This window comes from Phalacrocorax aristotelis, chromosome 10 (assembly GCF_949628215.1).
Source record: "Phalacrocorax aristotelis chromosome 10, bGulAri2.1, whole genome shotgun sequence".
In the NCBI taxonomy this organism is placed as follows: Eukaryota; Metazoa; Chordata; class Aves; order Suliformes; family Phalacrocoracidae; genus Phalacrocorax; species Phalacrocorax aristotelis.
Genome location: NC_134285.1, coordinates 2,032,234 through 2,283,153, shown reverse-complemented (window position 1 = coordinate 2,283,153; position 250,920 = coordinate 2,032,234). Strand labels below are relative to the sequence as shown.

General features: G+C 50.4%; 12 protein-coding genes and 1 long non-coding RNA gene across 35 annotated transcripts; 8 read left to right on the top strand and 5 right to left on the bottom strand.

Annotated features, from left to right (window-relative positions):
* Positions 1-2,115: 2,115 nt before the first annotated feature.
* LOC142062395 (uncharacterized) lies at positions 2,116-33,068 on the top strand. Of its 4 annotated transcripts, XR_012662442.1 has the most exons (6): positions 13,875-18,160; positions 18,270-18,588; positions 21,334-21,561; positions 23,061-27,303; positions 27,920-28,232; positions 28,757-33,066. It is a non-coding gene; the product is annotated as an uncharacterized LOC142062395 (long non-coding RNA). The 4 variants fall into 4 exon arrangements; XR_012662441.1 differs by having other exon boundaries at positions 23,936-28,232; positions 28,757-33,068; XR_012662439.1 differs by having other exon boundaries at positions 18,270-18,368; positions 23,061-28,232.
* Positions 33,069-48,111: 15,043 nt separating this feature from the next.
* Positions 48,112-62,630, top strand: LOC142062394 (uncharacterized). 4 transcript variants are annotated; one of them, XM_075104688.1, is made up of 21 exons: positions 48,112-48,199; positions 48,637-48,689; positions 48,782-48,966; positions 49,407-49,536; positions 49,700-49,793; positions 50,606-50,756; positions 51,098-51,260; positions 51,822-51,947; positions 53,147-53,209; positions 54,609-54,731; positions 55,082-55,237; positions 55,886-55,939; positions 56,215-56,432; positions 57,240-57,316; positions 57,483-57,593; positions 58,193-58,279; positions 59,173-59,280; positions 59,474-59,595; positions 59,812-59,934; positions 61,339-61,381; positions 61,559-62,630. In XM_075104688.1, exons 3-21 carry the CDS (start codon positions 48,861-48,863, stop codon positions 61,634-61,636), a joined length of 2,133 nt encoding a protein of 710 aa, XP_074960789.1. In that variant the 5' UTR covers positions 48,112-48,199; positions 48,637-48,689; positions 48,782-48,860; the 3' UTR covers positions 61,637-62,630. The 4 variants fall into 4 exon arrangements, with proteins under 4 accessions (XP_074960789.1, XP_074960791.1, XP_074960793.1 ...); XM_075104690.1 differs by having other exon boundaries at positions 48,113-48,199; positions 48,824-48,966; XM_075104692.1 differs by lacking the exon at positions 48,637-48,689 and having other exon boundaries at positions 48,130-48,199; positions 48,824-48,966.
* Positions 62,631-68,875: 6,245 nt separating this feature from the next.
* Positions 68,876-72,175, top strand: GNG13 (G protein subunit gamma 13). The gene is made up of 3 exons (XM_075104687.1): positions 68,876-68,964; positions 70,130-70,244; positions 71,633-72,175. The coding sequence occupies exons 2-3, from the start codon at positions 70,147-70,149 to the stop codon at positions 71,736-71,738; spliced, it is 204 nt and encodes a 67-aa protein (XP_074960788.1). The 5' UTR covers positions 68,876-68,964; positions 70,130-70,146; the 3' UTR covers positions 71,739-72,175.
* Positions 72,176-72,180: 5 nt separating this feature from the next.
* On the bottom strand, positions 72,181-83,758 carry CHTF18 (chromosome transmission fidelity factor 18). Of its 2 annotated transcripts, none has more exons than XM_075104685.1 (22): positions 83,617-83,758; positions 83,347-83,499; positions 83,041-83,176; positions 82,765-82,957; positions 82,542-82,631; positions 82,349-82,401; positions 81,999-82,140; positions 81,082-81,294; positions 80,229-80,326; positions 79,994-80,117; positions 79,701-79,834; positions 79,235-79,328; positions 79,059-79,157; positions 78,642-78,772; positions 78,174-78,336; positions 77,711-77,935; positions 77,455-77,604; positions 76,749-76,879; positions 74,814-74,958; positions 73,765-73,881; positions 72,864-72,915; positions 72,181-72,483 (listed from the first exon to the last, which is right to left on the bottom strand). In XM_075104685.1, the coding sequence occupies exons 1-22, from the start codon at positions 83,699-83,701 to the stop codon at positions 72,347-72,349; spliced, it is 2,865 nt and encodes a 954-aa protein (XP_074960786.1). In that variant the 5' UTR covers positions 83,702-83,758; the 3' UTR covers positions 72,181-72,346. The 2 variants fall into 2 exon arrangements, with proteins under 2 accessions (XP_074960786.1, XP_074960787.1); XM_075104686.1 differs by having other exon boundaries at positions 82,765-82,939.
* Positions 83,759-84,013: 255 nt separating this feature from the next.
* Positions 84,014-88,786, top strand: RPUSD1 (RNA pseudouridine synthase domain containing 1). Its single transcript, XM_075104684.1, has 6 exons — positions 84,014-84,460; positions 84,686-84,877; positions 84,980-85,103; positions 85,250-85,352; positions 85,441-85,542; positions 85,834-88,786. The coding sequence occupies exons 2-6, from the start codon at positions 84,696-84,698 to the stop codon at positions 86,232-86,234; spliced, it is 912 nt and encodes a 303-aa protein (XP_074960785.1). The 5' UTR covers positions 84,014-84,460; positions 84,686-84,695; the 3' UTR covers positions 86,235-88,786.
* Positions 88,787-90,675: 1,889 nt separating this feature from the next.
* On the top strand, positions 90,676-99,422 carry LOC142062955 (mesothelin-like protein). Its single transcript, XM_075106215.1, has 17 exons — positions 90,676-90,759; positions 91,170-91,428; positions 91,896-91,927; positions 92,460-92,509; positions 93,049-93,169; positions 93,298-93,383; positions 93,816-93,942; positions 94,029-94,219; positions 94,323-94,413; positions 94,510-94,654; positions 95,305-95,489; positions 95,668-95,823; positions 96,012-96,145; positions 96,425-96,558; positions 96,728-96,828; positions 97,059-98,061; positions 98,728-99,422. The coding sequence occupies exons 2-17, from the start codon at positions 91,383-91,385 to the stop codon at positions 98,808-98,810; spliced, it is 2,685 nt and encodes an 894-aa protein (XP_074962316.1). The 5' UTR covers positions 90,676-90,759; positions 91,170-91,382; the 3' UTR covers positions 98,811-99,422.
* Positions 99,423-100,138: 716 nt separating this feature from the next.
* Positions 100,139-179,433, bottom strand: MSLN (mesothelin). 3 transcript variants are annotated; one of them, XM_075104680.1, is made up of 37 exons: positions 179,288-179,433; positions 176,454-176,567; positions 162,674-162,830; positions 152,740-152,905; positions 134,888-135,015; positions 132,744-132,980; positions 130,362-130,442; positions 122,350-124,060; positions 121,844-121,950; positions 121,444-121,498; positions 117,557-117,597; positions 116,943-116,964; positions 116,804-116,831; positions 115,934-116,018; positions 114,777-114,938; positions 114,389-114,591; positions 113,882-113,973; positions 113,068-113,198; positions 112,324-112,445; positions 111,751-111,922; positions 111,230-111,445; positions 110,955-111,125; positions 109,498-109,644; positions 109,301-109,350; positions 108,300-108,420; positions 107,886-107,971; positions 107,157-107,286; positions 106,853-107,043; positions 105,999-106,089; positions 105,397-105,508; positions 104,971-105,155; positions 103,996-104,142; positions 103,637-103,770; positions 102,947-103,074; positions 102,230-102,324; positions 101,448-101,637; positions 100,139-100,724 (listed from the first exon to the last, which is right to left on the bottom strand). In XM_075104680.1, exons 8-37 carry the CDS (start codon positions 122,354-122,356, stop codon positions 100,630-100,632), a joined length of 3,516 nt encoding a protein of 1,171 aa, XP_074960781.1. In that variant the 5' UTR covers positions 122,357-124,060; positions 130,362-130,442; positions 132,744-132,980; positions 134,888-135,015; positions 152,740-152,905; positions 162,674-162,830; positions 176,454-176,567; positions 179,288-179,433; the 3' UTR covers positions 100,139-100,629. The 3 variants fall into 3 exon arrangements, with proteins under 3 accessions (XP_074960781.1, XP_074960783.1, XP_074960782.1); XM_075104682.1 differs by lacking the exon at positions 152,740-152,905 and having other exon boundaries at positions 121,444-121,529; positions 121,844-121,996; XM_075104681.1 differs by lacking the exon at positions 152,740-152,905 and having other exon boundaries at positions 121,444-121,529.
* Positions 164,500-172,592, top strand: LOC142062389 (uncharacterized). The gene is made up of 12 exons (XM_075104683.1): positions 164,500-164,646; positions 164,876-165,084; positions 165,508-165,611; positions 166,208-166,326; positions 166,449-166,607; positions 167,259-167,467; positions 167,894-167,997; positions 168,654-168,772; positions 169,304-169,477; positions 170,311-170,513; positions 170,897-171,000; positions 171,444-172,592. The coding sequence occupies exons 1-12, from the start codon at positions 164,557-164,559 to the stop codon at positions 171,596-171,598; spliced, it is 1,749 nt and encodes a 582-aa protein (XP_074960784.1). The 5' UTR covers positions 164,500-164,556; the 3' UTR covers positions 171,599-172,592.
* Positions 179,434-179,492: 59 nt separating the features above from the next.
* CIAO3 (cytosolic iron-sulfur assembly component 3) lies at positions 179,493-193,610 on the top strand. Of its 3 annotated transcripts, XR_012662438.1 has the most exons (12): positions 179,493-179,620; positions 181,057-181,152; positions 182,707-182,850; positions 183,180-183,312; positions 183,702-183,836; positions 184,176-184,294; positions 185,438-185,567; positions 185,813-185,885; positions 189,179-189,316; positions 190,375-190,532; positions 191,571-192,770; positions 193,538-193,610. XR_012662438.1 is itself a non-coding variant. In XM_075104674.1 (11 exons), exons 1-11 carry the CDS (start codon positions 179,555-179,557, stop codon positions 191,807-191,809), a joined length of 1,431 nt encoding a protein of 476 aa, XP_074960775.1. In that variant the 5' UTR covers positions 179,493-179,554; the 3' UTR covers positions 191,810-193,536. The 3 variants fall into 3 exon arrangements, 2 of the variants coding, with proteins under 2 accessions (XP_074960775.1, XP_074960776.1); XM_075104674.1 differs by lacking the exon at positions 193,538-193,610 and having other exon boundaries at positions 191,571-193,536; XM_075104675.1 differs by lacking the exons at positions 179,493-179,620; positions 193,538-193,610 and adding an exon at positions 180,677-180,859 and having other exon boundaries at positions 191,571-193,536.
* On the bottom strand, positions 193,493-199,253 carry LOC142062387 (hydroxyacylglutathione hydrolase-like protein). Of its 3 annotated transcripts, none has more exons than XM_075104676.1 (8): positions 198,921-199,253; positions 197,819-197,883; positions 197,622-197,739; positions 196,953-197,061; positions 196,680-196,783; positions 196,417-196,518; positions 196,251-196,330; positions 193,493-195,880 (listed from the first exon to the last, which is right to left on the bottom strand). In XM_075104676.1, the coding sequence occupies exons 1-8, from the start codon at positions 199,023-199,025 to the stop codon at positions 195,715-195,717; spliced, it is 849 nt and encodes a 282-aa protein (XP_074960777.1). In that variant the 5' UTR covers positions 199,026-199,253; the 3' UTR covers positions 193,493-195,714. The 3 variants fall into 3 exon arrangements, with proteins under 3 accessions (XP_074960777.1, XP_074960778.1, XP_074960780.1); XM_075104677.1 differs by having other exon boundaries at positions 196,251-196,327; positions 198,921-199,164; XM_075104679.1 differs by lacking the exon at positions 196,251-196,330 and having other exon boundaries at positions 198,921-199,164.
* Positions 199,254-202,107: 2,854 nt separating this feature from the next.
* HAGH (hydroxyacylglutathione hydrolase) lies at positions 202,108-212,452 on the bottom strand. 10 transcript variants are annotated; one of them, XM_075104665.1, is made up of 11 exons: positions 212,427-212,452; positions 211,889-211,930; positions 210,118-210,148; positions 208,411-208,592; positions 207,876-207,940; positions 206,237-206,354; positions 205,036-205,144; positions 203,984-204,087; positions 203,423-203,524; positions 202,882-202,961; positions 202,108-202,358 (listed from the first exon to the last, which is right to left on the bottom strand). In XM_075104665.1, exons 4-11 carry the CDS (start codon positions 208,513-208,515, stop codon positions 202,259-202,261), a joined length of 783 nt encoding a protein of 260 aa, XP_074960766.1. In that variant the 5' UTR covers positions 208,516-208,592; positions 210,118-210,148; positions 211,889-211,930; positions 212,427-212,452; the 3' UTR covers positions 202,108-202,258. The 10 variants fall into 10 exon arrangements, with proteins under 10 accessions (XP_074960766.1, XP_074960764.1, XP_074960767.1 ...); XM_075104663.1 differs by having other exon boundaries at positions 212,312-212,447; XM_075104666.1 differs by lacking the exon at positions 210,118-210,148 and having other exon boundaries at positions 212,312-212,452.
* A 100-nt stretch (positions 212,453-212,552) lies between these two features.
* Positions 212,553-214,118, top strand: FAHD1 (fumarylacetoacetate hydrolase domain containing 1). The gene has a single exon (XM_075104673.1). It carries the CDS (start codon positions 212,700-212,702, stop codon positions 213,369-213,371), a length of 672 nt encoding a protein of 223 aa, XP_074960774.1. The 5' UTR covers positions 212,553-212,699; the 3' UTR covers positions 213,372-214,118.
* A 2,029-nt stretch (positions 214,119-216,147) lies between these two features.
* On the bottom strand, positions 216,148-229,583 carry MEIOB (meiosis specific with OB-fold). The gene is made up of 13 exons (XM_075104661.1): positions 229,515-229,583; positions 226,080-226,137; positions 224,557-224,688; positions 223,727-223,799; positions 222,130-222,325; positions 221,527-221,627; positions 219,799-219,851; positions 219,616-219,711; positions 219,126-219,227; positions 218,466-218,619; positions 217,918-218,095; positions 217,341-217,427; positions 216,148-216,455 (listed from the first exon to the last, which is right to left on the bottom strand). The coding sequence occupies exons 1-13, from the start codon at positions 229,581-229,583 to the stop codon at positions 216,321-216,323; spliced, it is 1,434 nt and encodes a 477-aa protein (XP_074960762.1). The 3' UTR covers positions 216,148-216,320.
* Between the last annotated feature and the right edge of the window lie 21,337 nt (positions 229,584-250,920).

The following is a 250,920-nucleotide window of genomic DNA, read 5'->3' as shown; positions in this document are numbered from 1 at the left end:
GGAGTGACCTGGACTGGATACTTTTCCAGCCTTATAGAGGAGGAAATCCTCGTGTTCGGCTGACAAACGCAGAGGCACGCTGCGCTTTAGGGCCGAATGGGTGTTTTCTGGAGCCTTACGTTGAGGAGCATCATTTTTCATCCCTGCAGAAGAGGCCAGGGGAGCTTGGTCGGTTATTTGGTGCAGGCTCGGCTCAGCGCACGCTTAACCGCGCCGGCGCACATGTTTGGGGTAAGGAGAGATGCGAGAGGGATGGGACCGAATATCGGCCCCTGGGTATTTTGGAGCTCTGCTTATCACACGAACTTTGATTTAACCAAGTAAAATCTGATCAGCTGAAAAAGCATTTAGGGATGTATGTATTAGAGGGGTTATTTTCCCAATATTTACCATATGGCCTTCCATTTTCCAGGAACCCACATGTGCAGCGCCGGCCCCGGCCCGGGCTGGCAGCTCGCGGTCAGGAATCGGGCTGCACAATGTCACGTTCTGCTAATTCATGCAAATGTTTATTAAGTGTTAGCCTAGTGCAAAGCCTTACCGCATTTTGGGCCAAAAATAGGGCGTCCCTGCCGGGGCGTGGCTCCATGGGAAGGAGCGACCTGAGCATCCCAGCGCTCGCGGGCTGCTCCGGGGAGGCAGCAGCTCCAGAAACGCTGCGGGGAGCCCGGGGATGAGCAGCAGGACGGGTCTCTCTGGTTTCGCCTCTGTGTTTCTGCAGAACGGGACATTCTCCAGATTGTTTTCCAGGGAGAAAAGTTCAAATGAATTACCTTTTTTTTTTTCCCCGAACTTGTATTAAGCTGAAATGTGTGGTTTTACAAGGGGAAGAAAGCATTGATTGCATCGTTTCAAGTGATTTCTGTTTGGAGCTATTTCTGAAGGGGAAGCGTGATGCTTTCAGGTGGATCTTTAAGTCATTTCCACCCCCCAAGAAGCACTGGCTGCTCGCTGCTCCCATCCAGAGCGAACATCCATTTCGAGATGGAGCAGCTCCCCGGGCAGGGCTGCCCCGCCTGCACACCCTCTCCCTTTGCTGCTTAAAAGGGAGAGACTGACAAGCCAAAAAGAAAAAAGAGGCAAAAACCGAGCCACCCTGCAGGTGCTCTGGGCCTGGGGTCCCTGTGGAAGAGGCACGAGGACATCGTGCCACGGCGCCAGGAGCCACCAGTGTCCCCGTAGCTGGAGTGTGCCGTGCCAATTCGCCTGGCCGGGTCCCGCTGCCTGCGCTGCTTCCAGCCAAGCTCCCAGCTGCCTGGCCCTGCCTGGCCCTGCCTGGCCCTGCCTGGCCCGGGTGCTTATATATCCTTCATAAAGCATTATTTTTATGGCGTGTATATAAAACGCACGCACAATGCACATCACTGCCAGGCTGGCAGCGCCTCTCAGCCCGTGCCAGCCAGGCTGGGACCGAGCTGTTTATTGCTCTGTGCCCTCGCCTTGCAGCTCCCCGTGTACGCGCGTGGGTGGGTGAGACGGGGAATTTGTTTTTTCCTTTGGTTTTTTTTTTTCCCTTTTCACAGGTCATATACCACCAGGCCACGCCGTGGCTGCAGGCAGATTACCTTGTGTGGGTTTATTTTAGGAACGTCGGAAAGCTTATCCCAGCTTGGCCGGGGAGGCGTTTGCTCCCTGCTCGACGCAGGCAGGCTGGGGCAGAGATGTGCCGCGCTAAGGCATCGCCTGGCCTCTTGTTTTCCACAGGTACAAAAAAAAAAAGACCAAAAAATAGAAGCCCAAGGGCTAGCTGCCCAGCCGGCATAAAAACTCTTGCAAAAGCTAATTTTGCCCAGCTAGCAATGCACGGCTGCGGCGCTGGGAGGGGAAGAATCGCTCCCGGCTGGTGCGGGACCAGCCGCCGCCGCGGCGAGGAGTTGGGTTTCAAGTGCAGGGGAAAAAAGAGCCCGATCCTCGCTCGGGGGCTATGCGCCGCTAATCCCCTGTTTATGCTCCGTCTAGCCCAGCCGCCCACACTCTCCTAAGCTTTTGTTCCTTAACAAGGTCCAGGGTAAAAAGATACCTCTGCAGCAGCTGTCTGCAACGCCGGCGCGCGGTGCCGGCACGGCCGGGGGAGCCGTTGGTGTCGGCACAGCCGCGTCCTCCGCCGGCCCTCCATCCTCCCAGAGCAGCTCCGGGCTCGTGGGGTTCGGCCCTTTGGGGGTTGTTTCGGCTGAGGACCACGGCATAGCCCTGCTTGTCAGCTCGGATAAAAGTTTTATGCTTTTAAGGAGGCGGCAACAAATCGGAGGGATCGGAGTTGCATCTGCGGGGTGAGCGCTGGCAGCCGATGCAAGGCAAGACGGCTCTTGCGCTGGGTGCGTTAACCCTACCAGTGCGGCATGGGCAACCCCGGGTGCTGCCCCAGGGCTGGTGCATTTCATTGGCAAATTAATCTCAGTCTCCTGGGCCAAGTTGGGAGAGCCAACTGCTGTCCTGAAGTGATGGAAAGTGGGGTCTAAGGGGGAAAGTGGGATTTCCCCGCTCTGGGTTATGGAACCAGTTTTGCTCCCAGTAAAGTGTTAGAAAGAGGCAAATCTCTTGTATATAAAATAGCAATCATTATGAGTAGTAATTTATCATTAACCATTAATTATTAATAATTAACAGTAACACAAATGCTGAGATACTAAGGCAGATAAATGTACTTTGGAAACAAAAGGCCAGTCTGTAAGTCTAGGTAGAATTGTCCTTATCTCCTGGAAAAAAGTAACTTTTATACAGGCTAAGGAGGTTTTGCGAAACTTTAAACAAATTCAAAGGTGACTGAATTTACAGGACTTCAGTCTCTGAGATGATCCTGTCTGTCCCCAGACGGAGGGGAGACGCTGCCTGCACCTACAATGGTTGTAGCACCCACACCCGTGCGGAGGCGGTAGCAGCCACATCCAGCCCTGCCTGCGAGGGAGCACAACAGGAGCTGAGCTTTGCCCCTTAAGCGGGACCCGGAGGCCAAGGACCGACTCCAGCAAAGTTGGAAGTGGAGTCAGGAGACAAGGATGAGAAGTTGTGCTTCTCCCTGTCTCCAGCAAGGCCTTCAGCTCCTTTGGGAATGACCGCACTGCGTGTACAACCCTTGCCCCGACACCCCTCTGCCGATCCAAGCGCTCGCCCCGCTGGAGACTTGCCGGCGCCAGCCGCGGCGAGGCCGGACGCGCTGGTCGCAGGGCGAGCCGCGGGTGGCTTGGTCGCCTCCGTGAGACATCCCAGCATCCCTTCCCGCTTGCTCCTTTTCTCTAATTAATTACATTTTCTGTCCCTTTTGTGGCGCGGGTGCGCGCTGGCTGCCGAGGGGCGAGCGGGGAGCGTGCAGCTGTGGGCTCGGCGGCGGAGCAGCCATCTGCGGCGCCCGCCCGGGAAAAAAGCCTCGCAGCTGCCTGTGCCTGGTACCGGCGGTACCCGGACGAGGTCATTCATCACCAGGAGCCCGGGCAAGGAAGCTTGGCAGGGAAAAGGAGGACGGTAAACGCAGGAGGCAAATCTTAAAAATACTCTGGGACAGCGGGTATTGTATCCGCAGCCTCGGAGCTTGTTTCCTCTTGCTGTTATAGAAGGGCAGGACGCGTCTGTTGTGTCCCGTGTGGGGTGGAGCGGCCCCAACGCGCCTCCATCGAGCTGGTCCTACCCATCAGCAGGAGGAATGAGCACAGACATCCCTTCCCAAGAAGGATGGCGAGGGGTTATGTGCGTTTAAATCAGAAACGCGGCACGCTGGGTTGTGTTGGGTGTTGATGGAGGGTGCCTTTCCTGGTGCCCTCACCGAGGCCCGCCCTTACCATCTTTCCCTGGTCTGGGGACCCATCTATGCTGACAGCAAATGGCAGGAGAGAGCAAAATGTGTGAACTGAGCTCTGCAGGTACTTATGTGTGCCTGACTCCGCTGGCTCCGGTTACCCGAAATGCTGCTGAAGGCTCTGACCCACTTTCCCAGTTGACTTTCCTACAGCAGCTAAAGGTCCCCACCGTGGGCAGCACAGCTGGCCTGGGAGCAAGGACACAGTGGTGGCCCAAGGTCCCTGGGCTGGGGAGCTCATGTTTGCCACCCCTAACCTGGTCCACCTCCCAAATCACCCCTTACTCTAGCAGAAGGAGCCAGCAGACACCCAACGGTGATGTCCACGGCAGGCTCTGATGTTGCCTTTGGTCTCTCTTCTCGGCCCCCAGTTCACCGAAGAGGAGAGTGGGTATCAGGAGCTGCGTGAGGAACAGGGCGTGACCACCCCCACACCCCACCTGCAGGTCCCTGGACACGGATGCCACCACCAGACCCGTCCGTGGAGATGGCTTTGCTCCTCCAAGATGGGATGTGGTCACCTTCCCGGCAGAAAGAGGTGAGAGCCGGGGAGCGCGGCCGCTCGGCACGGCCCCACGGGGGACGGGGGACAGGGGTGCCCATGCGGAGCCACACGACTTGGTGCAACGATGCGTAGCCAAACTGGTTCTTCTCTCTGTGGGATGCCCCGTCTTTCCTGTTTACTTGTTATTCTGGAAATAGAACAATAAATAATTTATCGCCGATCGGTTGGCGCCCGTCCGACCTGTCAGTTAAGTTGATTTTAACTGGCCAAGTGTCAGGGCAAAAGGCCAGGAACGCTGTGCTAGGGAACAGTCAACACCACAATTATAAGATTAACACCTTGTTTAGTGGTCAGATACTGTCAAGTGGTAAAAGATTGCTCCGGTTCGTCTCTATAGAGCATCGCTCACAAATTACCTTATTAAGCAGGACCTTGCTCGCGGTCGGCTCCCTGCACCTGTGTCCTCAGATATTTCCATTCATGGTGGAGAGGAGGCCAACACTCGGCCGGGGCTGCTGGGGGCTGCGCAGCTGCGGGAGCATTATTCCCTCTTACCATATTTGCATATCAATGAGCCCCTGATTAATATTTAAAGAGCCAGCTGTCCGAGCCACCTATGAAAGAAAAAAAGCTCTGTGAGGTTTTTATTTTATTTTTTTTTTTTTTTAGGGATAACACTTACTGCCCTTTATCAAGTATGCTTCATTTTTACCCCCCTATTCTTTATTTTTTTTTTTTTTAAATGCCAGGGAAAAAAATATGAAACGCCATTAACGAGTTATCAGTGAATGAGTTGTGCTGCTCTCAATGCTTCTCAGTCCTTTTGTGCCATAGTTGCAGCTGCATCGAGCAGGTTTTTAGGGGCAGGAGCCCAGCGCCGGCGCCAACGGGCGCCCATGGGAACTGTATCTACGGGCAGCTCAGCGTGAGCACGAGGCCTGGGAAACGGGCAGCGTCCCCCGCGGGCGGGCAGGGCAGGGGCTGCCTCTCCTTCGCGGGGTGTATTTCCATGTTCCCGGCTTCCCCGGGCTCCTGTCGCGGAGCAGCGGCTGGTGCCGATGTCCCTGCGGTCCCCGGCGGGGAATGGATGCAGCGGCTTGGGAGGGATGCTGATGGTGACCTGCCAGTTAACGAGAAGCAAAGCACAAAGTAATGGCTCGAGTGGGCTAATCAATTGAAATGCCATCAAAAAACTAAGAATTTGTGTTTTCCGTGCCTCCCCAGCACTATTAATTGCCAGGAGGTTTTGTTTCCAGGCTTAAAAAGCTGTCATTTTAATAGACTAGTCTCTTGCCATTTTTTTTCCTTGAGCATTTGTCAATAATCCTCCAACAGCGGCAGCTTTGTTATCCCAACTAATTGGAGTCAAGTGGGGCTGCGAGAAAAGATCATTCACGACCGAGCCCTGGGAAAAACGCAAAAGGATTTTAATTTTCAATAAAATATGCAGATAAGTAGAAATTAACAGTGGGGAACGAGGTCTGGAGCCTGCGTGAATAATGGTGCTGCTCAGATGATGGCGGCTCGAGTGACTTAGTGAGAACTCGAGCGGGTCGTTGGAGATGCCGGTGGCTCTGCAGGACTGGGGGGGTGCAGGGACCTGCCCCCCACACCTGCATGGCCACCCATGGGAAACCGATGGCTCAGGGTACTTTTTAATATTTTAATCGATATTTCTTGGGTGCGGGAGGTGAGCGAGCCGTTTAGCCGACCGGTCGTGCCTGGCTGCAGCCGGTGGGGCAATATTTCAGGCCCCGCTTTGTTATTTTCATATACAAACGAGGGAAATTTGGGCACCCCTTCGCGGCGGGGATGGGATCGCGGCGGGATGCTGCAGTTCTCTGCCCTCTCTGCCCACGCCGCTGTCCTGGCCCGAGCCCGGCGGTGACCGCCGGCTGCTACGGATGTGGATTTTGGCCGGGCAAGTGTTTCTGCCACAGCTCCCTGCCCGTCGCTGCGTTTCGACCCAGCTGGTGACAGATGGCCTCTTCTGCTGGTGCAGCCACCAGAGAGGAACCAGACAGTTAGGAGTTGAAATAAAAAATCCCTCCAGCTTCACTGGATGCACAGAGGGTTGGCTGGATTTGCCCAGGCGGCCTCTCCTGGTCGTGCTGCTGGATGCACTGGGACCAGGGGCAGTTGCGCTGACGGATGCTGGTTGCAAACGGGTTTTTGAAAGTGATGGGGTAAAATATTTCCCAGCGAGGGGCCGTTCAACGCCTCCCGCAGCGTAGCCTTTACCACGGGAATTTGCCCAGGGCTGGGGCTGGGAAGGGCCGACCCCACCCATGTCCCCGGGCTGCTCTCCCTGCTCCTCCGTCCTGTCCCCAGCTCCATCGGCAGAGGACCGGGTGCTGGAGGGGGACCATGTGCTGGCAGGGGACCGGGTGCCGGCACAGAGCAAAAAACCCACGTGCTGCTTGCAGGCTCCGAGTGCCGGCTCCACGCCTCCAGCACCATGCAGAACAGGTCAGTCCTGCCTTCCCCAGCAAGTCAGAGCACTTTTTAGGAGGATTTTGCACAAGTAGTGCCTCCCAGCAGCCGTGCCCCATCCCACCGCGATGTGCCGTCCCGCTGGGCACAGAGGGGAGGGAGCCGGACGAAGCTGCACGCAGCCGCCAAGGAGGAGCCGGCCGAAGCGTTGGGGTCCCGCTGGCCCCCAGGCCAGCCCCCCTCCGCAGTTAGCAGTCCCTTGGGGAGGGGGACAGCTGAGCCGTCACCTGTTGGAGCTCAGACGCCGCAGCTGCGCCCGGCACCACCCGGCTGCTTTGAACCCACCGGATTAGGCAGAGGAGAGTGCCGCGCACGCACTTGTGCTCCGCATGCCAATGCCTTCCTCCTCCTCCTCCTCCTCCTCCCGGCACCCTGCCGGCCACGTGGCCGCAGCCTCCCCGACCCGACATCGCAGCCGTTCGGCACCTTCCGCGCCAGCTCCTCGCTGACGGTTTGGGGACAGCCCCGGGGGTGGCAGCGACCCTTTGGGCCCTGGGGGTTGGAGCCCCCGCAGAGCCCTGGGTGGGAGCAGCGGGGATCTGCTCGCGGCTGGACCGGGCGCAGCAGTGATGGAGGTCGAGGACCTCTGGGTGGGGGTCAAAGCACCTTCAGCACTTGGGCTGCTGGGTTCAGATCTGCTGAGCTTTAGCCTTCTTATCCAAAAGCAATAAAATCATAGGAAATCCCGGGGAGGAATATATATTTTTTAACTTTGTGAGAGACTGAATCTGCATGTTGCCACAGCCCAGTGCCCAACTCCACATTTTTTCCTCCATTCCATCTATTCCCATCGTGTCCCCTCCTTCCCACCGTAGCCCTCCCAGGGGAGGAGCCGGGGTGGTGGGACTTCACTAGCAGGTGGGTGACGGCCCCGGCTCTGCAGATGCCCTCTCTGCGGGGTGGCCGGGCTGGGCTCCTCTTCCGTAGCCGCCCGTCTTGTGCAGCTGCTCCATCTCCAGTTTGGGTGCGTCGGGCACCCCCGGTTTGGGTGGGGTGCCCCCAGTTTGGGTACGCGCTGCTCTGTGCCGCCCTCCCTTTCGCGGCGGCGGCAGAGCGTGACGCACGGCGGGCGGCTGCGGCACGCGTTGCGGTGATGCCCCCAGCTCGGCGGAGGACAGACGGGGGCGCCGGGTGGCTGGATTCTCCATCCCTTTCCATCCCTCCCTCACACACGTGCCTGATCCCCTCGTGCCTCTATTTTCTCTCGTTTTCCTCAGTCCCAAATTCAAACCCAGGGAGACAGACAGCCCGTTCCGCAGTTTGCCAGCGGCCGCCACGCTGTCCCCGTGCCCTCACCGAGCCCAGCGCCACGGCAGGACCAGGACCGAGGCTTGGCCTGGGTCCCCAGGGTTGTGTTTCTTGGAGTGCAGGATTTGCCTTCTGTTTTTAAAAGCGGAGAAGGAATGGTTTGGGTCTATTGGGTTGTTGGTTTTTTTTAAAGAAAAAAGCTTTCTTCCCCGTACTGTACTTTTTGAATTACCCAGTTTCGCTATCTGCTCCCCACGCTCATGCTTTTGGTCTGTTTAAGAGCAAGAGTGTAACATTAAGGTGATTTATAGCAATCTCTGGAGTGGAAGGGCAGAGACTTGGGTATTTTTTTCCTTTTCCTCAGGTGAAAGAAAACCTCGAATGTTAACTCACGAGACATTACAACGACTGCTCCATCAATCCTTGATTTACGAGCTCAAATTTATGAGTTAAAAATTATTATTCCACTCGCATATATTTTTTCCCTTGGCCGTTTTAGTGCCTGTGAAAGGTGAGGGGTTTGACAGCTCCTGGAAACAAAAGCCTTTAATATCTCCCCGAGCGAGGCTCTCCCAGGCAAGAAGAGGGATGCCAGGAGGGCTTTTCCTCCCTGCTGCAGATATTAGTCACTCCGGGCCAGTCTTAACCAAACAGAGCAGAAAGTTTGCTTGAGATAAGCCAGGACTAATTAGCAAAGTCTGTTCTTGGTGCCTGGGGACTCCCCCGGGATTATCCTCGGTGGCCAGATCGGCGCTGGGCTGGAGGGGGAGGCTGGGTGTGGAGGATGCCCATCACCCCCCGACATTTTAGGACCCCTCCCAAAATTTTTTTGGACACCTCCAGAGCGGCTGAGGGGGATGCGAGGGGACTCGGGTTGCGTGCCGCGTGGCGGTGGCGGTCGCCATCCTCCAAGGTTGCTCTGGGATTATTTTTAATCACTTTGGCGAAGTACCTCCCCCCTCCTCCATCCCCCGAGTGACACCAACGTTTTGGGCCTAAACTAAACTGGCAGCAGTCTTTAAAATATAACATGCGTGAAATACCAGGGAGCAAAAAATATCCTCTTTAAAGCATATGTCGCGCAGTGGCTTAGAGAGCCGGGGGATTAAAATCTTAGTGGGGCTTGGGAAATAATGCCAGAGCCCCTGCTGCACTTCATTAAAGTACATTTTTGACGCAGCTTGCCTTATTCAATAACAATTTAGCTGACCAAAAACTGAATCGAAAGGGACAGGCAACTGTGTAGCATTTTGTTGCATTTTCATTTTCAGCATTTTTTCATGTCAATTTGCCATCTGCTGCCCCAGCGGCTGGAAGGCGGCTGTGCTCTGCCAGCGGAAAGGCTGAGCCCACCTCAAAGTGCTGGAGGGTTCATGTCTCTGTGTTCCCCCCTGAAAAAATCAGACAGCGTTGGGGTCGGGCTGGTGCTCCCATGGGGCCGGCTGGGCTGGATGCCGAGGCTCACCACGATGCCCACCGCCCCGTCTGCTTCTCTGCTCAACCCCCAGCCACACTCGGACGGGGTGAGTGTCTACCGTTTCCCCTCCATCCCCACCCGGTGCGACTTAACCCCGATGCCCGCGGTCGTGGCAAAGCCCAAACAGCTTCAGAGCCGTCGGGGCGGCTCCGCGGCGGTGACCGTGGGAGTCCGTGGGGTGGACGAGGCTTGGCCACCGTGGCCAGCGTTGCAGCGCGGATGCTGGGTTGGCTTCTGGTTTTTCCGGCCACGAAAATGAAATGTGCAGTTTTAGGTGATTTGAAAGGCAAAGCAGAAAGGAAGAGTTTCGCTGACCGTGGCTGCTTCCTGGGGAAATTCCCATTTTGAGGAAAAAGGTAGTTTTCTGTTGGAAAACACGCTTGGAAGGAGAAGGAGCAAGGGCGCCGTGGTCCGCACCTTTCCCCCAGGAGGGACTGCAGATGGTCCTGCTGTAAATCTGTCACTAAGGGCATTTCGTGGTGCGGGGGGCAGGACTCCCACAGCCTGGGGACGGTGTTACCGACACCGGAAAACTCCAGCAGCTCTGAACACGTTTGTGTTTGGTATTTCCAAAACCCTTGAAGGCAGCACTCCACGTTATGGAAAGTTAATTGGGAGAAAGGAGCCAATTTCAGCCTGGAAGAGCATGAAACGGCCGCTGAGATGGTATCTAATTGTTTTCATCTCCTTCCTCCGCCCGCTCCTAAAGTCGAGTGGATTTTTCTTCCCACAAATTGGCTCAAAAAGAAAAAAAATTGATCCCAGGTTGAGATTTTTGTATTTCAAGTATCTGGGGCGTGTTTGTCTTTAGCACGGAGGGAGCGTCGCAGCCGGGCAGCCCCGAGGGCCCGGCTCTCTTCATTTAATATTCCTCTCTCCAACTCAAGTGGCTTAAAGAGAGCGCGACGGGGCAGGGTGGCAGGAGGCACCGTGCGGTGGGGGGCTGCGGTATGGGGGGAGATTCCCAGCATTTCTCCTTTGCCTGAGCCCGTACGGGTCTAACCTGCCTTAGGGTGCATGGTTTTGGGTGCAGAGCCCCTTTGCCCCTAGTCCGCCTGCCCACGGGTAGACCAGGTGCCCCGCCCTGTGCCACCCACCTCCTCCGAGGTGGGCACAAGGAGTTCGAGGGAGAGCAAGCACCAAGAGCTGTCGAACACACAGGGGTGTTAAGCTGGAGGTGTTCTCCAGCTTCAGGTGTCTCTGACCACGTCTGTTCCTTCCTGGTGTTCCAGTGGTAGCCGTCCCTCGAAGAGCACAGACTGGGCTAGAGGGATGCTTGGGATCCAGCCAAGTCCTTACATTCTCCTCCCTCTACACACAGAGACCTCTCTTGGCCATAGCCCTCCTCTGCCAGGTGAGCTGGGGAGCAGGACAGAGTTATGGGTCATGCAAAGACACCAGTGATGCTCCTGAGGTCAAGTGAGAGCAGGAGGAGTCCCGGGGGAGCCGAGCAGCCAGGTCCAAATATGGATCCATCATGTGCATCTTCTCCAGGAGCAGCCAGCCAATGTTCCCACCGCGTGTGTCACGGTTCCCTGAATAACCAAGGCGTTCATACAAACAAAACAAAGAAACCCTCCGTCTCTCTGGAGACAAGTCACAAACAGAGAGCCAGGCCAGCCCCATTGATGGAGCTGGACACAGTGAATCACTCAACCAGCTGTAGTTTAAGCAATTTGGGTCAAATATGCACCCTGGCGTCACGCCACTGACTTATCTTGCATTTCACTTGTTGTACCTCAGCTCAGGGTTTGCCTCGCAGTTGCTTGTAGTTAACGTGACAGTCTGGGGTTGAAGGTGGGTACCTGTTTATGCAGTTACCCAAGGAATCTGCTGTGCTGGTTTTATTCCTATTTATTATTATGTCAGATTTTATTCCTGGCTAATTTTTACTGCAGCTGAACACAAAGGACAGCAAGAATAGTATTAGCAAAGAGCTTTACTGAGCTATTAATGTTCCCTGTGGGTGCAGAGTGAATACAGACACTCAACAAATGTATAAACGGGTCCATAAAACATGCCCGGGGTACCCCTGCAGTGCAGCCCCGAGGGGCTGCGGGGAGACTGGCCCACATCCGCGCACGGGCGAGGGCCTGAAGCCGAGGGCTCGGTGCAGCTTCGGCTTAGCAAGGCTGGGCCCAGGGGACTTTTCTCCAGGATTACATCAGTAGCATGAGGATGCTGAGTGTACTGTCTGGGAATCTAGAAGACGAGGGGTTTTTTTTCTTTGCGATTATGTATATGATAAAATATGTTCTTCTGACTCTCGGGCTGCCTGCAAAAGGGGCTCTGCTGCAAAAGCGACGTTGCCTGGTTTTCCAGTGCCTGGGGGCCGGCAGCTCTGTGTGCCACGGCAGCCGTGGGGCTGGGCTGGGGTGCGCTGCCCTTCCCCGCCTCCCTGCCCGGTTGGTACGTGGCATTGCCCTGGGCAGGGAGGTGTGTGCCGCGCTGCCTTCTGCTAAACGGGGCCAAACCCACCCCGGTTCCCCGAGCCGCTATGCTCTGCTGCTCTGGGGATGTGCCGGGGGTCCTGCGCCCTGGGGGCTGTTCCACAGCTCCAGCAGGGCTGGGGTGCAAGGGAGATGCTTGGCCAGCTCTACGTGCACGGGTACCACTGTGAGGATGCTCTGAACAGTCAGAAGCTCAGCCAGGGCGACTTTATCCATGTTGTCTGTAGCTCCTTAGCGCTGCGCATGCTGTTTGGGTGATGCTTTAAGCAGCTGTGGGATGCGGCTTTGTATGGCGATAAAACCTGGCGTTTCCAAGCACTCCTGTCAGGGGATTTTACCCCAAAAGAGCGAGCGAGGTAGGAAGAAGAGCAGAGGAGGTGCAGCTGGGAGCCCTCCCGAGGCTGCAGGGGCACGTGGAGCTCAGCCTCCGAGCACTGAGGGAGCCCCGTGAGGATGGGTGAGCGCTGGGAGGAGGAAGGCAGAGCAGGGCTTTGCCGATCAGCTCCACACTGGCTCCTGTGTGCAACGCAGGAGCAAAAATGGGGGGAAGAGAGCAGGCCAGGGGTTTTCCCTGTGGGGACAAGCTGCTTTGCACAAGTGTTTGCTAGCAGGCTATGGGGGGAGGCAAAGAGGATCCAGTTCCTAAATTGGAGGCTAGCTGGAAAATGGTGGTCTGCTCCCGGGGCAGCTGGGGATTAGCCATGGGGATCTGTGGAAGGGGGTAAAACGTCGGACTTCCTTCGGTCAAGATCACAGGGACATAGTTGAGCACCGGCCAATGCATCTCGCAGGCCAGCGCTCCGCAGACAGACTCCACCTCCCGAAACAACCGCATTGCATCGGGCTTGGCAGCCCTGCTCCATCTGGCAGCCCCCTCCCGAACAGGCTCAAAACTGAGCTCATATGGAGCCAGAATAACCTCTCGTCCCAGGAGGGGACAAGAGGAGGGCAGCAGGACCCTCATCAGTTTTGGTGTCGGCGTTGGGTCTGTCCCGCAGGTGCAACACTCTCAGGAGCACCCAAATGGGTGGGAGAAAGGGGACTGGGGTGACCATCGCCCTCACCCTTGGGCACAGAGTTTGAGGAGACCCTAGTCATGAGCCTTAATCTCTTTCACAAGCCTTTCTGGATGGAGGAGGGAAATCGGGACAACTCCTTGCCCCCATTCCTGACCCAGCCTTGGCGCCCACCGAGCCCGCCCAGGGCTTTTGGCTGGTGGGGAGGGATGCTCGGAGGGACTGGTTTTTCCAACCCATGTTGCTGGCCAGCTGAGCCCAGGGTGTGCTGAGGGGCAAAGCTTCTTTAAAAACCCCCAAAATTTGCTCCAATTCAATATTTCAGCAAGAAACTGAAATTTTAGTGGGGGGGGGGGGGAAACAGAATTAAAATGTCAGTGGGGATCTTTAGTAAATCATTCAGGTCCTCCATCCTTCCCAAGTACCGAGGAGGCCGGAGTTGCTCCAAAACCGCAGTTTTAACCAAAAGAAGCTAAAACAAACAAACAAACAAACAAAACACAAAAAAAAGCCACTTGGCCATGTTTTTCATCGCCCCCTTCCCCCTCCTTTTTGATCGTCTCTGTCTTGTACAACCCTGGTATAGGCAGCAAGCTGAGGATTTCACCCATCTTTTCAAAGTAGCGCAGAGGAAGAAAGCAGCCTTTGTAAAGGGGTTTCTGAAGTTCTCTGTTCTGGGAAGGTTGGAAATAACACAAAAACATCCTTTCTCACTATATTGTGTCGCTTCCAGCTCTAAGCTCCACCACGACCCAGATGTTTAGATGATGATGCTGAAAAGGAAAATAAGAGCGGTGGCGAGAAAGCCGGGAGAGTGGGGATGCTGTGTGAAATTCGCTTCTAGAAACCTGCGCTGCTTTGGGTAAAGAGTCTTTCTTTTCGAATTATGGAAGAGAATTAGAGAAGGAGACTCGGACGTTGTGAATTAATATCTTAATTCGGTAGGTATAGTGATGACTGTTAGTCCAGCTGCACATCTCCTTATGGGCAACCGTGTAGTTTAGCTTTACGACAATAGGCAATGTTCAGCCTCCAACGTATTCAGGGTTTGGTGCTATCAAGCTTTTTTTTCCTGCCTTTTGATCTGATTCTCCCTTTTTCACCACATTGCTCCCAAGTTTTTCCAAACTTGGGACAATTATTGGTGTGAGTTCATCAGTCTGCTTTTAAAATTATCTTTATCCAGAAGGAGGAGGGGCCTCCTTCGGCGGATGTATGGAATAACTCTGTTGTTACCTAATTGATTGGACAAGGAAAGTTAAGTGTGAAACTCTTCTTTATTGTCCGTATCCTCTCTCTAATTATCCCGACTGTCTGGTCCGTAGTCCCCCGCTAATTGTTCTGCCTCAGCAAGAATTTCTCCAAATGTCCCAGCTGCTGATCCATCCCTTCCAGAGGGGTCTCGGCGTGGGCTTTCGCAGTCAGCTCGAGCCAAGCGAAGTCAACGCTGATGTGGGAAGGGGGTGACCCCCCCACCCCCCTTCCCAGGCCGCACGTCCCTGCCGTGCCGGCATCGGTGTCCGTCCACCTGCCGGGATGTGTGTCCAGCTGGATTTTGTGCCGGAGAGAGGGGCTGGGACTGGACTGAGTGCACCCAGATGTCGATGGCACGGGGAGGCTGCGGCATCGCGGTCCCCCTGCCCTGCCAGCTGTCCCGGGCAGAGGGGTGTTAGGAGGGGTCAAGGCACCGTCTCCCACCCATCCTAAACCCACTGCTGCCAAAGCACGGGTTGTCCTGGCCAAACCCCGGAGCAGGAGGTGGGAGCTGAACTCGTCTCTGCTCTGGCAGGCAGAGGAGCGAGACAAACTGCTCCGGCGCTGACTTTTCAGAGCCTGAGCCCTGGCTCTCGCCGCACGCCTGGCTACGGGCTCGTCCCGCCGGCGGGGCCCCGCAGCCGCCGCTGCGGAGGGGAGAGGGGACGTTTCCGTCCTGCGCTCTCCTGCCTTCTCTGAGGGATTAGGGCAGAGACCAGGATGCTTTAAAAACAAAGCCTCGAGTCTGCAAAGGTTGTGCCGCTGGAGCGACAAAGCTGATTCACCGTCTGCGGTGGCAGGCAGCCACGGAGCAGCAAACCATATGGTGGAGCTGGGTGGGAGGAGGAGCTGGGCTCCGTGCTTGCCCGCAGACCCCAGGAATACGTCGTATGAGGGTCCCTGGGTGCCCCGTGCGGGACAACCTGCCCGGGGAGCCTGCACGTCCCTGCCCCATGGTCAGCCTTCAGCTCAGAGCCTGTCTGCGGAGCACGAGCGGTGGTTGTTGCTTTGGAGGGATGGGCGGTGGGGCAGTGGTTGCAGGGAAAACCCCGCTGCCCAGCGCCTCCACGAGCTGCCTGCGGGCGGGTGGATGGGTGCAGCATCAGAGGCTCGGCTCTGCCGGAGAGGACACCGTCACCCTGGGCTTGTGCGGGGCCGGGCTTGTGCTCGCGTGTGCTGCAGGTCACGCTGTCCCCAGGCACCCTCCTCGCCGCCTCGACCTCCGCACTCCGCCGAGGAGGGTGGTCAAAGACCCTCGTGGTTTCTCCCCATCCCCACTCCCACCCTCCCTTTCCCCGCTTGTGCCTAATTCAATTTGCTTCTCCCGCAACAGCTCCCCATAGCTTGACCATTAGCAAACGGAGTTGGCCAGAGGCCTCGGTGACCATTTGCATGCTAACCCTGCTGCCGCCGCTGCCTGCCAGCCCGGCCCCGGGCACCCGCGAGGCGCGCCGGCGCTGCCAGCACCCCGCTTGCGGCGCGCTGCGGAGAGCTGCCAAATCGCAGCGGCGCTGGTGCCAATTCAGAGAGAAAGGGGCGAGGGAGCCGCACACAAAGAGCGGTTTATAGCCTGGCCGGGCACCTGACACGGGGAGGAGGGAGGGCTGAGACGTGCTTAGCCCTGATAATCGCCAGTTTGAGTTTAATATTATTTTTTTTTTTTTTAATCAAAAGCACAGCAACAGCTGGGGCTGAGGCTTTCCAGGAGATGAACTCATGAACAACTGTTCAAAATAACTTTATTCGTACTGCTATTAGATCAGTCCACTGGGGAGCAACCAATTATTTTTGATTACTGGAGGCAGATAAGGCTGGGGTAGAGCCGAAAACCATGTGCTGCAAGGATCAAGGGCACCTCATGGCTTGGGCACGTTGGCTGTGCTGGCAGGTCACGGGCCCCCAGCACCCATCTGAGCCCCCAGCACCCATCCGAGCTCCCCCCATGGTGCCAAGAGATCGTGCCGGGGGGAAGCACAGCAGGTTGGGGGGATTCTGCATGAGGTTTTGCGGGTGTGCGCCGTGTGGGCATGCAGGAGGCAGCAGGCTGTGGGGACATTTGCAGGCAGATGGGTGCCATTTCTACCTAAAAACCAATTAACAGTGATGCTGCAGAGCTAATTAGCCTGTCTGAGGTTGGTCTGTCTTGTTTGTAAGGCCATGGCGTGGCATCAGCACAGGGAAACACGAGGGGTTTGGAGCAGGACCGGTCCCTTCCCAGCGGCCGAGGCGAGCGATGCCCGGACTCGTGGTGCAGCAGCGCCTGCGGCGGCAGCGCAGGTCCCGTGTACCCCTGCCCAGGGGCGCGTCGCAGGGGTCCCAGCAGGGCCGTGCCCCATCACTCGTCCTGTCCCCATCCCGCAGACCAGACTTAAAGTGCTTTCAGTCAGCTGAGGCCAGTGCCGGATATTTTTGCTTTCCAGCATGACATCAAGCAAACCTGAGAGTGAGCTCTGTTAGCCAGCAGGATAATCTCCCAAGGGAACGAAAGGTGGAAGCTGAACCACTAAAAACTGGGCTGCAGGGAACAGCCTGCACTGGCCAGGAGACAGACTGCATGATCTAATAGGTCTTTTCCATTTCTCGCTCCTGTGATTCAAGAAGTATTGTCACTAGGGATTTTTTTAAAAATAGACCGGTTGAAACAGAAGACGGTGGATGTAGGGATCAGGCCTGCCTTGGCTGGGAGGCAGGTTGGTCTAACAGGACTTTTCCATCACGCCGTTCCATGATTAATCGAGACAAGAAAAGAAAAGGAAATTGATAAACACAATAGTAATTCCATCCAGGGTTTGCCTTAGTCAGGTTATTACAATCCTGACATCATGTCTTGAAAAGAGGACTGGAAATAAATCTCTAGTAGATAATATCTGCTCACTGGGGATGGAGAGGTGCACCGGGCTGCCAGGGGCATGAGGAGTTAATGCCTTTGGTGGTCCCCTCCCCAAAAAGCTGCTTCTCCTGATTTCGCTGGATCTCAAACCAGCAACAGAAGCGTGATGCTTCCAAGGAGACTTCACACCTTCTTCTGCCTGTGCCCCTTCGGCCTTCCTGCTAAAATCAGCCCCCCCTTTGAAAAAAGCATCTTCTGAAGGCATCTCGCCATGGTTGGGAAACTTATTTCCTGCCAGGTCATTTAATCAGGACAAACACTGAGGCATCTGGGTTTGGCTTCAGCTGACGGGGGGTGCAGTCTCCGGACACCAGTGGTCTCACCACTGGGTCCCCGTGGGAGCAGGTCCCCTCCCGCACTGCCAGCTCTCCAGGGACACCCCGGAGTCGGACCAGCCTGAGCTGTAGCTATTCCCGGCGGCCCCAGGCTCTGGAAGTGCAGCTCAGGTGAGGCAGGATGCCTACATGATGCAAATCGGGATTTTTTTCTGTCCCTTTGGCCTTTATGGCCACTACTGAGGATAGGTGTGAAAGCATGAGCGAGGCGGCTTAGAAACATGTCTTAGCCCACAGACCCCTGTCCAGCCCTCACCGGTGGCGCTGGGAACTCAGAAATCACCGTTTCAGGGAGGCAAATGAAATATTCTCCCTTTTTTTCCCTAAATGGTCCCCACTAATGGAAGGTCTCAGTCTGGAATTGATTTGACTCCCGTCACCAGAGCTGCTGCTACCAGGGATTTCGTAAGAGTCCGCAAGGCCTTTAATCTTTTCCTCTACAAATAGGTATGATGTAAAACCCAAATCCTGACCACCTCGTGGTTAGGAGTCTTGTGGCACTTGCAGCCGGAGCCAGGAGCGCGAGCCCTGGGGTCCTGGCCCAACTCCAGCCGGGCAATTTGTGTTCTGTCTCCGCATCCCCCACCGCTTCATCCATGGAAATCGGAGCTGCTCCCGTCCAGTCCCGGCTGCTCCTGCCGTACCACAGCGCTCGCTGAAACAGCCTCCGCACCCGGCCCTGGGGAAAGATGCATTGCAGGGGTAGGGCTTGCTTTTTTTGCTCATTCTGTTTCTTTAACAAGCGGATTTTTGCCTGTGAGCACACAAGCTCACAAGCTTTCTGCAAGCAGCCCCTGCGCTGCCTTCCTAGGGCTGCTGCTTGTCGCTCTGATGCAAAATCCCAACCCAAACCCCACTTGGAAAGGAGAAACGCGGAGGAAGACACACAGCTCTGCTGCACCCTCCAAAGGTCTGACCATCTCCAGCCCAGGAAATTCCCTGGCTACATTCGGACCCGGCGCAAGGCTGAGCGTTTCGGGGTTGAACCGTGAAAAGAAGTATTGCAATATGTGAACACTGCACCCAGCAGTTCTCACACAGCATCTCTCCGCAGCCTTAGCAGACGCAATATATATTTTCTTTTAAAACAGCGGCCCAGTTGCTCCTCCAGCACAGGGCGCGATGCAGAGGTGGGCTATCACAGCATCTTTATAAATACTCCATGTCCCCCCCCCGTTGCGATCTGCAGGCTGCAGTGCCCTCTAGCGCAGCCCGGCCCCCCCCCGGCCCCCCTTAGCACCATGAAATCGCGGCAGCTTAACGGGCAGGGCCATGTGCGTGGCAGACCCCTGCCCACACGCCCCGGCTGGCAGCGCCCTCGCCTGCTGTCAGGGCTTTTTTTTTTTTTTTTAAAAAAATGTATCCTCAGCATCACACTGAGTTTTTTATTTCTCCCTCCCGCTGCTGGGTGCAATCCTGACCCCGCTGCAGCCGGCACCAGGTTTCTGCCCGGTTAAAGACACCCACTGGGGACCCCTAGCCCTGGTGATGGGCTCTCACGTTTTGGGGCTGCTCTGGGTGCTCAGGGCTGTTTCTTGGAATGCTTTCACACGGGGCTGCCCTGGGGTGCAGGCAGGGTGTTGCAGAGCAGCCTGGCACCACAGGCAAGCCTGGTACCATGGGCGTTCCTGCCGCTGACATGGCTCCTCCAGTTGCTTCCGACAATTTGGTGCTACTGTCCCCTATCCTTCCCTCCTGCCCCATCCTCCCCTCCTGCCCCCCATCCTCCCCTCCTGTCCCCATCCTCCCCTCCTGCCCCATCCTCCCCTCCTGCCCCCATCCTCCCCTCCTGCCCCATCCTCCCCTCCTGCCCCCCATCCTCCCCTCCTGCCCCATCCTCCCCTCCTGCCCCCCATCCTCCCCTCCTGCCCCATCCTCCCCTCCTGCCCCCCATCCTCCCCTCCTGCCCCCCATCCTCCCCTCCTGCCCTCATCCTCCCCTCCTGCCCCCATCCTCCCCTCCTGTCCCATCCTCCCCTCCTGCCCCGTCCTCCCCTCCTGCCCCCATCCTCCCCTCCTGCCCATCCTCCCCTCCTGCCCCCCATCCTCCCCTCCTGCCCCCATCCTCCCCTCCTGTCCCATCCTCCCCTCCTGCCCTCATCCTCCCCTCCTGCCCCATCCTCCCTCCTGCCCCCATCCTCCCCTCCTGCCCCCCATCCTCCCTCCTGTCCCATCCTCCCCTCCTGCCCCATCCTCCCCTCCTGCCCCCATCCTCCCCTCCTGCCCCCCATCCTCCCCTCCTGTCCCATCCTCCCTCCTGCCCCATCCTCCCCTCCTGTCCCATCCTCCCCTCCTGCCCCTCATCCTCCCCTCCTGCCCCCCATCCTCCCCTCCTGCCCCATCCTCCCCTCCTGCCCCCCATCCTCCCCTCCTGTCCCCCATCCTCCCCTCCTGCCCCCCATCCTCCCCTCCTGCCCCATCCTCCCCTCCTGTCCCATCCTCCCCTCCTGCCCCCCATCCTCCCCTCCTGCCCCATCCTCCCCTCCTGTCCCATCCTCCCCTCCTGCCCCCATCCTCCCCTCCTGCCCCATCCTCCCCTCCTGCCCCCATCCTCCCCTCCTGCCCCCCATCCTCCCCTCCTGCCCCATCCTCCCCTCCTGTCCCATCCTCCCCTCCTGCCCTCATCCTCCCCTCCTGCCCCATCCTCCCCTCCTGCCCCCATCCTCCCCTCCTGCCCCCCATCCTCCCCTCCTGCCCCCATCCTCCCCTCCTGTCCCATCCTCCCCTCCTGCCCTCATCCTCCCCTCCTGCCCCATCCTCCCCTCCTGCCCCATCCTCCCCTCCTGCCCCATCCTCCCCTCCTGCCCCCATCCTCCCCTCCTGCCCCATCCTCCCCTCCTGCCCCATCCTCCCCTCCTGCCCTCATCCTCCCCTCCTGCCCCATCCTCCCCTCCTGCCCCATCCTCCCCTCCTGTCCCATCCTCCCCTCCTGCCCCCATCCTCCCCTCCTGCCCCATCCTCCCCTCCTGCCCCCATCCTCCCCTCCTGCCCCCCATCCTCCCCTCCTGCCCCATCCTCCCCTCCTGTCCCATCCTCCCCTCCTGCCCTCATCCTCCCCTCCTGCCCCATCCTCCCCTCCTGCCCCCATCCTCCCCTCCTGCCCCCCATCCTCCCCTCCTGCCCCCATCCTCCCCTCCTGTCCCATCCTCCCCTCCTGTCCCATCCTCCCCTCCTGCCCTCATCCTCCCCTCCTGCCCCATCCTCCCCTCCTGCCCCATCCTCCCCTCCTGCCCCCATCCTCCCCTCCTGCCCCATCCTCCCCTCCTGTCCCATCCTCCCCTCCTGCCCCCCATCCTCCCCTCCTGCCCCCCATCCTCCCCTCCTGCCCCCATCCTCCCCTCCTGTCCCATCCTCCCCTCCTGCCCCCCATCCTCCCCTCCTGCCCCATCCTCCCCTCCTGCCCCCGTCCTCCCCTCCTGTCCCATCCTCCCCTCCTGCCCCCCATCCTCCCCTCCTGCCCCCCATGCTCCCCTCCTGTCCCATCCTCCCCTCCTGCCCCCCGTCCTCCCCTCCTGTCCCCCATCCTCCCCTCCTGCCCCCCGTCATCCCCTCCTGCCCCCATCCTCCCCTCCTGCCCCGTCCTCCCCTCCTGCCCCATCCTCCCCTCCTGCCCCATCCTCCCCTCCTGCCCCCATCCTCCCCTCCTGCCCTCATCCTCCCCTCCTGCCCCCATCCTCCTCTCCTGCCCTCATCCTCCCCTCCTGCCCCATCCTCCCCTCCTGCCCCCATCCTCCCCTCCTGCCCTCATCCTCCCCTCCTGCCCCCGTCCTCCCCTCCTGCCCCATCCTCCCCTCCTGCCCCCCATCCTCCCCTCCTGCCCCCCGTCCTCCCCTCCTGCCCCCCATCCTCCCCTCCTGTCCTTCCTTTGCCTTTCAGGGAGAGGGAAGGTGGTCTCCATGGGCAGGGACATCACCGGCAAAGGACTAAAATGCCACAAGGTGATACTAGCAGAGACCAGGCTCAGCCCACACAGAGATCAGGCGGCTCTGGACGGGTGGGAGATGCCTTCTTCAGATGGCAGCATCCAGCCCCACCAGCAATGACACGGCGCCTGGCTCCTCGCCTCTCCCCGCGGGGTACTGGGTCCCACCAGCCCTCACACAGGTGAGGACCTTCAGTGATGCCCGAGACCACGGTGGACACCCAGAGCTGCCCCTGCCAGGCTGGTTTCAGGGCAGCCGGACAAGGAGAGGTGGCCAGGGATGGGTTTGGAGGCGGAGGAACATCCATTTGGCTGCTCTGAAGCTGATGTGAAGAGGTGGGAAGAGCCCACCCTGCCCATGGGGTGGATGGAGAGGAGGGCTGCCCGCCGGCACACAAGAGGGACGGGGGAGCACGGGCGGTGGGACCAGATGGGATTCCCCGGCTCCTCGCGTCAGACCTTTGCCATGAGCCTCTTCACAAATCAATCAAGGCACGTTTAAAATTCCATTAAGTTTTCTGCTCTTTCCAGCTCTCTCAGGAGGCCTCTCTGTGGATGATTCGAAACCCTCTTCTATTTTCCAGCCTAAGTATATTCGTGGGCAGTGTTTTCCCACTCTCTTCCCATGCCAACGCTGGAGTTTAACCAGCTTTTTCCTGTTCATCAGTCTTTGTAGATAGTGATCCTACCCTGCCTGGGACTTCATTTCCCTGGCACGACACCCCAAGGTCTCTGGCCTTCCCCAGCAGTCCCACCATGTCTCAGGAAGGATGGGGATCATACGTTTTTCTGGGTGATTCCTGGAGATGTCGGGGAGTGCCAGTCTCGGGTGTTATCCCTGCTAGCCGCCTCTGCAGGGCATTTCCATCTTCCCATTCCTGATGAGGTTCGTCCCCACTCTTGTGCCTCCAGCTTCCTCAGAGCACAAGGAGGACAAGGCAGATGAGGTCTGTGGTGTACCACAGCCTACACAGACACGGAGCAAGTCATGAACCCCGCCCTTCTTCAGGCTTGGGCACTATGGGGTCCCCCATTACCTGCCCTCACCCTCGGCCTCTCCAAACTCACAGTTACTAGGACACTGGCCCAGTGACTGTGAGAATCCCTGGATGATGCTACAGCTTCATCAACTAGGGCAATCATCAACTTTTTGATGAAGTTCATCAACCAGGTCAACGGAGCTGGGGCAGGGTCTGGAGCACAAGTGTGCTGGGGGGCGGCTGAGGGGGCTGGGGGGGTTTAGCCTGGAGAAGGGGAGGCTGAGGGGAGCCCTTCTCGCTCTCTGCAGCTGCCTGAGAGGGGCTGGAGTGAGGGGGGGTCAGTCTCTGCTCCCAAGTCACCAGTGACAGGGCGAGAGGGAACGGCCTCAGGCTGCGTCAGGGGAGGTTTAGGTTGGGTGTGAGGGAAAATGTCTTTAGTGCAAGAGCGGTCAGGCCTTGGCACAGGCTGCCCAGAGAGGTGGGGGAGTCACCGTCCCTGGGGGGCTGGTCAAAAAACCTGCAGACGTGGCACTTGGGGCCATGGTTTAGGAGGCCTGGGGGTGTTGGGCTGGGGGTTGGACTTGATGATCCTAGAGGTTTTTTCCAACCTTAGTGATTCTATGGTTTATGATTGTAACTTTATGAGCATTTAATTAGTTACACCTCCCAGCAGCACTACCTGCCTTGCTTCACTTCTCTAGCTCAAAGTCTTGCCTGGGGATGAGAAGGGACGTGGCCGTCTGTCCAGGATCACCAGGCACCCACAGCCACCCCAGTCTGCACCATCCTGCTGCTGTGGGGCTTTCACCATAACCTCAGCCAAACGACATTACATTGTGCTGAGGACGTCCGCATTCTGTGCCTGGCTCAAGTGGGGGCTGAACGCTCCCCGCGTGGCACGAGCATGGTGCAAAAAGTAACTCCCTTTGCCAGAGCATCCCTCTGCCGTCCTACCTGGGGATGTCGGAGGTGGGGAGGTCTCCAGGAGGGATGTAGATGCAGATGTTCAGTAACACCAGGACGCGGGCAGGGTTGTTAGCTTTCATGGTTATCGGCGCTGTTTAACCACGCACACGTTTATTTTCCTTGGCTCTGACAGAGAAATGTGCTCCTCAAGGACTTTTCATTAAGCAAAAAATTTATGAGAGAGGATGAAAATTGTGTTTTACTGTCTGAGGTCTCGGTCAGTGCTGTTTCTTCAGACGCTTTAGTAATTCATCTTGGCAAGGACTAAGAAAATTTCTCCAGCGAAACAAAAAATTTAACTTCCACATTTGGAGTCAGTTGCATCGGCTGGTTCCGTCCCCAGCATGGACCGATGCCCGGAGTAATGACCTGATGCCCTGGGGATTCAAAACAAAAGTGAAACACCTCACAATTTATGTCCAGTGAAAAATAACGTGTACATGATGTAAAGCGTTATTGGGATTTGATGCTAATTTTAGTGGTCACCTTGGCTGCGTTGGAGGAAGTTGCCGGTGCTGCCAAGAGCAAATTTACCTGATGATGAATGAGGAATCGGAACATAAAATAAATAAATATCAGCAACACCTTTTTTTTCCTTCTTTTTTGGCAGATCGGTGTCATCCAAGGTCACACATTTGTGCAGTAGGAGAACTACTGCCAGAGCTTAGCGCTTTAAAATCACGGCGAAGTAAAGAGCAGCATCTTTAAGTGCGGGATTTAAAAACAAAGACCAAAGTAGAGTCTCCCAAAAATTCTTGCCCATTGGTTACATTTTCACGTCAGCTTTAATCTTCTTCCCTCCTTGTGCTCAGGCTTGGAAGAAGCTTGCCATGAACTTCTGCAAAAAGTCCTTGTTTTCTTCCTCGAAACCAGGCCTAAAAACTCCCGAGCCGGGTAACGACCAATCTGTATTTGACTTTTTTCTCCTGTTCGTGGAAAAACTTTTGAAAGTTGTGCTCCGAGATGGAGAAAAAGAAGGATTTTTTTGACAAAACGCAGCAAATCGCAACAAGCAGGACAATCTTTTGTTTCCATCAGCAGTTTTCGGAGAGCGGGAACGGTTCCTGGCCAACTCTCAGCATAAACTTGAGCCAGGCTCTGTTCGAGGGGAGGCAGAAGCTCCCCATGGAGAAGCTCATCCCAGAACGGCCCCAGGCAGGGGGTCATCTCCGCTTCCCTCTGAAGCACGCTGGCCACTGTCAGAGGACGGATACCGGACCCAAAGCCTGGGGGAAATAAAGCCATTCCCACATTTTTATGATTTTTTTTTTTAATTACTCCAGGCGGGAGTTTAAGAAGGAATAAGTGCTTTCAGGCTCACGGCGCTGCAGCGACGGGAAGCAGAGCAGTGGATGCTGGTTTCTCCGTGTGCTTCCCAAAATCCAACGCAAACCCTCCGCAACTTAAATCTGCAAAACGGGCAGGAGCCCCCCTGCAGTGACCCCTGGTCCGGCGGGCTCCGAGGGCAGCAAGTGTCGCTGCCTGCCTTCCCAAGCTGCTGCTAATTACTGAAAGCATTTTATACAAAAGAAAAACAAAAAAAAACCCACCAATAAACCAGGAAGTTCCCCTTTTAAAAACCACAAGTTTTATTTGCCTGTAATACCAGCCATTCTGTGGGTTTGGAGATGGCCTTTGAAGATTTGGGGGTTATTTTATTTTTCATTCGTTTCCCTCCCCAAAAGAGGATGCGGAAAGGAGATGTGTAAAGTTACAGAAATAACACAACCTACAAAGGGAGGCGGACAGAAAGTTTGCGTTACGTTAAGCAGGAGAGACGGGGCACAGCTGGATTTATAGCAACCCTCAGAAAAAATGATAAATGGAAGCTGTAATTTTTTATTGGGGAGGGGGGGGCAGATCACGGGTGAGGGAACAAAATAATAAAAAAAGCATAAATTAGAAACGTGGCTGACGGTTGGGAGTAGAAAGCGTTTGGCTCATATATAATGTGAGTTTCTTCTGGAACATGATCCAGAGCAGTGCATGGAAATTACCTGCAAAAAAGATTTTTCTATTAAGTCATGTAAGGGTGAACTTTCCCTATCACGGCTCCATCGACCGATGCCCCGAGAGGGGTGGCTGCACTTTGCATCGCGCCGCTCCCGAACCCATCCTGCAGCACCCGCCCGTGCTTGGCTGTCCCGCACGGAGCTGCTCCGGCTTATCCTGTCCAGGTATTTAATACATACAGGATGAAATCCGTCGTGCAGGGCCAGTGCACAATTTAAGCCCAATACAAGCCCAGAGAGACGCTCTGTGTTTCTCCCAATGGCTTTAGGAGAGGTTTTGCTGGCTGTCAGGCAGCTGCCTGTCTGTGCACCCATCCAGCTGCACGGGGTGCTGCTCCCCGGGGTGTGGGGACATCAATTCGCTGCCTCTCGGGGCCACCAGCTTTCACCCAGCAAAGGGAGCACCCGTACGGGACCCTCCATCGCTGGGAGAGTGCGGGAACGTCTGCCCACGCAGCTGGGAGGAATCCCGGCGCTCCGAGGATGTTTCTTCCCTCCAGCCCCAGGCTGAGGCTGCTCAGGAGGATCCCGCAGGAGATAACGGGAGCCCGGCTTGCCCCTGGCGGAGATGCCCCGGGGAGGCGCTGGCGGCTGGTTTCCCACGGGGTAAGAGCTGCCTTTGCAAGGCGGTGGGCAGCGGGGCTCCTGCCCGCCCCGTCGCCACAAACCTCTGCTTCGACAGGGACTCTCTCACGTGTCTGCCAGCAAAAGCAGTCCCAGGGGAGACAGGAGTGGGGGGGCGAGGGCAAAGATTTTACCAGCAGAGAAATGTTGGCACTGTGTTTGTAAGGCTCACCCTTCCCCCTTCCCAAATAAAAAGAGAAAGCAGGATGAATCCGAGCCCTAACAGACTGTGAGTTTACTATGGGCAGTGCCCAGTCCCCCAGCTCTGCCCCAGTGCCGGGGCTTGTGCCCAGCCTGGAGGCCAACGTCCCGGCCAGGCCCCAGAGCGCCGTGGACATGTCCGCCCCACACGCGCTACCGGAGCCCCTCGGCTTACGCAGAACATCCCTCCTTTCCTCGCTCTGCATTTCGAAGGGGATGAGCATCCCCAGAGGATTTTACGGCTTGCCCTGTGAACGCAGCGACTCCAGGTCTGCGTGAGCAAATGAAAGGAGTGGGAACGAACCGAGCATCTTTCCGTGACACGTTTCCACCCACCACGTGTTTCTCAAAGAGCAGCAGACTCGCAGCGCCCCAGACTTTCCGAGTCTTGTCCTGACAGCCAAGTTTGTCTCTCAACCTGCCTGGTTTCTTTGGGTTTGAGTCCATCTACCGATCCCTTTTTTGATGCCAGAAATGCTTCCACAAGCCAAATTTCCCCGGTAATTGTCCTTTGGATTAGTTTGGAAAATTGCATAAGCCCTGGGTTAGAGCTGGCTGCGTCTCTCTTCCGAGTGCCTAAGGCTTCATGGGGCAAAGACTAAAGAGCTGCGAAATGCAGAGATATAACAGATGTTGACATGTAGTGAAAATACTAGACGCAGGAGCCTAAGATAATAAATCTGAAAAATTAACACGTAAGAGAACGAAAAAAGGAGCAATATGTTTTGGTAATCATTCTGAACTGCTGAACCCTTCTCCTGCAGTTCAAAAATCTCTGGTATTAAGCAGATGTCATTCAAGCAATGATTAACACATTACTGAATTTCTCCAGTCGTTTAATAAAAGTTTTACATAACATGCAGGTAATTGCTTCCAAATGTCAAGGTAACAATGTGGGCTTCTATGGATGGCATTGTTTCCAGCATCAGGTGAAAAACCCCTCTTGTTGCCTTGATATCAGACGAAGCCCTGCTGCGAAGACCCCGCGCCTGGCCAGCTGCTTTTCCCGTCACTCCTCTGGATGCCAGAGACAAAGAAACAGGCTGGGAAGAGTCAAAGCCTTGGATCTGGGAATGATTTCTTCCCTTCAACTGTCTGTACAGGCAGCAAACGGGCCTTGTGCTCCAAAACTGTGGCATGGGTATATGTCTTTTCTGCGATTTTTAAATATTTTTTTTTAGTTTTCTTGCTAGATAATCTCGTCACTGCTGGGTGCAAGGAAGCGATGGAAAGAACAGGGTGAATGGGAGAGTCTGGGCAGCAGCGATGGGGCGTTGCTCTTCATAGCAGCCCTTGCCCTGAACCCAACCCATGCTCAAAGTCTGAAATCATCCATCGTGAGATCAGGAAAAAAGTCATCCCAACCAGTTTATTTGCTGGGGAATCACCCTGACCCACAGCCGGGGGTACTGGCTCTGCACTGCTGCAGCATCTCGCTTGGTATTTCAGTGTCGGTGCAGGAGTGAAGTGTGAGAGTGATGGATGCCGGGGGACGGGGGAGCCTGACAGGCTGCAAACTCTGTGCAGACTCAGAGAATTGCTGGCTAATGGCTTTCAAGGCTGCAAATGAGCTTCCCAAATTATTAGAGCTGGAGAACAGGATACCTTTAAAACAACCAATCTGTCATGAGACACATCCTGTATCTGTCAGAGGCCAGCGTGACGCCATGGGGGGAATCCGTGACAAAAATCTAGGGAGGGCTGTAAAAAAAAAAGGCATGTTGATGTGGTTGTTTTGACGTGACATTTCTTTTTAGGCAGCCTTAAGGGATTTCTGCTGCCGCTGCAGGTAGCACGTGCCATCTCTGCTAACCAGCGTCTCCGCTACGGCTCTCGCTGCTGCTGAGACGAGCGGCGCTGAGAAAGCACGATTGTCCCATGGCCTTGCAAACGGAGAGAAGACATGTCCAAGGTGCAGGCGCCGTCGGTGCAGGGCTCTGTGGCAGACTGCAGGCAGCCCAGACCCCCAGGAACGTGGCTGGGTTACTTCATCTCTGTGCACTCCAGCTCCTCGGCGGCAGAAGAGGGATGATGACAGCGCTGACCCTTCCCGGACACGTGTGAGCACAGGTCTGTTGATGGCTGAGGATGCACAGGTAGATTCACTGCAGGGTGAACCTTTTGTGGTATTAATAGCTGATGCTATGGCCAAGACCCAGGTCCCATATCAAGACATCGGGCACCTTTTGGGTGCCTGAAGGTAGGTGCGTGGTGCCATTTAGGTGCTCTGCGGGGCCCCAGCTGGCCTCCAGATGCTCTTCCAGCAGGCTCAGGTGTCCTGTAGACTCTGACAGCCCCACAGTTTGCCATGAAACCCCAGAGCATCTCACATGGCACCAGGTACCATGGTTTAGGGCCCTGAATCGCACCCTTTCTTCCCTGGAGGGTGGGTTGAACCCAGTGGTGACTACTGCCCTTGGGTCTCCTTCATGCTATGGGCTGATGGGGGCCACCATTCGTGGCATCAGCACTGGGGGTCACTGCGTAGGCTTTCCTGCACCTGGGAAGTTTGGGTCTTTTCCCAGCACCACTGCTTGTGTCAGCTGCTACGGACAGAATGATTTATGGACACGTTATTAAAAGCGTATTTTCAGCCTCAGAGCACGAGGCAACCGGTGGGTGGTACTGGAGGCAACATGCCCAGGGAGGACGGAGGTGCTGCTCAGACCACCTGGCTTCTCAACAGAGATGAACAGCAACAAGGTTGAGTAACAGGCTGGCCCCAACCATCAGAGAGGAGACGCTGGAGCAGGTCTAGCCTCGCTCAGGAGGAACCGATTAGCTAGGAAACATCTCCCACCTCCTCCCATGATTAATGTCATTCATCAACTGCTTCTGCTCTCCGTCACTGTCAGGCACCGAATTTTTGCACATGGATGAGCTGCTCAGGGACAGGGGAGATGGTAACACGGTCCAGGGTGAGGGAAGCAGGTGCAAACGATGGTGAACTGATCCTGCATGCGCTTTCTGCGAGGGCGCAGCCTATCAGAATTACTGCCGTGCCCAACCTGCCGGCGAGCGGCTGGGTGCACTTGGCATCTGCAGGGCTCTTCTCAGATGAAGCTCATCACAGTTTCCACGCAAATATGTGGAAAACATTTGCAGGGCACCTGCTCCCCCACCCTCACACCTGGAGACCTTCTGCCTTCACCTCTTTGAACGACCTGCAGCACTCACTCATCGCCCGTGGGACCCGGCGCTGCTCCTCCAGACCTGCGCATCGCGCCGTGCCAGGTGGGTCCCTCCTGCCCTGTAAGCAGCCGAGAGGCACCGCAGGACTCCACGGCCGCGCCGGCGTGGCGTGCACCTGCCTGCAAACTGCCTGAGCACGTGCTGGTGCCCGGTGCGCGGCACACGCTTGTGTGCGTGCCGAGAACCGGGGCGACACCAGAGACGCGAAGGGAACCGTGGTCACGGACAGCCCCAGGACGGCAGTGGGTGAGGTCGTTTGGAGGGAGAAAACAGGACGGCAGCAGCATCGCTGGATGTCCAAGCGTGGAAATCACTTTGGAAAAAAAACTGGTTTGGTTTTGTTTTTTTTAAATAGGAGCATTTCATCTGTTTCATTATGTCCACATCAACTTTTATCATGAGTGAAAACCCAGCTCTTTCTTGTGTTTGTTCTGTGGCTTTATGAAGACATAAACCTGTGGATCTTGCTGCCTGCGTGTCCTTACGGGACTCTAGAGATATCAGCGTGCTCCAGTGATAACGGCTATTCGCTCTCCAGCTCTGGTGCTTTACAGCCCACCAGAACGAATCCCACTTGCCTGCCCTCCAGTCCCCTAGTTCAGAGAAGCGAGGACACACCAGATGGTCCAGCATGGCCCAGTGATGGGAGCCAGGCTGGCGGGAGCCGGGCAGAGGCTGCATAAAGCTCGTGGAGGTGGCTGATTTGCGACCTTGAATTTGTTGGGCTTTTCTTCTTGCTAACATCTGTGCCAGGGCAGGAGCCGTGCGAGCACCTACCTGTCCGTGGGCTGCAGAGTGGAGGTGACCTTTCCACGGGCCAGTGGCAAGCAGCTCTGAGAAAGCGGGGCTGTGCGACTGCTGAAATGGCCTGGCAGGAGGTCTTTAAATTGCTCGATGTCTCTGTGCTGAAAAGCAATACCTGCTGAGATTAAACCGTTTGGCCTCTTTCCCCCTGTCTCCAAGGCAAACATAGACAGTTCTATTCATACCCACAAGAAATACATATTTCAGCATTTGATTCTTTTTGTGTGTGCTTTTGTTTTATCTAGCGCCATGGAGCTTGGATGTCTTTTTCATCTCATATTGTGCTTTGGATGCAGCCTCTTTTATTCAGCCCTCTTGCTGCCTTCATAAAGAATAACAGCGGCAGTTGTTGTTTTTTCCCCTAGAGCATGGGCTGCTGTAAACCAAAGGGAAACTTCTTGCTGAAAGACAGAGAGGGCAGGCAGGACGCTGCTGTATCCATTTCCATACCAGAGCTGCAGCCCTGCAGGCCATGCAGTTTGGCTTTCTCAAGCCTTCATGGAGAGCAACAAATTGTCCTATAAAAATTCTTTTCTTGAATTTTATTTTTCTAAGGAGACAGGCCTAACTTGTAAACTTGGGAATAAAAATCTTCTTAAATGGACAGCAAAGTCCAAGACAAGCCGTGGCACTGAAGTCTAACAGGGTCTTCAGATTCTGCCTCGCTCCCTCCCTAAAAGTGCATCTGAAGCCTCCTTTTCCTGGCTGTGGAGACCCCATTTTTGTGGGCTCAGCTAAGCCCCCACCTCACGCAACCTCTCAGCAACCGTCATAAAGAAGAAAACCTTGCAAGGCCATTTCTGCTTATCTTCCAGTCGAGGTGGGACAAGAGCTGCTGGGCCCAGTGCCAGACTTGAAGGATGTGGTCCAGTCTCCCCTCCATCTTCCCGTGAAGGTAATTTGGGGTGAGGATGGGAACTGCTGCCCCCAGCCTCTTCCTCTCCACATCCAGATGGGAAGTCATGCTGTATGTGCACCGACGAGCCCTGTCCCGAGGTATCATCCGTCTTGCTGTCGGTGGCTGTGCTGCTCACACCTGTGCCTCACCCTGCTTACGCCGTTAGCTCCGCGGCGTGGCCCAGGAACAAGTGCAGCGGGTGATTCAGCTCCGCAGGTCACCAGCTGCTGATGAATCGCCTTCCTGGAGACAATTGCTTCCCATTCCCCAGGTGAAACGCCTGGGCTGCCTGCACGGAATGGCTCTGCCGGACACGGGGGAGAGGTCCCCATCTGTGATCATGCTTGAGACACTCTGAAAAACAGTAAGAAAATAAGGGCCCCACGTTCGAAGCAAGAGAGGGGGAAAGGCTGGCGGGAGCGACCTGGACATGCCCCTTCTCACTCCTCCTTCCCCTTCCTTCCCACTCTGGCCTTGCTCTGTGCTGGAGGCAGACAACATCCAGGGCAACGTGTGTTTTGGGCTGTCTAAGATGCAACGAAGAACCTCCCACAGGTCTGAATGATACAGATCCTCCCATTTTAGTTATTTCCACCCTAATTATAAAAAATGTGTTAAGCAGAAATTTCTTCATTCGGAAATGTTTAGGCACCGGTTCCCGATCATCCAGCTTGGATTATCCCCCAAACAGGGTGCTGCAAACCACATAATCCTTTCCCTGTCGGGCCTATCGCCGTGGTGGTTTCCAACGACCGCGAGTGATGCTGGAAGCAAGAACATCTTGTGGCAATATGTTGCCCTTGAACCTTGAGTTGGGAATCACGGGGTTTAAGGCATTTGAAATCTATGTCTGAAATTTGTGACTCATGACATGCTCTGACGTGAGAGGAGGGATGCTTTGAACCAGGGTGGCTGCGTGAGTTAAACCAGAGCAGCGTTCCTGGGACCCGTGGTGTCTGGGAGGCAGTGCCCAAAAATACCCTTCCCAGCTCTAAGATCTGGTCCTTCATGCCCAGGTAAATACCAAAACCTCTGATTTGTTTAATTAGATCAGCCTCTCTCTGCCTTGTGCCACGTGTCTCCCCAAAAGCAGGGCCAAGGCTCCGCTCATTCTTGCTTTCCTAGTCGCGAAGGGCCAGGTGAGGGACGGCCGGTACCGTCCCTGCTAACGGAGCCGCACGTCCAACCCTCCGGCACCCGGGGCGGAGGAGGCAGGATGGGCACGACTGGGAACAGCACCTCTTCGGCCACATGCCTCTCTTCAGCTGTGCAGACCACCGAAGACAAATGAACTGGAGGAAGCATTTCCTCTGCCGAAGGCTCACACCCGGGAGGTTTCTGTTCACAGTGTAGGTCAAGAGTTGAAAAATGAAGAAGAAAGGAAAACAGATAGAAAGATCCATCTTCCCTTATAAAATCCCCAGAGCAGGGGGCATTTGGAAGTCATTTTTCACTGAGCTGAGAGCTGTTTCTGGCCCTTTAGCAGACATTATTCTCTTCTCAAACCTCACAGTTTGGGACACGGGGAAGCGCTTTCCCTCCACCCTCACGGGTGCTGGAAGAGGAGCGTTATCCTGGCTGCACGACACTTGGCACCCTCCTCCGAGGCCGGGGTCCACGGTGGTTTGGGCTTTGGTGCAAGGTGGAGCCCAATGCACGCTGCAAATGACTCTGTTCCTCAGCGTGCAAACATTTTAAATGCATTCGGGCTGAGATGCAAAAAGAAATGCGTGGCTTGGATTTGCTGGCATTAATGCACAGGCTAAGGGGGACAGCTTTTAAGGGGGGAAACCCAGGCAAGAGGAGGAAGGAGAATTTCAGCATGGTTAAAGGAAATCTAAATAAAATTCCTTTCTGGAAGAAATTCAAGAAAATTATTTTCCTTCTGTGTTTCTGTCTCTCTTCTTCTGGCTTATAAAAACACCTTGGCTCGGATATTACATCAACTCTGCCTTTTATTAAAAACCCCTGCTCCGGTTGTGCAGATTTCATGCTGTTACATGAAAGTAAAATTTTATGACCAGAAGCTGAAATTAGGAAGGAAACTTTTTTGTTGCTGTTGTGGGTTGGATTTTGTTGATAGTCTTGAGGGTTTGTTTATTTTTGCTTTTTCTAAAGCGCAGCCAACACTTTAGGTCTCAGCACTCCGGGCTTTTTGGGTGATGCTTGTTCCAAACAGGTAGTAATGTGGGGGAGGCTGAGCCCGGGACAAGGCAAGGGGCTGGGCGATGTCCTCCCTCTGCTATTGTGGTTGCCTTTGAGCGAGAAGGGGTTTCATGGCTGTTTCAGAACAGGACGTATGCCTGGGACAGCAAACGCATTTCATTGCATGGGACAGAGGTCCTGGGTGTTTGGCCTGGAACAGGCTCGTGACGTGAGCAAAGCATCTATGCAAGAGCGTGAGCTACTCCCTCCCCTCAGCCTCCCCTGCAAACCCAGACCTGATGGATGATAGTTTGGTTTGAGCTCGTGTTCAGCACCAGCTGCTTGTTGGCTGGGCAGCGCCAGCAGATTTATTTAAATTTTTTTTTGCCATCTCTCACTGTAAATGTAGTACTTCTGGTTTCCCATTAATTCCTCCCTCCCCTGCTAAAACAAAATATTTATGGAAGAGTGAAAAAATGTTTTAAAAGGTCATTCAGGCCTTGTTGGATGAGCTATAGTGAACCTAAGGAGTTTCTACATCTGAAGGTTTTCAAAGAAGAGTTGCACGGGGTTAGATGAAAGTTGTAGCTATGAATTACAGTACTGGTTCCTTGTGGGAGCTTGGCAAGGCGCCTCTGCACCTCCAGGATCTATCCCCACAGCCCCTGTTGCCCCGCAGCCCTGGGGAGAGATTCAAAGACCCCTGGGCTGGTGGGAGCAGCGACGTGGGGCCATCCCACCCAGCCCAGCTGTGACCCGAGGCTGGAGACCTCTCCCAGCACAGCTTCTGCTGCAGCGCCTCGGGGATGGAGCACACAGAGGGCATCTTGGGGGACTTCAGGGCACGGACCCCCTCTCCCCGCAGGCACGCGCGCACCGCGGCGCGCTGGGAGCAGAGCTGGGCTCCTGCCACGTCCCCGCTTCAGAGGCACTTGCCGCGGTCGGGATGGGGGATGTAGGTCAAGCCCCACGGCCCCTCCGTTTCCTTCCAGCCCAACCGTCTGTGCAACCTACTCCTGCCCTTCGAAGATTTACGGAGCAGCAGTAAGTATTTCACCAGCTCTTTATTAATAATGCGGCAATAAAAAAGGTGCAGCCTTTCTTTCCAAGGACTCGCAGAGCCCTTAATAATCCAAGGAGGGATTTGGCTCCCCCCAATAGATAGTTTACTGGTGGGCATGCTTTACAGCCCCTTTGTTAGAGCGGGGCTGTTCCCCCATCATCAAAGTGCGAACTGAGGCTCTGTGATGGGCTAGTCCATAAATCTCTCCTCTCTAATCCTTTCCTTTCTACTATTTGCAAACTGGGGGAGGAGGGGGTGGACTGGACTAGGCAGGCCGAAGCTTTAACCCTTTGTGCTTTGGGGGGATCTTCTCCTTCTGCGCAGAAGAAGATGGTGCATGGAAGGAGGGCTGTTCCACGGCAGCCTTTTAGAAGCAGGTAGTTATACTCAGCAATTAAATCCCAAATGACAGCTTAAAGAGCTCCTGTGGAAGTTTAATAAGTCCACCACTGTATATAAGAAATAAATCTGGCTGCATTACAATCACTTCAAACTACTTAAGCAATAAATGCAGAACTCTGCTCTTATTCAACTGCTATGTGGGTAACGTTGCTTCACTCCTCACTTGGTTTCCAGGGCTGGGACACCAGAGGAGGAACCAGCCCAGCATTTGGAGCAGAATCAAGACTGCGGAGATGACAGGTCTGTGGGAGGGAGGTGGGGTGATCCAGTGCTTCGGTTTGGGGCCACCTTGACTCTGAGGCCCAAACTAAACACCTGTGGGCTCTGTGGGGGTGAAGAACCCATCTGAGTCAAATGCCCAAATCTGCTCTGTGCTCAGGCTCTTGAAAGAGGTGTTGCACCCTGGCTACCTGAAGGCTGATCTCAGATGCAGAGGTGATGGGGGAACTAGGTCAAGAACAAGAGGCAACACAGTAATTCTGGTCTTCAGGTATTTGTGTGAATGCCTTCATCAAGGCCAGCTTTTGATAGACCGGACTGACGTTGTTATGTTGTGACACCAAATTATTGGTCATGAGTGGATTTGTATCCTCCCAGTGCCTGCTGGAGGTCGGGAACAGGTACGAGGTCCACCGGTGGTCACCTGGGGTTCACAGAGAGAATCCGGGAGCAGCCCTTGTGTGGCATTCTGGCTGCTAAACCAGGGTTTCCAAGCCCTCCGGGCCTCGTTACCTTAAACCTGCCCGCTACGGGATACCTCCGTGCCAAAGAGAGACAGGAGCAAGCCCAGGGCAGGATCTGGCCAGCGAGGGGCTGCCTCCTTCCCCCTTTGGCTGCACACATCTCCATTTTTTAGGCATGGCAACGGTTGAAAAATGAACTTTGTGTCCATTTTATCATAAAAGATCCGGGGCTTTTTAAGCCCAGCTTTATAAACAGTGATGAAAGGTCCTGCAACGGGCAGAGGTCTGCTTTTGAAATTGAACAAATTGTCGTTTTATGGTTCCCGTGTGTGGGGGGTGCTGTAAATCTCCGAGCATTTAACGCATCTGTTCTTTTCCAACCACGCTACCAGCGTCTCAAGGAGGAGAGGGAGAAATATCTGACATTTCCTGACATCGGCTGCTCTCACGGCCCCCAGGAGTTCCTCAGGAAAGTTTTTAAAGTAATATTTATGGATGATCATGGTGAATCAGGCCCTAAAAGGTACAGAGAAAGGGCTGTTGTTCATTAACATTTGGAAACTGTGCACTGAAGATTTCCCTGTGGAGGGGCAAAAGAAATGGAGTGAAAGTGAAATAGCTTTCGAGCTAATCCACATCGTTTTTAACATTATTGTTGTTGGTAAAAATCAGAACCTTATTTTGAATGAATAAAAAAAAAAATTAGAAGTGCATTTTTGGGATGGTTTTCCTCAAAATGGTTTTCCTTCCAAAATTCCATAATGAGTTCCTTAGCAAAGATATTTGTTCTTACTGATATATGGGTACGTGGTTGAGTCTTGGTCTTTGTTCATACACAGCTCCACACTAAAACAACAATACATCTCCTCCAGCTAATAACCTAGGCATAACTTCAATTTGGTGGGTTTTCCTGAAGATAACTTCCTCATTGCCACAAGCCATTTAGTTTCAGTTTGATAAAACTGTTCTTAAAGCTTTGCACTCACAGTGAGTGAGGCTTTCATATGATATTCTCCAAGTTAAACTTCCCCATCTCAGTAAATAGCAGATTTTTCATCGAGACTTGTAAAATCCCTCAGCAGCTACTCAGTATTAATTACTCAAGTTTTATGAATAGGAAAACTGAGCACAGGAGGAGGGATGGTTTGGTCGAGTGCGAGTGGAATAGCATCCCGGGGTTTCAGCTTTCAGTGCCTTTTCCTAAGGGCAACGCCAGTGCCCTTGTGAGCCAGTTAAAAGCCTCCTATAGACTTTGTTGATAACACAAACTCCCTAGAGGTGAGCCAGGGTTTGTCCTTCAACGTGTTTATGTAAAGTACCTTTGGAACAGATTTATTCAAATGAATGCATAGAGAAGATAAGGCCACACGTGTGCTTTGACTGGCTGTTTCTTTCAGTGCAATGTCTTGAGGCTTATCTGAGCGTGCCCGAGATTAGAATTAGCCAGAGAAAGAAAAACTTAGGGTATATTGGCAAAACAACATACAGACCCCTCCATAATCCCCAGGGTTTGAATTTCTTGGGACTTTTGCTGTGACCCTGCACGTCCTGCTCCCAGAAGGGACCAGCGGACTCCTGCGGCTCCCACACCTCCCCGTGTAGGGACTGCATTTCCTTGGGGTCTTCCAGCCGTGACGTTGTGTGGCTGGGCCCAGGCTGATGACGGATGGGGTGCACAGGGTACACAGGGCCTTTGGGTCCAGCACTGCAACAATAGGGCCAACAGCAGCCACAGCTTATTGATGTCGGTGAAACTACACCATGCCGGGCTGCCATCCTGATGACCCAGGTGTTAGGATCAGCGGACAGAGCCTGCCTCCACAAGTCTTGGTCTCTTTCCATAAGTATGGGATGGTTTCACAGTAACTGAGCGTCTGCACAAGGCAGTTTTGAAGTGCAGAGCCCCGTGGATGCAGAGGTACGCATACCCACAGAGACTCCAGTAATGATTTCCAGAGAGCAGCAGCTGGTCCCCACTTCTTTTTAAGATGTGATGTGCCTATTAAATGCAAAGCACCAGGAACAACCAGGTAGTAAAAGGAAAAGTGCTTCCTTCTTATTGTAAGACATCCCACCTTCCCAGTGTGTGCCGGAGCTGTGGTACCTCTGGTTTTCCTATGCAGGGGCGATCAGCAGCCAGAAGGACCGGCTTGACACGTCCATCCAGCGAGGAACTACTCTGGACTCAGCTCCCCTGCTCGACTCTGTGTGTACTTGGCACACGGCAAGAGATGAAGAGCTCAGCCTGCGATATCAGGGCCCCAGAGAGGCTGCAGGCAAGAAGACAATGATTTTCTGCCTGACGCACTAAGCTACAGCTGCCTTACCCTGTCCTCTCGGGAGTGGGGCAAGGAGGGGGGCACAAAGCCACGATGACTTCACCAGCAGCGCAAGGGTAGGATGGGGTCCAGCTGAGACTTGCGAAACACCCTGCCGAGCGTGCTGGCCCTCAGGCATGCTTCCCGGCTCCAAGCGTGCCCGGCCATCGCGCAGTCCTCGCTTGAGTCACTTATAACCCAATACTGGATTGTTACCACAGGCATCAAAAAAGAGGTGTTTTTTTAATTGCTTTTCAGTGACTTCACGAATCCAAGACGCTGCCACTTATCTATCATTCATGGCACTTAAAAACATCAACGCCTCCCTCCCAAATAAAAATGGAGTTAAAGGTCCTGTGCTTCCCTGTGCCCCTTGCTCTGCCCCATCACGCGGCGGGGCCACGGAGCTTAGCCTTTTAGGAAGTGGCCAAAGCAATCCTGCCTCTTCCTCTGCTCAGCTAAATTGTATTTTCAATTTAGGGACGTGGCCCTGCGATCCTGCACCCAGCACGTGCAGCGGGATCCGGGGCGGGAGCAGCCCCAGGGCATGTCTGGTGGGGAGACCGGTTTAGCTGTTCCTCAGATTTGTTACCGCAGCTCAGGAGCTCTTGGGGGACAGCCGTGTTTGGTCTGCAGTGGTCTGTCCCTGGTCTGTCCAGCCCAGAGGTATTCAACCCCAGAGTAGGTGCTCTAACTCATTGCTCATGACTCCTATGTCTTCCCAACATCTCTGTTAAAAAGAAACCTCCATCTCTCCGCCTCGCTTCCTTTTTGCTGAGACTTTGCTTGGAACTTGCATAAATCTTGCCCAAAAATAACACTGGCTGCTCTCCCAGCTGTGGGCGTCGTGACTTCTGCGCAGGGAAGGGGAGGCTGCGATCTGATGCGTTTCATGGCAGATTTCGGTCAGCTTTGGCACCCCTCCAACCTCGCCGGTACCAAATTTACAAGGTTCCTTTTTCCAGCTTTTCACTCTTCTCCTGGGCTTACCTCCGCCTCTCTGAGGCCTCATCTCTGGAAAGCCACGGTGTTTTCTTGGCACAGCCGCCTGCAAAACGTGGCACAGACAAACCAATAAAAGTAGCCAATAAACTCAGCAAGTTTTCTTTCCTTTGCTGCAAGTGGCCAAGGCAGCACCGCTTCCTTTGGGATGACATTAAAATGCAGCAGAGAGGATGAGACTCGGATCCTTTTCTGTTTGTTTCCCGGACGATATATGATTTTTCCACAGGTGTGAGAAGAGTTCTGAGAATTTTTTTTACAAAGGAAAATAGTCACAGAGACAACCGCCACGGGTGCCGGTGGGCTCAGCCTGGGGTCCTTAATCTGTTAACCAGCCTCTAGGTCAGTGGTGGCTAATCAAAACTGGAGTGAAAACCAAGGGCCTGGTGCCCAGCTGGTGCAAATTAGTCAAACTCTCATGATTTTACCGAGCTTGACATCCACAGGTCACCTGTGCTGATAACGCCATTGCTGGAGGGAGGCATTATAAAGAGGAGAAGGGCAATTTGCTCTTCTTGGAAACCTTTCCACCCTCTCTGTGCAGAGAGGAAGGACATTGAGGGAGCTGAGCCCTGGCTGATCCATGTGGGTTGGAGGATGTTTGAGACAAGGAACTGGCTTGGCTCTCTGGTAGTATCTATTATCTCTTTATCCAAGTAGGGTAAATCAGGAGGAAAATGTACTGGAATGGTGGGAATGACCTGTGAGCCCATCATTAACAGCCTGTGCCATGGGGAAACCGCAGCAGAGGAGGTTGGCGAGGGAGCCTTGACCCTGCTCCGAGGCTCCGGCCGGCCTGGACGTGCGATATGTGGCTAGTTTGCAAGAGCCCCAGGAGTGACCCGCTTGTGTGGTGCTGGTGGGGCCAGCCATAGCCTTCGGGGATGAGGGCAACCCTGCTGCTGGCTGCAGCCCTGCCAAGGAACATCCTCCGAGCTCAGCCACGGTAAGTCACGTAACCCCCCAGGGCTGAGTCCCCGTGTGGGACCCCAACTCCACCTCAAGACACGGTGACCCCTGTTGTGTTACTTCAGCAGGAAAACTGCTTTCCTCTCTCCCCTGGGCATGGCTGCTGGTTCCCTGTGCTCGTGGTGGGAAGCAGGGACCCTTCCCTCCATCTGAGAGCCCCGAAAGCTCCTCTCTTGACCAACCCTTTGTCTTGGTACAGTCCTGGTCTTTCTGCGCTGTATTAATTTAAGATGCTGTGAAGTGAGAGGTGTGGGGGTGGGGGATGCTGTCTAAAACTTGTTCAGAGCCTGTGCTGGATAAATCCCCATGGAATTTCATTTAAACGAGCTGACACCAGTATGAATCATGCCAGCATTTCCAGCTCTTGAACACTTCCTACCAACTGCCTGCAGGGTCCTTGCTTTTTAGTTAAAGTGAAGACTAAAAGCATCTAAAACTGTTTTAAGACCTCTGTCCTAAAAGAATACTTTTTTTTTTCCCCTTTTCACTGTTGGAAGAAACAACATCTGCTATAAAAATCTGCTGGCCAGGGGCAGTGGGAGCGGATACCACTTATCACGGTTTGGCTATTGGAGGCAGCGGCTGGTTCCCAGCAGAAAGTGCCTCAGCCCAGGCCCCGTGATCGTGGCGTATACCGAACAGCGTCTCGTCTGTCTGCAAGCTGGACAGATTAGATGTGCGCAGAGAGGATGGAGAGCTAGGGAAAAAAGAAAGGACAGAGGGAATTGGATGGGAAGGAGGCAGGAAATGAAGGAAAGACTTCCAGGAAAGGGAGAGACAACACTGTATTTACAAATATGTACCTGGGCTTAAGCGAAGCCTCCTTCGTGCTGCTGGGACACAAAGTCAGGCTGCTTTATAGTAAAACAAGGTCTATGAGGTAGCGTGTCTGTTCCCGGGCTTTAACTGAAGAGTGACATCTCTGAAGAGGCAGCGAAGTGCTCAGGAGTAAGCAGGAAACATGTAAGATTGCAGAATTCAAAAGGATAAACATTATTTGATACCTTATTTATAGGGCACCACAGGGGAAAGGTAAAGGTTTCAGAAAAGAAAGAAGCACTTTAATTTTATCTGGAGATTTTCCAACAATAAAATCTAATCCATCATTCTCTCTGTGTGACTGCTCTTAATGAAAATTTAGAGGCTGTGACTGAAATTTAGAATTCACAGGGGATACTATTAGGAAGATGTCTAGCAGCTATGCAAAACCTGTTATATCATAGCCCCTGCCAAAGGCTGGGGAAGAGTGGAGTGTGAAACGGACAGCTCTTAATTTGGCATGCCGAGGCTCCGCAGCGCCCAGCCTTCCTCTCCAGGGTGGTGGCAGCAGGACTCCCCGGGCCTCGCGGCGGCCAGTTCATCCAGTGGGCTCCCACCGGGGATCGGCTCACCGGGTGGCAGCCGGGCGCCGGCAATGGCAGCTGTGCCGCTGATTTCTAAAGAGCTGGGATTTGGCCCATTTACTTGTTACCCAAAGCACCTCGTTCCCCCTATGTTAGTCCCTCAGTGCTGACGAGAGCCCTAGATCTCCTCTAATGCAACCTCTGTTTCTTGCCCAGATTTACTGATTGCAGTTAAGAGCTTTCCAAAAAGAAGAGAACAAATCTATTTTCTGCACAGTGTTTTCTTCCAAGACCTAGTGGAGGCCCTGCAGTGAGGCAAGGGCCATCGGACACCGCCACGGGAAGGACATCCTGGTCGCCTGACGGGCTGGCGAGGGGTGCAGCACCCGTGCGGCTCCGCCGCACGTCGTCCTCGGCCACGCGCCCGGCTCCCAGACCTGCCATCCCTGGCACTGCACCGCTCGGCCAGTGAAAAGGTACTGACAGTGCCTGGTGGGGTGACAGGAGCCTTTTCCTGTCCATCGCTTGGACGGAGACCGTCCAAATCCCTTGCGCGTGGGCCACGCGGCCTCGGTTGTTGCTGGGTAGGAACCGTGAGCTCTGTCTGGGAACCAGCAGGACCATCAGCCGTGCCTGGCGCTGCACAGAGCCGAGAGGTGCCTTTCAGCCACAAGTGACCCGGAGGGGAAGGCTGACCATCTCTAATCATTACCAATCCTCTGCACTTTATTTTTAATCAAAGCAGATCACTAGACTGTTTCCAATACTTTTTAATGGGCAAAAAGGGGCTCCGATTATAAAGACAATAATGTTAAATTATTTAAGGGCCTGGATGTACATCATGAATCAGTTTAATACCAAAGTCACTGCCAATTATTCAACTGATTCAAAATGAGACTCCATCACAAAATGTTAAATCACAGGATAAATCTGTCCTGGGAAGGGCTTTAGTAATCAAAATTCTCTCAAAGCAGAAAAAGCTTTTCTAAAAGCAGGGGGGGGAAAAAGGTTACAGCTTCAGCCAGACATTATATAGTAATGCCAGATGTTAAACAGTTGACTTAAATTATTGGCAACTATCAAATGCAAGATGCTAATACTACTGGTTGCAGAGCTATGCCACCAAGTTTGTACTCTGTGGAATGGGCTTAAATATTCCTTTAATTTTCTGCCTATGGATAACAGGCAATTTGGATTAGCTTCCGCAGAATAATAACCTCCTAATTCTCAGCAGATGAGTATAAGCCTTCTGCAACATCAAAAAATCAAGACCATGCTTAATATGTAACCTTTAATGGCATATGTTTTTAAATTATACGACTCCATTGGACCTGTGTAATTAAGCAAGAGAAACGTCTGAAAGTACTCTGCCTGCCTCACAGACACCAGAAGGCACCTCGATAGTCCCCCACTCCCAAATGCAGAACAAAACATGAAAAGTGTTCACAGATTTGCACGCCCATCTTCTCTCCCCCAAAATCTGCCTTTAAAAATGTTGCCATGAATCCCTGTGGCTGGAGAACGTCAGCGTCGCTTGCAGCGGGGGCTCAGCCCGTACCCATCTGCCCACGTGGGTTCTCGGTTTCTCGCAGAGGCTCTGCCTTTTCCCCCTCCTCCGTGCGTTCCTCCCAGCCACGTCGCCCATTGCGTCGCTCTTTGTCCAGCAGGATCTGGGGGCCGGGGCTGACACCTCCTTATTTGTGCAACACCCAGCCTGGCATGTGTAATCCTTTATAATTCCAGCCAGGTGTCCTGCAACAACCCTCCTGCGCGGTGTCAGTGACTCCTTGCCACCCGTGGCCAAAGAAAACAGGATCTGGGCACCTCCTGGCTCAGCCCGGGCCCGGTGGGAACTCTCAGCCCCCGAGCACACGTCTCTTCCTGCTGGCCTTGCAGTGTGACCACCAGACTGGGCACCTCGTGCCTTGCAGGATGCGATCTGTTCTCTCTCTGCTGGCCTTGGGATATGTTAGATATAAACGGGGCAGAGTCACAGATCGGCCTGTTCAGCAGCTGATGGCTCGTCAGTGTTGCTGTGCAAATGATAAAACAAACCTACACGGCCCGTGAGCTCCCCGGAGGCACGAGGACAGCCCCCAGCCTGACCTGCTTGCTACAAACTGTAATAAAATGTCCGGCAAGTCTGGGCTCAGGCTGAAGTAACAAAACTCAGCTGTTCAGACGAGCCAAAGCCCACATTTGCTTTTGTTTTGTTTTGGTTTTTTCCCCCTTTCCTTGATATAGAGCTGGAAGCATTTGAGAGTGTGGACAGCAGGGCTGAGTTTGTTCCTGCCTCTGCACTGGGGAGGGGGGGAACATCCTTGCTCAAAGGCTGGAAGATGGGTGAAATGGCGGTGAGGAAAGGGTCAAAACACATCCCCCCTGACTGCGAGCAAAAGAAAAATGTTGGCAGAGACAAACCTTGCCACAGGAATAAAAGGTTGTCCTGACTGTTCATATTACTCCACATGGGGTGAGTAAAACTGTCGGTCGGTCTGAAGCGTCTGATATACAAAGGGGAATAAAAACTCATTAAAGGTCTAAAAGGAAACCCTATTAAAATACCAAATATAAAATGGAGGAGACTTGATCACCCTAGTGCTAGAGGAGTGTCAGGGTTTGAATGAACCTGACTTTTTTCTTTTTTTTTCCCCCTAAAAGCAGAGGAAATGTGTTTTGTGGAAAGCCAGGTGGGATGAGGGGCAGGTAGAGTGTCAAAGAGCACTGATAATATTTCAGGGTCTCGCTAGGAGCCTGAAATATGAAGGGGATTTATTCGGCTTTCAGCAGGGAGGAGAGTGCTAGCAGATTTTTGAAGGCATTCCAACGAGGTTCATATTCATCTGTTTCTTAAATCGAGAGCTCTTGGCTGCCACTGTGCCGAGGTAGGGAGCATCTCCACTTCTCCTCTCTCCCGCCTGGGACACAGGCTGGCTCATAGCTGAAGGTGAATTAGCACCGGTGGGTCCTTGTGAGTCTCCTGCCCTGGCCATTGTTCCCCTGAACATCCAACAAACCAGACCGTTTTTACAGGGCCTGGAATACCCTGAGAAGGGTCTTTCTCACGGCATCTCATTTCTACTTTATTTGGTCTTGGGGAAGGAAAGAAATTATGAGGGGAAAGAACTAAACGAGCCATTTTCTTTCAAGCTTTAAAAAAACCACGTCGTCCTGTTAGTGCTGGAAGTAACGAAGCCTGGTTTCCAATGGATTTGTGCCTCGTGGTCGATGGTCTTTTAAACCGAATTGTACTGGGGCTGCAGCAGGCTTTCACCCCATCTTAGCCACCAGAGAAGCCACGTGGCAAAAAAGACATGATGAATACCTCACCCAGAGCAATTCCTGCCTGATCAGCCACCCCAGGGTCCCCTTCTTAAGCATCTTCTCCTGTGCGGACTCACCGGTGTCTCTTAGACATGAATGCTACCTAGGCTCTTCTATGGCTGGGGAATTTCTGTCCCGTCTCTTCCTGGATTTGTAGTTCCCTGATCATGGTTGAACTCAGAGAAGGCATAAATGGAGGGTTTCTCTCTCTCACGTACGCACATCTCTTATCACAGTACGTTTAAGAAAGTGTTACCTTTGGGATTTCTACTTGCTGTCCATTCGGTTGAAGGTGGCACCAGAATTCAATAATTACCGGGGCAGTGAGGGAAACATGCACTCATCCATGGGCCATCACCACAGAAATCTCCTTTCCTCACAAAATCTGCGTTCAACTAAATGCTTGTTTCTTATCTAGATGGAGGTAAAGAGCCACTAAGGCAGGCCCCCTGCTAACCTGTTTCCCTCTCTCTGCTACCATTTTTCTCCTCCTGCACAGTGAGGCATGCTTTTTTTCTCAACCCTTCCTCCTGGATCCTGGTTTCTGGAGAACAAGGATGGTTTCCTCCCACCTCAGCAACATCAGGATACAAACAGGGCCCGTCATTCACGCATGCACATGTTATAACCACATAAGTCCTGTTTCCTTACGAAACCTGAGCAGAGCTGATTCCCAACAGCAGATGATGCTTCATCAGCCCACTGCAATGCACTAGGAGGCACTCAGAGATTAAAGCGGGGGGAAACCCACCTCTCTGTCACCATAGAAAGTTTGCCTGTTAACAGAGGCAATGAATCTGCAGAGATGCCGAAAGTAGCTAGAGAAGACCACAACTCTTTTCCCAGAAGCTCAGTTATAAGAATCTCTTTTACAGTTCCAGCACTGAATATCCTTTTTTAGGCCAAACAAGCACAAGAGCCATGACATGAGTCAGCTCCGAGTGCCTGGAAAGACCCGCGGCACCTTGGTTGGGCTCTGCAGACAGATGGATTAGCACTCGTCCACGTGGAATTGTAGGTTTCAATCCTCAGAGCCTTTTCCAGTCAATTGATCTATCCCAAGCTTTTCATCAGGTACAAATGGGCCTTTGACTTTCAACAGAATGAAGCAGCAGTAAATACAAGTGGGATGTGAAAATTTTTTTGAACGGACATTTTAATGGTCTGTTCGCTCTACAGCTCTGGTGTTGTGGTCAGAGAGAAATTCCCCTTCTGCTTCAGGAGCTGGTGGATAGAAATCCATTCCTCCAGCCCCCAGCCATTCACTCCCAGGGAGCAGAAGTCGCCTGCATCTCCAGTTGGTGCCCTGACCCGGTCCAGGCTGCTCCTTGTCAGGCCTCCTGGAAGCACCAATGTGGGTCCAGCCTAGGACCCTTCCGCGCCTCTCCCCTGTAAAATAAACCAAGAGCACAGCAGGGCTCGGGGGGGGAATGATGGGCACAGCCCCAACAGCCGGCAGCAGCTTTACTGATGCATGGCATTGCGTATTCCATCCTTAATGTTTCACCTTCCAGACTGTGGCTAATTATTGTCTATATTCCACTTGAGGCTGCCAGATATCCCCAAATATACCCTCATCTTCTCCACTCCCATTCGAGGCGGCTGAAAAGCAGGACCCCATGCTGTGCCAAGCCCCAGCAAGCAACAGGACAGAGTTCCCACATCCTTCGCACGGAAAGGGGCCGAGGCAAGCGCATGGCAAAGCGGTCTGTGCTGTGACGTGATGCTAAAGCTGTTGCTCTCATGCTGAAACATGAGCAGAAGAATCTGCGTTTCCAGGTGTGTTTTGAGATATTTCTAGCGCTTTACGGACCAGCTCTTGCTGGGTGTTGAAATGGATTGAACGCCAGCCTAATCACTGGTCCGCTCACTCTGACTGCGGGGCTTCACTGGGAGCTCAATTCTTTATTTACTTCACACAGTTTGTGGCTCAGGATGGGGCATTCTGTGTGCTTTATGGCCTCAAGGAGCGGGAGAGCTGTCTCTTCACCCCAAATGCAAAAGACACTGACCTACAAGACAAAGACCGCGAAGCAGGAGCCTGTGATGTCAGTCCCAGGCCTTGAGCTTTGCTAGGTCTGGGCACAAAACCTGACATGGCAGAGCAGACTGAGCTCAGGCAATGTGAAATTTAACCAACATATTTTACACCCACAACACTAAAAATAGGAACGCCGACGCCAACTCTTCATCTGGAAGGAGAGGAAACACCAGCATTGCTGTGTTTTGGATGAGGCGCAGCGCTGAAGTCCTGACCATATTTAGCCACGAGATCATCTCATAGGATTTCTGCATGAGAGTGGAGTTTTAGAAAAATTATTCTGGCCACGTGCCAGTTCTGCCTTTATTATTTCTCCTTGCTATCTCAATACTTCATTTCACCACCTAAATTGCTGTGTTGAGTTACTCAGGGCTGCTAAAATGCTGTCATGCTACAGAGGCAACTCTATGAAGGAAATGACGTCTCTACTGAAAGTGCTCCATACAGCTGAAATCAGGCCACCTATTTAGGTGTCGGGTTTAGATTTTTCATTGTAAGCCCAGAAACTTGAAACATTTTGCCCAAATGTGTTGAAAGCTACGAAGACATTAGAGATTATTCATGGAATAAATATTCATTTGCAGGAAGACTTTTTTGGTTTTTTTTAAACGCCTGAGTGTTTCAGGCGGCGCGTTGCAGTGTGTGCAGCCGCTTACAGAAAGAGGTGATCGTATCCTGAGTGCTGTTTCAGTAGTTCCTAATATTAACGATACCAGGAATGGACCTCGGTTTTATGATTCAATGGCAGTTTCTGCTTAAGTTAAAATACTTCCTAGATTATCCTTAACTATTAACTATATCCTTAACTATTAACTAATTACTAGTAATGAAAACTTCCCTGCAAAATAGTCTTCACATGCTTCTCTACCAGGTGCTGTAATACCTTCACCTTGCTGATAATTTTTAACCACAAACGCTACATTACACTTGTTGCCCTGAACACCAGGGCACCTTATTTTATTCGTAACTCCCCCATCCACTTTTTCCCCGTAGAAAAAGCGATTACTTTGCCAACAGAGCATTAATATATTGCAGCTTTACATCTTCAGCTTTCCATGTTTCAGAATTTCCACTTTTGAGGTACTTTCTGTCCGGCCGGGTCCTGTCTGAGCCTGTGTGGAGCTCTGGTACCATCTAGTGTTACTGGGGAAATGCTGAGCGTCGGCTGGATGTGGCCTTTTCCTGGCTGATCTCCTGCTGGGTTTGCAGTAGGAAAAGCCTGTCGTGACAGAACTCGTGGTGATTAGGGATAACCACATGCAATAAAGCCGTTTTCTGCGCTAGCAGCTGCTGTTCTGGCCAGGGTGGCTTGGGACAAGCATGTGCCAGCCTAACTGAAGGGGAAGCAAATTTGCCAGCTGTGGGAGGCGTCTGGGGCCGGACAGCCAGGGGGGTGCAGGTTGTCGCCTGCGGGCCCTGGGCCTTGAGAGGCCCCCAAAAAGCCACAGGACATGCAATGGGGCTTCACCACCATGAGGCATGGAAGGCCACCTCCTTCTACCCTTCCCTCGTGCATCAAGTACGCTGCACTGGTGCCGATTTCCCTCTTATTCTAAGCCTGCGGAGGATGAAGGGTTTATCTGAACCCTGTGGGAGGCCTCCCAGGGAGGGGGGGTCGGGCCCGGACCGAGCCCCGCGCCCCTCAGGCCTGAGGCGCTCCGACCCTGCCCTCATCAAACATGGCGGCCCCACCGCAGCGCTGCCACCCCGCGGGCAGGACGGAAGTAGCGGTAGTAGCGTCACCGCGCGGGCCCCTTCCCGGGTCGCCGCCCCGGAAGTACATGTTCGTTCAAAAGTGGCGGGGTTGAGCGGCTGGAAGGGCGGTGAGGGCGGTTGGGGGCCGGCGGCGTGAGGTGAGGAGGGGCTCCCGGGGAGTGCGGGGGCCGTGGGGCGCAGGGAGTTGGGGAGTGGGTTACGGCCTACTGGGAGGGGGGAGAGGGAGGCAGTTGGGGGTGCGAGGGGGCTACGTGGGTCTTGGGGTGGGGAGAGGGAGAGCCCAGTCTGTTGGGCGGCACCTGGGACGGTGGGGGAAGGGGTGATGGGGAAGGAGGGGCTGCGCTTGTTTGGGGTTGGGGGGAGGGGAGGGAGAGCCGACGGGTCTGCGGTGGGCACCTCTGGTGCCTTGAGCTCGCAGTAACTTCTTGTGAGTAAATAGTTGTTGTCGTTAGATCCTTCTGCCAGGGGTGGCCCCGCCGAAGGAAGCCAGCTCTCATCCTTTTCTTTCTTCTTCTTTTCCTTTTTTTTTCTCCTTTTTTCCTTTTTCTCCTGTTCCTGCCTCCTGATTTTTTAGGGTTCTCTCAGCTCTGGATGGAAACTGCAATGTCTTCTGAGCTGCTGGCTGCAGTAAGGGTTGAACATTTTGGTCCCTAGTGTAACTTACTCAATGTAGATGAAGAGTTTGTGCCTTAGAGAAACCTTTTTCTTCCCTTCCTGAGGAAAGGACCTTCAAACTGGGAACTACCTTTGTGTCCTGTTAGCTGCTAAGTAGTTCCTTTCCTTTGGAGTTCAGTAACCATGGGGCCATCAAAAACAGAGGAGGAAGAGGAGAGTGTGATCCTGATCAGCGATGATGAAGCTGAGAGCACACTTGGGAATTCAGTTCTGTTAGTAGACCCCCTGAGTAAGTACTGTGCTCTTGTTGTCAACAAAGTTCTGTAAAGATCTTTTGAAATAAACTGAAGTAAAATGTTATGTGCTATGCTTGAAATGTGTCTCTCTGCTGCTAGGAAAGCAAAGTACTCCAAAAAGAAATAAAACCAGGAGGAACTGCCTTTATTTTGTAACTTTTGGGATTTCTTTGGTGGCACTAATTACCTTAAAGGATTCTGCTGTGTAGTTTCAGACTATTACAAACCCAGCTGAGGCTAAGCCTTTTCAATGTCAGTTGGATCCTTTTTGATTAATTACCTCTGTTTTGACAGTGTGTGTAAATATTTGTCCCGGACCATTGCGCCATTCTTATTGGCAGCATGTGAAAGCACAAGAAAATTTGTGCCAAGAGCGGGTTGAATTTGTAGTTACCTGTATCCTGATTTACACTGCATATTCTCTTTTCTACAGAGAACTCTGCCCTGGAAGAGGAGAAATGTGAAGAAGTTGTGGATGAGGAATGTGAACTAATGGTTACTTTCTGTAGACAAGCAAAACTGATGCCTCATGCCAGATATGACTGTACAATACACCCGTTTGAGTATGTTCAGTGATGTGGAGGTTAATGTGGGGGGGGTCACTTTCTGCATTTAGTCTGTCTTGTCAAGTGACTGTGTTAGCTTTTCAGCATCTGAAAGCAGAAGTAAGGTTGGAGAAGCATGGAACATGTTTCATGACTAATGTTCTGTGTTTCACCCCTGTAGGCGAATGGAATGCGAATCATGCTCACCCCTTGGGAAAAATGCTGAAATTTGCAATCAGTGCTACTGCTACATCTGTGATAAACTAGCTTCCGAGGTAAGGAGAGCTGTAATCAAGAAATGCACGGCTTTGAGTAAACTGAGTTACTCAACAGTCTTTTAATGTGCTTAAGAGTGATTTCTTTTAAAAAGAATAAATGATAAATGAAATCTGATTATTTTAACAGTTCTCTCCTAAATGTGGATTTCTGTCTGCTTCGCAGTGCTGCTAAATATGTGGTTGCTGTCTGGTTTATTTCTAGTACTCCAGCCAGTTGTTGGAGTCGACATTCACTTGGTATAAGCAAATGTACCTCCTGTTTGCTTGAGGCACATGGTGTATTTCATGGACTCAAATTACTGAACCAGGCTGCTTCTCACACACTGGAGAAATGTCAGGCTTTTAGACTGTCCTAACCTAGGGTGAGGGTGGGGGTGAGTTGGGGGAATTGGGTGCGTGGGGTTGGTTTGTTTGGGTTTTCCGTAGAATTCAGAAAACTTTGAACTGTGAGCAAAGTTGGGGTGAATGTGCAAAGGCAGTACTCTGTTACCAGTTTACAGTGGGCAGGGTGCCAGCCCTGTGTGTCTCTGCAGGGTGTTCAGGAATGATGGTAAATTACTATCGGCGTTCTTTATTTGTTTTTGTTAGGTGTGATATCAGGTTATTGCTGTATTGGTCTCTTGCTCTGTCTGTCAAAATACTTCACTGTGGCTTTGCCTAGGTGTGTAAAGGATGAAATGCATTGTAGTCCTTCACTTGGAGGAGCTAACTTTTGATCTGCTCACCTGGAGAGAGGGGGAAAAAAAGAGTGGGGGGAAACAACCAAACAAAAAAAGACCTTTTCCTGTTTTTCACATTTTATTAAATAGTGCCAGAATTGGACAGCCCTTTCCCTCTGTCACTGCAATGCACACAACAAAAGCAAATTCTGGAAGGACCAGCGTGACTTTGCCTTGGCCGGTGTTCTTGTAATGTTCAACTTGGAGCTCACAGATATAGACGCAGACCTTCGGCACGGTGGTAAGAGTTATGCTCTCATACCGTCCTGGGAGACGTGTGGCTTGATGGACATCTTGGCTGGTCCACAGCTCTCCTTGCAAAGGCTTGGTGTATTTTTAAGGTAGCAGCTTGCTGTTGCTGCTCTCTTTCTGAGCCATACTCAGACCAGACACAGGTCTGCAGGTCCGGTTTGTGTACTTTCCTGGTTTCCACCCTTGGGAAGAAGCAAGAAATCTTTCCTGGCCAGTGAAACTGAGTGCAAGTAACTTGCTAAATATTTTGCATGGGGTACCTATGATTGTCTTTTAGTTTTGAAAAAAATAAAATTACACTAACAGTTTCACATCTCTCTTTTCTCTTAGGAAGTCTTCTAATAAAATTTATGCAGGAACTTTCTGTGGAGTATAATAAGTATCTGGTTGGAGAAAGAATGCCTCCCGGGCAATGTGAATGCTTTTGCCTCCCAAAATTGCCTCCTGGGCAATGCAATATCTGCAGGTCACGCAACATGGAGGTTGTGTACAAGTAAGTGACAGCAGAACTCAGCTGCTAGCAGTACATACTGCTCCGAGCAGGTGTGATTCCTTTAGTCAGTGATAACTGGAGTCATGGCACCTGATATAGCAAAAACATAGTTGAGAGAACTTGGCCATTAAATGTCTTTTGCTCTGTCAAAAGCTCTTAATAAGCAAGAGCTATTAAATTGCACTTGAATGTTGTTTAAACACCCATTTAAATACATCTCTAAATACACCTTAAATACAACTTTAAATACATCTCTTGTGCTGTACTAAGACACTTGATAATATCCCTCGTTGTTATAACCTGGGAAAGCGTGAATGTAAAGCCCATATTTTTACTAATTTCCTTTTTGGGATGGGGTTCAGCTTTTATTCGATGGTATGTGCCTTTAAAATGCTTAAAGGGTATTTGCACAACCATTACCTTCACTATGTTATAGGCACTTTTCAAGGAAAGGCAAGTCAATTTGCTCTCAAACTGTAGAATGGTCATAATTTTTGGTCACTTGTTTTAGAAATAGATCATTGCAGACACTTTATCTTACAGACTACTTAACTTCCCTAGGTATTCTGGAGTTTTTGCTGTGGTAACAAGGTTTTTGAATCAGGCAGAAAGAGAGAGTCCTAAAGCTGCTGCTGTCATGCTTCTGGGAGCAGCTAAAGAGATAGCGCTTCATAAAGACCCTGCTTTGTAAGTATCCAGTTCCACATCTAGTGTGTGATCTTCATTTGCTTCTCAAAGGGAGGAGACCAAGTGAGAGAGTTCTGGTTTTCTATTTATTCAGAGTAAGGACAGTGTGAAGATCACAGCCCTGGCTGCAGCACTGTGAGAGGAAAATGAGTACACCTGAGGGAGAAATGAGATTGGGTATGGGAGGGATTTTGGGGAAGAGAGAAGATTAAAGGTTGGATGTGAGAGGAAGAAGTTAAGTGGGATTGAGTCATGGTGGGGGAGATGATCTCCAGCAAGGGGAAGGAATTTGAGATGGGAGCTAGGAGGAGGGAGGGTGACAGACAGCGGATGGTGACAGGTGGGGTTAATTCCCCAGGAGAGGGTACAGGGGCCTGGGAGCTTTCCTGAGAGTGCACAAGCTGCACTGTGTGAAGATGTATCTGCTTCTGAACTGGAAGGAAGGGAGGATGTGATGTTCCTTGGGTGATGAGTTTTAGATGCCTCTGACCTGTTAGCTGGAAGGACTGCATAATAAAACCAGAGACTAAATACTTCAGTCTTTCCTACTTGTGCTGTTCATTGTCTTGTTTATGTCATGGCTGATTCATGCTTGATTACTGTCTAGCCTGAGCAAGGTCACAGAGCTTTGCAAAACCTAAATATTTTGGGGCTTAAACTCAAGGTTTTTTATGAAGGAGAAATAAATGGTCTGGGTTGGTTTGGGAGGGCAGACACAGCAGCTCCTCTGCAATTCTTTCCGAGGAACTGTCAAGGTTTGCAAGGAGCAGGCTGGAGATGTTTGGGTAGGTCTGTCTTTGTATGCTTATTGTGAGTCCCGCAGCATTCACTGCAGCTCTGTGGGATGTGGTTTGGCTCCCTCATGGGATGATAATATACAGCCCTTCAGAGGCCCTGTAAAAGCAAAGGTGTGCCTGTGACTAATACAGCAGGTTAGAAGTTTTGGTACTGCCTTACTCTGTTTGGGTTGAGGGGGAGGCATGCTTCAGGTGGTTAGGTACTGCTGTAAAATGGTGTTAATTCCAGAATGTGTTTTAATCTTTAAGCACTTGCTTTATCTGTTTGAAATAATTTTTGTTAGCGTGATAGCTCCCAGTGCTTTTTAGGAAAAAGTTTTCTTAAATAGTTGAGTGTAGAGAATGGGCAAAGGCAGGAAAATGAGCCCAATATTAATTAGTGCTTTACCACCCCCCCCTTAGAAGCTGGCAGAACCTTGGTCATCCTGCTTCATTAAAGATTGCTGTCCCTTGTCTGTTGCAAAGGTAAGACTTGTTCTTATCCCATGCTGAGATGGCAATGGGATGGTTGCTGGCTGCAAACTTTCTGCTTGCACGTAAAATGATTTCTATTCACAGGCATAAAGAAAAAAAGCATTTGCTTTAGCTCTTAAAAGCCAAAAGTCAACTTGCACAGGTGTATAATCTTATAATTCTGCAGTGTCAGGAACTCCTTATCAGGGAACACAACCCCAATGTACTGTCTTAGGTACTGTAGGAGCAGAGCAAGAGTAGCCCGCTGCTGCCTGCGTGTAGACTGCAGATGGGTAGGGACAGGCAGAACAACACAAATGATAACATGCACTGGTCAGCCTAGTGAGCAGGGACCTCAGTGTGCTATCAGTTTCTACAGTTGTGTGCTACAAATCAGGATTTTTACAAGCTCTGTTGAATATTAGTTCCTTTCGGTGAAGGACAAGGGCAATATCTGCCTTATTTAGAGCCACATCAACATTCAAACCCTTCTTTGTTGCCTCAGAGAATAACTCAATGGGGAGCTCAAAGCCAAGAAGATGGATTACTCTTCGACTGTAGTCTAGGAGTGTTCTGTAAGGCCAGACCAGAAGGTGGTGTCAGGTAGCTACTTGTGGTTATTAAGCCAAAGAGTAAACAGTGTCTGTTAAAGATCAAAACAGCAGCCTTGTGGTACTCCACTGGGATGGAGTAGTCAGGGATGTACCATAATAAAGTTCCCCCAGAGGCTGATGAACGAGGTCATCTAGCTCGCTTGGCTTAATTCACTTCTCATTTTAGCTTTGCCTTTCACCTTTAACCCGAAATTCACTTGCCACAGAAGGTTAATGAATTAAGAATTAACTTTTTTCAGGAGCACTCAGAAACGATTGTTCTCACCTCTTATTTGAAACTATGACAGGTATAACCTAAATCCTATACCAGTTTTCAATTTAAATTACTATTCTTGAATTTTTTAATTTCTTACTTTAAAAGAATGGGGAAAGGAACTCTTTTTACTCCCTCCCCCAGTTTGAAAAGAGTGTCAGCCTGTTATCTCCTGTTGTCAGTTAAGACAAAAATGGCTTCGCTAGCTGTGCGGCTGCCAGGAGCTCGGGCTGATCACGTTGCTTATCAGGTTCATCATGTGTTGCTGTAGTGTTCCTTGCATCACTGGGGATCTCTGTTTTAAAACTTATAACTGCAGCACCTTGGTTTCACTGGTGTTTTAAAAAAAAAAGGGCAATACCGTTATTCACTACAAGTCTTAAAGCACAAATTTAAATATAGATCCAAACTGTCTAACACTTACCAAAAAAAACCCAAACTTCTGCAGATTAGTTTCCCTTAGGATTAAAGAAAACCATCACAACTTCATAGTAATTCAGCTGATTTTTAAGGGATTTTGATTTTTCTTTTCTTTTTCAAACAGGATCACCACACAACTTCAGAGGATGCTGGTGTTGTGTGACTTTCCAAAAAATTTGTATGAGAAGTTTGTTAATTTTTTTCAGTCCATCTCGCTTCCATGCCACTGTTTTGGCTTCTCAAATAGGTATGTTTGTTGGGGATTTTTTGTTTACAGAATATGTTTTTATAGAGTTGCCTGATTTGAAAATGGCTGTACAGAATGGTTCTTTCACTGATAGTGCTGGGAGTGAGCATTTTAGGAAGATTTCAGTATTAGCTGCTTGTATTTGTCCTGCCCTTACAGGAAGAGTTGTTTGCTTATACCTACGTTGTTGTCCATATAGTTTTCTTCTATCTTTTTTCCCTTTTTTTCTTTCCTCTAAAAAGTGAGCTTCAAAGGTCAATGTTTTATTGGTAAATCTTCCTGTTACTTACGGGAAATTGTGGTGTACAAACAAAACATGGTTAAAACTGACTTTATTTTTGTACTTTCAGCTTGAATGTTTTGCCATGGGACCATGTATTACTGACCACTGTTTTAAAAGGCCAGAACATCACTGGTCAAAGAACACAGAAAGGAAGAAAAGTATTTCTGTGGGAAACGCTCCCCGTGATAGAGGCTAGAGTGGAGATATTGGTAGACAAAAACAAGTAAGATTGGTTTGGTCTTGGAGTTTTCATTTTATGAACTCAGCTTTTACATTTTTGCATGGTATTGACTGCAGTGTCTTGTTTTCCTGACATCTGTGGTTTGGTGTCTTGGGGGGAAATACACAAAACGAAGACATGTTTGAAGCTGTTCATGCCCATTACCTCTTAGCCACCAGGCTGATAGCCTTTTCAAGGTTTTTCAAAGCAGAATCAAGCCTTTCGAACAGTTCAAGGCCAGAAATAATGTTGAAGTGGATAACTTGTTTCTGTAAACCCAGTAGGTTTTAGACGTTGACGTTTAAAACAAATTCTGTTCCTCAAAGGCTGACTAGGTGGAAGGCAGCAGCAAAAGTGTGTTCTGGGCTCTGGGTCTTCAGAAGTCTGTATTCAAAAGAGCACAGTCTGCTTAAAGAATTAAATTGAAAGGCAACTTCCTTTTGCCAGAGTACAGAGGTAATCTGTGGATAGCTTCTTGGAACTCATTTCCAGCTGTCTCTTTCTGCCAGTTATATTTCTATCCTATTGTACAATGTCTCTTGTGTGGGAAGATATACTGTTTTGCTTCGTTAATTGTAAATATTTAATTTGTATACGGCTCTGCACTTCCTTCCTCTTCCTATTCACCTCTTTCTGGTTTTTCCTCCCCAGCTATAAAGAAGTTGTTCGCTACCTGAGGGCTGTGAAATGCGATGATACCAAAGGGTAAACGGCTTTTTAAATTTTTTTAATTGGGTTTCTTTTTTGCCTTAAGGTTGTGTCCCAGTCTGTGTTTCTTCAACGAGTAATAAACAAGCAGAACAAAAAGCATTAAGGTTTTGGCAGCTGTTTGCTAAGTGAAAGTAATACTGCGTTGGCAACTAGTTTCTGCCTTATTAGATGTAACTTATTAGTGGTTGCGCTTAACCAGATCTATACATGCGTGTTGCAAAACTTTCATGTTAATGAAAATCAACTACTTATTTCTTCCTTCTTTCCAGGTTAAGAGACCTTCGAGATAAAATCCCATTCTATTTGTGTAAAACGGGAGACTTCCTCGACGCCGCGCATTCGCTGCTGTTTCCCGTCAATAGCCTCGCCTGCTGTACTGCCTGCCGGATAACGCCCTTTCAGTTTGAGATCTACCTGAAGATGTTCAGAACAGGCAGCATCCCCACTGGGAAGGATATGGTAGACTCTGGGCCCTGGATTACAGTTGGCAAGTGTGATTTCTTGCTTACATATGTTTAGAACCTTACTTAATTACAGCTTTTACTTTTTCATTAAACTTAGTAACGTTCTGAGGGACTCTGAACCCAGCTATAAATCGTCCAGACTAAGGCATGGTATGTAACTCTAGGCGGGAAGAATGTCTTTGTGACCAAGCATGAATTTGTTTAGTACACTTCACCACAAAATGCCGGTTCTGTCAGCTGTGACGTTGTTTTGCTGAAGACAACCTGTTAAAAGAAAATGCAAAGCTCTGTTACATCATGGCGTTACCAATGGCAGTCTGTAACTTAGCTTTATGGTACGGCTTAGCCTTGACCTTGAGAATAAAAGCTTCCTGATGGACAGGGCTTCACAACCTATGTATTGCGTTCTGTCATTAGTTCAGTACCAATAACTGTGATCAGCTGTCCTGTGTGCTGCTTGTCCAGGTGGATTCTGAAATGAAAGATTTGTCTTGACGTTCAACTGCTAGTAGAATTCTTAGATGTTATGAGATAGAGGGTGTATCGCACTGTACTATGGTGTGATATACATAATGAAGAAGACTTTGGCTTACCAGCTGTGATGGCTTAGTCTAAATTTTATTCAGTTCTTCACAGCTTTCTGGAATAGTGCTTTACAGCTGATGTTTTTCTATTTAGAAGCTACAAAAAGTTGTAAAATAGCTGTAGACACTCATTTGCCTCTGTTAAATATGTTTCCACAGAAACCTAAGTTAGTATCTTGTTTGTGTTGATGTTCTATAGCTATTCAGGGATTATAAGAGATGTTCTGGACCTTTTTCTTCTTGCAGGGTCTCCCTTGAAAGACGGTGTTCTAATTAAGCAGGCGCTCAAACTCCTTTACAGCAATGTGTCACTCTACAGGAATGTGAGTCTGTGTTTCCGTGGCCCTTCGCATGTTTCTGTATATTACCTATTCTGTCCAGTTACTTCTCTAATGCAAGGACGTACTATCAGAACTCTTTCCTCTCTGAGTATTTCACATCTCTGTGAACAGATTTGACTTTGTAAACAAATGTTCTGCTGTGTTTCAGCCTAAATGCTGGAGTTCCCTCATCATGATTTTGGGTAGTAGCAGTTTGCTGGAAAAAAGTGGGCACCTACATCCCCTATCCCTGAAAGAGCCACCGCTTGACTTCCAAAAGGTAACTGAATTGTTCAGCCCTGTGAAATGAGAGAATCTGTTGTCTTGGTTTTATATAGGACTTCATGTTATGTGGGCATTGGCTGGTTCTTCTGAATACTAAGGTTAACTTCATAGTGTCTCGTTAACGACTCTTGTGCTATGTGCCAAATGTAACACTTTGCAGAAGGTTGTGATTCCGGAGTGTTAAATGCAGCAGTAAGCTGAGTAACTCTGCTTGCGGCTCAATGCCTAATACTCATTCTGTATCTCTTAATGTTGAGATTGACCAGATAATAAAATGGGTAGGAAAGCAATTTAAGAAAAATGTGTTCAGATAGTCCTAATGAGTCAATATCTGGGTATTTTCTTCACAAGAACAGAAATAGCTGCCCACTAAGCATAGTATGTTAAAATGAGGAGGTTATGTGGTATGGTTGGGTTAGTGCTGTAGAACCTCAACTTTCCTCGAGTAATGATGTTGAACAGTTAACCTCATCTGTAAAAATGCTGAAAAAAATAAGTAAAAGCACATTAAAGAACCGTCTTGGGCACTGTCTGATGGCTGTAGAGTGTCTGGCCACCCTCCCTCTTTACTTGTAACGCATTACTCTGTTGCAGGGAGTGCTCGCTGCCAGTGGGGGCCTTTTGGAGGAACTGAAGGCAAGAATTAATGTTTCTTTACCACCTGCTGTCTTCGCTCCTCATGTAAGTGTGCACATAGCAATAAGGAAGCTTTCCATTTGTTTTTATTGTGCTGGAAGGTACAGTGGTATTGAAAACAGTTGGATTATTATGAAAAGCTTTTAAGAGGGCGCTTGAAGATTTTTTTTTTTTGGGGGGGGGGTGGGGGGAGGTGTGGAATCTCGGCGTAAGGCTGTTCTTAGCACAGCCTGAAGGCTAGAGCAGATACCTGAAGGTAGGACAACTATAGGGTCTGTTCTGATCTGACATCATCTTCAACCTAGGACAAATCTTATTTCATCACTGTCCAAATTTGTGCATTAATAAAGCAGGAAAGTTGGTAATAATTCATTCTGTCTTAACTTCTCACAGGATAATCTTGTGTTGTTTGATTCAAACTATCCTTTGAGACTTAAGTGTGTTTGTCTCAACACTCGGAATACCCAGAATTGCTAAACTTGTTTTGAATGATGGTTTCACATGTTGTGGAACATCCTTAAAGATGGCTTGAAATGCATTCTGTATTAAATACAGTCAATACCTCTAAGGAGCTATCTTACTTTTTTTATTTTCTTTTGAGGAAATTACATTTACCTTACTCCCCAAATATGACTCCTGGGCCAGATTTCCTGCCCACCCCCTCCCTTAATTCTACTTCTGCTTCTGTGACTGTGTGAGACACTGTTTCTGCGAGAACTTTGAGAGCACTGGGTGAACCATGCTGTATAAATAAGTAGCTGTTCTGTTTGCCCTGTTTTAGGTCTTCATAAGGTTCTTGTGGATGTCAGGTCTGACATCCAGCCTATCTGACTGGAATGGTAGTAACTCAGTGCTGATCTGACTGGATATGATATACAAGTAGTGGGAAAAGTGGCCTTTCTAAATATGTGTCGTCTTGTTGATATATCTTCCTGTAGATGCACCACGAGGCTTGTCTTATTCTCGCAGTGCAAGCAATACAACAGATGCTTTTTTGTGATCTTCCATACTTGACTTCCTTCTTGGAGATAGCCCTGGCTTTTGGGGTAAGTCCTAGATACTGACTTCTGTTTTAAGAGATTAAAGCAAATGGTATTTAAAATCTGTGTACCACCAACTTGGAGACTTAGGCACATCTAACTTTTGTTCCTGTTTTAACTTTGCTGACCTTTAATTTATTCTGTTTTTTAAGAAATGATTGGCCATTATATGAAATCACTGGTCTTTGTCTCTTCCTAGAATAACTTTTGGGCTCTGAGGCTGTTATTGGACCATCTTTCCTATGAAGAACATGTTCTCCATGGCACCGTCAACCTGATTTTGAGAGACCTACATTGTCAGAAAGCAACAATGCTAAAACTGTGAGTAAACTCTTGCTCCCTGAAGTCTGTCTGTTTATGGAAACAGTAAGAGCCATCCAGCAGCAGTAAGGTTTAGCAGAGATGTAATCCTTAGCTCTTTGAAGCCAGGCGGCCCAGTGCTTTGGGGAAGTCAGGAATGCAAATAAGATGCTAGGAATCGATAGGAAAGTTGTCTCTGAACAGCTGCATTCTGTTTCCTGGTTTTATGTTGCTTAGGTGGCAAAACCTTGGTCCCCAGTACGTCGGTGAATTCCTCTGCCTGTTCCTGACGTGCAGGCATAAGAAGATGCAATCCATTGGCCTGTTCGCTCTGAATATTATCATGGAGAACCTGCACATGTAAGTGTCAGACTTCACCATAGCCAAATAGAAAACCATTATGTGCTGCAATACTGATGGTAGCTTTTCACTTAAATAACAGTCTTACCTCACAATTCATTCTTGTTTTTTATTTTTTCCTGTTATCAGCAGTGGTAAAGATACTGAACACAGTGTCTTGGGTAGATCTGGAATTGTTCTATGTTACCTGTTGCAACCAAATGTGCTTCTTGCTGCCCCACGTTATGAAAAACATGTTTTTGCTCTTGGCAACCCTGACCAGTTATCAAGATTACATATGGTACAGTCTAGTTCTATTACTTAAATATCGTTGTCATCAACAACAACCAAAAAACCTTAACCAGGACTTAGAGCGGTTACTCAACTCTAAGGAGGCATAATACCACGTAAAACTTTTAGAGAAAATAGCTGAAAATAGCTTAAAATATGTATTACTGTATATCCACAAGAATACAGTGGGTGTACAGGCATCAAGACTTCTTTTAAACTTGTAAGAAATGCTTCATGTGGTGGTGAGGGAGTAAATGCCCTCCAAAAACTGAAGATTCAGGAACATACGTGCACCGCAATGCAAACTGAGGACAGCATTAAGCTTGTGCCTGCTGTCATTCTTGTCCTCTCTTAAAAAGAAGAGAGAGCTCTTGCTCTGCAGCAGCATGAAGCTTCAGTGGGTTGGGAAAGCAGAGTTCTGAAAAGTCAGAGTACTTTATTTAGATCACAAATTATAATAAACCACTGATGTGTCGCTTCTGAAACCGCTAGCTGTTTTATAAGTATAATCCTTGCTCTCCTGCGTTATGCAGTAAAGCATTATAGGCTTTAGGGTGAAAGGCTTTAATGTGTCGACACAGTAGTTTCTAAATTGACTCTGTGGTTGTAGACCTGAAGGCAGAGTAACTGCCTGCTCCAGCACTTTTAATTCGCACGTAGCTGATGGCAGCAGAGTAATGTTGAGAAGTCACTTCTTAGTAGCTGTCTTGAGTGGAAATCACGGGCACGTAACTGACCACCTTTGTGAAAGGCTTCTGCCTCGTTCTTCTCTCCAGCCTTTGCTGTGTGTAGCTGAGAAAAGAAAATACCTGATCTCATTCACTTGTGTTTGAGCTAAGCTGTATTTAACCAACTTGCAGTTCCATTAATTGTCTCTTTTCTGGGTTTGTGAGGCTTTACAGTGTGCTCTAGCAGTGATCCAGAGAACCTGATGAAATCCTGTTTCTTATGGTCTGTCTTGGTCTTGATTATTTCACTGGGCATCTGATGCCGAAATCATCCCCATTCGGAAATGGGATTGAGTCGTTGGGTTACCCTTCTTGTAAAGCTGTGATTGGTGTGAAACGCTGGCTGAAACTGGGGGCAGGATTTTCCTGTGAGAAAATGGACTAAGAGCCTACATCTGTTTTTCAGGTGTCCGTGGGCAAAGCATCTTTGCAACTTCTTTCACAATGCAGTGAGTATCTCTCTGTATTTTGGAATTTAACAGGGGGTGTCAATGACAACTATTACGTAGCAATTAAGTATTTAAAATATCATTTGATATATCATGTATCAAATATGTCAGTCACTTGTTATAACATTATGATAAGCATGACTGAGCTATACTGACTAACTTTTTCTCTCTGCCCAGGGATTAAGGCACCTGCCCCTTGGCACCGCAGCTCATCGTGAAGTCTCAAAGTTTATAAACATTTTTGAAAAACTGTAATTTGGCAAAATCTTCAGGAATATTTTCCAATTTGTCTTAACCTGAGAAATCTCTTCCTGGAGTTCCTTGCTTTGGTTGTCATCTCCAAAAATGTTCAGCTAAAATCTGACTTTGGACAAACCCTAAACTGAAATCGTAGGTGAAGGTGGCTGTATTTCAGCAGATGTTTTGGACATTTCCTTTCTTGCAGGTCTGTGTGTTAAGCAGTTTAAAGAGCCGGGGGTTTAAGTTCTTAAAAAGCTGGTCTAGAGATGCTGATTGGGGCAAGAGAATGGAGGGAGAGAAACATGGATGAAGTAGAAAGCGCAAGTCTCTACTTCTGTTGTGTTGCACAAATGTGCTGTGGGCGAGATGTCTGCAGCAGAACAACTGCTGGGAGAGGAAAAGGTTAGAAAAGGAAAACTGCCTCTCCACAGGTGTACAACAGTATGCGTTGACATGCTGTTTGCACACCCTCCCTTGGTTAGTGTGTAACGGTAAAAAATAAACCACTCTTGAGGCTGAAGGACAAACCGAAGCTTTCTTAGTTGCTGCAAGAAACCAGATTCAGGAAGGCCTAATGCAGTAAGTAGCTTGTTTTGTTTGTAAATAATTTTTTTAAAATCTAGTTTTCAGGGTTTTCCAGTTGTGGAGCTTTAATTTTATTTCCTACAATAAAAACTTAGTGACTTAGGTGACTTAAGCTGGTGCTGACAGCTCTCTGGGTTCCTCAAATCCTTATTTTAGTGATAAGTTAATCTTTGAACTGCGGAGGTAGAAACAGAGAAATCCTTCTAGCCTGGTTTATACATTTGCCCTGCTCTGACACCCGTCCGCTTTGGTTTGGCACTCAGAGGGGGGGAAAAAAATCTTTGAACAGTATTTTGCACATTTAAGGCTTTCAGTGGTTCTTGCAGCTTTTGTTTTCCTAAATAAGCTACGCTACTCGAGTCTTCCGCAGAAGTGTATGTGTATCTAAATCAACACCATGTTAAGTAAAACTCTGTAGAAATTCTGTCATGTTGTCAGTTCTGCTTTGGGGGTGTGTTGTTTTGTTTTAAACAGTTGCTGTACCTTTATCTCGTGCTGTGCAAGTTGAGCCAGGACAAGCAGAGGTCAGTGAAGTCCCCGGGTACTCGGGAATCTGGTTGTGCTGACTGTCGGCAGGGCTGGCCACGTGCTGTCTCGTTCTGGAGTGCACTCCCAAAGATGCACTGTGGTGCTTCATCCTGGTTTCCAAGAGAGGTGTTTCTTGCACGTTCCTAATAGTATGATCTTTCTCACTTCATCTGCCTCAGTAGTAGAAGGTCCTGGTTCCTGTTACAGCTGAGGTGGGAGAAAAAAAGAGGGCGAAGGAGGCTTCAGACACAGCACCTGCAAAGATGATTAGTATCGGTGTTCCCTGCTTTGCCCAGGTGTGAAAGCTTTCCTTTCTCGACATGCAGTCTGGCCTCTGACGCTCTCTGGGTGCTCTCCCAGTAATGCAGAGAGGTTGGGCAGCCAAGCGCCTGGACAGCTCCCATCCTCAACTCTCCAAATGTCGATAGTCCCCGAGCGTGCTAACCATAGGGTGTTACATCATGCTTTGTCACTTTGCTGTGGGTGCAAAGAGACAACAGCAAACCCAGGTAGGCCCTAATATCAGACTGGGCTTGGACTGGGCATAGACTTCAGCATCGCCCTGTTCGGTGCCCTGTGCAGGACTGGGCATGGGAGGGAGAGCAAGCAGGTGAGGGCAGGTGTCTCCATTCTGGGAGACTACAGGCCAGTCAGCCTGACCTCTATACTGGGAAAGATTGTGGAGTGATACATCTTGAGTGAGCTCACCAGGCATGTGCAGGGCAACCAGGGGATCAGGCCCAGCCAGCACGGCTTCATGAAAAGGCAGGTCCTGCCTGATCAGCCTGATCTCCTATGACAGGGTGACCCATCTGGTGGGTGAGGGAAAGGCTGTGGATGTTGTTTACCTGGAGTTCAGCTAAGCCTTTGGCACTGTCTCCACAGCATCCTCCCAGAGAGGCTGGTGGCTCATGGCTTGGATGGGTGTGCTCTCCGCTGGGTAAAAACTGGGCTGGATGGCTGAGCCCAGAGTTGTGGTGAGCGGAGCTAAACCCAGCTGGCGGCTGGTCATGAGCGGGGTTCCCAGGGCTCAGTGTTGGGGCCAGTCTTGTTTGATAAAGATGTTAATGTTCTGGATGAGGGGATCAAGTGCACCCTCAGTCAGTTTTGCCAAGGGCCGGGTCCTGCCCTTGGCTCACACCAACCCCAGGCAACGCTGCAGGCCTGGGGCAGAGGGGCTGGGAAGTGCCTGGGGGAGAAGGCCCTGGGGGTGCTGGCTGACAGCCGGCTGGGCATGAGCCAGCAGTGCCCAGGTGGCCAAGGAGGCCACCAGCCCCCGGGCTTGTGTCAGCCCTGGTGTGGCCAGCAGGAGCCGGGCAGGGATGGGGCCCCTGTGCTCGGCCCTGGGGAGGCCCCACCTCGAATGCCGGGCTCAGGTTTGGGCCCCTCGGGACAAGAAGGGCCTTGAGGGGCTGGAGCGTGTCCAGAGAAGGGCAGCGGGGCTGGGGCAGGGTCTGGAGCACAAGTGTGCTGGGGGGCGGCTGGGGGAGCTGGGGGGGTTTAGCCTGGAGAAGGGGGGGCTGAGGGGAGCCCTTCTCGCTCTCTACAGCTGCCTGAGAGGGGCTGGAGTGAGGGGGGGGTCGGTCTCTGCTCCCAAGTCACCAGTGACAGGACGAGAGGGAACGGCCTCAGGCTGCGTCAGGGCAGGTTTAGGTTGGGTGTGAGGGAAAATGTCTTTAGTGCAAGAGCGGTCAGGCCTTGGCACAGGCTGCCCAGAGAGGTGGCGGAGTCACCGTCCCTGGGGGGGTTCAAAAAATGTGTAGCCGTGGCACTTGGGGCCATGGTTTAGGAGGCCTGGGGGTGTTGGGTTGGGGGTTGGACCTGATGATCCTAGAGGTCTTTTCCAACCTTAATGATTCTATGATTCTTACCCCTTTGAGCCTGGATTTACCATCACAAGGGAAGGCTAGGAACTGCTTACTTCCTGTAAGTAAATAGCATATCTATTCATTATTTATCTCCTTCTGAATTTTAATGGATTACAGCAGCCCTTATAGCGAGGGTTATACTATAGATAATGATGTAGTCTTTTTATGTATGAGAAAAAGACTTTCTCTGAAGACCTGACTTTGGGCATGGGTTGGATGGACAGGTATAGTTGTTACAATCAACCGCTGCAGAGAGCATCTTCCCCAGAACCCGAGACTACGACTAACAGGACCCCAAAGGTAAATTGAGGGCTGATCTCATCTGCTTTGCGCCAGGTACAAATGAGACGAACAGAGCTCATAAAAAATTGAAGTACGTAGTTTGGAGAGGAAAATGGGCACCTAGAGCTGTCTCATCCAAATATTGTATTTTAGCAAGCAGAGCTCTGCTGTTTTAGCCACTGTGTGTACAGCTGCTACTGCCAAACAATAAATAGAACATTTGCAAGTAAGGGCCCGTATTGAAAATAAAGTTTCAGCTGAAAATAGTGGAAGTGTCTTAGGTTTTTTAAAGTCTGGGCTGGGAATAACATCATCCAGCTCAGGAGTGTGGCCCAAAGGGCTGCCTGGTTGTGGTCAGCAGTTAGCCCTGCTCTGAGCCTGTGCAGCACCAGGGGTTGGGGAGGGCTGTGCAAGGCCGTTGCTAACAAACTGATCGTTTACAGGCGATGGGGGCAGTTCTTAGTGCAATAGTTAAGGACAAACACACCGCCCCTGCCTGGTGCTGCTGCTCAACCTGTGTGGCTCGTCTGCCTCTGCCCATGGAGTGAAGGGTGGAACGCTTGGGCGATGAGGCCGAGCTGATTCTGCATCTGACAGACACCCTGAAGCGCGAAGTGGGCATCTTTACTGCGTCGGGGCTGTGGGCAATGGTGGGTTGGGGTGATAAAGCTGTTAGTGAGCGGAGCCGGGGGTGGTGGAGAGGGCCTGCCTCTCCCTTGCGCTTCCCAGCCGCCTCTGCCGATACCATTTCTACCAAGGACACTAATTAACCTGCTAAATGAGTTTATCCCTTCGGAGCGCGCACCAGAGAACAGTTATCTAAAATACCCTCCCAGAGAGCGCCATAATTAGCAGCTGGTGCTGAGGGCAGGCCCCACGCTACCCAGGGACGGCTCATTGCTGGGGCGCTCCCCCACCCCCAGATGCCGTCCCTCGGTCCTGCGCGGCGTATCACGGGGCTGGGGCCGTGCACCCAGCGTCCCCTTCGCTGGTGCCTGCCTGGGGAGCTCCTCTTCCCCTGCTCTTGGGCCCAACGTGGGGACGGCAACAAGGAACGGGATGCAAGTCCTTGCGCAGGACAAAAAGAAGTCGCGCTCTTCCAACCAAAAATATTTAATAACTGGACTAAGCAATGTAAAAAACCAGCTCGTTGTTGGCTGCCAGATTAACAGATGGCTACAATCATTAATATTGCAAAACTTCAGGAGTTCATAATTCTTTAATCTACGAAGCCGGTGGGGGCAGCTAACGCAGGCTCTGCAATCTGCTGTGCCGGGGGCTGCCGCCTGCCCACCCACCCCCCGCGGCCGCTCCCTGCCAGACCCCCCGAGGGCTGGGCAGACCTTGGCCAGGACCAGGCTCCTGCCTGCAGCAGGAGCCCAGCAGCAGGCAGATGCTGCCTGCAGGAGGGGTGAGCCTGATGAACCCTCCCGGACTTGGGGCTGGTGTTGATAGCAGCCTCCCAATTTGCCGGGTGCTGCCCTGCACCCGTGTGGCTCTGCTGGCCCCCGCTCAGCCCTCGCTGCCTTTGGATTGCAGAAAATCCATGGAAATCCAATAACCCCTCTCCAGTGTCATTTTATCGTTAAACCCAAGCCTTTCCCATAATCGTTTGGAGGCAGCGCGGGGAGATTACGATTGATGTCAACAGCCAGATAATCTGCGGTTCAGCGTTCGGTATCGCTGACCTCGTTAATAGGCGCCGGCGGCGTTGGGAGCGTGGGGAGCACCCGAAGGAGCCCCTGTTTGCAACGAAGAAAAGCCCAGCACTGGTGTTGCAAGCAAAATATATATTTCTTATTTCCTTTGGGTGAAAAACCTCATGCTGCGGCCGCAGCAGGCTCAGAGTCCGGCCCCAAAGAGCGCCATCGATCCCTGGCCAAGCCCCAGCCTCCAGAGAAGGGCGGAGGGCCGGCGGCTCCATGGGGCTGCCGGGGCGGCTCTCAGAGCTATCGATCGCCGGCCCGGCCCCGGCCCTGCGCCCCCATTGCCCCCATCGCCCCCCAGCTCGCGGCGCGCTGGGGGGCGCAGGCTGGCGTGGCTTCGCCTTCACCCGAGTGGGGGCTACGCGGCGTCGGCCTCCGGCCCCGTGAGATAAAGGCTGCCTGGATGAGGCGTCCCATACGAGTATATATATTTTGCATCTATATCTACCTCATACATATATATATGAGATTGAGATACATCTATGAGCTCTATATATATGAGAGAGACATATATGAGCTCTATATATGAGATGATATATATGTGAGAGGATATATATGTGAGTTGATATGTACGTGAGATAGATATATATGATTGGGATATATATATGTTATATATGAGAGAGATATGTGAGATTATGTATATGATTGAGATATATATGTGATATATATATGAGACGTATATATGTGAGATTATATATAACTGAGATATATTTGTGAGATTATATATATGATTGAGATATGTATGTGAAATATATATGAGATATATATGTGAGGTTAAGATATATGTATGAGAGAGATATATATTATAGATATATACGCAAAAAAATACTTTTATATATATGGGATGCCTCTTCCAGTAAGCCTTTATATATATATATGTGTGCGCACGCACACCTACATACATATATTCATGTATATTTATGTATATTGTATAATAAATTGCATATAATACATATAAGACATATAAATATGATATTATATAAATTATATCTACATACACACATACATACAATATGATATATTTTCCAACACCATACATAGTGTACATATAGATATACGCACACATATATGTGTGTATATGTGTAAACATATGTGTACATATATATACACACACACTCTTCCTCTTGGGTCTTTCACCTGTGTGTGGGTGTATATATGCGCACACATAATATACCATAGCATAACTATATAAATAGACACGCACACCCCTCCGTTCCAGCGAGGGCCCGCGGCGCCGCGGGGGATTTGCTCCCTGCGGCCAAGCCGGGGCTCGGGCGACCGGGGCAGCCCCGGCGCTGGCAATGCCGGCCTCGGCTCTTCGCGGTGGACCTGGGCGATCCCAGCCCAGGGGTGTCGCAGGGAGGACAAACAGCCACCCGCACGGACACACGTCCCGGACCCCCACGGACTGCCCCATCTGGGCAGTTTTTCTTTGTGGAAACTGTTCTTTCTTTTTTTTTTTTTTTTTAAAGCAACAAAGCGACCTGAAGTGTTTTTTTTTTTTTAAACTGGTTGTTTAATGAAGGGTAGGAGGTGGTTTTGTTGTTTTGGGTTTTTTATTATTTTTATTATTTTGCCTTTAATCAGCTAACAACTGCTAGTGGACCTTTTCCCCCTCCCTGTAAGTCACTCATTATTATTATTTTTTAATGTTGTTGCACTTTTCCCCTTGTGCTGACCCTGCCCCTCCACCCACCATATGTTTGGTCTCCAACTGCTCACTTTTTGTATTTATATTTTGTTTTGGTTTGGTTTTTTTGTTTGTTTTTCCTTCCTCCTTTTTTTAACTAACCTCTCCCCAGCTGCACCCCTGGTCCTCCCTGACACCCCCCCATTCCCCCCCAGCTCCCCCAGCACTAGGCAAGTGGGAAGAAACACAAAATCCAGGGGCAACCCAGCAGGAGCAGCTGGGAGAAAGCCATGGGGGGGGGGGGGGGGGGGGGGGGGGGTTGGCTTTGGCAGGGGTGCAGGCAGGGGTGCAGGGCCTCCCTGGGGTGCCGCTGTGTCCCACAACACATTATTCCCCTCCTCCTTGGGGCCCTTCTGTCCCTTAGGGCTATGGGGGAGGCTGGGGTAACCCCGTTTTGGCAGCTCGGCCGCCAGATACCAGGATGCTGCCTCCATCCCGGGCATTCATGTTCAGCGGAGCCAAATCCCCTGGGAGCAGCGGGGGGGAGGACGTTCCCATTATCCGGCTCCTGCCGTGTCGGAGGCAGCTGGACCAGCCGTGCATTAATAGATTACACAGAGGATTTGGGCTCGCCAACAGCGAGGGGAGCGCTGGCGGGAGGCAGCACGGGCAAGGCCAGGGTGGCTTGGTGAGCCAGCGGGTCGGACGCAGCCCCGCTCCCTGCTAACACCTTTTCCAGCCAAGGTAGGTGGAGGGCTCGGCCACGGCGCTGGGATGCTGCTGGGATGGCTGGAGCGGGGATGGGGATGCTGGTCCCCGCCTGCCTCCAGAAGAGCCGCCAGCGGGAACGGGGAGCCCCAGGGAGGCCGGACCATGGGGATGCTGGGCTCTGGGTGCTCGCCCTCCTCCCGCAGCTGGTTATTTTTCCGGGGGATGCTCTGCAGAGAAGCGGAGCTGGGGCAGCCCATGCAGCTGCCGAGCTGTGCCGGTGCGCGGCTGGCTTTGAGCTGTGCTGCTGGGTGGCTGCATGCAGCACCCCCAGCCCTTGCCTGCCCCTGCGCTGGGGGCTGCAGCCTGATCTGGGGTGCGGGATGGGGAGCGTGGGCATCCCTGGGGTGGGGGAGGGTCAGACACTCCTGGTGCAATGTGATGCTGGAGGGTCTGGGGGTCACAGCCGGCCACGGGCAGGGGACGGTCCCCTCGTGCCACCGATTCTTGGGGTGGCATGGGAAGGCAGGCGCTCGCAGTAGGACTCACACAAGTATGGTCGCAGCTGGTGCCCCATCAGCTGCCGTGCCTCAGTTTCCCCATCACGCGCGTCCCCACTGTTAGCCAGTACCCAAGGGCCACTGCTGTGGGGGTTGGGGAGTGTGTGTGTTTGCGTGGGTGGCCTTGATCCCCAAATCAGAGGTGACCAGCCACATGAGCCATTTCCAAGGCTGTGTATGCAGCTGTGCGGATGCCCAGAATCCCTCCTGGCCCCGCTCGAGGCCACAGCAGGGCAAGCGAAGGAGAAGGGCCAACATCCTGCCTCCCCCCAAATAGCGTCTGGTTGCAATTTGCTGCTCTCCACCCCAGGCAATGCCACCATCCGCCCTGCAGTCAAAGCTGGCTGGGTCCCCGGGTTTTGCATGTGCCCGCGGGCACGGTGCGGCTGGAAGCGGGCCGTGCCAGGCACCCGCCCCGTGCCAGGCTGGCCTCGTGCCCTGCGGGTTAAGTGCAGCCTTTGCCTCGTGAAAACAACCCCGAAAGCTCCCAGAGCCATGGGATGCTCGGCCACGGGGTTGGAAACCACCCCACCCCAGAGCACGGCAGGGTGCTGTCCCCATCCTGGGGACCCCACTGTGGGGGATGCAGAGCTGGGGCAGGATGCGGCCACGGGAAAAGGCACCAATGGCCTCACTTGCAGAGCTCCCGGCTGCCGCCATGGACGAGTGGGACCTCCCGCAGTGGAAGAAGGAGGTGGAAAGCCTGAAGTACCAGCTGGCCTACAAGCGGGAGATGTCCTCTAAGACAATACCCGAGTGAGTGAGTGGGTGCCCGCCCTCCCCTCCCACCCCCTCCCCTTGCCCCCAGCCCAGCCCAGCAGCGGCACATGGCTTTGCACAGCCAGGCGCAGAGTCTGGCTCTTCCCCACCCCCCCCCCCCCACAACCAGCATCAAGGTCCCCCACCAGATCACCCGGGGGCCCCCAAAACAAGGCAGGTTTAGAGCTTGTCAAGCCCTCCAAGCCCCGCTGGCAGAAACCATGCCAGCCCCTGTGCTCCTTTCCACAAATCCCTCCCCGTGCCAGTGCCTTTCCAGCAGCCCAGCCTCCAGTGGTGGCTGGGACGTGGCAGCAGCTGCGGGACACCCTGGTGCCCCCAGGACCCCCCCCCCAGCACTCCAGACTCAGCTGGACGAGTGTGCAGGTGCCCCCCACCCACCCCCAGCCATGCCGCAGAGCTCAAAAGACTTTAACATAGGAAAACAAAGTCATGGAAAGGTATTTCCCCTCCCCGGTTTGTACCTCGCTGCTCCTCACCACGGAGGGGCTTGGGCCAGCCCCCCCATTAACCCAACCTGTCGCTCCATCGCTCACTGACCTCTTAGAAGGGACAGCAGAAAAAGAGTAATTTTAGCAAATAAGTTTTAAAACACACCTCAAAGGCCACCCCCCCGCTGGCAGCACATGGCAGCTACAGACACTGGGGGCAAAAGGCTCTTTATAAACTTGTCTTGGGCTTAGCTCCCCCATCCGAAAACCAGGTGGGTGCACGGGGGCTCATGCATGCTGCCACCGGAGTTGGGTGCACCCCCACATCCCTGCCTGCCAGTGGAGGGCGCACCCCAACATTGCTGTACCCCGGAGTTGGGTGCCCCCAGACATCCCTGCACCCCCACATCCCTGCCTGCCAGCACAGGGCGCACCCCGACATTGCTGTACCCCGGAGTTGGGTGCCCCCAGACATCCCTGCACCCCCACACCCCTGCCTGCCAGCACAGGGCGCACCCCGACATTGCTGTACCCCGGAGTTGGGTGCCCCCAGACATCCCTGCACCCCCACATCCCTGCCTGCCAGCGCAGGGCGCACCCCGACATTGCTGTACCCCGGAGCTGGGTGTCCCCAGACATCCCTGCACCCCCACATCCCTGCCTGCCAGTGGAGGGCGCACCCCGACATTGCTGTACCCCGGAGTTGGGTGCCCCCAGACATCCCTGCACCCCCACATCCCTGCCTGCCAGCGCAGGGCGCACCCCAGCATCGCTCCCCACCAGGGCAGGATTTACCCTGGGCACTGCAGCCGCCCCCCAGCTCCCCCCATTCTGACGCCGCACAGCCCCCCTCCCTCGCGGAGGGCAACACACCTGCACCCCACAAATGCGCTCCGGGCAGGGTCTGTGCCCACCCCTCCGCTCCCCTCTCCGCAGGTTTGTGAAGTGGATCGAGGACGGCATTCCAGAAGACCCCTTCCTCAACCCGGAGCTGATGAAAAACAACCCTTGGGTGGAGAAAGGCAAATGCACCATCCTGTGAGGCGTCGGCCCCCCGCCGCGTGGGCTCCCACCGCCCCTCGCTGCCCCACACTGAATGTACACTTTTTTATTAGCTAGCTTCCTAATATGACTACCTGAACAAAAACCCTACCCTCACCTCGTCTTATTATTTTTAGTAGTAGAAGCGTTTCTTTTTTATGGTGGGGAATGGGGGGAAACACAGGGTGGGGGCAGAGCGGAGGGACACGAGCAGCAAAGGTCGCTGCTGGGTTTCCAGTCACAGCCCTCCACTCACCTCTGCCACCACTACCAGCAAGCTGGCTGCTCTTTCAACTTGAAAAGGAAGAAAAAACTTTTATAAAACATTTTCAGTAATTTAAAATATTCTTTTGTATAATGTAGGATATAATTTTGCAGCAAAACCAGGCAAAATATGACAGCTAAGGGTTTATACATGAAATAAACAGAACAATACTTCATGATTATTTTTTTATACATATATATTTTATTTTTTTTTAAACAAGTGGGTACTTAAAAAAAAAAAAACAAACCAGAATCATACACACCCCACCCCTGGGTTAGAAAGTCCAGTCAGCTTATCCTTTCAAGTTCCACCTATATAAATTCCTGGGCTTCATCTCGGCCCTGCTAGAGCAGGTCCTTGATGTAGATATTCCTCCTGACAGCGTTGGAAACCCCTTCGTTAAACCGGAACCAGACGTCGCTCTTCCCCACAGCCTTCCCCATCTGGCTCTCGAGCGGCTCTTCCTCGGAGGCCTGAGGGGCTGCGGCAGGAAGACCGATGTTAAACACTTACAGAAACTCTTAACTTTAAGGTTACAACCAGCACCCAAGGCTGCAGGGAGCTGGGAGGGGAGCTGCCGCCAGGCACGGCCGGGTTTGCGAGGGCAGAGCGGCTGCTCCCACGTCCCGGATCCTGCAAACACTTAGAGCACCCACAACCGTGCTGCCCCGCTCCCCAGTGTAGTTGTTGGCCCTTTGGACACTGCCAGAATCCACCGACCTGGCCACAGGCACCCCCCTGCCCCACCGATGTCCCCCCAGGGCACGGTGATGCGGGACAGAGCCCGTTTGGGGTCCAAGCACTGCTAATGCAATGATGCCCCGGCAGCACCCGTGGCCACCCCATCCCTCTACCACCTACCCGCGACCACCTGCTGCCGCCGAAGCGGCCGCCCGAAGAAGTCAGTCTCAGGCTGTGAAAAGCAAAAAGCAGAAGGTGAGCGCGGCTCTGTCAGCACCTACATTTACAGCTCGCTGGCAGAGACAACCAAAAGCGATCCCAGTTTCTCTCTGGCAGCTCGGTGCAAGCCTAGACCCCAAAGACACCACTTGGCTCCACCCAATTTTAAGCTAAGTCAGCCCTAGACAGCATCTAAGGAGGTTCAGAGGAGCCCCTTGCTGGGGCCCTTGCGCTCAGGGCTGCGCCCACCACCTTCCCCCTTCCAGCACCCGGCGCGGGAGGAAGATGCCGAGCAGGAACCAAATCCCGCAGAAAGGGCCAACGGCCTCGGTAAAATGCAAACTGCGTTCAGAAATCAGGTGGGAAAGACAAAGTGTAAGGTTCATTGTGCTAAAGTGGGTTTTTATGGACAGCCAAGGTCTCAAAGCTGAGCCTGGGGAGAGGGGTGGTGGCACCTCTTGTTTCTCTTGGCCCCTATCGGGATGCCTGGGGTGGAACCAGCCTGGCTCACCTGCTGATGTCCCCACAGCCCCGAGCTGTGCGTGTACCCCCCTGCCTGGTGAGGGGCTCTCCCCCCAGCCCCGCAGCTTCCACTGAGCCAAACTTCAGCTATTTTAACCTGTTCACATCTCTTCCCTTCCCCAGCCCTGAAAGCTTCACGGAACACAGCCATAATCGTCACCCAGATCTAGTTCATCCCCATGCTATAAACCCAGCCATGCAATTATGGCACACGTGGTGCCAAACTACTCTATTAAAAGAAACTGTACTAAAAATAAATAAATACCAACGGAGACAGCCAGTCCCTAGCAGCCAAGGTACGCACTGGTAGGAAATTAGGTAGAAATTGCAGCCCCCTCACCTTGTCGTCCACCACCGCCCTCCGGACGATGTGCTCCAGGCGCTGGTGGTGGCTGGGGGGCACGGCCGGCCCCGCGGCCGCTCGCTCCCCTGCCTCGCCGAGACTGTCCACGGGCTCCTGCGAGGAGGAGAGCGCTGAGCGAGGGTCCCCTCGGGGCCAGCCGAGCTCAAGGTTTGGGCATCCCCGCCAGGCAATGCACAGCCTGAGGGCAGAATGGTGCCTCATCACCTGTCCCACACAACCCCTCTATTTGCTGCAGGGCTTGATTACAATGTCCAAATAACTCGGTAAGTGTTTTGCATCAGCTCCTCTCGCAGCAGCACGTGGGATTAGCCCCGGCAGCGCTTCGGGCACGTGCATGCTTGCAGCACCTTTTCCTGGGACTTCACGGTCAGCACCGTGTAAACAAGGAGCCTTCAGAGATGTTTTTGCAGCATCTCTTTGCCCTAAGCATCCCCCAAGAAAGCCCTTCTGCTGCAAGAAGGGGCTCTCAGGGATTAATTATCCCTGCGGCACCAGGGCAGGGCAGGCACCAGCTACACCCAAGGCATTTCTCAGCCTCCACCTTTGCCTGTTTCCACCTTCTCCTGCCTCCTGCCCCCTGCTCTGTGGAGGGTTTCGGCAGCGAGCAGAGTAACTCTGCTCCTCCGGGAGCTTTGGGACCTTCGGGAGGACCAAAGAGAAGCAGTGAAGGGAAAGTACAGGTGGGATAGAGCAGGTCAGCCCCCCCCCCCAGACACGTACAAATCACAGTCAGAGGAACTAAAATTCCCGTCTCATCGCAACCCTCGTTAGAACTTTAGACCCTTTAACTCACAGCAAGCGTTTCTTTCCAGAATTCCTGCAAAAAGACGAGCCCTTTGGGCACGTCACCCCAGCGCAGACGTGCTGCCTGAAGGCAGATGTGCAGGCAGACGGCTGCAACTCTGTGGGGGGCTAATCCTGGATTTCCATTTGCAGAGCAAAAGCCACCAGCTGCTTTGGAAAGACCAGGTCCCTACACCAGCCGAAACCCCCCGAAACCACAGGGCACTGAAAGCCCTCCCTACCTCGCCCGTGTTTCGCGCCTGCAGCAAAGCCTCCGTCCTCCTCATCTTCTCCAGCTCGATCTCCCTGGCTATGAGCTGCTTGGCCTGGTAGGTCAGCTGCCTGCGAGCCGGCAGCTCCGGGAACCGGCAGACGTCCTCTATGTTCCTGCACCGCAGAGGAGTGGAAACAGAGAAAAATAGATCAATACTGAAAAAAAAAAAAAAAAAAAAGCATTATGCAAACTGCAGCCTGACAGGGGCACGGAAAGACCCACCACTCTCCCAGCCCCTGCCCCGCAGCCTCTCGGTATGATCCTGGCCACGGTGCCTCAGTTTCCCCATCGCTCTCCGAGTCTGCATGTGCGACGGCACCCTAGGAGATGCTCAGCGAGCAGTGCTGGCCGTGTGGAGCCAGGTTGCTGCCGGGCATCTCAGCTGAATGGGAACTCAGGAGGGATTACGTGCTTTTTAATCTTGGTTTTAATGCAAGAAGAGGAAATTGCAGGCGGGTCTGTGCCGAACAGATTGCCCTGAAAAAGCCACAGTCACATCACGGCGTGGGCATGAGCAGCACCACGACCCCTCGCATGAACCCCAAAGATGCCCCCAGGGAGCTATTTAATCGAGATACGGTCATGAACAGTAATTTTGGCTAATCAGAGCAGTTTTATTCTTAATGGGCTGGTGCACCAGATCTGGAGTTAGGCCTGTTTCAGCACAGCAAAAGCCCAGGCACAGCCCCAGCACCGAGGAGCCAGCTGGGCCGGTTCCTCTGCCAGCAGTAAATATTTCATGCTTTATTCACATTCAATATTATTCCCCTTAAAATAAAGGGAAGAGTCAGCTGTCAGATGGCTTTGCAATCACTTCTAAATTAGCTGTCAAACCTACAATTTAAAACGTTTTAAAGAGAAAACACAGGTTTTGTCGTTGACACCCACTCTGCCTGCGAGACGCTGGGATGTGACCTGCAGGTGCCCCTGGGACGTGACACCCCCCTCCCGGTGCCCGTCATCGCTGTGCATGGCCTGAAAACGGGCTCAGGCTTCGCAACAAGAGGCAGAGCGAGGTGAAGCAACGCGCCTGCTTGCACCACGTGGCTCCCAGTGGCCCACGGTTTCCCCACGGCCGCATTTTGGTGGCACAGCCTGGCATGGGGAGGGCAAGAGAGGACGGCTCTCTGCAGCCCCCGCAGCTCCCATAGGCCTTTCCGTAGTGGAAAAAAAAATAAAGCACTTCACTGTAATTAGATACGGCTGCTTGATTTAAACAGAGGCTAATTTTTGTAATTAACTTTGCACCAGGAAGACATTAGCATTGCTCCTAGCTGTGGTCGGGTCTGTATTACTTCACCGAAGCCTCGGGAGCACTTATGGCTCTGTACATGTCTAAAGCACAATGAGACTCAAGCCTAGCAATGACCAGCTATTAATATACAAATTAACCGCGGCTGCGGTGACCTCCTGTGTGCAACGTGCCCAGGTGGACCTGCGCTCTCCTGAAAGCCCCTGGCAGCTTCGGTCCCTCCTCTGCCAGCTCCGCAGAGAGCCAAAGGCAGCTGCTTCCTTTCCCTTAATCCCATTAAAGCAAAACCAACCCCACTCCGGCCTCAGCCCAAAGGGACGACAGGGGCAGCCAGACCATGCTGCGGGTAGACCAAAGCCAGCAGCAGCCCCGAGGACCCACAAGGCTCTGGAGCTCCTCCTTTAAAATAAAACAAGGCAAAAAAAAAAGCAGATAATCCCTGCAGAGCTGCCATCAGAGAAAGTCGGGTCCCTGCAGCCATCCCAGCACCAGGCAGCTCGTGCCAACCCAGCTGCCATGGCCAGAGAAACCTCTGCCCTCTAGCTGCAAGAAACCAAGTCAATGCCACGATACCTTCAGGCTCCAACTCCTTCCTGAACTCTCTGCGGTTATTTTTGACCCCTACGCCTTCTCCCCACCCTCAAGACTTACGGGTCGAGCTTGTAGACGTACTGGCCCTCGGGCAGGCGCTCCTGGTGGTAGGTGAGGTTGTAGGCCAGCATGGTGCTGATGAGGTCTGCCAGCTGCTGCTTCTCCTTCAGGCTGTAGAGCTGCGTGTTCACCTGGGGAGGAGAGCAGAGCCCAGCGAGGGGAGAGCATCACTAATTCATAACAACTTCTAAACATAAAAATAACCTGAAACACCGGGTTTCTCTCTGTATGAGAAAGGACAATTAATACCCGTGAGGTTCAGACCAAGTTTAGTCTCCTGTTAGGGACACGCTTACTTCACAGAACGGGGACAGTCCCCTCTGATGGCCCGAAGGGTAAATGCACCCAACGCAACCACGGGTGTGGGTGAATCTGCTGCTGAAAGGAGAGTGCAACAGCCCCCCAGGCCCCTGCTCAGGCCAAGCCCACCCCCCCGGTCACAGGGTTTGGGGAGGTGCAGGATATCCCTGCCATGCAGCCAACAGTCGGGCATCTCAGCGTCACATCCCCGGCTTCCCTCCAGCTTCTGCATCAGCTGCAACGTCAAACCGACCCCGAATTTGGGACAGAGGTCTGGGATAGCTCGGCTTTGGTGAGGCAGCAGGGGACATGTCCCGGCCCTCACGGGACGGGGGTTTGCAGAGGGGACACGTCACCCAGGCAGGACTCCTGCCACTGCAGTGAGAGGGGGCTGGCGAGCACTCACTGGTCGGAGCTTCGGGGCGATGATGTCCATCAGCAGAGAGAGCACCTCCAAGACGAGGGAGTGCTGCCCTGTGCGGCTGCGGGCGCTGGGCGTTATCCCTGACATCATGGACATGACGAGGTTCTGCATGTGGTTCAGCTTGGCCAGGGCCTGGGTGGAGAAGGCAGGGACGGCTGAGCCACGGCTGCAACTGCAGACGTCCCCGTGGGCAACGGAGCTGGAGCCACGCTGCCGCCGTGCCCTCCGCGGTACTCGCCTCGTGCTGGCTGCTGGGATAAGCGAGACGGGGGATGCTGCTGGCTGCGAAGAGCATGTGGAAAGCCACGGGCAGGAAGGGCAGGTATCGCATCAGCTGGAAGCTCTGTCCGTGCAGGACAGCCTGGCTCAGCAGGTCGGAGAAACCCAGCCACTCCAGGGCCAAGCACACCGAGCTGAAACTGGAGTCCCGCAGCTTCATATTCAGGAAATTGTCGTACAGACCCTGGAAGCAGACGCCGGATTAGAGATGGCTCCAGCACTCTGCAGGGATTCTGAGCATCCCACTGAGCTCAGCTCCAGCACAACACCCCAACACTCCATCCTAAATTAGCACAATGCCACTGCAGGGAGGGGTTTCCCAAGGCATCCCCAGCCCCAACCTCCCAGATGAGGAGCCAGCCTTGCTCCGGATGGCACAGCAGAGGAAGCGGCCCAGCTCTTCCCCTTCACAGCTGCTCTACCTGGGCGAGCTTCTCCTGCTCCCCTGAGGAGAGGGCGAGGTGCAGGATATGGTGGAAGCGGTGGGAGGACGTGTTGAAGCCAGCCGTCCTGCCAAGGTGCGACAGGTCCTCATCGCCCACCAGGAGCTGGGCTGGCAAAGTGGGGTCCATTCCTATCCTGTGCCTGGGGGAAGCCAAAGGGAAGAGCTCAGGGTGCCCTGGCCCTGAACGGACCAGCAAGGAATATTTGGACTCTTACGAACTGGACTGAAGGCAATATTGATGCCAAATTATCAGGCACTAAAAAGAGCAGCCAAAGAGCACCTGGACACACAAATCTCCTGAAACGGAGCGGGGTCTGCTGCAGGGCAGACCAGCTCTCCAGGACCTTTCAGGTTCCTTCACCACAGGTCTTGCAAGTGGATGAGGGGATACCACGAAGCAGCATGCCCCAAGCAGACCGCAGACCTAAGAAATCCTCCCTTTTACCTTTGGACCTTTGGGAGCTGGAAGATCTCTTGCCAGATGGAGAAGAGCCCCTTGTTTTGGTCCTTCAAGCCAATCTTCATCGTCTGCACCATCTGCACGCTCAGCTCCTTCTGGCCTCGGCTGTGCAAGAACTGCAACACAAGCGAGGGGCTGGGGAGGGGGGATGGGCACCGTGGGGAGGGAGGGGATGCCCACAATAGCGAGCTGGTGCTGGGGAAAGGCAGAGCCAGAGGCACCTCGCTCTTCCTTGCTTTGTAGGGGAATCAAGGTTAAAAATAACACAGGGGACAGGGTGGACATTTCGGGGATCTGCCTGGGACATAGTGGGTTTTCCCCTCCATCCCCATCTGAGGCCAGATCAAGTCAAGAGCCGCAGCAAGCCCACGTCCCCCAGAGACCTCCCGGCCACGCGAGTACCTGCAGGGTGTTTATGCAGGAACGGATGTCATTCTCCGTCTTCTCGCACAGCGCCAGCAGCGCGCCCGTGTCCGCCCGCATGCCCTGCCGCAGGGCGATCTGCAGGAGAGGGGGGGTCAGCCGGGAGGGGCCGCCGGCCGGGGTGGGGGCGAGAGGAGCCCTCGGCCGCGCCGCACCTCGCAGAGACGCTGGGCGAGCCGGGACGGCGCCGTCCGAGGGAAGTTGAGCAGGAACGATTGCTGCCGCAGCGGCCGGAGAGCAGGGACGTACCTGGCAAAGGGAAGCACAGGGGTCTCTGAGCAACCCTGGCAGAGGAAGAAATCCAGCCATTAGTGCTCCGCTCAAAGAAAGACAAGTTATTTAGCAGCTGCCTGTACACCACTGCACGCCTGGGCGTGCACAAGCGTGACCATACGCTCACACCTAGCTAAAAGTCACCCCAGCGGATACAGAACCTGGGGGATTTCAGGAAAGCTGACCGTGTTGTAGTTTTACTTTTCAAAAGGTATTTCTAAGCTGCAGGACTGACAGCAGATAACTTGGCGCAGGAAGGCTTTGGCTGGAGGCAGCCACAGCTGCCTCCTTGCCCAGGGCAGGGGTCTCCGCTCTCCATCCCTCCCCAGTCAGGCAGGCGATACTAACTGGTCGTTGCAGATGCAGATGATGGGCCTCAGCAGCAACCCGCCCTCGCGCCGCCTCCTCCGGCCCGTGCCGGCTGCTGCCTCACCCTCCCCATCCTTACGGTGGATGATGTTTAGCAGCACGTTGATAGATGCCTTGGGGTAAAAAAAAAAAAAAAAGAAGAAAAATCAAAATCAAGGACAGAAGGGATGAATTCTTGCTGTTCAGAGGCAAGAAACCACTCCTAAAATGGAGCAGGGGATGAGCCGCTGAGAGGGCAGTAACTAAGGTGGCCAGATCCAGGCTGGGCTTACCGCGGGCGCACCGTCTATCTCATCGATGATCAGGCAGTTGGGCTTCTCGTTGGCACCCAGCACAGACTTCATCTGGGTGGCAGCTTCAATGCGGGTCTTGAAAACCTCGGGGCTGCGGTCGTCACTGCAAGACAAGCCGGTGCCCGGATGCTGTGGCACGGCACCACCTCCGGCACGGCACCACCTCCGGCAGCTTCTGGAGCAGGGCAGGGCTGGGCAGCCGGCGCAGACTCACCTGGCGTTCATCTCAACGACGTTGTACCCCGCGTGCTTCGCGATGACGTGGGCCAGCGTGGTCTTTCCCAAGCCGGGTGGGCCACAGAGCAGGGCTACCTGTGGCACAGAGGTAACGTCAGCCTGGCAGGCAGCAAGGCAGGGCTCCTTCCAGCACCGACCAAGGCTGCCACGCACAGCGATGAGGCTCTGCAGCCTCCACCCTGGTCTGCTTCAACCCCTGGGAGCTGCTGCACTGGTTTGCAGACATAGTGAGAAAAGAGAAAGCCACTGGAGAAAGGAGAATATAACAGAAACCCCTCAGAGGTGTCAGAGTCATCCTGGCAGCATCTCTCATGCTTACATTTAAGTCTTCGGGGTATTAGACGGATAAGGCTGAACAAAATCCTTTCCAGAATTACACTCCTGAGAAGTGATGCTGTTAGTATTTGGTTTTGTTTCCCCTTTCTTATATCCTCTTACTGGACAGGCTGAAGCTGGTTAGCTGGCCTGGGTATGTTATCTCTGCTCCCTTCAGCATTTAAGCACCGTTGCTCTTTTCCAGATGCAGAAATTCTTGCTCAAAGGCATGCCAAATGCACCCCGAACCAATAAAGTCAAGACCAGCCTCTGTAAAAAGGGAATGTCTTTCTTCAAACAGCCATTTAATTTGGCTGGAAAAAGTCTGTTCCCCTCCCCTTGTTATCACACTACTCAAGCTGAAACAGAAATGAGAAAACTCCATAATTGCTAATGAGAGACAAGGAATCCAAGTTCTGCTAGATCTGTACTGGAAGATCCTGCTCCTCACAGTGGTGGTGGGATGAGGGGGATAGGAGAAAAGACCCACCAGAGCAGCCTCCTGTCCTGCTCACCTTGAATTTGGGTCTCTTGTGCTGATCCAGCTCAGCCTCCAGAATCTCCTCTGTGAGCTGGACCTTTGTCTTCCACTTATTCTGCTGCTCCTTGGGCTGGCTGAATGGAGGATGAGCCTCAGCGCTGGGCTTGGCCTTCTTCACAGCCTTCTCCTTCCCAAACACCACCGTGTCCCAGAGCTTGAGCCACTTCAGAAGGCAGCGGTTCGTGTACTGCATACCAGGCAAGAAAGGAAGCAAACCCTGTTGAACCACAGAGGGATCTGGCCATGGGCAGAGGATAGCCTCTCCTTTGTGGCTTAAAAACCAGAACAGCGTGTAGAGGAAGGAGCCGGGCCCAGGGAGGCAGCGCAGAGCGTGTCTGCCCAGACAGATCTCAACGTGCGGCACGTCACCCCTTGCCACAGGAGAGGCTGCCCAGGTTTCTGCCCGGCACCTCTGTGGGACAGCCTAGAAATGCATCTTCCCATCCCGGCTTAGCCACCATCCCGCAGGGCAACTGAGGACAAGTCGCATCGGCCCCATCCCTGCTGTCCCTCGTCTGTCTCGGCTCACCCCCGCGCTTCTCCACCTCTTCCATGATTTCCAATTCCCTTCTAATATTCCAAAATAATCGAAGTAGCCAACAATTCCTGGCTAAAGTCCACCCAATCTTTTTTGTCTTATTTTTGTTATCTTTCATAGTCTCTTTTGTTGGAAGGTCCACAGCCTACAGCTGGAAAACCCCCTCCCCAAGCTCTCTGCAGGTGGACTGTCCCCAGGCAGGGCTAGCACAGAGAGAGCCCCCCAGCCAGCGCTTCCAAAAGCCCCGCGAGCAAAGGCAGCACCATCAAACCATGATCCCACAGCATTAAGGAGAGTTATAAAAGCAGTAGGCCCACCCAAATACCAAGCCCCCACTTATAATAGAACCTCACGTCATCACTGAGCAGGTCCATGTAGCGCCTGGGAGTAAACTTGTCCACCCAGAGGCAATGCAGCGCAGACTCCTCCTCATCTGCTGGCTCCGCTTCCCCCACAGGCTCCAGGCTCTCGGTGCTGGTTTCGCTCTCGAGGCAACTGCAACAAAGAATTAACTTGCCCCAAACCACCCAGGGAGTCAGGGCAGGGCTGGGAATCACACCCAGACTTCCCAAGCTGGGGATGCTGAGGGCAAAGAGGCTCCTCCAGTCACAGATCCCCAGAACTTGGACCCTACCAGAACACCTCGGGAGCCATGTCCGACAGCGTGGGAGGGATAGGAGGGTATTTCATCCCAACATCTCACCTGTTTATGATCTCTGTCAGCTGCTGCGACGCCTCCAGAACACACCTCCGACGCTTGAGCACAAAGAGGGCAAGAGGGGGATCAGAGATGCCCCACTAACCTGCAGCTTGGGGGAGCGGGGATTCGGGAGCCAACGCTGCAGCCACCCAGGGGTGGCAGGGGAAGACGGGAAGCTCAGTACAAGAGGTGATACCTCTTCATCCACTTGTTCCTTCAGGTAGGAGAAAGGCACCCCCAGCAAGTGGAGCGGCCTGCGTGCGTTCCAGCCCATGGAATCGGGGAGCTGCGAGCAACAGAGGACACACGATGACGTTCATACTGATGCTCAGCCCAAACACTTGGTGCTTCATCAAAGATTCCCTCCTGAACCGGGTGGAGATCCGAGAAGCAAGCCCAGCCTTCAGACCCCTCTTTACCTCCACTCCTGTCCTGAAGGGATCATCCCGCATGACCATGAAGACCCTGGTGCCTTCAGTGGACGTCACGTTGATGTAGTCCTCCAGGATGGGCGGCCGTTTGAGGACCCGCTTCTTCTCGGAGGGCGGTGTGGTCTGCAGCGGGGCCATTCCACTCACCTCCAGGTGGTCTGAGCTGGAGAACACCTGGTTCCTTTAGCAGGAACCCCAACCTTTGGTGGGGATCAAGGGCCCCTTCCCTCACCCCTGCTATAAGTGGGGTTCAAGGTGGCCAACCTGGCATTCTGGGGAGAAGGTGACTCTGGTCCGGGCACAAGCGTGTCAGCATGGGGCAGGACATCAGGAGCCAACTCATCCGCCCCAAAGTTGAGCTTCTTAACAGCTTCCAGGCGCTGTCGCTTCGGCTTTGGAGCTGCGCGAGACACCAGTGCAGGAGGAAGAGGAGATGCATCGTTGGTGGTACCCGGCTGCTCCTCCAGCAGCACCCTGCACCGCTCGGGATGGGGGGAGAGAGGTCAGCAGCACCCAGGGACCCGTTAGGGCTGCAAAACCGCTAATAAACCCGGCTTAAGCGAAACGTACTGTGGGCCGCGGGCGGTGGCGAGGGGCCGGGTGGGACGCAGCCCCGCTCCCTCTTCCTGGGGTTGGTGTCCTCGGGCGGGTCGGGCTCCTCCGGCCGCTCCCTCCTGCCCCGAAACTGAGAGATTTTGGGGACGGCGGGTGGGAACGGATCATCTGCAAGAAGCGTTACACGACGGCGCCGGTCACCGGACGGGACCCACGGCGGGGCGGGCATAGGGGGCTCCGCGGCCGGCCGCGCGAAGCTCCCCCGGTACCGGACACGGCGCCCACCTCCCAGCTCGGCCAGCACCTCCAGCTCGGCCGCGAAGCACCGGTAGAAGGCATCCTCCTCGGGGCCGCCCCCGGGGCCCGCCATGGGCCGCGCCGGCACCGCGCCCGCCCGCGCCGCGCTTCCGGCTGCCGCGCCGCAGCGGGGCCCGCCGCTCATTGGACGAGACCCACCGGCCGAAAGAAGTGGCGGCGCTGATTGGATACGGCGCGCGGCTGGACTCGGCGGCGGCGGCGCTGATTGGATGCGACGCGCGGCTGGACTCGGCGGCGGCGGCGCTGATTGGATGCGACGCGCGGCTGGACTCGGCGGCGGCGGCGCTGATTGGATGCGACGCGCGGCTGGACTCGGCGGCGGTGGCGCTGATTGGATGCGACGCGCGGCCCCGGGCCCGGTGCCTCCGGTCCCGGGGACGGCGCTGCAGGTCGGGCCGGGGCGGGGGGTCGGGGTCGGGGTCAGGCCAGCGCCGTCCCCTCCGCCGCGTCCCCTCCGCCGCGTCCCGGGTCCGCTCCGCCGCGCGTGTCCCCGCCGCCGCGTTCCCGGTCCCCACCGCCGCGCGTGTCCCTTACGGGACGCCGAGATCGCGGCCCGGCCCCGGTTTGCAGCGGGCGGGACGGCGGGATCTGGGTTGCGGGAGCGGGGTGAGGCCGAACCCCACCGTCGGGCTGCATCGGCCCGGCACCGTGCGGCTGCGGGGCCTCCACGCGTGACAGCGGGACGGGGGATGGGGCCTCCACGCGTGACAGCGGGACGGTGGCAGAGCTGTACGGTGTGACACCGGGGCGGCTGCAGGACCTGGACGGCGTGGCACGGGTACGGCTGTGGGACCCACACACTGTGACACCGGTAAGGCTGGGGGACACGTACAGCGTGACATTTGGCGTCGCTCCGGGACCCGTGCGGTATGACGCCGGTATCACCGCAGCACCAGTACATCCCCAGTCCCACTGGGAGTACCCCACCCCTGGGCCCTGCTCCCTTCCCGCTCTCGTTGGGTCCCATCACTCCCCTGTGCCCGTCCCCGGGGTGCTGGAGCCTCCTCCCGCCCCGCTCACCCCGATTCCCCCGCAGGGCGCTGACCATGGAGCCGGGCACCATCGACAACCTGGCCATCCTGTACCAGAGCTCCGATTTCATTGTGGTCAACAAGCACTGGGACATCCGCATCGACAGCAAGATGTGGTACGAGACGCTGACCCTGCAGAGCCAGCTCAAGTACCGCTTCCCCGAGCTGGCCGACCCCGACACCTACTACGGCTTCAGGTGAGCAGCTGGGGACCGAGCTGGGCTCTGCCCTGCCTCCGAGCCGGCCGCGGCTGGGCATCCTGCCCGGGGATGCTCCTCCACTTCCCATCTCCGCCCCAGGTTCTGCCACCAGCTCGATTTCTCCACCAGTGGGGCCCTGTGCGTTGCACTCAACAAAGCGGCGGCGGGAAGCGCCTACAAGTGTTTTAAAGACCGTCTGGTGACCAAAGCCTATCTTGCCCTGGTAAGCCCACCCTGCTAGATCCTTGCTTCTGGACACATCTTCTGAGTTTGCAACACTGCAGCTCGGCCTCTGCTTCATGTCTTCCTGGCATCGGTGAGGAACGCGTGCCGGGGGCTCGGTTTGCAAACTGTCTTTCTGCCCTGCAGGTCAGGGGCCACGTCAGCCAGAGCCGAATGACGATCCGCTACGCCATAGGGAAGAACACCACCGAGGGCATGACCCACATGATGTGCATCGATGGGACGGAGGGTGAGCGGCTCCCACACCCTGCCTGCGCTGCCCGGACCACCTGGGCCGCTCCGTGGGGAGCTGAACCCCCTCCGGATCTTGTTTGCAGGCTGTGAAAATCCCAAGCCTTGCCAGTCGGAGCTGATCGTGCTTGAGCACGGGTCCTACAGCGGAGACCCCGTAACCAAAGTGCTGCTGCAGCCGCTGACAGGTGGGGAGCTCGGGGTTGGGGCAGCTCGCGCACAGGGCTGGACAGACAGACAGGCAGCAGAGGTGCTGCAGCAGGACCCGCGCTTGCAGCCCTGGGCTTTGGTTGCAACATGGTGGCAAAGCTTCAGAAAGGGCTGAGCGGAGCTGAGAGCTGAGCTCAGCTTGTGGAGGACTCAGGTTCTCAGGCTGAGGGGGCAAACGCCCTTTGGTGCGTTGTCACCTTGCACCTCTGTGGCCTCGAGGAGGGATTCGGAGATAACGTGTGTCCCCGGTTCCTCCGCTCTCTCCCTAGGGCGGACTCATCAGCTCCGGGTTCACTGCAGCGCCATCGGCCACCCCATCGTGGGGGACTTCACCTACAGCCACAGGAAGGACAGCGGTCCCTATAGGATGATGCTCCACGCCTACTACCTGCGCATCCCTACCGGCAAGGAGCTCATCGAGGTCTGTGCGCCCGACCCCTTCGTCACCACGATGGACAGCAACTGGGTGCCCCACCATGTCACCCACCGGCTGGATGAGACCATCCAAGAGCTGAAGGACAAGGTGATGCAGAAGCGGGAAGAGGAGGGGAGCCAGGAAGCCACGCTTGGTGGTGGAGGAGAGGAGGCACTGAGCGAAGCCAAGAGCCCGGAGACGGAGGAGCAGCGAGCCCGGTGTGAGCAGTGGTTGGCCGAGTGGGCTTTGGAGTGAGCACAAACCACGTCTCTGCATTTCCACCCTGATGCTCCATTTTTGTCCCGGTGGGTCTCCACAGAGCCCAGGCGCTGACTCCGCAACCGCACTTTCTGTATGCCGTGGCTTCCCTCACTTCCGGGGCTGGGATTAGACAGGTTTTAGCAGCAGTTAGGATGGGTTTATTTTTTAATGTACACGTCATCCATGTGGCCACTGGATGCCCCTTTCCTAATTCTGGGCCTCAGCAGCAGAGTCAGCGTGTCACGTATCAGCTTAGAGTGACCCCAAAGCTTTACATCCCTGTCCCGGGGCTCAGGCGCAGCCGAGGCAGCACGGACACTGCCTTTGCCATGAGCACGATGGATGTATCCACCAACCTGGGATGCTAAAACACATCCCAGCAAAGGGAGAGGAGAACGTGCTGGGTGCAGCTTCGGTGTCCGTGTCCCCAGTTCCCTTTGCTCCAGCCCGCTGCGGTCACTGGCACACGTATTCTGTGGGAGGTGGGGGATCAGGAGGCTTGGGGGCACTGACAGTCCCCCCCTAGTCCCGGGGCAGCCCCAGGGTGTTTTGCCCGTGGAGCTGGGCTGTGCGATGGGCGCAGGAGAGGTCCCTGCCTGCCACCGAGGACGTGCCGCCTGCCCGGCCATGCCCTCGCGCTTTCCGTCCTGCCTCGGCCCATGTGTGGTTTTTTTCTAAAGGTTTGTTGAAAGTGAGTGAGTTGATATGAATGGATTTTAAACTTTTGTCAAGTTTCTATGAGAAGAATCTAGTCTTTTAGCAGTTCTGAAATACCGGTGGTCTTAGAAATACGTGTGTTTTTAGTAATTCTATGGTCAGAATAGCCAACAGCCCAAAGCTTTTTTAAGATAACTTATTATTCTTTCTCCTAGCATTGCCTTTTCCTGGCACCTGCTTTTATCCTGGGCGTGGGTGTAACCCCTGCTGAGACAGGTCAGAAGACACCAGCCCCTTTCTGCTTTACCCAAACGAGGGGGAATCGGCTTTTGTCCCACCGTGTGGCTCCTCGCCGGCAGGTTGCTGCAGAGGGGTCCGCACCGGAGGGTGCCGCTGGCAGGGCCTTCGGGAGGGCAGTTTGGGAGGGCTCTGGAGCAGCGAGAGCGGCCGAGGAAATGGTTGAAGCTGAAAGAAAGGCTGAGGACTGATGCCAAGAGCAGGAAGGAGCTTGTCTCGCAGGCTGGCACTCAGCTTTGCGAGATGCAGAGAGGGGTTCCTCTGGAAATGCCCTTGCGTTGCCAGCCGGCGTCGTGCCGCTTCATTCTCTCCTTCCCACCCAGTTCGTCCTCTGCAGCTCTTAGAGGAAGCTTTGCGAGTGAGGGGAGCAGAGCAGCTGGCGCGGGCTGGGGTGGCTGGAATCCCTTGCAGACAGAGCGCTGATCCCCGGGGTATTCGGCACCGAGCCGCCACATCAGCACGTGCCCAGAGTTATCGTCACCCCACAAGCCCTGTCCCATTTGAAAAGCACCTGGCAGTGGTTTCATGTAACTCATACTCCTACCCCGAGGGGAAGAACGGCACAGCCCTCTCCTCACGGGTGAACACACCGTGCAGGTCACCGAAACCCCGCAGGGTTTTTGCATCACCCATCCCCGGCGCCCCTGGGTGCTGGTGGGTGGAAGCTCACCGGGCTGCGGCGTGCGGCCGCGGAGGAGGCGGCCGTCACCTTGCTTTTGTGGCTTGGCACAGAGTGCTGCAGGACGGGGACTGGCGCACAGCTTGTGGCTTTGCAGGCACCAGCCTGCACCCAGCGGGGACCGCGGGCTCATGAGCTGGTGGCAGAGGGTTCAGCGGGGGTTTGAAGGAGCAGAAGATCCCTCTCCTTCCTCCCAGGCACCCTCCCCACCCATCCCATGTCCCAGGAGTGGCCGGGGGGGGAGAGGCAGCCACAGGCGGATCCCAAAGCTGTAAATTAACGCTGTGAACCTGTTTGCCAAAGAATGTACGTGGGTGGCGTGCACAGGAGGTCATGAAAAGTTACAGGTGAGATTTGCAGCATCAGAGGCAGGAGGCAGCCTTCCCTTCCCGCGGGCCCCGGTGTGGGAATGGTCCCCGCTGCGTGATGGGGGACGCGTCCAGGACAAGGCTGCCCTCAGCCGCGGGGCTGGTGGTCTCTGGGGGCGTATGTGGGGACACGCCGGTGCCCACGCACAAGGGGAGGCTGATGGACCATCGGTGCTGGGGGGCTGGCACCCAGCGCTCGCCCCGCCATCTGTGCTGAGGAGCCCCTGCACCCTGCGCCGCCCATCAGCCTTCGTGCGTTGCACTTTTACCTCACATTGCAGGAACCTGAGATAAATATATATTTTCCTTACCCTGCAGAGAGGTGTTTTCCAGGTGTCCTTCCTCAGCTGCCCTCCCGCGCCGTCCAGTCCTGCTCCCTCCTCTCTGCCGCGGGTCCATTTGCTGCATCGTGCGTGAATCCACTCGTGCATTCAGACCTGGGGGTGGGGGGGGGGATTGTGATCAGGTGTGTGTTTTGTGACGTTCTGTACAGCTTGCAATAACCCTTATTGTTGCCCAGTACCATAGTAAACCATTGCCTGTATACCCTGCGGTTCGCTCTCTGGTCTCTCGATCCGCGCCGCGTGGGCCGGTGCGTTGCTGCGGCGTGGCCGGTGCGGTGCCGGCGGCTTCCAGGAATGAGCCCGGACGAGCACAGCGGGACTGGCCCCAGGGCTCCAACCTGGCCAACCTGTTGCGTGAGCCCCGGCGCTCATCCTCACCCTGCCGAAATCCAACTGGCCGAAACCACTGGGGTTATTTACCCGAAAGCCCTCCCAGATTTACCAACTGTGACACAGATGACCGAGGCTGCCCGAGGCAGCTGGGGCAGATGCCACTGCCCCAGCCCTTCCCCTGCCTGTCCCTGTCCCTGCCCACCTCCTGTCCCGGCCAACACCGGCAGCTGCGATTGTCCTGAACCAAAGAGCAGAGCTGGAAGAAAAACTCTTAATTTCGAAACACCGTGGCTCTCCCTGGTGAGAAGGAAATGGGGGAGCAGCCCCAGTGTTCAGGGGGTGCATAGGGAAAGCTCCCTCCACGCATGATTTCCATAGAACTCTTGTATATCAACAGCCATCCCTCGGGTTGGAGCAGCTGGAAAAGTGAGCCAAGACCCAAAGGAATTACTTGCAGCCTTCAGGTTGTGAGATTTTTTTTTTTTTTTAAGACTATAAACCTGGCAAGGGCAGAGATGCAGCTGGTTAAGTGCAGGAGCGTTTCCAGCCCACCCGGCACAGGGACACACGGTCGGAGCCCACCACTGACCCACCGAGGCTCCCGGGGGAAGGAGCGTGGGCAGATTCGGATTTGGGGTGGATGCTCCTGTGCCTGTTCCTCCAGAGCCCCTCGGGTTCTTTCAGGGCCAGTTTTAAGCTCCGCGGGGACATGGTGGACGCGGTGACCCACAAAGGGGCCCCGACGTGCCCCTGCCGTCCCGCTCCAGCCACCTCTGGCCGGCAAGCCCGCGGCGGGGGCCGTGTCCCACCAGCAGCCTCGTAGCAAACAAGTTTCTGTAATTTTACCACTATTTTTACAGCAAATCCTTCCAAAATAGAAACCAGAAACACCCCTCGGGCGTTGACCAAGCCCTGGCGCTGCAGGACCGGTTGCTTGGTGGGGGACGGGGATGGGGACACCGGCTGGGAGCACCCAGCTGGCAAGCACCCAAGCTGGCTGGCAAGCCCAGCGCAGCGCCGTGCCAGCAGGTCCAGGGACCCTTTCTGAAGGCTGATGCCCCCCAAGCCGCCCAAGCAGGTGGTGCAGCCAGGCGGCCAGCCCAGCCGACCGCTCTCACCCTTCCATTTCCCCAGGATAAAGGCACAGATAATGCGTTTGCTGCCGCGCAACACTGGGCTCCCCAGGTTTTCCAGCCTTGGCTTTCCAGGGCTTCCAGCCTTTCCTTTCCAGCCTCGGAAAGGCTTTGCTTCCTTTCTTTTTGGTCTCCTCCTTCATAGCACGTGCTGGATGGCGTTTCAGAGCGGGATCAGCAATTCCAGCTGTAAAAAGAGGAATGGGATTGTCCATAGCCAAGGCAAAAGGGATGGGTGTGAGGGAAGCACCCCTCAGAGGGGTGCTGAGCCCATCACCGAGGACTCGTCTGTTCTGCACCCTGGTTGCCCTATAAAATATATCCCTGAATAGCTCAAAGCTTTTTCACTAACTGGGAGGACCTTTGTCTCCATCAGGAGTGCAGAAATCACCAAACCAGGGGATTTAACTCATTTGCCCCATACTTCAAAGTGACCCTTTACAAAGTTAAAAAAAAAAAAAAAGAAAAAGAAAAAAAAAAAACAGGAGAGAAGGCAGCTTTACAGAACACTGTTGAGAAACTGCCCTGTCACACCCCGTTTTCAGAGCAACATCCCCACCCCGCAGCAGATAAGTGCCAAGCCGTCCCCGGCGCTGCCCATCCCCGGCCACCGCAGGTGGGTGAGCACCTTCCCCGGCTGAGCAGCACCGAATCCTCATCACCGAGCCATCCCTGCCCCGGACGGAGAGCGACTCTGCAAGGCCACCGGTGGGATTTAGGGGACGTAATGAAACGTAGCAGGAAAATTACTTGCACGTAGCTCGAAGGGCAGCAAGCTAATTGCTCTGGGCAGCCCATCGATGGCATTTCTAGAGCAGGGATTTATTTTCTCTTGGGGGTTTCTAGCTGAGGGGTGTGGAGTTGGGTACAGTGGGGGGGCAACACCTGCTGGTGCTCCTCCACTGGGTTACACTGGATTTCTCCCAGTCTGTGCTGGTGTGGTCCCACATGGAGCCGGAGGATGGAGGGGGACCCTGTCCCTGCAGGGCACGGGGGGAGCAGGGCTCTGGGTGTCAGAGAGAACAATTTATTGTGGATTATTCTTAATAATGGATGGAGATGGATAATTCAATTCTGTTTTCTGTTACATAGGATTTAAACCCCTCCCTTGGTTGCAGGGGGGTTTGTGCAGGCACTCACAGAGCACAGGAGGGCAGGCAGAGTGCTGTACTCCCACAGCTCCAGCCCCAGCATCGGACGAGAGGATCGGGCTGCAGGACCGCCCGGCACCTTCCCCAGCCTGGCCGGCAGCCAGCACCATCCCAGAGCTCCCCGTTTGCGCTCTGTGCTCGCCTGATCCGCGCCAAGGACGAAGCCCTGGCACAGGCAGCATGGTGTGGGCAGCCCCGGCCCCAGCAGCCATCGCTCTCTGCCTCCGTGAGTTACACCTCGTCCCCATAAAGCTGTCCCTGCCCCAGAACCCACTTCCACCCCCCAGTGCTGGGGATGCTCCAGCCCGCGCTGCTTTTCATTCCCGACCTGCTTGGCTTTGGCATCCCCTGCGCTCTGCCTCGTGCTCCCGCCAGCATCCGCAGGCAGTGGGATGTTTTCCCAGCTGCAGCCTGCACCGCATTAGAAAACTGCACAGGCAGGTTTCCAGGGGCAGATTTATCACTTTTTGTCTTCTAAACCCACCCCGAGGCTCCCTGCGTTGCCGGGGCTGGCTGCAGGGCGGTACGGGGGCTGCTCTCTGCAAAGTGTTCGCCAGCATTTACTAAACGCTACTAAACTGTCAAAGAAAAGGGCCTTCCCAGACTTTAAACCTGGAACTGCTTTAGAACAGCCCCTGACCACTTGTACGTACGCTCATGGATGTTTTATAACCTGCTCCCGCTTCGTTTCAGGTTTCTCCGCAGACCTCGGGAAAGCGGCAGCGGTGAGTCGCCGCCGGCTGCTCCAGCGGCTCCGAATACGCCAGTGCTTTGCTGAAACCTTGCATCTGGTGCCGGGAGTGGCAGAGCTGCCGCGGTTCCCCCAGTCCTTGGCTCCAGGGAGGCAAAGCCATCGCTTCCCCACTGGCCCCCTGTGCAGCCCTTGGCCCTGGCCCTGTCCATCCCATCCCTCGCTCACCCGCTGCCCACCAACCTCCCTGCTCTGCTCCCAAACCGAGGGCTGGGACCCTAAACCTGACGGACCCCCAGCCCCCCCAGCTCCAGGGAAGCAGGGGCAACCCCACTGTTGAAGGGTCCCCACTCCTGAGAGCAGCTGTGGTGGCTTGCTTCCCCCCGTGTAACCCAGGGCAGCCCCAGGGCTGCTGCAGTTCTCAGCTGCCTGCAGCACCCACGGCTTGGGGGCAGCAGCCGCCGGCCTGGGCACACCAGCCAGGTCAGATCCATTCCCCCCGTGTTTAAAAGCCCTTCTTCCCCTTCCTTGCTGGGGCTGAGCATCCCCCCCGTCCTCCTCCCCAGGCTGCCCTGATCATCGGAGCCGTCCTGTCTGCCACTGAGCAGCACCCTGAGTAAGTACCAGCCCCAGCCGGGGTCTCTGACAAGTGGGGGGGTCTTGGGAGTGCAGGCAGTGGGGTTGGTGTGGATGGATGTTGCATTTCTCCCCACATATATGTCACGGCTGCTGTGACAGGTCACTTGGGCAGGAGAGGATTTAGAGCCTTGCACAGCCGGTTCCCAAGCTGGGATTTCAGCTGCATCGGCTTTTGTTGTAGCACAAACACACCAAGAATTTCCTTCCCTTTACGGGGCTGACACAGGTGCAAGACGAGCCTTCCCTGAGCCGAAATCCAGGCTCTGCTAGTTTCTCCCTCACCCAAAGCCTGGGGTACGGTGGGTGCCCTCATGCCTGCAAGCCATCCCCTTCGGCACCACCCCGGCACTGGCATTAGGGGACATTTTCATGACACCCCATGTTATTCCCACTTACCCCATGCAGCCACGGTCAGGGTGAAGGGGGATTTCCCAAGGGAACAAGCGGGTTCGTCCTCCACGGGGTGCTGGGGAGCTAAAGTGGATGGTGAAACTCAGCTACACCTCCCCAACGCAGCCTCTCAGCCTCAGTCCTGCAAGGTTTCCAGTGCATCCCAGCCAGCGACCTGCCCGCTGCTGACATCCTCGCGTTTGCCCAGGGACTGCAAAACGGAACAGCGGAGCTGAGCAGTGCCCAGGTGGGCAGGGGCAGGAGTGGGAGCTGCGAACCCCACCGAGCCCGCTGGGGCACGGGGAGCTGGGGGGTGCCGGGGCGAAGGGGCTTTCACCGCCTCGGCGTTGACAAGGCAAGCCTTTCCCTGCCCAGCTGTCCTGCCTGGCCAGACTGCTCGCTGCCAAGAACCTAACGGCTGATTTCGGCAAGTATCCACCAGACCTGCTGCTCTTCTTTGAGTGAGTATCGCGGGCGGCATAGAGCTGTGGGTTTGGTGCCGAATCGTGCCCGCGGGCTCTCTGCATGGGAGAAGAGTATTATGAAAGTTGCCTGCATCTGTGGGCACCTTCAGACCTGGACAGGGCATTTCCAGCCCTGCAGACCCCCAGATTCTCTCCTCACCCCATTCCTCTCCAATGCTGGGGCCACGCTGGCCATGGCATGGGGTGCATGGGGTCAGGCAACCCCCGTCCTGCGCCAGAGACATCCTCCCCAGGGGAAGAGGAGACCCCCCAGCCCCATGCAGCTCGGCAGATCATTGCTTAGAAGGGAGCAGCAGTTAAAACTATTTTCCCCATGCCCACAAAAAGCAACATTAGACATCTCCTGCCCAGACACAAGCAGCCCTTCGCCCCGTTCCTCCCCGCCACGCTGACTCTTGCTCCCCACAGCTCAGCCGAGGTGCGCGGTGGGACCTGCGGAGCATTTTACGCCCGGGCTTCCCGCGGGAACCTCGACCTGCTGCCCAAGGGCTCATCCCGGCGGACGGGGCTGCTGCGTGGGGCTCTGGCCTGCCTGGTGAGTGGGGGCCAAGCCGGGGGGCGGCCAGGGTCCCCCGCACCCCGCGCCAGGTGTTCGTACCAGGGTTTGGTCGTCTCTCCCAGGGGGTGAAGAGCAGCCGCCTGAGCCCTGAGCAGCTCGGCAGCCTCGGGGCGCTGGTGTGCGACATGGAGCCAGAGACCATCACGGCCTCAGACCCCGGCGTCCTGGAGAACCTGAAGCTCTGCCCAGCGCTGACGGGGGCCCAGCGGGACGCCCTCAACGCCGTGCTCCTCACAGGGGGCACAGCGTACGGGTAAGGAGCCTTCTTATGTCCGCTGTTACGGGGGTGGGTGCCGAGCAGGATGGAGGGCGTACCCGTGAGGATGCTGAGCTGGTCCTTCTCCCGATGGCCACAGGGATCCTTCGAGCTGGGACTTACAGACTCTACAGAATTTGGGGCCGCTCGTGCTGGCTTTGAATGAGACCACGCTGAGTTTGGTGGCCAAGGTAAGCCCTCTCCTCGAGACCGCGGGGTGAGCCGCCCGTCAGCCAGGCCAGCCCTGAGGCGGCAGGACCCAGCCCTCTCTGCCCCCCCGCCGGCAGGCAGCACGGGAGGCTTTCGGCAGGAGCATCGCGGCTGCGTACAGCAGCCAGGGACGTTCCCAGCGGGAGAAGTCCCTGACCCTCCTCAGGGCCATCACAGCAGCGTCAGCTTCATCTCATCCCAGGCTGAAGCGGAGCACAGACCGTGAGCATTTACCTTTGCTGCCACCAGTCCAGACCAGTTCACAGCTCTTGGAGGGGAAAAATGTCCCCAGGCTGGTTGGCATCAGGGTGGCCCGAGGGAAAGGGACAGGACCAGGCAGAAAGCTGTGGGATTCCCTGTAAAGTGAATGGGGAGATGGGGAAAAATGCCCTTACAGCATGCTGCGGGGTTTGCTCTTGCCTGGGAGCAGGAATACGGCAGCAGCAGCTGGGAAGGAGCTGGTGAAGGAGGAAAACTGGAGCTGGGCAGGGGCAGCACCAGGGGAGGATGCTGCAAGCCTGAAGGATGTGAAGGATGCTTGTGTGGGTGAGGTGGGAAAGGGTTCATCTTGCTGGAGCATTTTTTAGTTGCCTTTAACAGGACCAAGCACACGTGGCCTGTAGAAACATCTGCAGGTTCTTCAGGAATAACTTTAAGGAATGAAAGCGAATAAGGTGCCTTCATGGGTCAGGGACCCAGGCGATGGGGGGTCGATTTGCAGTCCCGCCCAGCAGGACGGCTTGAGCAGCGTTATTGCAATTCCCTGTTCATTCACTGGGGCTTTTCTGAGGGGCTCTGGGGGCCCATGGCAGGATCAGGGCCAGGTGGGAAGGGAAAACGGCATCTGCCTGACATGCCCTCCCTGCCCGCAGGCTGCCTGTCCGCACCCATCACAGCCAGCACCGTCTCCGACCCCCTCTTACTCATCAGCTACGACACCAGCAAGGAGTTTGACCTCTGCCTGAGCAATGAGGTTTTAAAAGCAAACCTGGAACCTCTGCTGGAACAGCCGTTCACCGTGGAGTACCTCTGGGTCATAAAAAAAAAGCTGGAGCAGGTGATGGGTGACACAGGGCAGGAGCCCCCGCGCAGCACCCTGTTAGCGTGGGCAGGCTCTGGGATGGGCGAGACCCGCTGCAGGGAACAAGGCACCCAAACAGGTCCTTTTGTGCCCATTTCTGCCTTCTTTTCCCTTTCCTGACCCTCTTTTCTGCCCCGCTGGGCTGGCCCTACAGATTTACCCATCGGGGATCCCGGAGGAGCAGCTGAAGCTGTTCGGGCCACTGTCCCACCAGTACACGGCGGAGGAGATCAGCCTGTGGACGGTGACATCCAGCGACACGCTCTTGGCCCTGCTCAGCCCCTCGGATGGCAAGTGGAAGGCTCCCCAGGTAAACCCGCGGCAGCAGCGGTGGATGGGTGCTGGTGAACCCAAACCGGGGGCGCTCGGTGCCCAAGCCCAGCTCAGGGCGAAGGCATTGCCCGAGGACGGCACGGCGGTTTTGCAATGCACATGCGTTTCTACCGCGAGCATCTTCCTTCCCTGCCTGCATGGAACCATGCGAACTGTGTTTCCCAGGTCCAGCAGCTGCTCAGCAGGTTCCTGGCCCTGGGGGGCACCTTGACTGGGCCCTTGCTTTGGAAAATCGGTGGGAGAAACCTGTGTAATCTGCAGGAGGAACAGCTCGAGCAAATATCTCCAGAAGCAATCGGGTAAACCACTTTTTAGGGATGCTTTTCAGTCCCGCGACGCCCCTGGGGCCGCAGGGGAAGCGGAGGGCGGGATGGCAGGCTCCCGCCTCCGTTTCGGCTCTGCACGCTCGCAGGCAGCATGGAGGGATGGCCGCGTCCCGCTCGCAGCTCCTGCCTGAGCCACCGGCACCACGGTCTGCAGGGTCAGACCGCTCACCTCCCCCCGCCAATAAAAAAGGGCTTTAGCTGTGGTTTGGGGTGGTGCCCCCCCACTCTAACCTGCGACCCTCCCTCCCCCAGGACCGCCGGACAATTAAACATTTCTTCTTGCTCTCAAACCAAGAAGGACAAACTCTACAGGAAAGCCCAGGAGGCCTTTGCTGGCCAGGTGGGCAGCACCAGGGCCTATTACTGCCGGATTTGGCCGTACCTGGGTAAGTTTTTCTGCCTTCCCCCTCCTTCCCACGGTGACCGAGGTTGGACCCTTCTTCCTTGGCCAGGGAGGTTTGTCACACTGGAGTCCCATCTAGCAGCCTCCAAAACCCCTGTCCCAGCACCGGGAGCGTTTGCATGCGTCTAGGTGCCCCATGCGTTTTCTTGAAGGTGGAGCTCCAGCAAAGGACCTGAAGGACTTGGCTAAAAGTGGGGTTGCCATAGACATGGACATAGACACCTTCCTTGCCTTAAATCCCGATGAGCTGGAGGTACGTCCCCAGTACGTGGCTGCTCTCTTCCCTGCTGGAGGGCAGGGCTAGTCGAGGGCTGAGCGGTGGGGTTCGAGGCTACAGCCCCATCAGGTCACCAAGTCTCTATTTTTTTACCTTTTATAATTTTATTTCGGAAGCTGTTACTTGCTCTGCTGTCCCATTTAGAGAAGCACTTTGTGGCGATGCCAGCTGCGAGGGTAAACGAAGATGTTGTACATGTGTTGCAGAAACTCAACGTCACGGAGGTGAAAAATTTGCTTGGGGAAAACCTCCCTTACCTGAAGGAAGCTGAAAATAAGACATCGGTGATGCGCTGGGTGAAGAGACAGTCCCAGCGGGAACTGGACTGCACCCTGGGAATCGGCCTGCAAGGGGGAACGGCGGACCCCAGCCCCACAGTGACAGCCACCCCTCCTCAACCCACCGTCTCGGCCACCGTCACCCCCATGGCAACTGCTCCTATGCCCACCACCCTCCCCACTGTCCCCACCCCTACTGCCATTAACAGCCTCCCTACCACTGATTCAGGTACTGGCCCCCACAAGGCCCCCACCCCAAGCGCCATCAGCCCGACCCCCCCTAACAGCACTCCCCCACTGGGGGCTTTCACCCCCACCCCCAGTGCTGCTGGGAGCCCCTCTGCCGCCCAGCCCGCTCCGACCACCAGCCCCATCGTCCCATGCTCCATCCACCAGCCTGCCACCTCAAATAAGGCCACCCCCCCCGCCATCACCCTCTTCACCACCATCTTTGCCGCTGTCAACCCCACCACCGCCTCTCCCAGCTCCGTCCCACCCCCTGCTCTCACACGTGGGGCCACCACCACCACCAGTGTTGTTACTAAGCTGGCTGTTACCCCCCACAACACCAGCACCCCACTGGTGTCCGCGAACCCCCCAGCACCTGGGGGAACCGCCGACCCCGCTCCTGCCACCGGTAGCACCGCCGCACCGAGCACCCACAGCGCTCCCAGCACCCTTGTCCCCAACCCCGCCTCCGCAGCCACAGAAAAGAACCTCCCTCCCCATAAGCCCACCCCGACCCCCAACTCCACCGTCTCCACCGAAAAGAGCATCGTGTCCTCAGAGGCCAAGACTACAACATCGGTTTGCAAGACCGGTGCCCCTCCGGCATTTCTCGGCCCTTCTTCCACCACCACCAGCAGCGAGACCACTAAAAATCCACCGAGATCGACACCCAGCGGATACATCAACCTGCAGCCTGAAGCTGGTAAGGCGTGAATGTTTGGAGTTGGGAAAGGCTTAGGAACCGGTGGCGAGGCAGAATTCTTCACCGACACCTTGTCCCTGGCCAGATTCAACACAGGTGTGCTGCCATCCTCCAAAAACCCCAAGCAGTTACTGGCTAGAGAGGCAGCGAGGTGTCTGCAGGGCGTTACAGCCCCTGGATCTGGAGCCTTCAGATCCCACACGCTCTGCGAGCCCGGCGAGGGGCACCGTAAGATGCCTCGTCACGCACGGCGCCCCTCGACCGCTCTGCAGGAAGCTGGAGTAATTCCCTTAACGCCAATGCAGTGCGTGTTTTGCACAAGGCAAGGATACAGCCTTCTGTAGCTGCACGCAGTGTTTCTGACCAGGCATCCCTGTAAAACCCCTGAAATCAGAAATCCTTTAACCTGACAGAGCTGCATCCATAGCTTTAATGGCTAAAACACATTTGCTCCTGCTTTACGCCGGTGAAAGTAAGGACAGACTCAGTCCTGCTGACTATTCACGGCCAGGTGACATTTATAGCTGGGCGCAGGCAGACAAGTTGTCCTGCCACGTGCGACCCTCTGGGGTACCTCAATCCCGAAGCAATTCTACTGCCCTGACAGCTCCTATGTGCCGTGTATCTGGATAACCCAATTGCTTCTCATCTGTGCTCTCCGCCCAGGATCAGGCTCCAGGCTCTCCTCCTGCCTAGCGCACGTACTGATGACAGCCGTGGGAAGCTCACTGCTGCGAGGGCTTCTCTGACACTGCCGCCTCCGGCACCGCAACCCACTGGATCCCTCCTTTAATTTTCACCGTCCTGCAAAATAACGGTGCTGGCAACTTCCCTGCTGAAAAGCAGAAACCCAGGAACCGAATGGAATTTATCCATTTGGCACCGGCACAAAATTTGCTTATTATTTTTGAGGCTGGGCAGTGAAAGGAGGACATTTTTCCAGCCCAAGGAAGCCTCACAGGTACTAACTAGCTAGCTGCTCTATGTAATACAATCATCAGCAATATTGACTGGTCTGGCACCGCATTAATGCCGACAGCAGGCCCAGTTCTGCCAGCTTTACTCACACCGAGAGGTATTTTACTGCTAAGCAGGCCCACTGGGTCCTGTTGAGACAGTGGGACAGCTCAGGGATTTGAGTTACAGGCCCTCGCAGGAGAAGCAGAACGTGGCCCGGCCACGCAGTCTGAAAACTCAGGGATCCACTAAATTGCATTTAACTTGTTTCACCTACATCGAAATTTTTGATCAAGACTCGTTCAAACTACACAAAACCTAGTTAGAGGGATGATTAACTGAAGATAAACTATCTGGATTACTGGTGCAATGCTATAAAATAAAGCTCTTTTCTTCCTAATCAGATGTGTTCTCTGATGTGTGTAGTACATTGTAGTATAGTTTTTCCAACTAGCTTAAATCTAAGCAGTTTCCACTTCTTTTGCCCTGACTTCCTCCAATAGCTCTACTACAAGCAAGTGTTTCTCCCTCCAACTTGCAGCTCTTCCACTTACTAGTTTCATTCTCCACAGGCTGAGGAGATTCTTGCGTGTCATTTGTTGGGAGCAAGTCAAGGCATGAAGAAACAAATCAAGATTTCTATCAATACTGTTAAAAATGCAGGCTGCCTTGCTGACGCTGGGCTCTCTCCCACCCTAGCTAGTGCCCCAGCACCACGGGACGGAGGCAGTGGGGAAGCATCTCTTGCTGCCCCGAAGTCTGCACTGAAGGACAGACCAGACTGTCCCATTCTCTTCCCGTAAAAGCATGGACAATGAACACTAATAACATCTTTGCAGGCAGGCTCTCCTCCTGGGGGAAAAGGGGGATTTCAGGGGCTGGATACAGCTGACACAGAGGCTTTTTTTGACAGAAACTCCCAATGAGGGGGGGGTGAGGGGGGGGAAAAAATGTTGAAAATCCTACAGAAAGTTCTTCTACCCTCCCCACGAGGAAACAGAACAGCCTTAGCTTCGAGTAGTTCAACACCAAAGAAATTAAACAGGCACGCCTGGGGTTCCTGGCCGATACTTGCAGACACGAAGGCGTGGGTGGTATGAACAAAGAGAAGACAATAGCAACTAATCGAGCTGCTTCTGGCATTTTATTTTTACTTAGTTCCATTATTTATTTACAACCAGCCGGAGAACTTCACTCCCACTCGGAGGTCCTGGTAGCATTAAGAGATGAGGCTCTTTGAGAAACGCAATCATTAACACGCAGAACAGCCAATTTGCTCACCCTTAAACCCACCAGGGCTGCCCAGTAAAATATTGACATCGTTTGTGTTGCAGCAATATGGCTGGGCCTTACCCAGGCTTGATATCTACAAAAGGCAAAGATCCTGCTCTGAAGAGGCTGAAACCTTCAATTCAGATACAACACTGATTTTTTTTTTTTTTTTTTTTTTAAAAGTGATTTGAAAGAGAAAAGTACCTAAAAGTGAACCCTGGCCTGCTGCCCGCTAGCACTGAGCATCCCCTCAGCCCCCAGGCGTGGCTGTCCCCGACAGGCCTCAGAGCAGGTCACAGGCTGGTCCCCCTCATCTTGCCTTCTCTTGATGGAAGATTTTCAAGACAAGCCCGACATCATCAGGAAACTGATAAGCAGAGCAGGCAGGAGGTGGAGTGTCGTGGCCACAGCACCCAGAGAGGCCAAGGATGGTGCTAGAAGAAAAAGAGGCTGCATCAGCGCAAAGAAATCAACAACTGAACTGTTTCCCCCCATGGGGGAGAACATCTCATTATGCCCCATCCAGGGAAGATCTTTGGCTTTCTAACCGGTAAATAGCCACCCCTAACAGGACCACCAAGTCATAGCGCAGCTCCAACACACAGCCGAGGAGGCAGCTCTGGATGTGCTCACTCAGTTGAGGTGTGCAGCCAGCGAGGATGCTCTCAGTGGGATTACAGGATTGCTTCTCATCTTGGACCTGGGATTTGCTCTGCAAGGCTTCAGGCTCCTTGGCAGAACTGAACTTGCTGCCCCTTGACGCCAGGAGGCGAAGGGAAGAGGTGAACACTGCCCAGCGTGTTTACTGGGGCTGGGTGCATGGATGGTGGCAAGTGCCCCTGGAAGGGACCCCGCAGTAGCCCAGATCTACAGTCTGTGCTCTCTCAGCAAAAGAGCAGCCAGCAGGACTTTCCAGGGCCCGGGCACAAGCGCTGCTAAAAGCGGGAGCAGAGCTGTCTGGCAGCACTGCCCAAGGCCACCGCTTGCTTGAGCAAGGCCCTGACGCAGGGCTCCGGGAGCTACCCCACCTTGGTGCGCTCGCTTCTCCTTCACAGGCGACAAAGCACCTGGCTTCCATAAGGAAGTAGTTCTCCTCGCTGTAACCCAAAAATAAATATTTAAAGGACAACAGTCAGAGGTCCTAACATACTACGTACACTGAAATTTGGGGGTAACGATGTTTAAGTAGCCCTCTTGTGTTCCCCCAGTGAGTGAAATTTGCAGCTGATCCAGTTCTGACTGTTTCTGCCTTTGGACCCACTCCCGGATGGGAGACACATTCTGCCATTGCACCAGATCTCCAAGATGGATGCCCAGCAAGCACCGAACGTCAGAAGGTGTCAGGCTCTAGGAGAAATCGAAAGAGCAAGAATTACGGATGTAAATACAGGAATGGAAACAAAACCTCTGGCCAAGGAACCGATGAGGTTTCTATTAGCACAAGTATGAACAACAAGGACAAATTTCTGGGGAGTGGTTCCAGCTGGGACAGTCTTGCCTTAGGTTAGGGGAAAGAACACAATGGTTCCTTAAAGCCTATTTCTGTTGCCCTGTGATGACAAGTCTCCTACACCCAAGTGGGGGCCCCAGTCCCTGCCCAAAGAACTGGGCTTTCTCTCACAATTTATGATATTACTGCTATCACTTGTTAAAAGGTGTGTCACACAGCTGTGGACTAGCGAACGCCTGTCCCCTGCCACTACTGCTGTGAAAGCCAGCTCTAAAGAAATTCCCCAGTAAGACTGGCTAAGCATCCATGTATGACTCAATTTATATTTTTACAGAAGTTTCAGGCCAGTTCTCCACTTGCTACTGGACTAGCGTTATTCTGAATTTGTCGCAGCGACCCCTGATTTACACCAACGGACAACACAACCAAAACCAACTACTCACCTCGATATGAATGCAAGGAGTCAAATAATTTCGAAATTTAACTCACCATCAAAGAGTCTCTCCTTAACTTTGCCAAAGTACTAACTTCCATGTTCACGTCATCCTTGCTTAGAGCTTTGAGATCAATACCAGGAGCACCCCCTGGGACCCAGAAAAGAAAGCGTATCAATGCATGGAGGACAGCCCTCAAATGAGCAGTGTTGTGCGTCTGTATAAGCTGGAGCTATAATTGATGTCTCCAAAATTTCTGCGGCTGGGGGTGCTAACAGAGTGACTTTCAGCTGCAAAACTCTATGGATGCTACTTCGTTTTGCTGCAAGGTATTATTATATTGGCCATTAAAGCAACCTGTGACAATGCCAGACGCTAGACAAAGGGGTAAGAAGAGTTTGCTCAGGCTGTGGGTGAATTCTGGGCTTAACAGAGAAAAATCTATGGTTTGTGACACAGAGAACAACTGTGCGATAAACATTAAGCATTAGCAGCTTGATTTCTCATGGATCTAGCAGATCTTACCCCTCCCCACAAGTCACGAGTTTGATTTTCCCTGTGAGAGTCTGACAATTGATTTGGGCAACTTTAAGTCAGGTACAGAATCTCTCAAGAATATTTTATGCCATCTGCAAGTTGGAAAAGACCCAAATGCTCCAAAACTTAACAACTCGGTTTTGAAAATTCCCACATCTTAGATGGCATTTGATACCCATTCAGTTTCTGGCTAAGACTTCTCTCTTTCCCCATAACATACTGTTCTTTTACATACCTAGATACGGTTCAATAAGCTTATAGTACGCAGGTGAATAGTGCTGGTCTGAGAAAGCATGCTTTGCTTTAACATATAAGATGTCTTTTGTAAGCTGTGAACAGGCTGTAGGATTCAGAGACACCAGTCTGCAGAAAAATGAAGATTTAGAGAGAGAAAAGTTATCATCTTCAACTTGAACAATTTTTTAACTATTTGGAGTATTTCTCTGGGATTCTCTACATAGGACAGGGTACCCCCTCCCCCCAGCAGACAGAAGAGGTATGGAGAGAAGCTAAGCAAAAAAAAAAAAGGCTCAGTCTCCTGCTCAAAATTATGTGTCTTCTAAGTTATGGTGGCTCTGACCATGCGTGACAAGTTTATTTACTTGCAAAGATAGTTATTTACTTAATTTCATTTAATCTTTCAAAGGAATTTAAGTTAAATTTAATTTGTTTTCTTTTGCCTCTAGATACAAGCATGCACGCAGACCATATGTGTTGTCAGCTGAGGCGCAATAAAGAGAGTTTGAGTGCAAATCTGAGCCCTTCCAGGCAGGTTGGCAAACAGCAGGCTTTTAAACCTGGACACAAAGCAGGCACTAAGTTGCCTCCTAGACTTCCTTTCACTGAGTGGAGAGAAAAGGAAACTACACTTGCTGATGGGAAAGTGCTTTTGCAAGAAGTAAGAGCATCACAATACTTGACTCACTTCAAGCTGTTGGGGTCTATCATGTTCAGCACAGATACGTTTAGAAGGCACAGGTATTTCGTACCAATTGCGTTCAGTGCAGTGGCATTCAAGGCATTTCCCAAGTCAACGTATCGTTTAATCACCGTGGAAGCCTAGAAACACATTTAATTTTTTCAAAAGTTAACTTGAATCCAAATGTTCCTCGAAACAAAACCAAATGCAATAATGACAAAAATAAAATCTGGATCATTTCAAATCTATTTGTTTGGACCTCAAAGGTGGGCCAAATCATCTCTGAACCCACTAAGCTAGTCCTGCACCAGCAACTCCCAAACGAGAAAGCAAACTCGGGCGGGAAAGCAAACGCAAATCCCCACCTGATAATCAGGGGGCTGACTTTTTAGCAAGGCAGCCAGCATGTCAGCCGAAGTTATGTTCCATTTGGAAACATCCTCAGGGGTGACGAAATCAAGAAGAGAGCCCAGCTTGGGGAGCAGACTTTCAGGATACCCGTCAGGATATGTCTGTGGAAAGACTGTTGTTATTGCTACGAACACTCGTTATCATGCCTGCGCTTACGAATTCATGCTCTTCGCAAAATTAACGTGGAAAAGCCCAAAAGGTCTACAAGGAACCAAAGCCAGTGAGATTCCATGAGCCCATCTGTCCTTTTTCTGCTTGATAGCTCAGGCAAGCAGGCTCCGGGGGAAGGAACAAAACCTGAAGCATGCTATGAACTGACTCAACACAGATCTGGGTGGGCAGCATGCCTTGCCATGGCCAAGGCTAATCAAACACTGGGCTTCCCTGGCAGCAGCAGCACAGCTGGCAGGTCAAGGGAAGTGATTATTCCTCTCCACTTGGCTGGCACTTGCAAGACCCCATCTGGATACTATGTCCAGTTTTGGGCTCCCTGGTATGAGAAAGATTTTGTCAAAGTCTAGCAAAGACGAGCAACCCTAAGAGGGCCACCCTGGTCGGGGCGGGCAGAAGCACACAATGTACAAAGTGGAGCAGTGGGACCGAGGGAGCTGGGTTTTTTTCCAGTCTGAAGAGACTACTAGGTGAGGATTTTATTACTGGCTTCAACTCTGTAATGGGAGATGATAGGGAGGATGGAGCCACACTCTTCCCACAGGTGCACAGTGAAAGGATAACAGCCAACAGGCAATGAAAATTCTGATTAGATACTAAGAAAAGGATATTTTCACAATAAAGGTGGTCAAACATTGGAAGAGGAGCCCAGAGAGATAGTGGAGTCTCAGTCCTTGGAGATACATAAACTCAACCGGACAAGTTTCTGAGCTAGATCCCACCAGTAGATAATTTGACATTCTTCAGCCTGGCATCACCTCATCCAGACTTCTCTTCAGCACAGCCAATTGCTGGACTGTGAAGGGATAGGTCAGTATCAGAGAGAGGTGATTCTCCAGAGACACATTCTTCAGGCAAGCATGTAACTCCTCAGGCGTGTATTGAAGAGGCATCAATTCATTGTTAAGAACCATCTCTGTTATCTTCTTGCTAGGTGGGCAACCTGTTGAAGCAATTATCAAATGTGCTCAGTGTTAAGTCCTTTTGCTTCAAGCTTTGGATGCTCAGCTTGCTGCAGGTGGACAGGTATGCAGTCACGGTTCCACCCTCCTCCCAGGTGACCTACCATCAAGTGTTTCATAGTTCAACTCAGACATATTCAGGGAGACCCACAAGCGCTAGGGTCAACCCTGATACCAGGGGGAATGAACGCTGCCATTATGGATCAGAGAAAGCTCCCATACCATCAGCACGCTTATGCCTGGTAGGCAGGAGTACTTGGACAACGGTGGCCAGCTCCTCCCTTGACAGAGGTGAATTGTGTGCAAAGTTTTTCAGCCAAACTGCCAAAGCATTCTGCAAAGAAAACATTTCACCAGGTGGATATTGCAATCTTGGGCGTATCACCAGCATAAGAAATTGCTATTTACACATACAAGAAGCTTCCCTGTTAAAGTACTACGAGCAGCAGACCTGCTGCCATAAGCCTAGAGACCCTTGGTAAGCCAAAGGCAAATTTCTAAATGCTTAAACTCCATCAAGTCCCATGCCCCATAATCGATTTTACCTCCTCACAAAGCACTGTATATAGTTACTACTGCTTTCCACCCCTGGTACTCTTCTGACAGTTACAGGAAGAGGATGACAGCGATCTACATTTGCAGTTCCAGGCTGTCAGCTTGATCAACCCTCACTTCTCACAGACCATCCATCCCCTTTGGCACCAAACTTTTAGACGAAGACACTACTGAAAACATACTGGCTGAACAACCCCCATCATATTTCTTCCATACTGCAGGACCTAGGAGTGCTTCCCAAACTCCCCACGCATCTACGAATAACCTACCTTGGGAATCTTCTGCAAGGTGCTGTGATCAAATACAGGAATCAACCCACCGAGCTCATTCAAGGTAAAAGCTGACCACGTTTCAGGCGGCCTGCATACAAAACTTAGCAGGAATCAGCTTTCAAGGAAGAACAATAAAAAAATCCGAACCCTCAAACCCCACCTTAAAAACTGCCAGGATTACGTCCCTTGTAACATCTGAAGTTAAGAAAACACAGGATTTAAATGCTAAAACTTGTTGATCGCTTCCTGTTACGCAACACCTCATTCCACCAGAGCAGGAGCAATTATTAGGGTCATGAAAAAGGGCAGCTGGGTGGGAAAATGGCATTTAACAAATACATTATATTCTTAAGCATGAAACCCAAAGAATATCTGTTGCTTACTATTACCCAATTCAGTGGTAAGATCTCAGGGCATTTGACACAGGAGGGAATATATTTTGCCTCCCTGGACAATGTCTTTGTTAGCCAGGGATTTATCAAGCATCTGTCAGTTTGACAGGCAGAAACAGAATGTGTCAGTGGCTGACAAACAGCTAGAGCCCACCTGTGTTCATCAGGACAGTCTCAGAGAAGTTTGATTAATGAAAAATAGAGCAGAGGAAAGGCTGTTATAACTAGAGCAGGTGAGACAAAAAATGACACAGTATTTTTTGGTGGAATTCCAGCCAAACGTTTCAGCTGAAAGAAGTTCAAATAAAACAATGTAAAAAGCCCAGCATGAAATTAAAAAGCAACGAATTATCCAAGGTTTTGATCAAGCTGGTTGGCTGAAGTGCACTCAGGTCTTACCAGGACAATGGTTTTGTTTAAGGGAACTGTTTTGCAGGTGCCCAGAAGAAAAATTCATACCCAAATGTAGTGTTACCACTGCCGATGACACTCCTAATAGCCTCTTCTTGATCAGGCAGGAAAGATTCACATTGGCTTAATTGCTTCAGCAAATTCCCACCAGAACTTCTAATGTATTCTCCACCCAGGTCACAGACCAGATGTCCCAGAATCTCTGCATTTTCCTCGCTTACTTGTGGGCCAGGAATTTTCTGAAGTAATACAAGACAGAGGCATTAAATAGAAGCAGATGCCACTGTAGAAGAGCTTTCTTGAACCCCGAGTTCTCCCCAGCCTCGTGCAGAGCCATCCCCTCACCACGTACCAAACATAGGAAAGCCTCCCTGAGCAGCTGCTTCCGCCGAGACGACTCTCTTTGCAGAACATCAAGATTTGCTTTCCCAATATTAGTAAAGTACTGCCTGCAGCTCCCTGTCGCGGCGTAGTCTGAAGGACTAGAAAGACAAATACTCCATGAGTTCCAGTGAACGACATCAAACAGTTGGTCAGGTTCAAGGCTGTTCAACATATACTGTGTCCAATACAGCCTCTTCCACACCTGCGGACTGAACTTTATGCAGTTGTTCTTCCCAGAGTTCCTAGTCCACATCTTTTAAAAATTCATTTTCACCTTAAGGAATCTATTGTGAGACTCAGCTTAAAATTGTTCAAGGTTTGGATACAGAACCACAGTGGGTAGCTACTGGAAAAAAGAAATCCACTCCACTGCCTGTTTTCTTTGATGTTGTAAGGGAGAAAGCACGTTCAGAGCCCAGAAAGTACTAAAACCACATACTGGTTTCATATCCAAACAGATATATTTAAAAAGAGCTTCATTCTGTTTATATTAATATGATGGCAGAATCTGAAAGGACCTTAAAACCCTTTTGAAAGCTTTCTGCAATCTGATTTTGTTTTTATCCCCTGTAAGGAGGCCTGAACAAATTTGAAATGTACATCAAACATGACCCAGTCCTTACCAGCTGGGTTATAAAGTAATACCCCTTTTTCCCCGCTAAGTACTAAGGCAATATGAAAACCATAGCACAGTTACCTTAAAAACAGCAACAGGTCTTCAGGATAGCTATCTAAATCCTTGGGAATCCCATGCAACGTTACCAACTTCACTAAGCAGCTCAGCTGAAAGGACACCACAGTTCACATCGAAGAAAGAAAACAGCATGAAAACGTAAGAAAAAATAAAACAAATATAAAGATTTTACTCTGCTCCTCCAAAGTAAGGAAAAAAAGATTACAGAAATCAGATGTTTTGGTTCCTGAGCAACCTAGCCAACGGGGTTTTCACTTCTCCTCTCTTCAGGGAAATTCAGAACTGGGGTGGAGACCCAGGACCGGTTACATTTGTTCTAGTCCCTCAAGCTGAAAGTGTATTTGTTCTTGCTGAATAATCCTCATTGCTATCTTCATGACAACATCAAATACAGCATTTTGAAATACGGGAACCGACCTGGTCTTCTCCTAGTTTGACATTTTTCTTCTTCATGACTTTGGCCAACTCCTGAAATCTTTCTGCTTCCGTCACATTGGCAGCTGCACATGTGAAGCCTTGGAGGACTGACTGGGAAAGCCTGAACATTTACAGAAAGCAAATCAGAGGGGCAAGGACTTCAGGAGAAAATTCAGTGCTGATCTCCCACATATATAATGACAAATACGGCAAGCATAAACCTCCCCCGCTCTCAAAGCTTAACTCCATCCCCTCAAAATTGCTAGTCTTGACCTATGTGGGAGACCAAGAAGCCATCACCGGTCAAATAAACACCAGCTAAAGACTCGTACTGGAAGTAGAAATGCAGGGACCTTCCCCCCCACCCATCCCCCCCCAAGTACTAGTGCTGCATCCTGATTTACAAGCTCAGTCTCCTCCTGCCTACTGTGTTTGCAGCACACAGCACGCATTGAAAGCGGAATGGAGTCGTGCAGATCCTCATCACGGAGCATAGGTTGTACAGCCTGGGAGAGCGCAGGGAGAAGTCCTTACAACTTTAATTGCTTTCTATATGGAAAAGCTTCTGTTGTGAAATCAGCAGGACACTGATGTCAACTCCATTGCATATATCATGGTTTTCATAATTTTTCATCTCGGGTACAAGAGCTGACAGAAGACATATATCAGCCCCGCTAAATTTAATCCCTGGAATAGCGCTGTGGCAGACTGACACGTTCTCCAATTAGAAACGCCTTCCGCAGAGGCAGTCAGAAGCAAGGTTCCAGGTGCAGCCTGAGCCAGCGCCATCATTTTAGAAAGCAAGTGTGGCTTACAGGTATATTTTGCAGCTGACACCCTGGTAAATCTTGATGCTACGTGCCTGTGTTTGGGTTTGCACGATATTTCCCATCTGTTGCTATGGGTTGGACATGGTGGGTCTGCCATATTTACTGAAAGAAACACGGAAATTGCAATCAAAGCAAACACAAACATGGAAAATGGAAGAAGAAAAACGCTACCTGCTGAAGTCAGGCTCCATCTTTATCACGTAACTGAAAAACATGGCAGCCTGTGAAGCAAAGCCAGAGCGTCAATTGTTTTACCACGCTCTTCTGCAACATTCACCTGTATTTTCAGGCAGATTCGCAGAGCGGACTCATAGCTCTGTAGAGTCCAAGGCTGACACTAAGAAGGACACAAGCCACTAGCGTATTACCTGTTCTCGGGTCCACGTTTTACTGTTGAGATCCTGAATACTGGGCATCTCTTCCCCAAAAACAAGCAATGATTTTGGAATGTAACTGGCCAGACCATCAGGGATATATTTAACCAGGTCAACTGAGTGGTCTACACTGGAGGAGATCTTTTTAAAAAAAAAAAATATATAATTCAAATACTACAGCTGAAACAAACAACTGCTGGAGAAGAAATGACCAACTGGAAAGAACCCAGGCAAACTCCCCTGCTGATCATAGAATCATTAAGGTTGGAAAAGACCTCTAGGATCATCAGGTCCAACCCCCAACCCAACACCCCCAGGCCTCCTAAGCCATGGCCCCAAGCGCCATGTCTGCACAGTTTTTTAACCCCCCCAGGGACGGTGACTCCCCCACCTCTCTGGGCAGCCTGTGCCAAGGCCTGACCACTCTGGCAGGGAAGACATTTTCCCTAATACCCAACCTAAACCTGCCCTGATGCAGCTTGAGGCCATTTCCTCTTGTTCTCTTACTAGTAACTTGAGAAAAGAGACCAACCCACACCTTGCTACAACTTGGTCATCTGTGCACTTCTCAGAGACCTAACACTATGAAATATTTCCTGTTTGACATCCATCAGACTAGGAGAGCTGCTTGGAGCTGACACCTGGGGTCCTGATGAATGGGAATGATTCAGTCTCTTACCAGTTTCCTACCTCCTGGCTTTATGCCCTAAAAACATTTAACCACCCAGAAGGGAGGGACACGTTCTCCCTCTGCCAACCCAAACAACGTCTCAACTTGCTGAAGACACACTGCAGAACAATCCTGTGGCAAATGAGACGTTATTTCCCCAGTGCTTCACACAGAGCCCTGCAGCCCCATTGCCCCAGGGCATGCTACGGGCAGGGCCTCTGGTGCCAAACACAGGTCAGAGTGTTTCCTACCAGAGGGAGGATGAATAGCAACAAACTTGAATGCTACACATGCAACTTGAAGGCTGAAGTCATGGCAAGAAAGAAGAGGCACAGAGGTGTCCAAATCCTACACAAACACATGGAGGGAGCATGAAACAGTGCACTGCTGAAGGATCAGTCCCCCCTAAAAGGGACTTTCAAAGCTGCCTTCACTTCTCACATGTTCTCACTCCAAACCATGACAGTATCCTTTCTCTGAGAGCATCTTTTCAAGTCAGTGGGGAATAGTTTCTAGGACCACCCCGTAAAACAACTGTCTCTTCTGCCCTTGTCCCCAAGAGGCTTGGCAGGACACACTGGCTGGCACCCAAGGACATCTGCACTGTGACAGGGATTTGAGATGCTTGTCCTGCTGCACACTCTGTTTAGCAAGACAAATACCCCCAGGGGACTGCTGTCTGGGTGTGTGTCAATGCCTGGCCCCAGGTAACCAGTGTTTTTAGCTGTGAGTCACTGGAGCTTTGCTAATTTATGACGCCTGAAGAGAAAAATGACTTCACCTTTTCCACAAATGCCATTTTCAGAGCAGAGGGCAGGGTCACCATTTGCTGAACAAACTCAGGCAACTTAATGGCTTCCAAAATCACTTGTGGAGGCAGACTTTGAATTGTGCTGCTGTTGAGGCCCGCCACCAAGCTCCCTAGCTTTGCCAGGCTCTGTCCATCCGAGATCTGAAAGGTAATGCATGCAGGCGGCACATGAAGGGCCAAACATCATTTGCTGGCAGCTAGCTACCCCGGGCATGAGGTGCATTTCTGGACCTTATCCTTTGTACCTGATAGCCAGAGCTGAGCAGTTTGCTGATAATAGCGCTGGACTGCTCAGCGTTCCAGCCACGAACTTTACCCAGGGCAGGAATAGATGCTTCAAGGTCTTCATCACTGATGCCATTTTCAATGTCGGATATGGACAGCCCAACTGCAGCCTGGCCCAATGCACGCAGGATTGCAGGAGAGAAATGCTCGAACTTTCTCACCAAAGCAGATGCAACCTGAAGAGGTCCCAGAAAAGAAAGTCAGAGGAGCAACGACGTGAGCCTATTCGAACCTACAGCCTTTGTATGTCTTCAATCACTGGACTTTCTGCCTCAAGCTTGTGTGATGAAGCCTGTTGATAGATGGCCTCCACCCACTGAGAATTTTCAGATTATGAAACACCAGCCAGACAACACATTTAAAATGCGAGCTGACCTACAGGAGCGTACACAAGAGGAGGCATGAGAACTGAAACCTCAACCGTCCCAAGTCTTGTCTGGGTGAATGAAGGACTGAGCTGCAGGGCTGGACAGGAGATTACCTGCAGTTCCTCTGTTGTCAGGGAGGAGGGAGCTCTCTCTCTAGTTATTCCTCTGTATGTCAGGTTCAATGGGCAGTTCTTACTGATCCTCTGGGCCAAGCTCAAAGCATTATCTCTGCTCAGGTTGCTCACTGCTGAGGGGCTCAGGTAGCAAACAAATTTGTCTGGGAGACTGCAGGTGGGAGACAGGAAAGGTTACCAGTAGGATAGACAGTGGCTCTGTCAGATCTTTCCTCTTTTTCCAAAGGATGCTCTTTTCTAGTGCACGTTTCCCCCAGTTCATTTTAGCTCTGGCAATGCTAACGCTCCTGTTTACAGAGAGCACTGCTGTGTCATGCAAAGCTGCAAAAACGTGCAAGATGTGCTGTTGGTCGGCACTGCATGACAGTCATTTCCCAAGATTTGGAACTTGTGGTCTGGCCCTCCCCGAGATCAAGTGCAATGCAGTTATTTGAGGAACAGAGAAATGCTTTTCATGGAAGCAGCTATCAGAACCAACTCGACAAACTTTTGGTAAGTCATGATACCATGCTAAACCATAAGTCAGGTAGGAATTCAGGTCAGGACGTGTACCTTGATAAGGGAAAATCAGGTCCAGAGGTCAGCAGCGAGATATAGTACACAGCTGTCTCCCGGAGCAAGGTGAGGTTGCTGATCATCTGCAGGTTGGCTGGATCCCTGGCAAATGTTTGAAGCTGAGGGTGTTAACATGGGGGAAAAAAGCAAATTTAGATGGATATTTAATTCCTGACAGTCACTTGGGAGTGTTTGAACAAACCTCACTAAGCAAAAAGGGTTTTTTTCACTTCATGTTAGAGATGTCAGGAATTATTTTTTTCTTTTTAAGTAATACACTGGTACCTTGTTTTATTTATCTTTGCAGTCCAAGGGCATGGTAGGCCTCTCACTCTGACTGCTGTAAGGCACAGAGGTGGGAGAGCTGCTAAAGGACAAGGACGTCGCCCTGCCCTTACAGCCCCACTCACACATGCAAACCCAGTACAGGCATTCAGTGAACCAGGCCCAGACTTGAGATAAAGTTTGGGTTTGCTCCTCCTATTGACTCCAGTTTGCTTTCTGCAGAATTGCCTACGTGAACCCAACTTCTGTGCAAGTGCCTCTTATCACAAGAAATCATGATGGGGGAGAAAATAAGAACTGAAGTGACTGTTCACCATAAACAAACAAGAGAAATGGTCCTGCTAGCAGCACCTCCACAAATTTTCCTCAGGGCAAGACGACGACCTCCCAGGCACAGAGTATTTTGCACAGTGCAGGTGTGCACATTGCTCATCACCAAGATGAGCCTGCACTTACTGTTGGTTCATCTCCAAAAAGCTGTAGGTCTTCAACAGTTGCATGCTCCATAAAGGATCCAAGATAATTTTCAAACCAAGCAGTGGAATTCAGACCTGGAGCGGCTGCACTGTAGCATTTCTGGTTTGATCCTGCAAAACAGGCAGACACCAGCAATCTACAGGCTTGCACTGTATCAGGAAATCAGCGGAGACTGGAGGTTTCTGAATGTGGGAACAGGCTTCAGTCTAGCAGAGAGCTGGGTCAAGCAGAGAGCTCCCCAAGTGCCTCTGATCGCACTTTAGACTCAAATCTGCACATTTGTGCATTCAGATTACAAATGCACGTGGGACAGGACATATGCCACAGTTCCTTCGGAGCCTTCCAAATAGTTCATCACCAGTCTCTTTCTTCCTCCCTCCAAATCTGCCAAAACCTTTTTGCAGGACATGAAATTTTTGCAAGCAAGCTACTGCCTGGAGGCAGCGGAGTGCCTTACCTGGGTCCCTTTTTGAGCTAACTCCTGAACCGAATTCTTTAGCTCTCAGACCCAAACCCTGCACCTTTCTTTCACAACAAAAGCTGTAAAAGCCATTGGCACAGGATGAAAGTCAGCATAGGACTGACTATGCTGACTGATAAAAACCCTGGATTAATACAGCCTTCAGGCAGGGAAACGACTCTTGATGCCACTTGTCACTGTCATATTCCCAGCCTACTTCCATTGAAGAGACAATACAAATTCACAAAGAAAAAAATCTGTGAAGCCTTAGCCCTGTAGCACACATCAGTGGCTGAAAGCATTCTGTTTCTTAAAGAAAATCAAGTCATTTACCATCCTGGATGAGACGGTGTTTGATCCCAGTGTAAAGATTCCTCTGTTCTTCCACTGGAAGGTCAGAATACACGCCATTCAGGGCGGCGACTCTGAAGTGGGTAAGAAAGGCAAACATCTCAAACACGGATGAAGTCAGACCTGGTAGGGTTGGATTCTTACAGAAACGGCTATTACTTGAGGACTGATATTATCAATCACATCCGTTTTCAAAGCTACCAACGTCACAACAGCCCCCATGATCAACTGGGGGCTGTGCCACCGATCCTGCAATGCTGCTTTGGAAACAGAGCGCTCGCAGGGTCATCACACGCGTGCTGACTGATGCAAAGGGCCAGTTACAGCGTCAGCAGGTGTGGTAGGGACCCTTGGAGAGAGCTTCTCAGAGAAGCTTCCATCAGTTCAGTGCTTACAGGGTTTAGCCCCTTGCTTTGGGAGGCTGGAGTAAGGGCCCCTTTCCTATCTCAGCAACGCGGGACTGAAATAATGTCTGTGTTCAGCACTTACATCTTCTGAAACATCTCACACAACACGGTTTTGGCATGGAGGCAAGCAAAGACCTTGGGCTCGACCAGGAATGGCTGAAGCCCCTCATGGATCCAGTGAGACAAAATGGGTGGGCTGTCAGTATCTGGTACTTGCAACATCTTCTCCCACAGGCCGTTAATGAAGATCATGTTCCACTCGGGAGAAAGAGGCACATGAGAAAACTGCGGCCAAGAGATGAGAAGAAACATGAATTGAAGTGAATATGGACTTAATATAATTCTATGTGAAGATGAACATTATGAACAGAATCACCCCTAGCAATAACCCCTTCTCTGCTAATGCTAATTGTTCACCTGGAACATAGATGCCAGTGGGAGGTGTTAAACAGTTGGATATCGATACCCACCCGCCGGCTGAACACAGTCAGAGCGGCTATAAGCTTCTTGGCATCGTATTTGGAAAAGAACAGAACAGAGTATTCCCGATCCATAGCACTGGCAGGTTTAGTGGTAAGGCAAGAATATAGGGATACGAGGAAATCATCCTGAAGGTCCTGGAGCCAGGCACTCTGAAAGAGAAAAGGGAAATCCATCTAGAGATAACAAAAGGTGTGCCGTGTTTAGAGACGCTGCAGCACGTAATCTCCTTCAGGTCTGCTTCACTAGCTCACCTACACGTGAGCAGTCAGCACTGTAAGGTGATGAAACCTGTTGACAGATGAGTCAGAAGAAAGTCCAACGTAAACTGACTTGAAGCAAGTCCAAACGTACCCAGTTCCAAATGCTGGATCCTTTTGTTACCTAATCTGTGCTCTGCCCAAGCAAAGACACCTTAAAACTCTTCACTCAAAATTGTTTCCCACCAAAAAAAAGTTATTACCATTTAATCAAAGTGGAAACTTCCATAAGAAGATTCTTCATTCCAGAAACATTTTTCAATGGAAAAAAATCAGACAAAAAAACCCCACCAACAAATACCTGAGGAAACTACATCTTCATGTTAGAAACATTTATGGGAAAATACGAATCTTTGTCAATCCAATTGCAATTAGTGGCAGCACAGCAGCTTAAGAGATAATGACAAAGCCAGGAAGAGAAGTAAACCTGAAAGATTCCAGATGATGTTTTCTACGCTGCAACCACTTTTTATTGTGCTCAGAAGTGGTTTACCCCGATGGATCAGGGTTCCTCTCATGCAGAGATTTATTTCAACACTATGACGCCAGTTTCTAATAGCTAATTTGTTTTGGTGATCTCATTTATCCCCCTTTCTCATTTGAGAGGCTTGGAAAAGACAGCATCCCCCACTTCCACAGACAGCCCCAGAAAGGCCTCTGCGGTGGTGCAGCCGCTCCTGGGCCCCACAACGCAGAGCACGTGTCGCCTGGGAGGGTGACATTGCCACAGCTTGCGTGGGAAACCTCAACAACCCCGATCCCAGGCCTGCACGAGGCTTTGACCGTTCTATCCACAGCCAATAATGGGGCTGCTTTTAAGACAGAAATGGCACTATTACCAAGGAAAACAAGACCCTAGCTCATGAAAAGAAGGGGACTGTCATTACCTGTGCACAGGCGTATTGACCAAAAGTGAGGCTGCAGGGGGAAGCTTGGCCACGGGCTATCTCAGGAATCATCTCCTGGCTGACACTGGTGGGGAAAAAGCAAAGACATCACCTCTGTGCCAGCTGCCCCAGACCTGCAGCAGCTCGGGGCAGAACTGGCTGGGAGCTGGCTCTCCGTCAGCAAAACATCCGCAAACACAGGCACGGAACGCAGCTGCCCGAGCCCCGACAGTGAGTGAAAGGCATGTGAATGCCCCTCACCACATGTTTTTATTCACTGAAGCTTTGTTCACCTGCAGCAGGGACAGCTATTAGCTACTCTCCTGCAAAGGGTCCAGCGCACCCGTTGCTCCCCGCAGGAGCAATGCCGGGCAGCCCTAACAACGAGGCACAGGCCACAACACACACCGAGGAACAAAACAAACACCACAGATGGTGAGAATTATTTGCTGGCGCCATTCAGGAGCAGGGAGCGGGTGCTTGTAAACTGTTGACCTTTAGGTAGAAATCAAGTTCAACGAAGGCTTGAAGCAGGCCTGTTTGAGACCGAGGCCCCTACCACTAGCCAAGCTAAGCTCAGCACCAATGCCAAGGCTCTCAGAGCAGTAAATCCCCATCGTGTCAGGCTGGCTGACACACCAGGGACTTGCCCTGCCTTTCTTTGTCCTGCACAGACACAGAGCCCCAGAAAGGCACTTTCCCTTCACTGTTTCAATGAGCATAACTAAAGCCCTCCCTGCCCATGGGCAACCCTGGGACTTTGCAGGGAGGAAGATGCTACACCTGATTTCAGAGGCTTCCTGCTGCCCGAAGCGACATCCCCAACAAACCAGTGTCACTCCCAAGATAATTTGCTGGTGGCTCACGTACCTTTTCACTGAAGCACACACGGCAGATTCTGATTCCCCCAAAAAGAGAGAGAGACAAAGATAAAGGAACTGCGATAGGGATATGTATACAGAACCATGTCTGCATCTTCCTTACGGAGTTTACTTGGTAAGAAACTCACCATTAACAGGGGAGCTGGAGCACTGCGCCGGGAGAAAGAGAGAGAAGAGGTGATCTTATCATGCAGTTACAACAGTAGCACATTATTTGTGATCATCGAACACAGACAAGCATGTTAGCTGCAATCATTTGTGCTTGGATCTGGCCTGAAAATGCACAAGTGCCTAGATCCAGAGCTTGCATCTTGCCACACTAGGCAGCAACCACCTGCAAAATTCACATCAGTACTGGCTGTGTACTTCAAACAGCTGCAGAGGCCAGGGTTATGCAAGTCCTCCCGCAGCTCAGGCATGGGGGCCACCAAGATGGACTGCTCTCCTGACGATTTGAGTGTGGTTGATGGGTGCCACCTTCATCGACCTGTCCGGTGATGTGCTTGCACCAAAGCCCTGCAAAGACCTGGAGAAGCCATCCCCACTCCACTTGCTGCTTGGGAGACAGGAAGGGAGGGCACTTACCACCCACCTCCGTGCTCAGCACACTGGATCTGGCTTGTAGCAATTGATTCGCATCAACATGCCACTGTTAGAAGGGCCCCGCACTGACCACCAACCCATACACGCTTTGTGAGTAAAGACATGGATGACCCATTTTAAACAGGTGAGTTTGCCTTACCAGATATGCCTCAGTGGAAGCCGCAGCAGCTACTTGCCAACCTGGAAGAAAATATGCCATGATTTTAGCAGCAAATCCAGGACAAAGCTCGTTCCCACAGTCCAGCTCCTGTCTGGCTTAACAGACCCTGAACATCACTCATCTCACTGCATTATTTTATTTCTCATTCTTGACAGTATTTCACAGAACCATTTCTGTCAGACCTCTCTGCTGTTTTCTCTTTGACTTTGTGACAGCTGACTGGGTGAGCAAACACGAAGCTCTATCCACTCCGGGTCAGTCTGGCAGAGGACAGAAATGCTGTGTGTTGGATGACATGAGGGATTCGAGGGATTGCATGTGTCTCTGTCCCCAAAGAGGAAAAAAAGCAAGGGAGGGGGCAGAAACAACACTCTGGGGACAATCCTTCTCTCCAGGACTTGCCCAGTATCCCTCGTGCACTATGGCCAGGCTCACCACACTTATACTTCCACGATGCATTTAGCTCTCCAGCTTTTACTTGTTTCTTGCAGCGTCCCCATCAACATGTCAATTGTAGCCAAGCCCGTATTGTATTGCATACATTTTTCCTGCAAAGTCCTCAACTTGATTAAAATTGCCCTGAGCTGTTGAACTGCACACAACGCAGGTAATCCCAGGGCATGACAGCCCCCATGCCAGTCCCGCCTGAGAGCTTGACAGGGATTTACTGAAAGAAGTCAACCTGTCACCGCTGCCTCTCAGCAGGCCTCTCGGCAGGTCTGTGCAAGCCCTCCGCTTGTCTATTCCTTGTTTCCCAACTTTTACATTGTTCCTGATGGCAACTTACATCTCCCCTGCCAACGCCATGAAGCTGGAAAGGTGGCGAAATGCAAGTTTAGGAAGCCAATAACAACGTACACAGACTCAAATGTGCCTGGCATTAGTATTATTTACTTCAGACTAGGAGCCTACCAAGCTCAGCGTCCTCTGCATACAGCAAAAATGGGAAGGTAGATACTTCCCACTAGCTTCTGACAGGACAGAACAAGTGAATGCAACAAGCACTACATGACACGGGAGGCAGGGAGAGGGAGAAGGTAATGGTTAGAGGCTTCTGAGGTTACACTGGCAGGCTGACTGTCACCATTTGCTAGCACTGAACCAACTGCACAGTTCTTTCTGTCAGTGTGTTTCTCTACCAGCACACTCAGGTCTCGGCTGGGCAGCACTGCCACCTTCACCCATCTCCTGGGGCAGCTGTGCCCAATCTCAGCCCACAGAGAGGGGCCAGAGCCCTGCAGAGCTGCCTGCCACAGCCGCCCCTCGCCATGCTCGCCCACCACCACGCCACACAGCGTGTCCAGTTTGCACTATTCTCCTCCCACCCCTTTAGCTACATCCTCTGACCCATCTTGGTGCGTGGCAGACCACAGCGAGCCCGGCTACCCTGCAGCTAGCCCAGGGCTGGCTGAGTAGTGCCCAGCGAACCCAGAGGTGTGGCAGAGCTCACGTTCAGCACAATCACTCCATGGCTCTAAAGCATCAGTGCCTCCCAGTCCTCATACCCCCCCATGGGGGAAGCATCGCCAGGATTGGTGTCATCTACAAATATTTGGTCAGAAATGACTCATGGGGGGAACGTGGAGGAGCCGAGCCCCAAAACCAAAAACACAGAAGCAAACTCCTTGGTTCCTTGACACCATGTGGCTAAGGAACTGGGCTAAGCCAGCCCAGGGCAGCGTCAGTCAAAGCCACGGTGATATTTGGGCACAGAAATCAAGAGGATGGGAGACTCTCATCACTGAACTGTGATGGGGAAGAACGGGAGGAGGAGGAAGGCAGCGGCTTGCTTTGGTGTGGATGTGTTCACCAGCCCAATGATCTGCATTAGGAAGGGGATGATAAAATAGCTTGGAGGGATGGATGAGAGGAGTCCCTAATTGGTATAACAGCTTTTTTGATTACCAACTGCTACACCTTTGTAATCATTTAATTAATGGAGAACTGTCAGTAAGTAACAGGCAAAGGAAACATACACACAGCTGTGCAAATGCAGCGCTTTCCTCTAGACCGAACATACATTAACTTTACTCCTAGAGAAAGCCCTTGAAGAGTCACCAAAACCATAACCAAGCGTTCAGTGCCAGAGGCTGGCCTTGAGGCCACATCTCCCTGCTTGCAGACAAAGCCGAGCTGTTTCCACCGTGATAATCGCTTCCTGCTCGCCTCAGGACTGGACGTTGGAAACATACAGCCAAGCCCTCTGGCCTCACTCTTGGGAAGCTCTTATGCACATGTTTAAGCTTTAAGCATGCAAATAGTCCCATTGACTCGAAAGAGCAGTGTTTTTTCCCCACGCAGGGCGAGGGAGGAAGACGAAGGGTGGCTTCTCACTCTGCAGGATCAGAGAGGACCCCAACGTACCAATCCTCGTCGTACGACAAGAAATCCTTAATCTCACAACAGCGCAACAAAGGCTACGGACTCAGCTCGTGTCATGAACTACCTACCGTAATGTGCACATCACTCCAGGAGCAAGACTCTTCCAAAACATTGCCGCCACTCCCCTGCTTTGGCAGCGCACAGGCATGCCAGGCTGCAGCGAAGCCTTCCACAACAGAAGGGACTGTCTCCTTCACCCACATAAGCTGAGCCGTTCACAGTTCACCTGCTCTCCACAGTCCCTCCTCCTCCATGAGGGCACTTGTGTGCCACGAGGTTGCTTGGTCTCAGAAGCACTGCTTCTTTACAGCAAGGCCATTCCTGTCGATAGTGTGGCAGCAAAACACTTAGCTCTGCTGCCCTTCCCTTTCAGAAACCTGTTTAGGGACTCCCAGAAACTTGTGTTTTCCTTCCCCTCTCTCCAATCCCTCCCCAGAAGGGCAGCGCATGCAAGCTGTTGGATGAAAACTCTCTACAAGCTCAGGACATTTCGGATTCTCTGCCTTTCCTCCATCACCAGTTATCTAGGGCATTTACAGAAGAAGATGGAAGTTGGATGGGGGCAAGCATGGCCCAGAGAAACAGAATGATTCCCCACAGCTGCACACTGAGCCAGTGGCCAACATGAGAATGCACCACCAAAATTACTGACCCGCCAGGCTTAAAAGGAACTGCATTAAGAGTCATTAACTTTTACAAGCAAGCCGCGTACTTCTGCTGGACAGAGACATCCCTCCTCGTATGGCAAGTTAATAGAAAATTGGAAACGATCACATTTTTATCAGGGTGTCCATAATACGTGGGTCAGTTTTGAACAGTGACAACTGCTTAATTAAAGAAATAAAAAGAGAAAAAAGTTATCTGTTTGTTTTCCTTCCTGTAGTACTGATAACTAAGCCTACCGCAGAGAAAACGACAGTCCCTTTATGTAGCTGTTCCCCAGCTGGTGGCTCATTAGCTTGTTTGTAACGTTACAGGTTCATGGTCTATTGTCATTAACAAGCACGGCAAAAACCAGCTCAAGGTGGGTGAGGTGGAAGAATAAAGCCCTGACACTTTCTGAAAGAAGCAAAGGTCCTGCTCTGGAATTCCTTTTTACCAAAAACACAGAAGGTGGGAAAGTAGGGGAATAGAGACGTAATCAGATTCAGTAAGATTACTTCTTAAGTGCTTTCCCAGAGACACCTGGATGCTCCAACAGAAGGAGCAACGAGCAACCAGCAGACAGCTCTGCAATGGCAGGAGGAGAGTGAATTCTGATTTTGTCTTTCCACTCTGTTTATTACAAGAATTAACATATTTTGGTTCACAGACACAACAATAAACAAGCATAACTAAAGGCTGAAGTTCAGAGCAGCCGCCAACATACCGTTCAATGGTCTTTCAGCACAATTTACCCAGGATAATCAAAGGATTATCTCAGCGACAGCTGAGGGTAAAGAAAATCCTGCCAGGACATGCATCACCCTCACAGTAATACTCACCGACCAAAAGGAGGAAGCCCAGCCCTGGGAGTAAAGGCGACATTTCTGCAAAGGTCTTCAGAGTGCCCATACATGCAAAGAATCACCTTATTTCAGCCAAGAAAAATCAAACATGAATAACGCTTAATTGCAAAACCAAACTCAGGAATAGGAAAGTTAAAAGGCGACTGTATCGCAAGTAAACTGACACCAACACCCTTCACAAAACCCTTCTGAAGACCCAGACCCAAAGCACATGGGAAACTATTGAGGGCCCGCTATGCCTGGGAAAGCACGGAGTTGCGTGCAGAGAATTCAGGGTTAAGCTGGATTCACTGCTATCGACGCCCTGAAGTCAGCAGGTTCCCCTTTGGCAGAGGAGGGTAAGAGCTTGCACAATGCGGCTAACCGTGGCGCTTACCTGCAAGCCGCTAGCTGCCGGGCACTTAGTGCGCAGCGCTACCATCCGCAGAGGGCTGCTTTTCACTGAGCAAGTCAGGGTGTGTCTCTGGCTTCTCAAAACTGCATCTGAAATTACAGGATGGATCGGAGCACTGGACACACCTATAAGTTCCTGAGAATACAAACGTTTCGCAGTACAAATAAATGCATGCTATTTGTTAATGCTTGTCATTTCTAGGATATAGCAGGAAACACTGAGCCTGCAGCGAGGCTACATGGAGCGAGCAGGATGAGAGCAGCGAATAGGTGCCTTCCCTCCCTGCCCTGCCCAGGACATTTACAGGAGGCAGCAAAAATAAAGCTGTGCTCCCAGGACAGAGCTACTCTAGGACCACCTTCCTCTAGTTACCAAAGAAATATTTGTCATCAGGAAATCTGGCTTCAGTGGAGCCTGAAATGTCTGGCCCTTTTGGAATTACTGCTTACCCCAGTCGTCTCCACCTGGGAAGCCCCAAAGACAAATACCTGGCATCTCCTCTGCTGGCCAGACAGGCCGTTTTCAGATCACAGGTACGTCGAACTGGCAACTCTGCTCCAGACTCAGCAAGGGCAACCAGCTGAAACACAGAGCTCTCCACTCAGGACGGAAGAATCAGGATAGCTGAAATAAAAATGTAGCCCTGCAATAGGATAAAAGGCTGGGACTCGTGCAGGCAAATCCCACAGCACAACCATCTGTCCTATTGCCTTGATGAACCTCTGCTTGCTGAGGTGCTCAGGGGTGCTTGGGGCACGCTGGCCTTATGCCACGGTGCCCAACATCCGCACCCAAGCGCCACGTGGGCTCTTGCGTCAGCACTCACTGCAGCAGCTCGGTAGCACTCACAAGCACCACTGCAACAAGACCACTGAGCAGGCATGTTATTATCCAATGGCTCCAGAACTGTAATCCCAGAGATCCTTGTCTCCCTGTCACCAGAACTGGCCTTTCCCGCAACAAACCTTCATTTATTTCCTTGCTGCAAAGTTGCTAGGACACAACTTTACGGGCTTTCCAGTTCCTGCAGGCTACTCTATTTTAAAAACTAAATAGCATTCTTATTAAGGAGATCACATTTGGATTTAAGGGGTCTTTATGCAGCAACTGCATGCTGCAAGGAGCTGAGGAATGGGTTTGCCCTGTTCCTTCCTTGGTTGAATCACACATGGTGTCATTCCCCATGACCTCCCCAGACCTGTGCATCAGCAGAGAGATCTGATTTTGACTGAACTTGTGCTCTCCCCGAGTTAACGGTTAGCCTAGAAGCACTTCAGCAAGGAAAGCTTGGCAAGCTTAATCTGCAAGAATAAAAAAGGCACCTGCTGTAGATTCTAACAAGGGATGGATATTAAATTATCTTCTGCCCATTTCAGACTTTTCCCCTTGCATCTGAGTCCCCAAGTCACTAAGAAATAGCCCACAGTAACTATCTCAATTTGTCTGGATGTAGGGAAGTTATTTTGCATCCTCAGATTTTAAAATCCTTCTTTGGTCACTTTATTGATGCTTTTCAAGAGGAGTTTCTTCCATAAGGCAGTTACGTGCCAGGCTTAGGCTTGCCCCATCATGCCCACCTGTAACTCATGTGTTTGTGGCAACAGCAACAAATGCCAGTGTTGACTCACAACATCACCAGGTACCCAAACCCCATCTCTCTCCACACTCCTGGTTTTCTTACCTCGCTTAACATGCTTATCAGCTATTTTGGGACTAGTGCAACACTGATTCATAAATGTGGTTTGTCAGAAGTGCACAGGATGCCCAACGTGAAAGGGACTCTCATCAACACCCACCTGAAGCCACCCAAATCTATATAAACTTGAAATGCATAATTTTGTAAGTAGTCAGATTCACCAGCTCCTAGTTCAAAGCGAGAAGCCTCTTCTACAGGAAATCCAAATGAGGTGTCCTTGAGTAGGATGGGAGATCCTTCAATCAAGTTTCAAATACCAAAGCCTTCGCTGCCTTGGGCCTTTGGGGAATTCAACACTGCAAGCAGGCTGTCCACGATGGAGGGTCAGCCAGGCACGTGCTGCTGGGGAGCCCTGGACATGCTGCTGGACGAACTGTGGGTGCACATAAGAGTCAACCAAGAAAGCAACAAAGAGCGTGTGGCTCAGCAGGCCTTGACCACCTGCAGTCAGGCCTGTCGCTCTTCCCCAGGGCATGGAGAGGTGAAACGCAAGAACAGGAGATCTGAAAAGCAGAAAAAACAACACTGAGCCTTGGCCATAGATGAGAAAACCAGGGGAGGGGGCAAGCAGAGCATTGGGATTTTCTGCTCAGGTCAGCCAGGGGGTCACGACTAAAGGCTGTGCAGAGCACCCCCCTCATAGGGAGGGAGACCAGAGCTCACAAAGCCAAGGAAGAGCTTTCACCTGTAAATAAACCGATACTTGTCTTAGTTCTGCTCACAGCATGGCTGAGCAGAAGGCTCGGTACCTGCCGTTTGAGTTCATCCTTTAGCAGCTCTGAGCCGTGAGCACAGAGCCACGAGTGCTAGGTGTGGTACGAACAAAACGGTCTTTGATTCAACAAGCGCACAGTGGAGGAGGTGAAGACAGAGGAGCTCAAAGATGGGATGACAGGCAATGATTTCAACACAGTAAGAGGTGAACCACTATCACGTTTTTTGCACGCTTCATACCAAAGCAAAATTCTGATTATTACCTAGATTAAGGCCAGAGCTGATCTGTGACATTGCATCTATCTGAGTAAGCCTAAGTGAGAGCTACAGCTCCTTGAAATAGCCCTCCAGCTGGAGGGTTTCTAGTATTTGGATGTGATGCCACATCCAACTTCACCGCCCTGTAGCACTGAAAGCTGGGAGCAGCAGTCTGGGCTGTGGCAGGTTTTCCTGCGCTTTGCAGACCCCAGCCTGGCTGGGTGCAGGGACAAGCCATGTTACCGCAGGAGGCTCAGCACTGCTTAGCACGTCAGGGTAAGATCACCCTGATGGGTGGCCAGAGAGGAGAGTGTCACAGTCTCACAAAAAGTGACATGACTCTGGAAAAGCAGGTTTTACACCCATAATTCAGCAATAACATTCATGCTAAACAGCAGGGAGGTGGTCTAGGAGCTTTATTCCTATTATCTGAATATTCTTAGCAGCATGCAGTGACCCAGGTGGCAACTGTGACTAAGCGAGAATGAGATATTTGCAGCCCACACCTGGGCAGATGAGTCTTTCAGGGGACAGAGCCTAGCACACCCTCAGCTACCATCTCCCCAGAAGCAAAGCCCTCCCTGTCATTAGTCTCATGTGCACCATGTTCCCTTCCTAAGCACTGCTGTCCCCACCCTTTACGAATTTTTCTGATTTTGCAGCATCACGCTTCTCAGCTGCAGACTAATGGGAACACAGAGCATGTAACATAACTGCTGGTAAAACTTGCTCTCGGTGGTAGACAACCAGAAATCTTCTCTTATCCAAGAAGTACAGAGCTGGGAGGGGTCTCAGGCTGCCCTTTGCACCATGGTGCAGCTGTATATACCTCGGCTGACAGAGGTGCAGCCAGCCTGCTCTTGCGTAGGCCTGTGAGGGGGATTTTAGGGCTCACCTGTAAGAACGATTATGTCTAGCTCAACACAGTTACACAGGAGTCGTCTCTCCGCCTCCCTTCCCTCTCGCATTCCTCCCTCTCCGCAAGCTTCCTTTTCCCTAAACTGCAAAAATCGAATGCCTTCATGTCACCTCCCCCTCTTCTCCAATGCACGAATTTCCCAGCGATAGCAAGCGGGGAGTGAAGCCCAGTTCTGCATCACGATCTCAAACACGCACACACCCCGAGAGGCCGGGGCAGGAGGGGAGGCAAAGAAATCTGCAGTGGGTGGGCAGGAGTGGGACAGGTCTGAGGCGTACTTTGTACCACGGGAAAATGAGTCAGTGCCTTAATAGCCCTCTTCTCACCCAACCTGACCATGCACGCGTAGCATCAAGTGTGCTTTAAATGTTCTTCAGTAACACTGAATTGTGCGATTGGTTGCCGAGGTGTTCCTGCCATCTTAAGCCAGGTGTGGCAACAGACAATAAATCCTTCCCAATCACTCCTCCACCATGCACACCACACGCCCTGCTTAGCCCAAAGTCATGGCACTTCCCTGTGATTTTCACCCCGAACAAAAGGGGCTTTGTTTCCTCAGAAAAGCCAGGTCTCCCATTCGCTCAGAGCACCCTTACAAGATGGGGCTCGGGCTTTTACTAATGTAAGTCAGACCACAGCCAAACCCCTCTGTGACCCTGCAAGGGCCGTGGTGACTCACTGGGTCCAGAGAGCCCCACCAGTGCACTCCTTTTCATTCACCCTACACTCAGTGCATGACCAAGAACTGGAAGGAGAGGTTTAAGAACAGGAACACCAGAGCACAAAATAGGAAAGCTTGCTGAAGAGAAACCAAAAGGAGCAATTAAAAGGCTAAAATGGTGCAGGTGCTGCAGAAATTATATAAAGGCATACCAAAGGCTGAAAGCAAACATGTACCACCTAGCAAAGAAAACCAAACTACTGTAAGTGAACAGAAAGGCAAAGGAAGCTACTGGAAGTAAGAAGGTGTCTTTCAAAAACTTGACATTATTTTTCTGTTTCTTATAGAATCAGAGACTCATCAGTTGCCTCACGAAGAAATCTGTCAGGGCCCTGCTGGGACAACATAAAAAGAGGATAAAAAGAGGATCTGGAGACATACAGCTCTAAAAGGGAAACTAAATTCATTTCTCACATGTAGATACTGACAGAAGGGATCACAGAACAAAAATCACACCAAAACGCCCAGACAGGTAGACTACCTGGAAGGTCCTGGAGGAGCACGACAGGACACAGCTGCGGTGTCCAACCCTTTGGACCACAGCTCAGAAGGTGATAGACACAACAGCAGCTTTTAGGAGGACCTCCAAAGGAGACTAGACAGAGAACCAGGAGGAGAGGGCCGTGAAGGTCAAGTCTCTGCCTAAAACAAACCTCTTCTCTTTGGTGGGGCAAGGAACAGATGGGCTTGCTGCTAGAGTGAGCCGCATGAGCCCCCTGCAGTGGGTTGCGTCTAGAGGTGACAGAAGAGGATAAGACAGAAGTGATGCAAAATTTGTGGTCTAAGGTATAAACAGCTCCAAGCCCACAAAAAGCTGTTATGACAGTCAACACTTACAATTAGTTCTTCTTTTATCCTCTCTGTACACATCTCGGGCTTACTGGGACTTGGCACACAAAGGAAGACTCCCCAGTAACTGAAGCAAGGCTGTGTGAAACCTCCTTATCTCTCCAAAAACACAAACAAGGAAACATTGCTAAAAATTGCTCACATGTAAGAACCGAGATTTCAGTGGCAACGAACCAAGCAGCATTGCTCCATGGCTCACCGCTTCCTGTACGTAGCACTCCTGCCCTCGCTCCTGCTGCTATGGACCAAAGCCACTGCCACCTACCTAAAGAATCACAGAAAAGAAAGTCAGGAGGGCTCTCCAGGCATTCATCAGAAGATCTCCTGGCTTAAGAGTGCATCAGTCTTCCAACCATTTTGCCTGGAGCGATGTTTTGGCTTGGCAGCCTGAAAGGTTCTGGGTTAAGGCAGAAAACACATTTTTGGAAAGCCACAGCTTGCCAGGTAACCTATAAATAAGGTTTTCCTCTTGAACATACTGCTGTGGTCGGTGTTGGCAATAAAAGAGCGTTAGCATGATAGGCGACTGTGATGCCTGGCATCCTAGCCTTTGCCGCACAAAGCATTTTGGCCCGTTTTGGCTGCGTAGCCACTTTTCTCTGCAAACCAACGGATTCACAGGACCAGAGGGGTAGTTTGGACCAGAAAAGGAGTTCGCTCTCCACACAGGTGATTAAATTACACGGCTCTGTCTCAAGGAGCGGCAGATACCAGAAGCGGCCATCGGTTCAGAAAGCAACTGAGCAAAAATTATACCCTCAGATTTATTATCAATGCAAATACAGTTTCAAATTGACAGGACTGATTCTTATCTCGGCATAGATCTTCACAAGAATGCATAATCACACAGGTCACGTCCAGCACGTGACTGCTTGGTGTTACGTGCCTGCTTGTTAAACGTCAGCTAGAGATATCTTTATAAACAAGGTGATATTTGGTTCAATAAGCAGCTTGTTTCACCTGTTTGCTTAAGCATTCAGCTACAAGCAGGTAACACGTGAAAAGAAACATTATGGGCTTCAAGATGTTACTGCGCCCACACCTACAAATGCCACTGGGGTCACCAGAACCCAACACTGAAGGTTTGCATTTTACAGCCCATGCAAGACTGTCTGTGCCTCACCTGCCTGCGCTAACAGGCCATCGCTTCAGGCTACTCCTAAGTTTCAGAGGAGGAGAGAGGAAAAGCCAAGGGTCCCGGAGACCTGCCTACCACCAAACATGCCGAACCCTCAGTCACCTCAGGGCTAAAACCCAATCCTGATTTATTCCCTGTTGTTTTAAGTCCAGGTCAAACCCTGCTCTGACCACAGGGCACTCCCAAAGCTATTCTCTGCACATTGCTAAAGGAAGTGTCACGGAGACTAACACAAAGGCAGCAGAGACGATTAAGACAGGATAAAAAGGCCAAATAGCATCAAATATTCGTTTATAGCTGGAATTAAAACCCAGCCACCACATTACACCTTGCCAGAGGTTTACACAAGAGATTTTCCTTGCTTTCTACCTCCCTCTCTCCTCTGTAACAAAGTCAAAGCCCCCTACGCCTAACAATCAAATCTTGCCCTGAATTCTAAGCCCAAACCAAGCTAAACCAAAAAAGTAATTACTCCAGCATCTGATTTTCCTCTCTTGGCAAGGTTTCTACCCTTGCTGGTGACCAGCGGGCTGCACTAGAGAGCAGAAGTGGTGCTTAGCAATGCCCTAACCCTTTTTAGCCACCCATCAGGGAAGGGTCTTGAGGCTATGCCAGTTGTAGACACTCCTGACACATCTGCAGCCAGGAATAAGAAGCGTGACCAGTTTTAAGGTCACTCACATTATTGGAAGACCAGTTTTCAGCAGGAGGAGGCTCCGAGCTGATGCGTGCTCCCAGAAGCCCAGCCTTGAAAGGCTGCTTAGGAAGAACCAGACTATCACGACACTGGCCCCTCAGCCCTCAGTTCTGGCTGTACGATGGTGTTCACAGCACTGAAAGTATTTGGCACCCAGTGCTCCAGGAACAGCACTACTGGTGCCAGCTGCTGTGCCATGTTCTCACAACTCCCACATCCTTTGGCTGAGTGGGTCCTCCCAAAGCACACACTCACCTTCCAGAGAGCCAGGCAAGAAAAGGTGAGGTGCTGTGGGCACCCAGGAATGCTCCTGCCCCTCCTGGCTGTGTTGTGTGTATTGTCAGCACTTGGACATCTCTACCATACACTGAAGTGCAGCAAAATACAGCTATAATTGACAGACACTCCCTATTCTCAAGTACAAAGAAGCTCTGCCTCTGTATTTTATAGCTTCGAGAAAATGGTCTCCTGTATGAGTCAGCCACCTGCTAGGAAACTTTGCGTGTTCTCAGTTGCTTCTCCTTACAGCAAGGCTGACACCTTGCGATGCAACAGAGCAGTCCAACCTCCCTCTCCTTTATAAACAGAGATATACGTGCACGTGTGTGCACACAGTCACCTATAGTGGGTGATAGGTCATACACAGCCCTAAGAAAGAAGGGGGGGGGGGGGGGGGGGGAAGAAGCCCACCTTATGAAAGTCAGAGATACAGCTGTTGAACTGGAAAGCCAAACTCAATTTCTAGCACCATTAAAACCCATCTCTCGCTCTCCCCAGACTCCCATCAGCCAAAAGCCACCAGCCCTAAACACTCTTCTTAAGTACCTTCTCCCCACACCCACTTAGCACCTTGCCGTGCCTAGCACCTGCAAGGGATTTACTCCACTTCAGCTCAGAGTATCCAGCCTTGTCCTGCCCTTGCAGTGACCTGCTCCGTAGGGTAAGAGAAGGAAGGTTTAACCCCTTCCTGCTGCATGTATGTGTCTGATGAAAAATAAACATGTACCAAGCAGGACTATCAATGAACCTGGATGAACATCACATTCGAAATAGCACATGGAGCCACAGGCAGGCACTTTGCCTGGCTGTGTCCGTACTTACCAGGACAGGAAAGGCAGGAGAAATACAGGACGTTAAGCAAAGTGTCAAAAATTACACGGCAAGGTCAGAACTGTGCAGAGAACTGGCGAGGGGGAAAGCAAGAAAAGTACTGCAGGGTCAGTTCTTGGCATTCCTGCCTCCTGCAACCTGTCAGCCCGCCAGCTGCCCACCCATAAAGGGTCCTGCACTGAGCCAGGGGAGCTGTGCACATCCCTGCCGCCTCCACAGCACCTTTTCCCTTGCTTTGGTGGCTCAGGCCACCCATCTGCCAGCACATCCCTGGGACCAGGCTGCGACAAGGAGCATGCAAGCACCAGAGGGCACCAGGAGCTCAGCCCTGCTAACCCACCAGCTCTCTGCTGGGAGCCTCTCCCGCCGCCGCTGGAGGTCTCTGCCAAGTCACTCACCTGGGGAAAAAGCCATGAGGAAGAAGCTGTTTTAACCAAGCTGGAAGATTTCACAAACCAGTATCCATTCTTGTGGAGACTCTACTGAAATATATTCAAGACACACGTTAGTAATTTCTGTTCTCTTTTTTCAGTCATATACTCTTGTACTTCTGATTGCATTCCACTTGAGAACAAAACCACATATTGAATCGTGACTCCTCGCAGACAGAAACGTGTACCCTTCGCTACAGCCCCCCAGACAGATGACCACAGGGCTGCCATTCCTGCGTCTCAGCCCCCGTCACCCTCCTGTATGATCCAGTTCTCTCCTCCTCCGTATCGGCTGGTCACTTGTCAAACAAACAAAAGCAAAAATCTGCCTCCGTAGCTGTCTTCATGCTAGAGCAACAGCTTTACATGAAACTAAGTGGGATGGACTGATGTTACTGTCAAAGCTGACTTAAGCCTAGCCATGGAAACGGAGTAATGCCTGCAACAGCATGCAGTAATGCCTGCAACAGCATGCAGTAATGCTGCAACAGCATGATTTAACTGCTGTTGGAAAAAAAAAAGTCTCTATTGCTGACGTTGCCTCCCTAATACTATGATACTTCAGTCCACACTGTAAATCTTTCCATGGTGCTTGTTTATCCTCTAGTTTTATATACTTACATTATACATCTAACAATATATTGCCCTTTGACTTGCCAAGAAGTCCCTCTCCATCCCTAGAATAAAACATTGCTTGGCAAGAGTCTCTGAGTGTTTTGAGAACATGGCCTAAGAAAAAGCCACAGTAAGCAAATCAGACATGGACCAATAACTCACAAAACTTAGGAAACAGCCCAGATATCCGACAAGTTCAGAAAAAAAACTGAGCAAATTGGCCACTCAGGGCCATCTTCAGCCAATCCCTGCTGAAAATGTGAAACTGCTGCTCACAGGATTTGATCCAGATTTGAGTCAATTGATTTTTCATTCTGGGCATCGTGTTCTGTGTCACACCCTTCTAACACTGATGCTTTCGCAGGGCAGGAACTCACTCGGGACTCCCACACCCAAAGGTGGCTTCACAAGCATGCAGCACCTTCACAGCAGAGTAGCTTCGCTACAGCACCCTCACACGTGGCACAGCAGGGAAGAGACCACACGCGTCCCAGACCTGTCTGCACTAAGGGATAGGGCTGGATTCGGTAATGCAGATGCCACTTTACCAAATGCCAAGTCGCAAATGCTTCTGTTGTCACCTCCAGCAACGCAAAGGAAAAACCTCTCTGTGTGTAATTGGCTTCCACCATGTAAGAGAGCTACCTGAAATTTTTCCCAAGTGTTGTCTTATTAATTCACCTTTATAAATTGCATAAATTCAATGGGCTCTGGGCTTATGATGTGGGATTTGGCCATTTCAGCCATTTTATCTGCTAACTTTAAGTGAACATCATTTGGAAACATCGTGTTCTGCAAGATGTGGACTGCACGGTCACCGTTCCCCACAGCCTGGGCAGAAAGCTCTGGCCTGGGCACCCCAGTCCTTTGTGGAGAGCCTCTCTGTACGATATAATACACTATCTTTTTGGAGAAGGAAGAGCTAGGCTTTGCTCCAGCTGATGTTGGGGTGTCTGAGGTGAGACCAAAGAGGAATACACGGGTCTCACTCAAATGCAAGGTGAATTTTGCTTTGCTCTAGTTTCATAATCTGTGAACAGCAGTAAGCCTTAAGATCAACAAGTGCCAAAAATTGTTTCTGCAGTACTGAAGAATAAAGATTTGTGAAATGGTTACAGGCCTTTAAAGCTAGCAAAGGCCTCTCCCAAACACTCCTCGCTCTTTGCCTGGAACAAATGTCAGCGCACCACGATATGCCTTGTTGGGATGCTGTGGGTCCAAGAGCTACCAAGAGACAAGACTGAAAAAGAATAAATATGGACAAATGCAAAACTCAGCTCCACCACCAGGGATTTTCCTCTTGCTCAGAGTGAAAGCCAGAGGATCCCAGAATAAGGCTACATTATGCTGGAGGTCAACTGATGAGCCAAAGTCAGCTTCTACCACCTCTGTGCTGAGGGCAATTAGTGGGGGCAAGTAACTAGATATATCCATCCAAAAGCATCCCTAAAGTGCCTGTGACCATGCTCCCTAAAAAGAGTTGCTTTTTTCACTTCCAGCTGCTACATCTGGAGATCTTCACCTCCACAGTTAAGCACCAGGGAACAGAAATGCGCTGCTCTCTGGCCTTGTTTACTCCTGAAGTGCTTTAGAGCATTCCTGAGAAGAGCAAGGACATGAAACCTGAACGTCATCGCAGCAGCACAATAATTCTGAAGCTACTTAATGCTCTTTTATGCCATGGCTCACCAAGATTCTTCCATGTGCTAAGGTACATCAGGAAACTGAGCTCACCGTTAGGCACAGAACTACACTCGAAGCAGGAGGTGACAAACACCCCAGGAGGCAAATCCAAAGCGGAGGAAAGTGCCGGTTGATGCAATGATGCTGCTGAGATCCTGGGCTACGTGTGACAACAGCACTGCAGAAAACAGCTGGGGAATCTAGCTTAACCCCCCGGATGAGTTGCACGGCATCTCATGGCGGGAGGAGGAAACGAAGGAAGTGTGATCCATTCTGCTACAGGCCACGCTGCAGAGACACAACGTCGCTGAGGTGAGTCCAGATTCATATAAAAGTAAACAACGATCAGAGTCAGATTCTTTTATTTTTTTAACCGGTTCCACTGTCACCGCAAAAGGCTCACAAAGAAGGACCATTTTGTCACAGTATTGTCTTGTTATCAGTAAAAAAGGGCAAGGCAGATAGATGGCATAGCAGCAGCGAGGCTGACAAAGCTTTGGGAGATGAAGCGTAACAAAATATCTCAGAAATGAGGTGCCTCTACAAAAACATTTTTCCCAGGTCATTCATTCTTGAGAAATAAATAACCAAAATTAACCTCAAGTGGGCTGTTGTTTATACTCCCCTTCCTTTCAGCTCCCTGACCCCATCAGATGGGCTGTGACACCCTGTAACTCTCTCTCTCACACTGACACTTTCACCCCGACACCACCCCTCCCAGATGTATAGCAGTGGCTGAACCCTGGAGATAAAGGATTAGCTGGATGAGGAAGATTGTGCCATCTTAGGGCAAAGTGAGAATTTCAGGTGGTCTTGTTTTTCTGCAGCATATCCATATGAGGACACCACGTGAAGGGTGATTCGGCTTTGCTACCAGTTTTAATACCAAGTTTAAGTTAAGCCCTGCGTAGATACGCTATAGGGTGTAACCCCCATCCCATTACACTCCCTTCCCACTGGACGAGAGGGCCTGACCCCTATGAAGCAGACAGTCAATAGAGCGGCCGTACTCTCACACTGGCTTGCCCGAGGAGGAGCTACCTCCCAGCTACATCCCAGAGCTGACCCCCTGACGCAGTAATCATAAGGGGCCAGTGATAATGGAGTCAATAATCTGGTATCAGCCTCTTCCTCATGGCAGAACTGCCCGGTGACTCTCACCTGGGTGGCTGTGGGCCCCATATCTCAGGAGCCGCTACCAGTGAGGGTGGCACCTGCGCTTGTTTCCGTACAAAAGCCACCAGCGAGCGGGTGGCACTCACCTGTGTGCGCTGCCTGGGGCGCAGGCGCACCCCGAAACACCCCTTCCAGACAACCAGTGCACTTGTAGGTGTTTGTTTAGCTGGCAGGGTGCACTGCAGGAGGGAGATGAGAACACCCCCAGCCTTCCTGAGCCCCCGTGACGTGCGGGCAGGACTAGCTGCAAACATCCACCGAGAACGGGGCTGGTCACGGTGGTACAGGGTCTCAGAAGGAAAGGGGCTCTTGAGCAAGGCTTGGTGCATGCAGGCAGCCACAAAAAATGCACGCTGCTCCGTTTCAGGGATGTGATGGTTTAACTCGGGTTCGTGTTCATATTTACAGATAGTTTTAATGTGCAGGAGGAAACATACAGATATTTTATTCCAAGCCTTTCACATGCATCTAAGATGATATATGTGAAGGAAAATACAGAAGAGAGCCTAGAAAAGACATAGCAGGAGAAAAGAAATACCTGTCCCCAGCAGAAAATTGCTGTAAAGGGCAAGATTTGTGGACTTAATTTAAAAATTCCTTTCACCAACAGAGGAGGAGGAGATAAGTCACACTGCCTAATATTAAACATGAAGGAAAGCAACAAATAAAATCTATGTAGTTTATCTTAATACAGCTAAAAATATAAAAGCTCTCTGGTTTATTGCTGTAGTTACAGAACACGTCTGTGCTCTGAAGTAACGCACGAGACACTAACTCAGTGCCTGCAGAGCCAAGCGTGGGATTGATTCCCCATTTAAAGAAAGTTCATATCCTTGCCCTCATGTAGGAAGACTGCAGCCCCAATATCTGAGCTCAAACGCCGCCCCTCATGATGCCCCAGAGACCGCAGGGGTACCCAGGCAGTGTGCCAGGTTTCTGTTCAGGGCAAACCTCAGTCCATGCTCACCATACAGAACAACCCCTCCCTACAGGGCAGCCTCTCCCGAGGATATACTTACCCCAGGCATGTCTGAGGGGAGGATTTCCTGCTGAATAGGGATGTGTGGAGTCCTTAAGCCCAGCCCCAGGGCCCTGCACGTTCCTGCTGCACTCATGTGGAGATCGCACGAGCAAAATGTTGCTATTCCTGCAATATAACAATGGGGAAAGGTGAGGTCTTTCGGCACATTAAGTAAGTTCAGGGTATGTGCTGTGCTTACACATCCACGGGGAAGTAAGCAGGATTAAAAGCAATCAGACTGCATGAAATCCCCCACCCTCCTGCCCAAATCAACCTGTTTGTAGCCACGAGCAGACATATCGCGAGGGATATCTGGCACGGGACAAGGTCTGCCTCTCTCCATATGAGAGTCCCAGAGGAACGTAACACCTCCTGGAGCTGGAGCGAGTGGGCTGGAAGGAGATGCATAGAGAGCAGCAGCATGTGGCCACTCCCGTAATGTCAGCAGAAATTTGGGGATTGAAATAGGCCAAAGGAGATGACAGGGGTGGTCTATAATAAGCGCCTGTCATAAACCCTGTCAGAAGATGGCTCTGACGGGCGCTTCCACCAGCCAAACAACAGTCCTTGGGAGGAGATGAGCACAGGAGCCCAGTTTTCCTTTCTCAGGACCTGTACGGGATGGATTTCTTCACACCCAATCACCTTGAACTGTCTGTTTTTATTCACAGTTTACCCAGGGGCTTGGTTTGGCTTCTAACCATATCTCCTTCAAAACTCAAAACTGTTTCAGAAAAAACACACATTTTGTATCATTCCACTTCCCCTGGCTGAGTTCTCAGCACGAGTGGTGGTGGCTTGTTCATTCCTCCTCTTTTCCATTCCAAAAGCTGCTCAATTAAAGATAAAACTCTGCAATCTTGACCTGATAACAAGAGGTACCAAACCTAACGTGTCAGGGATCCACCGACCTCACCAGCAAGACCTTCTTGTGAAAGTACAGCTGGTCCCCAAAGTAACTGACAACTTCTGAAGTGCTTAATGGAGAGTGTAAAATATCTCATTCAATTCATTCTAGCGCTAATTTAAATCAAGACTGGTTCTATACTGTGAATCACATATTACTGACGATACTTTGCTCAAGGTTGGGTGACCAGGAAGCAAACCTTGGCTTTGAAATACAGCGTGGGAGCGAATGCCTTCTGAATAAAATCATAAAAACCTCTAACCCATTATTATTTTTCACCAGCTCAATCTCAGGGCTCTTGTGAAACACAAGGAAATATCAAGATAGCATTCAAATTTTGCAGATTCTGACTCCAGACTAATTCTCACTTGCGTGAGCAGTATCTGCTCTCACAGTCACATCACAGCCTGTGCAAATAGTCACCCGAGTAAGAAATATTTGGTGAAGCTTTTAACAGACATTCCTGGGCCTCGCAGGGCTCCGGAGCGTTTGGTGTACTGAAGAAAGCTTTGGGACATAGCAGGTGACAATAAATCAACTGTATCCCTATTAACAGGAGCTTGGCACAGTCCTTACAAATGTCGAGGATTAAAGGAATGACCATGTATGATAAAGGAGCATGATTCACCTCCCCTAAAGCTAAACAGTCACCTTCCTTTCACTGCTGAAATGAAACCGATTGCGCTGCAGAACTACATCAGGGACCAAGGCAGAAACAAAGGACTTCCAAAACCGTCCTCTTGACATTAATCCACAACCCACAAACCTCTTTAAATCAGGGGTATCCAAGAAGACAAACTGGTCTCACACCCACCAGCCTTCATCAGTGTTTCCAAAATCTCCCCGAGCTCTCTGCCCTCCAGCACACGGCCGACTGCCCGAGGTTCAAATGGCTCTGGCCATGCGGGTGGCTGCAACGCCTGTTACCTTCCCCCACCTTCTGTACTGCCCCGAGGAGCAGCCCCTGGCAAACCCCTCTGATACTTCCAAGGTATTGACCTACCTCCTCTGAAGCAAAATCCCAGCAAACCCTTCCATTACTGGGGAGAAGCTTCCAAAACATCTTTCCATACACTGGGAGCTCAGGGATGGAATTTGTTGTTACAGGATACCAGAGATACCATAATGCAATTAGACAAATTCATGAAGACAAATCCACTGTAGGGTCTTAAACACAAAGATGCGTCTCCATCCCCTGGCTTAGGAATTCCTTTGATGCAGGCAGCTGAAACCAGGGATGCACAGGTCTAATTCAGAGGGCTCTGTAAGTTCTTACATTCAATTCAGCAAGAGTTTGCACCCATTTCAAAGTTTTTAGGATACATAAGCACTTTTCTGAACCAAAAAAGAGATAGTTGAATAGCAGAAATAGCTAAGAAAAATCACAGTGAGCTTCTTCAAGCAATCCCTTTGGGTTCGGAAGTACAACATAACAGATCAGCCCACCTTGTCACATGAGAAGTCTCCAAACAAGCCTGTAAGGAAACTGTCCCTCCAGCTGACACAGATTTAATGCTTTCCTTTACACCACTACTGAGGAAATGTTTCCTGTACCAATAAGCAGAATAAGTGCCTAACAACCAGTAATTGCAGTGGCAGTTTATTGAAACAGCGTTATGTGATGCCTCTTTGTTGGCTAGTCTTATCTTTAATGGCAGGAGACTACAGAGGGCTCTAATTCTGCCAGGTTCTGAGCTCCCCAGGGGATACTAAACTGCCGCCCCCCCCAAACCCACTTGGGAAAACAAAACAGAAAGTTTGTCTATGCAATTGCACTGTTGAGTCTTCATCGATTCTTTGACCCTTCCCACTTAAAAGCTGTTCTCATTTTAAGGCAGCTCATTTCCATGCTGAATGAGTGGGGAAGGGCAGAGACTCTTACTGGAGTTCAATTTTTTTTAACAAGTGACACAAGTTATGTGACACCTGAGGACGCTTCAGGAAGGGCTGGGCCTTTGCTCCTTGGAATGAGTCAATGAAGTCACCTGGCATCACTCACCATGTCCCCTGCAATCAGCTGGATATCACCATATAAAAAGGTGACACTAGAGGAAGAGCTACTCCTGCAGTCAGCTGCTGGATGACATGCTGCTTTTGAGGATTCACAAAGTTCTGGAAGGAGAAAAGGTAAGTTTTGGGAGGTAAGGCTGCTTCCTCTTCCAGCTAAATGATTAGGTTAATGATTATTAATGAGCAAGTGGGTACTCTACGTAGGAATGTGTATGTTGCTGCTCTTCCACATAACTTGGCAGAGCAACTGATCTCCAGTTGAACTGGATGTTGGTTTTGGTGAAATCCAGCCATTCCATTATCACTTTCAAGGTTTTTTATAATAACGAAGCAAGGTGCTCAGAGAAAAGATAGAGGCAGAAAGGCACGGTAAAAAAGATCGGTAGAATATGACACAACTCCAAACAGCCACTTGTCAGCGGTGGGGGCTGTTCTAGGACATCGGATATTTGAAACTTTGCTCTACCAAGGCAAAGTGTTACTACGCTGATTGAAACACAGGAGGGATGCGTGGCACAGGCTCTGTGCTGCGTTGCGGTGAGATATGTTACAGAGAAAAACATTATGTTTGTATTTGAGAGCTTCTAATACAAGCAAGATCCGACTGCCTCCGGTCATCAAGCAGAAGGTGATGGCTGACACAAAGTACATCAGGCAAAAAAAGTGACAATGGACAAAGAAAGATACTCAGACATGTTTAGTGAACTCCTAGAGTAAGACTATCCAGTCAAGACTGGAAAGGGTTTCTCAAGTCTGTATTAAAAAGGGACACCAGGGAATGAAGGGCTGGTAAAGCAGAGACTCTCCATGGCTACATTTAAGCTGTGGGATTAAGGAGTGATTTCAGACTCCACTCACGAGACCTCAAGACTTATTTTCAAATATATCTGTTGCTTAAAAAAGTAAAAATACAGTCAAGTTTTAGGTTCTTTTTTAGTGCTGGAGGAATGTTTTTGTTCACTGGTGATTAGTACCAGCTCCGATTATTTGTAGAAGGCACCCACCCCTCAGCCTGTTTCATTTCACAAGAGTCGAGGTCACAGAAATGTCCCCGGCACTACCAACCACCCCAGGAGCAAGGCCAGCTCGGGTCACCATCTCCTCAGTGGAGCTGCTGTTGGCCCCAAGGGGTGGCGCAGAGGTGCCAGGGGGATCCTTTGCCTCACAGCTTCACTTTCCAAGCTGCGGCATGCACAAACCCAGAGCAGCTTCCCAATACAGCCACGGAGACAACTTACAGACGTCCATCCACCATCGGCAAGCTTCCACTCACTCTGCAGGGACCCACACCTGTCCTTGCAGTGCATCTCAGAAAAGGCTGAAAGCCTTTTAATTGAAAACAATTAAAGAGATTGCTGGTTCCAGCGAGCAGCAAGGAAGCCAGCCTGTGGATGTGCTCAGAGCACTCCTCAGCTGTCCAGCTCCGTCTGCAAAGGACTGGTCCCGACAACCTGGGCAGTAAGGAGGACTTCTGCAGAATTTCAGATTATCTGTACTCAAAAAAGACATTTCACTGTTAATTTACACTTTTTTTTTTTCAGGCTTGAAAAGGCAATTCACTCAGGAAAAGAACAACAATGAAGGGAAAAGAAAGGCCACCTCTTTTAACCGCACTTAGAACTTTACTCATTTTAGGTAAGTCAATTCAGCTCTACAACGATGCTGAGGGCTGATTCCCACGCAGCTGAATATACTGATTAGAGCAACAGAGCAAAGTGTCTCTGGTGTTGTAGTGACTTTGCAGCGTGGATTGGGCTCCAACGCTGAACATGTAGTGCTATGTAACAAAATCAGCACAAATTATTAGGATGTGTGCTCGGTATGTAACCGAGTACTTCAGAAAAAGGGGCGTAAACCAGTGAAGGTTAAAAAATGAGCTTAATTTCATACTCCCCTGGTTTATGTTCTTGCACTGCTGCCCAGAGAGGTGGTGGAGTCACCATCCCTGGGGGTGTTCAAAAAACGTGTAGATGCGGCACTTCGGGACATGATTTAGGAGATGTGATAATGTTGGGTTGACAGTTGGACTTGATGATCCTAGAGGTCTTTTCCAACCTTAATGATTCTATGATTTCTGTGGGGGTCTATGATAGAAGAAAATAAGTTTATTTCCACTCATTTAACTATTCCATCTGTGGTTTGTTGTTTTGTTTTTTTCTAGGGCCGTGTGTAAAAAGTTTAAATCAGGTATGTCTGTAACATCACTGACTGCTGTAAAAAGTTTAGTTCTGGGCTATTGGTCATAGAGCAGACACTTAAAAGTAACATCAGGTACCTGCAATGGCCACTTATAATAGGCAAAACCCACTTTTATCCATTCAGCAACAGCCACTTAAGAGCAATCAGGTGCAAGGGAACCTCCATGAGGTTACTAACAAACATCCGCAATACTTCCCAGAGCTCCACAAGCCCATGGCTGGAGCAGGGAAGGTACAATACCACAGCCAGGGAGGGTTCCTGCTTTAAAGCTGATCTCTTGGCTGGAATAAGAGTGCAGCTCCACCAGGACGCCGACCGGCACCAGCTGAGTATCTGGCCAGTCTGTCCTGAGCCAAGAGCAACCAGCCTGTCCTAACCAACGGGTGTATGGTGGTACTGGGCATCTTTCAACCCATCCTGATAGTTTGCCTGATGCAAATGGGGCAAGGCAATACAGGAGTCACTGCTTCGCAGCCAGCAGCCTGAGTAAGTTACAGCCTATGTCATGTAGCTCAGAATACTCTGCCCTCTGTCCTAACCACTGCTTTCTCTCCTTTCTTTCCCCAGTGCCCAGCATTCCTCATGTGTAAGTAAAATGTTGTTTGTATCTAAGATACCATACTTGAGATGTTGGGCAGGGTCTAGGCACACAAAAGAGCAGAATGAAAGCATTTGGAAAGCTGATGCGCCTAGGAAATCTCCCTGAATAGAATCCACGTAAAATTTCTACGTCACTTATTTAAGGGCTCTCTAGAGCATTTCAGGGGTCTCAGCCCAGCACTAAAAAGAAATGCCATTATACACCCACAACATCACATACAACGTGAACAGCAAACACAGGGAGCTGAAGGCTCCCTGGAAGAACTGTTTGATACTGTCTGTACCCAAAAGAAAGCATCATATGCATCCCCAAAGGGAGAGGCTAAAATATTAGTGTCATACATTTCTTTCTTCTTTCACAGCTCCAACATACTGCTCGTCTGAAAGCAGGTAGGCACCCCTGGGAACCGGTACCCATGCGGCCTGGGAGAGGTTATCCTAGTGCTAAAATACCATCTCCCAAAAGTTTTACCAAAAGAACCTGAGCCCTTTGCAGCCCACCAAGCCCTTTGCAGCCCACCAAGCCCTTTGCAGCCCACCAAGCCCTTTGCAGCCCACCAAGCCCTTTTCTCATCAGACATTTAACAGAAAATGTTCTAAGTTTCCTGCTTTCTTTCCAGTTCAAATCTAAGCTCCATCCTGAAGAGCGGTGACTGGTGCAGCCCTTCCCTCCGGCAGTACGCCTGTGCTTCGGTACGTCACCTCCAACAGGTCTCTCCTACCAACTCCCCAGCTATTCCTTTCTAGCTACTTTAAGACATCCCCAGTCAGATCTGCCTTCCCTTCCCTGGGCACACCAGATGGCCTTGCTCTGAAATCGCTCCCATCAGGCAAAAGGAAGCAAGCCTGGGCACTCCTCTTTTCCTAGAGATTGTAGGAACAAGGAGAGAAAAAGAACTACAAACTCTGACCCCAGACTGGTAGATCTTTACCCTTTTTCTGATGTAACATGCTGGTGTTTGTCTCAGGGCACCAAGCTGACATCAAGGCAACTCTTCTCCATCCTCACATGCTACATCACAGACCCTACTGCTCTCCTGGACCAAGGGGCTTTCCTGCTCTTGTTTCAACAAGTCAACAGTGAAGTGCTGCAAACTGCTCTGAATGAAATCAGTGTGCAGGTAATGTCACCACCAGAGAGGAGGACCGTTAGCAGCTACCTCTCCAGACCATACGCAGGGGGTCTTTAGCTTGGGATACATCCATAGGTGGTTGGCTTAAGTATCTGACTGTTTTTTTTTCCCCACGCTGCTATGTGAGCAGAGACTAGTCAATAGTTACCTGGGGAGTCTGCAGCACCAGGTCTCTAGTATGTTGTTACTACCATTCCACAAAAACACAAGCACAAGTCTGAGTACAAACCAGCCTTTTCTTCCCTTCTTCCCCTCCGAATCCTCCCCAAAACTTTATTTTCCCATTCTCCTGTAACATGAACAGGAGAGGAGTCTGGCTACTGAGGTGATGGATGTACTCAGCTGAACACCTCCTCCTTCTCTACGTGCATTTACTTCTTGTCTCTGTTGAAGAGAGCACAGCCTACCCGAACAAGCTACTGCCTTTCAGCACGGACACAGTTCATGACATGTCCATGCTCCTAGTACAGTGTCAGCACCAAGGAAAATGGGTTTGCTCAAGCCACTCTCAGCAGTAATTTTCAAGGCAGCACAGGTGAACTCATTGGAGGTTACGTATGGGGATTAAAAGCACAAAGGCAATTTCTATATCTTCTCAAGAACAGCCAAGTCACTTAGAGCTGGACAAGCAAGACAAGAACCAACCTGAAGATCTTGGGAAAGAGACGGCATTCTTGTCCCAGTCTTTGTACAGACACAAAGGATTTCTGGTCTTGGCACTACCCCTAAGCGTGGCAATAATACCCATAATAAACCAGCAATACTTTCAGCACTTTCCATCTTGTTTTCAGGTCCGCAGTGACCAGATTGCATCGGCGACCAAAACCTTCATGTTAAACGCAGCATGGGAAGTCGTGAAGTCTGATCCTAAAGTTGCAAATGCAGGTTTCCTGGCCTCCTGGTTCCAGGAGACCCTGCACGCCTACCTTCCCTCCATTGGCACCAGCATCCTGGACTGCATGGCACAGCTTCCAGTCACCTGCGATGGCCTGGCCGCAGTGTACGTCTGATCTAAGCTCAGGGTCTAATTAGATGGCATGCCTGAGCCTGTGGTTTGAGAGCCAGGAAATAGAGTGCATTGTCAATTTTGATGTCTATTTTCCTGCCAGTTATCTCTGTTCCTGATTTGTCTTATGAAGATCAATCCACAGAACAGTTAAGATAGGGCTAGGAAAAAAAAAGAAAGACAGAACAAGATGCCAGGGCCCAGTGTGTGAAAGCCGCCAGCAAAGAACAAGACGAATGCAGCACACTGTCCAGTGTGCTCACTGGGACCAGTGTCACATGACTGTATAGGGTACAACCATATGTAACGCTCACCTGTGCCTCACACGCCTTCGCTGCTGTTCAGGGGGTAGCTGTAAGCAGGGTTCTCTTCCAGCCATATGAGAAAGGAGCAGGTATTTATTAGACATAAATAACATTTTCTGCTATTACATTCTGTGCCTGGGGACCTCTCCCAGAGAGAGGAGCTGGTGAAGGAGACAGGCAGAAGCTTGGAAGAAGATGTGAAGGAGGATGGACATGGGAAGAAATTAGCTGGGATATGAACAGGGCTCTACCAATTCACCTTAGAACATGACGGGTTATCTCAGTTTCTACCATGCACCCAAAGAGGATTTCTAATGTTCAACTTTTAGAGAAGGAAGTGAAGGGAAATATGAACGAACAAATTGTTATTCACACCAGGCGCTGGCAACAGGTTTTGTCTAATCTGTCCCTTTTGATTCCAGGGTTCAAGCTCTGGACACTGCTTATTCTGAGATGGACAACAGCACGAGGCAACTGGTAGCCGACTGGATAAGAAGATTCCTTACGGTACACGGTTAGTGATCAGTATTTACAGTCCAAATTTTCCTGGTATAAGTGCAATAGATTTGACAGAGATCCCAGTACAAACTACTAACAGCTATTGTCTGCAGAATGAGGATTAGCTGTTAAGGTGATCAGATGATACAGTACTCTAACAAAAATTATTCAGTACCATTCCTGTGCTTTCAGCAGCACGACGAGACCATTTAAAAAGTTTTTCTGAACTCAGGTCAAACTATTGTGTTAGAGGAGGAGATCAGTGAGAATTATATTCTTTGGGTCAAACTCATCTTCATTTTCCCAGTACTCTCCCTCCAAGCCTTTTCCATCCCCATGGTCTCAAAGAAGACCCATCTTTATCTGTCTCAAGAAATAACAAATTATTTTATGTTTTTAGTTTGTGAAAAAAGTTCAGCAAAAGAGTGGCTACTGACCAACTGGAAGAGTTTCCAAAATTATGCATCATATAATGATCTCGCTTCTTGCTGGAGCAGCTTTGATGGGGTAAGAAATCACTTGGAAAATAGGGCTTCCTTCAGCTGTTTCATCCAGTAGGCTGAGAACAGTCAAGCAAGAGGGGGTGGGGGATAAAGTGACTGAAACTTTCGCTTGCCTAAGGGTTGTAGTGTTGGTGGTTAGAGCTACAGGTCAGTGAACAGTCAGCCCTCAGCAGTACATGCCCACATGGCGCCTACTAAACTTGCATCATATATTCAACAATCTGGTAACTACAGTGCTGTATGGAAGAATTTATCTCGTGTAACAGCTTGTTCAGTAGTTTAAGTCTTGCACCATGCCTGTCTAATCAGTTTACAGCCCTTGAGGTCCTCACCGCCAGCCAGCTAGCCCAGCTCACAGTCCGCAGCAACGTGCTCTCCAACGGCAGCCTAGCTGCTGCCATCACACAAGTCCTCAGCGCCAATAACGTCCTCTACCTTGAAGACTACTTGACCGAACTATCAACTTTAACACTGACTCCTCCACTTGACCGCAACGCGATGTACTCGGTGCTGGAGACCATTTTAACCAAAGTCAGAGAGAACTTCCCAGATCTGTGCTCACCGTCCTTGAAAGACTTGTTTCAGGTGAAACTGAAAAGGATGCTCTCTGTTACTGATGCAAATATATTAAGGCTCTTCCCAACGAAAGTAGGCTGCGCTGATTTCCAAGATATGTGAGTATTCCTGTCACCTGCACTTACTGAGAAACCAAGCTAGCAGAGATAATACATAAACATAGCTCTACCCTGCAAACCTTGTGACTGCTCTATGGTTTTGTTACCTGTTGCTGCTAAGACTACCATGAAAATGAACCTGCAGCACTTACCTTATTGCCAAATGCTGCCCTGGAAATTTTGAAATAATAATTTTTAGATTACGACCACAAGATAAACGATGTTTTGTCTCTCCAGAAAAAGCAGTACAGCACAATGAAAATAACTATTAGCATAGGCAAAACTTGAACAGATGGTATGAGAACAAAGCACCTCAACACGAAAGGGAATGTTAATCTTTCACAAGGTTCTAAACCGTTCTACTTTTCTCTCACTGGCTAAGCTTATCTTAGGTTTACATACTTCTTTTTCTTTCGGTACAGCATGGCTCATAACTACTCTGCTCTGAAGCACTGAAATCATGTTTCATTTTTATCTATATACAGCTACAAAGGACTGAATTCTGTGCACCATGAGTTAGATCCTGACACGCAGAGAGCTGTGTACAAGGCCAGAATGGATTTTCTCAATAGGCAAGCAGCAAAAGAAGGTAACAGATTCCTGCATGTTACTTTCTCTCACGAACCTGTAAGCACTTTAGGATTAAAAGCTTACACTACTTTTGGGGAACGCATGAGCACTAGTACTCATAATTCCAGAATTACAACAAAATTCACAAAAACAAGCAGACCCCTGCCTTCTTTTGGGTGAACCACCCCAGGAGTACTCTGTGGCACAGTGTGGCCAAGCCAAATTGCAGAAGGGTGGGATGATTCTAGTATCTGAAATTGGGAAGAAACTTCAACCTCTTGCTTGGCACTCCTGAGCACCACTTTCTACCTCCCGCAGCCACTCGGAGCTTTGGCTGTGGCTACGGCACCATTTCTACCTCACCTTCTTATAGAGAGGTGTTCTTCCAGAAGCGCATGCTTATCTGGCTGTCTTGCCTAGAGGAGCATCTGACATGTTAGATGAAGCTTCCGCTCTCTCCTGCACGCAGGCTCCATTAGCTTCTGACCATCCAACATGCTATCCCTTGCAGGAGCAGCTTGTACGTTCACCACTTCTAACAGCCGAGAGTGGTTAGAGGACAACTTTGGATTCTCCAGCATTTACACTGACTACAGTGATTTCCTCCGCCTCAATCCCAGCTTCAATGGAGTAGGTATCACACAGAGCAAAGCTCCCGCTGGGTCTCCACAAGGCTGCTCCGCCGTGTCGCTCCGCAACGGCAGTTGGGCACCGTTCTTGGCCTGGGGTTATTTGTAAGCTTCTGAGTGGCGACTCACATGCAGAAAGACAAGAGCTGGTGGGAGCATTTAACCGCCTATAGGATGACGTTCTTCTCCTTTCCTTTCTAGTTTGAAGTGACAGATTTGCTAACTTCAGTGCAGCTAGGACAGCTACTCATCACCTCCCATATCCTAACCAAAAACACCAGGGCCAGCGCAGAGATAGATGTTACGGAGATTATGAAAACCCTCCAAACCCGGAACGTCTCTGAACTCCACACCTTTCTGCGTGAAGTTAATTCTCTTGCAGCACAGGTAAGAGCTCCTCCAGTTGCAGACTCTATTTTCTATTGGCACCATCCTTCCTCTTGTTGGGTCTCATTTTCATTTGCTCTTGCTCCTGACTGCACAATCATCCACAGATTTCTCTAAAGCAAATTTCTATAAAACAATATAATGGCATGATTCCAAAGAAGCAGAATTATAAAGTCTCTCAGAATAGGCAGCAGGAAAAAAAGAAAAAAAACCAGCATGTTTTCATTTACACTGCCCAGCCCTGTATCATGAAATCTGCTCTTCATTTCTGCGAGAACAAAGCCACACCAATGCACATAATGACTGAGACCCCAGGATAAGCATGTCCATCACACTCTAGCAGTCCATCACTTCCCATTTATTCTTCTCCCTAGATGCACATGGAGAGCGTAACAAGCACTGGGGTTCGTGACATAATGCTCAAAGGCATTTTCCAGATCCTGAAGCCACATTTTGCCTCAATGACAAGAGCAGACCTGGAATCCCTGTTCAAAGGGACACTGACCTTGTATCTAGGCTCCATCACTCACAATGAATTAATGACACTGCCTGCTCTCAGTGACTGCCCACTCTTCCACGTGATGTGAGTATAAGTCCAGCTCAGCGTCTCTCATCTGCGTGCGCTGTAAAGGAGAATGTCACTGCGGCTACGGGGAGGGATCCGAGTGACAAGTGAGAGGAAAAGCTGTGAATTCATCTGTGCCATCAGAGAAGACACTCCTGGCTGTCTGCGCTAAAAACGTTATTAGCTTGGACCTGTGAAAGCCACGGCATATAACTGATGCTGACATGTGTCTTCTCTCTCCTTGTCTTACAGAGTGAGAGGTTTGGACTATGCATTTGATGACATGACAACAGAGACAAAGACTGATATAACCCAATGGATTGTCCAAACTCTTCCTCCCTTAAGTGAGCCTCCTCTTCCCTCTGAGTTTATTCAGGCATCTGGTGTCCCTCGGACCTCACTGACACTTGAGTTTCTCCTGTGCCTAGGAGTTTTCAATAATTTGGAGCCAGAGGTTTTTGTAGGCTGTAAATGTTGCACTCCAATTATGCCTCAATAAGCCAGTCCCACCCTGGTGCAGCTGCCCCAGTCTGAAATGGAGAGCAGCCCTTGTTCCTGCAAAGGAGCAACATCAGATTTGCTCATTGACTGAAAAAAGGGGGATTTTTTTTTTTTTTTTAATAACATTAATTGTGCCCTTATTAAAAGCACAAACTGCTTTTAGGAGTTACTGAACCACTGAATTATGTTTCCATTTCAACATCCTTGTCTTACAATGTTTGTAAGGAATAAAAGTTGAAAAGTAACGAAGCAAGAGTGTCCTGATTTCTATGAAATTACTAGACACCCCTCTGTGACAGTCTTCCAGGAACTGCACTGACAGGAGCCAGCCTGGTTAAAACCAGGCTGATTCGCTGCTTAGATGCATGCTAATTGGAAATATTTCCTCGATCATTTCCGTAAATACCCTGGAACGATCTTAGGTTTTGAGAGTCTTAAACTGAAACGTAAATAATTGTTATTGCTGCATTTTAGATTGTCAGATGGATGAAAACTGGATGACACTTAATTTCCGGAGATTCAGATCCACAGCCAACATCACAGACTTTGTTGCTGCCTATGAAAACTTTACTGGGGTAAGACTGCTGATTTAGACACTTTGTGAAATTTTACCACCATTGAGCAAAACTATTTCTATTTCTTTTTTAGACAGTCACACAATTCATAGTGGGATTTATACTCTGAGAGACAGACAGTATTACAATATAGTTCCAACAACAAACAGGAAATTAAACCATGTTGCCCTTTCCATTAGAAACAATGGAAATTTTTCCATCCTCCTCAGGAGACACAGGATTTTCCCTCTGCTATGGGAAGAGTTCGACTCCAGTTTCTGATTATTCCCCTGCATCTCAGTTCCAACAACCCCCACGTAGTTGGTTCATTTTGCAACAACCCAACATCGAGCAGAAAGGATGGGTGCGCAGCTACAGCACCTGCATGGGAGCCAAAGGATCTCTAGATCTCATCCAGATTCTCTCTCTGTCTTTGAGGAGTTCAGGGCTGGTTATGAGACAACTAGGTGTGTTTTCCATGGGGCACCGAAGGGATGTTTCCATGGAGAGTATCAGAGAAGCCTGAACTGGGGCCTGCCTCGCTCTCACCCCAGCACGAGAAGGAGCTCTGAGAGGTACCCAGCTCACCTGGGCCAAGCAAACACCTGCAATCTCTCACTAGCCATTCAAAAATGAATCTTTTTCCATTAAAATCTAACACTTCTGGTGCAAATACTCTCTCCTATTTCAAGACTACAAAAAATAGCGTCTGTCTCAGTCTCACACCGTTGCTCCAGCATGAACATTAAATATCATAACCTGCATCTGCCAGAGGAGAAAGTCCTTGTCCTTGAAGACAAGGTGTGCAGGAAAGCTGCAGGCACACATGCCAACAGTGTCAAGTCAAGGAAGTACAAATGTATATTTATAAGGAATTCTCTCTGTCTCTGTTCCAGATGGCGTTCCTGGAGGAGTTGACTGCCGTCCAGCTTGCCCAGTTAACGCTGTCCCAAGACGTGTTCAGCAATGTTGCTAACATTGAACAAATCTTTGACAGGCTAACCGAGCTGATGGGTCTCCGTGAGTTGGCCGCTTACTGGGATGAGCTTAACTCTGCTTTAGAGGAGGTAACTGCAGACAGCTTGTTAATGGGGCTCAGTGGGAGAGGTTTGCAAGGACAGAAGTCTTCCAACGGTAAATGTGCAATAACCTAGAGCAAAAGGAAGGTGATATGACAGGTTTGCCAGGGAAGTTTGCAGCAGGTTTGAGGCCAAAAAGAGATTATGTCGTTGCATGTTGCATTCCTCACACATTTAGTCTGTGCTTGGGTTTGACACAGCTGCCACCAACCCCTTCCCACCTCTGCCTGCCTGAAAGACGCAGGCTGGATCACCAGCCTTTGTAAAAGAATAAGGCTCAAAGTGGTCCCTAAAGCACCACTAATTTATATCATATTAATTCACCCAAATTTACGATTTTTCCTAGACTCAGCCTGTAGCAATTCCTCTCCCAGATACACAGTTCTGACTGTGCACCCAGTGCCAATTATTTGCTGAGGTTCCTCTAATACAACAATAAGCTAAAGGCCCTTCTTGGCTCCCTGTAAATGCAATACCTTTCGTCGGACCAACAGAAGATATGCAAAGTCTTAGCCTGCAAGACTCAGACCCTGCAGGTCTCTCCCTCAAGTAAAATCTGACCACAGAGAGAAGACTTCCTACTGGGTCATGGCATCACGACTAACTCAGCTCTCCCCAGGACTTTGAAAGCTAGCTTTGTACCAGAGCAACCATCTTTAATTCCCTCCATTTGTCCAGAAGATGAAGCACATGCCTAGAATGGTATAAAGCTAGCCTCAGGCCTGCAGAAATCATGATTGTTACTCTTATTATTTTGCTTAAATAGAAAACAATGAAACTCTTTAGAACCCATCTGCTCCCACCTTGTTTGTTGAGAAAGCAGGGCTCTAGCGTGGAGGTAGAGTCTCGCCTGGGCTGTACTCACCGAGACACTGGCGGCAGCTCCTGGAGGCAGCTTCAGACACTTAGCAGCTTTGTCACGTCAGCCAGGTCCTTCACTGTTCCCCTGGGACCTGGCTTTGCAGGGTGCTCAGCATTCTCTAAGAGGCAACAAAGCTCAACAAGAGCTTAAACTACTACTTAAACTACCACAGATGGCCACTGACAGCCTCCACCAAGACACAAGGTGTGACAGCAGGAAGAATAGCAAAGGGGTGACAGTCGGACCTTTAATTCTCCCTTAAACAGTAATGCCATGAAACTAGAAAAGAAAATTCCCTTGACAGTGAAAATAACACACCTGGCAAAGTAAAGAGCTGACTAAACCATTTCTTGAGGCTCGGTAGGAACTGAACTATAAAATAGCACCATACAGCTTATATTTAGTGCTATAAAATACAGGACTTGTGAGAGTCTGATGAGGTGTCAGGGAATATATTTAGCATCATAAATCAAAAGTAACTCAGGAAAACTCTTCTATCTGTGTAAGCATGGGGAGCTATACCAGCTTGGCTGCCTCAAACAACTCCCAAACACAGAAGACCAACATCCCTGAAAACTGAAGGTCTAGAGGAGGTCTAGAGTTCCTCCTACTGTGCTGAATTAATTCAAAACATTTCCCTGCTGCAGAAGATCAAGGTGGGGACATCAAAATAACTTCCATTCTTCCATGCTGATTGTGCTGGAAATTTTGCCTGTGTGTAACTTGACGCATCACAGTAATTTAGTCAGGCCTTGGCTGCACTGTTACAACGCTGCAAAATCCTCCTGGATGTTGCATGATTTGCTATTACTGTTGGGTTAGAAATAGAAACTGCATCACAGAGAAAGTCTTCTCTTGGTTTTCAAATATTCTCCCAGAGCCTTACAGCTGCATTTTATGTTCCCGCTGCAGCCTTTTGCCAACACCTTCAACATCTCGATGGCGGTGAAGAGCACCATGTTGGCGAGAACAGTGGAACAGCTCCATTCTGGGCTCCCCGCCTTCTCAGACGATGACTATCACCTTTGGTTTCAGAAGAGGCTCGTGGCTGTTCTGCCAGGCATTCATGCTGCCATCCTTCAAGACATCCCCAACAGCATGTCCTGCGGCTCCTACAAGTCTCTGTGAGTCACGGTCACCCTGACTGAGGCTGTTTCGTGCTACTTGAGATTTAAACCATTTAGTAAAAGAATAATTCAGTGCAGTGAATGAACTGCAAAAGGAGGGAACACGGTTCCATGGTTCCAGAAAAAGATCAGAAGACACTTACTGCCACTCTTCTCACTCACTCGTCTTGCATGTCTTGGCAAGTCACTTTATTTGGCTTTTATTTACTTTGTATTAGCCCACAGGTTGCTGAATTCAGGTATTAATTGGACTCAAACATTTTCTTGAGACAAGATCCCAATCTGGACTCACTGTGGCTCCACTAAAACCAATGACAAACTCCCCAGTCACCAATGAAGTCAGGCTTTCAATATTTCACTTTGATTCTTCTGATATATCTATTTTCAGGGCAGCCAGAGAGAACAACCCCAGAATATTTCATGAGAGCTACTCAGCAAACAGGGTTGGCTCCCAAGAGTCCTTCACTCACTCCAGGTTTCCTTATTCTACAGAATTACTGGGATCAACGCAGTCTTCTCTGAAATCCCTGCAGCTGGCAAAATGGATGTATACAACTACATCGTGGCATTCCTCACCCAGCAGTCTGAGCTCACTGGTAACCCCGATCAGTTCAGCTAATTCTCCATGCGCCCTGTCACTCTCTCCAAGTTGTGGGACAGAGCTAATCAATCTCTTGCTTTGCTCAATACCTTCCGATCTGCTCGATTAAGTAACAGGTATTTCTTCTCAGAACTCATTCTTGTTCTCAGTATGAAAATAGAAGAGGGCAGAGCATGCCACTGGAGGGCTGATGCCAAAGCCATCAAAGTCAGGGACTTCAACCCTTTCCTTTGCCTTCAAGGTGCTTTAGCAATCCTGGATACCGATGTGCACTTGGATCTACTCTCCCATGTTATCTGTTTTCCTGTGCCCTCCCCATAGGTCCTGCCTGCTCCACCCATGCCACAACTAGAGACTGGTTGTTACAGTTCTTTGGAAGATTCTGCACAGAAGCGCCTTATGCTCAATTGGTTTCACTCTACCACCAACTGTTTGATGCGGTAAGTCTGTACATATCCAGGCTGCCTTTGCACTCGAGAGAGGATGTGCCAGAAAACATGGAAATTAAATTGCCCAGGTACGGGGTAACAGAATTCAATTCCTCTGTCTTTCGCCAGTATGCGGTTTTGGACCTCCTCACTCCCACTCAGATTGGTGACATGATGGTATACTCGGACACACTGACCCGTATGGATGCAGCAGTCCAGCTTGTCCAGTTCTTCCAGCAAAGTGAAGCTGAGGATGTTCAGATGAGTCTGACACAGTTCACCAAGGCTGCAAGCATGGTAGACACTACCCACGCTCTCTGCAGTCTCCATCCCCCCTGCAGAGACTTGCCATCTTAAGCTATTAGTTGAAAAACTGGCTTTGCAAATACTGTCATTCTGAAAGCACACTGTTACATGAGTAATCTGCAAATATCTGTACACATCAGGTCCTTTCAGTGACACAGAGTACTGTTCACTTCCATTTTGAATTCACCAAAATTCTGGCCTAGAAAACCACTTAAATAGCTCCCTCCCCACCTGCAGAGTTATAGTTCTGATGGCCCTAGCACCAATGTGTTCACCACATGGTTTTCTTTCAGCGTAAGATCACAGTCCTGCCAAACAACGACATCGCTCGGCTGCTCCTCCTGCAATACCTGACCAGCATGTCCGAGCGAATGAAGACATACACTGCTGCTGACTGGAACATCACCTTCCAAAGTGAGCTGTACTTCCTGAGACCCGTCATCAATGAATCAACCCTCGCCCTCGTTGTGCTGCAGGATTACGACTCCTTAGTTGTTGTGTAAGTCTTCTGGGCATTGCTGGGATCTCTCTTCAGCCAGTAAACAGGGCAACTCATGGAGTCAGGTTGAAACCTGAAAGACAGGTGATGTGCTGTCAGCCTGGATGGCTCTAGTCTGGGTATTTTTTCACAGCTCTTACCCACACCTCAGTAATCTCAGAAGTTTGAGATGAAGTTACAGAGCCGAGCCATACCAAATCTAGGCCTTGGCCTGTGCTATTTGTACAATAGGGGTGGAGTATTAAGTCTCTCAGCAGAAATTGCCAGGTGAAGGAACTGGCTACAATATCTTGAAGAAGAGACTGTTCTTCTTGTCCAAGGCTCCAGTTAGAGGAAGTCACAAAGAGTCCATCATCCCGTGTGTTTCACCTGCATCCTTTTTCCTGTCCACCCAGTGTTACTGCGCTTGATAACGCTTACAGATACATGACTGAGCCCTCTAGAAGAGATGTAGCACTCTGGATTGCACGGAACCTCCAGATCTTGAAAGGTAATGCTGGGAAGCCACACATTCCAGCTAATAGATTCTTCCAGGAAAGCCGGGGCTCAGCTGGTGGACTCCCAGGATGTATAAAACAACAGCAATACAGACTCATACACAAAGGCAAGCAACTAGTGCACTAGAGGGCTGTCCAAGTGGAAAAATGCTGTCTTTCCAATGCTACCTCACACCAGGATGCCCCGTTGATCTCTGGTGACTGTCCCAAGACACAGTGTATATTCCTGGAAACTGTAAAAGACAAAAGGATTAAGTGATACTTCTGGTATCTAGACCTGATCTGAGGATCCTAGTTTTTCTTTCTCCCTCTCTATTGCTATTTATTGCACATTGATTTTACTTTCTTAAGGTACAAAGTGTCATTTCCCTTTGAAAAAAAGCAAACCCCATCCAGGCCAGCACCCTGTATCCAGCACTAGTCAGGAGCAATGTTTAGGGAGGAGTAAAGGAACCCAACCAGCATAATCTCATATTTCCCTTTTACTTTTCACCGGTTTCCAAGTGATCTGTGGCTCAGAGTCTTCTTGAGCTAGAAGTAACACTGCAATATATCAGTAAATAGGCAGCTATTCTTTTCCATCAGCTGGGATATGAGTTTTCCACTTCTCTGCAATGTCTGTATTGTTAAAAAAGAAGGACCGCTGTGGTGGGTAATTCCCTAAGAGTCACTGCGTCTTCTTCCCACTTAGATGGTCAAACTGAGTCCACTACTGAATGGATACAAGCCACCTGGAAATCCTTCTTCCACGATATAGCCCTCCGGGAAGTCAGAGCAACCAACAACAACTTTGACCCTGTATGTATGACCTCTACACTAAGTGCACATGGGTAACTGGGGCTTTCAGAAATGTTTATCCTACAGTAGAGAGCATTAAAGGATTTAATTTCAAGATTTGTAATAGAATATCTTCCCACTTCTACGCAGTAACACTAAATCAAAAAATAATATGTTTTCAATGAACAGAACACTGAAAGAAGCTCCAATTTCAAATGGGTACCCATAGCCAGTCCAAACAAAAATGTATGTCAGCATTTTGAAAGTCTTCCCGGTGCTGAAACAGCTTTGCCTGGGATGTGAGAAATAACTTCAGGACATAAGCAAGCCTCTACAAATCATGACCCATACGCACACAATTTGCAAAAAGTGTGAAAATTGTGAAAAAAATATTACAGCTAGGTCTAGTGAAGAGGGGGTAGGCTCATCTTCGGTGGCTGACATCAGTATTTCCTAGGCCAAAATTCTGGATGTGCTGAGCATCGACCAGCTGGTGGAATATGCTCTGACCTCCGATGCGCTGGTCAATGTGACCACAATGCAGGATGTCCTGAGTGCCCTGAGGGGTGAAAATCCCCAAATCTCAGAGCCTAAGATGAGCGAATTCCTGATGAAGTTCAATCTGGCTCTGACACAGGTATTGTAACTTCGTTATAAATATTTTTCCCCTTTAAAAAGGCAGGGATTCTCAGGCATTTCATGTGTGAGAAAGTCCTGCTCATGGCACCAGGTAAAGCAAGGATGCGTGTGAAAGGGAGTCATCGTCCCCCTCACCGTGCCGCCCCCAAAGAGCTCCCATGTAACAGACATTTCCACCCCCCACAGGAAGGCATGGCGGGCATCAGAAATGGTGAAGTAAGGAGGGAAATGCTGACAACGCTCTTCACGGACCTTTCCAAGCACTTTTATAAATTTGCTGATCTCGACTATGAATTCTGGTTCCTGGAGAACCTAAGATTCCTCTTGCCCAGCATAAACACAGATCTGCTAGAGTTAATCCCCGGAGACCTCAGCTTCCCAGCCTACACGGCCATGTGAGTACCACGCGCTGAGGAGCGCTGCCTGCCAGACTCCAGCTGCAGGAAACCTCTGGCAGGGGAAGCAGCGCACGATTTAGCATTTTCTTTCCCAGCGCAACTAAGTGCTAGCATTTCATGTGGATTTAAAAAAAAAACACAAAAGAGTCTCAACTTGATTTTTGCAGTAAAGGAGATTCAGGCGTCGTTTTCCACATACACACGTACTGTGTTTTGCTCTACTTTGGTACCTTCACATACCCTCCACCCCTTTTGTTCCCAGCTCCGGGACGGTTGTATGCCAACTCTCCCACACCTTATAAAGCCTGTGCCTTTTGCACGTCTTGTTATTATCCTTATTGCTGTAATGTAGTACAGCTGAGGCGAGACTTACACTAAATATTATCATAAATAATTTTATTAATTTATTTATTACAAGTCTTTACAGTCTCAGGCTGATGATATCTTATTTCTTGACCCTTAAAGTGTGCGAGGCCTAGACAACGTCTTTCCTGAGCTTCCACAAAACACATCCTATGCTATCTACCTCTTCATCAAAAGAATCCTGGAATCACAACTTACTTTTTCAGGTACTGGTCTGCTTTTGGGCATCCTCCATGGCATATTTGAATTGTAGCTGTCACATCTCTGCTAATATTTCTGCCAACTCCCTGTCCCTCCTTGGTTCAGAGAGGAATTAACTCGCAGGAGCAAGTACAGCATGAGGAGGCTGCCCGGCGGCCGTTCAGTCATTGGGCTTCCCAGGGCAGAGTTCTGAAACATCAAATATTGATTGCAGCTTATAGCCAAGAAACCAAACCACTTGGCCATCTGTTCTCTTCCACGATGCCTCAGCACCACGGCTCTGCCAGCAACAGCCTACCAGGAACCCCCCGGTAGCTGCCAGAACCGCAGGGCAAACAGCAGCTCCCCGTGCCCGAACGAGCCCCACAGCACTCGGGGATCCCCAGCCCTGCCTGTCACCCACAGCTCCCCAGAGCCCCCTGCTTGCCGAATCCCCCGGTGTCTGCAGCCGCTCGGGACTGAGGGGCAGCATGGGTCGCAGGCCTGGTTTTCAGCCACATTGTGGTGCGCTGAGAAAAAAGATCGGTTACCACGGTGAACTGACAGACTCCTTGTACTTTCTCAGAAAAGGTATTTCCTGGCACGTATGACAGCAGCCGAAGTTTCCTGGAACTTCTCTTCTACAGATTTTTACATTTTGCTCCTTACAGCGACCTCACTGACTTCTACAAGGACTTTAATGGGGTAAGGACACACGTAGCTCTTACAGCACAGAATTTATAAACAGTTTATGGAAATTTTGGGGCTGTCTTTCGGTCCTGGTATGATTTCAGTGAGTCAAAAACATTGCCTGATATTTTTTATTATAACCTTCAGACATAACCCTACAGATAATAATCCTCTTACCCATATTTCTGCCAACACTGACACTCTGAGACTGGAAACCAAGACAAACCCACAACTATTTAGGAATCTCACAAAGAGCCTTTTCTTACAAGGTTTCCACACTCAGACAGCTCTGTAAAAGGTATCAAAAGTTTCAAATGTTTTTCACAAACTGAACTTCCAGGAGGTATTCTCCTCCTCCGTAACTATCCCCAAGGGAAGATCCTTGCCAAAGAAATCAGGAGGGCTTCCTCCAGACTTTCAGTGTTAAATGCAGTTCATGATTCTTCCATGCATTTTATATAAGTGTAACAACCAAGCAGGGGCACCCCTTAGCCCAGCGCTTTCCTCTCCTCTGCAGAACTCATTGCCACACAGGGTTTTAATACTGCAGTAGAGTAAGTTATGTGATTAGCAATGGGAATAGAAGGACTATTACTTTAGTTAACTAGAAGAGCTGATGATTAGCATTACCTGTTACTCTGTTAGGACATAATATGGTTTTCATCCGCCCAGGCGAGGGAAGGCCCTCGCTTGGTGCTGTGTAGCACGGTGGGGACGTTCAGGTGGCTTTAGGGCTCTGAGGAGTCATTACCAGTCAGAAACATAAACAATGAACTATGTACATGGCTGAGAACTGTAACGAGTTTATGAGCAAACGGCCTTCTAAGTCTGTATTCCTTCTGCTGTGTTTTCCTCATTAGTATGAAGTTCTTGACCTTCTGTCTGCCAGACAAATAGGAGCGATGGTGGTTCTCACAAATGCTTTTAAGAGGGAGCGCCTGACCGTCCAGATTTTGCTGGAGATGGAGAAACGCTCCTTTGAGGAGCTGACTGAATTCATAAAGGAGCTGAACGCTGCAGCAGAGGAGGTACAGTAAAAGTTCCCCCCGCCAGAGAACAGCATCCCGTTACAAGTCTCAGAAATACTAAAAACGCCACAATGGAGAAAAACTCTCCTTCTTACGGTAATATAAGCCCTGGGCTCTGAACTGCTAGGTTAGAGCTCACGTGCCTGGGCTTCACAGAGGAGGATCCAGACAGAGTGGTTATCCTTACGCATGTTATGGGCTATACTGCAGACACCTTATGCATTTAAAAAGGTTGCTTATTTTCTCTCAAAATTTTTACTTCGTACCTTGGTTTCCCTCACAACTCACCCCTTACAGAAGAGGAATAACAATCTTCATTAGCTAAGGCTGTGGTCAAACGGCTTTTCTACTGGAAAATGTAGAGCAAAGTTATTATTGCAGGGAATTAATGAAATAATCTTGTTCAGCTCCAAAATTCATTGCTCCAGTGTTACACTGTATTGCACTACTGTTCATACATGCTAAAAAACTGGTCGTTTTCCTGAAAACTGTGCACCATGTGATGGGGAGAAGAGGAAGACTCTCTTGCCACTAGGCAGTTCAATATACCTGCGGAAAGCAGTAATTGCTAAAATCGCTTTTTGTGGGCTGGTTGTGATTCCAGAGGGATCTCACTGTCCTTCCTGACCCCCGGATTCGTGAGCTGCTCTTCGATTTTCTTTTTAAATCTTCACCGCTCAGCACTTTTACAGCCAATGAATACGCCTCCTGGTTTGGTTCGGAGCTGCGGCTATTCCTGCCAGCTATGAATGCCAACTATCTGCAGCTCCTGCCTCTGGATATTGACTGCCAGTCTCATCAAAACCTGTGAGTCATGAGCAGCCAGCTTCCCTAAGGGTGGCCAGGCTCTCGCTACCCCATGAAACCAATAGGGCCACTTTTCCCAGAGTATCTGACATCTTACTGCTTTTAGTGTGCTGAGATTCACAACAGCTTTACATCAGCCAAAACCACTTGTCAGATTAGTACAGAATGCCTGAGTATAACTTCATTTTATTTTCCAAGCAGTTACCAAGGGAATAAGGAGGAAAAGGAACACTTTGATTTAGATCAAATTAAACATTTCAGTTTTACTGACGCTCGTACTTTCAGCTCATGTTTCGTACGCACCTAAGTTTTCCCTCCCAAAGGGAAAGTGCTCTCTGCAGATGTGTGGCCCAAGCCCTACTCTTGCTCTTGTGTTGATGCAGCGTGCAAGCAATGGACAGAGCGTACGAGCATTACACAGACGACCAGAGACTCTCCATCTACCGCAGAATACACAACTTTCTGGAGACCTACCGTAACACTCAAGGTAAGCAGAGACACACTACTCAAGAGCTTCTCTTCTCCCATTGTAGAATTTAACCTTTGTGCTTGGCAAATAATTCCTGGGTTGCAGTCTTCTAACCCAAACACTATACACAAGCAGAGTGTTTTAACTGCAGAAAGGGAATTGTGTAGATCTTCTGTGAAGTCCACTGGGATCTTGTTATTGCAGTTCACTTTACGTGTTAACTCCCGAGATGCTACAGGGATAGACAGTGGCATAAAAGTCCTACCACAAACTGGACAGGCAACAGACAACAAGATGCTTTCTGATGCACCGTGCTTGCTCCCCGCACTCTAGCAATCTGCTGAATCCAGCTGAGGCGGATCCGATGTTCCTCCTGTCCCACCACAAGACAGGCTTTGTTTCCAGGCTAACCAACAGCTCAGGAAACTGCTGACTGGTTCAATGGCTGTGGGCTTTTCTGCGTTTCAGGTGTCACCTGTTCCCTGAACGCAAACAGCAGCACATGGATCGCTGCCAACTATGGCTCCTTCAGTGCCCATGCCACTCTGCGCGAGTTCTCTTCACTCGATCCAAATTTCGATGGGGTAGGTCACATACTGAAGCTTGCTGTGTCTGAGCATTGTCGGCTCCTACATAAACATAGCTGATCTGTGACTTCTTGCCACAGCACTGGCGGTGATCCCTGTTATAAATATACAGGAGTTTCTGTGTTCCTTTCCAGATGTCAGCTCTGGAAAAGCTGTCACCAGCTCAGCTGGCACAACTGACACTGGAAACAGGGGCTCTGGCTGATGAAACAAGCATGATCACCATCATGGACAACCTACACACGCCATCAGATCTTGCTAAGTTCTTTGCCACGCTGAACGACATGGCATCGGTAACTTCCCTTATTGTGCTCCAAAGCTTCTCCACCCAAACACTGCAGCTGCTTGAATCAGTGCTCGCTGACGTCTCATACTCAAAGCCCAGCCCTGACCAGAGAAAAGAAGGGCTTATCCTACAGCCTCACTCAGAGGGAAACCTGCCGGAGACAAGGCTACAGGTCAAATCCTTGGATAGCTATTCCTAAAAGGCCTGGGGTTGTAGCAATCTTCTCGTTTTCTGTCCGGACACCAAGCCATTCTCCCTCCAAGGGCCTACGCTGAGCCATGGCAGGATGAGGTGGGAAGTATCACTATAGCTGAGTATAGCTCAGGAAAAACAGACCTAAAACAAGCACTATGCTCTCTTTCCAAGAGCTCCCTTCTTGGGTCCTTCACTCGATGCTACCAACCCGGTCACCTTTACAGTGACTTCCCATGCATGAAGGGAGAGATATGAAATAACCCTGAACAATAACTTAAATTGGGGAAGGCTCAGCATGATAAATTACATGTCAACTATACTGAAAAGGTGTTGTGTGATTGCAGGTGGAGCTTCAGAGCAGCGACCTTGCCCATGTCCTCTTAAGAAATGCCTTGCATAAAATAGCTCCTAGCTTTCCCAAAATGAAAGCTGGTGGCTTTGCTGACTGGTTTCAAGACACTCTACAAAACGTGTTGCACGCAGTGAATGAGATGGTTGTTGCAGAGATACCTGTCAATATTTCATGTGTCTCCTATCAGCAAATGTGAGTCATCCATTCCCTACACATTTATCTTAACTGAGTATTTCTATTTACTTACGCTGTATATGACTTTCTGGCAATGCATTCACATATTCCCAAAGCAAAGCGTAATGGTCCTGCTGAAAAGCAGAAGTAACCGCAGCAAAACACTCAGCATTTTCAGGCTTGCATGCAAAATACAACGAAACTCAACGAGTTTTTAATTGAAGCAGCTTTAGCAATTCTGTGACCTTCACCTTAAGCGACTGCACCAAGTACGGACCATACTTTTTTTAAAATAAAAATGGCCTTATCACATAGGCAGGCTACATTCAGTCTGATCTGAAGATACTTTACAGTCACTTCTTAAGAACCTCTTTGATAAGGCCTTGCAATAATGATGAAAGCTGTTGAAATATTTCTAATGGAGAAGTCTGTTACTGGAAAATTCTGATCTGATTAAATTAAAATACTTCCCATGACCATCCTGGCATTCCCTCCTGCAGGTTGAAGGGTTTCAACAAAATCTATGCTGGCATCCCTACACAAAACATTCCCCATGTTTTTGGATTCTGTAAAACCTTCTTGACATCAAAAGTGAAATCAGGTAATGGCATAAAAAACCCTTAATTTCGGAATGTCCTTTGAAAGCTTCCCAGCATGCTCTCGGCTTGCGAAGCAGCAGAAATTCCTGTAGTAATGCCCGAGATGCTCTTAATGCCACGAAAGGGAAAGGAAGCATATACTTATATTGCTGCTCCAACACTAGGGCCTTTTCCTCTTACTGATAGGATTCTCACAGCTCCTCCTGTATTTTGGATGGCTCGCTAACAAGTTTAACCATTGCCAGCCACAACATTAGGTCACCCAACACCGTTGAAGATAAACAAGCCCAAATGTAGACAACAGCACAAAAAATGTTATTACTTAATAATGAAGATTCTGGTCTCTCTCATACCAATGCAAATTCAAATTCTGCTATCTGCAAAGGTTGAGCGGGAGCTTGCAGGGGTGACTCGGGTTTCCAGTCAGAAGGTCAGGGAGGAACATGTAGTCCCCAGCATTCCCAGTGTCGTTATTTTTCCAGGTGTTGCATGCGGCAGTGCAACCCAAAGTACTCGGAACTGGCTGGATATAAATCTTGGAAATTTTAGCAAATATGCTGAGTATCGGGACTTAGTGACTTGGAACAAACACTTTGTGGGAGTAAGTATTTTTAATTTGTTTTTTTTCACTAGCATTCACTGTGAGAACATGGCGGTGTTCATCACACACACTACTTTGCCAGCATTTGCCATGCCTTTATGCGCCACGCAGCACGGGAGGTGATGGGTCACTTTCCTTAAAAAATACTCTGGCATTAACGTCCAATTATCACAAACATTTTTACTGCTTTTCACTGGCTAGTGGCACTTGCAGAGCTACAGTAATATTCAGAGATGGGATACTCCACATGCTGATGGAAAAAGGACTTTACAAGTCCTGTGGATATTCCAGCCTTGCAGATTTGTCCTGAGTCTTCCTGGAAGCATTTACAAATCACTCTCACATGCTTAAAAAGGTTGCCGTCTGCTTTGTGTCCCTTTCCACAGATGGATATCTTGGACAAGTTATCCCCACCACAACTAGCATCCCTGACGCTTTCATCTGACGCCATTAACGAGGAAGAGGATATGTGTCAGATCCTTGCAAAACTACACAACAAACCATCAGAGGAAATCTATCGGTATTTAGACCAGTTCAACCGAGAGGCAGCCCAGGTAGGGGTATTAACAGTGCATGTCCAGCATAAGCCCATGCAGTGGGGACTTCAGTTACCCAGAACCTTAAAGACATGCGCAAATAAGGTTTCTGAGCTTTGTCTCCACTGCAACAAAGCACACCGCGTACATCAGCCATCATCATGGCTGTCTGGCCTGAAGTATTCAAACGTCAGCGCCCAAGGCTTAATGGCTGGGCGATACTCTAGTGCACGCTCACGGCAACACTGAGGCTGTCCCAAGCAGAACTACTGAACCTCATGATCTGCGGCCCTGTGGAGGAAGCTCATCCTCACAGCCACTTCCCACCCGAGACATGCATCTGCCTGTGCCTGAGTGGTCGCAAGAGGCCAGCGTGCTGACGGTGCCTTCAGCGAGCCCGGGAGTCACTCAGCAACACCGGCCCAAGCTCTGACACCTATCCCTTGGCGTTGGCCGCCTATTTGGCAGGTTCACAGGACACCCCTAGGACACATCTTCCCTTCTCTGGGCCTCGCTTAGAGTCATTTTCTACAGTGCTGTTCCCTGTGGCTTTGCACTGGGGTCTCTTTTTAATCCTGCGTTCTCACCAATGCTCGTTACTTCTCTCTTTCAGCTGGCAATAACCACTATTAAGAATAACAATGTGAGGAAAAAGATGCTCACCCAGTTCACAGGAGACGTTGAGGCAGGATTTCCAGCTTTCAGCCCTGCTGAGTGGACTCGTTTGCTTGCAAGACTCGCTCTGCTGCTGCCAAGCGCTGGCAAGGAGGACATCAAACTCTTCCTATCCCACATTTCTGGCTGTGACGGTTTCAGAGCTCTGTAAGCACACAAGGGAAGCGTCCTCTTTACTGTGCGCGAAACAAAAGGGGATTGTCAGGAGAGAGCAAGGAATTGCCAGGGCAGCATTGTGCTAAAGAACATCTGTGCAAGGGAGTATCGTTTACAGAAATGCTCCATCAGGCAAACAAAATAGTCAGGGTCAGATCTTCCTTCCTTTGAGTAAAACTGTGCAAAAGCAAATAAAAATGTTTGCTAATACAGTACAAAGTCAATCATAATTTCTATTAAATAGATTTTACCTGTTTGTAAAATGGTGCAACTAGGAGCAGTAAGATGAAAAAATATCAGTCAGGAGGAGGTGAGAGGAAATATCGTGTTTAACAAAACAGATTAAGCTGAGAAACAGACTCCAAAGGGCAGCACTGGAAGGAAGCAGCACGGACAGTCACATCTGGGCCACGCAAGGCGGGGAAGACCATGCTGCCAACAACAGTCCTGCTCTGACCCAGGAAAGATGCAGGAAAACAAACAGCAAGGTTGAGCCCATAACAGACATTTCCAGTCTGGTCCTGAATTTCCCTTTTCTGGCACAACTTTATTCTCATGCACCGGCATGGCACAGCTCTGCTTTCTGCATCTGTATGGGACTTCTGTACCTATAGCAAATGGTTCAGATCTCACAGTTTGTATTGGCTATTCAGAAAACACACTGAAATGAACCTGGCAACACAAGCAGTGAGGCTAATTACCCGTTTCATGAGCTGTTGGGGGGGTTAAGGGATTCATGAAGCACAATAAGAGATCACTAGGGGAGGCTGTACTACCACAGTCTCTAAAGACTTCTGACAACAGTCTAGACAAACATCTGCACAGAGCGAATCCCGCGCTGGGGCACAGATCTTTCAAACACCCTTGGCAGTCCAGTCTCACATACAGATCACAGTCAGTAAGAAATTAAGCAATGTGCCATTTCAGAACAAGGAAGCTTTCCCTTCCTCTTCCCCTCTTTCATTTCACAAAACCCTGTTCATGCTGGAGTAACTTCTCTCCCATCTATAGCAGCATGGCACTAGCTGGAAAGCAGTAACTACACCCTTCCCGTGTGATTTCCCTCCACAGTGTGTCCTCCTTGAGCCAGGCATACACGTCCCTGTCGCCCATGAATCAGCAAGGCATCTACAGCGCTTTCCTGACCTTCCTTGAAAGCCAACACACCGTGACAGGTAACATGGGCCAAGATCTAAACCAGGTTATCAATGTCCCCGTGCATTCTGGCAAACCACGAGGGAAGGCGAGTGACGCTCTCTTGTTCTCCTGTGCCGCAGGCTCGGCGTGTGCTTTGGGACAGGAAACAAGTGTGGATTGGCTGCAGAAGAACTTGGGGGCATTTGCAGCCAACGCTTGTTACGAAGATTTCACCAGATTAATGACAGATTTCAGTGGGGTTAGTTCATTTTCTGACTCAGGCCTGAGAGCTTTGCGTTGCTCAGGTCCTGCTCTGCTACAGCTCTTTGCACGCACAAGGCTGGGCGCACTCCTAGATGATCTAATTCAGTAAATAGACATTACTCCAGCCATAGCAGAACTCTCCTCCCCAACGCGGGGAATCCAGCCAACTCTATGGCTTAGGTCTCCGCCTGTTAGCAGTATTTGACTTCCCTGATCACGTTCCATTGGTTTTGCAGTTCAATGTAAGAGACAATCTCACCGCGACCCAGCTCGCCCATGTATTTTTTGACCCTGGAGTCCTGGATGATACCAGCATGGTTGAAACCCTCCTGGTCTCCCTGGAGAGCAGGCCCGCTCTGGACATCTCTGCCTTTGTCGCTGAGTTTGTGGCCACTGCTTCTCAGGTGAGATACCAACCCTTGCATGGGGATGTTGTTTAATGCACAGTGAACTGAGAGAACAGTGTCTTGCAGAAACAACTGGGCTTCAGCCCATATGGACCTAGTGAACATCTTCCCAGAGCTGGTTCCCCTGCCAAATGTTTTATTATACCCAGACCTACACGTTTGCTACAGCAAGAGCTGGGAAACAGCTTCTGGTCACAGCTGATTTGTGTCCTTACTTGCTTTGCAGCAAGGCTTACCATCCCTGGCAAACCTGCAAGTCCGAGATGCCATGTTCAGTGCAATCTTTCGCAAACTCCGAGGCCAGTTCCCTACTTTCAGCATCTCCCAGTACAAGGACTGGTTCCAGAACAAGCTCAGCTTGTGGCTGGGCAGCATAAATGCCTCTGCCCTTGCAGCTATCCCAAGGAACATACCTTGTAGAATATACCAAATTATGTAAGTACTCCATTGCCTGCAGTCGCTTCAACTTTTCTTTTCACTTCAGCTTTTGCACATAGCAAGAGAATTCCCATTGCCCTGCTTGATCCTGTCTGAATACAAAAACAAAGTTATATCGGGGCTCTTAAAAGCCCAGGCTCACCCTTCCTTCCCATTTTCACTCCCAACAGCTTCATTCTCTCACAGCTCCAGTTTCTGACCACTGCAGTGTCATCTCTATCCAACTACAAATTTGGTATAGTGATGCTTCTTTAACAATGCAAATTCATCTAAAGAAAGAAATTTGGTTACCACTGAGAAAACAGGCCATAGACCACAGAGTTCTCATGTGCGACCACGTTACAAACTTCTGGTGACTTCAGTCACCAAAACTAAGGCTTTACTGCTCTAATGAACCTCCTGCTTTCCCTTCTCTCGCAGAATGAGTGGCTTGGAAGGCAGCTTTCAACAGATGTCCCCCGCTAGCCACGAGGACGTTTACAGCTTTGCAAAGAGCTACCTGTCTGCCAAGGCTTCTCAAGGAGGTATGCTGAAGGTATCCCGAAGGTACCCCACACGCTCTCCCTCCTGTAACTTCCCTGCATCTGTGTCAGAAGCTGTGAGATATTCACAAAATTACGGGATGCTGGGCACATATCCAATAAAAAGCAAATCCAGTTAAATTTGGAAGATGCTTTTTGCCCTACAGCTTATGACAGCGAGCAGGGGAACAAAAGTGTCTGCAGAAGCAGCTGCGTTTCTCTTTAAGGCTAGGACAAGCCCTCGTGTAAATCATTGCCCCTTGCTGCAGCAGCAGCTCACCGGCAGAGATCTGGACCATCGCTGGTACCTCTCCGGCTGCCACTACCACTATAGCTGAGAATCTCCCAAATTTAACATTCTGATCCCTACACCTTCGCAAAAAGGTATGGGAATGCCATTTCCTTACCAGGTGTACATTACACGTCTAAAGGTACTCATCGGGCATTAGCCACTTCAGTGCTGCGGATATCACTGAGGGATTTAGGCACCTAGATGTTTCGGGCAACTCCTTTATCAGCATAGCCATACTATTCCCACAGCAGAACCACAGGACTGGGCTGCTGGTTATATCGCCCTTGAATTATGCTTTCTTTAAAAGGTGTCCCATGCATTGAGAACACCAGGGGAAGCTTGGGTTGGCTACAAACAAATCTGGGCTCCTTCAGCTCCTTGGCTACGTACAGCGACCTGACTGACATGAATGCAGACTTCAGCACTGTAAGTAATTCTGCAAGACGGAGCCCAGTGCGAGGCCCGAATCCTGCCCCGCAGCCTTTCACAGCCGGCAAATACTTGCTGCCATAGGGCAAGGCCAGTAATTTTAACATTTGGTTTTGCAGGTTGATGCCGTGGCAGGACTCAGCCCCGAGCAACTGGCAGCTTACACGCTGGCTGGTGGTGTCCTGCATGACATGGACAAAGCAGGCAAGGTCTTCAGCTCCCTGAGCTCTCGCACCATTGGGGATTTCATGGATGCATTCAACGCAGCTGCAAAACAGGTACAACTTCGCCTCCTGTTCAAGAGGTTGGAATATAACAGTTTACACATGAAGTGCACATTGAGGTGGGAGCTGAGGTTCCAGGTGTAGGAAGAGGTCACAACTCTTAACTAGTCTGGGTCCCATCCTGGGAGGGAGGCAGACTCTATGCAATACTGCCACTCTTTAACCCAGTATGAATTTCAGTGTTGTCACAGAGACTAACAAGTCTCAGGGAAAGAATGAAGGAGTCATTGTATTACGGTCTCCTCGATCAGGCAGTAAGAGCCCTGTATCCTTCACCACCTACAGCCACCAGCATCCTCAGGGGATCCCCCAGAAGCCTCTACCCATAAGCCTCATGCTGGAGACCAGCAGGATGTGCGCACGCACGCCTAACGGCCCAGGAAGAGGCCAGCCCTGGACGCATGGTCTCCGCAGTCCCACGCGCACACAAGCAGACAAACCACCAAAACGGCACACGCAGCAGCAATCTTTGCATTTGCAAATTAAAATAATTACACCTGCTTGTCTTAAGATGAGTCTCCAGTAGGGTCCTCTCAGAACTGTAGTGTACTTCTTGGCCCTCAGTTTGACTCCTTTTTACCAGTCCCACCTTTAATATTAACTGCACTGCACACTTTTAGTGATGTCTTTTTCTTTTGGTTGAAGCGTAATCTGCCTCGGCTTCCTCGTGGTGACATGAGACGATTCATCCTGGGGCAGATCTTCTGTCACTTAAGCACAGTATTTGAGCTCTTCTCTACTGAGGACTATGTCACCTGGTTTGGAGGAAGGCTTGACCTCTTCCTGAGCAGCCTCAATGCACAGAACCTCGGCTTCTTACCCAGTGACATGACATGCGACTCTCTTGCAGCCATGTAGGTATCAAGTCCGTTATCATTTCAGTGGCACGCTAAGACACGCTTATGCGCAGTAAGAATACTTCTCCCTTTGCCTGTAAAGATGGAAGCCCAACCACTGGGTGGGGAGAACAGCTTCCACCATCCCAAATGGCCAGTGCCAAACCCTGCTTCACTCCCATATACCTGCAAATCCACAGAAAACCAACCAAAGAGCCTAACCTCCTGAAGAAGCAGTTTTGGTCACACTAAATCTCCTGAAGAGCAGTTTTGGTCACACTCTGATTGAAGTGTCTGTCCCCTGGCATCAAGGGAGTGGAAGCATCCCCTAATCGCAGCCCACACAGCTCTCCGCTCACTGGAAGAGAGCTCTGCGGGTTCTGTCCCAGTGGCTGTGGATCGCTTGGTTGCAGCTGGCTTACCCCGACTATCCATGTCCTGCAGAGTGAAGATCCTGAACGAACACAAAGCCCAAGGGCCCTATGAGAATCCAGAGCACATCTACTCCTTCATAAAGAGAGTTCTTCACTTCCAGCTGCAGAACTCAGGTAACAAAAGTCTGGGCCTGCTCGTCTCCAGGTATTCAGGAACACAGAAAGGTGGAAAGATTCAGCCACCTCGTAAAACATCCTTGATTTCAGGTGACATGCAGACCTGCTCCTTCTGTGGGAAAAGAGTCATTTTATCATTTTAGCAATCTGACGGTTCACTGTCTAACCAATGCGAGGCCTTTAGGGTCCCCTCGAGTCAGTAAACAGAGAAGTGTCTCTACCTTTGGATAAGCTGCTTCCCTGGAAGACAAATGAGCTGAATCTCCTGCTAATACCCAGCAGAGTCCTCCCTCACTCCTCAGCCTGCTGCTTAGCCCTTCAGCTCACAGTGGTCAGAGAAAAAGGTACCATCCTCCTCTTTGGAGGTCTGAATCCTTCCTCAGGCAGCACAGAGAGCTGAGGTGAAAAAGCAGAAGCTGTATCAAGAATGAGACTAGAACACACTGACATTGCAGGAATCTGGCAACCCCAGTATGCTCAAAGGCTAAATGATTCCCCCACCTCCTGGCTGGTAGCGTTTGGATCCCACAGGGAGCTTGCAACATAAACTATAATATAGATTTCACTGCCAATGGGGACTGACAGTATTACATGCCTCAGCAATCCAGGGAAAGAAAGGATGCATCTTCTGAGCTTTGCTTTTCCTTTCGTAGGCTCCGCCTGCACGCAGAGCACTGCAGCAGACAGAGAATGGCTGCTCCGGTATTTTGGTTTATTCACTGCTTTTGGATCCTACTCAGATTTTGCAACACTGAAGAGCAACTTCCATGGGGTATGGGCTAGATACAAAACGTCTGGCACTTTATTCTTAGCCATGAAACAAGCTGACGGGAACAGTGTTCAACTGGACTAGTTTGTTATTTGTGTTGCTCATTTTCTCCTATGGGCTCCCATTTTTTCCTCATTAAGTTTATTCTTGTTAAGTTATAATGCTAAAACAGTGTCAAAAGCACAGCCTCTAGGAGATAACCATCTACCAGGAGAATATACATTCTGTAGGAAGACAAGGATTTCAATGACAAGCTCCTTATGGCAGTGGCTGATAAGACACAGGAAGAGCAGATACTAGATGACACTGGTCTGCTGAGACCGTTCTCACAAATCACCTGTCTAGCAGCAGAGAACAGCTATTATTAAATTTAATCCCAGTAAACGCTGTGCACTGCATGTTGTACGAAACCCTGTCCAGAGAGGAGTTGATGTTCCTTATATGCCAAAGCTCAGGAGGGCTGAGAGAGATGAGCAGGGAGGGAACACTGTGGGCTTGGTCTCCAGGCCTCACTTTATGCTCCCTCTTCTTCAGCATGACTCCCTAGACCTATTCTCAGCTGAGGCACTGGCCCAGCTGACTGTTCAGAGCAAGACCATCTACAGCTCCTCGGCCATCCAGATGGTCCTGGAGGTAATTGGGAACAAGGAGGAGCCTCTCCAGTACCTCAGTGCCTTCCTAGAAAACTTCAACACTTTTGCCCTGACGGTAAGTAACCCAACTGCCTGTGATAACCGAGTCCTGGGGAGCAGGAGAGGTCACAGGTGAACTTTCAGACTTCCAACTCTGGGACTCTCATGGCCAGACATAATGTAAATCTGGAAGACGAGCCCAAAAGGAGTTCCTCCTGCTCCAGTATGATCTTGGTCTCAGTCCAACCCTTACTCTGGCTTAACCTCTGTGCATAGACCAGCGTAAAAAGTTCCTCCTCAGAGGGAGTTTGGGCAGCGCATCCACCACTCCAACCTAAAGCCAGGATGTAAACAGCAAGGGCTTCTCTACAGCTGACCTGTGGTAGTCTGACAGCTTCTGAGAGGCTCTGGACTAGGCCCCTAAAATTGTTAACATCCGTTAAAACATTTGCGCACAAGTGAGCGAGAGACTCTGCTCTTGCCCTGGTCCTGCTGGGCTGAGGCTGTTCGTGCAAGTTAACAATAAGCCAAGCTGAGAAGCCCGAGCGTGCCCCAGCCTCGCTTTATACACAGCGTGACCACCCTGTTGACTGCCATAACAAAAGCAGTGGCTGTGGGAGCGTAAGGGAAAGGAAATTCAAGCACCTGGCCTGCTTTGCTGTCCAACTCTGCTGACAAAAGAAAACCTGAACTGCCAAGGTCAACTCCCCACCAAGGACACAGTCAGGTCATATTTCCAACTTTTGTTGTTAAACAGGAGAGGAAGGAAGGGGAGGAGAGCAGCAAAGAGGAGAAATTGTGGTTATTTTGGCAATTTTTCCTTCACCACTTTTTCTACTTAACTTCAATATTCAAGGCTTTCTAACAGCTCTGCTCATCACCTGCTTCAATTTCTTCCTCCTTCCTCAGAGCTCTGATTTCTTAGGAAGCACTAAAGTTCAAGAAACGATGCTAATGATGTCAGCTGAGATCATCTTCCCACAAATTACTGACATGTCCCTGGAAGACACAGCTACGTGGCTGCACAGACTGCGCATTCTGCTGCCCTGTGTGAACGCGACAGTGCTGGAGCTGCTGCCCCGCAGCCTGCCGTGCCCATACTACCGAGCTTTGTAAGTGCCTGCCTGCAGGGCTGCAGCTCCTTTGGCTTTGTGTTGCTGCGAGGGCAGTCGCTCTTGCACCTCTAGTTATCGATCAGGCAAGCGCTGCTTTTTACCTTCATATTTGTCATTGGCTACAACCAAAATCGGTCAACAACTCTGCTCTAAAGGGGGTATTTTCTTGTAGATGGGTACCAAATATTAATCCTTATTCTCAAGCACACCATAAATCATATGGCCCAGCAGAAAACAAAACTGATGTCCCACATGGTATAGGCCAACTACTGGCATCTGCCACCTCTGGTTTGTCAGCACTGAGTTCTCCTCACCCCACTACACTCATCCCTGCTGCTTTACCCACGTGGAAATCATCTGTTACACCGTTTGTTCCCCAGCGTCGCAGCAATTGATGGAGTCTACCCGGTGTTGTCAGCAAGGAAGAAACACGATGTGTACGAGTTTCAGAAGGCCTATTTGACAGCCCAGTTCACAAACTCGGGTAAGGTGCCTACACATAAGTTCCCAGTAAAGCACTAGTATTTGCAGGGAGCATCCTTCATATTCCATTTACACCTAATGATCATACATCTTCCCAACACTGAGACTCAGTCAGTTCTGCTGTTGTGGGAAGTTCACAGCAACGCTGTGAAAGAGGAAGGGAAATCACTTCTCCTTTGGAAGCTACAGGGAATACTGATGTGAGGAGGTATGATACTATAGAACGAACAGGGTACAGGCAGAGAAATAGGATTTCCATTTGGTGTAACCATTTCCCCAGTCTGGAAGTGAATCAGGGGGCAGATCAGACCCTGCACTTGCAATAGGAAGAAGATCAGCCATTCTTCTGTTAGCAGATATTTAGTCATTCACATGAAGGATGCCTAGATGCCTCCTTCAGCATATGTTGTGGCTTTTAACTCTCTGCATCTGCTTTGGTTACAGGATCAGCGTGTCAGGAGGGAACAACTGGGACCAAAGACTGGTTGCAAAAGAATCTGGGAGAGATCTGTTCAGTAGCCAAACTAAGTGAACTTCAAACCTTTTACCCAGACATCGCTGGAGTAAGTTTTACTAGTCTATGCACTGAACAACAGTAAAATTAGCACCAGCTTCCAAGCAAAACAGAGAGCTTCCTGGGCTTTGCATTTACAATAATCACTAAGGGCAAGATGCAGGTGATTCCTCACCCAGCGGCTGCACCCCTTAAAGCAGCTTGGGTTTGTGTGGGAGAGATTACTAGATATGACCCATGTGCAGCATCAGGGGTTGAAATACACATTCCAGCTGCTTGCCTCTCTCTTCACAGCCTCTCTTTGATGAAAGATATTGTTGTCACGGGTTATCAGAACCTACGCTAAGAATCTAGGATATGTCTGAAATATAGAGGCATATTCTGTTAGGATTGGTGAGGGGAACTTCTTTTAAATCATCTTTAAAATCAAACTGGCTTAAAGGTCACAGTAAAATTGCTCGTGTGGGTATTGCTTTTCCTAATTCCTCCAGTGAATGACTCTTCAAAATACTCTTTGTCTTCAAAAATACCAGAAGTTATTTGCTCAGGTCTACTAAAATACCAGACACATTCTAGTATTCTGAGTTTAGTCTAATCAGTAGCAACAGGTTGCACATCCTGAGGACACATGGAATTAATCTTTCGAGCTGCCTACATTATGATACCAAGCTGTAACTAGAATATTGTAAATGAGGCATCAAGAAAAGATGTGACAAAGGGCAAGCAGTAAGACCAACAGGAACTGAATCCTGCTAGACTAATATTTGTTTGGGATATATGTCTTTAAATATTATTATAATGCTGGTTTCACAGCAAAGACAGAAATTGTATTAATGAAATAATTCAAGTACAGCTTGAAAAATCCAACAATTCAGCTGTCTTGTGAAACACAAAGATTTTCCCTTCATATGATGTTCTGAAAAAACCCAAAATCCTGCACAGCTGTAAAACATGCCTCAGACAATGTTTTAACTTCAGTCTGTAAGCCAGTGCTAGTACTTATTAAATTGATGACTTTGATTAAAGAACTTGTGTGACACTACCCATCCAATCATCAATAAAAATAATGTTGAACAACCAACCCACTTGATATGTTTCATATTGTTTCAGACAATCTTATTATAGTACTTAAACTAAGCCGATAAAGTAAGTAGTGGTACAAATAGACTAGTTGCTACTGGTTGAACTAAACTAAAAAGCCTGGTACCCCACAACACGAACCGGCTCGCTAACTCCTTACGGAGATATTGAAAGCCCACCCCGTTACCGTATGCCAGGCAGACACACTGAGCTTTTGTAAGGGTCAAGAAAACTTTCCATTCTAACACTTGAATGACATCTTAAGCACCAACATTATCAAAATTCACAACAACTCCCCTTTTATTTGGAGTCAAAAGATACGCATACTGTTCTATACCAAATGCCGTAGCCTCCCACACCCACAGCATCTGAGCAACTCGAATCTTGAACAATACCACTTGTCTGCGTTAACGTTTGCCGTCTGCACCACAGCAGCTCGATCCAGTATCCCCATTCATTCTGCAGCCGAAGCTCTGGAAGGAGAAGCGCTGACGTGCGTGTCTTGCAGGCATTCATTCTGCTGAGCAAGTTCCCTGCCAAACGCTGCCATGTTACAAATCCTTCTTCTTCACCACAGAAAGCGACCTCTCTCTGTCTTTGAACATATGCTACAGCAAACAAGAAACTTCTTTCAAGGCCATGGGGAGAGGCTTCTGGTCTATGAACAAAGCCTCACAAAGGCTTGCAAACTGGAGACTCTACCATTGCTTTGATGTCTTTTCCTATTCTCTTACAACCTACCTCATTCTGTGAGGAACGATGCTGTATCAGAACGCATGATCTGAAACCCAGCAGGCTTTGGGGAGAGCCTTGCCTCACCTAACCTCCTCAGCATCGCACGCTCGATAACTGTTTAGCAACGACCGCTTTGCTCTCAAATACAGTGCTGCAAGTCTTTAGGTGCAAATTTTTCGGAGCAGCACCTTTCCCCCCTCGGCAAAACAAACAGTTTTAAATGAGGAGAAAGAAAATACAGTAATGTTAGTTCAATACCACTTCTACAGAATCACATTTCAGAACAAGGTTGCCTTTTAGCTGGGTAGACAACTGCCTGGTGATGCCCCACACCTTCACCTCGCTGAAGAAGACATTGCATTTACACCACCATTACACAGCTCAGCTTCCTGCTGATTTTTATTTAAATTCCCAGAGAGCAGACAACACTGCCTGGGCTAACACAGGGGGCCAGAAGCCCTGGAACAAAAACCTAGTATGCAGGGAGAGAGAGATACATTCCATTTTACACACAATTGAACTAAGCACCAATTACAAGCCAGTCTTACACGACACCCTTCAACCTGGTAATTATTTGGCAGCTTCCTTTAGAGTCTTCCTTTAGGAATCAGGTAACGTCCTATGAACAGTCAGAGCCAAGTCATCCCTGCCAAAGGGATTAGTGTGGAAAAGACAGCAATGAAAAAAAACAGTCAAGACAGAGCAGGGGAAAGTGGGAGGAAAAAAGAAATGGAAGTGATGAGGTTGAAGAGAAAGGGCTCTTGCAGATGGATGTTGCACACAGGAGACAGTGGAAGCTGAAGAGCCAAAAGAAGATTCCTTGGCAGACCTCAAATCAACAAGTGTTAGCTAACCACAGGTTTTCAGGCAGCTTTATCAGACTCTCCTAAAAGCTCAAAAGGTACAGATTATATTTAAATGAATTTACTAACTAAACACTTCACCAGCAAGGAACTCCTGCTGATATGCTGATATGTAACTGCCCATTTCCGGGGGATACCTGACATTCTCCCCTGGAAGGATCTTTACACAAAATGGAAGGGTTTTTCACCCTCATCCTCCTAACAGATGTGGCACCAGACTATTTCCACCTCACTTTTTCATAAGGAAATCTTGTTACGCCCCGGCACACTCTAATTTTTGTCTCCTTCTCAAAGAGCACTGACCACAAACACCTGCAGTACCACAAAGACATTGTCTCTCCCTGACTGTCTGGCAGAGGACTTTGCTTTAGATATACCAATAAACATGGCCTTTGGACAACTCTTTTACATGTGTTTCTTCTTAGTTTAAAGTTCCTGATCTCGATACCCCAGAAGAGATGGCACAGCTGACCATTAACTCAATGCTGACCAGCCTGGAAGACACACTCTCAATCCTGGCAATACTTCAGTGCGGATCCTATAACACAGTCGACAGATACATGAGCCAGTTTAATATCTGTGCTCGCCAGGTCAGTCCTAATTGATCCCAAGTATCCTCCACCTCCCATGACACTGTACTGGGGGAGGGAAGATAAATACTAGACAACTTCATAAGGAGGGATCTCAGCAAGGGGCAAGGTAGCAATCAAGAAAATAGACCTAAACCCTGGATAGGGACAGGTAACTAAAAAGATAGAATCATTAAGGTTGGAAAAGACCTCCAGGATCATCAAGTCCAACTGCCAGCCCAACACCCCCAGGCCTCCTAAACCATGTCCCCAGGTGCCACGTCTACATGTCTTTTGAACCCCCCCAGGGACGGTGACTCCCCCACCTCTCTGGGCAGCCTGTGCCAAGGCCTGACCGCTCTTGCACTAAAGACATTTTCCCTCACACCCAACCTAAACCTCCCCTGACGCAGCCTGAGGCCGTTCCCTCTCGCCCTGTCACTGGTGACTTGGGAGCAGAGACCGACCCCCCCCTCACTCCAGCCCCTCTCAGGCAGCTGCAGAGAGCGAGAAGGGCTCCCCTCAGCCTCCTCTTCTCCAGGCTAAACCCCCCCAGCCCCCTCAGCCACCCCCCAGCACACTTGTGCTCCAGACCCTGCCCCAGCCCCGCTGCCCTTCTCTGGACATGCTCCAGCCCCTCAAGGCCCTTCTTGTCCCGAGGGGCCCAAACCTGAGCCCAGCATTCGAGGTGGGGCCTCCCCAGGGCCGAGCACAGGGGCCCCATCCCTGCCCGGCTCCTGCTGGCCAAAATATTTAATTTTGTTACAATAATGCTGCAGACGTTTCCTCAACAGCCTCTTCTGATTGCAATGCTTATCCAGAACCTCAAGCCATATTGATGGTTTCACTCTTCTTTTACCACAGGTAAATCTGACCTCATTACCCAGCATGCTGGTTAGAGACGCGATACTGAAGACAGTACTACTAAAGTTAAGACCTGAACTCCAAAAATTCTCCAGTGAAAGCTGGGCAACATGGTTCCAGAAGCAGCTGCCCCTGTTGCTGTCTGGTATGAACAAAACCTATCTGGGATGGCTGGGGACCAACGTCTCTTGTGATTCCTATCAAGCAATGTGAGTTTACCAGGACCCTTAGGGTTATGACAGTTAAATTCTAGTGTTTCAGCTGAGACCTCCACACGCTGGATTTCTAAGATTGAAGGACTGAGCTATGACTCCCTCACTCTTCCGTTTATTAGCCAAAATCAAACACAGAACCACTAGGTGGGAATCACGTAGAGATCCTCCAGGTTGCTTAGTTTGCTTGTCACTGTTGGAAAGCTGTGAGCAAGTCCCGTATATTCTAAAACATTATTCTGTTCATATACATGGAAATATTCATGAGCCTCTTCTGTGAAGTCCAGCTAAGAGATGTGACAGCCTCAGGGACCACCTAGGCCACGCAGAAGATTGGAAACAATGGGTCAACTTCCTTAAAACTCCAAACAAATGCAGTTCCTTTCTGAAAAGGTCCTCTTTTATTTCCCAGAGTCAAAGGATTCAACATCGCTTATGAGTCCCTTTCACCTTCCAACAAAATTGACGTATATGACAGCTACATTAAAACCTACCTGAGCCAACAATCACACTCAACAGGTAACAGCACCAAAGCAGAATAATTCTAAGGCCCAAAGGATGGGGGGTGTTCACAGAGTTTGTTTCCAGCCTACAAAATACCAGTCATGGGTTCCTACCTCCAACGAGCTGTCCATGTGGCTGGAGCTGACCTCACTGAGCAGGAATACAGCAGGTCCACACTTGATTTAAAGTCTCCTTGGAGCTGGTCCTGTCCATGAGTCCTACTCGCACTGCATGGGGACATTTCCAAGAGTGGAAATTAGCTCCCATATAGTCTCTTAATTCAACAAATAATCTAAAACAGTCAACACCCCCAGGAATGGTGTCCTACTGACATGCCTTTCATTAGCATCATCATGGCTGCCCTGAAGGGACATGGTTGTCTTAGTTTGTAACACTGCCTTGCCATTAGACCTGTAGTGTTTTTCGTCTTTCTAGGGATTGCCTGCGACACCCAAAGAGGAATGAGAAAATGGATTGACATAAATCTTGGGAAATTCATAGAACAATCCTCTATGCAAGATCTTGTTCGCTTCAATGCCAGATTTAAGGTATTGAGCTGAAAGTCTGTACAGAGTGATCGGCAATGCCATAGATCATTCTTGGTATCAACGTGTTGTACTGGGCTTCAGCGGAATTCAAATATCCTACACAAAGGCCAATTCACAGCCCAAGATGACATCAGATTTGCCTCCAACTACCCCATCATGGCCACTAACACATTCACAGGCCTTAATCCAGAAATGGACATAACACATCATAAAATTGAGCACTGCTGCGAGCTCTGCCTTGGAGACACAACCACCTCCGTACAGAGCAGGGTCAGGTTCTTGCACAGCCCCACCTGCACTTGCCTGGGAACAGCCAACACGATCCAAGCGTTGCTGTACAGCTCAAAAGTCTCTATTATGTAACTACTGAGTAAGCAACTCCACATAGTTTTGTATGAATGTACCTAATTTTTCTATTATTATTTTTTCCATATAGGAACTAAGTGCTCAGAGCCTGAAAGATTTGCTGGGACCCTATTCTGGGTTTCATCTTGAAGGAGGATATTCACAACAGCCATCAGTAGGTGAGTGAAAGAGGACTTAGGAGATACCATCAAATTTTCCCTCATACCGACACCTTTATATTTATAGAATCAAGAATAGAATCATAGAATCATTAAGGTTGGAAAAAACCTCTAGGATCATCAAGTCCAACTGCCAGCCCAACACCCCCAGGCCTCCTAAACCATGGCCCCAGGTGCCACGTCTACATGTCTTTTGAACCCCCCCAGGGACGGTGACTCCCCCACCTCTCTGGGCAGCCTGTGCCAGGGCCTGACCGCTCTTGCACTAAAGACATTTTCCCTCACACCCAACCTAAACCTCCCCTGACGCAGCCTGAGGCCGTTCCCTCTCGCCCTGTCACTGGTGACTTGGGAGCAGAGACCAGCCCCCCCCTCACTCCAGCCCCTCTCAGGCAGCTGCAGAGAGCGAGAAGGGCTCCCCTCAGCCCCCTCTTCTCCAGGCTAAACCCCCCCAGCTCCCCCAGCCGCCCCCCAGCACACTTGTGCTCCAGACCCTGCCCCAGCCCCGCTGCCCTTCTCTGGACACGCTCCAGCCCCTCCAGGCCCTTCTTGTCCCGAGGGGCCCAAACCTGAGCCCAGCATTCGAGGTGGGGCCTCCCCAGGGCCGAGCACAGGGGCCCCATCCCTGCCCGGCTCCTGCTGGCCACACCAGGGCTGACACAAGCCCGGGGGCTGGTGGCCTCCTTGGCCACCTGGGCACTGCTGGCTCATGCTCAGCCAGCAATATTTTTTAGAATGCAAAGAAATTGCAAAAGGCTCATATCTGCATAGCAAAAGTATACAAAAAGGTTATTCCTCCTCTGCCTGATGGCAGATTCTCCCCCACTGTATAGAAAATAATAGCTTATTGCATGAAGGGAATGACATGCCCGATTTTGCAGCGGGACCTCCTGGTATGCACTCTGCCGTAAGCTCAGTATCGCCGCACATGCAGGGTCAGTTGGAAAGTCACACCGGGTCACACTTAGTTCGCCGCGAAGGAGCGGCAGCACTGTTGCCCACAGCATGTTCCCCAGTGCTTTGCACAACCTAATTGTAACCGACTTTGCAGACGACTTTCACTCCTTCCCTTGGGAGTCTACTCCACTAGCAAAGCATTTCCAAATGGGCTTATGGGAAAGCTATCAGGAGGTGGAACGGTTATTCCAGACCCTTGAACAGATCATTGTCTCTGTGGACAACCTCTGTGGATTCAGAACTGATCAGGTGCCTCAATATTTATTTCAGCACCTCCTGTAACTGGAAGAGCAAAAACATATATGAAAAACCACACGTTTCAGACTTTTCACTTTGTTCTCCCCCTCTGGCTACTAAACGCTGTTTTGTAAGATTATATCCCACCTCTAAATGATAAGTTATTCTGGAGAAACAGAGAAAGCCACACAATACTTCAATCAACAAGGGAGTTTACTGTCTTCAGAGCTCATCGCTTCTTAAGAATAATCTAGCGGTGCAATTGCAGGATGTTAAGGTCATATAGAAATCAGCAGAGTCTGGTACATTTGTCAGTAAAGTATGCTGTCTGGAGCCCCGTCTTCACACCCTGAACAGCTTTTTGAAGCTGCAAGGACAAAACCCAACAGTGCTTTCAGGACCCGGCCCTAGGTGCTACCTTGCAGCCTCCCTACCGCTATGCCTGGAATCACATGCAGCTCCGCACTCATCGCTTTCCACCTAGGTACCTCAGGGCACTTCTGCAAACAGTGCAAAGGCTTTTTTTTTGTTGTTCAATAAAGCTCCCGTTAATGTGCATTAGGCTGCATTCTGCAAGAGCCCAAACTGGCCAGGGTTTCCCACTGGCATGGGGAAATCCCCAAGTGGGGTCTGCCATCAAGAAGCTGCCAAGTTCCCAACCCGACAGCACTACAGCCTTACCAGCAGCCTTGAAAGACTGTTACACCACTTTCTCCACTGCTTCTTGCGTAAATAAAAGTGTTTCCTTCACAGAACTAACAATTCCTCAGGCTGAGCTTTGAACCTCTAACACGCAACACATCCCGCTGACTCTCCCGCGCATCTCCGCCCCGCCTTCCTTTCCGGCAGTGTGGCAGGACCCCTTTTACGACAGTGTGGCAGGTCCCCTTTTACGACAGTGTGGCACCCCACCTGCCGGCCGCCGCGCTCGTCGGCGGCGGGGTCGGGATGGCGTCTCCCTTCAGCGGGGTGCTGCAGCTCACCGACCTGGACGATTACATTGGGCCCTCGCAGGTGGGTGCGGGCCGGGGGCTGCCGGGATCGGGGCGGCGAGGGCCGGCCGCGGGGGAGAGCCTGCGGCCCTGTGAGGGGAGGTCCGGCCTTGCCGCTCGCCGCGGGAGCTGCTGGGGGCGGGGGGCGAGAAGATGGCGCTGAGGGGTGGCGGGTGGCGGCCCCGCCGGGCGGCGGAGGGAGGCCGTGCGGGCCTGCCCCGAGCGCAGCTAAATACAGCGGTGAAAGGAAAAAACACCCGGAGATCCCTCGCTGTCGCCTCCAGCCGGTGCGCCGGGAACGGGGGGGAGGGGGGCGGCAGCCTCTGAAAGCAGCTGAAGAGAGAAGTCATGGCCCAGCAGCCAGTCCGTCTTTCCCACCCCGATCTGGGAACTGCTCAATGGAATGTTAATCTAGACCCACCCCAAAAAAAGCTTCAGCCTAAACAAGTTTCCGTGCACACAACTCGGCCACACAGGAGCCCGTGCCGGCGTGCGGGAGCGAGCGACAAGGACGGGTCAAGGCTGTTCCTTTCAGAGTCTTAAAGCACTAGCAAAAGTACAAAATAGTAATCCCAGACGTAATTTCTGACAAGTACAGCAGAAAAACATCCCTGGAGTGAAATCAGTGGAATAAGGCATAATGAACCCTGTTAATTTGCCTTGCAGCACTTGGGTTTCCTGGTGAAGTCTTCCATGTACATTATGCGACCTGCTTTTCTGTTTCTAGTAGAGGTCGTAATTTTATTCAGTGAAGAATCACGACAACTTGCTCGTGCTAGTGTCTGAATCTTGCAAAATGTAGTAAAGCTGGATTAATTTGGGGTGGGGGGAAACTAAAAATGTTGGCAGAGCAAGGCTGGTAAAAGGCAAAGAGAATCATAGGGGTAGAAGTAGGACAAGGAGTCACGAGGTGCCTAGAGAATAAAAATTGCACAAAATGCAAAAACACCCTTGAGACTACATCACAGAACAATACAGAAAACTGGAAGCAGTCCTGAGGTCGTCAGAGTCCGTTGGACGTTAAATGAAACTTCATTGGCACTAGCCACATGTTGACTCTGGTGACCACGCCTCCATCGGTTAAAATTTGCAATGAAGAGCGCACGATCATCCGTAAGATTCCAGAGAGGAGGACTGTGCAGGCGAGCCTCTGTTCGTTTCCAGGCTCCGTAAAACACAGCTGTGTTCTTCAGAAAGAACGGCAAAATTGTCCTCTGGTTTTGGTATGATGCTGGAAAAGTGTTCCTTCTGTAAAAAAGGGGTAAGCGGTTTTTGCTTTTATGTTTTCTCTCGGTGGTTATAGATGCTGTATGTAAATCCAGCATAGCTTATGGCAGAGTAAGCAGTATTCACTCTAGAACTAGTGCTCGGGTTCGATCATTCTCATTTCTGTTAAATCTTCCTCTTCCACACTTTGTTTTCTCATATCCTCGCTTTTGGGCTTTATTTCTCTTTCAGGAATGCATCAAGCCCGTAAAAGTGGAAAAAAAGCCTGGAAAAGCAGCAGCTAAGATCAGAATTGAAGCAGATGGAAGCTATTTTCAGATCAATCAGGTATGTGTAATTTTTCTTCATTATTGTGTAAAATACCCAGAAAACGTGAGTGTATTGTTAAGTATTTGAGTAGCCTACAGCTAGTTAATTCCTCAGAGAGGGCCAAGATGTTAGAAGAGTGTTGCTATTGCTGTCAGCGTTCTTGTACCTTTTCCAAAGTCCAACTTCTTAATCATCTGGTTTTATAAGCAGTAATTCTGACTTTCTGTCCATCTCTTATGCTCTGAAACACCGACATCAATTGGCGATGGTTTTCAGTATACGAGCAGATAAGCTGAGAGGTCTATTTTGCCATCAATTCTTAACTATTAGCAGTTCCTAAATTATCTGAGACAATGTATTTTCTTATTGCATTATGTCATACAGCAGAGTGCTGACTCACAGAGAGAGTCAAATACATACTCTTAAATTTTGCTCTGATTTTTTTTAAAATAATATTTCAAATTATTTCTTAAATAGCCTGCAGAATTTATAAGCCTCCTGCTTATGAAATTAATGTTGAGTTTTGGAGAATTATTTTCCTGTTTACACAGAAAAGGTTAACATTTCTTAGTTAAGCAAGCTGGGAATCCATCTAGAAATGGTACTTTTAGTTTTAAGCAGATGATGACCTTTTGACTGAAAAGGAGGTACAGCACTTCCAAAGAAGCCTGGTTTCTTATTTTAACATTTTAATTTAGTAGTACCTAATTGCTCGGTCTGTTTCTGACTTTAATTGAGAAATGAAGTTTAAGAGGAGAGTCTCATGGGAAAGCTGATTTATTCAGGTCAAATATTACGAAAAGTATTTCCTTCCAGTGGCAAGCCACGCTCTGTCTTTGATATGCCACCATACAGTTCTCCCATCAGTGTCGGTGAAAGTTATGCACACAGAAAGATTGCAGAAGGCCCAGTATCAATTAAAAATCAAGCTTGTAGCCTGGTTACACGATCTGTTTAGGAGTGAAAATTCAAGTTCCTGCGAAGAAACAGCTCCAGTCCTGTTCAATAACACGAGCAGCACCTGACAGAGGTGACGAACCTGGCACGCTTTCTCCAGTGTAATATTCAACGCTGGTGCTTAAAGGCTCAGGATCCCTGTGGTCTACAGTTTTGTGGCTAAAATAGCAGCTGCAATCTGCAGTGGGTTAGCCTCGCTATCCCAGTCTTCAGCCACCCGCAGGTTGAAAAACCAAGCAAGACAGACCCTGTTTGCATCTGAGAAAGTATCATTTTGATGTTTTGGAGCAATATCAGCCCACCAGATAGCACGAGTAATTGTGGCCTAAACAACTGTTCTGTATTTGATGAAAGTTATGTTCTCGGTCTTGCTAAAATTCTCCTGAAGTTCCTCAGCGTCTTTCTATCTGTGTGCCAAATAATCCTATTAAAAGCAGCAAAATGCAAAGACACTTGTCTTCCTCCCCATCTTACTAAAAATAAAAAATACTTTTTTTATGATAAACCGAGTGCATTAAAAGGTCAACATCTGTGTTACTAAGTGTAGTAGGGTGGGAAAACTGCTACCTAATTCTACGCTGTGATCAGAACTGAGTGTAGTCTGTTTCCTTCTAGGATGGAGGAGCACAAAAACTGGAAAAGGCTAAAATTACTCTGAACGACTGCTTAGCTTGTAGTGGCTGCATTACATCAGCAGAGAGTGTTTTAATCACTCAACAGAGCCATGAAGAGCTCTGCAAAATGCTAACCTTTAACAAGGTAGGTGACAAGTCACAGCTAGGTCTGCTGCAGAGTTTGAAAGCCTTAATAGGTTGGTACGACGCATCTGCAGAAGCAGGCGTGGAAACAGCGCACGTAAAAAGTAGTTTCAGGTGTCTGAAGGATCGGAGGATGTTGGCAGTGCGCTGTTGTGGCTTTTCCAATTTTTAAAAAGTAATCATGGGTTTGGAAAGGACCTTTAATGTAGTAAGTTACTGACTTCAGAGTTAAGCTGGGAGATACTTTCTGGTGTTCTAGTGTGCGGAAAGTGTTGCGTGCGCCATATGAACGTTGTCTGAACAGTGTGGTTTGCTTGGTTTTTTTCAAAGACTGCCGCTCCCAACGAACAGAAGTTGGTGGTGGTTTCTGTCTCACCACAGTCCAGAGCTTCGCTGGCTGCAAGATGTAAAATGGGTGTTCTGGAAACAGCCAAGAGGTTGACTGCATTCTTAAAGAGTTTAGGCAAGTGTGGGATTGCATTCTCTTAATCACGGAGGGGGCTGCTGGGGTGCGTGTTAAGCGTAACTGTTCCAAGCGCACAAGGGTGACGTGATTTAGCCTCCCCATGGATTCATAACATTTCGTAATGGGCATTAGCTAAAACGCAAACTGGCTACGACTTGAGTCGCATAATAAACTTGGAGTGATGGAAGGAAGGAGCTTTAAATGATTTGCAGTCCTCCCATCACTTTCGCTCGTCTTACTGTGCCGATGTGCTAGGGAAGGAGGTTCATTCTCAACTGCAGAGATTGATACCTGTAAATAAGTTTGAATGCGGTTTGACCGGAGGGTTTTTGTTGTAGTCGGCGTAGCTCCCCTGTGAACTTTAACACAGATGCTGTACCTCCTAGGTGTGCACTATGTATTTGATACAACTTTCTCAAGAAACTTCAGCCTATTGGAGAGCCAACAAGAGTTTGTAAAACGTTTTCGAAAGCAATCTGAAGACAAAAAGTCTTTGCCAATGCTAGCATCTGCCTGCCCAGGTACGGTATTAGGGTAGTTAGTTAGGGAAATAATAAAATGGCATGCTAATGGTACACTAGGAGGAAAATTCAGAAAGCTGGTCAGAAAAGTTTAAATGGATGAATTTGCTTAGGGGATTACTCTCTTCACAATACAAAGAGCTCTTGGTGTTAAGAGCAGTAATGATCTGTGCAGTTACCTAATGAGCTCTCTAAAATGAATCTTGTGTTACGCTTCCTTTGCTTTTTGTGCTGAAAACGGTTATTAAAGGGTGCGAAGCCTGGGACTGGGGGGAGGGTGAGGAGGGTGAAGAGGTGCTTGCTATTTTTAATTTAATTTGCTAATTACACTTTTATCAGGTTGGATCTGCTACGCAGAGAAAACCCACGGCAGCTTCATCATTCCTTACATCAGCACCACCAAGTCTCCACAGCAGGTCATGGGCTCCTTGGTCAAGGGCCATTTTGCAGAGCAGCAGGTGAGGGTCTGAAGTGAGCCATGCTTAACAGCAAACCGCTCAAATGGAAGGCTGTATGCTGATAATTTTTTACTTTGCTACATGTTACACATTAGAGTTTAAAGGTAAAAATTATCTTGCAAAGGCAGCACCTTCCTCACTTATCTAATGAGAAGTTAGCAACTAGGGCAGTAACACTAAGCTCATGCTGCATGGGCTGCTTAAAACCTCTGCAAGTTATCTGAGAAGGCTAGAGGAACTTATTTTTCAGTGTCCTTTTGCTCCCATCTTGTCTGTGTGTGGTATTTTCATGTTGTTTGGAGTTGGTGAGTAACTTAAAATAAATTATCCTACGACAAAACTTCAGTCTGTGCATACGTGCAGATCATGTCTTGTCTAAAAATGCCTTGCTCGTTCCCAACTTAATGTTCTGTTTCAGTTTGACTTAGTTCTGTTCTCAGTCTGTAACCTTTGGAAACCTTCCAAATGTAAATTTTATATTTAAAGACTAGCGTTATGCTAGTAGCCTAGATTTGCCCAGTAAGAAACTGAAGCACCACTTCTGATTGTATGATTTATAGTCCGTTAATGAGCAGTGTTTTAACAATTGCATTAAGTAAATGCTGACATCTGCATACTTGTTACAAAAATTGGCAGCCACTGAGAATACTTGGCACAAGATACCGAAACAATGGCCTTGAGTCAATGACTTGTTTCCTTGGCCTGGCCTTATTTCGTGGATGGTCGTGAGGTTTTTGTCCAACGCCAGATCATTTCTTGTGGGCTGGGTTTTAGTAGCATGGAGGAAGCATATTCTCTAGCTGCGTAATTAGGAATTGATTTCACTGACTGACTTTGGATCATCTGCACTAGCAAAAGGGTGGGGGGGGAGCCTGTAAAGACCACACTGCTGACACTTGCTGCAGACTAAAATTGGGTTCTATGAGAGAAATAATTTAGTGTATATATAAATGTGTGTGTACATATGTGTGTGTGTATATATATATCTCTCTAAAAAAACCCAAAAGCTCAGTAGTAGTGGAGAGTATTTCCAGAGGCATGGTGGCGTTAGTTTCAGCATTCTCATTTTTACCTGGAAAACATCTCTCTCAAGATAGGTTTGACATTGGCCAGTCCAACTGCACAGCTTTGTCTTTCTTCCAGCACTTAACACCTGACCAGATATACCACGTAACAGTAATGCCCTGTTACGACAAAAAGCTAGAGGCTTCAAGGCCAGACTTTTTCAACCAAGAGTACCAAACTCGTGATGTGGACTGTGTAATCACCACAGGTAAGCAGAGCCCGAGATAGTCCAGCTAATTTCTGTAAGCCTCAGAGCAAGGCACTTGCTAGTTTCGATAATCCTTTGTCTCTGAGAGGGGCCGTAGCGTATGGATATTGCTGTATAATTACACTTCAATAATGCAAAGCGTGTCCTGGTAAAGATTGCAGATGCAGTCTTACATACTTCTCTGTGGATTTTGTTTTCCTTTATCACCAAAATAAGAACTTCTTATATCTGTGGTTCCATTTTAGGAGAAGTGCTGAAGTTGTTGAAACAAGAAGGAGTGGCTCTGTCAGATGTAGATCCTGCTCCTTTGGATGCCATGTAAGAACAAAATCGCGTTTGTGTCTTCGGTCCTGTTCTTTTTCATCCAGTATTTCCAGAGTTCTTCCGCAGGATTTGCCATTCCACTACTGTTCCACGCAAGGCTGCGTGTGTTTGCGTTTGACTTGTTTTCTTGTGTCACTTCAGTCAGGACAATTGTGTATTAAAATACTTAATCTACAGAATACGATGAATTCCCACTCTTGGAGAATCTGTAACTACGTAGATTTTGGTAGTCCAAGGATTAGCAGCTCTCACTGTAAAGCAGCAGGATCGCTAGAATTAGCTTGGTGAGAGAATAATGGCAAAATAGTCGTGCAGAGAAGTACAAGTTGCACGACAGGCATTTACTGCCATTACTGTTACTCACAGTATGGCTGGTGGAATCTCGCAAAAATCTACCTGCAAACTTTGAGAAGTTGAAGAATCTAGATCAGTGCTAAAGGAGCTCGCTAGAAGGAAGCCTGTTATTGTGCTGTACTCAGCTTGCCTGTATCTGTTCCTAGTTATCAGAGCTACCGTAAGGATTCCAGAACTGCAACGTAAATAAGAAATATTTAGGTCACTCAGCTAATCTCTAGGAGTCTTTATCTGTAAAAAAACATGAGATCTAAAACATGTGCAAAACAGATGAGGCTTCAGTTGCTTCAACTGAAAAGTAACATCTGGTTAAGTGACAACTGCACGGAGATCTAAGTGACTGTGGAAACACTAAAATCACGTTTTCCTCATCTAAACTGACATGCGGCGGTGGTTCCGCGCTGAATGCTAAGCCAAAGCGTTCTCTTCTTCAGTTTCAAAGAAATGTCTTTGTAGCTCTTTGCGCATTAAGAAACAGAAAGGCTACACGTGCAGGAACCGTTAAGAATTACAAGAGGTGATCAAGCATACGATTCAAAAATTTACTGCCCTGGCTCCCTAAGTTTTTAGGAGAGATTTTGATGCCCCAAAAACGCAGCATCCGGCGTGTGATGAGAATGTGACACTCGTCTGTTTTCCGCTGTCCCCCTTGCAGACGTGACACTCTTTTTTTGAAATTTGATTTATTTGCGAATAGGCTTCAAATCTTTCTTGTACAACTGAGTGCCGTTGGCAGCCTTTGCTCCAGAAGCGTCTGGTCAGCACGTGTGTGTTGACGGAGCTACGAAGGGAAGTGGCCTTACACGCAGCCTATTTCCTAGATTAGTTTTAATTGTTATAAACACTGGTCACTCCCGTGCTTCTGGAAAGAAGGGGAATGTGAGATAGAGACCGTCTGTTGCCGTCCAGTCCCTTTCGTGTAAGGGATGCTTAGTTTAAAAAAGAGATTTAAAATAACGCCCATACCCAGAGCCTCGGTCTCCTCCTGCTCCATTTCAGTGGATCGGGAGGTGTAGGTTTCACATAACACATTCATTAGCACAGCTCTATTTACGCACATTTTTTCCAGGATTAAGCGTCTTTTTTCTGACGTAGCCTACGCACAGATTGCTTTCACATCAAAAAAAGAATCTACAGCTATAATAAACGTCTGCATGGTTGAGTCTCAAAAGTGCAACTTCTGAAGTTGCCCCATAAATGAGTGCATCTGTTCTACCCACTTTATCGTTACACCGCTAACAGAAAATTTGCGGAGAAAAAAGAGATTCTGAAGTGTTTGGGTTCCCTTAGGAAACACCATTATGGAAGTGTCAGTTATAACATAGAACTGAATGTCTAATTACTTGATAAAAATCTCTGGCCAACTTCTCGGGAGCACATCTGAGCACTAGGCCTCATGCTCGTGGTGATAAAGCACCTCTATAACCTTTTGTGAGCTTTAACATACTCAGTAAATTGACTGGTCACAAACAGCACGTATTCCTCAGAACTTGGAGCGTTCACATAAGCAGTCCGACGGCTGTTGCTCCGCTCTATCCTCCAGCACGTGGAAAAGTCCATTAAGAGGTTATTACGTTTGGCAGCAAGGAGGAGATGAAGTGCCAGAAATCCCAGGACTTGTGCTGGTACAACCGTTTGCTCCAGGCCAGCGCTGAAGCTTACCGGCAGCCTCGTTTGAAGAGAGTAGCAGTACGTGAGGCCAGACACACTGAAACATTTTGTTAATGAAGCTTAGTTCCTGTAAACAAGACCAAATTAAAAATAGTTTCTGAGGGTGATCGCAGGCTAAAGTGTTGCTTCTGCAGTTCTTCCAAAGCTAAGATTTTTATCTGCGAGAGGCAACATCTTTGACTTGACTCAAAAGCGTTTGGCCTGAATTCAAGTGTTTTCCCTTCTGCAGCTGTTAGTGGGAGAAAGCAAGTGTCACTGCCTGATGAGTGCTTAGAAGCAGATCCCTTGTCTTGTTATTCTCTTGTAACAAAAGCTATTGTTGTGGCTTCCATCTGGTGAGCTGTTCTCAAGAAACTTTATCTTGACCTCTGAATAGTTGGTTGCGTTTTGGCATGTCGGTGAGACGGAATTATTTGCGCAGAACTAGAATTACAGAACTTGTGTTAACAGAGCTGTTCAACACCAGAAACGTGTTGAACTTGAACCGGGGTCCCGCTGAGGATAGCCGGGTACGGGGCGAATGTCCCGGCAGCGTTAGGTTTGTTCCCCTTTGTTACACAACTTTAAGCACACGAAACCACAGCAACACAGATTTCACCTCTCTGAGCTTGCGATCGTGGCGCCGATACCTCCCAGAAGCGTTCTCTCATGTCCCGGCAACCACATCTAAAGCAGCTGGTTTCAAAAACTGTGTTTTAACACAGGACTAGAGCTTTCAATAATGAACTCTGCTTCTGTTGGTGTTGCAGAAAAGCTTCAGCACTGATGAGATGTCTCTTGACTGAGGCAGGACTTCTGCTAGTGTGTGTTCTCCGAGAGAAGTGTAGGTTGCACAGACCCGTGCTGCCATTGCTTCGTTCTTTTCCTCCTCCCATTTCTAAGCGTAACCCAGGCTGTTTGTAGAGGTATTAAACGAGAAGGTTACAAAATACGCAGGTCGGGTAACTGCCTTTGTGAGTCAAACGTTCCCAAACGTGTTTTTGACATGTGAAGATCAGGTTGGCAGGGCGCGGGTCAGGTCTTGTTGTGGCACGTGACAGTATTTCCGCGCAGCTTGACCCGAAGGATGCTAGGCAGCGCGGGGTTAAATCTGCCGGGCTCCGAAGCTATAAATAGTTGGTTCCCAGGAGAAAGGAGCTCGGGGGCAGCTGGGCTGCGGCTTGTTCTGTTGCTTTTGAGTCCCCTGGACCTTTGCATTCGTGCTGACTGTTGTGTTTTATCAAAGATTCCCCTAAAGCTGCTGCTTTTTCCCTTCCCCCCAGGTTCGGTAGCGCTGCAGAGGAGGAGCTCACCAGCCACGCCGGGGGTGGTTCTGGTGGCTACTTGGAGCACATCTACAAGTATGCAGCCAAGGAACTCTTCGGAATTCAAGTGGATACAGTTCAGTACAAACCTTTAAAGTAAGAAGTTTAAAATCCTACGGAAAGCACTACTTTTACTGCAGTCCTGTTCACGCTGTTATCTTGGTAATGCACTGAAACTTTCTTTGCAATGTTAAACATTTTACTTCAAGGCATGGGAATTGGCTTCTCACTCCCACAGTTGCTGAGCAATAAATCAGCCACTGTTCCACACAGCCTTTCCCTCGGAGACTTCTAGCCCCTTCGCCACCCACACACTTTCTTTTGGCCTGATGGATTTTCCCAGTATCAAGTTGCAGACAATTTTTAGAGTTGTTTAGGAGGCAGAGCTCACACGGATCTATGCTTCTTCACCTGTAGTCACTCCACGAAAGCAAATCTGTTACTGATGTAGCTGTCACAGAACCCAAAATCTCGGGTCAGGGCTTCAGGGCTCTGTTTTAGCTATGTTGTGGTAAGACAAAACAAGTCACTTGTGTTTGGGTGTGGGGGCTTGTTCAGCTGGGATCCCTTCTAGCTTCCCAGTTAGAACATTCATGGACCCTTTGTAATGAATTATAGCCCTGATGATTAGCAATATTTATGGTTAGGGTTCTCCAGTCTAGGAAGCAGAAGGCACAGTCCCCCTAAGCGTCAGTATGAAATACTTGATAAAAATGAGACTACTTACTCTGTTATCAGGAGCCGGTATTTCCGCTGGCCTCGGGAAGCCTCCAGTAACGGTCTGCTCCCTGCTTTTACGACCCACAACAATTTAAAAGCGCCCTCAGTGGCCTCGCTGATGTATAAGTTGGCTGAAGGCAGCTCAGGCAGCCTCTCACAATGAAGGTTTTGTTTAGGCTCCATCTGCTTTGCTTTTAAGGATTTATTCAACACAGGTGTTCTTTGGCAAACTCAGTTCAGGTGGCAGGTCCTCAAAGGAGACTGGAAAAGGATCTGTAAGCTAGTTCCTTCATCTGTTTTGTTTGGGTGGGAAGGAACTAGGACAGCTTTCTTGAATAAGATTGCACAGAGCACTTTGTTTTAGCACAGGGCTTTTTGATGTTTAAAATAGAACTTAATTTCGATAAGGCATTTTCTCTGCTCTTGTTCCGCAGAAACAAGGACTTCCAGGAGGTGACACTGGAGAAGGACGGAGTAGTCCTGCTCCAGTTTGCTTTGGCGTACGGCTTTCGAAACATACAGAACTTAGTGCAAAAGCTGAAGCGAGGGAAGTCGCCCTATCACTACGTGGAAGTCATGGCCTGCCCGTCCGGTAAGGCTGCGCAGGGATTTCGCCGTTACGCTCTGTAGCTGTAAGAAGCTGTGTGAAACTAGAACTAAAATACAGGAACAGTAGGCAATGTCTGACATCCTGAGTGTTGTGGCAAAGCCTTCAGGCTCCTGAGACGTGGTAGTCACAGCATCAGGATTTCAGAGTTGTGTGCGTGTGTGCTTTCTTACCTAGAAGCTAGGAGTTCTTCAGGATTTAACTAATGACAGTTAAATTCCATTGCACAAAAGGTACACAACTAGTGACTTCAAGGAAGTCCTGGTTTTCTGAGCTCTTTGGTACATGAAGAGGTTCTTCCTCTAACATTGCACAAAACTGACGGTACTGCTTTTAGGGAATGCTTGCTGTGGCTGGTGAAGAAAGTCTCTTTCTACCTATTTTATTTTATTACCTTTTCCGCTTTGTGCAAGCCCTCCTCCTTCTCCCTCCTGGTTCTCTTTGACTCTGCTAGCAGACAGCACGGGCAGCTTGAACCTGGCCTGCGGCGATGCTGCGCTGCCGCTCTGGTACTGTGAGCGGCCGCTTCCTCCCCGAGGCTCTGCGCGACTCCCAGCCCAGAGGCTGCACGGCACCGGGACACGCTCCGGGCAGCCACGCGCCGCCTGCCTCAGCTCGGAGCACGCCTCTGCCCCGGCACCAAACCCTGGACGTATCCTGGGGCGTTTGTCCTACCTTCAGTTGAGACTCCCAAGGCTGTTCGCACCTGGATTGTGTCCCGGCCCTTTTCTGGAGGCACGGGATGGGAGCCAGAGCTCCCTGCTCCTCCGCCTGCCTGGCGCGTCCCAGCCTGCCTCGGCAGCCGTCTCCCACGGCCAGCTGCAGGTGGGATCGGCCGAGCATCTCCCCACTAGGGCTGCGGCGGGATGACTGCCGAGCAAACCACCATTCTCATGGCATTTTCATTTCTGTAACCGTTTTGAGGTGCAGAGTAAATTAACTGTAGTCGGGTTTATTTTTTGTTCTGATAAAGCTGAAGTGCTCTCTAACCACAGCGACGTTTTCTCGCCTTGTTGCACGCAGGCTGTTTAAATGGAGGCGGTCAGATCAAACTGGATGGTGAATCCAGCAAGGACCAGCTCCAGCAAGTTGAGAGGTTGTACGACTCTCTTAAGACTGAAATTCCCGAGAAGAACCAGACTGTAAATGCACTCTACGAGCAGTGGCTGGGCGGCGCGGCGTCGGGAAAGGCTGCAAAAGCTTTGCACACAGAGTACCACGCGGTGGAGAAAACGAGCGCTGGGTTTAACATCAAATGGTGAAGAGTGACGCCGTGAGGCCCAGACACAGACGCTCAGTGCCTTTTTAACTCGGTTCTATTTAAGATTCTCAAAAGACAGCTAAAGCTCTGGGCCATCACCAGGTGTTTGCAATTTCTGACTCTCGTTAGGGGTGAGAAGGTAACGTGCACAGAGGCAGGCAATATTAATTCCTACAGCTTTATAATTACTCAAGTGATGTAAATAAAAACCAAACGCCGACTTAAAACACGTCAGAAGAAGCAGTAACGCATCCTCGCCTCTACGCACTCTTTAAGGACTAAATCTGCGCTCCCGACCAGAGCTGGTGAATTTAAGGTACTGAAGGGCCCAGCTTGCAGCAGGCAGGAGCCTCGCGCAGCTCTGAGCGACGCGACGGCGTTACGCGCCCAGGCCTTGCTGTGGTGTCCCGGCACACGGTTTTACGGCCGTCTCTGTTGGGACGTCCTCAGCTGGTTACAAATGCTCCAACTAGACCTTGGGTTTCCATTTCGCCACCCCGACTGGCCACCTCGAGGCCCAGCTGCGGATCTTTGCTCTGTCAGAGCGGGTGGGAGCCGGCAGCCCCTGAGAAGATTCATCCCTAGGGCTGCTTTGCTGCCTGCTGAAATGGGATGTGAATTAATATTTAAGAAGAAAAAGGTAGAGTGCTGGGGTTTTTTTCCCCTTTAATTATATAAATTGTCTCTAACTGTGGGCAATTACACCGCTCTCTCCTTAAATACACAGTAGAGAGAGTCACAGAATGGTCACATCTACCCCATCCTCACCATCGCTGACGATCCTTAAATTCCAAGAAAACAATTCTTTACAGTGTTTCAAGTAAGAAGTTCCTGCCAGCCTTCCTTCCGGCAAAGGACAAAGTCCTCGGTGTCTCTGAAAGGTGTTACTTTACAAAAGCTAACAGAAGGCGGCTGTGAGGTGTAATCATTACAACAAGTAGTCTGCCAGAACAATCCAAGAGGTCAGTAAAACCGCGCCTGGGGTAGTGCGGCGCCCGGCCGGGAGGCTGAGGGACATGAAACGTTTGGTCTTTGGTTACTGGCGAGGACACCTGCCTGTCTCGCTCTCTGTATTGTGGCATACGGGTATTTTCAGACTAATTACAGAAAAAAACTACTGACTGAAGGACTCTGGCGTGATCCATTCGACCTGAATATCAGATTTCCCAGAGTTACAGCGTGTGCAGGGAGGGGAACTCGGTAGTGGGAGGGTTTGCAGCTGTACCTGACCTTGCAGGGAAGGGATGCCGGAGATGTGGCATCCCTCCTGGTGACCGCTGTGGCTGCAAGTGAATATGAACTTAAGGATCACCGAAACTGAATCACTTCGGTATTTCTCCTTTTTCCAGTTACTGCTATGTGAGGAAGAAGGACTGTGCAGAAAGTAGCATTAAGCGGATGAAAACGGAAAACAAAGCTGCCACATTGCTTTGTCCCTTCAGAGTAAATGCAGGCAGAAGGGGCTGGGTACCGCATCCAGCCCAGGCTGGGACCGCCCCGGCCCCTCGCCAGAGATAACCCTCACTCACCCACTTCCTGCAGCCCTTGAGCTTAGGGCTGTCAGAAAGCAAAGCTGGCAGACCTTGACCCGCCTCTTGTAACGGCTCCTCTGGTGTACGTCTGTGTCTCCCTCGCAGCGCCTCCTCCCCTCCTCATTACAAGTAAGCCAACAGTGTAAAAGACCTTTTTTTTAAAAAATTGTTTTAATTAAAAGCTTTACATTTTTCAGGTGTTGCCGATCAATTAGTGAATTCACAGTGTTCGTAAGGCGAGAAGCCCCCGCTGCTCCCCCCCACCCACCCCATTCATTCCACAAGGAAGTCGGTGGTTTCCGCGAACGCCCTTTTCCACACGCGGGTTTATAACGCGCAGTGTGACGCCAGACATCGCTACCCGCAGCAAGAGCCGCCGCGGCTAACGCCAAGCCAGTCCCGGTCGCTGGAGTGCTGAGATACAAACCCTGTACATCAGTGCAAAAGAAACACATCCTGTTTCTGCTGAGAACATGCAACGTCAGGGCGGAAGCGCACGAATAAATACAGCAAAATGAGCTGCAGATTAAACAGCTTGGGGGGGGAGGAGGGGGGGCTACGTTTCATCTCCAGTCACCAGGTGTGGAGCTGACGCGCACGCTGCTAAAGCTGTCCGAGGACTCGTCCCCTGGCACGCACCGAGGCCTCGGACCCTGCTGACGCTCCCGGACGTCCGTTCTTGCCGTGTTATCAAGAACAGCTTGCATTTCTCCCAGCCCCTGAGCTGCATGCTGCCGCTATCGGCGCGAGCAGGCTCGCTGCTACTGCCGGAACCCTCCCGAACGCGCACGGGTGCATCGCTGCTCCCGGTACAAACGAACTGCCAGCGACCGCCCAGGTAACGGCTACGCGCTACCAGCGCAGTTAAACCCAGTGACTTCGAGGCAACGGCACCGAGGCGGGTCGTGCAGCGGGATTAATTCTTCCCCTCCTGTGGGGGAGAGTAAATGCTAACGCTATATGTGATAAAAGGACATATGCGTGAAGGCCGCACACTGGGCATAAGCTCGGCGACACCGTGACGGTGGTGCACGCGCTGAGGTAAAGGCGAAACCCGGGACGTGCTACCATCCCGCCCGGAGCTGTCACAGCTATTTACACAGCTACCATCAAGCCTTATAGCCCCAAAAAATGACAACTACTGGTTTGTAATGCGCCTCCCCTCCTGCAAATAAAAGCTTTGCACATTTCACAGTCTTTAAAAAAAATCAAAATAAAATGCAGTAGTGATTCTGCACAAACCGAAGGCTGCAAGCTGAAGCGGCTTAAGAGACCCAGCGGCTCCCTCACCCTTGTCCTAAAGACAACATAAATGTATGCTCAGCCGAGTGTTTTCCAGTTTTTTTTATCTTAGGGGAAAAAAAAGCAGCGCGTTGTTGTTTGCTGCCTAAAAGCTCACACCTTGGAAAGTATTTTACGAAGCTGGGGGGTTCGGGCACGCTTTCCTCCAGGCCTGAGCTCCACCTGAACCTACGCTGCATGGTTTAAGCGGTTTGGATGGCGCCCATCAGCCAGCGGTTGTGACAAACCCCTACGCAACGTTTTGATCTTGGCCTACTATAAAAACGGGAAAAAATACCGCGAACCCACTGCAACGAGGGTTTCTGTTAGCCCAGGGCTGGAGTCGAGGTGCCGCTGAGCACCAGCAAAAACGCCAGTCCCCTTCCCGGCTTCCTCATGTGCATCCAAGCCTCCGCGCCTCATCCCTGCCCACCCGTGGCCTGAGAAGGGCGCAGGGCGGGCTGGAGCGGAGCAGGCAGGGCCGGGAGGGCTTCCCCGCCAGCACAGCCCGGCCCCGCAGGAGGTCGGCGGCTTTGGAGCCGCGCTGCTGCCAGGCTCCGCTGCAGCTGACCCCGGGAAGCGCGGTGCAGCACCCAGGCCTGGCAGGACCACGAGCAGGAGAGCCTTCCAGCCCGGCGGGTGCCGGTGGGTCTGTGGGGTGCAGCACCGCACTTCCCCAGGAGCCCCCACCTTTTCCATACTCTTCCCGTGGCTCCCACGGGCTGCAGGACAGGTGGCAGCTCCTGCACCCCCCAACCCAAATGCCACGAGTGTGGGTGTCCTCACCTCAAAAACACCTGGCCAGCAGCAGCCCAGCGGCCGGGGGTGCTGAACGGCCACCTGAGCTCCCCAAAGGCACCCATGCGCTGCCGTCCCGCAGGGACCGGGTCCTCAGCAAAGCTCCCGCGGGCCAGGGGAGCCGGACACGGCGCTGGAGGGGGCGAAGCGGAGCAGCCTCAAAACAAGCAGGTTAAAGACACAAACCACTTCCGAATTTCCGAGTCGTACGGGAAGGAGCCGGAGGGACGCAGCCGCGGACGGAGCCCCCGGCATGACGGGGACGCTGCGTTTCGGCAGCCGCCACCGTGGCTGCTCACTTCTTCTCGAGGAAGGGGCTGAAAAGTCCCCAGTCAAACGCGAGCATGGCCTGGGGATTGGGTTGCTCCTTGGGCTTCTTGAAGTTATCCTTCTCGGTGCGCAGGGTCCTCAGCACCTCCACTGGGTCCGTCTTGCCCGTGAACTTCCGCAAGGGCTCCTCCCTGCAAGGAGACGGGCTCTGCTGCGACCGCAAGGGACAGGACGGGGACCCACCTCCCCGCTGGGACCCCAGCGCACGCCAGGACGGACAGCGGGGGAGTCACGGCCTCGTCCCGGGTGGCTGCTGGCACACACGGGGCTCGCCCGCGGGTACCCCGTGCCGGGCAGTGCAGGACGCCCCGTCCAGACACCCTCCCCTCCCTCGGGGCTTGCGTTTCCCACCAGCTCGTGAAGCCATGGGAGAAGGGGTGACGCTGGAGGGAAAAAGGGAGAGCAGAGTTTGGGGCCGGAGCAGCCCCCACCCCCCCGGCTCAGTTCAGGGCCGACCTGCGGCAGGGCCCTTCGTGCCTCCGAGGTGCCGGTGCTGCTTACGTGATCCGCAGGAAGGGGTTGTAGAGGAACTCCTCCTGCAGCGTGGAGGGCACCGTGGGCAAGTCCTCGTCATCCCGCTGCTGCCGAGGAACCAGATTGATCCAAAAACCCACCGGCATCCAGCACCCTCCTCCGCCCCCACCCCGGCAGGGGCACGGCCACTTACTTTGGCCCACGCGAGTTTCTTCTTCACAGCTTCGTTCTCTGGTTCCACTTTCAAGGCGAACTTGAGGTTTCGGACGGTGCATTCGTGGCCGCAGAACACCTTCTACAACGCCAGCGGGAAGCACCCAGCGTCACACTCGTGCCAGGTCCAACCCAGCCTGGTCCCTGGGGACAGGGGCTGCTGCCCAAGCAGTGCCAGCCTCCAGCCCCCCTCCTGATTTCGGGGTCCCTCCCCAGGCTGGTGCTGAGATGCAGGGCACTCACCGTCTCCTTCGGCAAAGCCCCCAGGATTTGGGTAAGGTTGGTGTACATTTGCTCCGCCGTCCCCTCGAAGAACTTCCCGCAGCCTCCCACAAACAGGGTGTCACCTATGGGGAAAGGGGTCTGGGCACGGAGGGGACCCTGGCCCTGCTCCCAGGGATGGGGTCACCATCGCCTCGTGAGCGTCGAGCGGGGGGGGGGACAGGCCGGCAGCGCGCAGGCAGCACGCCCCGCGTCCCCGGTACCCACGGGGTGTGCGTTGGCAGGGTGGGATACCTGAGAAGAGAGCCGGCGCGTCCGGGCAGCCGTCCTCCCACATGAAGTAGCACATGTGGCCCGAGGTGTGGCAGGGGGTGAACAGGCACCTCACCCGGATGGCCCCAAACTGCAGCGAGAGAGGGTCAGGACCCCGCTGGGGTCACCCCGGCCCTGCCGGACAGCCAGACCCCCACCCCGGACCTCCCCAAGGCCCATGGCGTCGCCTGCCGGCAGCTCAGTGGGTCACAGATGTGCCGGGGGACAGGGGTTTGGGTGAGTCCCGGGTTGCACGTGTCTGCTCTGACTGCGTTTAGGAGCGGGGTCCCAGGAGAGGGTTGGGATCTGAGGAGAGAGTTGGGGGCCCAGGAGAGGATTTGGTCCCCCAGCGCAATCGCAAACAGACCAGGAATGGGACGAGGCTTCTCCCCCAGGACAGTGCTCCATCCCAGCCCCGAATCCATGGTGCCACATCTGCACCCGCCCCAAGGCAACGGGAGCTCAAGCGCAGCCCTGGCCAAGCACCAGCCCCGTTAGCTCCCGGCACGGTGCCGCACCGCCGGGGACTGCGCCATCGCCCAGCTCCGCTCCCCACCAGGGCGGCACCGCGCCAGCCCCACGGGGGCAGGATCTGTGCGCGGGGCGGAGGCTGAGCCCCGGGGCGCTCCCGCCGTCCTACAGCCAACGCACCGTCAGCTCCTGGTCGTGGGTCACCTTGTGCGTCAGGGCCCCGATCCGCTCGTCGGCGCCGTACACCCGCAGGCCGGGGCAGAGCCTCGCCAGCTCCTCGTTGCCCCTCGCGTGGTCCCTGAGCCGGCAGAGGAGGGAGTGGGCACCCAGCCCCACGCCGGGCACGGCTGCCCCCAACTTGCGCCGGCGGCACTTACCAGTGGTGGTGGGTGGTGAGGATCGCTCTGAGCACCACGTCCTCCTTCCTGATGATTTCCAGCAACTGAAACGGACCCAGAGCAGAAGGAAGTGAGCACGCAGAGAAGAGGTGACACGTGCGCCACGGCCACCGTGCCCCTCCCGGCGCAGGATCTGTCCCGGTCCTGTACGGCACCGCTCTGCAGGCGAGAGACCCGGCAGACCAGGGCAGAGAAAAGCGCTCAAAAACACCCGCTTCGCAGTGAGGGGTGGAGGGTGGGACGAAGGCTCGGTTCCCCACGCCCGACCCCATCGCGCAGAGCGGAGCAGGGGGACGAGAACGCGCCGCTCCCATGGGGACGGCGGCATTTTACGGCCGGTGCTTTCGCAGCGCAAACAGGTGCGGCATGGGCCCAGCGTGGGGTCACCGCCGCGGTGGGGAGACGGCGGCCGCGCACCCCGAGGAGCCGCGTGGGGCTGCCAACCCCACGGGCTCAGCTGCCGGAAGGCTTTTAATGACAATTTAAAATTCACTGCTACTAACAAACCCTCCGGCTGCTCCTGATTACGTTCCTCGGAGAGGAAGGAAACATCCGAGTCAGCAACAAACGCCTAAAAGCCGCGACAGCGCTCGCAGGGTGAGCAGCGGCTGAGGGTGGCACAAGGGGGTCACCATGCAGGGGGGTGACCCCCGGCCGCTGCCTTCCCCGCCGGCCTCCAGCGGCACAGCCGCCGGCTGGCTCTCGGAAAGCGGGACTTCACACAGGAGAAGCTCCGAAGCTCTTTTTTGGGTTATTCTCACTGGCTTTGGGGTCTGCAAGGCTCCCAGCGCCAGCGCGGGGAGGGGTGATGGGGAGGGCGACACGGAAATCCCCCGCACCCAGGGGCGGGTGGGAGCAGGGTGTTGCCCACACACACCCACTCGCACACCCGCTCCGTGGGGCCGAACGGGGACCGACCCCCCCGCCGGTGGGATGCTTCACGCACGTGTGGATTCAGCCCGCTGCAGGCGAAGACCCCGCACGCCAACCCCACGTGGGGCCACCACCACGGGCACGTTCCCCTGCGTGGGACCCCGCAGCCCACCCGGGACGTGGAGAGGGGGAGCAAAGCACCTCTCACCCTTTTGGGGACTGCGGCGTCCACGGCGACGGCGTCCCGGGTGCTCTCCTCGATGACCAGGTACATGTAGTTGTCCTCCAGGACAGAAATCACCTTCACCTTCATGGTCCCTCAGCAGCGCCGGCCGCGGGACACGGGTGGGGACCCCACGCAGCAAAACGCGGGGGGGTGGGGGGGGGGGGTTGTCTGCCCCCACACGGCGAAAGAGGGGGGCGGCCCCGGCTCCACACGGTAACAGGGGGTGGGGGGCGGCTCCGGCCCCACGCAGCCGCGGGGCGAGGACACGCGGGGGTGCGCGGTTCCCCCCCACCCCAGCCCACGCGTGACGCGGGCGGTCCCCGCGGGCGGCGCCGGCCGGAGCCCCGGCGCGGTCGCTCCCCGCAGCGGGCAGGCGCGTCCCGCCCCCGCCGGTGCAGTGCGGGGCGGATCACGCTGCGTGGGGCGGGGTGACATCCCGCGCGGTGCGTGGGGGGGTCCCCTCCTTCCTTCCCCCCACCCCGGCCCGGCCCCCGGCGCAATGCGGCTCCCGGAGCTGCCGGTGCGAGGCAGGAGGGGCGAGACCCCCACGGGGGGAGGCGGAGGGGCGAGACACACCCCCCCCCCCCCCGTATTCCACCCTGGCTCCCCCACATCCCCACGCGGGGCCCCGCGGCTCACCCTGCCACCCACCGGGTCCCACCAGCACCCGGGCTTGCGAGGCTGAAGGCGCAGAGGAGCCCCGCGCGGAGGAAGGCTGGGGCACACGCCGTACCCCCCACCCCAAAACTGCAGCATTGGCCCCTCACCCTCGCCGCGGCCCAAGCAGCAAGTCGCGGCCCGACGGGCAAAACCAGCCGCTTCTCCCACCGCCAACACGCCAAAACGAGAGGGACGAGGCTCTCGCGCCTGCGGGAGGGTTGGGGGTGCCGGCTCCCACCAGGAGCGGGGCACATCGGCCACGCACGGTGGTATGAGGGGTCCTGGACGCTCTTTAGCAGTGGGGGGGGCCTTGCAGGGTCTCGTGCAGGACCAAGCCAGAGCCCCAGGGACAGCCTCCAACCCACTCGAGCCCAAAGAGCACCCCGGGCGTGGGGCAGGCAGGAGCAGAGCCGTGCCCCGGCTCCTTTCCCAGCCCCCGGTTCAGGGGTGACCGTGGTCCCCCAAAGGCCACTCGTGAAGGAGGGAAGGGTGCTTGCGAGTGGGAAACGAGCGCTGAACATGCTCTGTTCTTTCAGAAAGTACAGTTGGAACAAGAGCTTGAACAAAGGCCCAGAGGATCCCAAAATGCCACCCGCTCACCCCCCCCAGGATCAGGTAGGAAGATGCTTCCAGCTGGTTGACTTCAATCGCTAGTATAGAAAAAAAGAAATAGATAAAATTGTGAGATCAAGACAGTCCCCTCTTCCAGAGCGCCCCACGAGGCTCGGTTTACAGCTGTTGTTTATTTGCTCATTTGTCAAACCGCCACCAGTACAGTCACGCCCCGCTGTAGTGGCACAGCATTTGAGCTAAGGAGGCAGTAAAGTTTTAGGTACCGCTTTTCTTTCCGAACTACGTACAATTTCCCTTTTTAAAGCAAATAAAGAAACGGTGCGACACCCAGTCCCGCTCACGTGCTGCCATGCAGCGTGTCGGTTGGAACAGCAGGCCGAGGTGACACGGACCCCATCGTGGCATTACTTACCAACACCCACTGGGGAGAGGGGGAGAAACTGGAACCAAAATCGATTGAATCTTTTGCTAGTTTCAGCTGCAAAACTTTTGTTTGAAAATCCCTTGTACTTGAGCAGATCGACAGTACGCAACCGCGACCAAGAAACAAGTTAAAAATATAATTAGGAGGAAGATGCATTAAAGACGTAGATGCCAAGCCCGCAAGGCTGGGTCCTACCACCCTTCGCTCACGTCTCTTGTTTAAAGACACCGAGCAGGAGGATGGGAAGCGCAGGAGGGGGCGACCCGCTCGCTGAAAACTTGGGTTTTCCCCCCGTTGGTCCTGTACATCCACTGCGACACACTCCCTGTCAGAAAAAAGAGCCCGAGGGGAGGTTCCCTCCCTGCCGTTCTCAAGCTGGCTGCAGACCGGGGTCACGCAGCGCTACTCCGACGACAGAGACGGCTTTTAAGCCCCTCGGACCAACCAAGAAAAAGAAACGTGCCGCGCTAAAGTGCTTTCTCGGGGGGGTCTGAGATTGAAGCCCTGTTTAATCTGGCAATACAGGGACACCTTCTCCATTTATAACATCACCTCTGTGGCCTTCCCAGTGGAGAGGCTGGGCCAGGCAGAGGCTGCAGGCTGGGCGATGAACCCCAGCAGCACACGGCATCTGCCGCAAGCCGGGCCCGTAAGCTGGAGTCTCGCTCGCAGGCCCAGCGGCTCACGGGAACCGCTGCTCTCCCGCTGGGGAACAGCGCCCAGCAAATAAATGCTCGTTTGCCACGTTACTCACAGCAAGGTACAAAGCAGCCGCTCTGGCTACCGGCAGCAAGGTTGGAGGATCTCGTCACTGTTAGACACACAGTTAGTCGCTACCTAAGTCCTTCTCAGAATTTTGAGCCAGCAGACAAATCCCTTCTTCGTTTGTGCGGTACTAACACAAGTAACATACAGATCACACTTAAGAGCGGTAAGCAGGTACTTGTAAACAGGCTTAAGTCAAGAGCGAAAGGGTATAAGCAACAGGGCGATCCCTAAGCCAGCATGCTGCCTGGAAAAGTCACTGCAGCCCAAGACAGGGAACGTCAGCGGGAAGAGAAAAGCCGGGCAGCGCCCGTGTGCCGTTCCCAGCCCGGGCCACCCTGCCTGGTTCACAAAGCAAGCCCTGAACTGGCGGTGGCAGAGCAGGTCTGTCACTGAGAACTGGTTTTAGCAGAGCCAGAAGCGACAGACTCAGAAGCATTTGTTTAAGTAGCAGCATGGAAGGAAAGTTCAAATCTTCAGCTGGCAATGTAGTTACTGCTTTTTGTCTCTGTTTTAAACGAAGACATCCGGGGCCCCAGTCCCACTGTCTGAGTTCGCACCAGGCTCCTACAAAAATAACAGGAGCTTTTTTCTAGACCTCAAGGTTTGACCCTTCCCACCCCAGACTCTGAGCCACGTACCAACACTTGGAAAATGATCTGCATGTGACACGCGAGACAGTTTGAGAGCCAGCAATAGAAGGATAAATATTCTTCATCATAATATAAATATGCTGTAGAACATCTCAACAAGGGCAAAGTGCTTTTTTTTCCTTAATTAAAACAAAATAAAAACCTAAATATGACTGTCTCAACCACAACAGAAGATTCAACTCCTAAAACATCTGAATAGTCTAAATTACACTTAAATTGACATTAAAGTGACCCAGGCAGAGTGCTCAGTCCTTCGGGACTCGGAAGTTATCCTTCTCTTTTCTGATGGCCCCCATAGTTCGGATGGGGTCGGTCTCCCCAGCGTGCTGCTGAACTGTCTTCTCCCTGCCGGGAGGGAACACCAGGGACAGCAAATGCAAAGACTGCTAGATAAAAATCTCATATACGCAGTCACTACTACAACATCAAGGGGAAATACTGCACTTAAAGATCAAAGACTCGGGGCTTTGGCACAGGCTTATCGGCTCCCTTGGTTTAAACGCTCACTGGCAAGAGAAAATTGCACGCACTCTTATGCCTTGCGCAGCATCTTTTGCCGCGCCCATCTGCCAAGCTCCGCTTGATGGAGGAACGTAATTACACAAGAAAACTTGGTCTGTCTCCAGAGTCGGGGACCTCAGCACTGGCAGAGATGCTCACAGCAACATTTCAAATTTCACCGCAGCAAGCTTCTGCCCGGGCAGCAAGTACGTCTTACGGTACTTATTCCTGGAAGGCAGATGTTTTAAGGAGGGTCCTGAAGGCATCACAACAGGAATGTGCGAGGCTCTTTTTTTGGAGACCTGCTCCCTCCCGCATCCCCCCTCCAAACACAAGGACCGTTCCCACACCCGCATCTCCTCCGTACCTCACTCGCATGAAGGGGTTGTACGTAAACTCTTCTGCAATGGTGGAGGGTATGGTTGGCTCGCCGCTGTCGTACTTCGCCTGTAGCAAGGGAGAGATTTCAGCTTGATGAGGAGTGTTTTGGTGAACAAGAAATGTCATGTATATTACCCGTGCAGGGTTAGTGCTGCACCTAACTGCCTGAGCTCCTCAGGCCAGGCCCTGCCCGAACAGACAAGCACTGAGGTGCACAGGGAGGGACTCGGGACAGAGCTGACCCCCCCAGACAGATGTGGACATCAGCCTTTGATTATACCAAGAAGCTTCCCGGGAGGGTCACGTCTCCACCAGAGAGCAAACCGTCTTCTCTGGGCCACACACAAACCCTGTTCCCCAACACGTTGCTCCCCTGGAAGCAAGACATGCTGCAGCTCCTGGCTCTGAACTCCCTTCCTGCAGCCTCTCTTTCTCCCCAACGTCGTCCTCTCTCCTTTACCTCCTCAGAGAGGCTCTGCCTCCATAACAGCATCCAGCAAGTCTTGGGAAAGGACGAACCGGCTTACCTTGGCCCAAGCAAGCTTCTCCTGGATAGTGACGTTATTGGGTTCAACATGTCGAGCGAACTTGAGATTGTTGATCGTGTATTCGTGACCACAGTAAACTCGCTAGGAAGAGAAAGGAAGAGTGACGCTGGGTAACCCTGAAGGTACAAAGGTGGAGTGCCAGGTACCATCATCGATGTTACGGCACAGCGGGAACAAGAGAGTCAGCCCTCCAGGACACACAACTCTCTCCCCAGGCGACACGCACAGGAGGAGTGCCAGGAGTCACCAGCCAGTATATCTGCCAATTTAACAGCAGGCTTGACGTCCCAGCTCGCTGGCCTTTAATAAGCAGCCCCTACTCTCTCCCCACAAGGCACAAACGTATTTGGGGTAGGTATTTCCTTCCCAGAGCACTCAAGCTATTCAGCATCAAAGACAATTCCTGATGTAAGCATTCATTCCTTCAACACATGAGAACTTCTCTCCTTGAACAACAGCATTATTAGGAGGACAGTTTCTTTGATGTCTGTAGTAGTTTCTGGAGGGTTAATTTACTAGCACAAAACGAGAGGTTCATACCGTTTTGGGGTCCAAGCTGCCCAAAATCTCAATCAGTGCTCTGTACATTTCCTCCGGGGTTCCCTCGAAGAATTTCCCACAACCAGCCACAAACAGCGTGTCACCTGCAAGGGAGGCGTGACACGGCATCAGGCCCATCAAGGCCCCTCACACCAAAGCGTGAGCACACGAGGGCTCAGTGCGGCCATTGCCATCCTCGCTGCACCTCAGCAGAAGGCACAGGGAGAGCCAGGCTATGCTGCTGCCCTGCACGGGCTCGGTGCCACGTAAACCCACGTGGCAAACACAACTTCTAACGCAGGAAACCCCACAGCCTCGCCAGGCGAGCCGCGTCAGCGCTTCCCTACCTGTGGGCAATCTGCTGTCCCCTCTTGTCCTTTCTAGAGCGGACAAGGAACACTTGTTCTCTTTGCTATGGAGTTGAACAAAGATGAGTCGCCTCTGCGTTTTCTCTCCAGTGCTCCCTAAAACCTTGCTTAAGCCATTACTTCCTCCATGCAGCAGCTGGTGCAAGCTCTGGAGACCACCCATCAGGGGAGGGGCGACATGGCAGTCTGGGGACACTGGGCGCAGTCTCAGGGAAGGGGGAACCCTACTTTCCAAAACAGGATCTGGAACTTGGCTACCAGAGATGGAGCACCAGCCCTCTCTTACTCCCCTACTTTCTCTTCTTTCAGGTTTTTTTACAGATATGAGTACAGATATACGAAAAAGTAACAGGTTTTGGAATCAAGCCACAGTCTGGCCCGAGAGAGTGAAAAAACAGCTCTTGTTTCAAGCAAGAAAATGCTAGATGTAGGACTCATCCAGGGCTCACTCTTGATGTTGCTTGCAGGGTGTCCAGCAAGGGTTTACAAACCCAGAGGGGTCTCACCAGTTTTATCTACAACTACTGCTTGGTAGCTCTTGGTAAGGGGGCAAGACGTGGCTGTTAACCAGCTGCACCGGCGGCAAGGGATGAACGCACATCCAGAGTCAGGAGCACACAGGCAGAGGGGTAGCTGATCTCTTTGCACACAGACTGCCGGCAATGTAACCTCCCAACTCCTCACCTGTAAAAACAGCAGGTGGCTCGGAGCTATTTGGCTTAGTCACATAATAACAGATGTGTCCAGAAGTGTGACACGGCGTACAGAGGCATTTCACATTAAGAGATCCCACCTGAGAAGAAGGCAGAAGACTGGAGCTTTAGCTACTGTTTGCTAGCATTTGTATGGTTAGAAAAGAATTGCAACTATTACAATGGCCTAGTAGTCCTACAGGCAAATTCTCACATAGCTGGCCAGTAAACATCAGCTCTGCGCCTGGGAGAGTCCAGCAAGAGAGTTTTATGGCAGGGACTTGGAAGGGAGCTGTTTCCTCCTAGCAGGTGTTGCGACAAAGAGAACTGCCAGATTCTTTCATTTACATGCAGAGTGACTCAGCGTCTGGTTGGCAGCAAGAGCAAACAGATCCAGAGCAACACAAAATCCTAAACAAAGTTAATCAAGTGTAAAAAGCTCCAAACAAAAATGAAGCTGAAGAAGTGGATGACGCTCACGAAAAGGGAAGGATTAAACACGTTCATGAGGCCAAGGGCATGTTTCCCCCACAGCCCTAACTTGCCCCCCTTCCCAGGTACTGCTGCGCTCCCTGCTTTGCTGCTGCCCCTCCCAAGGTGCACCACAAGATTAGCAGTGACATTCGTGCCAGCCTGCACATTTCGCAGCAGTTTATGTCCTCTGCCAGCTCGCCTGCAAACAAACACCTAGCTTCCAACAAGGTTTGCTGCTTTAGCTCTGGAAAAGCAGCGCGGGCAGCTAGCACTGCTGGCCCACATTTTCTTCACCCTGTATTTCAGCCGTCGTTCAGAGAGGATCGCTTGCATTTGGTCAGTGCTAACTAGGCTCTAAGCAGAGCGTAAGCCCTGACCTTTCACATGTCGCCCACCCCAGTTGAGGTAGCTGCCAAGGAGCACACAGACACCCAGCACGCAGACACCCAGCACGCCCCAGGCAATGCAGGTGTCGGAGCATTGCCAGTGTTCTCACCGATGAAGTATCACCAGCCAGAACAAGACAGAGAGGTTATGGTTCACAGGGCTGGAAAAGGGCAAAAGCTGTAGTTAAGCTATCAACTACATCCGAGAAATGTTAAAAGGTAAAAGAGCTGTGACCACCAAGTTAACTCGGGTCGGACCACACCAGCCCAGCTCTACAGCTGTGACACAGATGGGAGAGGCCCCCACCGAGTCCTGCAGCTCCCTGCCCTTACCTTGAGTGTTGTAAGGTGAGACACTTTCTGTGTCAGCGCTCCGACCCTGCTGTCTCCCCCATACACACGCAACCCCGTCTCCATCTTTACGAGCTTCTCATTTCCTCCAGCATGGTCCCTGGAAGGTCGGAAAAATGGATTTGGGCAGGGATGAAGACGAGTTTATTGTAACTCACGCTGCAACGGTAACCTCCAGGTGATGATTTCTGACCAATTATTCTCCTGTTCGCTAACACTGTCCTCATATCAAAGGATATGCCACATCAACCCAAGTGGAGATAATTTCTCCAGCAACTAGGGCAGTGAGAGGGGGGAACAATGCCCCACCAGTTCATACCTGGTTGTCAAACACCAGCCTTAGGGGCTCACAGTCAACTCTCCAGTAACTAGTGTAGGAGGACAACCCCCTCCTTGGATACAAGGAGCGTTAGTGTGAATCTAAGGAGTGTTGCTTAGCGTGGATCTAAGGAGTGTTGCATACATTTAGTTAGCATGAATTTAAGGGATATTGTATATCATTAAGTTAGCGTGAATATAGGCTCTTTCCTTTTTGATTAAGCATGATTAATAGTTAAGACTAGGCCCAAAATGCCTTGGCCATCAGCTCACTCATTTAATTAATGACAAGCATTTCTTTTTAGAGGAAAAATGAGTGAGAGTTGCTAAGAGAAAATAGTTTTAAGTTGTTTCTATGTAACAAGGGTAGGATACCTCATCCGTCAAGATCACCAAAGGCCCCTGAAGAGAGGAAAGCATGTGTGGAAGAATCCAAAGCGGAGCCAAGAAGAATGACTCAGTGCCATTAAATAACTTATGTAGATTAGAATGAATATGTATTAAATAGGTAGAATATGTATAGTCATATTGTATAAATATGATAAGGTAGCCGGCTTCATTGTGCTTGATTTGTGGAAAACCACCACGCACCCAGGCTTGTGCAGCCCTGAAATAAAGTTGCAGGGTCTCTCCTGAGTGTGTGATTATTGGCTCATGGCACAGCGGGCGACGGATCCGCTTTTCAGATAACACTAGGACAGGGAGAAATGGGGATAACTGCGGGGTACGTAACTCGGTGTCCCACACGACACCGTGGAGCAGGCGCGCAGGTGTCTAACAAGCTCGGCATTCGCTCGCGGTGCTCGTCCTGCCAGATCAGGGCTGGCTCTCCAGCCACAGAGGGGGCTCCCCTATGACCCACAGGAGAGTTTACTCAGGTTCAGCACTGCAAAATTGCTAAAGCAAAACGTTCATCTTTACATCCCTAGCAGTTAATCTGCAACCCAGGTAATCCTCCCACAGCTGCTGACTGCGAGCAGCACGCCTTGCAGGCACGTCCTAGCACCTCAGTGCAAGCGTGCTCCCTCCTGCACTCCACAGCTACCTTCACACACATTTATTTCACTGGCCACCAAGAAGAGGTCAGCATTTTCAAGGTTAAAGGCACTGACACAGACAGCTGGCAGTCTGCACAGCGCATCTGGTCATAGCAAGCCCAAGCGAACACTTCCTGAGCTCTGATCCTTCTCCTCACACCTAAGCTCCTGCTTAGAGGAGACCAACTTGATGCAGAAAAGCAACAGTTCTTGACTGCTTGTGTTTATGCAGAGGGAAGAGGGATCTCACCAGAGCAGATAGTTACCAGTGATGATGTGTGGTCAGGACGGTGGTCAGCTTCACGCCGTGCTTTTTCACTGCATCCAAAACCTGCAGGCACAGGGCACAGCAAGAGCATTACAACTCACGTGAAATAACCTCCAAGCCTTGAGACTTGGAGAGTGTCACTCTGCTTCAAGGTTTGAGAGCGCCACACTGGCAACTCTGCGGAGAGCTTGTCCCTCTCCAAGTCGTAGTTACGGACCAGGACACGAGGCCCCTAATCCAGCTAGCCACGACTAAGCCCTCAGCCCTGTTTCCTCTTTTCTCCGCTACATCAAACTAAGGGCAAAAACCAAAATCAGGTCAATAACCCTTGAAGTCAGGGACAGGCTGCCTGAGCCCAGAAGCAGAGTGCCTGTGAAGCCCTGTCTGTACCTACACAAGGCCAGTATTTCCTGCCTTTTCCCCACACCTGAGTCAGTGTGTGACTAATTCTCTGATGGATGTGGCAACCTGGAAGGATCTCCCTGAGCCGCAGCGGCGAGCGCCTCGCTCACAAGGGCAGCAGACAGCATTACCTTCTGGGGCTGCACAGGATCGACTATTGCAGCCTCCTTTGTTTCCTCATCGATGAGGAGGTACATGTAGTTGTCTGTGAGGGCTGGGAGTAATTCCACCTTCATGTCGCCTTGTGTGACCGTCTTTGACTTCCTCTGCTCGTGCTCCGTGTGCAGGAAGGCAGTTCGCAGCTGTGCTGGACCTGGGGACCCCAAAACAGCCAAACCTCGTGTTAGCCCAGGGAGGGGAACAACTGGCTCAGAGCGCAGCAGGTCCCCCAGCCCCCGGCCCCAGAGAAGGAAGGGTACAGACAGCCCAACCTGCCTCCTTCAGAAGAAGAGGACAGAGGCCACCACGGGACAGAGCGTTAGTGCCTGGCTGCGTTGCCTCGTGCCCCACAGTGCAGGAGGCTCTTGGTGCCCCACAGCTGCACCGAAAAGGGACAGGACACTTTGCTCCCAGAGATGTGCTCATGCGGGCAAAGCATCGTACCTCAATTGGAGAGAAGATTTCAAGGGCAGGAAAGCAGAACGGAGAGGGAACAGCTGATAAAGGTCAGCCTGGGACAGTGACTTTGCAAAAAAAAGCACAAAAGGCCATATTACAGCCAAAAGACAAAAAAAAAAAAAAAAAAAGGAAGAGGGAAAAAAAGAAAAAGGAGAAATACAGAAATACACACGCTGCTACAACAGAAGTATCTCGTTCTTTACTTGGGGAAATCACAGCCTGCACAGTGTGTGGAGAGAAGACAGGCTCTCTGCGTGGACGGCAAGGCTCCCCGCCTGGCCAGGTACCAGGCGCACACTGCAGGCAGGTTTCTTGCTCATGAGCTACCTTGATGCAACAGCAGTGCTTCACTGTTTGCTTTCGGTTAAATGTTTAATCAGATCCAAGAAGCAAATCTAATTCCAGATGAAATAACCTGGGCTCCACAGTTCAACTCACAAATACGCAGTTCTTAAAGAAACAACCGAGCCCTAAGAGGCTCTGCCATAAGGAGAAAAAAAAAGGAAGGGAAACAAAGAGGACAAGGTCTTCCATTGCCGGGGCCCTGCAACTCAGGCATGGGTCCACACACACGCAGGGAAGGAGGCGTCAGTCTCTGCAAGTCAGAAACCAGTTGTCTTAATGCCCAAGGCCCTCACAACCCACTGCAGGTGCCTGCGTTGGTCTGCACTGTGCTGGCTCAGCTGCTGTTTCATTTTGCACCACTGACGCGAGCCCTAAGGCTCCCCACGCTTGGGCTTGGTGCTCGGTCACCTCCCTCGGTGCCAAAGGGAGGGGTCACCACACTCGTAATCAACCTGCCCCACTCTCCCAAAACAGGTCAGTCCTGCCCACCCCTGATAAGAGCCTGCTTTAGGGAGAAGAGGCCCCACAGACTGGCTGAAGCCGACAGGGACAGCCCCCCTGCAGCTCCACGGGCCAACGGGACCAACAAGGCTGCAAAACCGAGATCCACGTTCTGACTGGGGCACGCAGCTGCCGCTGCTGCACACCCAAACCCACGGCAGCTGTAAGGCCCCGCTGGTACAATTGTCCTGTCCAGAACTTCCTCCCCTTCTACCTCCACCAGCTCACTTGCTTGGGCGGGCAGGGAGGTAAGGAGGGGAGATGGCAGTAAAATTATACACAGGGCTGCAAAGAAAACCCCAAGGCACGACAGTGTGGGCATGCACTGGGTATTTGATGGTGAAGGCATGTAGTATTGAGAAAAGCATCCATACCTGCTGAGCGTTCCTCTGAAGCAGAAGAGTCCTTTCAAAAAAAGAACAAAACAAATAAATAAAAAAAAAAACCCCTTACTATTCCTTGATAGGGAAAAAAAATATCAATGGCTCTAACCGCTCCCTAACATGCAGCACTTTTCTTTTGGATGCTCTCAGTCACAGAAGCTATACATGCTGCATGTTTGTTTGCATGCTAGACACTAACTGGAAAAAAAACAAAAAAAACCCCAAAAACCAAAAGAAAACACAACCTCGACTTCAAGCCAAAAGAATTGTTCACATACTTAAAATGCTTTCTTCCTATGAACCATTTGTAACCTTGGCCGTGATCCCAAAGTCTCTTCGCACGATTAATTCACAACTTTTGCAAAACAAACAAACAAGCTACGCCGCATAAGAAAACGTTTTCTAAAACGTGATTTAAACAAAGGAATGAGATGAAAGTATGAAACTTGTTCTGAATTCCCATCTGCAGCTAAGCTGCACCTTTCCAGCCTGCCCGCTCAGGCAGCTGACCAGAAGCGCTCGGATGCACGCCCAGTGCTGCTCTTACGAGAAGGGTGCTCTCGGACCCCATTCTGCTCAAGAAAGCTCCCCAAATGACGCATAACCCCCACCCTGGCCCAGCACTACACAGATCACTTCAGGATCGCTGTTACGCATGCAGGTCTGCTCCAGAATGGATGCCCAATGACTTCATTTTTCCTCAGTTTTGTAACGCGTCCCTCCTGACTTCACGCCCGAAGCAGAGAGGAATGGGGAGAGCAGAACGCCTTTGAATCACACGCTTCGGCTCTCTGGAATGGTTCGTTAGTGCAGCTTAGCCACTTAGCCAAGAGGAAAGGGCTTGCAGATGGGGAACGGTAATGCTATCACATAAATGCATGCATGCTAGAGACTGAAGGCAAGCAGGCAGCAGCACAGTTGGTTCCCTCAGAAAAGGGATGCTTCATACATTTTCTCCATGGCATTTCGTTTTATTCTTTTTATTACAGAAAAGAGTGGAAAATTCCTACTTCTGATATGGCTGTCACTCAAAAACAACCTCACATAAATACTCAGATGAACACCTCTGCATTGCCTCATAAGAAGAAACGCTGCTTTCCTTTTTACATACCCTGCACACAGGTATTTTTTGGGTACCCAGCAAGTTTGCAGCTCCACACGATACCAAGCCAGTGGTTCCACAAGCACCAGGTAACTCCCGTTCCCACCTGCCTTACGCTGCTGCCGGCGGCACGGCCAGGTCCAGCCAGCGCACGCACCCCCCCACCCGTGGAACAACGCCTGCGTGGAAGGCGCAGCACCCACCCTGCAACCTGGGGAGCTCAGGAGCTGCTAGTTACTCGGTTTGACATACTTGTTCCCAAGATAGCATCAGGGTTTCCAAGTCTGGCAGTTAACCCCAATGGATTCTCGCTCATTAAGGCCAGGTCTTAAAATTGGAGTGATGCAAAAGGCCTCTGGCAAGATTTCCCAGGGACCTGCGAAGCTAAAGCCCAAGCTCTGGTTCAAGGAGACGCTTTCACAATTTAGGCCCTAGATGTAAATGCAGAGCTTCGACTGTTCTGATGTTGTTTACGTTGCCAATACAACCTGGCACCCGTCAAATTCGGTCTGAACGCCAGCCCCCGTCCCCCAGGGCCTCCTCCCAGAGCAATGGGAGCACTTTGGCAGCCCAGGAGCTCCGCAGGAGCCTCCTAGATGGGTTATCGATGCGAAAAGCTAAGGAGACAGAGAGACAGGCTCCAGCTGAGCAGATACTGACCTACTTGGGGCTGTGAGTCAGCTTAAAAACCTCGGCGCAACCCTGAGCCGGGAAACGAGAGAAGAGAAAAACCACCATCAAACTTCCGAGCTTGCCCGAGGTGTGTGGGGGGGGCCATGACACCCGCTGACAGCCCTGGGGGCCGGCCCCCCCCCCGGCCGGGTCCTGCAGCCGCCCAGCTCCCCGCGGGTCTCGGCTGTACGGGGGCGCAGCACGTCCCCCTCCGTGTCGTGTGTCCCCCCCCCCACCGCCCCGTCCCGGTCCCAGCTACATGGGGTCACTGCAGAGCCCCCAGCCCTGCTGCAAGGGGACACCCCGCCGCCGCCCCCCCCCCCCCCGGCCCGGCCGCAGCGGAGGCGCTGCCCGCTCCCTAACCGGGTGCCTCCCCGGCGCCGGGCGAGCCGCGCCGCCCGCCCCACGTACCGGCTCGGAGCAGGGCCCCAGCAGCTCCCAGGGCCGCCAGGGCGGTGCCGAGGCCCCGCCAGCCCCCGCCGAGCATGGTGCGGTTCGCCCCGCCCGATGCCCAGGGCCCGGTTACCTTCGCTCCCCGCCCCGGCCCGGCGTGCGGCGGGGGGCGGCGCTGCGCCCGCCCGGCCCCCTCCTTCCCTCCCCGGCGCTCTCGGCGCGGCCGGGCCGGGGGATTTGCTAAGCCGGGTAAGGAGGCGGCGGGCAGGCGGCTGCCCTGGGCGATCCGCGGCGGGCAGGGAGCCGGGGGAGCGGGGCGGAGGAGAGGCGGCGGCGGCGGCGGCGCGGATCCGGGCCCGGCAAGGACGCCCCAAGGGCACCCGCCGTCCCCGGGGAAAGGAGAGCCATGGCCACTTCCAAACCCCTGTCCCGCTTCTGGGAGTGGGGCAGGAACATCGTCTGCGTGGGGCGCAACTACGCCGAGCACGCCAAGGAGATGGGGAGCGCGCCGCCCCGGGAGCCCCTCTTCTTCCTCAAGCCTTCCTCGGCCTACGTGCGCGAAGGCTCGCCCGTGTTGCGGCCCTACTACTGCAACAACCTGCACCACGAAGTGGAGCTGGGGGTGGTGATCGGGAAGAGAGCCCAGGCCGTGTCCCAGGAGGCCGCCATGGAGCACGTGGCGGGTTACGCCCTGTGCTTGGACATGACGGCCAGGGACACCCAGGAGGAGTGCAAAAAGAAGGGTCTGCCCTGGACCTTGGCCAAGGGCTTCCGTTCGTCGTGCCCGGTCAGTGACTTTGTGCCCAAGGAGAAGATCCCAGACCCTCACAAGCTGAAGATCTGGCTCAAGGTGAACGGAAAGCTGAGGCAAGAGGGGGAGACCTCCGCCATGATCTTCTCCATCCCTTATCTCATCAGCTACATCAGCCAAATATTCACCTTGGAAGAAGGGGACTTGATCCTGACAGGGTCTCCCGAAGGAGTTGGGCCAGTGCAGGCAAACGACGAGATAGAGGCGGGGATAAGCGACGTCCTCTCCATGCGGTTTAAGGTGGCACAGCAAACGCGTGGATCCTAGCGGGGAACGCGGGATCCTGTCTGGATCTCGTCTGCGTGGGACGAGGCTCTTTTGGGAACATCTGGTGAAAGAAGAGACACACAAGCTGTCCTGTCTGTTAAACACTTACAGGGCCCAAGTGTCTAATGGACTGTCACGCATCAAAGACATGCATGCCGTGACCTTGACAGGCATTTGACTAAAACAGCCCCGTTTCCGCGGAGGCTTCAGCCTCCTCTGAGGCTGTGAACCTGGAGGCCAGCCCAGCTTGGGCAGGGGGCTGATACCTGAACTGTACCTTGGAACTGTCGATGGAGACCGTGTGCCGGGGCGGCTGGCACTGCACGCGCTCTTCTGTCCTGCTGACGCTGAGAGCTTTGCCAGTGTATTGCCTTGAAATAAAGATTATAAATTAAACCATTAAAATGGTGATAGAGGAGCTAAAGCTCACCCAGGCTATGTAAAATCAAAGATGTATGTGTAACGGTAAATCAAGAATTACAGCTTCAGAAAGCATTTCTCTCCTTGGGGTATTCTACGATAAAAAGATGTTTGCTTTGTCGATGAGTTTCACGATTCCTCTGTGCATTTTTCAAACGTACAAATTAAATGAGGATTGCTTTCCCTCCCGCTCCGAGGGGCGTAAGGCAGCAGGAAGCGTGCCAGATGCTTGGCAGATTTTTTTTCCTAAACGGAGCTTTAAATGCACTTCTAAAAGTAAAATAATATAAAAAGATCAATAAAGAAGCTCATTGGTAAGGATCACCAGTCAACTTGTCTTTCCTTTTGCTGATCTAAATATATATATTTAATAAAAAAATCTAACTGCAGCAATTAGCATTGTTTGTGCAATGCAGTGCAACAGTTGGAGTTTTTAAATGTTTCCAGCTGTTAATAAGGCAGGCTGTGCAACTCTGCCAGTTTCCAAACTCCATCGCATCTAACGCTCTCTACCGGTTTGCACGGCAGCGAGTTCTCTTTCAGTTCAATGAAGTGACAAAAGTTGTAAAATATAATTAAAGAAACCCTCCCCCCTGCAAATATCGACACTTACAATTTTCAAAGGCTGCACACAACCGATTTCTAACAAAAACAGGTGGATTTTTTTTTACATATGTTCAAACACCAAAGCTAAACACTGCCCTTTACTGGAGCCAGGGCTTAATAACCACTTTGTTTTTAAAAGTGCATTTGAAGGGTCTTGCAGAGAAAATTACTATAGCCCAAAGATAAGCGCCACTGCGAGAGAGCAGCGTGGTCCGGGATGCCGCAAATGGCCAAGTAAAATGAAAGCAGAGCGCGTTGCAGAAGAAGAACAGACGTTTTTCTGTCACCTTGCTTCTCCAGCTGCATGCACCTGCGGCACACGGCTGCGTCCGCCGCCCGCGCTGGGTGCTCATCCTCCAACCGCGTTTCAGTTCACTGTATTTCGACTTGAGCCAGTGGCTTAAGGCACATGCCAAAGTTCTTTGTATGATGAGGCCTAAATGCTGTGGACATAATTTAGATTTCATCTGACAGAAACCTACGGAACCGAGGCCAACTGAAACAAACATTCATCCGTTACACCTGAGCAGAACCAGCCCCTGGCTCATAGAAAGCAAAATGCTCCTCGATTTAAGCCTGCCTCTGTCAGGCTGTGCTCTGAATTGGTTGCAACTCGATGAGCTGGGCCAAGCAGAGATGCCAGGCCAACAGAGCTGGGCTGAGCAGGGAAGGCAGGGTGAATAATTCTGAAAGAGGAAGGATAACATTCACTTTCTGTACTGTTTCTATTTCTTCGCGCCTGTCAAACATTCCCATCTATGGCAACAGCAACGATGCATCATTTGTAGTTCGGTCTTAAGCACCGTGTATTGATTGCGGAGCTCAGTTGTGATTAAAATAAATGGAAACATTCACTTCAACATTTTCCAGCCATAACAGTTAATACTGTGGAGTTGTTTATTGCCACAACAGGAGAGACGCAGCGACCCCACGCTGGCAACGGTTTGCGTGCGTTTAGTCCCTTGTTCCCACTCACGTGAGTGGGGGGATGCAATCTTGGAGTATTGCTTGGCAAAATTCACTGTTTCTGTAGTTGTTCTCTCTCTGCCACGTTGCTTTAACAGGTAGGTAAATAACCAGGGGTGATCGAAGCTCCTCAAGGGGTCCTAGCCTAACAAATACTTTGCAAGGGAAGGGCTGCAGTATCTTCCCACCATTTGAAACAGGCCAACTCCCGCCACACTCAGGCAGTGAGGACTGGTGAATGTGGCAAATACCCCAGCTGCAGGGGAAGCGAAGGATGGAAATAGATGAAAAAATAGGAAAAAATACCGTTGAGAAGGGCAAAATGTACATACCTAGGTTCTTTACGTTCAGCTAACAACAACAACTCTTCTTGGTGAAGAAAAGTCCTTTCTTCTCTGCCGCTTACCGTCTTAGCTTGATTGACTGGTGATCAGAGGTCCCTGGTAATCGATTACTCTGTTCTACTAAGACTTAGTCTGTCCTAAAGAGAAGCAGCCTCGCAGGCATCATGGCTATTTCCATGCCTCTGCAGTTGCCAGAAGTTCTGTGTCTGGACTCACCAACATACACCACAAACCCCCAGGCAGTATTTCAAAGTGGGCCTTTATTTTTTGAACTAACACAGAAGCAGGAAGGCAGTTAAAAACACAGAAGCTCAACAGATCCATCTTGTACTCTTTGGGTTTTTTTTGATTTTTAAAAACATATCCTAAACTGAGTGAAGAAAGCTTCCATCCCCCTTGTAAGGGGGGCAGAACTAGCTTTTCTTAAGCTGAGGCCCTAGGACAATTTTTAAGGTACAATCACCTGAAAAAGGTCAATACAGAAGCCCACTTACAGGGATTAGTAATGCACTTCCTTCTTCATCAGAACATATTTAGCAAAATATGACAACAGCAGCATTCTAATAATGCCTCTAATAACACAGTGAAAAACTAGTCTTTTTCCTAGCTGCTATCAAGCTGTGTAGTGTAACCTCTTATTTCCAGTCTCTTTTCCCAACAAGCTCTGACTGGCCTCTATAGGATCTGCCAGTTTGCATGAAAGAACGTTCACTTTCAGTCCGGTTCTCCAACTGGGTGACAAAGTGACCTGTAAAAGTAATTAAGGGTCTTTGCTTGTGCTGCTGTAGAGCACTTTGAAACACGTTATTTTCAAATATCACACAGCATGTTTAATTGACAGATCTGGTTATGCATATTTTATGTTATTTTATACATGAGTACATTTACGCTATACACCTGTCACAACTGAACTAAAACACTTTCATTTTTCTCCTAGAAATAGAGGCAGAGGGTGGGGGAGATGGGAGAGCAAGAACAGTTTTGCTAAGAAGTTTTAAAAAGGGAGTCATTTCAGGTTTGGCCTAGAACAGGCAGTGCTGTGAAAAAGAAGTCCAGTCCGGTATAGAGCACGCAGTTAAAAAAGTAAAGAATATTGCAAGTAACAGCAGATCTTTCAACAATTGCTCCAGGTGTGTGAACCTAATGTGGTTGTTGCTTTGAGGAGAACTGCAGATTTTGGACAGACCGAATCACATCGTTTCCAAAAACGCAGGTAACTAAGAAATATACTTGGGTAACCCCATACACCGTACAATCTGTGGCATATATTGACCGGGCCTTGTTCTTGTGAACTGATAGCGTTAACCTCATTCATTATAAACCGACAGCCATAGAAGTCAGTGGCTAAATCATGCATAAATGCTTTTGGGGTATCAGCTCCTTAACCTGTATTGGCTAAGAGCAGTTTGTGTCTTTCATAGTTTGCCTGAAAGAGGCCTGTGTATCTGATCCTGCAGGTACCTCCCCTGATGTTGAAATTATGACAGAGACTATTTACTTGGAATATTCAGAATATGTCCAAAACTAATCCTTATTTTAATAAGTTCAGCAGAACTGATATGGAATTTTTCAGTACTAAATATCCTACCGAATTGGAAACAGCCACTGTTTTAAATTAACATTAAATACTAACTTTAAAATAAATCTTGCTCCGTTCCAAAAGAAGTTGCCATTTCAGTGCAGTCTTCTTGGCTTCCGTTAGAGCTAGAAACTCAGGGACCTGTTAATAACAGGATATCACAGAACACTTCTTCAGCATATAGTTATAACAACATCTCCACAATAAAATTATGAGGAAAAGAGCATCTTATGCATTTTTATACATATCTAGGCTGTATTTTCCCTCTTTTAAGGTAGTACTTGGTGTAATATATGTACCAGGACAGTCAGAATAAATTGCAGGGTGTGTGAGAATCAAAATTAGGGAATTCCAACCAGTTCTCAGAAAAGCGTGAATTAATTAAAATGAAGCAGTATTCTGAACAGGGAATTCACTCTCACATTTAACACATTTCTTATTAGCCATTACTGACTTCTAACTTTTGACTTGTTAAAAGGCCAAGTGTCTGTACGTGTATCCATATCCGTACGCATTTTTTAACCACTGTACACACACACATATATACAAAGAACATTTACATATGTTTGTCATTTTCATCAGGCTTCACAGCTCAGATCACATAAGAACAACCTAACTCATTTCTACTTACTGTGCAGCCTAACGTTTCCTCAGCTACGCAGTCAGACAGGTAGCAAGAGTAAAGGGTGCCTGTGTGGTCCGTCAGATCGATGAGTATGTCAAAGCTCGCAAAAGTTGACTTTGAGGAGATGTCACGGCAGAAAGTGCACGTGTTTGACGTTTCATTCACCAGAAAGCGGCATATTGAACTGAAACGTAAGAAGATAATTAATGCATATATGCAATTCCTCCTTGTTTGAAACTGTTTTCTAGACTGAGATTTCCCAAGACACTTTTCCTCTTTACAAAAAGAATCATCATCTTCTAAACTCTCAAATCTGAGACAAAATGGCCTCTTTCTTCTTTGCTCCTCTAGGCCCAGAAAGAGCAAGTCCTTCATAAAGCCAACGCCTCTTCCTTGCTACTTCTGGAAGTCTCCACAACAGAAAGTCACATGGCGTCCTCCAGGAGTTTTATTTCTTATCCCGAACTCGACTAAAACATTGTTCTGTCTAATTTGAGTCAGGGGAAGAAGGATGAGCACGTTTTAATACAAACTTAAACCAGGCGGTTGCTTACCATCTGTTGCGAATAACTTTAGATGCATTATCATCAAGGTCCAGTGTAGAAATGTAGCCATAAATAATGCCATAGACCGGTTCAAGTTTCCCATCACTCTGTAAAGCTTTTTCTTTCAGCTGTTCCACAGTATAAACATCAACTATGGTCTCCACTAAAAGTTTAAAAGACATGTTAAGTGTTTCTGAGAAAGAAACAACACAGAAGAGCGATGTCTTACAGTAATAAAAAGGAAAGATTTTGATCTAAAGCATCAGGAAAGCCCCCCACACCTTCCTTTTGAAGTGGGCTTATCATTTTGGGACAAAAAATAAAACAAAAGGGGAATCAAATCAGAAAAATGTCTGATATTTGATCCTTGTATCCCCCAAAATGAGTTTTTAACAAAAAAATTTCCCTCTCCCTTTTTAGTGCTTTCTGAAGACAGAAAGAACATGCCAGACAGGCTGCCAGTGGGCGTAGTCACCAGCCCTGAAGACACAGAGCTGATCTTACAAGGGATCGCCCCAGTAACACCAGTCCAAACTTTTAAGTATTCAGCCAGGCTATACCTTAGTTTTGTTTCTATGAACACACAGAGCAAGAGCTTCAAATTTCAACTGCACTGTGCAACCACGCTATAGAGTTAAATAAAGTCAAAGTGTCTGGATCCATGCTTACAGTTAATGGATTCTTTTGACTGCTCCTCCATTTTATCGTGCAAAGCTCCTGACTGGGCACTCTCTTTTATGAAGCTGAAGAGAGCGTCTGCCTCTGCTGTTTCTTGAAAATTTAAAATATATTTTTTTAAAAAAGCTATTAACATAGGTAGCATGTAAAAATAACAGCATAATTATATTTTACAACTTTTTATCCCGGGAGCACCAACATGTTGTCTCTTGGCATTAGCCAAGAGATGCTTTTCTCTTTTCTACTTTGTTAGTCCTATGTGGAGTATATGAAGGCTGCTTAGACAAAATTAAAAAGAAATCATAAAATTGAAAAAAAAAAAAGGGTGGGAGACAAAAGCATTGGTCACTACGTAACAGACAAGAAGCAGGGAGGTTTCTGAGGCAAGCAGGCAGAGGAAATCAGGTCTCCAATAGCTGAATTCGTGCATTCTAGCCTAGAATGATCACTAATACCAAATCAATACTTCAACAGCTCTTACCTGGATTAGTTGTAATGATGGTCTTTGATATCACAGTTGCAGTCATACAGTTCCTAAATTTGTCAAAGTTTATTCTCACATCTGATGCAAATATTACTGTGCACAGAAAAAAAAATCCCATTACTGTAGAATAAGTATCACATTAAGAACTACATTAAAAACATACAAACCAGACTGTTATACCTGTTTCTCGCGGGATCCAACTCTGTGCAAGCTGGATAGATTCATTATCCCAACTAAATTAAAAGAAGTCAGAGTATCAGAACATTTTTTGAAACAGCACTCATTGTTTGGTTCTAAACTACTAAAAAATATAACTAAATTGGTCAAAGGGGACGCAGCTCCTTTGTTACATGCACAAGCAAATGAAATGCCGCGTACATCCATGACAGCTAGTCTGCAGCCAGGGTGCTTTATGTACGGTCTAATACAATCCCTGTTTTATTCTGTTCCAAACGGGATAAAATAAAGGGCTATTAGATTGTTCAAAATGATTCAATGCAGAACATACCTGGAAAAATACTGTGTGTTTTTCAACCTTGACAGAAGTAATTTCTAACTAAAGCAAATCACTTTTAAAATAACTGCTTATCAGCTGAGCCTTTTCTGTGGGAGCAAGCTGTTGCTCACATCACTAGGCCACGAGTTCAGCCGGCTTTCCAACACTGGAATCCTTGTAACTGTGGCTGATGAGACTAGAGTGAGGTCAGTGGCATCCCTCAAATAGAGTAGTTTGATGGTTCGGTCCCTTGATAAAATCTCATTCAGTACCTCCTAAGTTTGGATGGCAAGAACACTGCCAAAGCACGGTTTTGTTCTGGCGGGTTTTTATTTCTTAATCCTTGGAAAGAGATTTAAGGTGTTTACTTTTCATCTAGCATTGCCTCTGAAATATCTTCACTGCAATGCTGTTGCTCAAGGGTTTCCTGAATCTTTGCCTCGTGAAAGCGCAAAAGGCACCGTTGAGCGTAACCGCAGTAACACCGCCTTGTCTCTGCTCCTGAGGACTCCTCAGGTGTACAGCTCTGTATCACTACGTACCAGCGCTGAAACGAGTGTTGGAGCTGCTACTGCAAGTTTGCATTGGTGGCAGCTCAAGGGCTAGAAAACCTCACACCGTAGGTGCCCATTAGCGTCGGTGCGTATACACGAACTGTGTTAAACATTACACTGAATGATAATACGGTTTAACGCAGGCATGGAGCGCAATGCTACCTTGCTACGTCTATCTAGGGAACAAAGGTCACGTCAGCCAACAGACACCAAACCCGGTGCAAACAAATACCCGCACACCCTTGCACATAGATAAGCCATGAGTTTATTGAACGAACTATGGGCAAATTTCCTGTGTAAACAAATTGCTGTTTGCATGCACAAAGGGTATGGATGTAATCACGTTTGTAAACAAGCTACAGTTTGAAGACATGGCCAAAGTAGTATGAAAATGTTTCTACGCTGTTTTAAACATTTAAAAACTATTTCAACCTGTTACCATTTCACTTGTTAATTCTGCTTGGCTTTAAAAATGAAGCGTGCTCCTCTTTCTGCCCCCGCCCAAGTTGGTGGAAGAAATATACTGCCTTTGAAGCTGTTTTTAAATGCCATTTCCTGAATTAGTTCAAATTTCCACATTAAAAAAATGTAACTGGTTGGAACTAAGCTTCATTTTGCCATTCGTGAGCTAGCAGTCTGTCAGCAAGTCATAAAACTAGACAATATATGTAAGGTCATCCTAATGAATCTCCTCGTTGAGCCTCTGTTCAGTGTACATTGCTGCCTCACTGCAGTCGCCACCCAAATAACTGTACATTTAAATTAAAAGACAGTGTTACAACAGTATGTGTTAGAGGTAATTCCTTTACCTGCTCTTGCATTAATTTGTGTATTTTAGTGAATGAAAAGACTTTTTACCATACTATTGGAAAGGACATCTCTGTTTCATCATACAGCTTTACTTCACACCTCTGACCTTTTCTTTTGTCTGAAGTCATAAAGTACTTTGGCTCCCCAACCTTTAAGAAGAAGGAGAAGCAGTCACTACCAAGTGTTTAGGAGAATCAAAGCGATAACATAGAAAACAGAAGAGTTTAAAAATGGGGGAGGGAACCCTGTAGACCACTAAACAAAAACAACAAAAAACAAACACGTACACCACTAAAAGTTTAACAACAGTAGTTCTTCTTCAAGATAAATGGATATATTTTATTTTATGAAAGCCTGTGGTTTGCAAATTTCAAGTTATCTACTGCTTGCACATGCATGATTTCAAAAGACAACTGATGTAGGACATTTCCATTTCATTAATTCCCCCCCTCATGTTGTTGATAAAAATCTCATCAAGTAGCTCGTATGGTTGGTGTAACTCGGCTGAAGTGACTGCCAACCTAAACAAACAAAATAACCCCGTGATTGCTGCCCAGTATGAGTCCCAAAAATCCGTATTTGCACTTAGGTCAATGAAGTTACCCATGATAGGGAAGAAAAACACTGCTCTATTGTGGCTCCGGAACTTACTGACATTACAGCTGCAAGCACATTAAGGATTCTTCCATCGAGGCTTTGTCCATTTGCAATGATATCACCCAGTGAGTAATAGTCCTGAGGGTCCTTGACAGGCAGATGCAACAGAGAAAGTAGCTTGGGGTCCGTTTCGTAACATGAAGACGTCTTGACCGCTGAGTGAGTCTCACTGAGCAATAATTTGTAGCAGCTAGATAGTACGCACAAAAGAAACCACGTCAATCAACAGTTCACTCACCAATATATTAGCAGTGTAAAATGTTAATTCACATGAGAAAATAACTGCTGATTTACTCCTTTATTGCTTTCCCTGAAGATACGGAAAAGTTGGAATTCCTTTGTTCTAAAATGATTGTGTTAAAATTATATATACTTTTCTCTTACAGAAGACTCATAATTGTGTACTTTATACTTGTTTAGAACTGAAAAGTCAGCACGAATTGCTAGCAATGTACAATACACATCTGTAAGTCTTTCAGCCCTTATCAATCACTAAAAAACAAATAAATTCTGAAATGTCTGTAATCCAAGTAATTGAGAGGTTTTGGCATCGTGACATAATACGACACTACTATGGGTCAGGCTGGGTTTGGTACGGTGCTTTCAAAAGTAGGAGCCCAATGACCTCAGTAATGTTTATAATGCACTGTTAGCCAGTGGAAATAAGATATAGTCAGTATATTCTGGATAAATATAATGCTTATGAAATTTATAGATGTAGAGCGGAGCTCTTTTCCTCAGGGAAGCTTCTACCTGACATTTGTTCTTTTACTTCTTTCTGCTTAGCCAGAAAATGAGTGTAACTATTACAGCTCTACATTTGCTACAAAGCTCGGAGATGATCAGCAAGCACGAACATAAAACGTCTAACTTGCCAATTTAACGTGCACATATGCAATACTTTTATGACTGACGTATGATTAAAAATATTAGAATGTGATCAATTAGGAAAGAAACCCTAATTAAAGAAGAGGTGTACTAGTCTAACATCTACATCTTAGGTATCTAAGGTAAGTTAAACCATATCTAAATCACAACTTGCAATGTTCGTTTCATACACCGCTTCAAATTGTTCAGATTTTAGAGGATATGCTGAAAGACAACATATATACATTGCATGATACAAACGGAATGACACTGCCTTAGCGAATAAGTAACAAATAGCATCGCAGTGGATTCAAATACTTTCTAGGTAAACGGGTCATGTGAATGGATTTTGAGAAGGATATACTGTCTATAAAACAGCGATGGCTGATAAAACACTTGGGCAAAATCAAATCCATTTCAAAATCAAATCCATTTCAAACAATTTTAGTAGACTTTACTTGAAGAATTAAATTTGCTCCATTTAGTTACAAGGACCATTATTACTTCATGACAAAACTCCAAAGACCGTATGCTGAGAAAGCTATCCTCTTTTGAGATTAGTTGACCACACATGGTTGAACAGAGAGAGGAAGGTACAGCTACGTAAGAAGACTAACCCGAAATACTCCTACCAATTGCACGCTGCTGCAGTTGGCTGGCACCTAACGCAAGCATTCACTTTGATCTTTCTGCAAAGAGCTACCAGCCTATGCTTTACGTTTACCTAGGAGTTGCAGGGCTGAATTTTTCTTCCCTTTCTGCTTCCTTTGACTGAACTAAAGGATTTTCAATTGTAACTAAAACAAAACATCGATAAGTAATGTTAGAAAACTGAATATAGATACATAAGAAGAGGAGCGGCTTTCAAAATGGTTGCTTTCAAGGTTGATATGGAAAGGAAAAGGTACATGCAGTAACTACTGCTAAATGTTTTCATACTGAAAACCATGTCTGTCCAGGCAGCTCATGTTATAGCCTAAGTCCCGCAGGAGTCCTCCAGACATTTAATGGAAACAAAATGACACTGAGTTCTCATGTGTGTACTCTTCATCGTCACAAGTTTTGCCCAAACACTGATCTAGCAGCCGTGGGCAGCAAAGCCTTTCTTTTAACTTAACAAGATAAAAGCACAGCCTGTAAATAAAGACAAGGTTTTTGTTGTGTTTTTGTGAACAGTCATGGTCATATCTGTAACTAAATGAAGAAAAGAAAAACACCAAACTACTTTACAGAGTTTATTTTTCATCATTTGTAAGACCTGAATATAATGTAAGAATTTAGATCAATTAACTATAGATAAGTTGTGGGTGGCTGCATTCAGTGGATTTGTATCTAGTCTTTTTGTTGACATATTTACTGGTTTTGAATTTAAGTGCTTGAAATCTTACTCCTTTCCTCTTTATACTTAACATAACTGAACAATTTGTTTCCAATTAGACTGTTTTCTGAGTCCTCAGAGGAAAATATAGCAAAACCACAAACACATAACACTGATTTACTGGAGAAAAAACCCACATTCAAACAGAAACAAGTTAAGAATAAACTCCAACTTACCACAGTCACCAACTCGAAAGCTTTCTGAAAGCGATCTAATATACTCTTCTCTGCCCCAAGAATTTACATTTATAAAATAAGTCGGTGAATCACGAATAGTAAAACCGAAGGTGTATCTTTCGGCCCCAATGTCTGCAAAAATACACAGTGCTGTTACAATTCATTAGCGCAGCTTGATTTCAATCTAGAATGTGTGCATAAAACCTATTTTTTCGAGGCTTTCCTGGATTTTGTCATGAATTTACTACCCGCAACCCGGTGAGTACCACTAGAGGTCGGCAAACTGTTCAGTAAACACGCCGGTGTTGGTGGATGGGGATGGCTACAACTCACACCGCACCTGTACCTGTACCATCCCATCTGCCTACACCTACCACTTAACTTTAGGCAGCACCCTATAACTTACCGATCTAACGCAAGAGGCATAAAAGACCCGTACGATGCTACATTCAAGGCATGGGCAAACACAAACAGGGCTAGCACATGAGGCGGAGCTGTGAACTAGCTCACGGACTAGCCCAAATTCGGTAGCAGGTTGGCTGCCTTTAGCCAGCTGTGCCCGCGTACGAGACGAGCGCGACGACGTGCAAGGTGGCAGATCACAGGTAGTATCGCTGTCCCAATAGTGCCAAGGGGTTTAACTGAATGAAGCAAAATGTTTCCAGCTCTATGGAAAGTTCATGGTCAAGAGGGTATCAGTCCCTGAAACACAGCACTCCCTTTTCTCTTTCAGCTAATTAACGAAGCTTTCCATGGATCATACAGCATTATGCAATATATTATTTTTAAATCATCAGTGAAAACTGTATAGTGACCTGCACAGAGTAAGCATAATCTGACTGTAGTTCCATGGAGGCATAAACATGAACACCATATTTTCATACTCTGTAGAATTGTTTCTGGTGACGATGATGAATTCCTCCTAAAAATTCACCACTAGAGCAGCTCAGCCTGATGACAATGCCAACAGGATGGCCGAGCCTGTTCACGCAGTGCTGGAACGGCTCTCTGGGGCTGGGGATGCTTCCTAACAGTGTCTGTATCAACCCGAAGCCTTACATATGTTACTTCAGTTTCCAACTAATGCTGTATTAACAACGTATTATTCCCATTTTTCCTTTGAGTATATGATAAGATGAAGCTGGTGCTACTCAGACCAGAAACTACTTGTTTCCCTCCTCAAGACACCTCCTTAACATTTCTGTTTTAAGAGAGGATGAAGACGAAGGGACCAGATCAGTTCCAGCAGTATTTATATATACTAGTGGGTTCCTACTGGTACCGTCTTCTTCAGACCCTGAAACACTTCCATGACGGAGTTTTTCCAAACAAATTCTCACTGGTAAGGTTTAGGTGAACAAATGCTGCTCTTTCATCGCTGTTCTCAAACACACACAAATTTCTTTGCGCATTTTTGTTCTATACATTTTACAGCTTATCATTCAAATATCAATTTTGGTCATATACGCCAAACTATACCATATAAGAAAATGAAGTAAAAACAGTTAAAAAAGGGACTGTACTTTTTCTGTCTGGAAAGCCTCTGACATCTGTTTTCCCAATAACCACACCGATTACATTCTAAAAAATAAAAAGATTATAGAATACAAGTATTAAACACAGATGTATGTGATGAAATAGATTTCATGGACTTGTACTCTACAGATGATAAACATATTTCTGACTGGTAATCATTTTAATCTATTTATTCCACAGTACCGTATGAACTAAAGACTAAAACATACAATTTGACTTTGAGGAAAAGAGTAACTAATAAAAATATTAAAAGAAATACATCTGTTTCTGTTTGTAAGACAATGGGAGGACAAAAGTTCACCCAAAGCATTCACAATTTTGGCTGTCCTACAGCAATCGCTCCTCAGGTAGGCAGCAATATTGTTATTTCACGCTCTCTGCACAGGTCTCGGATCTCCTTAAATGCACCGTGAAAAGTCTGGACAGGATTTATTTTACAGTTAAGCACCCAAGGTTTGCCCTGCTGTCAGCACCAAGGTACACACGTGTACATCCACAGCGAGGCCCATTTATCCTATCCTCATCTAACAACATGAATTTCTACAGGTGCCTTTTTCTTGCTGTCTCTCAATCAACTACAAAGGGAGCTTAGGCAATGGACCTTTTTCATGATTCAAAACCAAATCGAAGTTATTCTGCTTTGCTAAACCTGTATTATGCAAAAGCACCCCAGTCTCAATTGTCAAACAAAACTACTAGGAGCAAACACACAGAGAAAGTCATATATCTATCTATCTATATATATATATAAAAAATATATAGCTGTGTGGTGAGGTTTTTTTAATAAAAAGGTCATCCTCAGTGTGAGAGAAGAGTATTGCAGTGCTAGTTTGGGATTTAAGAGGTAAGCAATGGAAGCTGGTATGGTAACAAGGGCTGGAAGCAGAGGCTGACATTGCAGTGCTGCGAGGGTCCTTCAGAACACGGAGCGTGCCGCATCCCTTCCACTTCCCACGTGCGCTTACTTGCAGTTCCGCCGGACTTTCTCGTTCCGTCAGAGGAACCTCAGCAGCCAGCTAGCAAGGCGCAGCATGACAATTTAATAATCCACGCGGGCTGAATTTTGTACCTATTCGCAAAGCAACGCAGCCTGACTTTGCTGTAACAATACTGACATGGGCTCAAAAATGAGACCTCGCGTGCCCAGTTTCCTTTGAATCACTAGATGGAGCAAGGTAACTGTCTTATCCTACAGTGATGGAAACGGACTCATTAAGAGGACGTATTGTACAACAGTGTAATACCCTAGTTCTCCCAATCTTTCTAACAGCATACTTTCTATCTGTCCATGGCATAGTGATTTAGATTAGGATTTTATTTGTCTATTTTTGGTTTTATTCCTTAACCAAACGCTAACAAAAGCCTTCTTTGTTTCTTTGTTCTATCTTTGGTTCTGTATCAATTAAATCAGAGTACAATATACCCTGTATCTCACCACCAGTCAAAAGAACTGACATTTAGAATGACTCTTCACATGAACTAAGCTGATGTAAATCCACAGTTTCCAAGAGATCTCTCCTGTCCCTGCTGCAGATACACTCACCTCTCTCACATTAGCACTAAGCCTGCACAGCAAGTGGGCAGAAGGAAGTGATCTGGCTGGAAACTATTTTGGGGGGAGTGGGGAGAGAGAGGGTAGAAAAACTTCCAGAGATCATTTCCTTGATCAACTTGTTGTGCAATTACACAAGCGCTAGTTTCACCAAAAGAGGAGGAGCGGAACACGCCTGCAGTGAGGAAGCGGGCCATACTGCCTTTTTTGGCAGAGCATTGCTTAAGGCCGCTCAAGCGAATCATGAGACTATAGCATTAACGCATTGCCAGCCTCTCAGACTTTGATCTACTTCACTTTTAAGAAACAAACGGCCAAGTAAAAAACCATGACTTTGAACAGTGTGTGCTCAACTGTTTTTAAAGTCCTAAACACGTGACCGTTCTATCATGAGGTACCAGTGATTCACCTTTTTATAAGAATTTTTTCTTTGCTATATATTGCTAATTGCAATACTCAAAATCAGTTTATTTGTAAAATAAAAGCTTTTAACTGAGTTAGTGGATCACTGTATTTGGGAGTAACTGAATGACAGACTAAATTAGCTTTACTGGAGACTGGGGGTTTATAAAAGTTGGAAAGAATATACAATACTGCTGTGAGGGCATATAAACCTCCCTTTCCTAGTTCACCCCTTTCCTGTGATTTTCTTTCTTTTGTTTAAAATAAATGAGAAAAAAAGGGCTGAATTGCGCCCCTCCCAAATAAAAAGCTGTGGGAACAGGAAAACGCCTTGTTTTCACTCTCTTCACAAGCTTCAGGACTTCTGCAGGGCATACAGCTCCGTAGACAGGCCTCTACTTTGAGTGGCGTGGAGAGCTACGGCTGTAACACCGCGGCACAGCTCGCAGTGCCTGCACGGGTAACGCTGCCTCGCTGTTCTGTTCTCCAGTCTCCAGCTCCCAGCAGCACTGAACACGTGGAGGACACTTTATCGCTGGCGGGCTGTACGGTGAGGGGTGGCAAATACTGCAGAGGGTAACGTAGCCTCCTCCCTCCCATATTAAAACATAAGCTTGGAGAGCAAAGAGTGAAAAACTGTGCCCACCCCCCAGCCCCCGACTTCCTATTTTTTATTCAACCATCTAAAACCCAAAAGAGAAAAATACTGAGTATTACAGCCCACTCCCCTGTTCAGCTCTTACTCCAGTGGTGATGGTCCTTACTCATACCAGGACAACAACAAAAAAATGGATACTCAAGCATCTGTATGAATCTACCAACTACAAAGCTTTACTGTTCATTCAGTTTACTTTTTGGTTCATCCTACTCCCCTGTACTCCCCACAAGCAAAATTCTTAGCTCCTCATAAACTGACAACCACAAAACCTGCTTTTTGTTCTAAAGAAACAGAAACAATCCTATCTGACACGTAATTGTGAGATTTTATCCGGTTAAAACACCATACCATTCACCAAGAGTTTTGCCTGAATAATTCAGGACTATGTTATTTAGCTCAGAGGGACTGAGCACACAAGTAAAGACTGCAGGATTGGGCCTTACGTTCACAGCTTCCAGTGAAAGACTATTGTAGGTTACAGATGTATTGTGGCTGCATAATGCTGACTCTGTACATGTCTTTACTAATTCAGCATCCATTTAAAACATTACAAAGAAGCCTCTGATACTTTCAGACCTTGAATTGTCCAGTCAATATCTGTAGTTGTGGTATCCACATACTATGGACAACAGCAGCATCAATTTTCATTTTGCTGGTTTATACACAAAGAAGGTAAGGTACTTTATATCTAACAATTATACTAATGCTATTAGTATCTAAATACACATCAATTACATAATTTTGCAGTAATATAATACAGTCATATACAATTTCATTCGAGAACAAAAGTACCATGTCCATGAGACTTACAGGACAAGCAAGATTTGGATGCAGATCTGAAAGTGCAACAAAGTCCCGTGTTGAACGAGAATAAGCCATTCTTTATCTGTAACTTGAGAAAACTAATTTAGATTTTTTTAAAAAATCTAAACAAATCACTTTAAACTATTCATAGCGAGAATAACAAGTTATTTTTTAACACAAATGTTTTGACCTAAATAGCATCTGTCTTCAATAAAAAGTATTTCAAGCCATCTCAGGTAGACAATTCTTTGTCGTTTGTATTTGGCAATGTAAGTTATGAGTTTTACTGTAACTGCTCTACCTATGCTTCTCAAATAAAAGTCTGTAATTTTTATTTACTCATTTATTCAACATTAAATGACTCCATTAGGACCAGCCTCTGAAAAATATTTACCCTCCTTCTCCTGTCTGGGAAGTCCAACTGAATTTAATGAGGCAGTTCATATATAAAAGGCCATTTACATGGGAGGGAAGAAAAGTGTTGCGTTGCAAGCCACCTTAATTGAGGCTTTGGACTTAATATTAAACTACTTTAAAATGTGAGTTCATTCCTTCCTCAAAGTAGAACAGTTTTGAACTTATTAAAGTATTTTTTTTAGAAATCAGTTGTTTTCAGGCTGCCAACGTAGCATTGCTGCCCGTCCCTGTGAGCTACTGCGAACTCAAGTCCTCTCTATTGATGCCAAAGTCGGGCCATGGATGCTTTGTTAGCCCGCCTGAATGCCTCTTATTATTTCATGGGTACCCTCAGAGACATTATTGATATTTAGCAAATAGTTGTCAGATTCTATTTTTTTGGTAAAAGGAACTGTCAAGTTGTCCAAATCTTAATAACCTTTAATACGAGAGAACTGCTGACATTTTTCAGAGGACGCCTGTTCAAACTCTATAACAAAAGTTCTGAATGGCTTTTGCAGTCTTTATACCTGGCACCTTGTGTGAGAATCGTTAACCATTTCTTTGGGCATTAGTATGACGATCTGTTGAACACGCTGGGAAAGAAATAGACAGTCTACACTTTAAAAAAAGTAAGCAGTTGTCTGAGAACAAAGTGATTTCTCTCAAAGAGCATTTCAAACTAAACTCTCACAGAAAGATATCCCAAATTTGCCTTACAAAAACTACTGAACAATGGGCCCCTCAAACCTATTCCCATCCCATGATATGGAAGAATTCACTTTCACTTACGTAGGAAAGTCACCTCAACGATCCCTCCAAGGCACGTTAATATTCTTGCCTCAAAAGAAGTTAAATATTGTTAAATGACATACCTCACCCCGCAGCTGAATCAGGTTAAAGAAAACAGCATGGGGAAAACACATGTATCAAAGGAAGATTAGAGAGGCAATTTAGGATTTAAAATGCCGCAGGCCCTGGCAGGGGCAGCCGCAGCGTGCAATTGCAGCCCTCACTTACCTCCTCAGAGGCAGGGGCTGAGCTCCCCAGGGCAGCTGAGGGAACTTTCTCTCACCCAGGATTAGACCTTCTTCTGAGAGAAAGGACAAGATGGAAATCACAATAAATAAAAGTATGAAGCCTTTAGGACCACCACCCCATCCCAAACTGGCGTCTGGCAGGCCAGGCTCTACACTGCAACGAGATCTTTCTTGCGTGGGCCCATCATCATCCTCATTTCTTTCCCTGCCCAAGCCCGAGCGACACATGGCGGCCGTCCCGCACAGGGAGGGAGAGCATCCGCTTGGAGGCTGGGCAGGCAGGAGCCTTCCCCTCAGCACCCCCTACCACCAAGGGGGCTCAGGGGAGGCACGGACCCACCGGGATGGGAAGGGAGCGCCCTGAAAGGGAGGCGTGAGGTGCTCAGGACGGGGAGACAAAATGGCGGCGAGCGCCGTGGGCGGGAAAAGGGCTTGGCGCCCTCTCGCTGCGTCCGACCTTCCCTCAAGGGCCAGCGCGGGTGCGAGGGGGAGCGGTGTGAAGGCGGCCAGGGCTCTGCACAGCGGGCACCAGCCACAGCGCTGGGGCTCAGAGAATGGCTGCCAAAGGGAAAAACCACCAGGAATTCAGAGTCTGGGGGCTTTCACGTACCTGAAGAATGGCGCTCAGCCCAGAGGGATCAGCTCCAAGCACGGCACCGTCGGCTTCAGCTTGAGTCAGCAAGCTCTTCATCAGGTCCAAACATGAGGGTTCAGAGCTCAGGTGTGAGTTTTTGTGGCTCCTCTGATCTGTGGGGCTTTACCCACATCTCCTGCCATTACTGCCCCGTCACTCCCTCCGGGGCAGCAGCTTCATCCCGACATACAGGTTTCCCTGTAGGATGTTCATCTGAACCACCTGACTGCACCTTTTTCTTGCTGTTCTAACAAAAGTTTTGTATTTCCTTGCAGTGCTACTCCACAGCAGGCCCTGGAAATTCTTTTCCTAAAGAAATGCACTCAGCAGGATTGCTAGCGTGTCCCAAGTCCCTGGACTTAATGAAGCCAACAAAACACCAGCCCAACAGTCTAAAGTCAGGCTTATTCTGCTACAATTATAAATGCACAACACACCAGCAGGACAAAGCAAATTTAAGAAAGCTTCGGAGGAACCGTCCCCTAGTGGGTTGGTTTGTTGGTTGGTTTTTTTTGTGGTAGCTTTAAGGAAAAAAATATTGCAGCCTGTATTTTGTACATGAATTAAAATTTATGTTTTAAGATATTATTTGTATTGATTTACACACAGCACTCCTGGGTTTTCAGGCCCTACAGAAGACTCGTGTGAGCCATTTTGTCCATTTATATTGCGTATAAAATTATTTTTTATGAAATCGATACTCTTCACTTCTGTACCATAAAAAATTTTACTCCTGATGAGTAATTTTATGACCTCAAGGTCATGGCTATTGAAGTTTTTAGTGTGGCCTGACAAATTCTCTGTGTTGACTCCGTATTACAGGATCTTTCATTTCTTCAATTAAACAGCTGAAAATGGATACCACCTGTGCTCTCATATTTATTGTGTCACTAAAGTCCATGATAATTACACTGTGCTGATGACAAATGGCATGCCAGAGAACTGACAGCCTGGGCGGGTTTTTTTTAGGTCACCTTTTATACAGCATGATCCATGGATCTATCTTTGTTCCAAAGGTTTGAAGTCTTCAATAAAGGGAATGAGGTAATTATTTTTTGTTAGTTTTGTTGTTTTAATTACCTCAGGTTAATGAACAAGCAGAAGATAATGAACATGGTGATGGGATCCTAATCGAATGGGAAGGATAACCTGTACGCTAGCTGGACAATGCTGGCAAAGGTACAGGTCTCATTCTTACCACCATGACTGAAAGGTAAACCAGGAAAACCCTGAAGTGAGACCTGCAGGGTCTCCACCGCTGCAGTGGGTGATAAAAGCAGGATCACAGCCCATGGGCTTGCAGGTGTTGAGCTTGTCTAGTATTTCAGAAAGGTTTTGGTGGGACACAAGCACCTGCTTAAATGGAACCTTGCTGAACCGAGCTGGGATCCTGCGCTGCTGCCCAGCACAGTCACTGCTTTCCTTAGGTTTTGTCCAGGCCGGGCTGCTTTTCTCCCACAGGCACAAAGGGCAGGTGAAACCCGACGCAGCGGCGTCCCCAGCCTGGGGCCGCAGGCATTGTTTTGTTTCAAAGCCACCAGAACAAGGATGCTGTTGTGCACCGGTCCTCGGCATGCCTGTAGCCTCAGCAGACATCTAATGATCGGGTGGGTTTACTTTGTGGTTTAGTCCCACTCCCATTTTCAGTCTGCCTACATTTTGAAAAAAAAAAAAAAAAAGCTGCTTTTTACTTTCCCATGATAGCTCCTGCTAGGAAGATGTTATCAGGGCCATCATGAAGGGATGCACCGATCTGGCCACAGCCACAAAGGCAGCAGATGTGAGACCAGACTTATTTCCCTGGAAGACATGATTAGATGTTGAATTTCTAAACTTGCAGATACAGAGGCGAGAATTAATTTGATTGGTGTACCTGTCTCACAGTGATGCTGTGACTTCTGCCCTTCGTACGGCACATGGCACAACAGGGGACAGTCAGCGATCTGGACTCCTCTAGATTATTGTAAACAAATAACATCTTTATTGGTGCTTATAATAAACAAGTGTATAGCCTGAATGTCTCCCGCTAATTTACAATGTCAGCTGGTTCTTCATGTTAGGAATTTTTAATACAAACACTGAAGAGAGCCTGCAAAAACAAAAGTTACTCAACTTGTACTCAGCTTTACTCAAGATTTCTCCACAATCAACCTCAAAGTGGTCTCTAAAAGAAGTCAGCATCGTTATCTCCCTTTGACAGCTGGAAAAACAGAAGCAAGAGAAGGGCCAGAAGCAGTTTCCTGAGGGCCATGTACCACACGAGGACCTGCTTCCCTCTCCAGTACTAGCACCAGTCCCCTGCAAGAGTGCAACAACATGAAAATCAGTATTTTTCTGATTTAGTGCTTGATCCCGGAAAGGTCTGAGTGATTTTAACTCCCCAGCACTTCAGCGGCACTTAGCACTCTGCCAGATTCAACCTGTCATTAACGGAGACTTCTCATACAGGGCTGCAAATTGCACGGTCCCTGCTAATTAGGCCTTCATGAATGGATTTATTTAAATTACACTCATTGGCATGGTCAAGGGGTGCAAATGCCATTTTGTAATTCACTTAGCAATTTGTTACGTGACGATCTGTACCGTTTACGTGCAGGGGAAGCTAGTCCCCATCCAGCGCTAGCAGGGACATTTCAGAAATCATCTTCAAAAGCATCTGCAAAGGTAGAGCAATATAAAAATATTTGCTCTTAGTTTTACGCTGCCCACAGCATTTACTGAGCGGGCTCATTGAATATTTATACATTCTTAGGACAAAAAGAACCCGTAAAATGAAAAGAGCAGACCTGTAATTTTATGCAATTGGCCTGACTGAATGCATTAAAAGCAGCAAATTATTAAAGGTATTCACTGTTCAGTGGCTTTGGCTGATACCTCAACTGGCTGCGAATGGGGAGCGCTGACGGAGTAATGATGGGCATCTTCAGCAGGAGTAACGCAGGTGCTGATGCAGCCAACAGGTGCTCAGCGAGTTGAGGGATATTTAACCTAAATTTCTCCCCACCACCGCAGTGAGTCGTTTGTTCATCTCTCGCTTTGCGCCACGTCCTCCCCGCTGGAACCCAACACTGGAGTCATCCTGGTGCTATTTCAGTGGGATTCCCTCGCTCTGAGCAGTGCCGTGACCTCCAGCACCACAGGAAAAAGCAGCAACCCGGAGATTTATTTTAAAATTAAAATTAATGTGTCTGGTTCCCGCCTGATCTGTGTTAATTCTGGTTTCTTTGGTCCAGGGAAGACACCAAGACCCGAGGCTGTTGCATCTGCATGGCAGCAGCACGAGCAGTGCTTGCACGCCTGCAGGCAGCTCCGACGCCAAACGCGTGCGTGAGCAAGCAGCACCGCGTGCCAAGGGCGCGCGTGGCGATGCCAACAGCTCTCTTTTGCACAAGGAAAGCCCTATTGCTGGCAAAGAAGAAAAAAGCCTGCTTTTAGGTGTAAAGCTATGTGCGACATGTAAGCTCTGCCCTTTCCAGCTGTCCAGGAAGGACGGTGTTTTGAAACAATGGCTGCTCTCAAGACAACAAAGTCTCCCTGTTCTCTCTGATGAATTCACATGAAACTGCTTAAAACCAGACCCAGCCGTCCCCACAGGCAAGGGGTGCCTGGCATCTGCAGGCCCCGAATGCAGCAAGCACAGCATTTCTGCAGCGGTCCATGCTGGGGGAAGGCAGCATCCTCCCTCTCCAAGGCAAGGCCTGGATGCCCGTTTGCCAGCAAGTTCAGTTCATAACTATTTCAACACTAATTAATCCCTTCTGCAACATATGCGCAAGGGTGGAGCAAAAACGTCATGCAATGCAGGCAAGCCGGCACAACCCGGAGAGGAAAGCAAGCTGTCGGCACCAGCCCGTGGACTGAAATCAGCTCACCTCAGGTGGCCATCGCAGAATTTTAGCAAAGAATAAACACCACAATTGAAATCTAAGACATTCTGGATAGTCTCGCTAAGCAGTTGGTATATTCTCAGCAAATAGCAAATAAACATATGCCAGAACTAATCCTTCTCTGTCTTTTTGATCACAAAAAGTCAGAGTAAGATGTCCATGCAGGAACTCGCTGCTTGAAAACGCTGACACGAGTCTTTTCTTTGCTTCTCTTTGTCTGCACAGTGGTACTCTACCTTGCTTTCTTGAAGATCAAGCTTTGATTGCCCAAGATTTTAAAGCCCTCAGCCTGCTGTTTATCTCGCCTGAAACTACAGAGGTGGAAAGTACTTTTTGGATCCTCCAAGTGGCGTGAGAGCATTCACACTGTAGAGGATAACTTCTCCTGCACACAATTCCAAAATAACTTGAGTGAGGTCACTGAAATTACTTGGATTTTCATCACTTTCCCCAAGACCAGAATTTCTTTCTCCTTCGACAAGCAAAAAAATGATGAGTATTTTCCAACAAGACATCATGAATTAAAAAATACAACCATTAAAAATAGTTTTAGTGACAGCTCCCTGACACTGAGGAAGAACACTTTGGGAGGAAAAAAAGAAAATATTTAACATCAGTTGGCTGCCATTCGAACATTTTCAACTATTCAAATATTCAAACCAAAACCAAATAAATTATATCGATTTCAGTTTGAGACACACAATACTGAACAAGACCAATTAGGACACACGGGAGGAGTGTCTTCCAGCGACAAAAGTGGAGGAAAACCCTTCCAATCTTCAGTGGCTCCAGTTTCCAACCAAGCCTAAAACTCAAGCCCTGCATGAACAGTTCACGAAGAGGAAAACTTGGGACGTAACTCTCAAAGACAGATGGGGATGGTTGTAAGAGAAAACTGAGATCTTAGAGTAAATAAAACCTTTTCCCCCACCACAGAATTCAGTGAACAGAGCACCAGTGAAATCCAAACAACCCATCCAAGCAAAACTTTCCAGCAAAAATATACCTTTGATCTCCTGGCTGAGCACTTGGCCCCAGCGCGGCGGTGGCAAGCCTCCCATCGCCTCCGAGAGCCAGGACCACATCCAGCCCCTTCCTAGGTAATCATGTGTCAACATTTCCACAGTACGCCTGGCTGCCTGTCAGCCAGCTCGTTAGAAAATTCCTGCAGACTGACAAGGACATTTTAAGTTTTTATCCATTAGAAAAACAAAAACCTCCCCCCAACGCCCGTTCAGAGTGCGAAGGTACGAGACCTGATCAAAACAGGACTTTATCGAGATATTTTCCCTTAAGAAAATGAACGCTAGAGGTCAATCTAACAACTTGTCCTGGAAATATATATCCCTGAAATAAAATATTACAGACTTCTTCTGTGTACTGTACACCTCTCTAACTACATCCAGATTCACTGGCTTGGCAAGGCACTTCATATCTAACAAGAGTTTCTTCTATTCTTTTGAATTTGTTCTTGTCTTGCTATACATTAGTATTTCCTTTTCTGGAGCTCGCCCCGTATGATCGCTGTGGTGATTCACGTGGCTCGCTGATGTACTTAACTACCCATTTATGAAACGAAAGGGGAAATTGGCACTTGCGTGTGTAAATACTGGAGGCCAAATGTGTCCCTGATGTAATTCCGCTGCAGCCGGTTGAGTTAGATTAAAGATGAGTGCAGAAACAGAGGAGCAACCATTGCCACGCAGATGAAAGCCCGTCTAACTCGGGATCTTGTGTCTTATGGATAAATCCATGGTTTCAAAGAGGCAGCAGGGAGCCTGCGGAGAAGCGGGTTGGGATGTGAGCGATGGGTTTGACTTCCAGCCTTCAAGTCTGATTCCCTTCCAAAGCGTCTCCCATCTAACAGCAACGGGGATGACTTCATTACCTGCGCCTCACGCTTTCATCATCTCATCATCTGCGCTCAGATTCTAGAGGACCTTGTGGCTAAAGTCCCACAGACTAGCTACACATCACACACACAAAAATAGTTTTGGTTGGTTTGGTTTTTTCTTTATCATTCTTAAATATCCAGTCTTCCAATTTCAGTGAATTTCTTCCTCCCTCATCCCTGCTCTTAACAGCAGAAATAGGGTGTAGCCCTGCCAGCCTGCTTCAGCCTCCCCATTTCAACCTTCTTTAGCAAATCCCCAGCTCCCCTTTTATAAGGCTCCTGCCTCAGCCAAACTCGATGGAGATGCGGAAAGAGCGCAGGCTTCGCCGACTTGGAGGCTGCCTCCACCGGGAAAGCCAAGGGAGATTTAAGGCACAAAAGTCGGGTCAGATGAAAGTGCAGATCCAGCAAAGAGTGTATTTAAGCACAAAATTTCTCCCAGGGAGTCACCGGGACCACTCGTGTGCTTCGCGCTGAGCACATGTGTGAGTGCTTTGCTGAACCGTGGCCAAAATGCAGTTGTTCTTTATGAATGCGGGCCAGATCCTGTAGCACTGAGTAACGCCGATGAGTAACATTTATTCACACAAGTGGTCTCTGCTGAGAAGGGCTGCCAAGTTCTGGCCCTATATGATTTTTTTCTTTAGCAAGCATCCAGAGCAGAGCTCCATATGGCAACACCGACTCCTCACTCAGCAGCTTGCCTGCTGCCAGTTCCTCAGTGGAAGCAGCCCAGCGAGGCAGAAATCTTCCAGCTCAACCTTCATGTTACAATTACATTTAAAAAACTGCCAGATAAATTCCTTAAAATTCTTCCAGGGAGTTTCTTCCTGCTGTGGCTGCCTGCATGACCGTGGTGGTCCTTGTTGCAGCTGGTAACGCTCTCCCAGGACAGCACACCCAAGCCCTTCCCAGGTGAAGGCATCTCCCAGGGTATGTCCAAAGGGTGTCCATCCTTAGCACCCAGCTCCTTGGAGGCCTGGCACATCCCAAGGCTGCCACAGAGCTGATGGGCTAGCAGGGAAAGCCTCTCACACTCCTCTTCAGGCAATCTGGCCCTAATGTGGAGCTTAAGCCGGTCCAGGGACACATCTCTCCAATGGCTCATCCCAGTTAATGCATGCACGGGAGATATTTAGGATGAGTACAAGAGTGGCTGAGGCCATGATACAGAGGCAGACACCTCATGCCACCATGCACTGTCGTGCATTAACACCCTTGCACCAAGACGGTCAAAACTGGGCAGAGCTGAACAGGAGACCTCCCTCCTCACCGACCTCCCTTGCAGCTGGGGGCTCTCAATGCCTCACCTTGGCAGTTTTAGTCCTGTTAAAAAGCACAAGGGAGGATGCAACCTCTTCAGCCACAGGTGCTGCCCTTCATCCCCATGCGCCTGGGAGTTACCGCAGCCAAGGCTGGGTGCAGCCAGAGGCTCTTCCCGAAGGCTAACTGCAGTGACCACAGCAAGAAACTGCTTGCCACAGCAAAGGCACAGTGCAGGGCCCTCACCAGCCCCAATACCAGCTGCACCAGCCATGAGGACCCTCCAGGCACTGCAGGGACCCTGCCTGAGCGCCCCAACACCACAGGGACCCCACAGCAGAGAGCAGGAGCCACCCATCCAGGGTCCCACATGCGTCCTGTGCTGTCTCCATCCTTTGCCATCCCCTCTTCCGAGGGGCCACGCACGCAATTCCTAGCGAAGATCTGTAATAGGGGCTGACGTTTCACAAAGGTCTCCAAAGCTGCTAAGCCAGCCACTTAGGAAGTGTAGCTACCTGCAGGGACTGGCAGCACTCGACAGGGAGCACGGCTATCTCACCACCGCCTCTGGCGCAGCCCTCGGTGCCACTGCCCTCCTCGTTGTGTCTGGGCATACAGCAAAGCCAAAGGTGACACCAGAGCAGCAAAAACCACAGCAGTACCTAATGTACTGTGGGCTTAGCCCAGCCAGGGTCAGGCCTGCTGAGCACCAGGGCAGGATCAGGCCCAGACCAGGGCTAGCAGCAAGCCCAGGTTGTGCTCATGAAGCTTTTCAGCATCTCCACAGCCTCAGCCCTACCGAGTGTGTGCAGTTACTGCCAAATCAATACATGCATCTTCCCGGTAAATAATTGTGTCAGTGGGACGTTAATAGTGCGCAGTGCTTGTGGTGTCAAGGCTTTTTTTTTTTAAAAAAAAAAACGAAGCAAAGTCATTCTTTTTCCTCCTCCTTTCCCCCCGCCCTCCCCCGGCCTTCCCAAACACACAAAATGGGCTCCAGACCCACCTCCTACAAGGAAATGAGAACCAGCCCCGGAGGATCACCCAGCAAGAAGCCTCTGTTCGGAGATCTGACGCCTCTTCAAAGACGGGGGAGCAAATGTGCTCCTACCTCCGCTGATTTATGAAGAACGTCTGCATCACCGATGCGGGGGAAATGCTTAAACACTACCAGAGAGAAGGGGAATCCAGCCCTCCCGCCTGTGCTTAGGGGGTTGCACTAAACAACCCTTCTATTTATTACAGTTTGTTTTCATATAATTAGATCTATATTGCATTTTGAAGGAAAACAAACAACCTAGCGACTGCAGCACATGCTGCTGGCTTATACGCTCACTAGCAAAATAAACGCTGGTGTGCCACTGCCGGGACCGGCCGATGGCAGGCGGGGTGCGCCAAAGGCAACTCTTGAATTGCACGTGGCAGCAGCTGGCCTGGGACCATGTCCCCATGTGTGAGGGGACGTGGGGAAAGCAGGTGGCTGGCCTGTGTTGGTGGGAAACAGCCAATATCACCTCAGCTGGAGGCAGGAGCAACGCCAGAGCCACGGGCAGCCAACCTAGCACCCTCAAAAAGGCAGGAGAAAGGCTCAATTAAGCGAGGGGCACAGCCCAGGAGTGTTGTCTGAAGCTGTTGTTTCCTTCCCCCTGTGTTGAGAAATTCTGGGTGTAAATTGTTCTAAGTTGTATCTGTTTGGTTTTAATTTCTGCTGATGTCCCAGTGTTATTTATGCTCTTGAAATATAGCAGTAGGCACATGTATAGCGTTGCGTTTGTGAAATACAGCCTGCTGCCTATAGTATTTATTGATCAATGCAGTAAATAATTCCAAAAAGCACAACTCATCCAAGCGAGCAGAGGACAGAGCTGAAGGCTGCCCATCTGCCAGGGCCTAAGGTGCATCCCTTCCAGGGCTGGCAGGGTTGCACCAGCAGCACAGGGCTGACAGAGCCGCTCCCGAAATGCTATTTTTCATCCAAAACAAAGCCAAGAGAGCCAGTGCAGCTCCCAGGTGGGTCTCAGTGGCAGCTGTGGGGACATCCATAGTGACACAGGATCCAGCCCTATGCCCACCGTGGGATGCTCCCTGTTAATGCCAGAAGGGCAGCAACAGACAACCAGCAACTCCTCGACTGCGTCCGAGCTGGAGCAGAGGTACCTGAGGGACACACAGCCACACCGGGAGCTGGATCCCCAGAGCACCCTGCGCCGCAGGACAGCCAGGAGGCCAGTGCCAGAAATAAAAGCTCTCTGCAAGGATCTTTTCTTGATTTGATTTGACCGCGCTTGGGGAGAAGAGGAAGGCGGTACATAACAGCCCTGTGTATAAGCTTGATTAGCATAGTTAATGTCTGTGGAATTTATTAAGTGTCTGAATTCTTGCGCTTTTTCCAGGGGAAAGGCAACAGGGGCCTCTGCATAATGCTGTCCATGCAGAACTGTGTCTCTCAGCTGTCCCAAGTACTTCCCTGGAAGCCCTCCCTGTCCTGCAGCAAGAAGAGAGACCCGGGAAAGCCAAGCACAAGGCTGGATAGATTTAGTGTTGCTACACTGGGACTCATTTATCTTAGCTCAAAGGTGAACCAACACTATCCTCAAGGACAGGAGATTAGCAAGCAAAGGAGGAAGATCTGAACCAGATCTTGACCTGGTGTCAATCACACAGCTGCACTGAACCAAACGGGGTTGATTTATGCCAGAAAGAAGCCCATCTCTTAGGCTTGAATTCATGCCCAGCTCCTACTGCCGCCAGCATCGCTGGAGCTGCCTGTCCATGCCAGGCAGAGCTCATCCCGCTAACACCAGTTCTCCCAGCGGCTCAGGGACTGCCAGCAGCCCAGTGCAGAGCCATGACATGACATCAACGCTCAGACTCCACGGGACACTCACACCAGGACATTGTACCACTGACCTCAGCGTCCTGCCTCAGCAGCAGCCTTCAGAATCCCTGGGTAAAATGAAGACCCTCAGAAGGGGATGTGCTGCAGCAGACACACCTCTGGATTTCACATGGCTGCCCATCGCCACGGGATGCTGTGCGTCCTAAACACAGCCTGGTTTTAGGGGAGACCCTCAGCACCACGTGGTACAAATGGGAGCCTCCCAATGGGCACTCACAGGTAACTCCTCTTGGCTTTGCTGCAGAAATATCACTTCCCAAAGGAGATAATCATGCATCAAACTCGTATCTCAGCCATGAAGCAGGTCCCTGGTCTCAGATCAGGTCCCTAATCAGGGACTGGAACAGGTTACAGGGGATTAGAGCTGTGCGAACCTGTGGATCAGGAGTGAATTTTATGCGTAGGCCCCTTCGTGCTGCCTGCCTGGGTGACGCTGCACGCACAGCAGCTGCAGCGCTTTTGGGGGCACCTGCAGCATCCCCAGACCCTCCGCTAACACAGGGGCCCTGCACCTTGCGGCATCCCCCCGCTCTGCTGCGCGACAGGAGCGATGGGGCTGTGGCGGTGACGGGTCCAGCGATGCTGGGAGCTCTGGCCACGCTGATCCCGGTTCATCCGAGGGCAGGGTTTCTGAGCAGGACAGTACACAGCACAGCACAAAAGGGTGCTTTCATCAGTTCTGCTAACTTTTACCCTGGGGCGAGCGTGATACCCTGATGGCCTCTCACCAGGGGACAGCTCCTTCCAATTTAGCTCCTCGCTGCCCCAAAGGGGGTGAGCACAGTCTGAGACATTCTGGAGACCAAGGGGGATCCCCGACTCCAGGCAGCATAAGGCATCGGACAGCTCTGCCTTCGGCCAAGCCCCCCCACTTTGCACTGCTGCCTGCGCACACCAGGGCCTTTTTCTTTCCCAGGCTCTCTCCAAATATCCTCTCTTGCTCCACAGGCACAGATGGAGCAGACACCCGCTGGCCCCATTTCCCGGGCTGCCCTTGAGCTCAGCACCTGCCCCTTTCCACCACCAGGGAATCTTTCACAGCCCCAGGGAGCTGCAACATCTTCCACCTCCTGCAAAACACACCAACTCACTTCCAGGGCTAAAGGCACAAGTCCCCACTGCTGGAGATGCCCCCATGCACCTGGCATGGGTGGGGTGGGGGGACCAGCACCCACTGCACTCCCCAGCACCCCAAACCCCACAGATACTGAGCAGACCTACTTCACCTTGGCCTGCTCCCTGGGTAGGAGCTGGTTGCCAAGCTCAGACTTGGATCTAGTGATAGACTTTTGTGCTTTGGCTCATGGATCCTGAAAACAAGAGCTTTAATCATTGCTTGCTTTTATGCACCGAGAACCAAAATTGGCTTGTTAAATACAGTAAGCGATCAGTGCTCTTTCCACAGTAAAGAACATTTCAATGACTGCTTGTGTGGGTAATTTCTTCACGCTTGCCTCTCTTCCCCTCTTGAGAAAAATTATGGAATGTGGAAATTATTGCGAAGCCTCTCCCAGCTTGGAACGTTTTCTGCCGGTTACAGGCGCTTGCTCCGGCCAGCGCTTCAGCCTGTGCCTACATTTTGCTGCCTGGTTGTGCACCACCCCGCTCGCCGACATGCCCCAGTCCCTGGGAGACTTCCCCTGCCTGAGCGCGGCACATCAGCACACATCGGCCAAGCCCAGAAAAAACATCGATTTTATGGGGTTTTTTCCCCACTTCTGCATCCCTGAGTGGCAGCCCTGGATCTGTGCTTGGGAGCCCTGGCTGTGCCGTGGCCCTGGCCCCAGGCAGGAGCCCTTTTCTCCCAGTGCTTCCCTTCCAGCCATCTCTTAACATTACACTAGTGAAGTTGCCTTATAGCTTTTATAGTGATTTTTCCCAAAGATAAAATAGCGCTGTGGAAGCAGAGGAAGCCCCAGGACTAACCACGTCGTTGGAGCTGACACTGGGAAGCCTCAAGCTGGGAGCACTGCAACGAGGCCAGGGTGCATGGAGGAAGAGGAGGAGGAGGATGCTCAGCCGTCCCGTCACTCAGCCCCAACTTTGGTGAAGGGAGCAGGAGAGCAGGCTGCAGCAACACTGCCTGCTCCAGCAGCCAGAGGACTTTTTGCTGGAAAAGGGGGATTTTTCCCTTTCCGAGCAAAACACCCTCAACCCACTCACAGCTGGGTTTGCATCACCTCCTCCTCTCCAAATGCAGCTTCTGGCTGAAACCTCGGCAGGAGGAGTTAAAAAAACCCGGACAGGGGACAACTGTCAGTTTGCACTCATTTCTAGAGAAAGGTTTAGGGTTACAGAGGAACGCACAAAACTGGCTTTTAAACACAGACAGCTCCATACACAGCATGCTCCGCAGCAGGGTTTGGCACCCACAGATTTCCGCTGAGCCTGGAAACGCTGGGAAAGCCCGGCCCACAGGGGAGCAGGAGCAGAAGGAGTAACCTCCATCTGCAAACAAACCGCCTGCCCTCGCAGGCAGCCCTGGCCTTGGCGAGGAAGGGCGATGCAGCACCCCCTGCCCACACCCCCCAGACACTAAAACCTAACGCAAGAGGAGAGGCAGGGCTGGGAGCACCACTGCAGCCACCCACCAGAGCAGACCACCCCGCTAATACCGGCTCCCTGCATTATTTACAGTGCTTTGCCACATCCTGGTGTGAGGGTGATTCATGGGGCACTTTCCTCCCTTTCATTACACTAATAAATCTCCCGGCAAAGCGGGGACAGCACATCACGGCACACACCCATACCATCCTCGCAGCCAGCAGGCATCTCTGCTCCCACCTCTGAGAGGGTTTTGTACAAGGCAGTTTTGGTGGTGGTGCATGGGATGGAGGAGGGAAAGGCTCCAGGAGGATTTGGGTGAAGTGATGAAGCTTAAAAAGAGAGAACAAGTCCCAGTTTCAGCATAAACACCTCTATGCAGGTTTACCTGCAAAGCAAAGTCTATCCCCAGCTGGCAGATGGGCAAATGCTTTCACTCTGAAGTTCATTTCTGAAAGTTTATTGCAGGTGCAAGACACGGGGCAGAGCCATTAGCTCCAGCAGGTGCCCATCACCCCTGCCCTGTGGTACCCCTGCCCCAGGGTCCTGTGGCTGTGGGCAGGAGGGGCTGGACAGCACGGCTGCCTGTAGCGGGGAAGGCAGCACCCACCACGGGGTGGGTGAACAGCGTGAGAATTGCAGCAGAAAGGACCTCTGAGATACCCGGTACCTGCTGCAACTAGAGCAAGATCAGAGCAGAAACCTTTCAGGGTGGACTTTAACATAGGACTGTATCGCCGTATGTAAAACCTACCGTGAAGACAGACCCGAAGACAGACCCAACGGCAGCGCAGTCCCAACCCAGCACCGAGGGGCGAGGGGCAGGGGATGTGCACAGTGAATCTGAGCACCGTCAGCAGAGAGAGCAGACGCATCCCATGGCAAGCGCAGCTCCGCAGCACCAAACCAAAAGCGGCCGAGCACAAACAAGCGCCCGAAGGGGAGCAAGCGACTTCAGAGCGTGCCCCCACCCTTAGCTGGGTGTGAAGCAGCTCGGCAGCACCGGCTCAGCTGCATGCACCTGAAGGTCGCTGCGGACCAACCCTTCTCCAACTCAGATGGTTTTATGTGCTTTGGTTTTTCCTAGAGGCAATATAAAAAGCATCGGCGCAGCCACAGGTACGGCACAGAGCAGCGGGGTTTGCCTGCTTCCACTGGGACAGTAGTCACGTACCTTCACCATGCTCACCTTGCCAGACAGGAGCCTCTGCACTTCAGGTGCAGCTTTGGCCTCTCATACCTGTCCCCAGACCCCCCCGCAGCCCGGCCACAGCCGCAGGGCTGGTTCCTGGCACCAATAGCCACCCTAGAGCTGGATCTGGCACTCCTAACCCAGCGTTTGTCTGCTGGGTGCAAGACCACGCTGTTCCCTCCCAGCGCCCGGTGATGCCACCAGCGTGCTCCCCCCACAAACTGCTCTGGGTGCTGCAGAAGCAGCGTGAAAAATACTTGGGTGTTACAACCAAGTCAGAGAAATGGGCTTCCTCCCTGCCTCGCCCCTCTGTGAGTGCAGAGGGCTCCCCGCCATCTCCACCCAGCCACGGCCGCATTTTATTCTGCCCCCTTTTTTTGGAAGGCGTGGGGGACTGGGCTCAATGGGGTGGGGACCCATCACCTGCACACAGGGCCTACAGGAAGGGAATCATTCCCGAAGGGCATTGCTTCTAAACCACTCCAATATGGCAAGGCAATGATAACCAGCTGGGAAAACGCTTTAAAGACCCTTAATTAAAGACTGGCTGTTGCACAAGCCCCTTTCCCATCCCCACCAGAACAATTTCCCAGTTTCCTGGCCTCTCCCCTGCTGCCCTCCATCCGTCGCACTTTCTTTCCCACTGGCATCTGCCAGCAGCGTGCTGCGGCTGCCGCGGCATGTCTCTCCAGCAATCAGCCCCTGCTGTCAGATGGAAGTTTGCACTCATAGCAGAAAGGGGAAAAAGTGAAAAATTCTCTCCCTGTTGACTTTCAGGTATGGCTGGAGGCAGGAGCTGCCTACGTGGATGCTGTTGCTGGGGCAAAGCTGGCATGGCCACGCCAGCCTGCTCCTCCCCAGGTGGTGGGAGCATCAGCTTCATCATCTGGCCATGGTCTGCACCACCCCTTGGCAGCCACAGTAAATCGGGAGGGATGGGGCTGAATCAGCCCTTCTAGCACACTGCTTACCTCTAACTGGCCCTCACAAAGAGCTGTGGCATCGCTCGGTGCCCTGCCACAAGCCAGCCCCAAAGGCTCCAGCCATCCTCCTCCTCCTGCCCACTTTGTATGTCCGTGGCCCCTGGGGCAGCAGTGGCACTGCCCCATCCCACGTGTCTCCCTCTACCCCAAACCCATGGGAAGAAATGGGGGGGGTACATGATTAAGGCCTGGGGCTCGCTTCCCGCCAGGGGGAAGCTTGCCAGAAAGGCACCAATTTATTCTTTCTATTGATATAAATTGATTAATTATGTGAGGCAACATGTTGCTGTTTCTAATCAAAGAATAAAAAGAAATCAGAGCTCTCGCATTAGCCAAAGGAAGCACTCAGCCTGACGGGGCGGTTCTGCGAGGCCACGCTGCCTCTGGTCAGGATCCGGCCCCCTCGCACGACCATAATCTCAGCTCAGAGGGGGGAAAAAAAGGATGCTGCAAGCGAAGGAGACGTTCTTCTTCCTGACCACATTCGTCGTAAATCCCACATGCAGCAGCATGCCTGTGAGCCCACGCACCCGCTGCAGCCCTGCTGGCAGCACCAGCAGGATGGAGACGACCTTGAGCACTCAGAATGACCAGAGCATTTTAAAATGCCCCTGCAATTGAGTTAAACCTGCAGAGAAGGAGGCTGAGGCTGGCACCCCTTCTCCTTCAGAAACCATGTCTCTTTGAATGCACAGGCAAGATTTAAAATCCAAATGGAGAAGCAGCTTGCATTTTCAAAATGGCTCAAAGAATACATTTTTTTGCACCAAGAAATGCAAATAAACTCAGCGGAGCTGGTTTCGTCCCAGCAGCTGCACCGCTTGCATGTCTTTCACATTCATCTCAGGAGCCACAGGGTTTGGAGGCAGCAGGGTGGTGGCAGGGGGGGACCAGGGCTGGGGGATCCAGCCCCCACCTGCAGCGGGACCCTCGGAGACAACCTCGCAGTGGGAACATGCTAGCAGCGTGCCCTGTCCCAGTCAGACAGGCACTAATCCCAGCAGGTTGCTCACCAATAAATAATTTGGTTAATTATTTCAGTAAGGAACTACTATTTCCCAAAAGCATCTTGCTGCCTGCTCACAGGCTTCCAGAGGGGCTGAGCACACAGGCTGTGCTCATGTCACCCCAGCTCCAGTTAAACCAGTGAATAACCTCACCCAGCGCCTGGGCACAGGTTGAACCACGGCAGCCCAGCTCCTCCTGGACTAGACGCAGCACCAAAACCCATTTTCTTCATTACATCTGCACACCCCAGAGCAGCCTACACCTGATGGTCCTTATTTGTGCCCACATGTGGGATCCAGCCCATGCTCTGCATGACTTGGAAGCCACCACCGGGCACCTGGTTGCAATTATGGCAGCCTCTTCCTCGGCATGGGCATTTGCTTGTCTGTTGGGGAACGTGGCATGAGTTTATTCTGTGTTTTGAAATCACGTCAAGATTGAAGCCAGAGCAGAAGCCGGCAGAGTTGGGTGCTGCTCAAGGGCCGTGTGTGGTGCCAGGGGGCTTTGTAGAAAGGCAGGACACTGCAAGGGGACACAGATGTCCCTCCCAGGAGGGCTCCTCTGTGCCGGCCAGGAAGGGAGGCCACCACAGTGCACCCTGTGGCAAGAAACATCATGGCTCCAGACATTCTTATGAACAGGATAAGCAGATGTTTGCAGGCGATCACTCGGAAGCGGAGCCATGTCCTGCAGGGACAGCCCAGCCCTTGCTGCCCTGCTCCGACAGAGCCACCATCGTGCACCAAAGAAGCGCCAGCGGCCCCGGGGAGATGCAGGACCCCACCACGGGACAGACAAAGCTCCTCTTGGAGACCCCAAGCACAAATGCCAGAAACCTTGAGATGCACCAGCATCCACAGCTGCTCCCCGAGCGCAGCCCCACCACTCCCTCCCCAAACACCACGCTGCCCTACACCCCCCCAGGCAGCACGAAGGATGCCCGACAACCCTGGCAGCAGCCCCCCTCCTTACCGGCCAGATCCTGCTCCCCGAGCTGGGACAGCCCTCGACACCCTCCGCAGCTGGGGCAGGTCCTGCAGGGAGGATCCAGCCACCTCCCCAGCCCACATTTATAGCCTGCAGGTGCCCCACGGCCCCAACGGCACGAGCCCCACCTGGGGACTGTGGCGTGGGACGGGGGCTGCACACACCGCAGCAGGTGGGGAATGGGGAGGAATGGGGTGTTTTCAGGGAAAAGTGTGGCTTTTCCCAGGTTATAAAACATTCCCAGGGTACATCAAGATGAAATGTGTAATTGTGAATCAGCCCTGCTGCTCTCCTGCATCTCCAGACCTATGCAAAGGCAGGGAAGTTTTCATTTCTTCCTTTTGGAACTTTTTTTTTCTTATTTTTGTCCTTTCTCTTCTGTCCTCCTAAATTTCGTATAAAAGAAAAAGGAGTAAATATAAATTCTGGAAAGACCTTGCAATCCTGCTCTTCCTGGCTTATGGAGCGGATGGGATGGAGGAGAAAGCCAGGGGCACGGGAACCGCAACACTTTGGATAGCTGGATTTTCAACACAAAAATGGGGTTAGAAATGGAAACTTTGGTTAGCTGAGACAGGGATGAAAACTTCATTTCATACTTGGCAGCAAAGCTGGATCCCCATCGCCCTCTTGCTCTGGCACTTCCCCCATTTAACCTGGTGCCCCAAAGGTGTTTCTGCAGCTCCGGCAGCGCGGGGGATCTTGCCATCGTCCCCTGAGCAAGCAGATGTGGCCGTGCCGCTGCCCAAACGCTCTTGGGGGCTCGCTTAGAAGCGCTTCCCCGAGGAAGCCCTGGCAGCGTGCTGGGGAGCAGACAGACATCGCGTGCTCGGCTGGGTTTTGAAGCCCATTCTCTCAGCACCTGCTGTCCTGGGGGAAAATATCACCTTCCAGGTTTCTAGTTTTTTAGCAATCTGAGATAGACACAAACAAGCCTTAGAAGCCCGCCCCAGCGGTGTGCGACAGCAGACACACAGAAGACATCAGCACAGCTCAGCATCATCTTTTTATAACTTTATTTCCAGAGGTCTTGTGCGGAAAGGTACAGCGTGACGTCTGTCCCTGAGCCTCTGCGGGAGTTCTCGGGGGGGGGATTTCCAAACGATTCCTGACCCCGCGGCACCTCCTGGGCAGGGACGGCAGCGGCCGGAGCCCCACCTTCCTGGGCAGCATCGCGGGGTCCCGCCAGGTGGGACCCCCCCAGCCCATGCCTGAGCCCAGCGAGTCGGGGTCCCCGGGCTGATACCAATGATTACAAAAGACATTGCAAAGGCAGGGTTGAGTTTTGATTTCCCTAAGAGTCCACTGCCTGTTACCAGGGAAAGAGCTCCCAAACAGGGTCCACCAAAGCACCTACAATAAAGAGGCAAAGGTTCCTCAGCAATCCTTGGCTTTCGGTGGCACGGCACAAGAGCCTCTGCCAACGCGCAAGCTGATGCCTTAAGAAAATCAGCTTCTGATTTTCTTAAACCTCCTTATTTAATTAGGGGGTGAGGCAGTGGTGACAAAGGCGGTTTCTCCTCCAGACAGACAGGAGAAACGCGCGTTGCATTAGCACGCGATGGGATCCCCATCCTGCCGGTGAAGGGAACCCACCCAACCCCGGGGAACAAAACATCACGGTGGAGAACTGCTCGGTGAGCACGCTGAATTTCAAGCAATCACTGCACGAGCGATGCCCACCCTTCCCACGCCCCAGCCCTTCCCTTGCACGCCGACTCTCTTCTCGAGCCCAAACCCCCATGACACCGGGTGGACTCACACCTCAGGACAGCGGGAGCGGGACATGGGCGCTGCATCCCACGTGCTTGTCGATGCAGATCCCCGCAGAGCCACGGGCCCAGCCGCCATCCTGCCCGGAGCAGCTTCGGTTGGAAGCACATTGCTCAGCTGGGGGCTCTTTCACTTGAAAGCAACAGAAACAACCCAAAACGCTGCCGTGGTGGACGTAAGCCTGTGCTTGCGCTCAGAGCAAGAAGAGCCCAGAGATTTCATCTGCGGGCACCTTCCCCCTTCCTACCCAAAGCCGCTTTTATTGTCTTGATCTAATGAAGTGCAGACTTCACCTGGACAGACCCATAAGTGGCTCCTCTCGGAGGCAATGAATACAAATACTTGACCTCATGAGCTGCGGGGCAGCAATTAGTTTAAGCAGGGGGTTTGTGTAATACTTCAAAAGTCTTAATCCGTGCGGTCAGCCCTGGCACGGTATTTGCCAGAACCTATTGAGTAGTCTTAATGAGTCTGCAAAGCAAGCTTTCAATACATTTTGGGTCGCTTCAGATGCTTTAAATGGCATAGTCTATATGGTATTGTGCGGCTTTAGAAAGGCCCGGGCTTTAAAAAAGTATGGCTCCCTTTCACAGGGCAGACAGAAACCATCTTTAGAGCCGGGACCCTTAACGTTTTGCATATCAATATGGCTGGGGCTGAATGCAGTCACTCAGCTGAGAAATAGGATCACTATCAGCGTTTCCAGGCTTTCACAGGCACTTGGGAAACTTTAAAGCCCTTCGTGGAGAATAATTTGGTCGAATGTCGTGGCTGGAAACAAAACCTAAACAAGCAGAGCGCAGTCCATCATGCGGAGCTGCCAGCGAGGCTGACAACAGGCTCCAGCCGCTCCGACATCCAACCCCCAGCGGGTCGGCGGACGGGGCACTTGCAGTCCCAGGGGGACCCCGC

Coding starts and splice junctions, on each gene's coding strand:
- LOC142062394 (XM_075104688.1), top strand. CDS start 48,861: ATGGGGCCATCAAAAACAGAGGAGGAAGAGGAGAGTGTGATCCTGATC. Junction 49,794..50,605: donor GTGATAAACTAGCTTCCGAG/GTAAGGAGAGCT, acceptor TTTATTAAATAG/TGCCAGAATTGGACAGCCCT. Junction 59,281..59,473: donor AGATAGCCCTGGCTTTTGGG/GTAAGTCCTAGA, acceptor GTCTCTTCCTAG/AATAACTTTTGGGCTCTGAG.
- GNG13 (XM_075104687.1), top strand. CDS start 70,147: ATGGACGAGTGGGACCTCCCGCAGTGGAAGAAGGAGGTGGAAAGCCTG. Junction 70,245..71,632: donor TCCTCTAAGACAATACCCGA/GTGAGTGAGTGG, acceptor CCCTCTCCGCAG/GTTTGTGAAGTGGATCGAGG.
- CHTF18 (XM_075104685.1), bottom strand. CDS start 83,701: ATGGCGGGCCCCGGGGGCGGCCCCGAGGAGGATGCCTTCTACCGGTGC. Junction 78,337..78,641: donor CAGCTCCCAAAGGTCCAAAG/GTAAAAGGGAGG, acceptor GGCTTCCCCCAG/GCACAGGATAGGAATGGACC. Junction 72,484..72,863: donor GCGGCAGCAGGTGGTCGCGG/GTAGGTGGTAGA, acceptor TTCCTGCCGCAG/CCCCTCAGGCCTCCGAGGAA.
- RPUSD1 (XM_075104684.1), top strand. CDS start 84,696: ATGGAGCCGGGCACCATCGACAACCTGGCCATCCTGTACCAGAGCTCC. Junction 84,878..84,979: donor GACACCTACTACGGCTTCAG/GTGAGCAGCTGG, acceptor TCTCCGCCCCAG/GTTCTGCCACCAGCTCGATT. Junction 85,353..85,440: donor GTGCATCGATGGGACGGAGG/GTGAGCGGCTCC, acceptor TCTTGTTTGCAG/GCTGTGAAAATCCCAAGCCT.
- LOC142062955 (XM_075106215.1), top strand. CDS start 91,383: ATGGTGTGGGCAGCCCCGGCCCCAGCAGCCATCGCTCTCTGCCTCC. Junction 91,429..91,895: donor AGCCATCGCTCTCTGCCTCC/GTGAGTTACACC, acceptor GCTTCGTTTCAG/GTTTCTCCGCAGACCTCGGG. Junction 95,824..96,011: donor GCAAGTGGAAGGCTCCCCAG/GTAAACCCGCGG, acceptor TGTGTTTCCCAG/GTCCAGCAGCTGCTCAGCAG.
- MSLN (XM_075104680.1), bottom strand. Junction 114,939..115,933: donor GTCAATACGCCTGTGCACAG/GTAATGACAGTC, acceptor TTTCTCTTTCAG/AGTGCCTGGCTCCAGGACCT. Junction 111,923..112,323: donor CCTGATTTTCCCTTATCAAG/GTACACGTCCTG, acceptor TCCCACCTGCAG/TCTCCCAGACAAATTTGTTT.
- LOC142062389 (XM_075104683.1), top strand. CDS start 164,557: ATGGTTGAAACCCTCCTGGTCTCCCTGGAGAGCAGGCCCGCTCTGGAC. Junction 168,773..169,303: donor TGAAGAGCAACTTCCATGGG/GTATGGGCTAGA, acceptor CCTCTTCTTCAG/CATGACTCCCTAGACCTATT. Junction 169,478..170,310: donor TCAACACTTTTGCCCTGACG/GTAAGTAACCCA, acceptor CTCCTTCCTCAG/AGCTCTGATTTCTTAGGAAG.
- CIAO3 (XM_075104674.1), top strand. CDS start 179,555: ATGGCGTCTCCCTTCAGCGGGGTGCTGCAGCTCACCGACCTGGACGAT. Junction 181,153..182,706: donor GCTATTTTCAGATCAATCAG/GTATGTGTAATT, acceptor GTTTCCTTCTAG/GATGGAGGAGCACAAAAACT. Junction 185,886..189,178: donor CCTGCTCCTTTGGATGCCAT/GTAAGAACAAAA, acceptor CCTTCCCCCCAG/GTTCGGTAGCGCTGCAGAGG.
- LOC142062387 (XM_075104676.1), bottom strand. CDS start 199,025: ATGAAGGTGAAGGTGATTTCTGTCCTGGAGGACAACTACATGTACCTG. Junction 196,519..196,679: donor GGGCTTTGCCGAAGGAGACG/GTGAGTGCCCTG, acceptor CTGGCGTTGTAG/AAGGTGTTCTGCGGCCACGA. Junction 196,331..196,416: donor AGAAACTCGCGTGGGCCAAA/GTAAGTGGCCGT, acceptor GTTCCTCGGCAG/CAGCGGGATGACGAGGACTT.
- HAGH (XM_075104662.1), bottom strand. CDS start 212,387: ATGCTCGGCGGGGGCTGGCGGGGCCTCGGCACCGCCCTGGCGGCCCTG. Junction 205,145..206,236: donor CTCACCTTACAACACTCAAG/GTAAGGGCAGGG, acceptor CCTTCTTCTCAG/GTGGGATCTCTTAATGTGAA. Junction 204,088..205,035: donor GCCACCTGCTGTTTTTACAG/GTGAGGAGTTGG, acceptor CCTCCCTTGCAG/GTGACACGCTGTTTGTGGCT.
- FAHD1 (XM_075104673.1), top strand. CDS start 212,700: ATGGCCACTTCCAAACCCCTGTCCCGCTTCTGGGAGTGGGGCAGGAAC.
- MEIOB (XM_075104661.1), bottom strand. CDS start 229,583: ATGGCTTATTCTCGTTCAACACGGGACTTTGTTGCACTTTCAGATCTG. Junction 221,628..222,129: donor TGCTTGCAGCTGTAATGTCA/GTAAGTTCCGGA, acceptor TTCTTCTTAAAG/GTTGGGGAGCCAAAGTACTT. Junction 216,456..217,340: donor GGAGCAAGATTTATTTTAAA/GTTAGTATTTAA, acceptor TTACTTTTACAG/GTCACTTTGTCACCCAGTTG.